The 288358-nt window shown below is 46.9% G+C and overlaps 6 protein-coding genes across 15 annotated transcripts; 2 read left to right on the top strand and 4 right to left on the bottom strand.

The window, feature by feature from the left end:
* Positions 1 to 4243: 4243 nt before the first annotated feature.
* Positions 4244 to 5645, top strand: LOC142817669 (uncharacterized). Its single transcript, XM_075894869.1, has 2 exons — positions 4244 to 4471; positions 5304 to 5645. The coding sequence occupies exons 1-2, from the start codon at positions 4259 to 4261 to the stop codon at positions 5577 to 5579; spliced, it is 489 nt and encodes a 162-aa protein (XP_075750984.1). The 5' UTR covers positions 4244 to 4258; the 3' UTR covers positions 5580 to 5645.
* Positions 5646 to 15176: 9531 nt separating this feature from the next.
* Positions 15177 to 43454, bottom strand: siz (Brefeldin-resistant Arf-GEF family protein schizo). 3 transcript variants are annotated; one of them, XM_037426140.2, is made up of 12 exons: positions 43091 to 43454; positions 37048 to 37224; positions 35572 to 35998; positions 34683 to 34904; positions 26883 to 27137; positions 24559 to 24951; positions 23337 to 23462; positions 18167 to 18266; positions 17880 to 18001; positions 17072 to 17276; positions 15715 to 15770; positions 15177 to 15667 (listed from the first exon to the last, which is right to left on the bottom strand). In XM_037426140.2, the coding sequence occupies exons 1-12, from the start codon at positions 43318 to 43320 to the stop codon at positions 15425 to 15427; spliced, it is 2556 nt and encodes an 851-aa protein (XP_037282037.2). In that variant the 5' UTR covers positions 43321 to 43454; the 3' UTR covers positions 15177 to 15424. The 3 variants fall into 3 exon arrangements, with proteins under 3 accessions (XP_037282037.2, XP_037282039.2, XP_075750986.1); XM_037426142.2 differs by lacking the exon at positions 43091 to 43454 and adding an exon at positions 41576 to 42258; XM_075894871.1 differs by lacking the exon at positions 43091 to 43454 and adding an exon at positions 41284 to 41444.
* A 282-nt stretch (positions 43455 to 43736) lies between these two features.
* Positions 43737 to 57557, top strand: wash (WASH complex subunit washout). Its single transcript, XM_037426138.2, has 6 exons — positions 43737 to 44139; positions 44802 to 45094; positions 46165 to 46382; positions 47848 to 48121; positions 50472 to 50619; positions 57212 to 57557. The coding sequence occupies exons 1-6, from the start codon at positions 43906 to 43908 to the stop codon at positions 57425 to 57427; spliced, it is 1383 nt and encodes a 460-aa protein (XP_037282035.2). The 5' UTR covers positions 43737 to 43905; the 3' UTR covers positions 57428 to 57557.
* A 4143-nt stretch (positions 57558 to 61700) lies between these two features.
* LOC119174981 (uncharacterized) lies at positions 61701 to 65447 on the bottom strand. Of its 4 annotated transcripts, none has more exons than XM_037426137.2 (6): positions 64966 to 65447; positions 64819 to 64906; positions 64198 to 64299; positions 63726 to 63813; positions 63480 to 63659; positions 61701 to 63076 (listed from the first exon to the last, which is right to left on the bottom strand). In XM_037426137.2, the coding sequence occupies exons 1-6, from the start codon at positions 65010 to 65012 to the stop codon at positions 62361 to 62363; spliced, it is 1221 nt and encodes a 406-aa protein (XP_037282034.2). In that variant the 5' UTR covers positions 65013 to 65447; the 3' UTR covers positions 61701 to 62360. The 4 variants fall into 4 exon arrangements, with proteins under 4 accessions (XP_037282034.2, XP_037282033.2, XP_075750988.1 ...); XM_037426136.2 differs by having other exon boundaries at positions 64681 to 64906; XM_075894873.1 differs by lacking the exon at positions 64198 to 64299.
* Positions 65448 to 75566: 10119 nt separating this feature from the next.
* Mettl3 (methyltransferase like 3) lies at positions 75567 to 101513 on the bottom strand. Its single transcript, XM_037426135.2, has 8 exons — positions 100972 to 101513; positions 100018 to 100269; positions 98031 to 98228; positions 91295 to 91477; positions 89695 to 89954; positions 83211 to 83424; positions 77867 to 78126; positions 75567 to 75779 (listed from the first exon to the last, which is right to left on the bottom strand). Exons 1-8 carry the CDS (start codon positions 101230 to 101232, stop codon positions 75587 to 75589), a joined length of 1821 nt encoding a protein of 606 aa, XP_037282032.2. The 5' UTR covers positions 101233 to 101513; the 3' UTR covers positions 75567 to 75586.
* A 9922-nt stretch (positions 101514 to 111435) lies between these two features.
* On the bottom strand, positions 111436 to 128460 carry how (protein held out wings). Of its 5 annotated transcripts, XM_037426133.2 has the most exons (9): positions 128204 to 128460; positions 125871 to 126004; positions 124630 to 124746; positions 118151 to 118294; positions 117973 to 118063; positions 116391 to 116441; positions 115994 to 116308; positions 113943 to 114031; positions 111909 to 112046 (listed from the first exon to the last, which is right to left on the bottom strand). In XM_037426133.2, exons 1-8 carry the CDS (start codon positions 128328 to 128330, stop codon positions 113961 to 113963), a joined length of 1050 nt encoding a protein of 349 aa, XP_037282030.1. In that variant the 5' UTR covers positions 128331 to 128460; the 3' UTR covers positions 111909 to 112046; positions 113943 to 113960. The 5 variants fall into 5 exon arrangements, with proteins under 5 accessions (XP_075750990.1, XP_075750991.1, XP_037282030.1 ...); XM_075894875.1 differs by lacking the exon at positions 113943 to 114031 and having other exon boundaries at positions 111436 to 112046; XM_037426132.2 differs by lacking the exon at positions 111909 to 112046 and having other exon boundaries at positions 113660 to 114031; positions 128204 to 128459.
* Between the last annotated feature and the right edge of the window lie 159898 nt (positions 128461 to 288358).

Consider the following 288358-nt stretch of genomic DNA (forward strand, 5'->3'; position numbering starts at 1 on the left):
CGCAGTCATGGCCGGCCAGTGACGCGACGAGCGACGTCGCTGTGTGGGAGGCCGCCGGACGCCTGCTTCGCGAACTGAACGTGGCGGCGCTGGTGTCCGTGGTGCCTGTCGTCAAGAGCCCGACAGCGGTTGCCCTGGGTCCCGCGCAGCTGCTGCTCATGCCAGGAGACGACGCCTCGCAAGCGCAGCTGCTCTCCGACGCCGTGCGCGCCACGGTCACGTTCGTGTCAACCGCGGCTGACGCGCGCACGGTCGCTGAAGACGTCGTCAAAATCCTCTCCGACCTCTCCAAGGTGCGAGCAGTCGTGTGCAAGCAGCCGAACTACCAGAAGCAGTGCTAGCAAGGGAGATGAGGGGTGGGCTGTAGGAATTCCTCACACGAGACGTATGCATGAAATTAGCGCGAAAATGGGCGAACGACAAGGCGATGAAACTTACAGGACGCGTTTGGCGCTGCGTCTTGCCAGTTTGTTGGCCTCAAACTTTTTTTGCGCTTGTTTATCTGTCTAAAGACTGGTGTTTGTAACAATATTTAAGATCAGTGCCAGCAACCATGCCGATATAAGCGCCCGCCACACCTGGCTTCTCCGCAATAACAGTTATTTTGCGGCGAAGCCAGCTTTGTATTGTCTCACGAGCGCTGTAACGATATAACTTGCTACTGTTTTTATATCACCAGTGTCGCACGAAATAGGGTGCTTGCGTAAGCTTTGTACACTTTGCGTTTAGACAATTTAGCGTTTATATCACATTACTTGATCTAAGCGTATAGCTGCAAGGGGAGGGGGCCATTTAATCTCGATCGCAAAGGTGAGTTCAGCATTCACCGATCTGGTTAGTGCGTGACGTCAGCGTCTTCTGCCTTTCTATACAACCACCGACCACCTTCGGTCCTCTGTTGCATAATGCAGAAGCCTCAACGGTCTCGTTGCGTGGCCCCCTGAATGGAGCACGACAGGCGAATGAAGTGTTACAAAATCCGGCGTGCCATACGCCACTAGTGACTTTATCTCGTACGTCGGATATATTCAAAAGTTGTGACGTGACCAGTTCATCGCGCTGCCAAATTTGGAGGGCCGAACCCTGAAAAGATACCCCATGAGGTGCAAAAGGCTTCTGGACGGAAAAGGGGGTGAGTGACAGTGCAATCGACGGACTGATAAAGTTAAGGTGATTCAATACGTACAAGTCTACCTATACGTACAATTGTTGGGCGAGGTGGTTTATGCCGTTATGATTACATATCTCACACTGGTCGTTATGCCATGCAAGATGACTGGTATATTATAAAAAAGTGTGAAGCAGGTTTTTGCCTTCAAGTGTTACAAAGAGTCTAAAGTACTGTCGGGGTATTCACGCGAGCAGCTCTTCGGCGAACGATTGCCTTTCTTGGTTTTCGTTCACGTAGATCCAGGACGCAGCCATGTCGGCGCCCGGGCTCCTTTACGATACCCTGCCGCTGTCCAATCTGAGCGCAGGCGTAGCCGCACTGGTGCGCAGTGCGACCTCATCCTCGGCCGTCGCACCTTCTTCTGTGCTGGTGTTACCGGGAGTCGACTTGAAGTCGCTGTCGAAGCTGGTGTCCTCTGACGCGCTGCGGGTGCTGCACTACGTAGGCTTCCGAGCAGCCCTGTGGGCGGCACCGTTCGTGGCGACGCCTCCTGACAAACTCATCACGGCGCACATGCTCACTCGTCGGCCTCCGATTGCCGACAGGTGCGTACACCTCCGCTGTTTGAATTATTGCAAGTTGAAAGCACCTATCTTTCAGAAAAACGATACATAACCCTAAATATTCATTGACGTCTGTTTTTGCTCGTACCACTGCCTAAAGAAATAGCTTTTTCTACAGGAATATCGCTGGTTGGAAATCCTTGCCAACAAGTGCACGTCTTTTAGTCCGAGCTCGGCTATTAAGAAATTTAAAACTGTTCTTGTACTATAGTTTGTGAGGGTGCTATCCCAAGGTCGTTTGCGCCTCATGGTCCGCGCGTCTCGAAGATAAGCCACATTTAGACTTAACTATCGTAAACTAGAATAGGGTTAACATCCGCCGAGCGTAAGGTGGGTGTTGGCCTAGGTTAGGGTTAGCGGTGGCTCGAGCAACGCCGCCACGCGGCGGTGGCGGAGAGGCTATGCCGGCGCACGGTTAGGCAGCGCGCGAGGATGGACGTTTTCTTGCAGAGGATCCGCGGGTCGTTTCCCGCGGATGCGTCCCTCGTGGTGAGTCGACCGTCGGGGACGCCGTATTCACCGTAAACCTTGTGTTTGTTTTGTTGTTTTCTAGAGTGTAACTTGTATTGAAATACTGCATAAGGTTGTTGAGTGACGCGTCCCATTCTGCCGACTATATGGTCGTTGTATAAGCAAGTTAATAAGGGTGCACATGTTTGCCCGACCACGTCTGCTGTCTCCTTGTGTTCCGAGATAGCACGGCGCGCCCCATTTCGAGACCCCACAAGCCTCTCTATATGATGGCGATCGTGTTGGCAGAGTCCGAGTGAATTATTGTTATCATGTGAGGCCACACGATTACGCTACATATTTAGGAGATATAGGATGATGACGCCGTTCTTTCTCCACACGCGCCCACACACCAGCCTTTCTCTTTATTACATCTTGTAACATTTCGTTGTGGCTGTTCTTTTGCTTATTGTAGCTCCTCTTGCGATTGCAATATGCCATTTATCTTACAAGCGCACGTAACTCGCCAAAAAGAGTTTCTTGAAGAAAGCTTTTCCACAACACAATTTCTGTGAAGAAGCATACTTTTGATCTTAATTTTCTCAAGGAAAAGCATACTGTACTCTAGCAAGCACTGACTGAATGGGCTTGCATGTAATCAGCAGCCTTTCACTCCTTGAAAGCATGTCCACCACGACGCCACGCTTTTGCCGCGAGTCACTTGGCGAATGCACGTGCAGGCAACGCGCGTGCAGCCGCGCCGTGGGCCACGCTGTTCCGCTGGTGTACCTGCAGGCGATGCGCGGAGCCCTGGGTACGCTACATGTGGCCCGCATGTGGACCGACCAGCTGGAGGACCGCTTCCTGCGAAGCCTGCCGCGGCTGCTGCCGCAGCCAGGACCCGACGCGCACCTGGTAGCCAACAGCGTGCGACACACTCCGCTTGCGCGGTTTTATCCCGCGCGACTGGCGGACGCCAATAGCTGGAACGCTTACTTGCTCGCGCTGGCCGCCTCTATGGCCAACACCACGGGCCAACGGAACAGCACGCTGCTCAAGGTCCGCATGGCGGCCGCAGCCGCCGATCGGTGTGTGTGCTGGAAGACGCATCAGTTCGCTTCACAGCGTTGCGACCGCAGTCTGACGCTACGAAACTCACCCCTTCGTCTTATCTTTATAGAGGGCTTTGGCCGTATCGAAATGCGCAAGCGCGAAATGCTCTCTGATTTAGTGTTATTGCGTGGTTATTGTGTACACAGTGTATGTACGGATAAAACATGGTTTCGGACGTCCGTTTCAAAGTGAATATGGCATTGCTGTGAGGAGGATTTACTTCGTTCGCAGCAAATAGCTTCGCATACCTAAATTCGACGAGCGTATATTGTGAAAACCAAGCGGAGTCTCCGAGATCGCCTTCCATTCCTAACGAGGCCTAACAAAACAATGGCTGTTCATAATTGCGCAACATATAAATTTGCACCTTTAGTGCTAATGCTAAACGCAGGCAGTCTGATATCATTCGAAGGTATACGTGTAACCATAGGACGTGCGCAGGATTCCCATTCGGGAATTGGGGGTATGAAGTCGAAAGGTCGAAAGTATGCATTTTGCACCCCTCTTAGGTGCACTAAAGGTGGCCGCCACCCACTCTGCCCCCATTCTTGCGTACGCCTATGAACGCAACAATGCACGTGCATGTGACGGCAAAGCACCTTTGAGCGCTGTCGGTTGCGACGCTCGTGTCGCCGGTAGCATGCTGCCGCTTTCTGACTCGGCGCGTCTATGTGCACGCTGGATGGCGTTCGTACATGCAGTTCAGGCGGATGGGCTTTCGACATGCGGCCGACGTGGCTACCCGGGGGAGCCCTGCGGCTGCCGCCCGGGCTGTTCGGTTCCGTCGTTCCACTCAACAACTCGCTGCGCACTCATCAAGTGGCAAGAGTGACAGTGCGCTTGTACAGCGCCCTGGCTGCGCTACTCAGGTACACACAACTGCGTGCATCAACGCTCGGTAGGCAAAATGAAGACGCTGTATGTCCTGTAAGTGTGCACATGCATGTGTACCTCGGATTTCATGGCGCGCGCACACAGGGACATTCCGGGCGTGTTCGATTCACCGGTGCGCGAGTCTGAGCAGACGAATCTCCGCAGCGTGGCCGAATGCCTTCGAAACGACTTGGACACCATGCCGCCGGCGCTCAAGAGCGGCTTTCCGCCAGCCAAGGATCAGCCCTGGGCCCTCTTTGACCAGGCGGTCGGCTTAGCCTTGGCGCACGATAACCTCGTGGTACGTACAAGATCGAGGTGCCAGCGTGCATTAAAAATGGTGTTGCAGGGTGTCATTGCTTACTGCCTCACGAACAGATCGCCGCAAAGAACTTGAAAGTGATACGTTCGGAATCCTCTTTTTCCACGATGCTCCAGCGCATGCGCCACTTCCCCTATAGGACAAGTCACGAAACGTTTGTTCATCTCGGAGGCATCTACCAAAACGGCAGGGAAATGAATGAGGCGCATTAAAATGATGTGTCCGTGCTTTGAACACCCTCTCTTCGTACCAACGATCGAGGGCGCTGAAAGCTAACTCAAAGTTAAGTAAATACATATGCTACCTTTACGTAGGGAGCATATACAGTTACTGTAACTCAAAGGGGCGATGAAAACGGGACAAGAAGCGCGGCTTACGTGGTTCGACCGGGAGCGAATGCGCTGATATACGTACATACGCAGCTCACGATGCTCAAATCAAGACAGTGGCCGCGGTCATTTGGGTTATTGACACCATTTGTAGAGAAAAGAGAGGGCAATTTGTAGCTTTCTTTCAGAATTGTAAATTCCAGGCCGCGTGTTTGGCTTACATATTCTCGGTACCCTCGACTATCGGTTAGAGCACTCGCTTTCGCCGCCGAGCACCGACCAATTCTTCTTTCTTTTTTTTTTTTGATGTCGAGAGAGGCAGACACGTTTGCTTCTAGATATGTATTTGTGAGGGGGTAAGCAGTACGGCGCCTGTGGCTAGAGACATCGCTGTTTCGCCAGCAGCGACCTAACTGAACATACATCCTTTTAAAAGGATGCGTGCAATTTTATTTGGCAGTAAGCGACGGGTTTTGCTGCAGGATTTGCTGGACACTCGGCGCATCTGGGGCAAGGACCTGCGGCTGAAGGGCCTCGAGAATCTCTCCTCGGACCAGCTGTTCTTTGTGTACTACGCGATGGACAACTGCCAGCGGTCGGATGCGCAGGCGCAGCGCCGACTGCCGTGGCCGCTCGGCGGGCAGGAGCGCGTCAACGGGCCGCTACGCCATTGGGCCCCGTTCGCCGAACACTTCGGCTGCCGCGTCGGGCAGCCCATGGTGCCGCCCAAGCGGTGCTCGCTGCTAGAAGCCTCCTAGAGCTCCGTTGCACGCCGTCTCACATACGACGATTGCGATAGTCTGTGTTGATCAATAGTATCACTGCTCCCGTCATTCCTTGAAGCGGCCATTGCTGGCTGCACTATTTAGTGCGGTCTACAGATATCATCTAAAGAAATTATTCAACAACGAATATCATGGAACAGAGATGTCATCATCATTATAGACTTGACTGTGTCCCTTCGTATACGTCGTGTTTCATCCAGACAACTCTGCACGAACGGAAATAATTTAAATATGCATTGAATAACTGTACGATTCGATTCAGAAGTATGGGTACCTGCATTACCCATACTTCACGATTATTCTTTAACATTCGATGTAAACACGTATTCTAAAGTATATAAAACGCGATTTGAATGATTTGTTCAGCAAACGTGCTCTTTAATCTATCGTGCAACCAATTCACGTCTTGGTGGACAGTTTGGTGACAAAGTTGGATAAAAAATGTAAGGAACTGGCTTAAACTAAACACTTATGATTGCGTGCGATGCTAGATTATTTGATGGGAATAAATATCTCAAGGAACACTACTGCACTGGCAAAAAAACTAAAAATAAAAATTGAGAAGGCATTCCACTCTGAAGGAGGATCACCAGCTGCCGCCACAATAACCTTTAAAAGGGTCGAAGCTGGACTATTCTGAAGCCTAATTTGGTCACGTCTAGGTGGTTGCTACGCTTTATCTAGGTGATGCTAGGCTGTTTCTAAGTTGCTTCTCAGTGCAGTGCGGTTTGAGTTGAGTCGCAGTCACCAAACTAATGTACTCTGCAGACCAACTCATGCTGGAACCAAGCGTTCACACCCCTCGTAGATCTAGGGGCACATTTGCGTATGTAATAATTGCGGAGTTTAATGTCCCAAAACAACCGTGCAACTGAGGTTCTTCATTGTTTGCATATGGATTCCATCGCTTCAGGGTCTTCTAGCAGTTTTCATTACCTTTCGCATTCCCCAGTATTCCATCGCACGTACTGCTGAAGCGCTTCGTAAAGATGCCTCAGCGAAGCAGAGGTGTACGCTCACAGTGATCACTGGGTTAGAGAGACAATAGGAAAGAATGACTTGTTCTAAATTGATAAACTGCACTCTGAGAACTTAGTGAAGAAAATCAAGGGTAAAGTTTCACATTCAAATTTCGCGCCATAATCTCTGCACGAGACGTGAGAAATTCTACGAGGTATTTTTCGCATTTTCAAGACATAATCTCGAAACTTTCCACCACTTCGTATGCTTAGTTTATGGCACCCACAGATTACAATATACTTCACTTTCACCCATGAGAGGCCACTTAGAATCCAGTACTATAGTGTTTTAGAACCAGTACTTCAAGAATTGATTACGTCACAGTGCTTGGTGGAGTCGTCTCAAGGTGGCGTCTCCACCAGCAGTTTCTTTGAGCAAGTTTTTTCGCTTACCAAGTGTCGTCGTGGTGTCGTGCCACGGTAGAGTAGTGTTTTCGGGATACTGAAATTGTGCTTTACTGATACGCGAAAAAGCGTTTAGTTTTTTAGTGTTCCTTTAACGACGACAGTTTACTAAAGCTTTTGCTCGGCTCAATTGAAATTTGCCAAAGGTCCTGTCAGTAACTCCTCAAGATCTATTAAAGTTTAGCATGTCTTGTCACCTCCCTCATTGTTAGTGAACCAGCAGTGAATAACGGGATCGGTAAAATTTCTGTGTCACATATCCCTTCATGATGATGGTAGTTTTTGTACACATGGAAAGTTTTCACGGCTTTAGCCCCGCCACATCCAAAACTCACAAGAGACGAAGGGACCGACTATAGGCGTCTTCAAAGCAACACGTTCACACACGGCGTACTATTGCACCATATGAGGCCAACGTTGCACAGCTACATCTGCCCTCACTGCAATGTGGCAGACACTCTGGCGCCCCTCCTACTGCAGTGCAAAGTAAGCGTCCCAAGACTACGAGCAGCAGCACCAGATGCGGACCAAGACCTCCTCAGCGAAGCGTGGGAGGCTGCGATCTCCCAGCCGGACCGGGTCGAGCAGCGTCAACTAGTCGCTCGAGCCCGGCGGGCTGTCCAAGCCAGAGGGTTCCTGGAATAAGGGACCCTCCCACCTTCACTCACAAGCTTAATTCAATAAATGCTTTCTCTCTCTCTCTCTTTAGCCTCTACTTAGAGAATACGTTGGTGGTTTGCTCAAGCATTTGTTTTGTTCCAACCCACTACGAGTAATTGACCGTGAAACCAATTGATTGATATGCGGGGTTCGACGTCCCAAAAGCACCATATGATTACTAGAGACGCCGTAGTTCAGGGCTCCGGCATTTTCGACCACTTGGGGTTCTTTAACGCGCACCGAAATCTGAACAACGACTACCTTAGCCACTAGACCTCCACGACGGGGCGACCGTGAAACTGGCTACTAATACAGGGAAGTCTTACCGAATCCCGCGCTTTTTGTGCGAATACATCAAAGCAGATGACATGTACACTGCCGTCTACTGCTCCTGAAATGTGGCAATCAGTCATCTATGTTGAAGCAGGCAAAGAAAGTTTTTACTCAAACCGCCTGTCCAGCGGGCCCGCGAGGTTGCTGGCAGGATCGGCTTGCCGGTTCCTACGTGGGACTGAGCCGGCTGCGTGACCCAGTCACGTTCCGCAGGACCAAAATAGTCATTTTCCTCCCTTCCTTCAATGCTGCTGAAGGTTGGATGCGATTTTAGGGCCCAAGCAGTTTGTACAGACGGTAAAAAAAAAAACGGCAATGCATTACAAGCAATTGATTACTTGTAATCGGCTATATTTTTTGTTAATTTTGCAAATAATTACTGTTTCAAAACTAATGTTACCAGTAATTCAGTAACTAAGATATTTTTTGATTGATTACAGGCAAATACTTTCTTTTTTGTTACAAAATCAAGTTGCAGCCAGTTTTCTATGGCAGTTCTCAACCTACAAAATATGGGAACGCTCCTTATGTACCCATCGTCCTGCAAGACAAGATCCCCACAGTTTCGTTGTCACATTTTTTTTGCTTTACCTGCAATGCCTTAGTCGAGCACCAGCAACAAATAGCGTGACTTTTCATATAGGACATGAACACTAGCACCAAAGCACTTCACAAGGACGAGCTGGTGCGCAACGGGCAAGGTGTTTCTACTTTATATGTTACCACCCTTCCTTCCAGCACATGCATCGAGAGAGTGTTAAGTGTAGCAGCTCCCCTCTTAAAGAAAAAAATATAAAAGACTATGCATTGACAGCTTTAAAAAAATAACTGCCACTGAAAGTTAACATGCAACAATAGAACACAGAAGCCTCCAAGCTTTTTCTCTACCATGTAAGACCAATAGTTCGTTGCAGTTTAAGTAAACTTGTGTTCCGTTAGGTCTACAAACTTTCAAAGGCAAGTAACTTAAAAGTACTCGATTACATTTCTACAATTCCTCAGTTACTTTTGTGGCACTGAAATAGACAACTGCAATCAATCCCTTTTTAAAGAAAGTAATTGTAAATAGTAACTTGTTTTCTGTAACGCATACAAGTCTGGCTGCAACGGGCAACACCTAATAATTATGTGTAGCTGAGTAGTATAGCAAGGGGTGGGAAAGAAAGGTGAAAAGGAAAAGACTAGCCAGGCCATGACCAGCTAGCTGCCCACCAGCTCTGTTGTGACCCAACCTGGCGCAACCTAATGCAAGCTGTGCTGGTTTTTTTCAGACAGAAGATGATGAAAAATCGGTAACGTGAAAATTTGGGCAAGTTGGTGATGCATGGTGAACTACAGCGCAACACCGAGTAGAGGAAGATCGGAAGGAGGACACAGCACCTGGTGTGTGCTTCTTCCAATCTTTGTCTCAGTGTTCAGCTGGGCTCATCACGATAATAAAAAACTTAAGCAATTATGCATTTTTCACGTGCTGATAACAAATATAAACTGTGTTAACAGCAAAGGTGCTCCAAGTGGAGTCTATGCCATCTGGACGTCTGTCCTATGTCATGTGACCAGAGAAAAAGTGAATAAAGAAATAAAATGAAATAACAATGATGGTGCTTGAAATGAGATTAAGCTGTCCTGGTGTTGTATGCACTAGCGCAAATAATGACGCTGAAAACATGTCTTGGTCTACCCTCACATACAGAGCTTTCCAACAGTTTTCTCAGCATGAAATCGACAGCGCTTTTTTTTAAGTAGGCAGCACAATTAGTTTTATAACAAATTATTAATGAAACTATCATTTAATCACACATTCATTAGGCTGGCTGTATGGATCCTACTGAAATAAATGTCGCTGAATGCCATATATACCAAGGAGTATAACAAGCATAATTTTATGGTTATAACTTTCCAAGAAGAGAAGTTAAGCTTGGAAGTTCACGCTGCCAAAAAGTTTTTTTCTCACCCGTTTTGGTAAAAATTTAAGTAAGAGTTGATTCCCTTTTGCACTCTATTTATAAACGTTCAGTCCTTCAGCAAAACAAAAGTAATCAGAACAGTGTGCCAAAGCTGGAATAAGCTTGTCAGAAAACTAAGCATATAATTGATAATAATAATATTAATAATAATAATAATATATAGAAAAATAAATAGAGAAAACTGAGAAAATAGAACTTGATTGGTAACTGATGTTACATAATATGCAGAATCTAAACTTAAAATTTTTGAAAAATCGATTTCTTCAATAGCTGGGTTAACCGAATGAAATTTGCTACATTTATTCAGTTTGTTAGTATTTAAAATCCCCAGGAAGATTTTCATTATCTGCATTAAAATAAAAGGTTTACAATTTATGAGAACATACTTATTATTATAGGGCTTATTCACAATTTTGCTTTGTCAAATATAAAAACATCTGGCAAGACTGCCAGAGAGTAGGTCTAGCTGATGATGCTAATTTGATTGTTTTCATTGAAATTTGGAAGCAAAATAAGCAGATACAAATATGAGCAAATTTTTTTAATGATTTACTTTACAATTATCGAGAATTAGTTTGGTAAACATTACAAGAAAACAAGTAGCATCACCGGCTACACCAGCTTTTGGCAATTTTGTTGCATAGCTTTTTGTGTTTGACAAAGAACAAGTGCCAAGAATTCCCATGAAAGTTATATACATGCTAGAATATGTTGTAGAAATTGCACATATTTTGTTCTAATGCACCTATTAAAAATGTAGTTCGAGATTTTCGTATTTGCAGAAAAAACTAATTAAGAATATTAAATTTTATCCTATTCACCGAACTATTATGCTTAGAGACCTACATCGTAAAACGTTTCAAAACCTACATCTCCCCTTATGTTATTTACTACTTGTAATGCAAGGAGCTAACTTGCAATGTTGGTCCATTACTGTAGCACCATGTGGTCTTTATCAGACTCTCTTGACATACAATTTGCCATACTTGCCGCTGAGAGCTTTGAGCACCGCAATTGAGTACGACTCCCACATGGACATTTCCGTCCATACTTAGTACCAGAAATGAAGTGGTGTGCAAGGTGTAGATTGCATTCATAAGTAGATCCCTGATGTCATCATGCTTTTCAGCAAAGTAATGTACCACTTATGTGCAGAAACCTTAACTGTGCACATTAGTACACTATCAGATTACAAAACCAGATGGGTGTTTTATTGCAATTATGGACACTGCACACTTGGTAAGAGAAAAATACACAGTGGCCCGAGCTGGCATAAAAAACACCCCAAATTATTCACTATCTGAATAGTTTTCATGGCAGCAAAATATCAACCAACTAGTGCCATTATTCCGGAGTAAAAATGAGTTAACAATTGTCAAGAACATGTCGTGGCATATTTGTGAAACAAATAAACCACGATTTTCAGTGATAGAATTTATCATGTTTCACAATTTAAGTAGGAATTGGAATTATAAAATGCCACAAAATCGTAAGAAAGCTGGCATGCTACACCATTTTATGAGAAGCCCGATACTGTGCCACAGAGGCATTCGCTGTATATAGTCCATTATTTAGTGTCACCATGGTGGAAATTGCGTGGGCTTTTCCCCTTATTTCTGCCATTATCATGTCCCAACATGCCTCCCCTCCTTCACGGCTTGTTCATGCTGGGGGAGGGGGAGTGACGTTAAACCCTCTCACTCGGATATAAACTGTGGTGCTGTCCTCAAGTATTTTGGGACGTCTCGCACGCGCGCTACAGGAGTCACTTGGAAACATCTCTGGTCAACGAAGGGTGCGCAAGCCTCGTTTGAACTCGCCAACGGTGCCTTGTGCCCGTGGCGAACGCTTGCCTTTCGTTGCCCCTTCCGAACGCTAGGCCGAAGCGCGGTATGATGTGTGCGCGCGTGGTCGACCATTACCTATCAAAGCCGACGCGAGCGGAGTCTGCCCTCACTCAAGCAATCGGGCCCTGCTGTCCCTAATCGTGAGAGAGCAGACAGCATAGTCGCGAGGACCTGTTTCCCTCGGCAGCGTGTCACCGTGAACCCTTCTGCACAAGGAGACGTGCTTGCGGCACTCTTGGTGTTGTACTTTTGGCCCGTGGTGTGGATAAGACTCGTTTGCTCTCCCGCGGCCTTTTTCACCAGGCGCTATACTGCGTTTGTTGGTGTTGCGACTTTTGTTCGAGAGCATTGCTGTGTACTAGCCGCGCTGTGCTTGGCACCTTGGCTGTTCGAATGCGCATGTGCAGCGGCGTTAGTCACGCAAGACGATGGTGAACGCGGGCCTGTTGCTCGCCAAGACCCACACAAGTGGCTGCACTCCTTTGACACACGTGTGCACTAAACCGTACTTCGCGCTTGAAATTGCAGTCGTTACGGTGTAATGGCATTTGAAGTTTAATCTGCGCATATTACGCATGTGGTAAAAAGTTCACACTGACCTGCGAGAAGTCGTGGCATCGCTCATTGTGTGGTGGCACGTTTGAGTGCTTTAGTATGCGAGCAGAGTTCTGTGACCTTCCAACACGGTACATGAGGCCGTTGACTGATTTTGCTATAATTCGGCAACCACAGTTAGTGAACAGTGCTACTTACATGTCCTATCACTCTCCGCCAATTTTAGAGTGCTCATCTATCACCGTTTCGGACTACACCTCCTTGCAAATTGACTAGTTAAAAAAAATGCTCCATGTCACTTTCTGTATTACATATCAGAACGAGACATTGACTGGGTAGCCAACAATTGACCCGGTTAACCCCTCTCCTCCTTGACTGGCAATGCAAGCTAGAAAAAAGGATCTCACCGGTTCTAGTGAATAAACTCCACATTGGCAGTCCTTTGTTAAAAAGAAATCTTGCAATTATGCATGCATGTTGCTGGTACAGTGCTTCTTTTACAATACAAATTATGAGTACATTCATATGGGCTTTCCCTTTAGGTTTAGTACCTTTCAATTTTCTAAACAAATGTGACCCTTCTGTCTAATATAATACAGGGCTGGTACACTACTTTCATTAGAATATGGCGTCTTGATCATTCTGAATTTATGCAATTTTCACGGGGTCCAGATGAACCATTGCGCTGCGTACCACAGTGCCATGGTTCAGCACTCTGCAAGAACGTGCTGTTGCGAATCGTCAAGTGAACCAAGTTTTAGAATATACGAGGGTCACACTATTAAATACAGAGAAATCTCATTATTTCGCACATGCTTAATTAAAACTTCCGGTTAATTCGAACTCACGACGAGGTCCCATCATAGCTATGTGTATTCCAATGGGGCGAAATTGCCCGGTAATTCGAACGTGCAAGCACTTGCAACGGTTAATTCAAACATACCGCGCTCCGTAAATACTCTTAGAACCCCGCCCAATCCCGCGCGGACACTTGCGACACCTCAACGCTACGCACAAAGGAAATGAAAAGGAAAGAAAAGGCTGTGGTAGAATGTTTGCTTTCTCTCAAATGCCTATCTGCGACGCGCTCGTGTCACGCTTTTCTCTTTTCCGTCCCTGCCACGTAAATATCCTTTTCTTTCCAATGCTGTGTGCGAAGAGAGAGAGGGCAAAAAGAAAGAAAAGAAAGCCGATGCTGGGTTGAATGAATGTGCGGTTGAAGGAAAAGAAAAAGGCACTATCTCCTGCAGCCCTTGCCCCTTGCGGGAGCACGGCTCTGCGCCTTGGTGGTGGTGGTGGTGGTGGGGGGGGGGGGGGGTCGGGTCTCTCACGCATCATTGCCACGCTTCCCCTTTCCCGTCCCTGCCACGTAACCCTTCTTTCAACGATGACCGCGAGAAGAGCAAAAAAAAAAAAAAAAGAGCTGCTGTGGATGGAGTGTTGTTTTTTTCTCAAATGCCGATCTGCTTCTCTCTGCCTGTAGACGCTCCTTTCCAGTCACGTGCTGGCCATGCTGCGGCTATGCAGTCGTTTTGTCATCGTTTTTAGAAAGTGTCAGCGCTGGGCATTTCCGCGCACAACTTCTTTTGCCAGAATGCTGAAGCCGAAGTAGAAATGCTTTGCAAGCTGCGTGCAAAATTGATTGACTCGCTGCAAGGAAAACGTATGCAGACGCGCATCACCGATTACTTCAATTAATAACGGATGTTCTGCGATTTGTGAATACCTAAATGTAAGTCTTCTGAAACTTCCCCCTAATGTGTTAGCTCAATGCACATGCGCCACTGCATGAAGAGCCCTCCGTTTATTTAGCTTTCATTAACTCAAACAAATTTTCGGGCCTCTGAGTTTGAATTATCAAGATTCAACTGTAATTCAATACGCTACACTCCCCATATTGAACATGTGCACCTTCAATGGCTGCACATCAGGCAAAAGTACAATCACTACATCAAAATATGCGTTGGTGAGCTTCTTTATGTGCACACATATTAAGATGCGAAACACTTACAAACATTTAGCCCGAAATGGACCGTTTGCATGCATTGACTGGAAGCAATATCCTGCACACTCCATATACTATACCGTTACACAATATACACACAGTCTCTGTAGCGTATGGTGGGATGAAATGTCAATACTCGCACATTTATGATATTCTGAACACTCACTAGACATTGACTTTCTGCATGTAGCTGCGCACATAAAAGTATTCTGTGATATGCCAAGAAGGCCAGTTTCCAGCATCACATGACTGAGATATCTAGAAGTGCAAGTGGGCAAAGTGCACAAAGTGCATTCACCCGCAATCTCTATACACGTTCACATGTTCAATTTTGCAGCTGCTGCATTCACACCGGTAAAAACTCAGTAAACAGTAGGAATAAAGGGTGCCAGATTTGTGCCACTAAAATTTGCAAGTGTGCCACTTTCTTGCAGCACGCAACATGATCTCGTCAGTCCACACAATTTGTTCGACTGCTTATGTGCTAAAAAAAGTGCAGCTTTGAATTACCACAAAAGAGAACTGCATTTCTCTGCATAGTGCACTTTTTTCCCCCTCCTTTTATGTACACATGCTGACATGCAGTAACAGCACCGGCATGCCCTCACATTCCTCCAAACAGGCACAACAGGGGGGCACCAATACATTAACCGTAGTGGTGGAAGAAAACTGCTTTGCGCAAGGCCACTGCTCTCTCTCTTTTCATGGAAAGGTCTCGACTGTGGCCACAACGTTTTACTAGCAACACCAAGAGCAGGCTCACTGCACCACACTTGAGCTGAGTGAGCAAAAGGAATGAGGCCTTTATTACAATTTGGGAGGGGGAATGCTTTAAGAGCAGGGAAGTTCTCTTACAAAAGGGGGCAAAGGAGAAGCGGGAGAGGTCTGTAATATGTACTATATATTAAAACGCGAATCTTCTGCTGTACATAAAGGAGAGGCAGATAGACAGTCACTTTGCAAAATAAAATGGCCTATCGCGTATGTACACTGGGAGACAAGGCGGGCAAGATGGGTAACCCGCCGCCTATCCTGGTGGTTCCGTCATTGCGGGCACTTCCGAGGTCGCCGCAGCTGCTGCTTGGGGTGTGGAGGTCACCGCTGCGGTGTGGCGACCCCGCTTGCCAAACAGGTTTCCCAGGAAGCCGTGCCGGGTCCCGTCGCCGACGCTGGTGGCTACTGCTGCTGCTGCGCCATCCGGATACTGGACCGTGTGGGGCGACGACTCCTGGCTCACCGAACTGGTCGCCGAGGACTGGAAGGAGACGGACTGGAGGCGGGGCCCGTTGCCAGCCGCTCTGTCTGCTGCCAGCTCACCATTCCACTGTCCAGAGAACCCGCGCTGCCTCGACGAACTGGCCGTGCCGCTGTTTCTGCAAGATTTAAACAACACTTGTACAGGCTTGCAGAGAGTGCGTTTAGTGCCTGAAACCAGGGAAAGCAGGACAGCACAGCAGATCTAAATTCCTTACGGCCCTGCAACTACAGGCCTTATGAAATACCCATTTTAAAGCCTTATTCTACAGTGCCCACGAGTTGTTGCAAAATTGCTAAATGTAAACAGAATGTAAATAGAATGCGTGGCCAAAAAAGAAAAACAGTGGCATAGCTCTTTCCAATATCTAACTAAATAACTGGATAACTTTTCATGGTCATGGCTGACAAAGTTACTGATGTTTAGAGATGCTCCTGCATTAACAGTCAAGTGGTCCATTAAAGTTTTTTTACACTAAAAATAACAACATGCACCAGATGCACAATGTGTGCTCGCTCCATGCACTATTTTGTTTTACCATGGCTGCAGACGTACTGTAGTTACTCGCATAATCCTCCCACTTTTTTTGCCAGAAAATCGATGCAAAGTTGGGGGTGCGAGAATTACGCGCGGAAAACTTTCCACGAAAACGCAGAGAGCGAAAAAGAAAACGAAGTGGCCGCAAATCAGGATTCTCACACCAGCAACTTACAGCAAGCTTTGAGAAGTACTAATTACAACTTAGCTCAACAATAAAAGCAGAGGTTCAACACAAGGCAAGATTTATTTGAGACACAAAAAGTGGAAGCAAATAGTCGAGAATTAGAATACCATACGCAAAGCTTGTGGGCGTTGCGGGCGTAGCGGTAGCGCTCGGCGCTCAACAGGGGCCCTCAAAAGGTAAGCGTAGGACGTCAGCTATTTAATAGAACCGTCCGCAGTTTCTTCTGAAGAAATAAAGTTTACCATCAATCCCAGCTTTATGCACACGGCAGGCCCAACGCGTCTTGGTGGCTTTCAGCTGCCGTCACCAATAGCGAATACAAAACTCGTAGGCTCCGAAGGGCCTATCGGCGGCCCTGTTGCCGTTGTTTAGCGCATGATTTATCACTTGCAACTTAAAGCAGCCGTGTGGCTTCAGTATCGCCCCATAACGTGCCAAGATTACCGACACAACATACAAAACACGCCGCAACGCGCACTGGCCACTTCGGCTTGGATTGGATTGAATCTCCGTGCAATAGTGCGCTTGATGCTTAAGAGATGGCGCCAGATGGTGTGCGCTATCATGGCTGAAACGAGCAGATGACATTATTGTGGCAGTTTTCGGGGGTGCGATAATTACGCGATTAAATATGGTATAGCTGTTGATGAGCGTGCTTTGTGTTAGAGAGAGCCCTCAGTAGTGAAAACACTCACGCTGGTCGTGCAGGTCGAGTAGCGAGTTGGAGAGGGCCGACCGCTTGAGGCAGGGGCTCTGGGCCAGTAAGCTGCTGTCTCCGCCGTTGCCCTCCCCCGTTGCTTCCATGTCGGCCAGACCCGAGTCTCGCTGGTCCCAAGGACTGCGCAATGCCTGCTGCTTCTCGAGTTCTCCCTCAATGCGCAGGCTCTCCATCTCATCCATCTGTGCAAAGCAATGGTTATCATATACACCACAATGCCTTTACTTGTCACTTGCACCTTATCAAAGCAATAAGTCAAGTTACACTTCCTTAGCATTAAAACAAAATATAGAGCACGAGGCCAGGCATATATGATGAAACTAGGCATTTCTTTCACGGATACGAGAAGGGGAAGGGGCACAGTCTGCCCTTAGCACATTTCCGTACTGTAAACAGTGCAGCTGTAGAACTTCTAGTTGCCGTCCCTTAAGGGAAAGTGACGTAGGAAATCACTGCTAAAGCTGTGGCTGTTGGCTGTGGTTCTGGCAGTGATGACTTAGGCTAAATAGTGAGAACCATGAAGCGGCGAATGTACGTTCCTGGCCCACCAGAGAGGGTGTCCTACCACGAACACCGGCAAAATAATGATATCTACACAACTCCAGGCAGAACCTTTGCCTTTCATCCAAAATTTAGCAGTGGTAAAAACACTCCCTCAAATGACAGCAACTGGAAGTTTTGCTGTGGCACCTTTGGGTAACGGAAACGTGCACGTAGGACGCTTAAGCCCAAAAACAGGCGGTCAACCCGCTCTGCGAAATCACTGTGAACAGAAGGCTGCTTGCCTCAAGAATGGACTCCCTCAGGTCGTCAACAAATTTGCACCGGTCGTGCTCATTGCGAGCATTCAGGGTCATCAGTGCCCTGTCGTCCACTCGCTGAGTCAGGCTGATCCCGTGTGGGTAATCTGCAGGCAAAGGGGTTAAAGCACAGCTAACCAAAACACTGAAGCCTTACTACTACTACGTGTCTTGGAGCAACGCCTTGCCACTTGCAGTCCACGACACATGCACGACAGGTGAAATGGGAGGAGGTGCCAACTGCGCAAGGCCACGCTGAAGGTTGTACTCACAGGGTGCCTCGAAAAGGGCCACGTTCATGCCACACAGAGGCAGTGACTGTCGGAAGGCATACTGGACACTGTTTTTCTTCTTGCTGAATATCTTAGTCACCTGGGCAGAGACCATCACATTCTGCACACACAGTTCACGCTACACACAGGCAGTCGGTAGGGACTAAACAGAGAACCTTGAACCAGACCACCAAAAATTATGAAGTTTATCATAGCCACTCTATTTTTGAGTAATCATTAGAGGTACTCTGCTTGCTTACACCAATGCCATAACAGCAGCGCTTGCTTACACCAATGCCATAACAGCAGCAACTTCCATTCACACACGTTCGCAAGTATGGAAAGTGCAGAGTTTTAGGACTTGCTATGACTGACAGGAAAAACACAAAGATGTCGTTTTAATGGAAACAGAAGTGCAGCATTAAGGGCTACAAAAGTGCGCAATCACACTCCACTAAGGCCTGAATGAGTCAATTTTCAGAGCAAGTTGTGCTAAAACCAATGTTTGCTTCACACTACGCGTTCATAGTGACAAGCACCGGGAAACGCCAGGCCCGTGGAATAAGTGCAGCACAGTCCATGAAAGCTGGAAGAGTGGCATATTTGGAACCTGTAGTAAAGACTCCTGGGGCTGCTAACTACCAAGGTACTAACAAATCATAATTCTTGTTCAGGTTGGTAAACACCCACTACACCATTATTTGTCATTTCGCAGAGAGGCAAGGTACCCATAACACGTTTGTTATGTGCATTAGGTTGATGCGGTAGCTGATGACAAATTATGACTGAGCTATTTGTAATGCATTGAAAGCATTTATCAATCCACTCATTATGCAATTTGCATAGTGTGACACCTTGCTACAAATTTCTCACAGTGTGAAGCTTGGTTGTTATTTTACTCTTTTACCATGCTACAGGCACTGTCCACTGACCAGAGGCCGCTGTGGTGCTCGCACTGGCCCATCCCAAGTTTGCCTACATTGGCCACTGGGAGCGCACAGAAAACAGACGCATGCACACTTCCCTACCTATCATTTTTGGCATAATATCAGAGTAGTTAGAGATACAAAATCTTCACATATAGCGAAAACTCCAAAGCAGCGAACTTGATAAGCTTCAAGCGACAGCAAAGCTTAAAGTTCTCAAAACCAGCACTTGCAATGCCTTCCAAAATCACCTGTAGCTGACACACTTTAGTATAAGCTCCAGGTTCGTGTCAAGTGCTTTTAATTATATGTTCACTAAATTGAACCACTGCTATTTATCAAGTCCAATGAACAAAACACTTTGACCTGTCAGGCACCACGAAAAGACCACACTAAAATTATGTGGAGGTAAGAAAACAATTCATATTGTATGGACTTTGATCAGTCACTAGACTGTTTTACAACATCACATATCAGAAGTTTCGGTCACCATTTTGCTTGGACTATACAAAATTCCTCATAGTTTAATCACAAGGCACCTCCATGGTTTGAATGCTCTGTGTGCCAGTCGGACACATAAATCCCACTTTTCCGCCTGCAGAAAAAATTTTTTCCCCCCATCAACTGTTGCAATTTGCACAACGTTAAGTCACTCACATCTTACATAAGTCTTCGTAATATCGAGAAAAATTCTCTTACAATGCTTCTAAAGGGGAGATGTGGTGCTACAATAGCATTAAATTTCGGTGAATTTTTCATGATAGCTTCTGAATTTTCCACTTTTTGGTGTAGATAGAACCTACCAATCAGAATGCCGGATAATTTTCTTTTTTTCTGGATTTCCTGAGAGATCATATTAGCTTCCACTCATCTCGCCTTGTTATAAATTTGCGAAATGACTTTGACTAATAAATGCACTGAAACAATCCCCTATGAATCGTCCTGCTCATCTCTCAGCACAATTGCAGATATTGATGCTCAGAAATATTTTTTAGATGTGAAACGTCTTATGGTCGAGCTAGATTCGGTCTGCGGCGTAACTACTCCTACTGCAAATGTGTGTTCCCTCCCCCTTTCTCTCCGTTAGGCATCCTTCCCCCTCCATTCCTACACTCTCCCTCTCTCGTCTCGCTACGCTAACAGCAAGTTTCTTGATTGAAAAAACCAAATGCTTGCTCTGAACAACTGTTCACCAGTCACCCCGACATATAGGCACTGGATTTTGACCACTAAGGAAGTGGAGGTGGGAGATTTATCCTGTATTTTGTTGAAAAATAAAAATTTGCAGCGAACCTGTTAACTAAAAGCAGATTATGGGTTTCTATGTAGAACCGGAGTCTTCTGTTTCTCATTGCCCATTAGTAGCGATTGACACGTTCCAGTAGGAAACACGGATCTATCACTGCATGCTCTCTGCCTCTCCAGGTTTCTCTCCTGCGCAACGTCGCGATTAGCGCCAGCGTCAACACCACTGCCAGTGTAAGCGTTAGCGCCTGCTGCTTCGCATCCACACATGGTTCTATTTAGTGCGAGATGGTGTAATTTTTTCTTCATGTCATATACCCATTGAAAAGTTAAATGCAGGCACATGTTCAGGGACAACATCTGTACTCTACAATTTTGACAGCAAAAGCAAGAATAGCCAAATGAACGAAAAAAAAAAATGTCTTGTACATGCAGTGAAGCGAGCTTTACACGAACAGACCACAGCACTATGAAGGTTCTCAAGAGGCGGAACTGCAGCTGGTGACGTTCTCCTGAAATGAGGTCGACACAACTTTTGAGAAGTGATGCTCAGTGCCACTTACTTTATCCGTTTCATTTCAAAATACCCATTTATCCAATAGTGGGATTGTGTCCTCATTAGACAGTCGAACAGTGATTTCCCAATTAAAAACAAAAAATAGTGAATCAGTGAGACATATGCAGTGATTGATAGAAATGCTTTGTTACTTTTTGGAAGATGCTTTAGAGCAGGAAAAGTACTGCTTTGGAGCAGCCATAAGTGTTTTAAGAGCAGAAAAAAAATGCTAGTTTAGAGCAGCTATTAAATTTGCCATACATTACTTGGAGTTCAGGGCATTGTCAAAGCATCTCGTAAATATTAATATTTCTTATGAAACATACTTGACAGACAACAATCAATATAAATTTAATGTAGCAAACAATGGCAGGTTGTCAAAAATGTTCTGTGAAATGAGCTACAATTTAAAATATTAGTATTTGTTGCAAAAATCCCATCAGCATTGAAAAGCCTAGTGCCAAATTTTAGAAGCAAACCAGTCCCATATAACTATTGCCGAATGAGTAGTAGATAATCGGTATCAGATAAAAGCAATCCTGCTCATTTTCACACTTCACCACATAAGCCTGCATGTCTAGCTGAGGAAAAAAAAAAAAGCCACATGAGCTATATGTTTAATATGCCAATTTTCACATACAAATGAGATTAGAGCCGATAATGCTGCACCCTAGTGGCACGCTGAGATGATACTACACAAATTCCTTCCAATTTCTTTAGGACTTATGAGTCTGTCAAACAGTAAAAGTTGGTCCTCATTCTCTTAGTGTCACTTCGGAGCAAGTTTAGAGCAATTACTAACAAAAATTACTGTTTAGAGCAGCATGGAATAGCAATTTTCTTTCGGAGCAATTCGGAACAACTAGAGAAACACTTCCGTCACTGCATAAGTGTCCCACTATTTTTTAGCAAACGAAACGACTGGCTAGCTTCTGGTTATATTTGTTGCATACTATTCTTATGTAGTTCATATCAGTACAGTCAAACCTCGTTAATACGTAGTTGGCTGGGAACGACGTTTCGGTACGCACTAAGCAACGTATGAATTAACCGTCAGTGCCACTTTAGCAGCAACTTACCAGTTGCTGCTAAAGCATAGGAAAAAGGAATAGGATCGTTCCACAATTGCATCCCTATACAGCAGCACTGCAGAGCTATACACTCAAACCTTGTTATAACGTAACGGGATATAACAAAATAATGGATATTATGAAGTAAATGAAATTCCCCTTGAAAGTTCCATTGAGAACCATGTATTTTAAACCTCGTTGTAACGAAGTAAAATTGACCAGTAAATGGATATAACGAACTAAATTAGTCTATCAAATAGTCTATTGAAAAAAAAAAAAGCGACCGTAGCGTGTTAAGTATAGTACGTATATCGTTTTCTGCGGAATTCGACGCTCGTTCGGCGTAGCTCTTTCAAAACTACCGCGCCGACCTTACAGCCACGCCACGAACCGCCGAAAGAGCCCTCCTCCTCACACAGCCAGCGGAGAGGATTGAGGAAGCGCTCAGTGGGTCACTTGACCCAAAAGCGGTTTCCCTCTCACTTATGAGAACACACGATGGGAAAGGTTCAAAAGACTTACATTTATTCACAAATCAGAAGACATCCATCATTAATTGAAGTAATCAGTGATGCGCGTCTGCACATGTTTGCCTTGCAGCGAGTCAATCAATTTCGCACGTAGTTTGCAAAGCATAGTAGGGCGTGTCTACGTTCAACGCCAACATTCTCTAAAGAAGACGGCAACGACTGCGTCTCCGCTGCTACCCTCTGCATTGAGAAAGGAGAACTCTCTGTGACAGCTTTCTTTCTTTTTTCCCCTCTCTCTCTCTATGCGCATCAAGGGTCCCTACATGCAGAGACAAAAAAGGGAGAAGCGTGGTACAGGCACGTCGCAGATCGGCATTTGAGAGAGAGGAAACAATCTACCACAGTCTTTTCTTTCCATTTCTTTTTTTTTTTCCTTCTTCACAGGCAGCGTTGAGAGGTGCCACCGCGGGATCGGGCATGGTGCTGAGAGCATTTTCAGAGTGCGGTATGTTCAAATTAACCGTCGCAAGTGCTTGTGCGTTCGAATTACAAGATTCGCCCATTGGAATACACATAGCTTTGACGGGACCACAGCGTGAGTTCGAATTAACCGGAAGTTCGAATTAAGCGTGTTTGAATTAATGAGATACGACTGTGTTTATTTTCCGTCGAACGCGTGGTCACATAGCGGTACATCGGGCCGCGAGCCGGTTTTCTTCTTTGCATGCTTATAGGTGTGCGCCCATTTGAGCATGCATTGCCACAAACTGTTATAATCGATATAACGAAATAATTGTGGCTCCCCTTCAACTTCGTTGTAATGAGGTTTGAGTGTAACTGCTTCTTAGCAGAAAGTGAGACACCAATGCACAGCTCTTAAAAATGTATGCAAGCAGCCTTTACCAACAGGAGGTCATTGAAGAGGAACACTTCACGTTGATGCACACCGGGGCGTTCTTTCTTGTGGACATCGTAGACCTCATAGAGACGGCAGTAGCACACCAGACGACGATGAGCAAGAGCCAAATTCTGCCAGAAAAGCCATACCAGAGCATGCATCAGTAGCAGCACACACAAATTCTTGTAGCTTGAATACAGAACCACAGCTTATATGGGTTGTTCTGTTGGCAAAACTGTCATGATGCTCCAAGGTGCCTAGAATCACACTATGGGTATGGAATAACTTTGAGGCAAGGTGCACAGGGGACTAATCATTAATTTTCACTACATGGGCAGTTCTAACTTTTACTGAAATTTGAGTACGCAGGTGTTTTTGCATTTGCCCACCATTGAAATCTATCAACCTGAATTGAACACACGTCCCCAAGTTAGGCTCTTTTCCGAGCTTGTCCCTTCAAAAGAAATGCTACCAGTAGAGCTTTTTTTAAGAAAGGAAACTGTTGAATTTTTTCCAGGCACACTTTAAAAGTTTATTAGCTGAAATATTTTTCTCTGATAGTATGTTACACAGACCACTATTTGCTATTTTATTTATTCTAGTTTAGTTCATATGTTTCTTTAAAAAATATCAAAATCAGAAATGTTTAGCATTTTTGCTTGTGCGAAAGATGCTATAAATGTTGATATAATTGAAGAATGTCTAATTTTTTCAGTTGCATTACTTCATTAGCTTTCCATAGACGCCACTTTATTGACTGCATGCTGCAGTCAATTAAGTGCATGACACTGAATAGTTGAATGCCCTACAGCTCAATTAGTGCTTATTCCATGAAATTTCACAAATATGCGGCAAAAGTATTGACAACAAAAACAAGCCACCAGAATGAGTTTCGAGCTTCTGCGAAAACGTAGAAATTTTTTCATCCATGTTTATGATGGTCGAAAAAACAGATGATTTGGCAAGGAATGACCCAAGCATTAGTGGTGAAGAGTTTCATCTTGTCACTGCCTGGTTTGGCACATCCGTTGCCAACTTAAACAGTTGAACAGGTTAAAGCTAATGCACAGAAACCAGGTACTCAAGTATAGTTTCTCTGTTTTAAGTGTATTGTGCCGTACGTGGTACAGAGGACTGCGGTACAGTATTTGGGGCACAATATACATTACGATGTACAGTACAGTGAAGGGTAGGATGGAGCAATTTTAGCAAGAAAACACAACCCACCGGTCGCTTTCCTACAATGGACTGCTGCACTTTGAGCACTTGGCTGACATGATCAGAGCCAGGCCGAAACGGGTGTGCTTTGATGCGTTCATAGATGCCAGCAAGCATGTCCCTGTCGAGATCTTGTCCTTCGTCCACCCCTCGCAGGTTACGGACGTAGTCTTCCAGCTTCATGCGCTTGTCAGCTTTCACCGAGGGCGTGTGCAGGTCTGTGTTTAGCAGCACCACCGAGAAGGCCAGCACGAAGAGAGTATCGGGACTGGCCAGTTTGGCCACAACATCTGGGTTGCAGCGTGCGTATCGATGGCTGAATACCTCGACTAGCCGCTCAATCTTCTGTGCCTCCCCTGGTAGCAGAAAATGGCTCTGAAATCGCCGAAGGGCCAGGTCCACCTGCGGCAATTAATTCACCCACTTTAACACACTGAAAGCTTAATACTTGTACGAACAGATTAATTCATGAAAGCAATAGTGTCCTTCCAAAGCAACAAACTCAAAGTGAAGACGGTGTATTCTACATACAGTTGAAATATTAATGAGAACTATTGCGTCTAACAAAGAAAAAAAAAAAAAAACAATTATATTTCCGCTTCTTTCCTTCATATACTGTTGCACCTACACACACATCAAGTCCATAGAGTATATCAAATTAGACAAATTTGAAAAGTTGTAACAAAGTATAACAAGGCAGAGTGCAAATTGAACTCCCAATTGAACAGAGCTATGACATAGCAGCGATGCAAGCCTCACTGGCATGTTTTTTTATGATCATGGCTGAATTTGACTTAAAGATATACGATTTAGTCCCCCATGTCTGAAAATGGCTGAATTTGACTTAAAGATATACGATTTAGTCCCCCATGTCTGAAAATAAAAGCAGAGCGCAAAAAAGAAAACACAGGAGACAAGTAGACAAGAATGGGCACTCCTTTATTTTCAGACAATCCACCAACTTGTCCAGCAACGCATTCTAATCACACATGGAACGGTTCTTGCAAAATATATCGGAATCTTGATTCACAACCGATATTGCATATGCCCTTGAAGATACACTGCAGGGACACTAAAAAGAAAAAATGTATACACTCGCACAAGCTGCAAAAAGATAGCTGGTAAGCAAGAAAATGTAGAAAGAAAATATACAGGGCAAGGCCACCATGAAGTTCCCGCATGAATTAGCAGCGAAATCAGGTTTTGACAGCAACTACTAGGGCCTAAATGATTCCCAATCGGGAAAAATAGGTTACATCTGATGGGGCAAAGGGCCAGTAAACAACCCCATGGCGCAAAAATTATAATGAGAAATGTGCGCACTTTTGCTATGTGAACATGGTGCTGCAATAGTTTTGTGAATATTGTGCTTTAATAAGGAAGTTAGGGGGGTAAAGACGTCTTTTTCAGCTTATTTCAAATTATCACATGGCCTTGCCATTCTTCTCTTTCATAGAAAGGGGGAAGGCGGAGCCTATCGTCGTGACTCCACCTACTTTGGCGACATGACATGTCAGCAGTACATAATTTGCGCACAGCCAACAATCGAGCAGGACTTGCCCCACAAGAGCATTTGTCATAGCGGTGTGGGGGGAAGCGTGGTGAGAAGAGCACCCTTCCTTTAGCGGTAAAGTAGTGGAATGCCTGTATCTCGGAGGCTTTCCTTCTGGCAATACCGCTTCTGCCATTGTGTCTTTGGCTCTACAAAACGGCAGAGAGCAGCACTAGAAAATGAAAATGTGGACTGTGTAGCCAAAACAGCATCACCACACGGCCAAGGCGCCATTTCATAGAGCAAAAGGCCAATCGACGAACTCAGCGGTACGAGTAGTTGCCCATAGGCAGGTGTGCGTGAGGGAGATTGTTCAGGTGTGGTATTTTCTTTCTTTCGAAATGGAGGGTCTGCGCAGCACACAGTGCTGTAATGTTCGAAAAATGTGATCGCCGCAGTCTACTGTACAAATTCGCGAGCTTGTTTGGGGGTGTAAAACAATTCGTAGCCTATTTACTGGCCCTTCATAATACCAACTTTCCGAACTTTGTTCAACCAATGAGGCGAATATACAATCATGACTTCATATCTGCGACATCACGCTCACATTCATCTGCAAATATTTTACAGCAAAATAAAAAAATGAGACTTTGACGATCATTTTGTTTTTTATAAACAAACATGTGATGATGAAATTAGTGGCAGTGCAGTTTTTGAAGAAAACATACCAATCTGAATTACTGATTTCACTTGAGCAAACATTAGACCCTTTGCGGTCCAAAACTAAAAAAGCAAAACTCAAGTAAAAGAAGGTTACTTAGAGATGGCTACATGCACTTGCCTGCATTCCAGCGAAGTCCAGCTCTTCGACGAAGCACTCCAGCACACGGGCATTGAATGGACCTTGCAGGTCACCCAGGTACTCGCCGATGCGCATCTTACTCAGGCCCTTGCGCGAGATGAGGAACCTGGCTACTGCTCGAGGGCACGGATCCAGGAAGCCGCGCTCTGTCAGATAGCGGATTCCTTTCTCGGGTCGCTTGTTAAACAGGTTCAGCCCCACCCGGTACTGGCGCTTACGCAGCGCCTCACTACCCTGCAAAAGAGTATATACAGCGCAACATGAGATTGGAACTGATTCTGTGAGAAGCAGCCCCTTACTGTACAAAACTTGGAACATCAGCTAAAAACCGCTTTTAATTTTCACCTAGCACTTTAACTTTTTCAATATATTCAATACCTGTAAACCTATGCGTATGTTGGAAAAAATGGTTCGAGTTAATGCTCACTGTTTGTTTAAAAATATGCATCTGATCGTTATAAGAGTAAAATATGCAGAGTAAACGCACATGTTTTCTTTTTTCTCTTGTCACGCGCTAACCCTAAATCGCACACCACCACTGCTACGTCTTACCACTCCTTCCAACCAGCCCGAACCCCCCTTTCCCACACACGCAACCCCCACCACTCCAGTCCCAATGATGATGATGACGCCGTCACGTAGTGCCCTCTCTCGGCCAAGTCCCGATGATGATGACGCCGTCACGTAACGCCCTCTGTCGGCCACCCTCACAGGTTCCCCCCCACCCCCCCCCCCTCAAAATGTGAAGCCACCACTACACATCGCCTGCAGCGTCATGGTACAGTGTCAGCTGATCTGCGTGTCTCACACCGTGGCGACGACCCGTTTTGGGGTACACTAGAACAAAGTCATTCTGTCCTACACGTCTCACTGCCCGAAAGGGACCAGAACGCCGGCGTGCAAGCTTCGAGGAGAAGCCCTTGGTGGCATCGCTGAGGGAGTGGCTTTCGAGCAGAACAAGATCACCCTCCTGTATTGTCAGTGGCCGCCTGTGCTGGTCGTAGCGAGTCTTCTGGGCGCGCCACATGTGGTTTTGGTGTGTCCTGGAGAAGTCAAGCACCTCCTGCAGACACTTGGAGACCTCAGTAGCAAATGCACGGTATGCTGTCGCAGGAGGCTCCGCGTCGTCTTTGGCCTCAGCCTGTGTCCATGGGGTTCTCAGCTCCCGGCCATAACAGAGAAAGGCAAGCGTGTAGCCCGTGACAACGCTTTTAGCTGTGCGCATGGCCAGGGCGATTTCAGGGATGTGCTGGTCCCAGCCTTTGTGGTTGGAACAATAAGCCCTAAGGCACTGCTTGATAATGCCATTGTGGCGCTCCACCATTTGCCCGGCAGGGCGGTACGGAACAGTGTGTCGGTCTTGTATGCCCCAATGCTCAAGGAGGCCCTTCCACAACCTGCTTACAAACGGCTTTCCATTATCACGTGAAATGGAGACAGGTGTGCCATGTCTGCAAAAAACCTGGATCATGCAGGCCACCACACTCTTGCTGTTTGCTGCCCGCAATGGAAAAAGTTCAATGAACTTGGTGAACTTGTCAATCACCACGAGAAGGTACTTGTGGCGTCGAGGCGTCATAGGCAAGGGCCCAATTATGTCCACGCTGAGCTGTTCCATAGGGGCAGTAGCCCATCGACTGCTCATCAGCCCTTCTGGCTTCTGCCGGTGGGCTTTGGTGCGCTGACAAACCTGGCAGCATCGCACATACTTGGATATGTCCGAGCGCATACCCAGCCACACGAAATTCTGAGAAACGCGTTTGAGGGTCTTAAAAAAGCCGGAGTGGCCGCTAATCGGGTGGTCATGGGACAGTCGCAGGACCAAGTTGCAGAGATGGTTTGGTAGCCAAGGTACTTTCCTGTTCCCTCGGTGCTGTACAAGCAACCCACTCTCTTCTATCTCGGTCGTCTCTGCCAGGTCTTTGATCAAAGGTTGATCACTGTCAGTGGGCGGAAGCTTCCCTCCCTTCATCACAGTTCGTAGTTTTGACAGTATGGGGTCCTGCTCTTGTTCCTGGGCGAGGAGCCCTGCATCATTCAAGACAGTAGTGTCGTCCACTTCAGATGCTACAGCAGCTGCCTCAAAGCTGATTGGTGGGCTGGGCTCTGGAACAGCCATAGGGAACAGCGTCTCGTGTAGACTCGGGCTTGGAACTTCCTGATGCTGAAGGGGAGCTCTGCTCAAGGCGTCGGCTGGCACATTTGCAAGACCCCGCCTGTACTTGATTCTGCAGTTGAAACCTTTCAGCCGCAAAACCCAACGCTTTACACGTGGTGAGGCCTGGTATGTGGTGAACATCCAGGACAGTGAGGAGTGATCACAGTGCACCTCAAACTCGGTGAACTCAAGGTATGGTCGGAACTTGTCCACTGCCCACAACACAGCCAGACACTCCCATTCTTGCACTGTATAGCGCTGCTCTGCCTCAGTGAGGACCCTGCTAATGAAGCTTATTGGACGCAGTTGAGCATCACTCTCGGCTGCCTGCAGAAGCACCGCTGCAATGCCGACTCCACTGGTGTCTGTTTCCACCACGAATGGTCTGTTGAGGTCCGGCAAGTTTACAACAACATCGTCGGCCAGGGACTGCTTAAGTGCTCTAAAGGCTTCCTCTTGCTGCAGCTCCCACCACCAATGTTGTTTTTTCTTAAGGAGTTCTGTGAGTGGACGTGCAGTGATAGAAAACTGAGGTATGAACCCTCTGTAATAGCCTGCTAGTCCCAGGAAGGCCTGCAGCTGTTTGAGTGTTGTTGGTTGAGGATAGTCCAGCACAGCTCGCACTTTTTCCTTGTCCGGCCTGCACTGCCCGGGCGATATTTCATGGTCAAGGAACTTAAGGTATTGACAGCACACGTGCACCTTCTTTGGGTTAATGGTCAGCTGTGCCGAACTTATCCGCTTCAACACCTCCCGAACATGCTCAAGATGATCCTCTAGGGTCTCCGAATACACCAGGACATCATCGAGAAACGCCATGGCAAACTGGTGATTAATTCCCTCCAGTAGTCGGTCCATCAGGGTCTGAAACGTGGCAGGACCTCCGGCAACTCCAAAAGGCATTCTCATGAACTCGAATGGCAAATGAACGCTGTCTTTGGAATATCCTGCTCTTGAACAGGGATTTGAAAAAGAACCCTGTGAAAGATCAAAACTTGAGAACCACCTAGCTCGTCCCAGCTGTGCCAGCAACCAATCAGTCCTCGGCATGGGGTAGACTGGCACCTTAGTGCGTGCATTCAGCTGGCGGTAATCCACAGTCATGCGGTAGCCACCAGACTTCTCAACCAGGACTGGAGCACTGGCATGCTGACTTTGGTTAGGGTGGATGAGGTTCTGTGCCAGCAGGTCTTGAATGCAGTTGTCCATGATGGCCTGCTTCTTGGCATTCACTGGTCGCAGTTTGCATCGAACAGGTGGGTTGTCTCCCGTGTCTATGCGATGCTCTGCCAGGGTTGTGCAGCCCGGAGTTGTGGTGAAGATTTCGCTAAACTCTTCTAAAATGTGTTTCATGCGTGGGTCTAGGTCCGACGAGTGGCCGGGAATGATCACATTGCAGGCTGCAGTCGCCTCCGGCACACTGGCACGTTTTTCGTATGAACAGATGGCATACTGTGGCGGTGACCCATGCATAGTTGGCAGTAAACATGAAAAAGAAGCTTTTCATTTTGAGCATTATCTTCTGCGACATGATGATTTGAATGCAGTCGTTTATATTGTGTCCGGAAGTGAAGACAGGAATGATGGTAAATAGAGCGGCTCCTTCAGTGAAGCCACTTTGTATTAAAGTTAAACCTGGATAAACTAAATTGACAAATCCTCGGAAAAATTCATTATAAAAAGAATTTTGTTATATGCAGGTGTGGGACGAAAATTTCAAAAATACATGCACAAATTAAACAAAAGGGGTACCGAAGGCAGAGCTAACCTAAAATACTTGTTTAGCAGTAAAAAACACTGCATTATTATTACGATAGCAATTATGTAGACACTGTCGGCTGGTGTTTGTCATCACCGCCACGTTTCTTAACAAGTGCAAATTGATAACATGCCCCCACACATGGTAATTTTCACGAGCGGGCAAACATGCGTGAGCGCTGCTGAAGCAGAGATCAAACGCCTCGAAGGCTCATAAGATAACATCCCCCACGTGTTAGAACTGCCGTCGAATGCTCAAACAGAACGGAAACCACAAGTCTTGAATGAGAAAACGCGGGGGGGGGAGGGGGCTCGAAGAGCAACAATGAAGAACTTTGATTTTAAGGGCGGTCGAGAGAGATACCTGGCACACGTGCTATTTCGGCAAGCATCAGTGCACCTTCAACTCGGAAAGACTGTGCGAAAAGAGCACTTCTCCCTGGAGCGACTGTATTTGCTTACACCAGCGTTTTGTAGGAGTTCCGTGATATCGGATCTAAAAGGGTTGGCTGCCAGCCTTACTTTGTATAACATTACAATTTTTTGCCATCACATTCATTACATTGCATTCAACACACCGTCATGTTGTTACGAAAGCTAATCGCGAAAGCTATGAGCCTGCGAACTCGCGACGCGGCGCTAGACGTAAGCGCATGACGAGCCGACCTCTGAAGATCCGTCGTTACTGTGGCCTCGAAGAGTTTCCAATTTCCGCCTAATCTGACATTTATATACCTAGTGATGACATGGTTGTTCGCATTAAAAAGGAATTAAATAAACTAAATAAAAATAAAAAGCAAAGCTGAACGTAGTCGAGGGCCACATCATGCATGCGCGCACGGCTTCAAAAACGAAGCGCAAACGACAGGGATGCCGCACAAAACTATCTGGTCAAGCACCCTCCACATGCAGCGCAGCGCTGCCAACGCAAAAGTACTTTTCTTGTTTTTGGTTTGGAAGGGAGGGGGGCACAACCGTGCTTGCGTCCTCGGCAACAAGAACGTCTGCAATGCCAGCTTGTGGAGTACAGGCCTGCCTGCCTGCCTCGCGCTCACCCGCAAGCAGTGATGAGCGCTCGCTCTCGCCTAGTTGTTGCCGGGGCCACAAGCGCGCCGTGCGCGTTGCCGCCGCTTTGCGTTTAAATGGCAGCAGGGAACCCGCAGAAGATGCATGCTCGTACCAAAATCACAAAATCCGGGGCAAAATCTATAGGTTGTCCGGGAAAAATTTCATGTATCAAGGTTGTCTCCCGCTGTTACTTTGATACATAGAGGAGAGGTAGCAAATAAATGTGCTTCTATGGAGCAACAGCGGGGAATACAAAAACTTCATTATATCGAGGAATTTGTCATTTGGAGGTTCATTATAAGCAGGTTTAACTGTATCTTGCGTTTTGAAATTTTTCAAGCAGTCCTGAAGCTTCCAGAGTCATGTAGCCCAAGGGTGCTTAGCTTACACAATTTAAGGGGGGACGTGCCTTTCGGAACGAACTTTCTTGTTTCTGGTTAGATCTTGATGAAAATTGGCACAGAGACTAAAAATGACCTCATAATGCTTCCATAAAAATTTCAAGATGATATCATGAAAACTTTCTGAGAAACAAATAATTCCATTACTGGACCTCGTGGAGCGGCTGGAGAGTTTAAAAAATGACATAGAAAGTTGGTAAACACTGTGTACAGAGGTGAATGTATGCTCTAGGGGGCTGCGTTGTCAAAATAATTTTTTTGCAACACTAAAATTTGTAGTTCATGTTTTCTCCACTGATACTTCAATGAGCACATTTGCACTACAAACAAGAAACCCTACCAAAAATTTTTAAAAGGCTAAATTTTAAAAATAAAAACGCAGCCCCCTGAAGCACAGTTCAAGGAGCATTACAAAAAAAAAAACAGAATCAAAATCTGTCAAGTAGTTGCGAAGATATCTGCTCCACGAGCTGAGCAACATGCCAAAAAAACAGTATTGAGAAAACGAGGTTCAAAGTCTTGAGTCACGGTTTACATGCCTAATAGCCACCAGGGTTGTATTCCTTAGTGTCCTTTGCAGTGCGGACCTTAGTGTCCGAATCGTGCTACTGGTGGTGCTGGTAGACGGCCTCGCATCCTTGCGCGAAGTACTTGGCTGAGCATCCGCGATGTCTAGATCCTCGCGCGAAGTGCTAGGCTTAGCATCCGCGGCGTCTACATCCTCGCGCGAAGTGCTTGGCTGGGCATCCGCGATGAATACATCCTCGCGCGAAGTGCTAGGCTTAGCATCCGCGATGTCTGCAGCCTGCGCGGAACGACGAATGGATGTTTCCTCAGACAGCACAAAGCACTGCTCCACAGGCATATGAACAGTTTCGTCGATGCTCGCGGACGATGCTCCATGCGTGCCGCACGCCGTCGTCGCTGCTCGCAGAAGTTGCCGGACTGAATTTCTTTTTCACAATCGGCGGCTTCGGCTTACGAGCACCAAATTGCTGCGCAGTCTTGCGTTTCTTCTTGAACGATCGCCGGTCCATGATCGCATGCGGGAACTGATCTCAAAACTGCAATGCGCCAGACTGGATAACAACGTTTTTCTCCTTTCACGAGCGCCGGTCTTATCGCAGCACGATGCGATCTCGAAACCACGCCGCGACGAGTTGAAACCAAATGCAGTAAGCGGCCCGTCAGCGCTGTCAGCGCGTAGAGCAAACGACCTTTGCGCCGATTGCTACAAGCGACCGCACGAAACCATGCCGCGACGAGTTGAAAACAAATGCAGTAAGCGGCTCGTCAGCGCGTAGGGCAGACGACATTTGCGCCGAATGCTACAAGCAACCGCACGAAACCACGCCGCGACGAGTTGAAAACAAATGCAGTAAGGGCCCGTCAGCGCTGTCAGCGCGTAGAGCAGACGACATTTGCGCCGATTGCTACAAGCGACCGCACGGGCCACCAATGCGGAGCCGCCGTACAGTCACGTGACGCGCGTCGCCATTCGGAAACTGTTGCGATACCTTTACACTTTGGCTTGCTGTGGGCTTGCTCTTGCCTGGTTCAGCCGGCCGAGGCGGCAAATTTGAAACGGAAGAATCGCGCTATCCATAGAGACAAAGAGGGCGGCGCTAGGTTGCGTGATTGCAGAGTTATCGCGGTTCGAAAAACGCAGTTTTTTCGCAATTTCCGTGAACTTCATCGCCACCCTAGCTTCGATAAAAATTTTTTACGTCATTTCTACGCTGTTTTCAGGGACGAAACTTCGAAATTAGATAGAAAAGGGGTCCCAAAATGTGAAAATGAGATTTTCAGAAAATCGATTTTTTAACCAAATTTCGCGATGCCAAAGCCGCGTCCCCCCTGAAGAAAGATATGGTGTCTGCAACTGTTTTCTTTATGAAGTGTATATTTTTATTAAAAGCAGGTGGCTGGTTTTCTATGTATAGTTTAGAAATAAATATTGTTGTGCTGATTTGACTAAGTATGTGGTACAAATATTTTTTCAATTTTTAGTGCAATTATATTCGAAATCAAATATAAAAAATAGGCATGCTTGGCTGTCAATTTAAAAAACAAAACAAAAATAAAGCACTTAAAGGGTAAATGATAATACCGAGAGAAAACATGAGCTTACTATTTGACTACATATTACAGCGGATCAAAACAGAGATAATGACCGCTATTGTGTCTTGACAGGCATAGTAGTAAAAAAGTACCACTAACATGCAGAGCATGATATGAGCACATGAGTTCAACCTAGGAGTAGCATGCAGTTAGCCAGCATGCACAGACTTGTGTGTGTGTGTGTGTGTATGTGCACATACCATACGTGTGCAGTGCAATACCAGCCTTGACAACAGAAATGTCAGAGATTAAGAGGAAAATCATGTTGCAAACCTTGGAGCCTAAGGAGTCCTTAGGACTACCCGGACCCTGATGTGGGTAGAGTAGAAGCACGTCAGAGGCTGGTGGCGAACACGAGTACGCGGGGCAGTCCACACTGTCCTCACTGTTTTCTGAAATGTTGCTGAGCCGCTTGTCCTCTGGCCGCGCTGAGGGCAGCGCAGGCTGACCACTACCATTGGCTGGGGCTGTAGACGCTGCTTGGGTTGCTGGAGACTGAAGAAGAGAAGCATATTTAGACCGTAGGATAGCGGGCAGACACAATGCAGCTGCTTAATAACATTTTATTAATTTGGAAGCTTTTTCAGCGCTTGTGTTCATCACACATCACATCTTTTCCCCTTCACTCCAAAAGAAAGCATGACCAACCCCAACGCTCAAGCCGGAAAGAATGGCAGAAAAAGGAGGACACAACCTAAAGCAGCCAGTCAGAAATGACAATACAGGAAGCAGCTAATAAAAATAAGTTAGTGACACCTTAAGAGGGAGAGAGAGTGGTCATGGTCAATTAAACCCATGTGAGAATCCAGTAACATCCATAAAAGCTCAGAAGGCTGGGCCTAATTGTTACTCTCTAGAACGCATGAACTTTTCTTACTGAAAGCAGCTTTGGAGACGTAATGGCTAACTAAGCTTCACATTCGTATTTAGCCAGCACTTAGGAGTGCGTCAGGTGTTATCAACTCTCACATGCACGATGAAAAGCTCAGAGGGGATGATTCTAAAAATGCTGATGTCCAGGCTAGTTGCTATATCAATAAAGCTAAGGGCGTTAATGATGGCATCAGAACTTGAAAGAAGAAAACCAACTTCTCACAGACTTAACAAAGACTTAATGCAGTGCTATAACGGAGGGAAACAGTAACTTTACTATGACACTCACCCCACTGTGCTTCCAGCTCCCAGAGCTTTCCTTTGAGCAAGTAGAAGTTGTGGTGGCGGTGCCAGGAATGGAGGAAGATCGTCGGGGCACTTGAGGGGGCACCCGCCTGCTGGCAGCCGCCGCAGCTGCCGCAGCTTCCGCCAGGGCTCCTTTTGTAGGGGTGCGATGGTGGGCGGGCCACGGCAGGGCACTCTCTGAGGAAGGAGGACTGGCACCGGAGGGGCCGAGCAGGTCCAGTGCATGGATGCGCCGCGAGAGCCGACGCTCCCCCTTGGATGCACTGGCCAAGTCCAGGAAGCGCTTCTGCATGCAGTGGCTGCGGAAGGCCCGCTGGATGGTCAGCGCTGCCGTGCGTGCCCGCACGCCCCCGTACTTGCGCTCCAACATTTCCACTTGCTTGTCCAGAAGGTCCTGCGACAGCTCATACCTGCACATAGAATGCAGGAAGGGGCAAAGTACCGTATTTACTTGCATAATTGGTGCCCTTGCCTAATTTGTGCACCCCAAATATTTTGCCAGCTTCACTAAAAAATTATTTTTTGCATATTTTGGGTACCCCAACCCACCCGAGCCAGCTCGCTGGCGTGCGCACGAAGAGACTTTCCAATGCTTCGGATGGGCGCACGTCTTGCCTAGCATACAAGCGCAGTCAAATGGGCTGCGAATACACAGTCAATTCTTCCGAAGACTTCTCCCAAGCTAGGGTCTCTAGAATACCGTGCACGAACACTTAAACCTAGTTGCTGATGGGTCAGCGGAACTGCTCAAGCGCTTTTCTCCCTCTATCTCCCCATCTTTACCGCCTCGAGAATGCATGCTCGTGTCGCTGCACAGACAACTTTTCGCATCGGAGGCGTGCAAGCTCTAAGGCCTGTCACTAACCGTTCCCCTCGTTCTCTGCATCCGCACTGCAACGCACACTTGGTTGATTTCAGAACTTTAGGTTTCGCCATCCGGCCGACGGCTTATTATGGTTCCCTTGCAATGTGCTACAGTAATTGTATATACGACGAAATTGAAGCTGACTGTTTGTGACTGTGATTTTGCAGAAGAAAACGAGAACCGTGCCCCTGCAAAGCACCTCCTCTTTACTCCCTGCAAAGCACCACGCACTTTACTCCATTTTGATCAAAAGCCCCTGACCGCACCAGATGTAACGATGTACCGCCTTTCCTCGCTCGTGAGGCGCAGGAGGAGGGGCATTCACTCACTCAGCGAGGCGGTGATGCGCCTGAGTCAGCTCTGTATGTCCAAAGCGTTTTTAAAGAAGTTTACTATTGCTACTACTTTTTAATTATTCCTGTTAATTATACTTAGATCTTGTTCATTCATTGACACCCAGTGATGAGCATTTCTACCTTTCAAATGGCCTGTGTCGAGCGCTTTACGGCGAGTCTGATCACACCACATCGGATGGATGATAAGCCAGACCCCCTTGAAGTGCTGCGCAGTTGAAAGAGCCAAAACTACACTCACTGTTGGGAGTGCAGGCGCGACCGCTTGAGAGCCTCATCGTCGAGGCGACGCAGCGGGGGTGCTTTGCGGGGGGGTGTGCTGCCACGGTTGGGGGGACTCTCCTGGTCAGCCCCGTCCACCCCATCCTCAGGCCGGGCCTGCTTCTGGGGGGGACCCAGCCGCAGCTCAGGCGGCTGGCTGCAGCACATATTCAAAGAGACTGTCACTCCAAAAAGCATCAAAATGTGAAACACCAAGAATTTCAAGGCAGCAAGAAAAACGCAGCCATGAACAACAGAGTGACTTGTTGGGCGAGTTGGTTCATCATTAACCTAGCTTTTGGCGTGAAATAAACACGAGAGACAGAGAAGCACAAACTATCAACTCAATTTATTCGAAAAAGCACACACATATATATAAACGTCAACAAAGTCACAAGTTATATTAGCAGAAAATCTTGTTAGTTGCAAGTACTCAAACAATCTATCTCAGTGGCATGTAACGTGATAGAAGGCCTCGCTACGCATATACCGCCCAATCTGTTAATAAAATAACCTTCTTCAATTTCTCGTGCAACTTTTCCTTCCATTCTTGCGAGCACCCTAGCTTCTGATAGCAAGGGTGCGCAGCCTGCAATGTAACGAAAGATTTGAACGAGGTGTCCCACTCAAAGAAGACTTATGGTCCAACAATCTATTGTTTACACACCGTCCTGTCTGCCCAACATAGCATTTCCCACAAGATAATGGTGTATCATAAACTACCTTTTTGCCACATTCAACCAATTTATCACGGTGCTTGATGTCGCACCCGTGGTCCCGCTTTCTCTGTCCTGATAACTTTTTACCTACAGCCGCACAAATGCGGCCAAGCTTGTCTGCAGCAGAAAAAACCACACTGCATCAGAAGCTCTCCCCAACTTTCTTCAGCTTATGGGAAACCCTGTAAACATACGGAATGCTTGCAAAAGGAGCCCCTTTCTTCCTTTTTACTCGGCTTATACCCCGCGCTTTCAACTTCATCCTTTGAAAGACCCTTTCGCTTAGGACCCCTATTTGGCGTTCTGGGAACCATGAACAACAAAGCTGAATTAACAACACTTTAGTATCTATTTGAGAAGTAAAAGGCTTAACAGCACAGTGGTAAAAACCAAGCAGTAGAAATGTGTACCATCAGCACAATACTACCAATTATGTAAAAACTTCTTTTAGTGTATAAGTGTCCAGCCGGGCAGCCGTGATCGTATAGTGGTTAGTACTTTAGTGTATAAGTGCTGTATTCATGTAAAAGACAGCGTTCAAGTACTGCAGCAGGGTAGCCAACCCCTTTTCTGGTGAAGGAGTTTATTACCAGCTCTTCGTCACTATCAGGCCGTACCCCAGTCCTACTGTTGCAATTCCATTAGCACATGGCATACTTAAAAATCTGGTGGGGAAGTGCACGACACTGTGATGCAACTGCAGCACTCTGTGTGCTTGACTGTGTACATCTACGTCATTCCTGGCAACCCAAATACATTGTACACAACAGGATAAAACACCCACTCCCCCCAACACACATTTCACCTACAAACTTTGATCTCAATATTAGAAAAGAAATAAAAGAGAGAGAGAAAGAAAAACAGATATTAATGAATGTCAAATAGCCAGATTTTGCATGGCTGTAAGAAATATGACTCACTAATGTGAAAACAAAGCTCGTTCGCTATAGGCAAGCTACATTACCATTATTTACATGTCAAAAGCTATCAAAAGAGTGCTCATCCAACCAGAATAATTAGCCAATACTTTGGCCTCTCTAAACAGAGTACATTATAGCCGAACAGGTCAAAGTTTATAATGAGTATAGAATACTGACTTGCCAAAGTTCTTGCAAATGTACTTCAGAGCAGTTTTTCACCATATGTGGGCATGAATTGATCAGCTAGCTGAATGAGGCATTGATATGTGGCATTTAACGTCCCAAAACCACCACATGATTATGAGAGACACCATAGTGGAGGACCCCGGAAATTTCGACCACCTGGGGTTCTTTAACATGCACCCATCCCTATCTTGAGCACTGGGAGGCCGTGTTGACCAGCTCAAACCCAGTTAAGGATCGTGGAGTGGGCCACACGGGTCGCCGCCAACCTTGGGTTGATGGCCATCAAACACGGAATCGTCCGCAGTTGCTTTCTGATGAAATAAGGTTTTACCATCTATTTAACGTGCGCCCAAATCTGAGCACACGGACCTACAGCATTTTCGCCTCTATTAGCTGAACGAAGCAATACTGATGCAAATAACAGGCCATTCACAGCAAGTTATACATTGGTACGCACATTGATTGATATGTGGGGTTTAACGTCCCAAAACCACTATATGATTATGAGAGACGCCGTAGTGGAGGGCTCCGGAAATTTTGGTACGCACATTAAGCTTCATAGCAGGAATGAATTTCATTAATCAAATGAAGTGCTCAGATTGAAAACTGATGTGACTACACAGTGAACATGAATACTGATGGCATGGGCACTTCTTCCCAGCTCATATTTCTAAAATCTCAGAAGAGGCCTACATTTTTGCAAGACCACTGCAGCTAGGCTAAAAGAAATAATTAGTGACACGAAACGGCCAGCTATACAACAAATAAGAAAGCAACTGCCCACAGGATCCATCAACAGAAAAAGAAAAAAAAAATCCTATCTAGATTGACTTGCCCCTGCTTATGGAATAGGTTTTAGCTCACACTAGTCTAGGTTAGTCTAGGCTTTGTAAAATTCACACTGCCAAATATTTAAATAATACACTGTTTACTACATTGTGCTAGAATACACACCAATGATAAATAAACCAAGGAGGACTTGAAAAACGTACAAATTCATTACGAACATTTTATAATGCTCAGTAATTCAGAGCTTACTTACAAAACAAGGTCACTATATCAAAGAATACGTCGATTATGGTTAGTACAATATGCATTTAAGGAAGGCCTGAAATGGTTTCAAAGAGCAGTGATTCTCTGAAACCATTAATGATCCTCTTGCAGTGTGGATTGAGCTTAAGTAAAATATGCAAACATGGTGTAAATTGCTCACAAAATAAAATCAATCAGTGTAGGGTCAAGTAATGCATGAACTTTTGTTTCCACCATCTTCAAAACGTGAGACTCTGCTGTAAACTTGGCTGGAATACTTGAACCTGAACTTAAATGACAGTTTTTCATCAAATTTGTAAGCACACGAAGTACTTAATAATGAGCAATTGTACATACCAGTTGTTATTACTTTTGATGTTACGAATCACTTCGAGAGCACTGTAAGTGTTTGGAATGTCTTTGTGGGCAAATTCCCCATCAATAACAGTACCCAAGTTTCCCTCTCAATGCTCATTTTTACGTATCACATTGCACACACCCATTTCCAAGAGAGAAACAATGCAGGTAACAAAACACACGGAGTGTTTTGTGGGAACCACACACCGATCTTCTGTAGACCCATCAATGCATTCTAAACGCGCAAACGGCTATAATTTTAAACTTGAGGTATGCAGGCACGGTGGGCATTAATAAGCAACATCACTTAGGTGTGACGTTGGGCGTCTTTGTTCATGGGGGCCAAGTTGTTTCGAACACAAATTCGTGGCGTTTATTTTTGTCTCGGCGGCACCCGCACTGCGATTTCACAACACATCCTCGCCCCGTGGCGCTGTGTTTTCCCGAGTAGCTTAAGTTTATAACGTTTATAAACTTCCCACTTGCTACAAAACTGTTAATGACAGCGCGCCTTGGTGGTTTCGGTTAGCAGATGTCTCAGTCCAGCGGGAAATCTGCAACACGATCCACTGACACGTTCAAAAACCGCGACATAAAACGAAACTGCCGGAGGTACATTTTCAATAGAGAATAGTCGAACGAGGGCACTCGAAATGCATCAATGGGCACAGACAAGAGCAACCATGCATGGAGTTATACGCTGCCTCGTGTGGCTCGACAGGTTTCGCAGTTGCCAACGCACGAGCTTTTTCATTCGGCAACGATCGATGCGAACGGCCAACTGCACTTGCACGAGTAGGTGTGCGACATATATCAACTCGAGCAAGACGCAGGCGTTGTGCGCGAACAAGGAAGGCGGCAATTTTTTTCTCCTCCACCGCTAGCACACGAAGCAGCAGCGGCAGAATGGGCAGTTTCGTTTCATCTCGGTTAATACGCGGCACGTTCCCTTTTTCAATGGTGCGCTCTGTCCACACGGGCCGAGCCCTGTGGGCGGCTCACCGGTCGACCGCGGGATATCGGCGGAAGGACGGCCGGTCGCGGCAGACCCGCAGTGCCGAGCCGGACCCCGCCAGGCCCGCCTGGAGGGCCAGGCAGCGCCACAGCAACAGCAGCTCGTCGCAGCGGCTCGCGGGGGGCATCCACATTGCGAGGGCGGCCACATGGCACGCACGAACCCGCGCGCCCGCCACGCGCCACTACTAAGCGCGATCGCCAAGCTGGTCGAGGGCCGTTTCCTCCCGACTGGGAGCGCGCAATGGCGACCGCGATCTGGGTCAGGCGGCCAGCCTACCTGTGCTGGGTGACGCGCAGGACGGCGCGGCCGTACGGGCTGAACGGGTGCAGGAATGCCCGTGGCCCGCGGTCCCGCGTGAACACTGCCTCCTGACACACGAGCGGGGGCTCGCCGACGCCGAACATGACGGCCGCCCACCGCTGCACCACCTCCGCCACCAGCCGTCGTCGCTCGAGGTCCGCGTCCTTGGCGTGCGCAGCGCCCTCTGCGCTCCGCGACGCCCGAGGCGGTGCGCCCGCGGCTACGCCTGGCAGCTCCCGGCTACGGACCGCCGCGGGGGGCGCCCGTCCACCCAGGCAACAACGACGCCCGGACAAAGCGTCGGACGGCAGCCGGCCGCATTCTCCATGCCCAGTTGCACCGGACGCCGCGGCCGAAAACTCCAGGGCCACCCACACGCGCACGAGACCCGTTATTCGACGAGCCGTTATCGCGCGGCGGCCCTCGGTTTGCCGTCTTGTCCGGAGCGGCGGCGACGCTTTGAGGAAAACGCGTGCGGCGCGGCCGGTCGGACAGACGTGGTCGGATAAATGAAAGCGCTCCCCTCTCCTCTGCCCTCTCCAGACGAGCCTTGAAGCGTGCCCGCCGGACAGCTGTCGCGTGCCGCCGCCGGTCACTCCTCCTCGCCGCCATCGCAACATGCACCTGCTCTCGGACAGCTGCATACCGTCAACTGCGGTCTCCTTGGTGGCAGCGGCGTCGCGCAAACACCTCCCGTAAAACGCCCAGCGGACGGTTTAAAACCCCTCCGGCAGGTGCACGCGAGCGGCCAGGTCTCAAGAAAGGTTTCGCGGGACCACGTCAATGCGCTCGCGTCGGCTCGGCGGTGCGACATGATACGCTTCTCCACCTACTCTGCACGTATCAGATGTCACCATTGCCGAGCAGCTGCTCCGCCGTCGCGCATCGCATTCCATTCTCATGGCGAATGGAACTGGTGGACAAAGCACACACACACACACACACACACACACACACACACACACACACACATATATATATATATATATATATACATATATATAAACCGTGCGGGGGACTTCGCCACAGATGTCCACTCACCACACGCTCGTATTTCCAAGCGTGGAATTTCCCACGTTCAGCTAATGCGATTAGGAGAGCCTGCTTCACAAGTCTTCCATGCAAGATTCAATTACGAGATGGCTCCTTTCACATGCGGTGACGTCAATTGAAACGTTAGAGTCAATTTTTGTCTTCGTAGGTTGTAAATAACTACCCTGGACGAAACTTCCACTAGAAGCCATTTCAGCGTTATACAACCTGTAATTTATGCAACCTATAATCGTAAACGAAACGGTTAGGCCTACGGTTCACGTAAGATAAACAGCACTTTTCTGCACAACACGCTACCTCGGCATGCATTCTTACGTCGCTCTGCTACACGATGATTTGCAAGCGCAGTACCAGTGATACATCAGAATGTTGACGCACTGCTACCGTAGTTGGCGTCGGCACGAATGTTGAGGTGCAACGATTACAATAAATTGTCACCTTTCATTTTCGAGCGCCTCCAGGTCTGGGAATCCAAGTTGTGCACAAATATCGTTTATGTCGCATAACAACGCTGCTTTTTCCTGCTGAAGTAAGCGCACTCTGCTTTGCAGCTCCTGTATCCTCAGACAGTCGGCATCGATGAGCGTGTCTTTCTCCGCCACGCTCTCCTGGAGATCGCGCAAACGTTTAAGGAGCTCTTGTTGTGGACAGCTCGAACCTTCGGTCATAGTGAAGCTCGAAGAATGGCCCCATCACTTTCTTGGCGAAGTCATAATTCGCACATCATAAAGCCGCGACGAAACGCGCCACCGAGTTCACGAGTCAAATGAACTCGCGCACGACGAATCAACTACTTTCGCGCAACCAGCATACCATGCAACATAAATACGTTGTTGCGACAGTTTCGTATTAAAGTGTTGATCACTGCTTCTACTGAACAAATATTTAAGCACAATTTAGTTTGCTGAAGTAGTTACTGTTATAAAACAGCAAAGGTGACCAGAGCTGCGATAAGTAGTCAACTTAGTACGAACACGTCACGTGGTCTTACATGAGAGGGCGGGGAGGTTTGTGAGGTGCGTACTTTCGAGAGGATGATCGGCATGTGATCAAGCTGTGATTTCTTCGCTTTGCGTGCGTCGAACCAGTTCAGCAGTGTAGTGCGGCTGGCAGCTTGTAGGCGTTTGTGGTTCTAATGCAGAGCATTAAGACGCCCGCAGCTTCGTAAGCACGGTGCTGGGGTTGTCCGTGCGGGAGCAGGGTTTCCGCTGTCTGATCGAAGTTTCGGCTGTCGTCCCGGCGTGTTCCACAGCATGAAGTTTCAGCCGTACGAGGCACGTTTGATACCATCGGACCTTCGTCACGATGAGTGCATTCTGCAAGTGGCGGATAGTCTCGATCACCTCGGCAAAGTCGCCAACACAATTCTGGATGGTCTGCAGGAACGGTTGAATGAGTACAAGGACCGCCTCCAGAGCATTCAAAATCGGGCAGAGTTGGCAAAAGCCAAAATTTCCGCCATACGTGGCAGCAGCAAAGCGACGAAGGTAAGTCATAAGTGGTTGTATGCCTAGTACGTTCTCCTCTCCTCCGAGATTGGCAAGAATGCGCGTAACCTCGCCGAGTTTGAGAATGGTTGAAGTTCCCTACTTAGCACGCCACTATAACAGCGACACACACACACACACACACACACACACACACACACACACACGCGTGCGTGTGTGCATACATTGTCGCCATATATGTCTTGGTGTAGTTATTCCACTCTGCAGTGCACATCTGTCATCATCACCTGCACCAGTTCTTCATCTTCACCATGCAGCTCCTTAACCTTGATTGTCATTTGCTGTCCATCTTGCTCACAACAATAGAAGCATGGGTGAGTTAAATGTGGTTTGCGACAGTATATAGCACAGCAGTCATGTGATGAAAAAAAAAAGAATAGAGTAGAAGAAAGAGCATTGTGCGCTTTTCTCTTCTATGTACTTTTTACCTATCATCCATGTGTTATGATATACACTATCATGGTCAATCTTGCTGTTTTAGGGTTGTGGTTGGGATGTGTCTAACATCTCTTTTAATTTTTATTGTTTTGTGTATGTTTGTAACACACACACTTGTGTGCAGTGGACACTTACCTCCCATGAATTAAATCCCGGCTATGTTGCTGTTGCACTGTGCTCAAACACTGCTCATGTTTCTGCAGGTTTTCTCCAGTTACAAATATCCTGCTAGCGACACAGAACTTGCTCAAGAACTACAGTCCTTTTTGCCAGCTGTGCCATTCCAGCCAAGTCACTTGCGCATCCGAAGTCAGCACGTGGCCCCTGATGAGCGACTCCTCAAGGAGAAATTGCAGTTCTTCAATGTTCGGCCACCTGCCAAGTCTAACTTGACTGCCTCAAAGCCTGCCTGGCAGAACGAGGAAGGACTCGGCAGGTTGCCAGAAAGCACAGAAAGCATCGGCAGCTTGCTTTTATTCAACACAGGAGATAACCCGTAAGGAACATTCAGTGTAGCATTCGCCATCTATGGTAAAAGACAGGGCGTGCAACACATGGACAGAAGAAAGACGTCAAGGTGCCAGAAACACAAACTAATAATTTTTTAGTCGGAATTTGTGGTGGCCTGACTTCTTTGTTGTATATGTTTTGCTCCCCCTTTCTTTTCAATAGAATACTTACCAAGTTGTTCTGCTCTTTGTTATTCTAAGCTCCACATGCTGTGCTATACACACTCACGGTTCATTTTGCTGTTTTAAGGTTGGGGTCGTAAGGGTTCCAACACCTCTTGTGATCTCTTATCGTGCGTGGCTTTATCTTGTTTCGTGTACCTTCTATGAGGTACACAAAACAATATAGTGCTCGGATAGTGCTCCAGTCACTAAATTTTTTTTGTCCTACTGCCACCAACTTTTCTTCTCTTTCATTCTTTTACGTCTCTTTTCTTTCTTCCTAAGTATAGGGTAGCAAACTGGAGTCTTGGTCTGGTTAACCTCCATGTCTTTCCTTTATCTTTCTCTCTCTCTCCTATGAGTGTATAACAAAATTGTAATTAACACTTAGCATTTAGTTGTCAGGCCCCACTCGATAAGACGGCATGGGTGAAGCTCTTCGTTGTCACACTATGCTGAACAAGCTCTCCTGTGATTGATCCATGTATACGTTTTCTGGCTGAATTATGCATCATCTTTTGAAAGAATAAGTAAGCTCCTTTTGCCTCAGCTCTGCTTTTTTTTCTTTTGGACCAGGATGTACCGAAGGTGTGTATAAGGTTATCAGACTGCGAAGGATAAATGAAATATTGGCAACACAGCAATGATTGTGTCAACTTATACACCATTGATGTGGCAAACTATCAATGTCAAGATGGAATATTAGGCAATCAGACAGGTGCTTTCGTGGTTACACTGCAGGCACTGCACAACGAAGAATGCAAGTAGAGGAAATGATAAATTATTACAATTTACTTTTAATATGGGCTTATTCATCGAAGTACTGTTGATTACAGTATACCCTCAGTTTTAAGACCATGTCGGAAAGTGTTGGACATCGTGCTTATGTTTCTAGGTACACGAGGTATGTACAGCATGACCCGCTGGGCGAAGCCAAAAGAACAACAGCTCGGGCGGAAGAGGCACCAGCAGGGCCAGGGCTCCTTGGGGCAGCTCCAGCTTCGATGAGTGGCACGGGACAACGCGGTGCACCACAGGAGGGCTTCCTGTACAGCCCAGGCATGGGTCAGGTGCCACAAATGGATGCCCCTGCTGCCCTTCCTCATCTGCCAGGTGAGGGTGTCGGGGACGTCTACGCTTTGCGGTGCCCCGTTGCAGTTCTAAATGGGCAGGCTTAAGCTACAAGCACTATGGGTGGTGTATGTGCATGACACCACCAACAGTTTTTTAGGCTTTTTCAGGGTTTGGTGTGCACATTGTTGCCATAGTGTTCAAATGTAACTTTTAATTTATTTATACAAGTACCTGCAGCACCACAAGGGCATCATTGCAGGGAGGAGGGCTACTCTAAAATAAAAAATGTGTATTATTGGTATCTATTGATTTCAATTGCAACTCTGATTTGGGAATTTTTCTGATGGCAATAACTCAATTTTTTTGACCATTCCAGCTAAAAAAACAAGAAATCCTGTGACAGCAAGGATTAAATGCATCATGAATGAACCATTGCCTCTGAAGGGAACTGCGCAAAAACGGGACGGAGAAAGATTGAACACATGACACAGGTGTGTTCAATCTTTCTCCGTCCCGTTTTTGCGCTGTTCCCCTCAGTATCATGTACCAACTAGCCCTTCAAGAAACCCTTCTGCACTGCCTCTAATATTAGCACTTTGCAGACGATTTTGGCCATTGCAGGTAACTATCCTGGAAATCATGCAAAACTGTCACTCTTGCAGTGCTTCAAAAAAGTGTTGGAGGTTGAAAAGTGTGAAACCAAAGCTAAGAGCCTGGCAAATTAAACTATGGCATGCTAAGCCATAATGCATTGCCACTCCTTCATACTGCTTGTCAGGGATTCACTTGAACGTGAAGGTAACTAGAGGCTCCTTGGTGCCGTTACTATGCCATCAGTAGATGTACAATTTTTCCTCAGCCAACATTGACTCATTCACCCAGTGACGTGTCATACAGGATCCAGTAAGAACATTTACAATAGCATACATGTTGCTAGCAACCAGCCTGTCAACCACAGGACAGGATGACCACGCAGGCTTTTAAGCATTGACATAGCCAGGGGAATCCCATATTTTTAACTGCAAAGCATTTCTTTGCAAATCAAAGTCACTTTGATCATTTTTATGTCTATCTAACCACTGAGGACTTGAATGTTTAGTGAACAAAATTACCGGTTATAACATGAGTAGTGCAAATTGCTTGCTGCTTACATCATGAAACTCTTTAAGTCATGCGTGGCGTATATCCACTTGCTACGGTCTGTCAAATGGGGATGTTTTCAAACTATTCACAGTCTATAAAGCCAAGAATGGTGAGTGCAGACCTTGTAAATCAGTACAGATTAAATATTTGACATTATGACATTATAGAAGATTTATTGTCGGGGAGTGAACATTCCCAGTGGACACAAAAAAATTTAAATCTCCCCATAATGTGAGACTCAGAGCAAAAAATAAATGCAGCATACACAGCTACTCACCGACTGCTTTGCATGAAATAAATTCCCACGATCCTCGAAATCTAATTCTCACGATGCTCAGCTCCTTTGGTTGCTCTTCCGCAGGCATAGCTGATGACCTTTCGTACTCCGAAGACTTGGGACCATCTATTGCACCGTCGTGGCTTCCAGAACTACCTGAAGTACCAGCTGATAGCTTTGAGGATGTTCCACCATCTCTCCCTGAAGTGGGTTCTGGTGGCCTGCCACCACTGGATGGCAGCGCTGAGCCTGTAGTGGACTGTCCACCTTTCTTGGAGCCAGATGAAGTTCCAGAACTGCAGCCTGAGGAGACTGTGCCTCATGAGGGCGATGCAAGTGCTCTAGAATCAAGTACCAGGCGAGTGTTGAACTAAACAATGGCATAATGGCATGCAGGGGCATAAATTAATAATTAAGCATTATTGCTTTTTTACACTTGTATGTGTGATGATAGCCAGGCACAATGTATCATTGATTTCAACAGTCTACAAGGTGCGAGTTTTTTAATAAACCAGGTCTTAGACTGTTTTAGAAAAAATGCAATAATAGTTGAAGTTTGATGTCCCAAAACCACAGTATGATTATGATGGGTACTTGAGCGGAGGGCTCCAAAATTTTGACATTTGTGCTTTTTAACATGGACCTAAATCTAAGTACAAGGGCCTCGAGCATTTCGCTTCCATTGAAAGGCTGTTGGTATTCGGTCCCACGACCGTCAGGTCAGCAGTTGAGCACCATGACTACAGCGGCGGGGTTGCCACTTCGACATTCAAAACACACTTTGAGCAGCATCTACTGCTGTTCTGGTGGTGATGTGCCTTGCAGACTTCAAAATTTTCCTAAGCGCGCATGGAAATTCAGCAATACTATGATATCGGTCTGTCATAAATTTCATTTTATTGCATACACCTTTACAAAGAGCACGTCAACTGCTGTTTGAGAAGGGACAAGTTGTGAAGTTTAGCTGATGAGTTCGACCTTGATGTAACTTAGTTCGTGATGCAGAAGACATTTTTGTTACTGTTTCTTGCTGCTATTAATAGGCATTAATTTTCGCCTTCATATAAAGTAATTTTATGTCACAGTCTCAGTACAGTAATGTTATGGCAAGCCCAGTAAGATGCAAATTTGGTGAAAACTGAGTGATAAATTTCGCCAGATTTGAAATTTAGTGCTTTGTTGGGAGCTATGACAAAATTGTTGAAAAGGGCCAGAATGGCACAGGAACCATACATGCTACAAGGATACTTTTTTAGATCATGTGGTGATAAGAGCCTTGTCTAATAAGGTATGGTGATAAGTGCATTGATAAAACATCCACATCACTTCAAGAAATGGAATTAGATATGCCAGTCATGTCCCGAGTTTATTGTTTGTGAAAAGCATTTGCGATAATAATACACCTTTCTTATCATAGATTAACAGAGCGGCAAACAATGCAGTGGACAATATTGGTCATGGTCCACTACTTTGCAGTGGTACTCTTTGTCACATTTCCAGTCCCATAAGTCGGCAAAAGCTCATGGTTTTCATGGTTGCTTGACGCAAATGATGGATAACATTGCCAGATGCTGGTTTCACATTCATCACAAGCATCGGCTTCATGGAAGCTGCTGCAGTTATGCAGATGGCAGATTGAGAAGAAAAGCAGTTATTTTCCCCGTTTTGAAATATAGTGGCAGATGAAGCTGCTATAACGGGATAAAGACATGGTGATTTATTATGGCAATAAGACACAGATTCATTTCTTTTTGTTGCATACTCCAAATTTTCTAAAAGCTTTACGTAAATTAGGCGCAAATACAGAGTACTACAACTCTGTTTGTGAAGAGAGTGCAATGCTACATTTATATACAGTTAAACCCCTTTATAAGAGGCATGCTGCAGGCAGTAATTCTAGTCTCTTATATAAGAAGTCTCTCATGAACAGAGTACTACGTATGCATTTTCTTATCAATCCGTATTTTACTGAAGGCACAATGGTGTCCCTTATACCCATTTGTCTCTTATGTCAGTGTCTGTCACAAAGAGGTTTGACTATATAGTACGTAATACTTACGGCAAGGTGTTGTTTCTACATAACATTTTATCGAAGTTGATTATGTTTAACTGCTACTAAAGTTTTATGAGCAACTCAGTATGCCCTAGTGCATTATGCCCATTGTGAATGAGAAACATCTGTGACTTTCATGTGTGGTATTTCTCAGTTGGCAAAGTATTCAGAAAGGCACTGCGATTACAAATGACTATTTGATGAGAGTCAAATAAAACTGCATTCAATCTGTTCTTCAAAAGTTGAAAATTCTTAAGCACTTAGAAATAAATAGAACTTTTGGTTACTTATCTATTGTGAAAATCAAACCTTTTGCTGTGAAATTAACAAGAACAACTATTGAATAAATGCTTTATTCGCCCAAACTGTGTCTGTTTAGAAAAAACTGTGGTTACGTGGACAATTTTTTACCTTGAAGTATGAAGACTGGACTAAAGAAATACAAACAGGACTGATGCAGTGTTCATGTGACAATGTCTTTCTTGTCCATTTGTTGACAAAGTTTGTCACATGTAGTGAAAAGTAACTACCGTATCTTTTAAAGTTTTGCTGCCTCATACTTACTCATACCCGAATGATAGAATCACACAACGCCTTCGAGAAACTGAACACAGTAGTGAGCAGGTTGTGGCACTAATCTGTTGACACCTTGCAGGTCGAGTAATGCAGAAACACGTGCAGAGTTGTCGCTACCCGTCACGGAAGATGGCAGTGCCCGCGCCAGCCTGCTGGAGTCCATTCGGCAGGCCGGTGGCAAGGCAGGCCTCAAGAGTGCGCGTCGGCCACAGCAACAACGCAAGCAGGTGGAGCTATTCCTCGTGTGCTTTTTGCTTATTTTGTGGTGGTCTGCATTAATAATCGTTTCGTTTGATTCAGAAACACGTACCATGCAGTTTTGAGAGTTGTAGTGAATATATAATCTACTACTACTGTGTAATAGGTACTCTTATGTTAGTGTCACGGTTATGTTTTGTCGCATTCAACTTTTTTGACAGACGTCTTCCTAGTGATCTTTATAGGGTCTCGCAAAAGAGCTGCTCTTAGAACAATCAGACACAGTACGCACCGTTGTACAACAACTACAAGGCATTTATTAACAGCTTTTACTTAAGGCAGACCCTGCTTCAGGTACATATTGTCTCCTTATTTTGTAGTGGATTTCGACAAAACATGACAAATCAAATTTGCAATACTGACACTGAGAAATCCACTGTACTCTGTGAAAGCCCGATGTTGAGCGGCTGCTCCAAGCGGTTTAAATGCTGAGCCGAAGTGTGCCGCACGCCCTCTGGCGTAGGCAGTATACGCACGTAAAACTTTGCTTTTCTCAAATAGCTTTTTCTGTACATTTTTTATCTTCAATGTACCTTTTCTCAAAAAGTACTGAACCGATTTCAATCAAACTTTGTATGCATGCACTACAACAAGTTAGAAACAATCTGAACTAAAAAAAAATTGCTGATTTCATAAAAAACGAAGCTGTAAAAAAATTACACAACAATATGCACCCTCTGTGATGTAGTGCAAGCAGCATTTTTTTTTTTACAAAACCTTCATGAAAAATGTAGCATATTTTTTAGTTCAGATGTAACCTATAAGTCTAACCTATAAGTCTCTACAACAACACGGCTGAATATGGTTGTATTCCCTGTGGTAGTTGCAGAGAAAATGTACATTACATTGAATAAGTGAACCCCCTTTAAAATTTGGGAGTGGACCATAGGAAGGATAAGCAACCTAGGCACAAAAAAAGGGTGTCACTTGATACCCAGTGGCACTTTTTGTGAGCACGTAATATTTTATGAGAATGCTTGCAACCATTTATAAGATATTGTGCTAAAACTGACCTATACCATTTACCCTATCGTACCCACTTTTAAATGAATGACAACAGGTAGCATGCTTCATTGAACTGCAGCCTACTCTAATATCAGCATTCTTCACCGCATAACACTGCAGTGTATTAGTATTCTTCACTGCATTATACAACTGTACAGCAGTGAAGTATAATGAAGAAATTTATTATGATGGAATGCAAATATCTTCAGACATGCACCGTGCACAAAAATTTTTACTTGCTCTGTAGCTCCTGCTGCCGATCAGTGCCCTGTCTGGCAGCAACTGCTGAGACTATCTGTTATGAGAAGCACACTTGCAGAGGTGCAATGCGACATAGCATGCAATATATCAAATTTGGTGGTAAACTGAAGTTTTATATATGCATACTACAAGACACGGCATTTACAAGGGGTTGTTAAAAATAATCTGCTTTGACTGTATTTTGAAAAAAATTTGTTGAGCAGACACAACTTGCACCAAAGGGTATTACCCTCTTTCCGGTAAGTCTCACCTTTGTATAAGATGCACCCCCTACTTTTTACACCTTTCACAGGAAAAGAAATTACATATAAGACACACCTTTGTACAAGACGCATTTATTTGTAACTCTATCAACATGATTAAACATAAGGAGGCACGCGAGTACATTCATTGCAAAGTATGTAGTCATGCATGGCACCAATTATTTGAAGTTGTAAACAACGTTGTCCCAAGGTGCAAAAAAAACAATAATTATTCCATTGAATTCTAAGCCATATCCTCCGGTGCACTGTTTTAAATATCTGCCTCGATTGGTAGCATCGCTGGGTTGCCTGTGTCAGCCTCTGCGTAACTCTTTGGTGCGGTGTTGTAACCACCTTAAAGGCCATCATTGGTGTTGCCTCTACAGCATTATGAGGCTTGGTGGGAACACATAAACAATAATCACGACGTACTGTAAACACCTACACACATGCATACCAAATGTAAATGATGACCAGAAGCTGAAACTACTGCTGGATTGCAGCGACATATCACACAAAATCTTATGATGATGACAAAGTAGTACTTTTGTTTTTGCAACTGGTATTGTAGCTGCTACAACATTATGATGTAACAGTACTTTAATTTTTGTAACTTGTACTGTGAGTGCTACAACCTTACAAGTGCTCTCCCACTCAATAATAGTTCTTGCAGAATCGCCTGACTGTCCGTGTATATATAAGACACACTGTTGTATAATATGCAGCAGTGAAAATACTATAGGAAATACCAGAAACACAGGACAGGTAAAGAGCAAAAGAGAAAGAAAAGACGGTGCTTCTCTTTTGCTCTTTCCCTGTCCCGTGTTTCTGGTGTTGCGCTGTAAACAAGTTCACGACGAATCCAAACCAACTGGCCCAGCTTACCGTCTTACTGTACTATAATAAAAAAAGGTGTGTCTTATACACTGGAAAATAAAGTACAGTTAAACCTCATTAACCAACACTCTCCTTACACCGAAGTGTCCTGACTGTAATCAAACGTTTTATTTGGTGTTATTGGCAGGAACTGTTGCAAGGATGAGGTGTTGCCATTAGTCTGTTTTAAACCCACCTTATTGTTAATAACGATTCGTTGTATATGCATTTACTTTAATGAGGTTGAGCTGTTATTGTCCCATTATTGGCACGGCACCTGTACGTGTACGCTGTGTACGCCCCAGTATGCCACTGTTGCCCTTCCTCATCTTTCACGTCACCGTCCAAGTCTGTGATTCTGTATTTTTCATGCATCCCCCCCCCCTTTTTTTTGAAAGCATAATGTGAAAGGTAAAAAATGGTGCAAATTGGCAACGCTTCTCAACCATGTAATGTACCACCCATCTTGAGAAGCTGGGATGACTCAGATAGTTTACAGTTTATCGCAAAGGTTTATGGGCTGTAGTACGTAAAGAAAAACTGAGAATCTTCAACCTTGGGACACAGCCTATTACAGTGGTCTCAAACTCGCCTCAACTAGTAGGCCATAGCCGCAAAACTTAGTTCCGCAATGGCGAGGATAGTGAAGATGGTGGGAGCAGGGCAAGAGCAGTGAGGTTGATCAAAATGTCACCCAACATTGCCATTTGAAAAAATGCCTTTCCCGTATCTCATATATGTGTCATTTCTGAAGGGGATTTAATGTCAGGGTTTATGAAACGTGTCACTATTGATATTGGTTGATTGTAGTCAGCGGCGTTGAACGTTTTGTCCCGAGGGTCGTTCTGTGCGTGTGGGGAACCCTTCGCCACCCTTCATATGTTGCGGGCATGTGGCACGCCTTTGCTTGGCTTAGCACAAAAATGTTTTACTTTATCCTGCAAACACCCGAGATCATTTCTGACAAAAAAAAAAAAGCAACGACTTACCTGCTCCCTGTCCAGCATCATAATATAATTGATACATTGTGAAATTATGTCACTATTGAGATATAAGTACATTCTTCAAATGTATGTTGATTTAAATATACAGGTAATCAAAAGTATTTCAGAGATGCTATCATGATATTATTGTATTGAGATAGTCTTGGGCACTATCGCGATACTCTTGTACCAAGATACTTCTCAGTTCTGCTGTTTAGCAAAGTCATAAAAGTTTATTCTGTGTGAAGCCGCAGGCTGCTAGCGAAAGCAAGAGCCATGTGTTTAAGACTTGTGGCCTAATATATTAAGATGTTTAGCCTATACTAGTTTATGCAAACAACATAGTGTATAGTTCATTGACTACATTCCAGAACTGCTTGGAAATCAAACCACTGACTTGCATTAATCAATTATAGGTGGTTGGCTATATATTGCATTTGGTTTATCAGTATATTTATAGGACAGCTAACCATAATGGCTGTGTGATAATAAGTGAAACAAAATTTTGCACAGAAGCACGCAGATATCTGGAAGTCTGGGAAAAATATAGTATTGAAACTTGCCGCATGATAAAAGAATAGTTGTTTGTTATCATTAAGAATTTTGGCACAACTGCTGGAAATGCTCACTTCCTAAGTCTTTTTAGTAGGATGAATCTGAAGCAGATCTGTTTCTAAAGTGTGATTTTCAAAACGTGCACTTGAGCAGTTCTAAATTTTTGTTGCCAGAAGTTTTCTCTGTTACCTAGAGAAAAATACCTAATTTGCATTTGAAAAGACCTTTTTGTGAGGCTAGTGCACCTGAAGTTAGCTTCTCATCGTTTGGCACTAAAAAGTGATACCAGAGCGCTCTTTATGAAAAACAGAGGTAAGCGTCTAGTGCATATTTGTATGCTGTATGCTCTTTGAATTCGAGAGTGAAAAAATTTCTTATCTTATTACACCACATGTTTCTATCAGAGAGACACTGTCCGTAATTTGTGCTCGTTCTTGGATCCAGTTGTGGAAGTTGTTCCTTTTCAATTTCGATTAGCAACTCATTTCAGAAGATCTTGTTTTTCATGCGAGAGATGGTGCCAATATATCTTTTTAATGACCAAGCACCATCAGTCTCAATATGATCTAAAACCATGGGTTCTCTGTATGTGAAAACAGGGCCTCCTAACGTGTAAGAAAAAGCCCTCCGGCGCAGTCTCCCAAAACTGTAATCATTATGCCACAGCCATCAACAGCTAGTGTGGTTGTTGCGTACTCCACACTAGCCATCAAGCTAGTGTGGCCAACCACAGCTAGTGTGGTTGGCCACACTAGCTTGATGCTGCGTATTCATCTTGTGCTCCAATGATTTCCGAAATTTTTTGCCAGCTGGTTTGCGTTCATATGGGAGGTAGTGGCCAAGTACTGCACCAGGGTGGGCAATCCTGCTTTAGTGAGGGAGTGCTTTACTGGCAGGTGGCCGCCAGTAAGGTTGCACCGCAGCCATTTTTTTTCTTTTTCTTTAACGATTCCCTTACCATGCGTTTTAAGTAATTATGCGATTGGCAACGGTCTGGCATCAGAATCCGAACCATATTTTGTCATCGCATGCTAGGATGATGTGCTATCTCTAACTGGGGGTTCCGTGGCACTTTCTTAGCACTGAAGAATACCACATGGCCTTCTCTTAACTGGCCTTGCTAGCTTAGCACTCTGAATGACCCTTCTCACTGTTAATTTCTCCTAATTTCCTTCTGTCTCGCTCAATTTGACATTGTTGGCTTTAAAGTGTCCGCACTGTCAAAGTTCTGCTGATTTTGAGGGGCTCCTACTTTGATGTTTACTGTCAACTGATGAGTTGCATGCTCCTGTTTTGCAAACTAATCGACTACTCCTATGTAATTGTTACATTGAGTGTATACGTCGTGGGCGGTTTGCATGCATGAAAAGTAAACGCGAAAAGTTTCTGACCGCTGAAGAATTGACTGGCTACAGGCAGTGGCTGTATGTGTAACATGAACTTATCGTTGTGTATGTGCATTGTTCTGAGAGTCGTCGAAGTCTATCAATTCAAGCCGATGTTATGCAGTGAGTGATGCAAACACATAATTACTTTCTATATAGTTTTTTTTTGCCTTTTGCCACTCTCTAGAACTAGAAATAATTTTGTCCTTATCTTTTCATTCACTATTCTACGTCCATAGGCAAGCCGTAGATGTAATTACGTAGTATGTAGTATATCTGACTGCCGACTGAGGACCCCTGTCTACTACCATATCTGTTTACCAGAGTTTTATTACTACTCCAAAATGCTAACGAAATATTATACAGCCCTAAAGGCAGTGCCAGTCTGCCAGCTGATTGTGTTATACATAGGCATTCGAAGTTACTTCAATAATTTTTTATAGAGGGCAGCTACCATTGTCTACACTTTAGGGGGTTCACAAACAACTTTTCAAGTAATCATTGCATGATCTTAGTATCAGAGTTTATTGCCTCATAAATCAATTGCCACAAACATTTCTTGATTGGTCAAGGACATGCAGTTACAGAGTCCCTGAAGCACGCTGGAAGCTAAGTAAGCAAGGACGGCATGAAAAGGAGTTACGTCAGCATGCATGGTGCCCTTGAGTGCATGTTAGAAATGTTGTTGCTCATTCCCTTCGCTATTTCTTTGCACGAGTGTGGCTCGCTGCATAATGTTATGCATTGGCACCCCGTGGCAAGAAGCGCATTTGGTCCAAACGCTGCACTGGATTCATTTGGTCGACAGCATGCTACCTGCAGTTCAGTGTTGGGTGATGGCAGCTCCAAAGCGAGTCAGAACAAGCCTCTGTATCAAAATAGCGCACCTGAGGAAGTGGAAACTTTGTGCTACACCTGTAAACCCCACACAACTGCAGCGTTTGGCTGACGTGTTCATAGCAGTGTCCAGAGGGGTGGTTAACCTCTAAACCTCTAACCCTGTAGAGGTTTTTAGTGACTTAGAAGCGGAGAACATCGCGAAATCACAGCAACCAGCTAAGCTAACAAGGTGTGGGTTCGAGCTAGTTGGTACTCCATGATAACCTACATCTGCTAACCTACACCTACCGACGAAACACAGATGGGCGCATTTTGCGCCCGTCCAAGTTTTGTTTGTTGTCAAAAAAAAAAAAAAAATCTGCGCAAGAAGTAGGTTATCATCCAAGCTAGTATAACTGAAATTTTCTGTTGCAGGTGGTACCACCTGGTGGGGACCTCATGTCTGATCTGAAGAGCAAGCTGCAGCTTCGACGCAGAGGTATCTCGGGTGAAACAGACCATACAAGCAAACCATCGGCCCCTGCTGAAGTCACGTCACCTTTGGACAGAGTGCTCGAGATGATCCCGCCACCTAAGGTGGAGTCTGAGGAGGCCAGCACCACAGACACAGAATGGAATGACTCAGACTAAATAGGGCTGTCACCGGGTTTGCTGATGAAATGTCACTTGCCTGGAGGCTTTTTGAAGAAGCAGGCCGACTTGTCTTTCTCTTCTTTGTTGCTAATCTTTTGGCATGGGACTTGAATTTGAATTTATTTAACCACGTGACAAGTACACGAAAATACACTGTATACGTGGTTGGTGCGAAGGGACTTGGCAAAATATTCTGCATTGATTGGTGTTGTTTTACTGCAGTATGCTGCAGCAGCCATCCAAAAGGATCCAAGACTAGTGCACTTTTGAAACGAGGCCTGAATGTGCTGATACGGCTTCCATGGAAAAACATTGCAATAAATGGAACAAGGAAAAGAGCGCAGGACTAAGTACCGACAACCAACAGGTGTATTACTTTAAAGACACAATATGTGCTTTTAAAAAAATTGAAGCGCTTAGGAAACTCGACATGAAAATCAGCTCATGCATTCTTAAGCAATCCGAAAACAAGAGCTTTAAATTGCTAAGAGACAGAGATGGTTCATTTCCTTGTTGTTTAGAGTTACTGATGATCAACCGATATGTGAGAGGCCCTTGCAATGCATGATAAATGCACCGATTTTGAGAGTGCCAACAGAGGCTAGTGCAAAATATATGTTTCATGAAAGATAGATTTACATTCTTTTTCAGCACAATATGTGGTCGAACTACTGCCATTCTTCATTGTTATCATGCTCTTTACAGCTTTCCGATTCTGTTTGTTGTTGTGCTGTTTTTTCATGATGTGCATTCTTAAAGCAGGTAAAGCTGCTGGAAGATGGCATTCTGTATATGAATGACTACGCAGAAGGTTAAGATACAAAGCTTTGGGTCGTTGATTTCTCTGGTGATGTAAATTGTTAATAGTGCTAAAATATATTCTCTATTTTACGTCGTATTTTGTCTTTAGCACTGTGAACTTGCTTACAGCTATGCTGGATGAGCTGCTTGTATTTACAGCGTTAGTGCAGTTAACAAGCACAACTGTTCACACTGGACTTGTGAAAACCGCTTGTCAAATGCAAACTGATGATTCTGTTTGCATTTTATACAAGCGAATTGCTGGTGCATGCCATACTGAAGTGGACCAACTGAGGTGCCAGTTGTCTTGCTGTTATTACAGCAATGAGAAATGTATAGCTTCAGTTGAAGTACAAAGAATCCTGTCTTTTTTTTTTTTTTTTCTGGAGACATACACGACTTGCGACTTTAAAAGTATTCTTGCTGTTCCAAGAAGTTAAGCATATAGTGTGCAAGAAAATGTAAGCTAGAGCCACATACATTTGTACAGCTTTTAGTGGAAATTTAAAGTGCCTGCAGCATCACAACCAAAGCTGTCCTCGAGATACAGCTCGTATTGTCACTTTTTCTTTTAAATGTTGGCTGTTCGTTGCGTTACATATTGTCATACGACTGAATTAAACTGCATTCCTTACATTCATGTGTTGTTTGTCTTTTCATTACCCTGGTATTATACTAAAACTTTTTCTGCACAGTTTGGTAAGCATCAGCAAGGTGTACAAATGGCTTCTTGAAAACTGAACTGAATATTCAGTTGCATGTACTGAATTAGCTCCTATGGCAATCAATATTTTTTATTGCTTGAGGCTGGTTTTTTTTATTTTCTGTGTGTGTTATCATGGTTATATGTCTTACACTAAACTTTTAGAAAAGTCCAGTGTTATCGCTGAAAGGTCAAAAGGGTTCTGAAACAAGTGTTGTTGACTGTAGGTGGATGTTGCTTTGCGGAAACCTACTGATGATAAAAAATTTGTGTTGATTTAGAAAGTGTGACAATAGATTTATTGTGAAAAGCCAATGAGTGGTTCCCTACAAGAGGTGCCGATTGATATGTGGGGTTTAACATCCTAAAACCATCATATGATTATGAGAGACTCCGTAGTGGAGGTCTTAGGAAATTTTGCCCACATGGGGTTTCTTTTAACGTGCACTCAAATCTGAGCACACGGGCCCACAGCATTTTCGCTTTTATCGAAAATGCAGCCGCCGCATCCGGGATACGATACCGCGACCAGCGGGTCAGCAGCTGAGTACCTTAGCCACTAGACCACTGTGGCGGGGCGTTAAGAAGTGCTGTCTTTTAACTGCAAGCAATGCCTTTGCTTGAGCACCTTCTTCTATGTATGTCATGCGTGACTAACTGAAATCATCCGACTGCATTCTTCCGAAACATCAACTGTGATACATGACAGCTGGAACACTTCAATTAGTTGTAAAGCAAAATTTTCACAAATAGAGCATAAATACCTTGTGTTGCCACCAAAACAGTACAGCTGTCAAACTGCAGAATATGGTGAACATTACACAATCTTTCATTGCCCATTTCTTCATTGCTTTTGTTTGCAGAGGTGCTCTGTTTAGAGCCTAAGTATACTTGATAGAAATCTGAACAAAAACAGATTAATAGGTTGCCTTTTTCCATATATCCACTTTGTCTGTGGCTGCCCAGTCCTGCTTTCTGTAATGATTTGGCAGTTTCCAAACAAATGAAACCTGTTCATATGGTAGCTCTTAAACAAAACAACTAAGAGTTGCTCGTATTATCACAAATACTGTGAAAGAATTTAATCAACTGCTAGATCATTGGGACATCCTGGCATAAATTTTTTATGGAAAAAAATTGATTTCTTGGTCCGAATGTTTTTAGAACTTCACATATGCAATAAGAAAGCTAGCCTATAGCTTCTGTAATTTATTGCAAGTAGTAGTTTTGTGCAATTAAGCTCTTCGCTATGTATTAACCACACAGCAGGCACGATTGCAACCCCAAAAATGGCTATATTTGTAGTACTCAAGGTGAGATACAAGGTATGAAACTCTATGCAAAGCAGAGAATCCCCGATTCCTGAAAGGTAAGCCATGCACACCAATCACATCAAGAGGAACGAGCAAATGCATTATCTCCTTTGGAGTCTGACTGAAGGTGCAGTGAGCGATTTGTGTAGCTCTACATGTGATATATTGAATTCTGGCCATATTTTTCGTGATCACCCCATTACTCTGAAAACAAAGAGAAATATACTTTTCAGTATATAAAGTACAATTGCAATCCGGCAGTAAGGCTTTGCTACGTTTTACATTTGCTCGAATAAAAATTTTATGTGCTTTCGAGAGAGACCGAGTCGTTCACCGTCTGCCCTAAAAATTAAAAAAAACTGAAAATGATTTTTTCAAATGAATATGTAGGCATCTCATTTCTAATAGTAAAAAAGGAAACCTTCTTTTCGGTGAATATTAAGCGCCCCACTCTATACACCAGGGTGTGTCAACCCTTGCATGTCTTGCAAAAAGCCTGCAAAATAACCACCTGAATGCTGTACTTCAATGTGCTTCAATGTGTCAGTACATGTGAACCGATTGGTGTCTGTCGTCAGGTGCTCTCACACAGCTTTATCAATTCGTTGTTGGGCACTACTAAACAAGCTCTTCAGTGGTCGATTCCATGTAAGAGTTTTCTCACTGCATTATTGCACCGCCTCTAAGAGAGTGAGTAAACTACATTTACTTGATTACTTTCTTTAGTTACAGACTGGAACAGATGGCAGTTGGGCAACGGTTTCAGATTGCAAAAGGTCACTGTGTTCACAATCTTAACAAGAGTCTCGTGAACACACTACTTTTGCCACTGCATCCAATATTTCTGTACCATAACTGCTTTATACAACAGTTAGAGTTACATTTCTTTGGATGTCGGCAGCAGGGCATTGAGGACCAATTTTCAAACAAAATAAATACCAGATTTATGCTGATGGTCAAACTGCTGATTATGCACCTTGATCTTTCTTCCCAGCATTGTCACCATCACACACACTAAACGAACACCTGTGGTAGCTAGCAGGCAAGGCATGGCGCTGCTAAGCCTGAGAACGCGCTTTCGATTCCTGGCCATCGCAGCCATGTTTTTATGAGGCAAAGGCAAGAACACCCGTGCGCTTAGAGTAGGTAGAAATTAATCTACAGCAAGCTAAGAGTCTACAGCATGCCAAGGCCCAGAAATTATATCTTGTTCCCCTTCTCCAGAGTAGAGCACCTAGCTAAAGGAAATGTGCTCAATTGAGAACACCTGTCATTAAAGCTTTCCTCTCTCAGTACAATACAGAGCTAATTAACAAGTCCACCAAGCATACGCGAGAAATCCTTACTATCACCAGTAGCTGGTGACAATGCTCGAGGTTATAACTAAACTGTAATTACCAAAAAAAAAGGGCCACACACTGTGGCAGCCCGCAGGTGAAATAAAAGGACAAGATCCAACAGGGCTGCCTTTATTGGTGAACATGCTGCACTCTCAAACAATAAACTCGGCAAACTCAACAACAGCATAAATAGGGAGCAATAAGTTAAACTGGTTTCCTCTCCAGGGACCAAAAATAAAATGTGGGAACAGAAAGGCACGGGGCTAATGAACTGGACTAGCTTCTGCATTTTGTACAGAGTGCGGCGACTGCTTGCCTCACAGTGTTCATCGAGGCAACAAGGAATGCAGATAAGAGGTGCATGCCTTGCCACTAACTTCAAGGGCAAAACGCCTATGAAGAACGAACATGAGAAGATTGTGAACAAGAAATGACTGGATGTTTCCTGCCCTGTCGAGATTTCAGAGACAGTGGCTGCAGCGAGTAGTGATGATCTTGTGCCCCCAAACTGAAAAAACACTGATAAAACTCAACAACCAACATTGTTGACTGTGCATCTGTATACAAATACAACAGGCCTATGAAGCCTGTGGCTAGGTACAAACAATGATGGAGCTTGTTTCATTTCAATGTGATTGCACATGTTCAGCTGGTGAAGAAACGCCCTTTCTTTTGATGGACATCTTTCTGGCCACTTGGGCTTCTTCTCAAAAGTCAAAACCTAGCACGTGCACTCTGTACGCAACGCATCACCTAGATGTGAGAGGTGTCCATCAGGCATAACCGTTGGGCTCACTAGTGCGGAGGCGCCAGGGACACTGTGACCATAGAGGTGGTCCTAGAACTCTCTGCCGGCCAAAGTGCACTGAGATACTGACTGGGTGCAGAGGGCTGGGGTCATCGCTTATGCACGCAAAGGCGGGTTCAACGAGTGCGGGGTCGAGGGTCACGGGAATGTAGTATGCGCCCCGTGGGTGCAATGCAAATGCAGCAACACCAGGTGGCGCAGGGCTAACGGCTGGCTCGGGAGGAACCTCGGGAGGAGGTGCGGATACTGTTAGTCTCGTAGGGCTCGGAGCAGGTGCCAATGGTCCCTGGGTGTGGGAGTGACGCCGCTGCTCTTCAACAGGGCTTGAATTCCGTTCTACGGTACCCCACTGGGCATCTTTGTGGAAGCGGTCCTTGATGTCATTTTTGAACTTGTAGGTCTCCTCACTTGGGGCTGGGGTCACAGACATTGGCTTTGGGAGTAGGTAGTCCGAGCGCCGCATTACCTCTTGTACACTGAGACCGGGATTCTGCAACATTTCTCTCAACTGACTAACAGAAGAACAGGAGGATGAGGATGAACATGAGTTATCTGGGTGGGGGGCTGTCGGTTCCTGCTTTGGTTGGCAATCTGGGTTGTTTCTTAGCCGCTCAAGAAGAGGCTCAGGTTCCGTTGGAGTGTCCTCATCAGAGAGCATCAGGCCCGATGGGAAACATGGCCCTGCAGATTGATGGGCAAGTCACTCAAACCACTCCTTTCAACTACATTTTGTACTTTCTTGCATCAGCACTATAAAAGTAGCTTCAATCAACCATACAATTAACTGATACTTGCTATGCCTGACTATCTTATGTCAACAGTTACATATGGAAACAGATATACAGTAACAACTGTTGACCATGTTAAGTTTATCTTAAGTTTATGTGGTTGCAATTTTTGATGATCCTAAACATCAGAAGTACAAGTGTGGCTGGTCGTCTTTATTTGCATGAAGGCTTTCATTGTCTGAATCTAATGAGGGAAATGGAATCTAATGAGGAAATCTAATGAGGGAATCTAATGAGGGAATCTAATGGCCACTGCCACAAATTTGCATGCCCCATCTTTCCCTTGAGATGCTCACCAGCTCCAGAGATCTTGTCAAAGTGCTTTTGCAGGTGGGTAACTAGCCGCAGGCACATGTCGTCCCCTGCACCATCCAGATCCACAAGAAAGCGTGCCGTTTCCGAGAGACACTCCTGGAATCCCAGCCGGTACTGCAGCCGGTGATCGCTGTCCACCCTCTGGACTACCTCACAGGTGGCTGTGTTGGGGGAAAGCCGGCACTGCAGAAGGGAAGGGCAACAGCAGCATACGCACATTTACTTACTGGGGTCCTTGCAGGAGTGTGCCTGCAGGTGCCGCAGGTGTTTGATGGCCATCTCGATGATCTCAGTCTTCTCGATACGGCCTCTGCCCTGCAAATGAGGACACCAGGGAGGGTGAAGGCCCGAGGATGGCACGTTGCTAGGGATGGCCCACATGTGGCGCTCTCTCGGTGCTTTGGCTGGCAGCTGGGCAGATGCTTTACTTGGGACAAGAAACGTGTGACGGCACATACATTTACGTTTGGTGCCGGCCTATGGGGGGCAGTGCATTCACTCGCTGCAAGAAAGGTCGCCCTCTCGCCGCACCTGTGCTGAGGCGCGCGCACTGACAGAGAGCACACAGCTGCCGGACTTCACCGAGCGATACGACACATAAGCGAGACAAGCATCTGAGTGGCCAATGCGCGAGGGGGCGCTCCATGTGGGCCGGCGGTAGGGTGGGCCCGTGGGTGCGCGCGCGAGAGCGGCAGCTACCTTCTTCAGGTAGACAGCTGGAATGAGGCGACTCAGGTCTGCCAGGCAGTTGTTCATGCGGTCTCGGCGCCGCTTTTCGATGATCCGGTGCGACATGGGGTCCTGCGTGCAGCCAGAGAGTTAGAAGAGGGGCCGCCCGGGCGGTGCCGGCATGCACGTGCGACCCGGAGGGGCGGCCTCCTATTTTCGGGGCGCACCCATTCCGAGCTGCGGGTGTCGAGTTTCGGCCACGTGAGCACGCGACCTTGGCGCGGCCGGCGCAGGATCGATTCGTCTGACCGTCCCGGAAGAAGCGCCAAGGAGAGCCGGTCGCCGATGGCTCTCTCGCGCGAGCAGCCGCCACGTGACGGCTGCCGAGTCACGTGCGACGGCCTTCGGCGCGTCCTTGGCGCGACCGGGCGGCGGTAAACAAGTGAAGGAAGTGATAAAAGAGAATATGCCCAGCAGCAGGGCGCGGCTGTTGGTCGCAGCAGCAGCACTCACTCTGCCGAAGCGGTGGTGCCCTCGATCCCAGTCCAAGCGGCGGGCTCCTGGGCGGGGGCGTCCGCAGCTTGGACTGCAATCCCGGGCACCACGTCTCCCCCAGAGGCTCGTCCAGGCCCTCCTGCTGGGCACACTCACCCGGGCGGCCTTCTTGCGGCCAAGATCCTCGGCGTCCTCCAGCGTATCCTGGGGCCGCCGCCGCTCCAGGGCACAGAAGTTGAGGCTCCTGCGCGATCACCGAGCTCAGAGAACGCGGCCGCCGGCAAACGCGCGCGCGCTCCTCACCGCTGTTCCATTTTGAGCCGCAGCGCTTGCTCCCAGCCGGCGTCCATTGCGTTGCTGCTCGCGGCCGTGTGCCACGATAGCCAACCTGCGCTCTGCCGCCGACGAGGTCTGCTGCGGCGCCGGTCACGCGGCGCGTCACGCCGCCGCTCACGTGCCAGCGCTGACGTCAACGCCTCACGCGACCCGCTGCGTGCTGCGCCGGCGAGCGGAAACAGCCAGCCGGTGGCGCTCTCTCCCTCCGCCGCGCCGGCAAAAGTGCGGTCGCGTGCACCTGCGTGCGTGCGCGCGCTCGCGTCCGTCCGCCCTTCACTTGCGCCGCGGCGACAGGTGGAGCCACCGACGGCGTCCCGCAATGGACACCCACTCGCCTAGCACGACGGTGGCATATGTTGCGGCAAAACAACGCACATATGTCGCCTTAGTTCTGCCGAGGCCGCGACGCGCGTATTTAACAGCTGTAGCCCGAATAATGGATTGCGTTCGCCCAGCACGTTCCCAGCCATTCATGAGCTCCTCACGGCACAGCCCTATTCGGACGGGGGTGCGCGTGCCTGATTAGACGCGCTCTTTATCTTCGCCCGTAGGCGAGCCACTTGGCGATATCGGCGCGTCGGACTGAATCCAGACGTTTTCTATGTACCCATTGTCGACAGGGCAATCCCCCAACACGTGCTCCGAATTTTATTGTTATTTATCGCCCTCCCTGGCAGCGGAAGCTCACTGATAAGACGTTATTGCGCACCTCAAGATATACTGCCAGCTGCTATAAAAGTAACGCGCAGACAAACCAGAACACCTGACGGACCGAAATCAAGAGCGACGCACTTGGGCACACACATCCTGCAGCGACAAGAGCGCCTTCGCGGGAGACTTCTGCGCTCATTCGTACGCGTGCTCCGCTTGCGGCGCACACCTTTCCAAATTAGATATATAAAAAGATACAGTGGTGCACTGAACTGCTTTCACAACAGGTGTCAGTAAAGCAAAGCAAGAGCCAGCCCCCCCCCCCCCAAAAAAAAAAATAAACGGCTGGGCTATGCTCGGCTACACAGTCGGTTTCAGCTACAAACCGCTACAAATATACGAACAAAACACTACATCCAATCAGCACCACCATTTGAAACCTGTTTCACCCCTTTCTGGCTACTTATTCAGGTATCGTTCATGCCATAGAAATTTCGAAACTATTTCTTGTACAGATTTTGACTACAATTCTCATACCCCGTCCCCCACTGCATTGTATGCATTGTCGACCTCTGGCTTTCTTCTGATTTTCTCTCGCTTTCGTGCACTGCGGTTTACGCAGCGCCTTACATTGCAGGCATTGCTACACAAGCAGCTGCAGCATTTGTATACGCCACTGCCTACAGCTGGGTCTGGTCGGTATGACATACGAAAAAAAAAAACACTTCGTTTACATAACGAAAGTTAATCACTTCTCCAATGTACATATTACACAGTAGCACAGCCAGAAGTTTTTTTATTTGGAGGAGGGAGGGGGGTTCAGACATGCCTAATGCATGTTCGTGCACTCGTTTGTATGTTCGCGAGTATATATACACTGCCAAATCGAAAAAGATCGAAGTGGGTTGAACCCTCCATACCCTCTTCTATGCCATGTATGCGCACATACATGCACACAAATTCACATTATTTGGATCGTGTGGTTAATAAGTAATAGTATTCGTGCACTCGTTTGTATGTTCGCGAGTATATATACACTGCCAAATCGAAAAAGATCGAAGTGGGTTGAACCCTCCATACCCTCTTCTATGCCATGTATGCGCACATACATGCACACAAATTCACATTATTTGGATCGTGTGGTTAATAAGTAATAGTATTAAAACCATTTCATTTCGTCGTTGCGACAGGGCACCAACATATCGGCGCACGCGCGTTTCATGACACTTTCTAGACAGATTCCGACCCGCAGTAGTTGGTGATGTACTATACAAAATCTTTGCGAATGTAAACATGACAGAGGAGAGTGCCACGGTTGGCGCAATATTCCGCTGCATCCAGACAGAAGTTCAAAAAAAAAAAAAAAAGAAATCGGGGGGGGAACGACGACGAGGTCTTCGAAACCCAGAATTGAAGCGATTCGCTTCGGCCTCAGAGGCTTCCATGCAGCAGACAAATGTCAATAGCTGCCATTTTTATTTTAAACGTAAACAAGAGTAGATCTTGGGACTAGTGGTTGCTCACAACGGAGCATTGCAAGGCGGCTAGACTTTAAAGCATACACCAGCGTATATGTCTCTACAAAAACCATGCCGTTTTTATTTATTTATTCATTTATCGTTCATTGCAGCGGTGCTGTGGCAACTTAGAAAAAAAAAAAAGCAAAATTGTGAAGGAATACTGTCTTTAGTACGAATAGAGTAAGACCCAAAGGAACTATATATACAGCGAATACATTGGAGCCCTATCTAATAATCCACTGTACAAGCCAATCATCTTTTTTTTTTTTGCCTCCTGGTGGGGGAACAAAAGCTCGGGGAGGTTTAAAATGAAGTTTGGTGCTTCGCGCACCAAAAATGAGACATTTGCCCACTACATTCTTATAATTACCGCAATAACTATAGAAATCGAGAGATCAACATTTTAGATAGAGGGGCCAAGCTGTCCGATCAAACGGTGGAAACCCGAAGTCCTTCGTGGTGGGATTGCGGATTCCCGGAGGGATTGGCAAAACCGAAGCGTCAAATATTGCCAACTGCTGTGACCCAGCTTGCCAGCACGCGCGCCCACAAAGCGAAGATCGATGGTCGACAACGACGCTCTCGCTCATTCTGGCCACCAGATTTCGCACTGATCGAGCAGTTCCCTTAATTAGCAAGCTAGTATTTTTATGTTCCGTAATTAAATCTTAACAAGGTTTTTTATCCTACGCATGCGAATACAACCCTCGCGTACTCAGCAGCGGGACGCGAGCACTTATTTTCGGTTTTAAGAATATTCACAAGTATTCTGAAAAAAAAAAAAAAGAGAAATCGATGGTTCTGCGCGTATTACTACAGTGTATTATGCTCGATGTCCTGTTGAGCCACGGCGCCGCTGTATACCCACGAAGCATAACTGATGAAGCTCGGACCCCGAGCGAACGTCAATAAAAAACTACATCTCTTCTTCCCCCTCCCTCCCTCCCCCCCTCTCTCTCTCTCTATATATATATATATATATATATATATGTGTGTGTGTGTGTGTGTGTGTGTGTGTGTGTGTGTGTGTGTGTGTGTGTGTGCGCGCGCGCGCGATGCACCATAAGGTCTCGGGATCGTCGGTGTGTCGTCGTGCCCTTGCAGCATAAACGGGGCATGCGTCACTATGCATATTATGACTTAAAGGCTCGTCGTTCTGCCTAGACCACTATGTTTGGCTAAGCAGCAGTGTCAGAATATATCGAAGAAATTTGACAAGGCCTTTAATTAATACCTAAAAACAGACACACAAACGCACATCTGTAACACCACTTCTGAAACATGTCTGCAAAGTGAGGTGGCGAGTGAAGAGTACGGATTTTGGTGTCACCTGCGCGCACTTCGCTCCTCGCCAGGAACACGCTTCCCAACATGCCTCATCGCCACGATTCCCTTTTATTTCGAGATCGATACCAATGCCTTTTCAGTCACGGAAACTTCCGAGTAGGAGGAGCGGCATTTTCGTTCGGCGTTCTCCGGCTGCGCTGAGACGACGGGCAACAACAGGCTCGGTCATCGCCTACCTTATCGCAGACAATGGACAGCGCAGATAGCGTCTGCCGAGCAGCGGTGTCCCACGAAGCGGGTCAGACAAGGCAACACGCACGGCGCGCTGACATAACGACAATATTTCGTGTTTGGCGGTATGCACCCATGGGCACGTTGCGCGGGGGTGCCGTCAAGTGCGCTTGATCTCTTAGATAAGCAACGCTCGGCTTTGCGACGAGTCCCGGAGGCAGAGCTTTAGGGCCAGGGACCCGTTGCCGTTGGGTCAGCGCATTCTTGCATTCTATTATACATCTATATACACGTTCTTTTCTGGATCGACAGCCGCACCCTAAAAGAGCCTAACGCGAGGGGGCCTGGGCACGCACTCTCCATTAGAAAATTTCAGTGCCAGGGACCCGTAAGCGCGCTCGTGTCTTTCGTGTCCTTCTTGTCTCTGTGTCGTCGTTTTGTTCTCGCGCTATAACTATCGCCATTTGAAGGCGCTCGTTGGGTGCAGCTGCAGTAGCGTGCGTGCAAACGGATTGGGGTCCCCGGCACTAAAGCTTTCTAATCATAGAGGGTTTTATTGACGAGAACTTTCGTCCTGCCGAGATCCCAATGCAATTTCCAAAATGTGACCACTGGCCGCTTTTGGCGCTGTACTCTGCCGCCGCTTGTTAAGTGATGCAATCAGACTAATTTCACTGGCGAAAGCAACACAACGGCGCCATTGATCTGCTCCGCTTTGAGGGTGCGCATGGGGTATTAATTATAAGGCTTCCGGTATTCAACTGCAAGCCCGTTTTCGAACTCTGGCTGGCTACAAGCATTTAATGCGCAGCAGCGCGTTTCTGTTATGCGCTGAGATGGGCGTGTGCAACGGAGGTTCCTTCGATCGATCGCATCTCAATTTCGCCGTCTAATTGGCGAGTGTGGAGAGGCCTGCGGACCTCCTAGACTCCGCAGAACCCGCTTTGACACACGGTGGGCTAATTAATGTAGACATTGCGATTGCTGTCAACAGCAGCAATGCCCCGCCTGCAAAATATTGACAGTTGCACGCACTTCATTTTCGCCAGCGAATTCGGCCTAATTTCACATCACTCGAACGTAAGGATTACCGCCACCCACTTTTTGAAAACTTCAATGCGGCAATGGGCTTTTCGAAGGAAGAACTTATTCTCTAATCCGAACTCCTGTCTCCGACAATTAAACTGTTGACACGACATATATGTGGGGTTTAACGTCTCAAAACCATATGATTATAAAAGACGCCACAGTGGAGGGCTCCGGAAATTTCGACCACCTGGGGTTCTCTAACGTACACCCAAATCTGAGCACACGGGCATATACAGCATTTTCGCCTCCATCGAAAATGCAGCCGTCGCTGCCGGGATTCGATCCTCCGACCAATGCGTCAGTAGCCTAGTGCCTAAGCCACTCGACCACCACGGCGGGTTGACAACAATAAAAAAAAGTTGACAATTTAAATTCCTAAATTTAATGCCGCAAGTAATTATATAGTGTCTCCAGACATTGTACGGTGCCTGCCGGCACAGATAAAGTAATTATGAAGGTAGCGAGGTAATATCGCATTTTCCTGATGTACGAGTATTTTTTTTTATAACACTTCTTCAAACAAACAGCCTGCACAGTTCCCGTACATCCACCACATCTCACGCGACCAATAAATTGCCAATACTGCTCGTCAGTAGCTCCATACAGTGCTCACGCCTCTAGCTTCTGCTCATGGGTCAAGAAATTACCTCTCAGGGGCAAAATTTTAGAGGCGCTTAGGAACTACAGAAAAAGGACCCGTCGATTATCGTAAACAGAAGGGGGTGGGATATGTTACTTACTACTTTCTCCGCCCTCTTTCAACAATAATCTGCAACTTCTATTCTCATCACACGGGTCATACCCCCCCACACGAGGGGGGGGGGGGGAAGAGGAGAGTTCACCCTATACCACAAAAAAAAAAAAGTAATCATGACTTCTTGTGGAGGTGCATACCACCGACTAAAGACAATGGAATTTTCCCTGCTCTAGTCCAGGCTTGTCATGTGCATGACCCTCCTTAAGAAGCACACTCACTTCAAAGAGAGTAGAAGTGTGTGTTAAAAGAGAGTCATATACGCAACCCAGAATTCTAAGAAAAAATGTGTCAAATGAGTTGTTTTTCTCTCTAAGCGTTGAATGTGAAATATTCGCACGCACGCACCCCCCCCCCCCCCCCCACACACACACACTATCACCTCCTCAATCGCTAGCTTGCCTTCGCTTCTCGGTGGAGACCTAAACTGCCGCAAAGAAAGCGTTTGTGCAAACGCCCCTACGGCTCCTATCTTTATTTGCATATAACTCGAATTTTCACTCGCGATGTACGCGGCTTTTCACTCACAACCAAAGACAATGGCGCCGACACCGGAATTTCTGCGAAACGGGCTCTTTAACGCTATCATGTTAATATCAATGCCGGTTTCGCAATCGTCGTGGAAATGAAGTCAACCGCTTCCGAATACATTAAGAATGCGCACATACAACCAAAACATTGCCTTGGGATGTAAAAACAACGCAAAAAAAAAAGATGAGACCTAAACATTGCCTTCCTACTCGATGTATCAACTACGTCAGCAGTACATCCATGTTCTATTACAATATAAAAAATAATTAGCAAAAAGCAAGCTCGTCTTTGAATACTGATAAAAACTCCCCCCCCCCCCCCCCAAACATCCAAACAACAATCTGCAGCAGTGTTCAGCAGCAGAGCCAAAGCGTGGAACACCGAGCTGTGCAATCCCCAGTTCCACCACTCCAACTTCCTCTATGGCAAGACACCCGAGAACAGTGCAACACAACACATGCTTGACGAAAGACTAACAAACTACCGGCTGGAGCACAAGGCTCTTTGCAGAAGTCTAGAGAAAGCATATACAGCAACTTTGTAACAGCAGCTGGAGTCGCTAGAAAAAAAGGACTTGAGCCAAACAATGCACTAACCAAAATTACACTTTATTGACAAGAACTAGCCCAACAATTTATTTTTTAAATAAGGTCTTTACTAGCTAGTAGAGGCAAGGACAATGTGGCCCTGCCACATGCCTGCTTAGTGACTTTCAAGATGTCAACTGTCGGCAGTAAAATTGATATTTTGAAGTCTAATCTGCATGATGCCTTACTACTTTTAGCTCTCTGCATAACTTGAAGGTACGTGAACTATTTCAATATGGCTGATTCGTCCTCTGCCACAAATCACTTCAGCAGCAACTGTGGTTGCATGAATTAGTTGGACTGGTCTTGACTGCTGCCTTTACACAGGAGAAATTCTTAGGCCAATGTTAGAGCTACTGAGTACTAGTGTTCACCACCGCAACATCTAAAACATTCCTTTGCGATGACATGAATTTTGTACCAAACACAAAAGGAAACAGGCAAATAGAAAGGGAGGTATACTCTCTGTGTCATGAAAAGTGCTGCCAAGCATAAAAACCTTCGCATGCACGCACACACAGAACCTGAAACTGTCCTAGTTCTCCATAGCCTCAAACACAAAGGATGTTCACTGCTGCCAACTGTGCACTCCTAAATCCAGTGCGTAGCCACAGCACAACTCTGCTTCCCACGATAAACAACAAGAATGGAGTGGCAGATAGCAACAGGTGTTAATTGAAAGCGGGCATGCTCTGTTCGACAGGAAAGCCTAGAGTCACTCCACCAGCTGCCTGCACAATCCCTGGTTAAGTGCTCACATCGGAGCTCTCAAAAACTTTGGTGGCAGGGGTTACAATGTTGAACGATGCACTGAGTGATGAAGACTAGCGCTAACTTCTAACAGAGTTTATTATGCCACTAAAAGTAATGCTATATCAGCTGTTCCATGTGCCACTGTTAAAAGAAGACTAATTTACATATCAGAGAGGAATGTTGCTAGTGCTCGTCTTGGTTACCGAGTCTGTCATCCTCAGCCTTGCCCTAATAGCTCTCGCCACCTGTATAACCTGCAACTAGTCTAACTCACTACCCTCTCAAAAAATACCTCACAAATACTGGCAGTCGGTGCGCCTTCAGCACTGTTACCAAACACAGATGTTTTGGCCTCAGAGACCCAAAGGCCGGCATGCCCTATGAAACACATCAATCTACTAGGCTCCCCACTGCCCTAACACCCCTTAGATAAAGAGCTCAATGGCCTAAAATTAAAGGAGTGCTAAAATACTACAGAATGATTTTCAACAAAGGCAGAGGTTAAGAAACAAAGCACATTACAAAGCCCAAACACCATTCCAAATTAGAAGTTGTTTGTGGAAAGAGGTATTACAGTAAACTTCCGGGGCCCAGATCATTTCCACATAAATTAAAAAATTAAGGCAGCTTTCTATTCTTCTTCCTATTTTCCCGTTCCTTTTTTTTTATTTCGTGCTTCCTTCGTCGTTTTGCTATGTGGTTTTGCCTGCGTTACATCAACTTTTTTTTCTTGAAACTGATGATCATCAAAGAACAAGAACCATAAAAATAGAGAGAAGCAAGTAAGAGACTTTTTAATACAGCCCTAAAATCTTTCTAAAAGAGGCCTTCAAAGGAGGTACTAGGCTGACATTGATAAGCATCTTGTATTTTGCTTTATTAGTGACTTGCTCCTCCTTCAAATTCAAGTGCTCTTTGTTCGATTCACTCCCCTGCTCGTGACATCCAGCAATCACTGGAGTATATTGTTTCGCACTCTCGCATACATGGCTCACATGTCATGTGGGCAAACAAACTCAAGACCTCTCTCGAAACTTTGTCAATGTCTGCTGCTACAATGTCGCCCATATTGCTTTCCTCAAACCTTGTTGTTTCGAGGGAAAGAAATAAATAATAAAAAAATTCACTGGTTGCAGACTACTCTTTCTCCCAGCATTGTCTAGTTAACCTTTTTACTTTTTTTCCTTCCTTCCTGATTGTCTCAAGAACAGCAAATATGCCGCAAAATGAAACATAGTAGTCGTTCAAGGGCTGTTGCTTTACTATATGATACACACTCAAAAAACAAAAACAAACGGTGCCTTTAGACAGATTGTTAATCCTAGCCCAGTGTGTGCCTTGTGCCATGTATTGGCATGTTTGATTGCCATTCACCAACTACAGACTTGTTGAACCGAACATTTGAGAAATGTATTTATTGGATTTCTGGAAAAGTGAGGATGGAAGGCCACAACATATCTCAGACAGAAACATGGAAACCTCCCACAGAGTCGTTACCACTCGAGCAAGTGTAAGAATATTCTGTGGTACAGTGCTAGGGCTTTAGTGCTATGGTAGAAATGCAAACCTATTACTAGTTATGCAAACCAAAGCTCATGCGTCTAACATGGCAACTTGGGCATGTCGGTATGCCATTGTAAGAGAAAAATTCAGAGAGCACAACAAAAAACAAAGACATGCCAGAGAAAGTGCTACATTCCAACAATTGTTGCTAATGAAAAATAGCAATTACCTAGCTTCTAATGTCAGCACGCAACATGTAAATACATCACCTTTTTAAAAAAGCATATTTATTTTGCTTGGAGACGCCTGCTACCTGTCAAGCACATCCAGCAGCACAAAAATGAAGGTTTTCTATTCTATTCCAGTTCTTGTAAAATCTCATTCATGAGCTTTTGAGGGAAAGGGAGAAAGAAAAACCAGGAGAAGCATCACCTGGTGCAAAACGTACTATCTGAAATATTGCACAGTTTTGCATGATGATGATGTCATGAATGTTGGCACTGGGAAACTGCACAAAATGGTAACATATAAATAAGATTCCACAGTAACTTTCTGAGAATGATTGAGTACAAGTAAGGAAAATAAAAAAAATATGTCTAGCTGTGCAATGTACAAAACAAGATTATACGTATCTGGCACAAAAAGTGAGCATGGGCAGGAAGGACACTGCACAAATTATTATTCAGTCTCCGATACGTCTCCCCACACAGAGGTGGAGGCAGCAGGGGGTATGGAGGGTGGCTGCCCCTCTAAGATGTCTTCCTGCTGCCGTTGTGCCCCAAGAGCAAACATGTGCAAAATGCAGGGCATAAGTTTCCAGCCTCCCTGCCGTCCTAAATGAACTAATTTGCGATCGGTAACCCCCCAGTAAAAAAAGTCCTGATGCTACCCTATAAAAAATCTAGGTGTATTTATCCACCGCCAAGCCCAAAACTCGACAAATCCGAAGCGGTAGATTGGAGGCAATTACAAATCCAGACCTTCCCCAACTCTGTTATTCTCAGGAGAATATACCCTGACATACATGCAGATGATACCCGCTACTTGTGCAACTGAACTTGCGCAACGCTTAGGCACATTGTCTGGGAATGTGCCGCAATAGGAGAAGTAAATGCAGTCTCTCTAGATGAAGCTGCAACGCGTTGGATGAATGCACTGCACAGCTGCGACGTCCAGGATCAACTGTGGGTCATCCAGCAAGCCTGTGAGGCAGTGCGGTGAGAGGGAAAAGCGGCTTGAGAGAGGATACCATGGAGAGTAGCGCAGGAGAGAGCGAAAGGAGTGATTGTCGCGGTTTCTATAATCAAATGTGTCAAACTCCGGTATTACTGCACCGTCTTGAAAAATTCTCACGGCTTTGTGTTCGTCGTACAGTCAGGCACAATTTCCCCACCCCAACTGACTTTCGACCTCTGGGTGGTCTAAGCCCCTTTATCAACCTATGAGTGTGGCATTTAACAGGACAAACATATGATTTATGAAGCAGAAAAACTACTATACATATGCTTTCAGATAAAAAAGCCACAGTGTACTAGGTAGTTGCAGAACAAACTGCACCAAATTGCAGATAACCAAACAACACAAATAAAATTTCTAGGTTCATGCACTCATCCAAAACGAAACCAAAGTCAGAACTCACTTTGAATGAAAGGACTACTCCAGTATGGCTACTGAGAGAGCTTTTATTGGCGTGGTATAGGTGTCACAATTGGTGGTGGAGGATAGTGATGATATGGTACAGGGGGAATTCCTTCATACATAAGGCCGGGTTCCGGCATACCCATTGGGTCGCTATACCCAACCATGGCATTCATCATCGGCCGGCTCATGTGGGGATCCGGGGGCCACATATCCACGCCCATGCTGACGGGTTCTCTGGAATACACAAGAAGCCAGCAGCTATGTCACTGCAAGGAACAGATGGCAGCTTTCAACAATGTCCGAATCAGGGCTGAGCGACTGAGTGATTAGCTTCTATGTTAATCAATTAATGATTGCTCCAAATGTCTGTGCAATATCAGGCAAGTGTTGACACTGCAATGAAGAGGTACCCCTACTCTGCTTGCATGCTTTCCAACATACCACTCTGCTCGCTTAACAGTAAGTGTGGCTATTGGTCAAGTCAACACTTTGTTGCGACTCCGGGTCCCGCGGGTCTCAGTTTCATAGCGGGCTTCCGTCCCAGGACCCATCGTCGAACAAATTAGATGAGGCGCTCGTAATAACGACAACAATTTATTTACATGGTTAGTAACTGAGAATTAAAAAGGAGGTGATCAAGTGATCAGAACTGTAAAGGAGAGCTGTTGAACTGTAGAACTCGTAGAATACACAAGAGTCTTTCGTTTATATAGCACCGCGTTGCCAACGCTGGGCGCACTGTCCGCGGCTTCAGCCAATACGGCGCTCCATGGTCTAGGTGCTCCACCCACGAAGGAGAGGAAAGACACCATACAATTCATGTGGAGAGGACACAGTCCACACGATGCCCAAATATGGTCATCAAAGCACTGCACTGACGTTTTCGTACACGTCACCAAGTTTCGTGCACGTCCGATGATTTTGGTTTCCAAGATTCTTCTGGCAGCTGGGTGAGGTTCGAAAAACTGGCCGCCAGTACACGTGTCAAACTTGCCTGACTGTTTGGGTAGGACAATGTAGTGGTGGGCCAGCATACCGTCAAAATATGCCACCCCATTCAGCCGGTCATATGGAGAAAGGGGGGAAGAAGGAGTGGTCGACTAATCCCTCGTCGTCTAGGCGGGTTTCCGCAAGTGCTGCAGCAGATACTGCCCTTTTCTTTCCTTCAACCCCACATTCCATTCCTGGTTGTTTGCTAGAAACTGTCAAGTAGCAGCGCATATCCGGGGCTACGCTTCTCCTCACAAGATGCAGCCACAACCAGTTTGGCTTTAGCTTTCAGCCTGAACTGCAAATACCATGCTGGTTCCGAGATTTCCAAATCCTCGGTGACCTCGAAAATGGCCCAGCTGTCTCCTTGTCGGCCTCGAAAGCCTTGCTCGCAGCAAACACAATGGCCTTTCTTAAGTCGAGCTCCCAATGGCCTCTCTTGGCTCGTGTGTTTTCTCTGCGCAAACCAGTCCCGAACCCCTCGTTAAGGTTTTGCCGAGAGGAAATTAATCTGTCTTGACGGCACACCCTTGCTTGAAATGCGTCGAAATATTTTCGTCCCGTTCACAAAGGCCGAAAAACTTCAATAATGATGACGGTCCTAACAACTTTCACTACTTCTAGACATGCAATTTTATCAGAGCGAGTATGATATGCCTATCAAAGCTCACTAAATTAATGTGTCCCTATCATATAAACTATCCATTAAAAAAACAAGGTTTCTTTTTTAAGTGTATATACACCAAAGTAATACGTGTGATCTCTCTAGTTCTAATGCATGAATCCATAAAATCAGACATTTATGTAGTTTTTGAATGAAGTGGGAGCTAGTGCCTCGGCGGGGCTGGCTGATACTCCCACATTTAATGCACGTGTATACTCCCTAAGTGGACACGGTGATAGCTGCCGTGGTAGCTCAGTTGGTAGAGCATCAGACGCATTATTCGAAGGTTGCAACTTGGGTCCCTGCCCATGGCAAGTTGTCTTTTCGCACACTTTTTTTTCTTCACATTTACATTACAATTACATTTAATAACATCGATACTTTCCTTGGCATGATTGTCTGTCAGATCTCAGCAATATTATGACCAATCAGCTTACATATCAATGGATGCTCAGCTGTCCCCTGAGTGCTGCTGAATTTAATGGTCTCATGTCAAAGCGTATAGAGTGTAAACAGCAATGTGTTCTTTTACTTTGTCTGTACCTTGTTTCAAGAGCAGAATCTTTGACATTCTATAGGTGCGTCATAGTATATTACATGAAGAAAGTGTGTACATTGCTTCCTATCTTTAAAAAATGTATATATATATAAAAGGACAATGACTTACGGTGGCTTTTTCATGCAGTCACCATCTGGATAAAGCTTCCGGAACTCGTTAATGAGCACAGGATCTGTTAGCCGGACTCCCTCCACTTGATTGCCGAGAGTGATCCAGTTGGGCTGGACGTTGTGTGGTCGTCCAAAGAGCTCAATCTTGCGCGTGCCTGGAGACAGGCGCTCAATAATACCGTATATTTCATCAGGCTTGTGACTCGTCGCACGAACCTCGGCAACTATCACGTCACAGTCGAGGCCCCGGTTAATGTCCTGCAGTGACACATTGAGATGGCCATCATTTGTGCAACTTTAGCTGCACAACACATTCCAGCAGTGAGAGAGGGAGGCTCTAGCTTCACAAACATAACATGTGTTCTCTGCAATTTATAGTTTCAAATATCAGACACACTTCAAAAACAATAGAATAAATGGTTCCTACAGGCTTCGCCTGTAAATGTGGGGAGACACAATGGTCCTATTTAAAAACATGCTGCAATAAAAGTGGGTACATGCTAGTTTTACCAAATATGAATAATGATTTATGAGGTTTAAGGCGATAGAACCCCAGCCTTGTGAGGCACCCCATGGCGGGGGAAATTGAATTACTTCTGACCGCTTGGTTTTTTTTTCTAATAAGCACCTAAATTTAAGCACACGGTTGTAGCATTTTGACCTCATTGAAATGTACCACATTACAATGAAAGTTGTAATTACAATGATGGCTATGAAAGGCATGGGCTCAAGGTCTTAACTTTAATTATTCTCAAGTACAAATATGTCAGAGCATATAACCCCGGAGAAATTAGTACCACTTCTCAGTTTCAAGAAATATTGCATTGGATCTTGAATTTAGTAAAGGTGTTCCACACCATATCCAAGTTTTGCCAGACTTTGTGAGAAATCCATGCAGCAGCAATGTGTAAGACTCTTCCCCAAAATTTCGGCAATCACACTTAGCATTCTGCATTCATTTCATTTGAGTGGTTTGAAACATGTGAGCAGGAGTCAATTTGGAAGGTCGTATAAGCCAAGGATCAAATTCATTGCTCACAGATGACAACATGGCTGTTAGAATGTGGGACCATGTTACATGAATGTTGGTGTAGATTATAGTATTTCGCTGTGAATGCCGATTATGGAATTGCAGGGGACAAAAATGATGTCTTTCCAGTAATGCGGACATCAAGTGTTCAATTTTTCGTGGCATATTGAGGAAGCTTGCAAAAAATTAAAGAAAAAAAGCCACGCAACTTCGCACCAGTGCTCAATCTTAGTGGGAAAGGAAGGCGTCGATATAAGGCTTGCCGTTCAGTGCAACATATTTATTTATTCCTTACATGCGATAAGGAACTTCAGCCTATGTTGAAATGCAAGCTGCTACTCCATTACAGGGGTGAGTGCACGATTGTAACCGCATGTGTGCTACTTGCAGGCAATGCTGACTGCTCCCAGTGATTACTGCTTATCAATATCATGCAAAGCTGCCAGCGTGATTAACAAGTCTGAAATCAACATGAACAGCATGTTCTTTGATGAAGACCTTTAGACGGCACTTCTGTTCACACAAGTACGCAGCCACAAGGTAACTTGCCCATTTTTTTGGGTTTCCTCGATTAGTCAGAAAAACTGAACCCTGATTGGAACCTCGCTGGAATCACTTCATTTTTGTAGCTCATATTCTCTACAACTTCAAAACTGACATGTTGACAATTAGTACAACAAAAGTATTTTTTACATTTAGTTAAATAATGGCAACTTGAGCAATAATGGCAATTTATCAACAATGTCCTAAACAAGATTCACTTGGCCTTATGTAGAAAGATTCTTGTTTCCTTTTTTTTTATATTCAAAAGGGTACTGGCACAAAATTTCGCGGCCGAGATAGCCTGTGGGATCGATTCCCGTGAACATGTGTATATAATCTGCAAAATATCAGCATAAATATAGCTTAGAAGGTATTTTAACTTAATTTTGAAGTTGTGAAGGGGACGCTTGGAGACAACCTACTTTCCTGACGTCACTACGCTGCAGCAAGTTGTAACGACGTGATAGCCGCCATTTTTCTTTCGTCGCATTTGCTCCAGCAGGCTATTACTCAGCAGCTGCTTGTGAGTACATGCTCGCAGCGCCTAAGTTGAAAGTTTTGTGTTTGATGACATTGCGGTCCCGTTTCCTGTTCGAAAGAAAAATGTTCTTGATGCAAACCACGTGGAAGTGAGTCACAGTTCTCTGTGCTGACTTGGGCGAGCGTTGCACCCACTAGGTGATAATAGTTGCACCCGGTGGCTTGTCATTTTTGAAATTGAGATCGACACTGGCCGGTAATAGCGAGCCTGTAATTAATTATCTCTTGCACATTGCAGAAAATGATGTGTCATGTTATGACTAACACGCTCCCAGAAAAACGTTGCCGCAAAAAAACACGAAGCCATAATTTTTGTGTCAGTACCCCTTTAACTCTGTATGTAAGCTAAAACATTTAAATACCTAAAAACATGTTGATGACCATTATGCATATTGATAATTTCTTGACATCAGCCATCATTTTAGCACTTGTCTCAAGGTGACATTCAGGTTCTTGCAGTCAGGTTTAAAATTAATGCAGTGCTGATTTCTGAAGTATTTTCTGGTTTTCTGATCACAACCATGCGTACATTGATCCAGCCATGTTTTAAAATAGGATAAATTAAAAAAGGTACACATTAATTTCATCACGTTTTGAACAACCACTGCACGATGGGCACGAATATGCTATTGAAGGAAACCTTAAATAAAACCACTAAATATCTTAAAACTGGCAAGGATACTTTCATAAGTACGCTGCATTGATTTAGAAGATGACAGTTTGTTGTCACCAGCAATAAATTGTTTGCTAAACTTCTCCACATTATAATACATTACTAATGTCCAATCAACAGTTTCAGTGCACCACTGTAACATCACTTACTTCACTGACTTTTCTTGGTCAGTGATGTCACAATACCAAAGTTCCAAAACCACAAAAGAGCTTTAACTTATCCCATAATTCTTATAAACATACACTCTTTGCATGTTTATATCGAGAAAAAGTATTGGTTTATTTCATTATAGACAAAAATTTGTTGTAATGAGGCTTATTGTGTCAAGGTCCAACTTGATGACATTACATTTTAATGTTTTTTTAGTGTACACGGCTAACACAAGGTAAACGAAAACGAAGGTGAAGGAAAACTTATAGACAACACAAGCACTACATTTTCTTTCATCACTGTTTTCAGTACTCCTTTTTTTTATTACCTGTCAGCAGATACGAGGAAGCCCAGATCTTCTTCAGCTCTTTAGTTTCCTGGGCTTTAAAGGGGCACTCATATGAAACAATAACTTCATTTAAAATGATAAGTTGCATTTTATAGGTCTTAATTTAACCATCACAAACTCATTGTTAGAAGAGAAAATCAAGATGCCGTAATGTCAGCATGTGAAGTCTCCGATTTCAAAATGTTTTATTCATATTGTCACAAGGTCGTGACATCGACAAAGAGAGGAAAATGAAGCTGTTTATTCGGCCGAACCTGTAGCCGGTCAACGAAGTCAGGATACAGCGATACACACAGCATTCAACAGAGCGTCGGCGGTAGATCAACTGACAAGCGGTGAGGTGAGTGCATTTATACACATGCCGTCGAATATCCTAGCATTATCGCTAATAGCCACGTATCGTAAAAACCAGAATTTAGGTCAGACCTGAATATAGATCGACTCCCCAAACTTTGAATCTCCGAAACAGAAATTTTGAAAAAACCACAAAGTATCGCGGTGCATCTTTACTTTGGTGACATTTCTTTTTATTTGGACACTAATCTCATGTAGTTAAAAGCCAGAAGGTCACAAAGTGCTGTCACTCAGACTCATTCGAACTTGACTATGACGACGTCTGTTTTTCCCCAGTAACTTCGCATAGTGCATCGTCCTTCATTCTATCCAATGCGTTAGTGATGCAGCATTTGCGGGAAGACGAAAGCACGCCGCCTCAGCGCAAAGCCCTTTCGCTTCACAAATCGCTGCCCCCACGATGGCGATCCATTTAAAGTGCACGCTTGTGGGCCGAGAGTCACACGCTATCTCGAGCTTTCACGGGGATGCACTGCGCTGTTACGGGTAGCGACCTTGCACATAGCTCCCAGACGAATTCGGCGAGTAGAGTTTCCAGTTTAGGGTGCACTGCAATCCATATACGAGACTGTTTTTTTTTATTGTTTGTTTTGGTTGCTGCAGGATGTGATGCACTGCTTTTGGCTCCTCCTGTACCGGACGCTTTTCTCCGATGCACCGAATTACCTTAGAAGTGCGACGGTTTGGGCTAGTTGGTATGACATGACGATAGTTATAGTGCAAGAACAGAATGACGACAAAAATCTCCTTCTTGTTTCTTTGTCGCCGTTCTGTTCTCGCGCTATGTCGCTGTTCTGTTCTCGCGCTATAACTATTGTCACCGAATCACCATTGTGCTGCCAGGTTGCCGTGTGCTTCAGCATACTTGATAACTTTTTCTTAAAGCCTATCGCAAACTGCTGTTGACTACCACTTATTTCTTAAGGAAATAGAAAAAAGATAACAGCAGAGTGACAGCAGATAACCGAGGCAAAATGGCATTGCCAGAACACTGTACGCTTTGTCTAGCCTTGCCCAACGGCACCGCTTCTGATGCTCACGATGGCAATGGAGGTTTTCGACTTCAGCTGCTTACTGTTGCGGGACTTACACATTTTGTTCTACCGATGAGCGGTATATAAGGCGAGAGCCGACTTTTCATTAAGTTTTTTTTATTCAACCTACATTCCGATTTTCACGGTAGGTTCCACAATAATCTGTTATGTTCGCAAAGTGGGTGTAATCTTAACAAAATGATCTATACTACAGTCCTGAAGCTTCTCGAACACTGCAGGTGTGGTTTGCGCTGAGAATTACTGACAGTGTAGCAGGGCGAAAACAAAACTTGAAGAAGGAATGCAGCAATATTGCTATTTTATCAATGAAGCTTTTCAAAACTTGGTATTCTCAATCCCTGGCCTTTTCAGAAAACAAAGCCATTCATAATTACCATTTAGAAACTACATAGGCACTAGTAGATGGGCACTAGAACTACATAGGCACTAGAAGTCGCAACGACTGGTTTGAGAATTTCAAGGTGGCGTTGCCACCTTCATTTCTCGCACTTTTTCTCGCTTACGAAGCGTCTTCTTTCGGCAAGGATGGCGATTTTGGTATCATGAAAGGGTAATTTACTTATACAAGAAAAATTGTTTTTTTCTTAGGTGTCCCAGATTTACACAACCTATTCTAGGTCCCCAGTGAGGAGCAAGAGAAAAGCATGCCTTTGGGTTGCCCTTGACTCCCACAAGGCAGTGCTCCTTGCCGTGATTGAGCCAGTGGCCTGTGCGGCCGGTGCGGATGATGCGCTGTAGCTGGTTGGTCTTGACCCAGATGAGCTCGTCACAGCGTTCATAGCCCCAGAGTTTTAAGCATTCTCGGCCCAGCTCCATGGCTCTCCCAGTCACCCACAGGAAGATCAGGCCATCATCGGTCAGACTGCACACACCACAGAACATACGCCCAGAACAAAAACATGTGACAGGGGTACAAAATCCAGACACATACTGCAAGTCAAGCTGTTTGATGCAAAAAAGCACCACATCAACTGTATATTCTAGACTTTTGCTAATAGTGCGTTTTAAGGTCAAAGTGCATTCGAATAGTAGAATATCCGTATTATCAGGAAAAATAAGCATATTTCTAATGACGAAACCAGCCTGCACTACGTATATGTATATTTTACAAATTGAAGCATGGCATGTGCAAATGTCGTTCCTTTTGGTTAAAAAAAAAAGTGGAAGCAACTCTGAATAGTAACAGAACTTGACTTTCGGTAGAATGCAAGTGATAACCTGTAAATTTTATGTTTTAAAATGTACTATAATTAGGGCATGCAAGCCACCATAAGAAGCTTTTAAACTTTGAAAATGATTAATCGATGTGACGGTAATACGTTGGTATAACCTTGAAGTGGGGCTTTGCTACAGTTTGGATTTCCCCTCGATAGGTGTTTTCAAGGCTTAGCACTCCTTCACTGCAGTGAGACCACTTTTACAAAGAATTACATTTAGAATACACACTTAGTATATTTACCTGGCCACTACATAGAGATACACAGAACTCTAGAGGGGTGGTTTGCATTTAGTCACTGAAAATCAAGTTATAGGAACACATTCCCCAAGTGTTACTCGAATAACTGCACTCAACACCAGAGTTCAAGAATGAGTGCTAGCCTTTGAAATCAAGATACAACAGAATTTTAATCACGTGGTTCTTTCACGTGCTCTGGGAGTAGCTCAACAAGCTGAGTAACAGAGAAGCACTCACAAAACAGCCAAATGTTCCCTATTCTCGTATCTCATAGGAGTGATGTCACGAAGCTTAGACATGCCAGTACGGGCCACCCTATCTGTGCAGTTTCAAAACCTATATGAGTCACATTAATATTTATTTATTCATTAGATACTGCAGCCCCACTGGGACTATTGCAGCAAAGGAGGTCAAGAACCATACAAAAAGTAATGATATGTGGGGTTTCAACGTCCCAAAACCACCATATGATTATGAGAGACGCATGCAATAAGTGAAGACAAAACATAACGCTATGGCTATGTGCGAACAACTCCAACCAAAGAATTCCAGCGTTCAATTGTCAAGAGCCAAGAAATCGTGCCTGAACACGTCAGTTCTAAATTAAAATGTAAAAAGTGAGTGTTTGTGAATATTTCAAATTTAGAATATTTTTCCAGTGCTTACTATTCGGTTCACACCAGAATGTTCTGTTCACACCAGAATGTTACTAATCGAACTTCCCAAAAAGCAGTTAATCTCAGATTGACAACAGTCCCCTCAAAGTCTTAATATGCTTGACCTCATACACATTTGTATTGCGGCAAAGCTGCTTCTTAAGCTTTCCTACGGTCGCATATGTTTTGACTCGAGAAAACACTGGTCCCAACATGGAGCCGATAGATGTGGCAGGGGTGAGGGTTCAATTAATGCTGTTTTAGACCCTGTAGTAACACAGACGCGCGCAGCGAAGCAGCAAGGACTATGGTCGGGCAGTCAACGACAGCGTTTATTGTCCGCAGCGTGGTTATATACATTGGTATTAGGAGAGGGTGAAAGGAGGGGGGAAAGAGGGAAAATGAAGGCGCACAGGGCCCAAACGAAATGGTGCCCACGCAGCTGGTTTTGCTGGCATTACAAACAAAACAAATACAACAGACCCGAAGCTTGGGCAGGACGCCCTAAAATACAGATGCTGCAAATTTTTAACATAGAAAATTTCAAAACGTTTTTATATACTGGTGTCTACGAGGCAGAAGTGAAACTCTGCACTTGGAGGGAGCACACCCTTGTCTGCTTGCCACATTAGTTGGTGGACAAGAGTGTCCTGCCTTCCACACAAGTTGGTAGAGGCTGAGGAAGTAGCATCGTTGCCTTTCACGTGTAAAGTGTTATAGGCTACACTTTTGTTGCACCAAATCATACACATAAATACAATTCAGTCTATGTGTTGTCTCATTCTTGATAAGACAACCAGGAAACACCAGCCCAACAGCTATTCACCAGCCTAACTAAAAGGAACACTTTCATGTAGCTGTCTCATGAGATTGCACTTAGGAATCCTCTCCAACATTTTTTCTCCCTCTAGAAATAGTACAGAAATAAAAAAAATATTCTATTTGATCTGCATTGGCACTTCAATATTCAAATTCGTCTCACATTCAAAATTGTGCCAATCGCACAGCTCTAGTTAAAAGGTACTGTTTGTGCTAGCTAAGAGTACGGAAAGGATCAGCAACCTTTCCAAATTTATACAAGCAAGTGAGATATGACAAGTTAACTAGACAATGCAGAAACTTTAAATTTTCGATTTGGTGATTTGCTCACAAAAAGGTAAGGTGAAGATGAGAAACGTAAGAGAATGGCAAAAAATCTCTGCCATGATTAAAATTTGTTGAGGGCTTATAGGTGCATGGCCCGACAAAATTCTGAGGCAAAAAAAAAAAAAAAAAAAAAAACGAGGACAAAAATAACAGCACTGGCGGCAACTAAGAACCGTTGTTAGTTGGCACCAGTCCTGTTTATCTCGTCGTATCTATGGTATGTGTAACATGTGGCTTTAGTTTGTACAGTAAACAATCTTGTGGATACTATTTTTCTAAAAAGAATTTCCCACTACAGGCACATGTTCTAGAATTGGCTGGATTAGTTATTTTTTGCACACAAGTTAACAGTATCTTGAGGAGCTACATGGAGAGTCCATTGAAGATAACTATGCCGGATATTTGTAAGGATGAACATGACAATTTTGACATGCAAGAAATTTTCAATGTGACAGCATAGAGTCTACGTGTGCCAGGCCCATAGACAGGACTTTTTTGGGGGAAGGGGCACTTGCTGCAGACCTCGACTACATTAGAAGAACACCTATGTTCATTACTTATTTTCGGTAAAACACTCTTATATATCAAAATTTCGTGTGTGGAGGGGGTGGCATATGCTACCACATGGGTCAAAAATTTGCAATGAAACACACCTTAGAAAAATGGTGACAGTGCCTCTATAAAGGCCACATCATCATTATCATCGTCAGCAGCAGCTTGACTACACCCACTGCAGGGCAAAAACCTCTCCCAAATTTCGCCAACATCCCGGTATTGTGCTTTCTGTGGCCACATTATAGTAGCAAACTTTCTTAATCTGATCGACCCACTTGACTTTCTGTCTCCCCTTTGCGCGTTCTACGTGCTACGTGGTCAGCCCACATGCATTTTTTTTTTTCTTGACATCAACTACAATATTCTCAACGCCATATATGCCCCGATCCACTCCGCTCTCTATTTTCTCCCTTAAAGGGACTCTGAAAGTTTTTCAAGTCCATGAAATTGATAAAGTAAAACAGCTTATTGCCTCACGATTTCAACACCACAAAAATTTTAAGAATTCCACACTGTCTTTACTCTAGTTATTTCACTCTCATGATTTGGCTCTGCAGTTGCTACCTGTCCTAAGAGACATACGGTATTTCTTTACAACTTCCAGTGTCTCGCTATCTATCACAAAGTGCTGTTGGTTCCCAAGACTGTAGCACATTACTTTAGTTTTATGCATATTAATTTTCAGACCTACTCTTCCGCTTTCAATGTCCAGTTCAGTAATCATGAGTTGCAATTCATCCCCCGAGTCACTCACCAATGCAATGTCATCAGCGAATCACAGGTTACTAAGGTAGTACAGTCAAATCTCAGTGTAATGAACTTCAGGGGGCTGTGGCAATTTGTTCATTATTTTGAAAGGTCGTTATAGTGAAAGCCCAAAAATTAATCATAAATACTTATTTTCCACCAACCGAAATGATTTACCTTGAGAACGGTGGGTCCTTGAACTTGTTATTCACAAGAAAAAACAAATGCACAAGTGAACACCAAAAAATGCACGTTAAGTTAAAGAAGTCTGTGTGTTTTTTTTTCTTTTCGATGCGTGCACTTCAAGTTCTTTGGCCACAACAGACTGCTTTTCGCCTTCCAGTTGCCAAAGAATATCCACTTTCTCCCTTAGCAAAAACTGCTTCCGCTTCTTCGTTGCAAGCAGAGATGAACTCATTGTAGTAGCACTACAGCGCGAATGCCCACTTGCTATGCGGACGCGATAAGTAATCACTGAAACGAGATGAACACAACTGACAAGGCCTCCTAGAGCACATGTAGAAGTGACAGAGAAAAGAAAAACCTAAAGTGTCGCGGCTGTCATCACCTCTTCCGAAGAAAAGAGCTAAAAAACAAAATCCTCCAGTTTCGTTTTCTGCTCCCTTGCTGTCTCAGGTTTTCCACGCCCATGCTTCCTGCTTCACAACTCCCACTCTGCCTTGCTGACCATGCCCTCCCATGTTGCCCTCGCCCCTTGCCTCTGTGCTTGTAAACCGGCAGCGCCAGGGTTTTTCAACAACGAAAAAAAGAAAAGTCGTCCTTTCGTTTTTTTTTTTTCCTCCGCACCGTCGCGCATTTTCCGAGAAGCAAGGTGTCCGTTCGCTGTATCATCTGCTTGCGTACCGCTCCGGTGGTCACGACGGATTTCAGAACATGAGTTTGTAGTAATGAGGCGTTAATATAATGTGGAACTAAATCAGCGCTTGTTATTATGAAGTACGTCATAGTGAAATAATGATAAACAGTGAAATAATACTTTTTAACAGTTCGTTAATGTGGTGTTTATTCTACTGTGATTTTACTGTATACTCTTTATTCCTAACTATTCCCAAGATATTTATTTTTATTTATTTTCAGATTTACTGCCAGCCTTTGAAAAAGGCCTTTGGCAGGAGCGGGCAGAACAAATAAAAGAATGCGAGAACATACGCAAATACGTCCACAAAACAACCGCAACAATGAGCGTGAACAAAATAAAAATAAAAATATACAATCACGCAATCAACAAAGTGACAGCAGGTACTATTAACAACTTGTTTGGTACCAAGCCAGACCTACACTGATAGAAACAATAATATACAAGACATGACTGGAAAGAGCATGCAGGAGAAATATGGATTGTACAAGAGGACACTGTAATTAGTAACGCCACCGAGGTGCACCGCTAAACAAAGCAGAGTTACAATGTGACACACTCAACATCAACAACAACAAAAAAGAAAAAAACATCAGAACGACATTATTGTTTCACAATCACATATCAGTTGCAGATGTCGCGATACTAGGAAAGCGGAGTGACGACCAAGATACCGAAAAAATTACAGATAATCTGACAATGCTTTAGCAAAAGAATTTAGTGTATTACAATCAATTACATTGGATGGAAGTCGATTCCATTCACGCGTTGTTCTTAAAAAAAAAAGAGTTTTTGAATGTGTCTGTTTTACAGCTAAAATCCTTTATCTTTTTCGTGTGGTGTGATCGCGTCGAGCGCTTACCAACCCGGTCGATAAAATTACTCTTGTCTATTGCCAGCTTATCATGGTAAAGGGAGTACAAAAACTTGAGCCGTTCACGCTGACGTCTCTTTTGCAATGTATCCAGCTCTGATTCTGCCAAGATTGAAGTTACAGAAACTTGCCAGCGAAAGCAATTATGAACAAACCTGATGCCCTTCCTTTGAACGAGTTCTAGTTTATCAACGTTGTTTTTTGTGTACGGATCCCATATAACTGATGCATATTCGAGGGAGGGCCTAATGAAAGTTTTGTAAGCCAGTAACTTTATTTCTTTGGTTGATTTTCGCAGTGACCTTCGAAGGTATCCAAGTTTACGCATGGCTTTATTTGTAATATACGAAATATGTTCATTCCATCTAAGGTCCGAGGTAATAGTTACGCCTAAATATTTGTACCTTTCTACAACGGAAAGAGTGTGATTATCTATGGAATATGGAAAGCTTAGGGGATGCTGTTTACGCGTTATTGACATGGCTACCGTTTTAGTCTTGTTAACACTCATTTGCCACGTTGAACACCAAGTTTGTATTTTCGCTAAAGAAGAATTCAAAAGAACTTGGTCGCAGCGGCTTTGAACTTCATGATAGAGGATGCAGTCATCTGCGAATAGTCTAATTTTAACTGGTATATCTTGTACTATGTAATTAATGAACACAAGAAAGAAAAGTGGCCCAAGCACCGAACCTTGAGGTATACCGGATCTTTCGAAACCTATCTTTCGAAATCCAAACTAGCGATGAATTCGCGAAGAGTACAGATAATACTGCTAGTCCTAATGTGTTAGTAAACAGGCTAGAATGCATTCAGCTTACCTGGGAACATTGAGCTGCCGCATCTCATCATCGGACATGGTGCCGTAGGGGAGTTCCATGTGGATGTCCCAGGGTGGGTCTGCCATCACCACCGAGAACTTTCCCAAAATGCTCATGTCGAAGTAGCGTAAGTCGCACTGAATCCACTGAGGAGGGTGCAGCACAGTTGGCCCCGTGCCCCGCAGCAGCGCCGGTGGGGAAGAGTCGCCCGACGGTGCTGGCGCTGGAGGTCTGCTCACTGGCACCGAACTGCTATCCACCTGAATCATCACCGACACTCACTGGTTGCTATGCTTGAAACACAGACTGCATACATTCATCGACACAGATGCAAATAAAGCCTGCTGGAGAAGTACTCAGCCAACGACCATGAACTTTCGGTTAATAGCATCGTTTGTCGAGAAGAGAGAATAATTTCTACCTAACTTGGAGAATTAATTCCAGGCTTTGTGCTGTACTTTATGTATGGCTCACGTGTTCTCAGGAGCCTTGACAACCTATTGGCAGCATTTTCTGACCATGCTGAAAAAGTGTTGCAGGGCCCCTTTCATAAACCTCTGATAATGAAACAACTTGTTGGTCTGAACCAATTCACTGTTAGTTTTTAAGTGTCCCTTTAAATCATAATTTCTCAAAGTGGGTTCTGCAGGTCAACGCAAGGTTTTGCAAGCCACTGATGAATTTTCGCTCGTTGCGTACTCTCCAAGTCACTTAGATATAGAAGCTGAGGTGCGATTGCTCTGAGGAACCCCTATTACACACAGACCAGTGTCAATAAGCACATTCAGTGCATAACGGAAATGTGCGAGCTGCAAAAGAAATCCTGCCAGCGGCTTGTAGTCAGCTGTACTCTGTAAGCAGGCCACACAGTTCCTTTGTTCCCACACCTGTTTTATAAGACAGTGAATAAAACAGTGAACACGCTGCTGCCATTTGCAAGAACACATGCTTGGGAGCAGGTATTTTCGAAAATAGCTATCTGAAAAATAACCACTGGTGAATCTAAGAGCTGACATGCGGCTGGTCTTGAGTGCGAGTGAGCCTCACATCAATTTATTGGTGGAAGAAGAGCGAGTTGAGTTGCATACCCTTGCTTTAGGATTTATTGTATGTGAATGTAGCGTGAATCAAGTTGCATGAAAGCAAGTGGGGGGGAAGAGGTTTCTTGGCATTTAGTGGAGCTTAGCAGGGTTCCCTGGAACCAATATGCTTGAGAGTCCCTTCATGTAATAGACAAAAAATGCAGAAACTTTTTTGCATAAAGGAAATTAAAATGCATTGATTGCAGGCAGCACCCTTTACTGTTTAGCTTGTAAACATTTATTGATGTTAAATACTGTAAATCATTATTGACAATTCAAAGAGTGCCAGTAACTTCCTTGCTATTAAGCAAACATTGATGGTGGAGATCTGCTTTGTAAACAAAACGAATGATGCATGATTAATAATCCCACCTAATAGAGCGACGAATTGGTCTAGCTGGCAAGCATTCATTTCTAATGAGATGTTGTTGATGGGTGTTGTTGATGAATGAAAACACAATTTGACAAAGGGAAACATAGAAGCACTTCACTGTGTCAAACAAAGGCATGATGTTTACCTCGTAGTGCACGTATTTACAGCTGTCCATGTGAAAGCATGTGTTCAGGAAAGAGCAATCGCCCAGGGACTCATCTGTGTGCTTCTGGATGATCTTGTTGAAGTGCAGCTTGCTACAAGCCGTCCCAGTGCTGGAGCTGCGGCTGCACTCCTGTTTGGTGCCATGTGGGCAGAACTCTTGCACCTGGTGGAAAAAGGCAAGTTATGGTTTCGGTGAGACCATCTTTACGAAGGGTCACGTGGGGACTAATACACACCTATTGACGAATTCCACCGGACATACCTCACGAAATTGCGGTGACGCTGTCGTCGGGCGTTTAGTTTCGCGTGCAAGGCAAAAGTCGCCATGCCTACCACAGTTGCTACTGTGTTTTCGCTGGTGTGCTAGCTGTCTGTCATCGTGCAAAGAAGAAAATACGGTGTACCGATGAGCTGTCACGGTTATTTGCAAGAGAAGGCACATGAAAGATGGGCTGCTAGGTCTCTTTTTTTCATTTTCAGTTTTCTGCTTACGAAGACAGTCGCAAGAAGATTAGCCGCCAAGAACTTGCTTTCGATTCTGGTTTATCGGTTAAGTGTTGGAACGGCTTACCCAGCAAAAACGATTAGCTCTGTGAGGCGTTAGTTATTGTAATTTGCTGCACCGAATTTTTCAAAATCAAGCCTTATGTGGAGGCATAGTGAGCATGCTTACCTCAAAGCACGTTAACGTTGTGGATAGCATTGCCATTTGCAAAGATATTCTTACAAGAAAACGTATATTTACAGATATTTACAACGATTACACGCGATGACAATGCCTGGCGCACTGGCGGGCTGGAACCAGTCTCTATTCACTTCGTAGTCTTCTCTTTTAGCCAGCGACCCTCTACCGCTTTATGCCCCAATCCCACTACTGCCTTGTGGCACTACCCCGCGGCGTTAAAGCGCCGACCCGGCGCTTGTCACGAAAGGGGAGTGTTGGGTGACACATAAGGCTTCAGTCTTACGACGTGCACAACAGTGGATGGTGGTGGCATTGAGTGCGCTTCGTCGACGACTCGCTGTATCTCGTAGGTGAGGTTGCTGATCTTGCGAAGGACTTTGTATGGTCCGTCATAGCGAAATAAAAGTTTTTCGGAGAGGCCGATGTGACGACACGGGGTCCACAAGAGTACGAGAGAACCTGGTGCATACGAAACTTCACGGTGGTGACGATCGTATCGATCTTTCTGAGAGGCTTGAGAAAGCATGAGTCGTTCTCGGGCAATCTGTCGTGCTGCGTCGGCTCGCTCTATGGCATCGCGGACGTATGTGACAGGGGAGCTTGAACCAGCGGGAAGGAGTGTATCAAGAGGCAGAGAGGGTTCCCGTCCATAAAGAAGGTAGAACGGGGAATAGCCTGCGGTGTCATGTCTGGAGGAGTTGTAAGCGAAGGTGACGTAGGGTAACGTTGCGTCCCAGTCACGGTGGTCTGGAGAAACATACATTGACAACATGTCCGTGATAGTGCGATTCAGGCGCTCTGTAAGTCCATTAGTTTGTGGATGGTATGCCGTTGTGAACTTGTGGTTCGTGGAACAGGAACGTACGATATCCTGGACGACGCGAGATAAAAAGTATCGGCCTTGGTCAGTAACGAGCTGTCGAGGAGCGCCGTGATGCAATATGATGTCATGTAGCAGAAAATCGGCGACATCGGTAGCGCAGCTGGTTGGAAGAGCGCGGGTGATCGCATAACGTGTCGCGTAGTCGGTCGCCACGGCAACCCATTTGTTCCCGGATGCAGAAGTGGGAAATGGCCCGAGAAGGTCGAGCCCTACGTGGTAGAATGGTTCAGCAGGGATCTCAATAGGGTTCAGAAGGCCAGCTGGAAGCGATGTTGGTCGTTTTCGACGTTGACAAAGGTCGCAGCTGGCAACATACTTTTGCACAGAGCGATATAGGCGTGGCCAGAAAAAACGGCGCCGGACGCGATCATAAGTGCGAGTGACTCCCAGGTGACCAGCGGCAGGTTCATCGTGAAGCTGTCGGAGAACATCTACACGCAAATGGGAAGGCACGACGAGAAGGCGGTCAGGGCCGTTAGGGCGCATGTTGTGGCGGTAGAGAACTCCTTCATGAAGGAAATACAAGTTCAGAGAAGTGGGTGGAGTAGCGGAACTCAGGCTTTCTATGATGGGAAGTAAATCCGGGTCGCGGCGTTGCTCAGAAGCGATATCAAGAAAGTCTGATATTGATAAGACGCAAGCCTCCGTAGCTCTCTCTGTGGCGTCTGGTGGATCCACTGGATACCGTGACAGGCAGTCGGCGTCTTGATGGAGGTGACCAGATTTATACACGACCGAGAAGGTGTATTCTTGGAGGCGTAGAGACCAACGACCGAGACGTCCCGTGGGATCCTTTAGCGAGGAAAGCCAGCAGAGTGCATGGTGATCAGTTACAACAGTAAAACTGCGGCCGAAGAGGTACGGGCGAAATTTAGCGACAGCCCAAACAAGAGCAAGACACTCTCTTTCGGTGATTGAATAGTTCCTCTCGGCAGGGGACAAAAGGCGGCTGGCGTAGGCGATGACACAGTCACGTCCATGCTGACGCTGAGCTAAAACAGCACCAATTCCGTGGCCACTCGCGTCCGTACGAACTTCTGTCGGGGCAGTCTGATCGAAGTGGGCTAATATTGGCGTAGTCGTGAGGGCTGCAATGAGCGCCGAAAATGCAGCACTCTGAGGCGAATTCCAAGTAAATGGGACGTCTTTTTTAAGAAGCTCGGTGAGAGGCCGCGCAATATCGGCGAAATTTCGGATGAAGCGGCGAAAATATGAGCACAAACCAAGGAAGCTCCGGACATCCTTATGAGAAGAGGGCACGGGAAATTGAGTCAATGCGCGAATTTTGTCCGGATCGGGCTGTACCCCAGATGCGTTAACGAGGTGACCAAGTACAGTTATTTCGCGACGGCCGAAACGGCATTTGGAAGAGTTCAGCTGGAGACCAGCGTTGCGAAATACTTGGAGAATACTGGACAGTCGCTCTAGATGGCTTGCGAACGTCGGTGAAAAAACAATTATATCATCCAAGTAGCATAAGCAAGTGGACCATTTGAAGCCGCGCAGAAGGGAGTCCATCATGCGCTCAAAGGTGGCCGGCGCATTACAAAGCCCAAACGGCATTACTTTAAATTGATATAACCCATCGGGGGTTACAAATGCTGTTTTTTCTCGGTCCCGTGGGTCAACAGCGATCTGCCAATAACCAGATCGAAGGTCAATGGACGAGAAAAACTTTGCGCCATGAAGGCAGTCAAGGGCGTCATCTATTCTTGGTAAAGGGTAAACGTCCTTCTTAGTGACCTTGTTGAGATGTCTATAGTCGACGCAAAACCGCCATGTGTTGTCCTTCTTCTTGACAAGCACTACCGGGGATGCCCACGGACTAGATGAGTGTTCGACGACGCCTTTGGCGAGCATTTTCTCGACCTCTTTCTGGATGACAGAGCGTTCGGCGGCGGAGACGCGGTAAGGGCGGCGATGAATTGGGTTGGCATCGCCGGTGTTGATGTGATGGGTCACAACTGATGTCTGGCCTAAAGGGCGGTTGTCAAGATCGAATATGTCCGCATAGGATGTCAACAGACGGTGGAGGTCTTGTGCTTCGGAGGGCGAAAGATCTGGCGCTATCATTTTGGCAATGTCAATGCTTGACAGGTTGGGCGCAGTGAGCAAGTTGACATGCGGAGTAGGTTGCTGAGCCGACAGTTCAGAAATATCACACTCTTGCAGCGACGACATGACGCCTAGTTTAATACCAGCAGGCAGCACATGCGTGGAGAAACCAAAGTTCAAAAGAGACAGATGGGTCTGATTGTGGCATACTCTCACCACGGTGTGCGGGACAGCAATGGAGTGCTTTAGCACAACGTCGGTAATAGGTGAAACGACATATTCACCATCGCGCACAGGCGGATCACACACGAGCTGCACGTAAGTCGCGGCTTGCGGCGGAAGATGCAGGAACTCGGTGGCACAAAGGCGACTTTGAGCGTCATGGGCAACAGCGGCGTCAAAAGGCAGTTCCAACTGAAGAAGACCTGTCGAGCAGTCGATAAGGGCGGAGTGCGCAGAGAGAAAGTCGAGGCCAAGAATCACGTCATGTGGGCACTGCTCAAGCACGGTGAACAATACGACGGTCTGGCGCCCAGCAATACATACGCGAGAGGTACACATGCCGAGAACGGCAGATGTGCTCCCATCGGCAAGCATTACTGCACACTTAATAGGAGGCGTGATCACTTTTCGCAGTTTAGCACAGAGAGCAGCGCTCATGACTGAAATTTGTGCACCAGTGTCTATCAGGGCTGTAACGGTAACGTCATCCACCAAAAGGTCCAAAATATTGCGGCGTGTAGGAATCGTCAACAGAGGATTTGCAGAATGGGTCGTTAATGCAGCGTCACCTCCGGGAGCTGCATGGTCTAGTTTCCCGAGGTTGAGGGCCCAGGTCGTGCAGGGGACCTGGATCGAGAAATCATCGGCGAGAGAGATCGGCGGCCTTGGGGTGATGGCGACCGGCTGAACCTTCGGCCCTGAACGTTAGTAGGAGCAGGCTGTGGATCGTACGGAGTAGAAAAGCGGCGAGAACTGCCTTCAAAGCGACGCCATGTCCCAGTGTTCCAAGATGAATTGGATGACCAACGATTGCGACAGTAGCGTGCAATGTGGCCGGCGCGAGAGCAGTGAAAGCAGATTGGTCTATCATCCGACGTTCTCCATTCAGCAGGGTTCCGGTAGCGGGAAGGGTAGCGTGAAGGGTACACCGGAATCTGGTTAACAGAAGCCGAGCTCTCGGTGGTGCGAACAGCGCAAACAGGTGTGATGCCGAGATTTGCTATTTCTTGGCGAACGACGGCTTGGATGAGGGAGACGGTGGATGCGTTGTCTTGAGGACAGTCAGAGGCGATGGCTGCAGGAGCCATTGCTTCGAGTTCGCGACGAACGATTCGGGTGACATTTTCGGACGATGTAGCTTGCGTGAACTTAGGGCTGTCTTCACAGGTCGAAGTGGCTGCAGTATTAGGCAGACGCGCAAACTGGCGGGTTATGCGACGGTTCTTGGCGTGCTCGAAGCGCTGACACTCCTTCACAACCGCGTCGACGGTGGCGCAATCTTTAACGATCAACAGATTGAACGCGTCATCGGCAATTCCCTTCAATATGTGAGCGATTTTGTCAGTTTCGCTCATGTTCTCGTCCACCTTTCGACAGAGGCCCAATACGTCCTGTATGTAAGATACATACGATTCTGTCGATGTCTGCACGCGACATTCCAGGTCTTTCCTCGCGGCCTGCTGTCGCCCAAATGGCCTGCTGAATAACTCGAGAAGCTTCAGTTTGCAAACGTCCCAGCTGGTCAACTCCGACTCATGCGTCTCATACCAGGTGAGCGCCGTATCCCGCAAGTAAAATACAACGTTGGCCAGCATCAACGTAGGGTCCCACCTATAGTATTCGCTCACGCGCTCGTACAAAGCGACCCAATCTTCAACATTCACCTTGTCGTTGCCTGTGCCCGAGAAGGTTCCGGGGTCTCGTGGAGGCAGGAGAATCAGAGGAGGCAGCTGCTGCTGCTGGTGCTGCTGGTGCTGCTGGTGCTGGTGCTGGTGCTGCTGCTGCTGCTGCTGCTGCTGCTCTTGTGGGTGGGCCTGTTGAGCCATTGCAGAAAAATGAAGGTGGCGACCACTCCGAAGTTCCGTGTTGGTTTGCCGGAAAAGCCAGGAACGCGTACCCAGCACCTCCACCAATAATCTTACAAGAAAACGTATATTTACAGATATTTACAACGATTACACGCGATGACAATGCCTGGCGCACTGGCGGGCTGGAACCAGTCTCTATTCACTTCGTAGTCTTCTCTTTTAGCCAGCGACCCTCTACCGCTTTATGCCCCAATCCCACTACTGCCTTGTGGCAATATCCTTAAAATTTTTCTCAGTTGCCATTGTTGATATACGTAACTGCAGAATTCATAGTCGCGTCAAAGCGTTTTCGTAATGCTCGCATGAACTAAAGCTGTCACTCGGTCATGAAGCATGGGTTTCTGCGCAAACACGGTTCATTTAGGCAGCAGTGAGCGAAATTATTACTTAGACTATGTTTGTCCTGTCTATATGAAGCTGCGATGACACACCGTCGTGCATCAGGCAGGGCTCTTCTGGCGACAGTGGGCTTCACTAGCTTTTCACGTCTGTGAGAATTAACAGAAAAACAGCAATTAGGAAACTTAACCAGTCTGTTTATAGTCTGTACACAATTCACAGCCTCGACTTGAGCATACAAATTGAGCCGCGAACCTGACAGGTACATAACCGCGTTGTCCCCAGCATGTAGTTGAAGCACTGTCACAAATGTATTGAGGGTGAGTGTCGCTGAGATGACCCTGGCCATTTGCATTATTAAATGGGTACTGGCACAAAAACATTGGTCTCGCCTTTTTCGGCTGCATAGTGTTTCTGGGGGCCTGTTAGTTATAACGCGGCACATCGTATGCTAGAGAGCGCGAAAGATAATTAATTGCAGACCCTTCAATATCAACCATTATCAACTAGACTTTAGTGTTCCTTTAAATGTTAGTGCAGTGCAGGAATACTGCCAGAAAATATTGCAAACTCATTCGGTTATTGCTCTGTATTTCGCTCCTTGAGCCTCTCTGCTTGCTTAAAAGTTGCACAAGAAATGATGCAATCACGTAGATGGGCGTACCTGTGCACCGCCTTGAGAGCGAAAACGTTCAACAAGAGAACGCTCCTTGGCAGTTGGTTTGCTCAGAAGCTCTAGGATCTCCTCGCCCACTTGCTTGGTCTCTTTCTCTCGGGCAGATGGAAGGGAGAGCAGCGACTCGATTGGGTCGGGTGCAGATCGCTTCTGTCCCCGCTTCTCGCGCGTCTCGTCGCCGTCCCCCTGTTGTCATCAAGAAGGAATGGGCAAGAGAGTGGAAAAAAAAACGAGTTGGTTTCTACAAATGTGCACGTGCAGTATTTCCACCTGTGTCATTCAGCGGGTCGTGAGCCATAACACGTTCTAGTCGTAATGAGTTAAACTGTTACCCAGGACGTCTGCTTGTCTACCTATAGTCCAAGCTTTCTGTCAGGGGTGCGCTCTGTTAATGTTGCCACAAGTGCACACATTAAAATTTTTTGCATATTCAAAATGGGCAACTGATACATCAGACGATGAAGCTGTTAAGCGAGTTCTGACATCCTTAGCAAAGGACTCAGATTCCATTATTTGTTGAATGTTCTTATTACAATGGTGAATCATCGACAACATTCTTGTCCTACGTTTGCTCTGGGGTGCCCATGCAAGCTGCATTGCGATGTATGGTGGCACACAAAGGTGTAGACTAACATGAAACCAAAAAAACAACACGAGCTCTGTGTTTCTTCCCTTTTGTTTTCATATTCATGTTTACGCAATGTGTGTTGCCATACACCATAATGACCAACCAACTAGCCAACAAGCACTAAGCAGGCTGCATTGTTCACTGCTATTTACCATTGCAGCCATACAAACTACTAGCTGACCATCAACATGAAACCGGTATAGAATGCATTGCTCACATGAGTTAATTACACAATGTAACATTATATTTTACAGTTATCTATACTTACACTGGAAAGAAAAAGAACTTTATATTCTGGGATCCAAAATTAATTTTTTTCTTTTCAGTTATGTTCCTTATTGGTATACAGAATGTTGTTGCATGATCCCCTCCTTAACTGTATGAAGGTGGCTGAAAAACTCCCCTTAGCAGAGTCACCGTACAAGCTGTAATATAAACCCCTTATGTGAAGAAGGCAAGTAGGTAAGCACGAGAAATGGTTAGTCAGGATAGGCCATCGGCAGCACTTGGTATCCTCATAGATTATGCGTGAAAATCTTAAAACACCTAACGCACCTTCGCCTTTAGATTACAGACGGTATTAGCATTACTGTCCTACCCCCCCCCCCCCCCCCAAGGTGATGTGCGCTGCTGTGCTCGAAGTAGCAATATTGTACTGTGTTTACATGTGCCTGCCACATCGGTGCAAGGCATGTCCTGCCAATCAGACATACTGACATACTATGACAGGAAAATGTGGACTGGGAGAGAAAGGGGACGGGCGAAGAAGGGAGGACTCGCAACATCAACATTTACGATTGCTGGGGACGTGCACACCTGCCTAAACTCCTGAAAAGCAGCCCCCGCACCACCGCGACAAGAAAATAGCTACAAAGGACAGCACTTCTTATTGCATGTAAAGCGCTCCTTATGTCACTTTTACTGGAGTACTCTGATGCCATGCAAAAAAAAGATGTACTAAAATTAGGAAGGGGCTACTAGCTGTCACGGTGTGTAATGCAGTTGGTTCCGTGCACGCGGTGTATATTTACGAGTAGAAGTATGATCATTGACATCTAGAAACATTACTGGCGATCATTCAGGGCTGTTCAAGACGTTGCTGCGGCTCTGAAAAATAGTAAATGAAAACATATGCCAGGTTTCTGTTGTCGGATACCGATTTTTCCATGTTTTTTGGTGATACAAATTAATTTAGTTATCCAGTGAGATTCATATCACCAGGGTTTTACTATATGTTGCAACCTTTGTACATCTCTTCCTTCTTCCCCATGCCTGTTTAGAGAAGCAAACTAAATGTGCTGCCAAGTCCTTGGTACTTGTTGAGAAACCTCTGCCTTCGTCAATCACCTGGGCATCAACGAAGGCTTGTAGGCGAGTGTGCTCGGTCGAGGTCACTTGGAGGAAGGGGGTCCCTTCAGCAGTAACATCTTCCCCAAGTGCGATCAGTTCTTGAGCAGCCAGCTTGTGCAACAAGTCCTCAAGGGCACTGTGATCAATATCCCGGCCTAGTGATCTGCTCACGATATTCTGCAGCCTGCGCGTGTCCGCCGGCAAGTCCAGTGCGACATCAAGGAGACAGCGCAGCAAGCGGCGTTCCACCTGCATTGATGCGCCAGAAGAAAGAAACCAACTGACGATCATGAATGTTTACAAAACATTTTAATAGGAATGCCAAGGCGAATTTGATGAGCTACTGCTAGTTTGAATAATAGTCGCTTGATCCCCATCGGCATATTCCCTTTTTCCTTGAAAGGCACCCGCAAATGTTGTGCGGGGCAACGTTAAAATGCAGTTTCACATGAACGTGTGAGTGGGCGAAATGCGTGTTGCACTGCCCCCCCCCCCCTCTTCCTTTTTTTTCTCCACCCGATTGTTTGGAGTACTTGCTGCGCGAATTAAGCATCAAACAAAAAGTAAACTAGACACACGCACAGAGACAGCGAGTTGGGAATACAGTGCTGTGTGCGTAATCGATGCCTCCGCGCTACCCATCTCAAGAACAGGCATTCTTCAGAAGTATGAACGTGAATTGGATGTAAAAACAGCGCAAAAATCGGGAAAAGGACTGAAGAAGAGACGACAGAGCGCTGCCTTCAGTCCTTGGCTCGATTTTTGCGCTTCTTTTCCGTCTCAAGTATGAACCACTAACTAGCCCAACTTTCGCTTCTAGTATGAACGTGATTTCGAGGCAACAAGATTTGTTCCAGCTAATATGGCTCGACCGCTTTCTGCTGCAGCGCCACTGAAAACGGAACCCGGTAGCTGAAACGTCAAGACACGTCTATGAAATCGGAAACTCACTTCGTCCTCATCTGGAGGAGCCGGAGAGTCGGTGCTGGGGCCTTGGGCAGCGGTTGTCTGGTGGCCTGGTTGCGGAGATCCTACGGGTTGGTTTATTGCGGTGCTCAGCGCTCCGCTACTGTCCTCGCCGGCACTCACGACAGGCTCCGTTGAGATGGCCTGGACTATCTCTTGGCGCTCTTTCTTGCGACGCTGAAGACGCTCACGCAGGCTAGTCTGCCGCGATTTGAACTCTTGCATATCCTTCCATGCATCCGACATGATTAGGCCGTACGCTGCGCGCTTTGGAGTGCAAAGAAAGCTAAGCCACAGCTAAGCGCCGGCCGAGGCTGAGAAGACTTCACCGAGGACCACTCGGCAGAGAACTTCGTGGTCCTCTCTTAGCCGCAGCACCGCGAGAGATCCCGGTTATGTGTTCATCGGCGTTTGGAGAAAAACGCTTTCGTTAGCAAAGGCTGGCTGAGGAGTGATTGTGATACCAGCAATACCAGCGCCAAGTTTGGTTTGACAAAGGAGACATTGGACAAACTATGAACGCTGCCATTTACGACCAATTCGTGTGTTTACAGCTATGATGATGATGATACCTAAATGGTATATATACATATAGAAACTTTCTCGATAACAAAGTAAAAGTATAAATTACTGTTTTTTTTTCTTGAGACGCTCAATATAGAATAAATCTAGCTCTACCACACACAAAAGCAATACATATTTGGGCAGACGAGTGGCCTTTGAGCTGAGTGACGAGCACACAAAGTTTCGCCGGTTTCGCTCTAATGGGCGCGCAGTTGGAAGAGATGGAAATGAGATGGAACACGGTGGGACGGAGTCGCATAGCCCGTCCGAAGAATGCCACGAAGTTTCGCTGCACAACGGCTGCTAGTTCTGGCCTAGTGGTAACTACCGGTAGTGCCGGTTTTGATTTGTTCTTGGCATGCAGGGCCCGAAGTGGTTCTTGAAAGAGAAAAGAAGAGAAAAGTGAGCCCCGTTATTGTCTGCTTCATGAGCGACACCGCCACAGTAGCTCACAGGGGATGGGGGTGAGGAGGGATAAAAAGGATAGGAGTAAAGATGTGGGAAAGCCGAAGAAGGAGAAGAGAAGAAGAGAGGTGTGGTGGTAAGCCACAGCGAGCGAGGACAAACCGAGGGGATAGAAGAGATAGGAAAGATGGAGCACGGTCACTGGAGTCCGAGGACGGGGCGCACCTGCGAGAGCTCCTTTCGGCGTCGGTGGATGGCGTAGAACAAGTCCAGTAAGTCAGAGCTGCACTGTCGTCGGAGGTGGAAGGTCGTCGGCGGCAGGAGATGACGTATGGCGAGTCCAGTCGGCCAGAGCCACGATGACGCGGGAGATCGCAAGCGCGCGGAGCGCGCGAGCGCACAACCGATCGGCCCGAAATCCAGCAAGCGAGTCTCCTGGCATGCAGGGCCCCTACAATGGCAAGTGTCAGTTAATGGAATCTATGGTACAGGAACAGATTCCCCCTTTCTTACTAGTCGCTTCGATGTTGAATATGTTAGAACCCGTTTCCATGCTCTCAGAAGGTGAGGTTCATTGCCAAAACAACCGGCAAATACTCTGATAACTGCGCGAATGTACGACCTCAAACACGAGACAAGGTCAGGCGCGCACTCGACTAACCTTTATCAGATAACTGTGCATCCCAGAAATATAGACTTAGGCAGCAAACCACTATCCACAAAATCCACCTTTTTATTTTTTAGCCGGTTTATGACGTTCCCGTCTCCCTGCTTATGGGAACCTTTGCAGCTCTTACTGACACAAGTTCTCACTGACACAACTGCAGCTATTGCCTTTTTATGCAAAAAGAAAGTTTCACTGACGTCAAGACAAACTCTCCTTCTTTATCCCGCTGTAGTCTGAGGTTGTCGAGTTAAAAAAAAGAAGAAAAAAAAACGGATACCAGACATATGGGGTCATTCCTATTCAGCATTCCATCAGACTTTTTCATTGTCTTGTTAGTTCATCCCATGTCATTAAAAGTGACCAGAACTGAAGAAGGGTGTAAAAATATGAGAGGTGGCACTTGAAGAAAACTTCATTTATTATGTCAACGTTTCAGTCAGAGCCTGAACTTTCCATATTAGTTCCATTTTTTCGGTACTGGTCAGTTTCACGCCACCGAGTGACCAGCATGCAGGTTCTTTATAACCTCCTTGGGTACCGCCAAGGACTGCTTAGTATCTCAGCAAAAATGACCAAATAAATGTATATTTACATTTACAATGCAAGGTATGAAAATGGAAAGTGTGGCTCCATATTTATTTCAGATTGATTGGCATCTTCAAATAACTTATTTCAGGTCTTGAAAAATGCAGCATGAAGGCCACCCTGGTATACATGTTGGTCTATGCTTGGCTCAAGTTACACGGCCAAACTTTAGCCGACCACCTTGAAAAGCATCTGATGATTGATGGCCACCCTGGAATATGCTAGCCAATGTCAGTTCCTATGCTTGGCTAAAGTTGCACAGCTAAACCCAACATTTATAGATACCTAGAAACGTTGGCCTAACCTGCCCTAACCAATCCTTAGTCAACCACAGCACACTTGGAGGTGTGGCTAGGAGGGTGTCGTTTAGTCTTGGAACTGCTAAAGTTCACTGGTGGTGCGATGAGTCATCTAGCTGGGAGGTTTGGGGTGGTTGCACACGGTTATGGTAGTTCACTTCAAAGAATATTCCACAAAAGCATAATTATTCTTTATTGTGGGCAGCAGAAACAGTAGTAAATCAGCCATGTAAGGCAACATGCCATTATTGGTACCTCACATCCCTGCCTGCCTGTTGCCACACTGATACTTTTGACACAGCTTCTTTGTTAGAAAAAAGGTGTAACAAATTGGGTAAAATAAGAACGCTTGGTTACTGTAGGTGGAACCCTTTTTCCAGAGCCCCATTGGCCGTCGCGGCTCACTGAGCATTGTCAAGGTTTGCCAATGGGCTGCTTAAGTCCCATTAGGAGAATCACACCTCCCATGACCAAATCGAAAGTCTGTCCCTAATTAGAGGTGAAACAGTGTCTGTGGAACACTGCACGCACTGGTAGGTTTTGTGTTCTAAGTGTTGAGGTGGAGTTGCACCATACACGTTTGTTGCTGTTTCTTTAGGAAATATTTTGTGAATTCTATGTAAGTGTTTGGCACCCGTCTATCACCCGTCACCTGCTGAATTCACGGAAGGCTGAAGCTTTTGTTCAGCTCCACAGGCTGCGCCTTGAGCATGTGTCTCGTTGCCATAGCTGTGTCTGTTTCAGTGGAATAGGTTGCGCCTAGGCTGGTCATTTCTCTTGCCAGGTAGTCCACTTGATCATTGTTTACACTTTGGTGTGTGCCAGACTATGGAATGGTCCATTTATTAGCCGAATAAACTGTTAAACATGATCTACATATGAGTGATAGTGAAAATCAGCAGCCAGACATTTGCATAATGTTTCGCCGTCTGTTAGCCATCAGTATTGCTGTGGTGGTGAGAACTCTCCACATGATTTAAAGTGTTTCTTACTGTGCTCGTAATACACAGGTTAACTTGCATAAACAAACACTAAAACATTGGCGCTCCACCACGACTACTGCCTTCACGACGCATTACTGACACAACTATCACAACAACCCAACAAGGAATAGCTTATTATTTTACCATGCGATATTGGTTGCCTTAATGTGGGAAATTTTGCGTGCATGCTTCACATACACTTTAGAAACTTAAGGGTCTTCAATCGGTAAAGAAAATGAACTTGCATGCCCAGCCCAGCGTAAGTGTATGTCCAGTGAAGCTGTTTTAAAGTACTGCTACATCTGCTAAGGTGGATGTGCAATGCCTACACATGGTAATGTTGCGACAACAAAATTCATTCTTAAGCCAGTTCTTCTGTACAGGGTGTTTCAAGAAATGTGTCCAATATTCGTAAAAAATTACAGAGGAGGTACCTGCATGCTACCTGTGGCATTACGTTTACTGTGGCCGACGGCATCTTAAGATGCGTACAAACTTTACATATGGCGGTAATTACAGAAATTAAAACAACTGACATTGACATTTTACCCATTGGAACTAGGCGGTCGAGTCAAATGGGCTAATTCAAGTCCATCCTGCGAACAGTCCGTAGTAGTTTAGAAATTTTTGAAAGACAGCCACTGCTAATCCTTGCGGGACAATGAAATCTGGTTAATTGGCAAAACTAAAACCAACACGCCAAAAAGCCCATCTGTCGTTAATTTCAAAAATGCCTTCAATGACAACACCATTTCCTTCGCACAGGGGAAGGAGAATAAGCGAGCATCGTTGTTGACCGTCAATCTAGATACCTATTTCGTTTCATAATAACACTTGCCTGCCACCTACTGCATCAATGCTCGCTATCCAAGGGTTGATTGATTGATATGTGGGGTTTAACGTCCCAAAACCACTATATGATTATGAGAGACGCCGTAGTGGAGGGCTCCGGAAATTTAGACCACCTGGGGTTCTTTAACGTGCACCCAAATCTGAGCACACGGGCCTACAACATTTCCGCCTCCATCGGAAATGCAGCCGCCGCAGCCGGGATTCGAACCCGCGCCCTGCGGGTCAGCGGCCGAGTACCTTAGCCACTAGACCACCGCCGCGGGGCACTCTATCCAAGGGTTGATAATGACTTTTGCATATCCTCCTTCCATAATGCGAGAGAAACAGTGCCGTCATTGAGGGGGTTGTTGAGGCGAATGGCAGATGCTGTCTTTGGCGAGCTGGTTTCGGGTTCGCCAGCTAAATTAGCCAGACTTTATCGTCCCTCAGTGATTACCAGTGGCCATCTTTCAGAAATTTCTAAACAGCTGTGGACTGTTCGCAGGAAGGACTTGAATTTGCCCATTCTACTCGACTGCCTATTTCCACTGATCGAAAAGCTAATTGGTTTTACTTACTGTTGTAACAAATGTTTGCACGCATGTTAGGATATTGTGTGCCACAGAAAAAATTGCGCAGCGGGCAGCACGAAGATAACTCCTTTCTGTAATTTTTAAATATTAGACACGTTTTTTTTAAACAACCTGCGTAGAAAATTTTAGCAAAATCACCTCTACATTGCAAGTTTTGCATTGTTAAAAGTAGTGTGTTATTATCAATTACATGGTTTCAGTGCTTGTTTCATGTATTAATTAAAATAATTACTTTGCTGCTTTGCACTTGTCCCCATCCCCTCATTTTTGTAATATTAATTGTTTGGGCAAAATTAATAGGACACCGCAGCAGGGGCCAAGTTACAAATGCGAAGCATTTTTTGCGTACTCTAGAAACTTTTGAGCATCTGTCTGTCAGTCTAGCTGCTTCAGTCTCTGTGCTCTCATGATCACCCACTTAACTAAAGGGGCAAACCAAAATTAGTACGAAAGGGTAAAATGGTTTGACGAATATGACCCACTAGTCATGACATTAATAATGTCACAATCCCATGGTGTACGTCGTCAAAACCTTTCTAAAAAACAGTGGCACGTACCCGGGGGCAGGTTATGAGCTACTGGTAAGTGGGTATGTGCCTCAGGTGTTCGACAGCTTATATCTACCCAATAACAGCGAGAACACTCATGGGTAATTGTAACACTTGACTGTTAACAAAAAGTGGACATTGGCACAGCATTGACCTGACGAACGCAAAGAATAAATGTCATTGTCCCAGCAGGAATCGAACCCTAGAATTTTGCGTGGCAGTCACGTATTCTACCACGGAGCCTCGGAACTACTTTTCAAATAGACCATAATGTTCGTGAAACGTCAATTGTGGTTGCAGTGCTGGCTTTCCAATTTTATAAACATTCCATATGTTTTCTTACGATACAGCCGTAACGTTGTGTTAACATCAATTGTAGTCAGGTGTCATCTGTTTACATTTATGTAGCAGCGTCCAGGGGTACAGTCTTTGCGAGCAACAGCGCTTTAAATCAGTTTACCGCTTCTGACAGTTCTAATATCCATGTTGCTGTAGGCATCATTACGCAGCTGTAAACAACTGGGATATAAAACATATGCGGCTGTTCAACTCAAGTCTGTGCGTGCATTTTTACATACCTTTAGCACAACTTCATAACGTTTCGCTAAAAAAAAATTAAAACGCAGTCAGCTTGCATGCGCTTGCTTTGCATAACATTGATTCCCAAGATACGTGGGATGTGCCGAATTTTTCACCTGGAAATTATGACTATTTGGGGTTCTTAAAGGGGTCCTGAAACACTTTTTGAGCATGGTCAGAAAACGTTGCCGATCAGTGGTCAAATCTCCCGAGAAGACGTGAGTCAAATAATATAGTGCAGCATGCAGCCTGGAATTCATAATAAATTCTCAGTCAGCTGGAATTTGCTTTCTCCTGTCTTGACAATTAACAATACAAGCTGAAAGGTTACTCCTCACAGCCACTGTATCAGCCATCAGTAGATTTGAACATAGCACGCTTGGCCGTTACCCTAGCCGAGACTTGTCCATGCACTTGTGCACGATCACACAAAAAAGCTGCCTATTCAAAGAAAAAAAAAAGCACACAAGGCCAAGAGGCGCGTGTGACACATACCCTTTGCCCATGCCATCCCTCCCTGCTTAGCCTCCAGTGCTTTCGTCGATAAGAGAGAATGAAATTCTAGCATGTGACAAATCTACGCGATTCTGCTCGCTCGTACTAGACCGATTCTAAAAATTTTTGCGTCGGTGAATTCATGAGGCAATACGCACCTTTAGTTATTCAATCGCTACTGGAAAAAGTGTTGCAGCACCCCTTGACCGTAGACCCCCTTCCTATCTCTTGAGGATAATAGCCGACACACTAGAGGCTAACAGCCTCTCTATAGGATACAAAATTAAGTAGAAAATGTACTTGGACAGGCTCTGCAAGAACCATTTATACAATTCAGGAATGCTTGAAAACAGTTTTGGAAACTAGGAAACATTGCAAGAATTCCGCAAGATGATGTTTTGTAAGGATTTGTATTTGCAACATTTGTGGTCAGAGCTGAACTATTCAAATGGCAGCTATCCACAGGGACTAGCATAAATAATTTAGGATGGTGGTCAAGACAATCATTGCATTAAATTCAAAACAGCTGGAAGATTTTTGCATGTCCTTAATCTGCTATATAAATTTATATAATCACATTGTTTCTTTGGCACATAAACCGCCAGACATTATATTACCGAATTGTTAGAGATACAACTTTAACTTCAAAGGTGTTTTTTCAAAATGAAACTAAAATAGCCCTAGTCTGAAATCTGTGCCAGTGAACTGACATGATCATAAAATTTTTTTTTTCAATACATGTTTGTACACTTTTACTGCTCTATTGCGAAGAAAAGTTCTCCATACTAGTACAGCTAAGTATACAGCAGCCAGCTCTATCTTCAAACTACTTCGCTGGTGCGGTTAATATCTGAAGACGTACCCGTAGGATCAATGTTTGCAACATTCGATGTCTCCTGGGCAGTCTTTATCACAGAAAGAGTGTCCATTTCCCTATGGCAGAAGGGTTGTTTCGTAACGTACACTCGTGAGCAAAAGTATACAGACCACAGGAGCCTCACATGCCAAAAGTGCCACATGCAGTCTCGTGAAGAGTTGTCTGCCGTTGAAAGAGTTGCTCTTGATGACAACTCTCCAGTAGGCACTTCCATGTTTCTTAATAGTACTTGGTTCTTAGGGGTACCTCTTAAAATTCTTGCGATTTGCTTCTCAAGCATTTTCACCTGGATATACGGCTATTATATTTCATGTAGCAATTGTGCCTTGCAATGCCAGAAGGATTGATTGATTGATTTGTGGGGTTTAACGTCCCAAAACCACCATATGATTACGAGAGACGCCGTAGTGGAGGGCTCCGGAAATTTTGACCACCTGGGGTTCTTTAACGTGCACCCAAATCCGAGTACACGGGCCTACAGCAATGCCAAGCAATGCCAGAAGGCAATTTTCCCCAATACGTGCCAGTCGTACTGCGTCTAATAAATTTCAAGAGCCACAAAAGAGGGGAGAAAAAATGAGAATTCTTGTTTTATTGCTATGAGACAATGAAATTAAGTACACAGTTATGAAAACATACAAAACCTTCAGAGAGGTATGGATGCTTGTCCTTGAAGCGGTTGTGCTCAGTGCCGCAAGAAAGCGGAGAAAAATAAAAATAACGAGTGCAGAATGAAAATCCAAGTGTGAGGACAATGCGACTCGACTGAGCCGGGACAGGCACTGTCACAGCCTTGTGTTGTTCGTCTTAAGTACATAGTATCCGCAAAATAATGTCAAATGAATAAATGCTCAATATTTAGCCGAAAGGCATCACCAGTGCCTATGTAAAGAATATGAAAGAATGCAAAAAAAAAAAAAAACAATGGGGGAAGAGGCCTATAGTGGTACCACCAAACTTAGGCATGTGATAGAATGGTGAGACTATTTTGGCACTTGCAGAGATTTTGCATGTGCAAACTGAATGCACGGTTCGGTGGTCCACTTATTAAACTTGGCACATTTTAATATCTTTGTCACAGGTCAAGAATAGAAAATAAGTTGTCCAGATCTGCGTTTAAAATGAGATTCTTATCTCAGGGCAGCACTTTAAATAAAAAAAAAAATCATTGCACAGCACAAGTTGAAGAGATTGTTTGAACGGACAAGTGTAAAGAAAAAAAAAAGGGAAAAACTTAAAATCTCAAACATACTTGGACAATGCCCTTGCCACAAAGAAGAAACGAAACAAAGATATACAATTAAGTAGTTCTGCTAGGTAATAACGAGGACATAATGTACATTTGCATAAATGGCCTTAATGAAAAGAGCAGTGCCACTCAGTGAAGATTGTTTTAAACTCACACTGCAAAATGCAGAGATCTGTGCCACTTACAAATGCTGTGCGACAGGCAGTTTGCCCTTCCTGCAGTTGCGGATGACATACATGACGCCCCCTATCATAATGTACAGCTCTGGCAAGAATGCCAGCATGTTCAACGCAATTCCAAGGCTACTCCACAGCTTTTACAGTGCAAGGAGCAGAAGGGAACATGTAAAGGTATTCCCAAAGCCGACTTAAAGAGGTAGATTTTTTTTTCTAGTCAGCAGCACACATGAAATATGCACAACTTCGCTCCGTCAACTGCTGCCGAAAAGAAACTCTGCAGAAAGCCGTAGCTGCAAGGGACACGAGTGGAACAAAAGCTCAGCTGCCGTGCCATCAAGATGTGCTTTAAAGAAGCTAACAGCGGCACTTCACGTCCTGGTCACAACCTCAGAGTCACAGCTGTTCACATAAACTCGCCTCTTGGCACTCTGTCTCTACTTCAGACACGAGAACAGCTGCCAGAGAAGTGCACCGAAGGAGAGGTGTTGAACAACAACAAAAACAACAAAAGTTGAAAAAAATTAAAATTGGCAAATTATGTACAGAAATAACTTAAATAGAACAGTGAAAAATGCATAGGTACCAGCTTGGACCAGTGCATACCGAGGGGAGCATATTTAGGAGCGGAGCCTTTCTGGCTCTCAATGAAAAAACGTGAGTACACTATGCCCCTAACATAACACTAAGGGAAATGATACGTAACAAAGTTCACACACATTGAGGAAAAAAAAAACTCCATTGCAAACTTATCCCTATTTTTCAGCGGACAACTGCGAAATGGATCAATTATACGATAACTTGTGACCAACCTTAAGGCAGGTGTGCTAAACAGTAGAGCGCCGGACGTGATAAAAATCTGTGAAAGTCAACCATTAAGGCACTGAGATTCTTCAGGAATTGTGAATGTTACTGAGCTATTGCACAAGAGTTTGAATGCTCCTCGCATGTCAGGTCAACAATGGCACACCTACCTTTCTGCCTTGCTCAAGTTTTAAGCAATAAGCAATCAGAAGAAACAGAACGTAACTACAAAAATGCCTAGGCTGAACACACATTTCAAACAAACTTTTCTTTAGTTTCCGTCGACTGATGATGCGAGATAGCTCACACGCACACACAAAAAGCGCTTTTCCCTGCAGTACGCCCCTGAAGATGAGTAGATGTACTCTCCAAACTTCATGAGGAATACTGATGAGCAGACGTCAACTGTCAGAAAAAAACTTAAGGCACAGTATGTGTTTGTGTGGAAGATTTCAACTTGCATGAAAATTTTCTTGAGACAGCCAATGTGACACCCAGAAGTAACATGGCCCATCACTCATAATGCAAAAAAGAGCAGAGTATTGTGGTGTGTAGACCAGCTACCCAGACCAAAAGATGTGACAGTATGGTAACTGTTCGTTCAGGGCATGCTCAAGAAATGAAAGCTGCTCACGTGGATGGATTAAAGCCAGGACTTCACTATTCAAAAGTTTGACCACTACCCAATCCCCACCCTAACAACTATTTACGGAACTCGATGCACCTTAATTTGGAGCCCAAGTCCTCAAATAAATGACATTGTGCAGGCGGCCTTTATAGCATCAAACAACACCTCATCATTAACCCTTTATAGCATCAAACAACACCTCATCATTAACACATGTGCCTGTAGCCTCACCTTACCTGGTATAAAGCAAAGGTCGCCATACACAATGTGCATTGGACTTGATACATGCAAAGGTTCGGCTTCTTTAGCCAATTAACAGAAACTGGTGCTACTGCAACAGCAATGCTTGAGCCATGCTCATGGCAATCCTTTAGAACACCCATTGGGTGTGCACACTATTAGTGACCATAGCAATATCAAAAATGTCGCATTACACACATGAAGCTGCCAGTGCACTTTGTGCGTGTTCATAATTATGTTCCGAGGAGTAATCAAGTATTGTTGGCCCACGTGTGTTGGCCACAGGCAGAACAATCGCACCTACAATGCCGGTTACAATACTTGTCAGATTATGGTAAGAATAAAGCCAAAAAACTGGCAGAAGGGGCAAAATACAGACAACGTGCCACGAAGCGTCATCAACAGTAGGTAGTCGGACGTCGGTTTACCACCGCAGCCGCCGTTAGTCCGAGCACAGCCGAGCTTTTCCAAGGGGTGTCAGTGGGTGGGGGGTTAGTGGTCTTCGTTTGGCAGACGGAAGATTGTGGTGGATGGAGTCTGGGTTAACAGAAAAAAAAAAAAGGCAGAGAGAGAGAGAGAGAAGAAAAAAAAAAGGAAAGAAAAGACTGTTAGTAGTAGTTCTTGTACAGCATATATTAAATAATTTCGAAGAAACAAAACCACACGCACACAGGTTCATCAGTTCTCAGGTCAGCAGATGCGATGGGGGCTTATTGCTACTACGAAGCTCTTGTTATAAACTTGTCTTAACGGTTAATAATGCCACGCGACCTCTCGTTAACTAATGCCGACCTAACATTAAGACTAAGAATGCGGGCACATGACCAACTAGTATGCCAAGAATTTATCCAACTGCAACCCAAATGAGTGAATCAAGTGCTATATGGCTTAATCAAAGGTCAAAATGTTAAGTTAATTTGCTGTTGTCAAACTACTTTTGCAATTTATATGAGAGCAATGATGGAAAGGTAGACTCCTTAGGAGTGCAGTACTCAAAGTGAACTAGAAGTCCGTTTTCCTTCGTGCCCGACGAAATTGAAAATAACTACATATATGTTACACCTACATGTGATACCATGTGTGGTATTTTTCTTCCAAACATTTAAAATATAAGAGACCCAAATTCTGTGTAAATGAACAATTACCGAGACTCCTACCCTCAGAAAAAAAAAAAAAAAGGAACCATCTGTGACCGTGACACACAATGTCAATGTAAGCAAGCACACACGATTGAGGGGCACGTCACAGTTGTAGCTACAGGCCCTCAAATATTTAGCACACATAAGCGAGAAAGGGTGAAAGGTATTAAAAAAAACAAAGCACCGCAAGTGAGACAGAGGGGCAAAGGTGGCTTCCTCTGAGAGGAAAAAAGATTATCACATAAGAGAGCAGTTGATGTAGTGCTAGTGCATTAGTACTTATTGCAACAAGCCAGACTGAGGTGCGAAACATATGCAACAGCACAAGTTAGTGCCCAGTTTTTCCTGTGCAGTAGAAGGCACGCCTGCGCAAAGCTATGCCTCTAGGAATCAGAGTAAAATGCTTTTGTAAAACCTTGCAACTGCAGAGTCAGTAAAAAGCAGTGCATGTAAACTAGATAAGCAAAAGGAGATGTCTGAAAAAAGAATGTTTTCTTTATGAGTGGCTGCAGAAAAAAAAAAGTCAACAAGCTTTATATGCAGGCTTTGAAGTCTATTTTATTTCATTCTTCAAATATATATAATATGTATAATATAATATAAATAATATCTTAACGAACCATATGTACAAATCATCTATCAAAACAAAAAGTACACACTGCTCAACCCCAGTTTGGAAAAAGGAAAGTTCACAGGTTGCCTTGAGCAAGTATACGCCAAGAGCAGCAGAGAGTTGAGCAATGTGTGTGCTTTTAGCATGTCCATTTTGAAATGAAAAGGAAGGGAGCCAAGGACAAGGCTTAGCATGTGTGTATACAGCATATATGTATATAGATATATGTATATATATATATATATCTATAAAAAACAGGCATACAAAAGTCAAGTTCGCTGTCGCCACCAAATTCCTAAAATGGCACTTCACCTTCAAGGCTCGCTCCTAGAGACAACCATGATCATTCCAAACAAAAAAATATGCGAAAGCACAAAGAACAAGATGTTGGCAACAAACTATACTTGGCCTTGATGAAGCAGCCAGCAATGTTTCAACAAGATATGTTGAAACGTACTGCAAATGACTGCATGTGTAGTTTGATGACGGCATGCCTGACGGCAATTAACTGTACAGCTGCAGCTGAATGCAAGGTAAAAGGCTGTCGATTTCTTTCAAATGTGGACCTACGAAGTGTGCGCAGAAGAGGCTATGCGGCTATAATGAAACGGTAGTTTGGCCTTCAGAGAGAAAAAAAGTGGGTGAGAGGGGAAAAGACAAAACGATAGCAATTTCACCAACCTTGGTGTTAGGCCCTCATTATAGGGACCCAATCCGCTGGTAGGGATGTTCGCGAATCGCCAAATGACGGCGTTGTTTTGCTGCAGCACCTAAGAAGTGGTAGTCAGGATATCAGGCAGAGTTAAAACACACACTATATGTGGCCCTCAGGTAATTTCTCATGCACATCCCACAAAGCATGCCACCCCAGGAACCATCGCTCAGAGAACAAGGACCGGCTGGATGGTTCTAGACAACGCTGGCTTGTTGAGCTAAGTAAGTCTGAGGGTGATGTAGTAGATGGAAAATAGTGGCAAGAGATGTTCCTCTTATACAATATTAATAATATAATATGAGCATAAGCTAAGACCGCCATGCACAGAACAGTGGACTTGCATGTGTGCTACGCACAAAGACGATGAGCATGCTTGTTGTGCCTTCTGCATAGAATTGCAAGAGCTGTTCCAGCCGCATATATGGGAGTCTCACCACCACCCGGGTATGCTCAAGGGTTTTTTTTTTTTTAACTTGACTAGAACAACTGCACGCACCAGTATGACGCACACATTTGGGGCCAACGAGCCCCTCCCATGCAGCTGAGACCCTCTCCCCACCAACCAATTTTCAAATCTCCTGAGGGACACCACACGCGGCACACAGGGAATGCAACAAGTGAGAGAGTGAGCCGACACTAAGCAAGCCTCTGCCAAGAGCAGTGCTGACACGTTACGGGAAGCTTTCCGTCAAGCTTGAGGTATATCTAAACAACTTATAAGAAAACCTATACAACCAGCACATGTGGATACATGTATAGCAATCGGGCGCACAAAACTCAATGGCAATGTCTTTTCTCAAAGGCATACGTGGACAGACACTGCAATGCAGTTGCAACAATAAGAAGCAAAGCAAAAACAAAAAAAGATGCAGAACTGAATAAATTAGAAAACAACAAAATATAAGTCTGAAACCCCCTGAGCACATGCACATGTATGTACATAAATTCTTGTCTATGCAACAAAATTGCAAATCTCATTGTATGTACATTGACAAAAACACGCACATATGTATAGTATCTACAAACCCATGCATGCACAGAAAAACGAAATTCCTCAGTAGGCAGGACGAAAAAAAAAGGAACAAAAAAACCTTGCACAATAACTTCAAATATGAAAGAAGTTCAAAAACAGAAGGCAAAGCGATGCATTCATAAAGAACAAAAAAGAAAATCCAGGGCAACAAAAGGAAACTGAAACAGGTGTTCCTGGTCCCTGCACTGTAAAAACTAAATATTTACATGCTGCCCACACATATACCAAAAGTTCCACAACTGAAGCTGGACGCAGGGGGAGAATCAATACCGTCTTATAAATGCCCCTGTATGTGTGTTTAAATTAGCTAAAGGAAGAGGCATGCTGGAATGTCCATCTCTGAAATCTACAACACATGCAAAGCAGCACTTCTTTAAACCTCGGAACATCTGAACAAGGCTTGGCCCGACGAAATATGGAATGACTTTTTGGAAGTGTCACACCTTAGTGTATTTCAACATTGTATTTAGAGTGGCTTTAACCACTTATCTGGCATGAGGCTCAAGGGGAGAAAGTGCCTAGGGGAAAAAATGCTACCATCTAAGCAACTATCTCAGTTAAAAACCACCTGCATTGAATGCAGCACGAGGCTAAATTGTTGAACAGCCATATGCATGAAAAAAGCCGGTTGGAAGGTAGTCTGTCATGCAAGCAAAGTGAACTCTGGCATTGACAACTGGCATCTAAAAAGTCTTCCAACAAGCCACTTTTATGTGCACTAGGGCATATGCGAACCAAATGTTACGGCATAATCTGTCATTCAGTGAAGCAGTGCCTAGTACACACAATAAATGGTGGAATCCTCAATGTTGACACTCAAGCATGTCGAAAAGACAAACGCACCAGCAGGCAAAAGGCACTGCCAGCGTGCGCCTGAACAAAGGAGAGCAAAGCTTGTCATCAATATGAGAGCTAGTGAAAGTGTGGGACCAGAAACGAGAAAACCGAAGGCACAGGGAAACACTCATCGTCCAAACAACCCACCGGCTGGGGAGTGGTCGGGAGCATACTCGGTGAGCAGAGGGGACGTGAGTGCAGCATATTGGTGATAGTCTGGATACGCCGCGTATAGCAGGCCCGCTTCTGTTGGTGCAATGAGAGGTGGCGGTGGGCCAGAGCCATTCAGCAGGGCGCTAGGGGGGCCCACGGGAAGACCACGCGGGGACAATATCAGGGGTGCTCCAAGCGGTGTAGACTGGGCGCGCAGAGGAGAAGCCAGTGCCACAGGTGGCGGAGGGGCGGCGGCCATCAACCGTTGTGCGTCGGCAGCTGACAAGGCCAGTCCCATGGCTGTGGGCGCTGTGAGCAAGGAAGAGAAGACAAGAGAAAAACAACATCAAATGCAGGGCACAGAACACACCCAAGGCTGCTGAGCATTTACCTGCAAGAGTGAATGAGGCTTTAGCAAACGGGCTGTTCTCAAAAGTGAAACCTGGGTGAGAAAGGCACCTTCCATGTTACACAGGGCACATTACCAAATGGCAGCCGCATGTGACAGGTGGAGGAAATGCAAGCAGTCAGACACACCAAGACAGGTTGAAGCTAAAGCATGCTATCCCTTTTCTAACAGGACGCTTTTATAAACACTACAAACACCAATTCTAAACTTCATTCTAGCTTTACAAAGTTGGACAACACAATCAAATGCTACAAAATGAGAACAAGCTAAACAAATGTGTCTACCTCAAGCATAATCGAGATTGAGTGAGCCTAAATGTACGAGTTTACAAGGTCAGTTTTCCACATCTAGTCTTCCTGAACTTGATAGCATTTATTCAGAGAAAGCTTTTTATCTATGCAAATAAATATTCAAGACCCAGCAATAAGGTGTCTCCACCTGATGCAGTTAGTGCCTTACCGAAAAAGCAGCTACATGGTTTAAAGATCATAGGCCACAACTAAAGGTTCAGACGATAAAGAGTCATCTTAGATTAACACCACAACAAAAGATGGCTGCACTAGCATTACAAATGTTGCAACATGGATGTCCTCTGCTCAGGAAGAAATGAGAACAGCATACATGTCGAGATTTGAGCAAGGTTCATGCAAACTGATAAGGACTAAACCACACAGAGCTGTGCTGTATTTGGATGTATGCATGACAAGCATTAGACAGAGGCACATACAAAATGAACGATGGCCTTGCTCAGCAAGCCTACTTGTCAGGCCTGGGTGCTACATGATGTACGTTCCATTACTGGCTTCAGATTTTCTATGGTTGCATCTTTGTCAAACTAAGCACTCTGTTGTGCATAGTTTCCTCCATTCAGCATCGTGCTTACCAAAATCTATATTTTATTAATATGAAGTACCAATGGAAAAACAGGCACAGTCAGGTTTTATATTTTAAATGAATAAAAGCTAAACTAAGTAAGCAATGTGTGGCAATAAATGGCAATAAGATGCAACGAAGAATGTCGGCATCAGGTGACAGCCTACACTCGGGAGGTTGATGCACCAAATTTTGTGGTAGTTGTGTGGATGATGTCATGGAAGTGTAAAACTCGTGTTTATATACGATTTGTAGTGAAATCTGCAATTACAATGATGAGATCATAAATACTGGAAGCGGGGACCATTAAAGTGATAATACCAATATTAAGCAAGGGGCCACTGTTAGTACTAGTGGCATAGCGAGTGTTCTGTTCCCAAAAATCTACAGTGCATTTGCATCAACATTCCTTGTGTTTTAAAACTTCAATGCCTAACTGAACCACTAAGTGCTAGACCTTACCCATATCAAGCACAACCTCTTTGTTTCCATCATGTTTTTGACAATTTTAAGTTCAATTAAGCATTAATTATAGAAGAAAACAAAAAGCTGGACAAAACAAAAAAAGACTATTTGGCACCAGTATTTGTTGAACTACTAGTGTTAACAAGCACATTATGTAATAAGATGCGAACTACACGAGTCAACACCGTTATCTACAGTGCTTAAGCCTCTGCAAGTCATCACTCACCCGCTCCTTTGGTGCTGCTATCCCTGTAGGTGCCGTTTATGATGGCAAGTTCCATGAGCTGCCTCTTCTTCAATTCGTCTTCACCTTCGGTCTGCGAAAAGGGTAAGGCCAGCAATTCAGCAATATGCACTTGCCACACAACATAATGCATGCTGCCACAAAGAGAGACTAAACTCACAACAGGCACAAGCAGCTTGCGAACTTCATCCACTGCCTTTTGCAGTTTGACATCTGCCCTGTTGCTGGAGTCCTCGCAAGTGATGAGCACATGAAGGTCGTCATTGAGGTGCTCCCAGTTTGGCTTGCCTCTGTTCATGTCCTCCTATAGGAGCATAAACAGTGTCAAAAATAACAAAACATTAATAGCTGCCTGTTCGCTAAGCAATCTCGCACGCTAACCCTTGCTCACCTTTGTCCAATCTGACCATGCCGATGCAGCAATCACACTAACAAAAATATACACTAAAACCTAATTGACAAGCTCCAGTGTCATACAATCTCCTAGTACCAAATGTTACGAGATATTGCAATCAGGCAAAACTAAACAATATTTTATTGAGTTCAGATTGTAGGTTTATTCCTAGATAAAACACTTTCCTCCACGTCCTTTAACTAAGAAACACATGAATGAGGTTCTACTGTATTACTATAACTAGCCTGCCCTTTCCTGTTGGATAAGTTTTACAATGCCGCTTCAACAACCACAATGCATTATTACTGGTATTTACTCGTGAATATACTGCATCCTGACCCACGTCTACAACCAATTCCAGTCTTTCACAGAGCCATCATTATATTTAGAACTAAAATGACAAGATTTTCTCACGTTTAATCACCTCCAAAGTTGGCATGGCCCGAAACCCTCCCCATGAACTCTCCCAGATCAAATGTAGAGCACTGGACAATCTCACGAAGTCCTACCCAGCTGTTACTGTTTCATTGGGACGCCTACCCATCTACAAATTTATTAGTACCGATTGAAGCTACCCATGCAGTCACTCATTTAAACACCACCACCATTTATGCAGTTTGTAAATGAAGTGCAAGAAGAGACGTTGCTTGCAGAAACAGCATTACTTACCCCAACAGATATCTGGTACACACTATTACAGTTGAAACTCGATTTAACAAAGGCACAATGGCACATGAATGCTTTCTATAAATTGTGAAATTCATAAAACTCAAAAAGGAATTTTCTGGTTCTTCAATATTGCACTGTAGGCAGGCTTAAAAGCTTCAGTGTCATTGTATATGCTGCTAATCTACACCTGCAAGGGTAGAAAGCCCGCAAAGCCTGTACAGACATGGAGCTTTTCGTTTCCGAATGATAGAAGGCAGTTAAAGGGTGACATCAAGTATCGTGGCCTGCCGAGTTGCAATATGAAGGGGAACGAATGCAGAGATTGTGCCAGCAGATCAACCAGGAAAATTGTGAGGAGGCTGTTAGTGCCATCTGTGGCATAAATCATGACTTAACGATAGCTAACAACTGCAGCACTTCTGTGAAAGTATTCATAGGAACAATAAACTTTGCCGCTGCTCATGTCGTGACACGCAAGAGCGGCACCGAATTACAAATGTGTTGTTCCGTGTGGTGGTGTAGCGTGCAACCCCATCAAAATAAAATTAAGGTTGTGACTAGAGTGAAGAGATATTTTACCACAATAACGACAGAGCACACGTTCAAAGGAAAACCCGTGCGACAAAATTAGAAAGAAATCACCTTTTTTCCATTAACGCAAAAACTTTGTCAAATGGAGTTTGGTGCTAAGTTAGTTTTGTTAATTTGGGTTTTGTGTAGCAGCAGCAAAAGCTAAATGCCCATGCAGAGGCTTCAGGCATGCCTCTGATCCCTACACAGGGCATGGAAATTTTATTTGATTGAGGTTCAACTGTATTAGGCGACACTAGTACAACACAATTCAATTAGAATATGCACCATCATTTTGATGCTATGGAAGCATTCAAATCACAGTTTGGCATCATCAGCACATTTATACTCAACTCTAAAAACCCTCCTCATACAGGCATAATCTATGTATTATCTCATGCAAGAGAGGTGTTAGAAGCATTGCAAAGCAAGCAACTAATTAATATCATGTACTGCAATAAATATTTGACTATAGGAGACTTTTGATGCACTTCCATTCTTACTCTTTTTGTACAGGCCTCAGTAGTTAAAAACTTCAAACTTTCGCCGCTTAAATCTGCAATAGCTTCAGTACAAGCTGTCATCTCAGTAGTGGCACACACTGCCAGATTATATTGTCGAATGTTTTTCTCCACCGCTATTCGTAACTGTACTGACGTTAGACCAAGCAGATTCCAAGCTAGTGAAATGAGCTTGGCGTGATGTTACGTTTGTGCAGACAAAAAAAAATTTTTTTATGACTCAGCGCCTAGTTGCGTAAAAATGTTCTCGAATCCGGAGTGATAACACAACCAGCAGTGCTAATACTCCAGCACTTACATCATCCTGTTCTTGGTAAGTCAGTTGCACCAAACAATTAAAAAAGGCAGCATGCCAGCATCAGTCCTGTTAAAGCCCATGCAGCAAAAGCAGAAGGCATGCAGTCTACAGGTGCTTCTTACTAGCGTAATTAAAGTCGAATGCGAGAAACCTAGAGCTTTGTTATGCGGAAAGTCGCGGAATGTCACTTGCAGCATACCCACAGTTCAAACCATGCAAAATCTGCAACCGCAAGCATTGTTACTCAGTTAGCAGTATGTTCCAAGAAAAACCTAGGAGTGAGATGAATGCAGAGTACTCACTTCAGCCCTGTACATGAAAGCATGAAAGAACACCAGACAAGAGGTTAGCTGCTGGAAGAAGGCAAAGTTATAGGTTGGCAGTTTGACATCAGGGCTGTACATTCCAGTATTAATGACAAGGTTCAAGACAAATGTCACAATTAGAGATGTAAAGATAATTTGTGAAGCTAGAATACTAGTGTGCATATAATATGTATAAAAACGTTGCTCATACAGCCCTTGTAAGAGGATGAGAACACTTGAAACGCAACCATGATGCATTACAATTCTTACCGCCGTATTCATGAACCGACCTTACAGGGACACTAAAGAGCAAGATCCTTTTTAGCAAGATGCTTTTTTTGCACATTAGTAAAGCACATTTCTGCAATCCCGAAAACACCACTCTTACCGCAACGTAAAACTTAGCAAGCGAGAAAACGCAGAAAAAGAAACTGTTGGTGGAGACGCTGCCTCGAGATTCCAGCACCGAACACTGTGACGTAATTTTGAAGGCATCTACTGGGTCTTATGTAGCTTATAATCGATGATAAAGTTGAAGTACATTGTAATCTGTGAGTGCCATAGACCCAGCATACGAAGTTTCAAGAAATTTAATCAAGGCAATATCGCAAAAATACGAATACATCGGGAAATTTTTACGTCACGTGCAGAGATTACGGGGCAAAATTTAAAAAGGAAACTTCAACCTTGATTTCCTCTGCTAACAATGAACTTATGACAATGAAACTTGTATCATCAAAGTTTTCAGAGTACAGTTTATCAATCTATAACAACTTGGTTCTCTTTAGTGCCGCTTTAACATATCACGACAAGGCTAGTTAATAAAGGACGAGAAAAGTATACAATCAGAGTTTCAAAAATATCTTGTCGTAAGTGCACCTTATGAAAGGCGTCCTTAACTCGTCAAATATAGGCCCTGGGTGTGAGGGTAGGTAAATTTTCGCTACACAATCTTTATTTCAAGCAGCAATGAATTAGCTTTACTGCAGCAAACCAAGAACAATATACACAGAAACAGACAAACACAAACAGCAGAAATGCTTGTTTAGGCATTGCCAGTTCTCAGTGAAATACAAGTTTTTCGTCTGGCCACTTTTCTGCAACTCGTTGACTCAATGGTGTCGTCAGATCAGTTTTGTTATTTCGATGTGTTGTACGTTTTTGTTGTGTTTGATGGTGCTATCGTGCTCCCTTCAAAGTGCGCCGTTTTTTTTTATCAGTTCCTGAAATTTCACAAGATTTATTTAACATTTTCACGAAGTTGCATTTATTATAGAATCGTGCACTCAAGTGAATTTCACCACCGACGAAGTAGATATGTCAAGACGAATTTTGTCTACAAGTACCAAGACGGATGCCTAGTGTCTCCAGAGAAAACGAACAAAATCGCAGCACATCCACAGGGTGAATTATGATGAGTGGACGAAGCTCTGGAGAGAATCATCGGTAAAAATGTGAATCTTCCATGTGTAATTCGCCCAGTCGATCATCGTGTAAAGACATCATGAGAAACACTGTATGTGTATATATAGAAAGCAACTTTTATTTGTTCTTAGAGACGATGGATGGCTTTGCGATGTCCCTTCATTATGACGGCTTTATGGCCCGTGAAATGAAGGGTGAGCGGTTCCTGTATAGGTTGCAGTAAAAAACTTGCAAATACTAGGTCAATGCATGCTCCTCGGATCGTGGTTGGTTTTATATGGTCATATGATATACATCCGTGCGTCCGCCCATCCAACCACGCATCTGTCCATCCGTCTATCAGTCTGACCGTCCGTGCGTCCATCTAGTGAACACTCAAAGTATCGCCATCTCCCATGCCCTATGACACATACCCGCTTTAGAGTGGGTATGTGCCCCCAGTAGCTACATACATCACTAACAACAAGCTTCATGTGATGTACAGACCCACACCCTAAGGAGCTCCGCCCCTAAAATGTGGTGCATCCGTGTTCAGTCGATCGAACACAACTAGAAAAGTCTCTGTGCCCATTTCGGGAAGTTTTAACGATACAGAAAAAAGTGTTTTGCAATCATAGCAGATATCTGCTGGACTATACTTGTGGCACTGTCACTTGCGAGTCATTGACAAGGCAACCCGCTATGCTTTTCTTTCAGCACTTTCGTGGCTTGCGCTGCAACCCCTATTAACATGTCGCTCTGAAGTCTAAAGTGCCAGTTCCATAAAAGCGCGATGCGATGAGCAGCTGCACGAGATGTGGCTCAGCAAACCCACGATCGTGGATATTTTCCTGCACTAACAACATAGCGAGCAGATTCTTCACGGCACTTTTGGTGAAGTGTGAGCAGCACTAAAATTCCTGCTTGTTGTAGGTCTCCACCAGGTTCCATCGTTGAGGATTTTCTGCGGCTTTGACATGTATGCGTATGCTGTGCTATTCAATATTTGTTCTTTGTGCTACACATAAAAAATGTGCAAAGTTGTCATCCCCTGCCATGTTGTTTTAGGAAGCCTTAAGGTAGGTCGTAGAGCACTTTAACAGAGCCTTACTTAAGTACGAAGAAGGTTCTGCGATAAGTACATGAAAGGTTCTTGAAATACGTTAAGGAAGGACTTATGGCTAAGGTTGACATAAGTACTAAGGATAAGTTTAAGTTAGGTGTATGAATACGGGGGTTAATCCACTTGCAGAGTGAAAATTGAGTTCAGTTCTCCAAAGAAACATGACCAACATATGCTGCAAGCTCCGCCTTAATCTTGATTACCAGAGGATCTGTGCCAGACAATTTTTACACTCTGGCCTCACAGGAATGTGGCCTTTGAAGTCGAATCAAAACCATGTCCATATGCTCAGCAGGGATGTCTAACTACTAAGCAGCACTGTGGCAAGTGTCTAGATTAAGGTACCTAGCAGCGGGCCTCCCAAAAATGATGTTCGTACTCAGTTTTCCCCATCTTCAACTCCATATTTGTGGTTTTGACAAGCACTGCACGTCAAAGAAGTGGCATCTGCTAAGAAGCCTCTTTACAGAAGCAGGGAGTGACAGGTTTTTATGAACCCTAACTACACTTTTCAGCATGAATACAGATGTTTAAGGATAAATTTAATGCACACTCAGCCAAGAAATGCCAGTTGATATTGCTATTGGCAATGACTATTTATAAAAGCTAATGTATACATGCAATGCACATTTCCAATTCTGCTTTTGAAACAGACAGATGTTTTCAGTTGCATGCAAGATTATTTTCTGCAGTTCTTTTGGGTCTTATAACACACCATTAGTTGTGTACATTTCATCCGCATGCCTTTCCAGACACTTCTCGTGTTCAATACAAAGCTGGAAATGCGAGCAAATTTGTATCAAAAACTATCTCCATTAGCACAAAAAAGAATGCATTGTAATTGATGGCTAACCTTCTCAACAAATTCAACAATGTCAAAAATGTACACGACGGGCATATTTGCACTCAAACTAGCCAGATTCATCCGAAAAAGCCCCGTTTTGAGCAATCTTCCACTTTTGCCCACTTCCTCACAGGTTGCATAATTAAATTGCTTGTTTTAAGCCTCATGTCTGTCTAAGTGACCTGAAATTTGTGTTCAAAAACCAGAAAGATGGACAAGAATTTGTATACAGTGTGAAATGTACAAAGCAAATTTTACCTTCTACATTTTAATTATGTATTCACCAACAAGTGGCAAATCTCAGATGTGCACAACATACAATATTCTCAGATTGTGTTCTTAAAAAGCAGATATAAAACATGTACAAAGTTGCATATACCAAGTGTGCTGAAAGCACACGGTGCAGTGGGTCGGCACTACACTGATTGACTGGTGCCGAAAAACCTTGCTTTTTTTTTTAGAAGCTACGGCCCCCACTTATTTAGGTATGCACATATGAGAGCCAAATTACCTTTTTCTTGTCCCGCATAGAGCCCTTGCCACGAACCATAATCTTGCAGCCGGTCTCTTGTTCAAGCTGCTTTGCTGTCATACCACGGGGACCCAAGATCCGCCCAACAAAATTGTACTGCAAGGCAATAGAGGCAATTCAAAAGATTTCAGGCTTAACGACCTGTCCATACAACACCATTTACACAGTACCGAAGCATAGTCAGCTGTTCAACTGTAATAATTGATACGATGTGTCTTAATGCTGCACAGATGGCTACAAATAAATATTGAACACATTATATTGCTTAATCAGATGACAAAAAACTGTTTTGTAAATTACATACTAATTCCATTCAAAATGGAAGAACGAATGCTAGAGCTCACTTTAAGCATATTAATACATAGATATGTCAAAACACAACTAGGGCTTCATTAAATATACATTCATGCTGATATTGATAAGTTGCAGAAGCTTGTCAAATTCAATATTAGGCTCCTTTAGAATACCACTAACTGTAGTTGTTGCTACCCGTTTTCAAAGTAATGTTTCTTTTTTTTTGACATTTTTAGAAGAGTTAAGACAGCTCAAATTTCCTATCGGTATTTGTGCCATTGACTGCCAAGCACAGGCTCCTACAGCAGGCATCACAACATTGAGAAGTATCTTGACAGAAGCAACAATCTATTTAGTACATTCAAAGTTAGCCTGTCATCCAGAATAATTCCAGTTGACTTGCACGCTTTGAAAATATGAATGCAGGAAATTGGATACCTAGCTGAATAGAAAAGCAAAGAAAAGCTTTGTAACCATTTTATTGACATGACCTTGCCAACAGAAGTTGCAGCCACTTGTGCACAAGAATACACCCACTTCACAGGGCACTCCATGTTATCTAATCAGACCTGATGCTTCTTTCAACAACAGACTGTGTGTGCCTACACACGTACAAGAGGTCATAATACTTTAAATTACTGTGTGTTCATTTTCTTGAAATATCCAATGACTGCTATATGGAGCCACACTATAAGCATCAAATAAACCACAAAACTCTATGAAAAATTGGCTGCAAATTACTTCAACTCTCACAGATAACCTGTGAAGCATGTATGTTACTGTAATGCAAATTACTGACCGACATACAAAGTTTAAACAAGATATCTGAAGCACCAGTTTAACTTCAAACATGCAGTCAATATAATGAAATACCATCAAAATTGACACATATCAAAACAAAATTTAGAATGAAAGTGGTGACTCACATCAGGATGCTCCTTGACAGGTACATAGACTTTCTCAGACCGACTAACAGGCGGTCCTATCCCATCAGGGAGTACCAGGGGCTCTTTTTTCATGCCATTGATTTGAAATAGCGATGACCGGACCTTGCCGATTTCTGCATTGAACACAAGTGCCTTGATCAAACTGCTGTGTATGCTCCGATGATAAAGTTTGAGAAAACAAATTCACTCACTGAGATGAAACAAAACTATAAAGCTTTTCTTGAAACTCGATCAATTTTCGCCGCCTACAGTTCTTGACGTTCAGTGCTTATTCAGAACTACATAAGCGTTTCGGCAGCTTAGACACCGCCGAACGGTGGCCAGGATTTGAACCCATGACCTCCATTAGCAGCTCAACGCCGTAGCCGCTAGGTTACGTCGGCGAGGCGCCAATCAGCATTCTCTGCTTTTCCGTCGACAATTATCGCAATGCAACAAGCAGCTCTCAACATTAAATAATTGCAAGCACAAAGGATCCGACTACGGTAATCCGACGGTACACTTGCAGCACCTGCGATTCCGTATGTGCGGAATCGAGTACAAAATCACTTCATGCACGGCTCCAGTGTTCTAAACGTGCGGTAAGGCATACATACCGGCGCTGGCAATTTGGGGAACGCCTTCCCGGAGAAGCACGAATGCTTGCATATTGAAGCCATCGTCCGCAGCTGTGACATCACGTTAGCTGCAAGCTTCCGTTAATTCTTGAATTAAAGCACGAGGACCTAGCATGCAGTATGGCTGTGTTTAGCTATCATCACGCTGTCGGACTTGGCATATTTCTGCAGAAAACCGCTGCTGAAGCGACCGGTTGGGCGCTCTGGACCCGCCGATTCCGTCTGTGGGATGCATTCGCGTGACTTGAGGCTTCCGACGCCAAACTGACGTGCGGCAAGTGATAAATCAAGCAGTCAAGCGACCGATAATTCAGCAGTTTAGGATTGTGACCAGATTACCGTATCTACTCTTGACACATAACCAACTACGTCATCGCCCCGATTCCATTTCACCAATCAAACAGGAAACCACGATATCGAATGCCACAGTCTTATTTTACCAGCCAATCCGAAGCAATGGGAGCGCAGCAAAGGATTGTGTGTGTGTGCATAGCTAAGGCGTACGCAACGGCAACGCGGACTAACTAGTTTGGAAACAATGCCTACGTGATGATTTGCTGATTAACGAGAGAAAACAAACACCGCCGACGAGTGAATGAACAAGTAGTCCGTAAAGGCAGAGAGGGGCGCAGGCATCCGAAGCTGCACTTCGAGATGCAAGCCGACAAACAAGTGCCACTCGGTCATGCTTGAGAAAGCAGGCGCGCGCATGTCAGCTGCACATTTCACTGCGTCGACCTTGGCGGTAAACAATAAATGGCTTCCGTTTCTGAATGTTAGAAACTTTTAATCGGGATGCCCGGCGCCAGCACAGAGCGGCGGGCGATATGATACAAGAGATTGGTGAAGGTCGGCAGAGATATTAGCACCGCAAGACAGACAACGCGATTTCCAAGTAGTTCAGCTGCAGAACGGTAGCCTCCTTTGACACAAAAAATGCTGGCAGGATGGAAACTCGATATGGAACCTAGCAAACTTTGGACCAAAGCTATGGTCTAAATTTCGACAATGTGGAAACTCGCCCCCCATTTTTCGGAAGCGAGGTACCGCCGAGCCACTTAATTTTGAGTGGCTTGAAAGAACAATGTCAAGACCAGTCTGAACAGGTGTACCGCGGATGACTTTCGTCACAACCATTCACCTGCTGGGAATGTCGGCGTTACTAATGCTATCGGAGGTGTTTTCGGGCCCAACAGTGGCTTTACAAGCAGCGCACAAGTTCCCTCTTACCTAATTATTCCGAGAAACGGTGGAAATCCACAAAGGCATCCGAAAAATTCCAAGATGCGCCCGGTGGGCACACTGCGATGCAGGAGAGAAATCCAACATGGCGGCACTTGTCAGTAGGCTTACAAGCGTCGGAATGCGTTTCATTTCGACGCTGTCGCCGGTTTAGCCGGGCAATATGAAAGCACACACCGTCACGACTACGCGTCGCCGGCACAGAGACCACGAAGCAGCACCGATACGCACGGTCGACCGAAAACATTGCCTCCAAAACGATAAGGGGCGGAACGGATTCCACCACACACATAGCAGCGGAGACAGTCCCCACACGAAACCGAAGGACTCGTTGACGGCACCTCTTGGGCGAAGGAGCAGGTGGAAGCACTTCGATGTTTTCGTCGTGCTCGATGGTTACGCCTAAGGAGGACCGACAGCGGCTGTCGCAGCCCAGCGACGGCGCAAACTCACCTTCGTCCAGCAGTCTCTCCAAGTGGATGAAAACATTCGGAAAAGCTGCCAGTTGCTTCTTGTCCTTCAGCAGCTGCGCGAGGTAGTCGGCAATGCTCTGCGTGTTGTTGTTCGAGTTTTCACCCATTGCGCTTTGTGGCCGCTGCTGCTGCTCGAAGAGTGCTGCAACGATGGAAGGCCGATCCAGCGCCGACGACGAACCAACCTCCAGGCTTTCTGCCTCGTGCTTAATCTACTAGCCAAACTCGTCGATTGACCTTCCAAGGAACTCAGCGCGCAGGCGCGTTTGGGGGGAAGGTCCATTTTCGCGCAGAAGGGGAGGTCCCTGGACGGGAGAGGGTGAACCTCAGCTCCTCCTCGCCCTTTTCGGCCCTGGCGGCGGCACGCATGACTCGTCGTCTCTCGCGGGTCGGGCAGCAGAGCCTTTCCTCGGCGCGGCACATGCGTCGAAAATAACCGACGGCTGCGTCATGCTACACGAGGACCCGACGCGGTCAGGTCTTCGATTAGTCCGTAATCAACAGGGTCCCGCCGACAAAAGAGCCGCAGCACCCAAGTGACATGCTGTTCTCGCTCTTAGGAGGCGGCATTGCATGCCCTGGTTGCGATGCCACGAGGCAATGATTCCCCCTGCCGCTTTTGATCGCCTTGTTTCATTCAGCAGTGAGCGCGACAGCACTTTGCCCGCATCAGTTCCACACTCAAGCGAAATCATCGCTTGAAGCTATGAAGGATTTAATTAATTTTCACGAGGGAGCAAACGTCTTCCGTATCTGTGGCGATTTTTCGACGCTCGTCACCAGTCATGCGTCGTCTATACGGATCTATCGAGGAAGCTGGCGCTGCATGATGGCCCGTGTTGGAGGGCGTTGGATGTATGCGAACAGCCCTTCCGCTTTGAATGTCAAATACCACCCAGACCAGGCGGAGAAGGGCGATCTTGCAGTGGTCGCGATCAAATGGGTCACGCCCACAACCGAGACCTGTCCCACGGCCCCTACATACCACAACATTCTGGGTGGGCTCGGCGTACGCATGATAAACCTGTGAACTAAAATATAGCGTGTATTTTGATTGAGGTAACCTTTCAGTAAGTTTCCTTCACCCGTGGTCGTCTGTCGAAACCTCGCCGTACCGCGCCCATCGTAACAAAATCGACAATTTTATTTTTTGTGCGGCCGTGCAAATGAAAAAAATGAAAGAATAAATTATGGTGTTCTACGTGTCACAACCATATTATCACCATGAAGTACGCCGTAGTCAAAGTTATGCAGAGTCCCTTCCATTGCTTATAGTTCTTCATAACTGCATGGTTTGACCGCGCAACACCGTCGCATTTATTTAATTTGTGTAGCAGCCTAACGAGCCGCAAAACATTCGCATTGCTGCAGCAGCCTAGCGCTTTATCAAGTTGGCGGCGTTCATCGTACACCCAGCCAGCTGAACTGCCACGGCGTACCATAACATTGTAGCTTATCTCAACTGGCGGCATTTTGCTTGTCTGTTGCAGCGCGTTGACGTCACTGGCCACTCGTCGCTTGCTGCTCAGGCACAACTCCGCTCATCAGGAACAGCCCGAGGCGGCCATCAGATGGGAACCACCTACAAGCAGGCGGACGACTACGACGTTTTCGCCGCCATCTATGACGCGTTCAAAATGACGGTGTTTACGACATGCGCGGTCGCCGCAGGAGAGCATTGCAGCAGTGATAGGCGACGGTTGCCCTTTATTTGGTCTCGCCAATTGCGTGAGCACGCAACTCTTGGCTGCCTTGATGAAGTCATTAAGAGCCCTGCTCCTTCCTGGTTCCTTCCTAACCGAGACAGATTGCGGCACATTGGCGAGATGAGACTCCCGATGCGCTGTGTGTCCCCGAGATGCAGGTCAGTGGCGGCGGAATCCGTCGCTGGCGTTTGTCGAAGGCGATTGCAATACCGTTGTGCTTGCTGCGTGTGCCCATGGCTCTAATGGTGCACTCACACTGCAGATAGAATTAGTAGCAGGGTGAAGCAGGGGCATATCTAGACGCCCATTTTGTTTTGTTTTTTTTTTGGGGGGGGGGGAGGTATAGCGGTGGTAGCTTGAAGGAAAACCAGAGAGGCCTACTTACGTTCTCTCTCTTTTTTTTTTAGTGGTTACTGTCATCACAAGAACCCCGTCGCGGCATAAATACTGTTAATTTGTGCTCATACTCGTCCCTCTCACTCATCCTAATATGTGACAGGAGGTGGAAAAAGCACTGAAGAGAAGGGGTGTGGTGGCTGACGCAACCTATGGGGTGGAAGGGGGATCGCCGCCTACCACCTCCCCTCCCCCTCTAGATCCGCCACCGGGACAAAGGGGTGAGATAGGGAGTGAAAAGGAAGATAAAGAAAACGCAAGTGGCACTCACAAGTCTACCGGGATGGTCTGTATACCGAATGTTATTTGCGCGAATAAAGTTTCCTGCGTGGTGTTCCGTTGGAGCACTATAAAAGCGCATGGTAACCAGTACATTTTCGAACACTGCAGTTTAAAATGGCTAATCATGATTAATTCGTGCTTTGAGATTTAAAAAAATCACAGCATATCCACGGAGTGAATGATGATAAGTGTGGCGAAGCGTCCGTGCTTCTGTCCGTCAGTCGGTGCTTCCGTCCGAGCGTCCTTCTGTGTGTCCGCACCTGCTGAGTGAGTCATCGAACTAGGCGGTCAAGAACCACGACGACATAGGAGGGACAAGCCCACGGCTGAAGAAGCTTTGACCCCCCCCCCCCCCCCAAAAAAAACACATAACATTTATGGTCACTGGCAAGCTATCTCAGGAGACATTCGGCAAGCATTCTCAAATCATGAATGGTAATCTGCCAGTAACCCTCAAGAAGAAGGTATATAACAGCAGCATCTTGCCGGTACTTACCTACGGAGCATAAACCCAGAGGCTTACAAAGAGCGTCGAGCTTAAATTGAGGACGACGCTGCGAGTGATGTAAAGGACAATGATAGGCGTAACCTTAAGAGACAAGAAGAGAGCAGAATGTGTCAGGGAACAAACCGGGGTTAAGGATATCATAGTTGAAATCAAGGAGAGAAATGGGCCGGGCACGTATACGTATATATATATAGTCAGGATAACTGACTGGATTCGCAGAAAAGGCAAACGCACGAAGGGGAGGCAGAAAGTTAAGCGAGCCGATGAGATTAAAACGTTCGCAGGTATAACTTGCTAGCAGGTTGATTGACGGATCGTGAGAGAGGCCTTTGCCCTACAGTGGGCGTGGTCAGGCTGATGAAGATGAACATAGATAGCCCCTGGGTACCATAAACTATGGCGACTTTTCTACGAGTGATTTTCGGTTTCGGCCCCCATTAAGAGGACAGAACGCAGGAGGCGAACACGTAGAAGCAGAATAATCGCGAAGTTTGGCACTCGTTCCAGTTCCGTAGGTGGGCCTGCACTTGTACATCTGGTCGGGTTGAGCAGTGGGTGGCAGCATAAGTGTTCAGGTGAAGTATACCGACTCGGCCAGTGGGTGGGCGAGAGTGATGTGGTTGTGTAGAAAGCCAACTAAATGTGCATTGATGGCGGCGCACAGATCACTCAGTGGCGATAAGCATTGTGAGGACGCACGATTCTATCCTGCAAGGTCCATGCCAGCTTTACACGGCATAGTCAGAACAGAGATGGACTTCACTTTTCTTAGGCGAAGTCTCTGGTTGGGCGGGGAGGGGCGAATGTGTTACACACTGCCCCTCCTCTCTCTATGTGAGAGGCAGCTTGGATGGATGGATTGATGTGGCTGTACCCTTTTGATCGGGTTGCGGCTAACGCCACCTAGCCGTACAAATTAGTGAACAAAAACTAGATTTATCTTTTTTTTCTTTAAACAGTGAAGTTAAGGACTGGCGCTTTGCAGTGAAGGATTTAATTTTCACTCGTGCCTCGATTGTAGCCACCTGTCAGATAACCTCTTACTAGTTATTTCTACCCGCTTAAAGTCTATTTTGCCTTCCCTGTCCCTAAACCCCAGTGCATCCGAGCGCCCACTGGCTTTGGGAGAGAGGTACTCCGGCCTGGCACTCGGTGTTGTGCGAACTCATTTCTCGGGAAGGTGTGCTCTCCTTCCCTGTCTTTCCTTCCCCCATGGACTGGGTGCCGCGCTTTCATATATATGTGTGTGGGTTCAACCCAACGATACTGCTATAGTACTGTTTCGTTGCCAAACGACGGGATTCGCAGCATAACCGGTCCCGAATTCGCGTCGTTGCACAAACACCATGGAGAGGCACTGTCATATAACACGGTGACGGCAACGTCCATATTGTCAAGACTGGTGGAGGTGCTGGGTATCGGGTGGATCGTGAGACGTTGTACCCAGCAACTCCACCAGTCTTGTCACGTTTCTTAAGACAAACTTGGTTTAATGGGTTCGTTGAGTCGACTAGCCAAGCAGCAGCTCAGACAGATCGTCGTTGTCTTCTTTCACTCCTGGATCTCAACCAAGCATATCATGTGGCAATATTAACTCTCGGTAGCCGAACATATCTGAATAGTAGTTTTATGCCAGGGCATGCTAGTCCCCGAACTGCCGCGTAAACGGGACTATGAATCGCGGTCCTGGCAGCGTGTCTTTGCGGAAGGAGTGCGTTTCCCGCGGCGCAGGGGGAGCCGTGAAGCCGGAAGAATGTTAACGCCATCAAACGTGACCCTTGGGGAACCGGTCGTCGCGTTCGTCTGCGGCACGCTCTCGTGGCAAGGATCACGGCCAAGGGCTGCCGCCGATGCCGGTGCGTGCCGCGGGATTTATGGTGTGTACCCCAGAAGCCCAGCTCGGCGGCCAAGCGGAGGTTCTTCCCTGCATCGCCAGAAGCCTGCTCAGACGCCTTCCTAATGTACTGTCTTCCGATTTCACTGATAAGACACGCTCCCGACGCTTACAGGAGACCAGCGTGGTATACGTCAAAAAGCGACACATTGTATATCCGTGCCACTCTTTTGTAATGTGTCGGTGCTCGGCAGCAACATGGGGCATCATTTAACCATATGGTGTAGTAGCGCAAATTTGACGGGGACGAATAGGACAAGAAAACACGACACTCGCTACCGCTTTCTTGTCCTCTTCGTCCCCGTCAAATTTGCGCTACTACACCATATGGTTAAATGATGTCTCACCAACTAGCCCAGCTATCAACCCTACTGAGCAATATGGGGCTTTTCGGCTTCTGTTATGTCGCACGTTACTATCACCTTCTCACGGATTTCACATGATGACGGTGTCGTTAAGCTTTGCTTCCATTTGCATGACTTACGGTATGCTCAAATATACGGACTTCGTTATTTTTTTCTTTATTGACTTTTCATAAGAGTGTGATAAACGAACAAAGACGCTATGTCTTCCGGTGTGGCACATGCCCGAGATGACGAAAATAGCAAGCCTGTTAGATATATCGAGCCTAGAACGACAGAAAGTTGAGGCGGCTAAAAATAGTTGTTTTGGTTTAGCGTCACAAAACCGCAATATAATTACGGGAGATGCCGTAGTGGAGGGCTTCGGAAATTCAGACCGTCTGCGGTTCCTAGATGTGCACACGGACCTCTGGCTATTTGGCTCCGCCGTAGGTGTCGTTTGTATTCCGTTGGCACGTGCAAAAGTACATTGGCCAGACGGGTTGCTGTGCTAACAGATGGTTGCAGGGACATAACGTATACCCATAAGACTAGGGAAGCAATCTGGTGGTTCATTGACGCAGTTGCGAGAAATGCGGATAAAATGCAAATTAAAAAAAAAGTCGGTTGCTTGACAAGGTGCCGTCTGATTACACTCGAAGAAAATAAGGTAAACTGAGTGGCAAAAAACAGTGGCCACGACTTTTAATGTCAGAACAACGCCTCTTCTCTAGTCCACAAAGAGCATGCGCAAAAGTGCCCTAATAAAAACACTGTGCTATTCTTGTCGATGGAATTCGCAACTCTTCAAAAAAAAAAAATTGCACTATCTCTCTTTGATTAAAAAAAAAAAAACCAACACAGGAGGGCTTGCACATTTTTTCAGGGCTATGTTTCTAAATGTGTTACGCCTCTATTGATTCTTTTTCACTCTGCGCCTTATTTAATGCTGATATATTTCAAAACAAGAGCCTGCAAGTGAAAAAAAAAATTCATGTTTCCGCAACCGAACACCGACCAGATTGTCCACTGAATACACGGTGCTTACCACAACTAAACTGAATGTGTCACTTGCAATGAATTGTTTGACTTGCTTGCAATCACATGCTTCCCTTTGGGTACTGTGCTGCGAAGACTTGCAAAATGCAGAACGCACAAATCTGATTTTTGGCAACAACCTTTTTTGAACCTGCATGTAGAAAGAATATCATATACGAACGTAATAACCACGATATTCTTTTTGTTTTGTTATCACCATCATCAGCATTGAAACGCTTTCGTTGGCTGTGAAACCCAAATAAATTTTTTAGACGTAACGTATTCCAAGCAAAATTGTGTAGTTGATACGAGTTGATTTCCTTTCCGTCAATCGTGGGCGAGGGTGTCATCGGACCTGTTCGGTGCCAAGATAACGCACGAGACAGTGAATGTCATTGTGACCTCGACTTAATATTAGGTAAATTTCTGAGCAAGTAAGAATGTAACGTGGCCATTTTCGAAACCACTGTGAGAAACCTGAGCCAGTGTGGTATTTGCTGTTTTGGGGTGGCAGCTAAATCAACACCGGTTGCAGCTGAACCTTTCGATCAGAGCGAAGTCCCGGAAATTTGTAGTTGTTAAAGAGCAACTTCTAGCAAACGACGAGGGATTAGTCGACTGCTCTTCGGTTCTCCTCTCTCTCTTCCAGCGGTTACATGGGGTGCCATGTTTGGTAATAAACCTGTCAGGCCGCCACATTGTTCTTCCCGAATGCAGACAAGCAAGTTTCGCACTTGTACCGGTAGCGGGGAACATCAACCTCTTGCCGGCAGCTTCTTGGAAGCACAGATTATCTAGGTTCATCGGAAGTGCGCAAAATCTTGGTGACGTGTGCAAAACGTTGGTATGTGTTCGTGACCATAGTTGGGCATCGTTTTAGGCTGTGCCCTCTCCACGTGCATTGTGTGGTGTCTTTCTCCGCCTTCGTGGGTGGACCACCCATACCATCGAGCGCCGTATTGGCTGAAGCTGCGGACAATGCGCTCAGGGTTTGCAACGTGGTGCGATATAAGCGGGAGACCTTTTGTATATTTTCAGTTCTTCAAGAGTTCTGCAGTTGATTGATATGTGGGGTTTAACGTCCCAAAACCACCATATGATTACGAGAGACGTCGTAGTGGAGGGCTCCGGGGATTTCTATCACCTGGGGTTCTTTAACGTGTACCCGAATCTGAGCACACGGGCCTACAACATTTCCGCCTCCATCGGAAATGCAGCCGCCGCAGCCGGGATTCGATTTCGCGACATACGGGTCAGCAACTGAGTACCTTAGCCACTAGACCACCGCGGCGGGGCTTTCACACGGGAAGGTTTAATGTCATTCGCACCCAATGACATATACATTTATTGACATTAGTTGGCTGTCACATGAGGATGTCTAATGTCATTAAAAGAAAATAAATTGAGAAAACGAATGAGCTAGCCGAACTCATTCGAATAAGTTTTCGTCGCGATTATACACTCTCGCTGTAGTTGCTTGGCTGTAGTTGCTTGGCTGCTGGCCCGCAGGTTCAGACACAGCAGTGATCAAAAATTGTTTTCGTTTATATATAGAAAAATATCGGAAGGTATACGTTTCGCTAAAGAGGCGGCTATCATGGTATTAATGTATAAGATACACGTGATACAAAAAACTAAGAATAAAAGAAGAAAATAATCAGAGGCTTAGTAAGCAAAGGCCTGCCGTTATACCCATGCTCTGTGCTTTTCACCGAAAAAGAGTAAATTATCTGAACAGTGGTGACTTGGATCGATAAGGATAGCAGTGGTTCGTTGGGTTGCTTTTGCGCATGCTTCGTACGGACATGGAAGAGACGTATTTTCCGATAATAAATGTCAGTTGCCGAGGTCTGCTTTCTGCCTTTCAGTTTTCCCTATTTTCAGTGGCTTTCTATTGCCTTTCATACTGCTAATCGGGAGGACCTGTGTGTCTGACACCCAAGGAACGTGCGTATGTCTACAGCGAGTGGGTACAAGGTGATTAGATTGACGTACGTGTCACTGAAGATAACGAGGATGCGCAGGGGTTTTCGTGCGTAATCGCGAATTCCGATAAAGTCCAGTCGATAGTCCAGCGTTCGCACGTGTCTGACGCATTCTTCCTGTGGTACTCCCAGTACAACGATTGATTGGTTGATATGTGTGGTTTAACGTCCCAAAACCATCGTATGATTATAGAGACGCCGTAGTGGAGGGCTCCAGAAATTTCGACCACCTGGGGTTCTTTAACGTGCACCCAAATCTGAGCACACGGGCCTACAACATTTCCGCCTTGATCGGAAATGCAGCCGCCGCAGCCGGGATTCGATCCCGCGACCTGCGGGTCAGCAGCCGAGTACCTTAGCCACTAGACCACCGCGGCGGGGCCCAGTACAACGAACTGCAGTCTTCAAGTGCAGCTGGGAGCGTGCGACACACGGGCATGCCAGCTACGAGAAGCGCCAACCGCAGCGCATTCGGCCAGGCCATGACGTCTGTCAGGGAGGGCACCGGGGAAGCTCGTCCACGCTGGGGGGCACCGCAAGGTATTTTTAAATGAAACGTCTCGGCTCTCGAATGCTGCTCGCGCCTGCCCCTGTACGGGTGTACATTCGGCTGCTGTGCACAGGTTGCTGGCGGCGGCAGCGTTGCATATTCATGACGGCCCGTCCCACTGCGGCCATTTCGCGGGGGAGAGGCCGCCGGCTTCTTTGTCACTGACGTCAGGACCCGGAATTCCGCGCCGCGTGTGGGCCACGCTGCCGTGCGCCCCCTTTTGGCGGCGCTTCTCTTGTGCCGCCGCGCAGACAATTCTCACCGTGTAGTGCCTGCCCGGCAAGGCAGGATATCGGATGAGGCCTCGTCGCCAGCGGAAAATTAACGGCGTCCTATAGCTATGCGCGCACGGACCCCTCCCCCACACATGTACCAACAAAATGTGTGCACTTGCACAGAAGCCGGTACACTAACGCAGATATCGCGCACGGAAGTGGGTACACAAACGCAGATGTCACGCACATAAGCCAAGAAGTTGAGCGTCAGAATAGACATCTCAAGTGGTCTGCTTTATATATTTTTTCTTGTGGTGTGGACGGCCTTCATTACGTTTAGACTACCAGAAAGCTAGACTGTACTTAGTAAGGATTCATGGTGAAAGATGGGGCGTTCAAACACTGAAGATATGTGCTGCGTGTCGAGCTTATACCTAGGCCACACTATCAATCAAGTCGTGTTGACCACGCGCGCAAAGTTGGAATTGATATGTGCAGAACAATGCATTGCTTTCATTCCTTCTTGCCCTGGACAAGTCGCGACTGGAATCGCCTTCCTTTTGACACTGCATCCATTAATGACGTCCAACAGTTTCGGAATGTTCTAGCTAACATTGTATAATCAGGAGTTCTTCTAATGTTTTTAATGACACTGTTTTAATGATGTTATTTTATGTTGTATTTTAACGTCTTCGTGCTTGTTTTTTTTGTTGTTCCTTGCTCTGCTCACACCACTCCCCTCTGTAACGCCTTTGGCCCTGATGGTATCATAAATAATAATAAAAAAATCGGGACAACGTAAACGCCGGCATTTTCTGTCCGTGTTTGCACGCCTTGTTTTTCGACGTGAACCATGTGTGACCGTCGTGGTAGCTTAGAGACACGGACGCGACACAGAGAAGGGGAATAAAGAACCCAAGACAATATAGCAGAATTAGTCGAGGCCCTTTAGTACGCGCGATAACAAAAAAAAAAAAAGTCGCAGCTTTGCCGCAAAAGCGAAGCAATGAACGTGATAGCAACAAATGGAAAAGTCACGCGAAGAATGGCAATCAGATCGTAATGTAATGACAGGTACAGATGAACGCGAATAACTCATGACAAACGGTACGGAACCCGCAAAACGTGCATAGCCGGATACTTAGCTGTGTCTCAAGAAGTTTTCTCGGTAGAGACTCGTGCGCATGTTGCCTAGTGCAGTTCGCGACTGTGGCAGAAATGATCCCGTTGATCGAGTCCGAAAAAAAAAAAGCTCCGTAGTGGATATAAAAGGGAACATAAAGCGATGGCATCCTCTTCACAGAGGCCCGTGTTGTTCCCCGACTTCACACATCTTTCAACGCAACATCAGGGTGCTTGGTCGACATTATCGTTAAAAAAAACGAAAACCACATGCGTATATACGTAACTGTGCGCATGAAATAATTACGCGAAAGCTCCAACTGAGTAAAGGTATGATAAGAAATCGCCCCCCCCCCCCATCCCGAACGAACGCATATACCACGCAATATGTCCTGCTGCCATGCTGTGCGAATAGTGATTCCATTCATTCACTCGCACCTGGCAAATGTCTCCCGCTCACATGTCCCCCATCGTTGGACTAAAGTAGAGCGGTCTATAGCGCAGTCGTCTATCTAAAAATCTGAACGTGCCTAGCGCATCGTCCTCTCACGCAGGTCGTTGCCGGCACCTGCTCTCTGCATCGCCGCCTGTTTGTTTACTGCTCGGAAAAAGACGAGCGGACGCGTTCATCTCTAAAGGAGCGCGTATTGTATACGGCTTGTTGGGCATTATGGAAGTGTGTGTGCGCGTGTTTGTACATTGCGGAGAACGGGCGTCTGTGTGACGGCCCACGACCAAGGGTGGACGCCAGGGGATCCAGGAAAAAAAAAAAGTGCTGCAGGATCGGAAACATCGTTACCGCGCTGCGCCGTCGTTGAGCGAGCCCGAACTGCTAGCGCGGCTCCATTCGCAGCTTGCCATTTTGCTTGGACCTTCGAGCGAGTGCCTCGACGCCTGCTCTCGCGGATAAGTGAAGAAAAGAACGAGAGAAGATGCCTTTTCCAAGAGTCCCGTATTCAGCCGCGTCCTTTTGGGGTAACGGACGTTGCCTGTATGCCAGCGACGCTCCGTGTATACACAGCCGAGCGTGCTCCCATCGTCGATGCGCTCCTCACGTTCCGTTACGCGGACCAGCATCGCTTTGGACTCGGTCGATACCGATCCGTGTGCCGTACCATGCCCGCCCCCCTCAGACCACCGAACGCGGGAAGAAAAACCGAACGAGGCGGTGAAGGCAAAAGAAACGGCGTGTTTGCCCTAAGCGCCGCATTCTTAAGAGACCAGCGCGAAAGGCGTGACTGAGATCGAGATATTGACGGTACCTCCTTCTGAATTTTATTCTATTTTCTTCATTCAGCCGGGAGCCGCCACCATTTAGGTCTCCCGTGCCCTTTCAGACTCCCGAGTGTTTGCTTAGCTGCCATAGCGGGTGTGTATGTGCCGTGGCGCGCACACCCGCTACGCACACTCTTTTTTTTTTCTTTTGGCATAGCGCGCGTGCCGCGAGGAACTCATCCAGCGAACGAGGATCCCTGGTAGTCCGGGAATCAGCAGCGCCCTCTTCCTTCTCAGTCTGCAACTCTTCTTCTTTTTCACCTCCGTTCTGCCAGGCGCGTTCGCAAACAGACCGTGCAATTCTGTGCGCCACTCGTATAGCGATCCTTCCCTCGTACACTACGTAATATATAAAAAAAGAAAAGCAATAGGAGTCGGTGGCTGGGCGGCTCGTGTGAGCCAAACCGTGAGCGTGTATAAAGCGAGAAATGTGGCCTGATGGAAGGTTAAGGATCCACCGGCAGACCCTGTTAAAAAAAAAAAGAAAAAGGGTAGCCAGCGGGATCCATATACAGTTTCTGTCGCGCCCCTTCACGCGAAGAATCTTTTTGCCGCTATATGGAATCGAGCGCCCATGCATGCCGACCTGATGCCGCGACCTCAAATAATTCTTCTCTCTATCGTTCCAATTTTTCTGTTGCTTTTATCGTTTTTTTTTTGTTCTGCGTTGAACACGAAGGGTTTCGTAGCACAAAGCGAAACAGCGCGTATACATGACGGCATTTCGAAATGCGTGAACGCGAAGTCTTTTTTCGCGCCGTCTCTTTCTCGATTCGTTTACTTGATCTTACAAGCACTTCTAGAACGGGGCATCGCTCGAAAAGGTTCGTCATGCTCCATATGGGCCAACGTATCATAACGCATTTCCGAGGTGAGCCGTGAAGGTGCCGCGTAAAGCCATTTGTCATATTCTATAGAACGTTTGATCACGACAGAAACAACGCGCAGTGCGTGCGCTGTTACTGGGCTTGGTACACTTACGTAGGCGGTTATCCTGGCATCACTCCGCATTTGTTAAGATACGTATAGTCCCACCAAGCTCGAAAGGGGCCGATGTTGTGATGCAGTTGCCTCATACCAGCATCAGCACGCTACCATAGAGTCGCCAAAAATTGTGAGCTTGTTGTATTTGCCTACGGTAATAATTATTGAAGACCTTACAGTGGCACCGTCCTTGGCCACATGCACGCAGCCCGTAAAAGGCTGTTATCTGCGGAAAGCGGGCTTCTCCTCACAAAGACTGTTGCTGTGGGCAAGCCAGCTTTAAGTTCGTTCGTTGCGTACGTACAGACGCGTTCGAAGCTTCGTCGAGATTCGCACTTACACATTCTCGCCTGTAAGCTGTGAATAATCCACTTCATTGTCAAAGTAGAGAGGAATGGAGGGGAATTGGATGCCGGCAGACTCGGCATTACTTTTGCGATTCTCTACCATTGAGTCGCACATTTCCGTTTGTTCGTTTGCGCATGCGTGAGATTAGAGGGAGTGTGTGCCAACGCCGTGAGCACAGTCATGGCTGAGCATGAAGAACCTCTTTTAAACCGCATGGCGCCACCTCGTGAACTTTAGGAACAGGTTCTTGCGTGAATAGCGGGCATATGTACAATTACCACGTTGGAGGTGCCCCAGCAAGCCGCCAGGAAAAATTACTTGCATGCGCGCTGTCGATGTGTTGGTTTCGCGGTGCATGCAAATGCGGTTGGGCTACACGTGTTCCTTAACTGAGCGTGATTGCTGAAGCACGAACCTTGATCGGGGCGTCTTGCAACAGCCGTCAACGCCGATTGGTCGGGCACCCTATAGTAGGAAGATCGAGATGACGCAGCATAACGCAGTTGCGTGCATCATGAGGAAAACTCATGTGGGAGTCACATTTGAGGATTACATGCGCGTTTATCAATGAATAAAACAAACCCAGAAATCCAGAAATTTATATACCTCAAACATAAAACTAATTTAAAAAAATAACAAGGGGGGGGGGGGTCTGGTTGGCACAGCACTGTCGGTAACGCGTCGACATTTCATAAATTGAGAAATGTACCAGGGTGTAGATGACTCAATCGTTGGGTTGTGTAGGATACATTCTGAGATCCTGTGGTTATCTAACGTGGTATATATTATCTAACATTGCTGTGATAGCAATTATATGGACTCTATGGGCTGATTTTCGTCGTCACAGTTCCAAGCACGCACGCCCCCGTGGATCCGAACCACTGGCCCCTCGATCCTCAGCGCGCTGCGTTAACCAACTATATATGTCGCGCTACTCATGTCGTCCATACCACAAACGGCGAGCTACGTATGTACACCATATACCGCTGGCTTTCTGTAAATGGACTTGAAAGAAACGTTCTTGAACAAAGCTTGCATGCCTCGCTTGTAGTTATGCAACACGAAAAAATGAGACAGCCTAGTTCCACTAACGAATCACCCGTGGTATAGGTGAGAGTCGAATATCAAGGAGCAAGCAAGCTTCTCCCACTGTTTCCGGCGTTGACGCCCACCCTGCAATGTCTGAGGTTGGTGAAGTGCCTTAAACCTGCACTCTTCGCTACCAGTATCGTCGACTGACTTGACCAAGGAAGGAGACGCCGGCGAAAACGCTCTATGTAGTTCGTTCTTTGTGATGCCACACCGTGTCGTACAAACACCTGTGGAACAGCTACAACGGAATGCTGGTCGCGCTGAAGCAAGGCGGGCTCGCATACGTGAGGAAGAACGCGCTGGTGCGAGAAGCGGCAGCTCAAGGCACATTTGGCGCTGTTCGCTACATTTTGTATGGTTCCTAAATCTCTTAGCGCGTTAGAAGTGTGGCAGCTTGGGCTAGTTGGTATGGCATGACGATAGTTATAGCGCAAGAACAGAACGACGGCGCAGAGACAAGAAGGACACAGAGACAGGAAGTGTCCTTCTTGTCTCTGTGTCGTCGTTTTGTTCTCGCGCTATAACTATCCTCTTAGCGCGAATGGGCAAAAAAAATACCGTTGTTGAGCCAACTGTATAGGCACAACCCCGGAAGATGTCGAGTGTACCAGAACGCAACGCTTCGTCCGCGTCATCGAAGTGCCCGTCGTGGCCGCGAAAATCGAAGATTCCACGCAGCACGTTTGCGAACACAAGAAGAAACTAACGCACATTGCAAGGCTTCGGAATCGAAGCAGCAGCGTCGTTCTCGGCGAGGAAACATCGTGATCACTGAACGCGCCAAGAAAGCAGCGTGTCGGTGTTCCGGTCGGAATCGCGGATAATCTCGACGTTGTTTGTTGCGCGCAGTATAACCACGGCGTCGGCGCGCCTCGCACGCAGACGGTTGCGGGAACAGTGCCGCTTCTCACATGCGTACTGGCGTGCCGCGATAAGCCCTCGATAAGGCGCCTGCCCTGTCATTACCGTGTGCCGCCTCCGTGCACTGGGCCCACCGAGTCTCTGCGCAAGCACGGAGGGCCATGCGAGGCGCGTCGGAAGGGCTTCGCGAGGCACCCAATTACGATTGATCGCCTTTTTCTCTATTTACTTTCCGCATTTTTGGCGTCTCAACATCACGAACCAGAAAAAAAGCATCAGAACGAAAAATAAATAAAAATAAATGTAGCCGTATTTGGAAGTATGTGTTGGCACAAAATATTCTTTATTGCTACACTAAGGCAGCATGGTGAGAAAAGAGCGCAGAAGAAACCTGGGCAAGACCAAGAAATCTGTATGCAGGACAAGCGTATACCAATAACTTATATAACATCTTGATATAGAAAGCAGAACCACATGTTCACCGTGAACAACCAGAAACCTGAGATGTGTGAATTTATAAGGATACTTATCTCTGCCTTGATGCGCGAATCTATATGCGCACATTCGAGATTTTGAGTCGTGGTGAACATGTGGTTTTGCTTCCTATTTACAAATTCGTTTTTCTTTTCCAATAAAGGTTCAGTTCTATGTAGCTTTATTTGCTTCTCCCACTCTTTTATTTTTTTCGCGCTATTTTGCCATCATGATTTACCAACCTGTCTAACATCCTTCAGAGGCCGGCTAGTGGTGAGCTGAAGCAAGCTGTTGGTCTTCGAGGCCTGCATTGACCGATACCTTTCTAGTTCGAAGAAGCCGAACCTTTTCGGAAAAATATACGGAAGGTATAAAGTAGCGCACTCGTTAAACAGGCAAAAACGATAATTTAAAACACAAAAAATTAGTATCGCTGGCCGTACGAGATATGCTTCAGTTTAATTTTTTTATTTACTTCGGGCTCGTGGCCGGCGCTTAGGCTTGGATATTGGCTTAAATCTCTGAATAACTTGGCGGACTTTTCATTGAGTAAAGTTGCTTTTCTGTTTTGTTTGAACATCTTGTCGAAGTTTTCAATGTTTTACTCGAATCCCGCCGCCAAAACATGAAATTTAATTGTATCTGTGCTCTTGATCAAGGACGGAAGTGGTATGGGACGTGATCACCAGTATCGTGGCAGGCCGTGAGTGCATATGAGAGGAAAGGGACAAAACTTTGTGAGAATTCTTCCGTATTGACACTCGCTTCCCCGTATGTAAGTACATTGGATGCTAAACAACGAACTCTTCTACGGAGAACTACCTTCAGCCTCCCCATAGATCCACGTGCAGCCACCCCGTGGTTGAAACCGCATCGAACGCGATTATTCCTACCGGCAAACGAATTCAGCCGGCAACAAGCAACGGATGTGGCGCAGACAGAGGTTGCCGAAGCGGCCTACGCGGGGGTTGCCCGGCATCCTCTAATGAGTTGTTTCTCGCGAATTCGTCATCGGAAACGACAGATAGCTGAACAGCTGCGGTGTGGGCAAGTCCGACCCCCGCGCGAGGAGAGGCTCGCGCCGCAACGTGGCGCATCCTTCGAACCCTCCACGCACTCACCTACGCGGAGCGCGGGCCGCGGGCCGACGCGCGTGGCACCCACTCGCGTCGCGTACGTCTATAGAGAAGCGGCGGAAGACGAACGCAACGGGAGTCGCCTCCACTTGACGGGCTCGCACACAATGGCACGCTACGCCGAGAAAGCTGCAACCGAATGAACGTCCCACGTGAAAGAAACCCGCGTGCTACGCGTGCTCGGCGCGCCCTCGTCGCGCTCCGCCCCCGCTCTCTGTGGGCACCGGGTGTGGGCGCGCGGTCGCAGCAGGTGTGCCGCCTCTGCGCGGGTGACTCTCTTCGCGGGACGCTTGGCACCCGTTCGGAGTATTTCGGTGCCCCGCTTTCTATAGGCAGCCCGCAAGTTGCCGGCGACTTCCGTTGACTTCGACTGCTGCGCCTCGGCCGAACCAGATAAAACCGGCGGCTTCGTAAATACCTACACCGCAAAGTTGCGCAGGAGCGCCCCCAAATGGGCACCCAACTTTCGCGTAACTCCTTCTTTCACGCTTTCGTCGGACCACGTTTGTTTCGTGCACGCTGTACTACGTAACTGCCGAATTCCCGAGCGTCGCGGATGCTGTCATTCAAGAATATACTTCATCTGATATGAAATGATAGAGCGAGATCAGACTTTCAATGCTAAGAATGTCATGTTCATTCGGTTCCAGGTATAGCTGCAGAAGAAGAAAAAAAAAAGATCGAGCAGATACCCCGCACTGCAGTTAGCGACTGCACGAGTAACTGTCAGCGCTCAGCCGCCTGTACCAGATTTTGTTTTCTTTTAGTCAAGCGTTATACCAGGTGAATCGACGTCTTTGTGTAAATTGTGGAGCTCCGGAAATCTCGATCACCTGGGTTTCTTTAACGTGCACCCGAATCTGAGCACACGGGATTACAACGTTTCCGCCTCCATCGGAAATGAAGCCGGAATTCGATCCCGCGACCTACGGGTCAGCTGCCTAGTACCTTAGTGACTACACCACCGTGGCGGGGCAATGTACCAATGTTATTATCTGAGCAGAAAATAGTAGTGTCGTGAGTGTAAAGCATATAGTCAGATGATTTTCAGATGATATAATATGAAATAAAAAATGATTTGGTTTGACTACAGTGGCATGCAAAGCTCGTTGCGTCGGCTCATGGTCCGACGTAACGTTAGTACTCACGGCACGTTTGGGTGACTTCAACCTACTTGGAATAAACTGCCACGACTATTGTCCCGGGGCAAGTGAAATTTTGAGTTGTGAACAGCTTTTTGAACTTGCTTTTTGTTTCGGTTTGAGCCGGGTGGTGAGTGACTATACGAGGGTGTTCTTTATCTGGCGGCCCTTGGCCTTGCTTTTGTGTCTAATCAGTTGTTGCCTTTTTTACTGGCCTGGCAGACTAGCGACGGTATCTCTGATCACAAACTTGTTTTGCTCTTTTCGAGTCTTTCACCAACTGTTGTCACTCATGCACCAAAATATGTTTTAAACTTTGCTAGAGCTGATGATGTTGGAGTTTTGACATTATCAGAGGGCTTCTATGAGCGTTTCTGCGAGTATTGCAAGCATAATCACAGCCCCGACTGTCTATGGGGCTATTATTTTAGCTTGGCCAAGTCTTATAACCCCTTATACCAAAGCGTATTATAGAAAACTGGTAATAGAAGCCCGTGGATAACAAGAGAACTGAAAGATACAATTAAGATGAAAACGTAAGAAGTGTAAAAACAATCGTAATACTCAGTTTCAATCAGCCAGTCAGCGTCTTGGTAAAGAGCCTAAAGTACGTCTGAAGGAATCTAAACCAAGGTTCTTTCGAATCACAGCCCCAACATTTACAAGAGAGGCCCCGGATAAGTTTCGGAGATATGCTAATCTATCAATAAAAGCTAGCCAATTGACTGGCTTGGTCTCCGGAGGGTTATACCGCTGAGGATTTTGATGAATACTTTGCATCAGTATTTACAGATGCATGCAAATGGCATTCCGCCGAACACTGAATCGCCATTAGACAGAACACCCATGACAGATTTCGAAATTTTCGAACATGCAGGGTGTGTTTAACCTGTTGCTAAAATTGAACATACTAGAAAAGCACCGGGCCGATGGCATTTCAAATGAGTTTCTGCACCGATACGCTGAATCGGGTGTGAAATACCTCGCATTAATTTTTAGGTCATTACTTCTCGGTGGTTCGTTACCCAGGGATTGGAAAAAAGCTGAAGTTATTCCCATTTCTAAAAGCGGCAGTACTGACAATGTAAAAAAAAACTATCAGTCTGTTTCAATTACTAGCACTTGTGTAAGCTGCTTGAATGTATAGTTTCGAAACATGTACCAAGATATATATAAATTTATTTATTATTATTTATTGAATATTATATAATATATTTATTGTATAATATTATTATAATTATAATATTATGTTGCATAATATTATTTGTTAACTAACTGCCAACATGGATTTCCACAAGGTTTATGAGGTTAAAAATGGTAAAAACTGTAGCTACGACAGTTTCTAGAAAGAAACAGTACTTTAACTATACGTATTTTATTAATAACAACGAACTCAAACGAGTTGAACAACATAAGTAGCTTGGATTGATATATACGAGAGATCTTTGCTGGAATCAGCACATAGATTAATCGTGCGTGCAAAGGCGAACTAGTTTCTGGTGTCTTAGGCGCCATTTGCCGTTTGCAACACAAGAAACGAAACGCTTAGCCGACAAAACACTTACTAGGCCTATCATATAATATGCTGAAATCGTATGGGATCCCTTTTCTGCTAACACCTTGAATCTGCGCCTATAGCAGTCTGGTTTATATTCAATAAATATTGGTGGACAGATTCACCATCTGAACTGTGTGCACCAGAATGGTTACTACCCATGATTTAGGCTCGAATAAATAGGAGAGACTTTAACATATTTACCCGATTATTAATCACCATGACCATGTAATGTATGCTGAACATTTTGATATCATTCGTGGGGGAACTGCTAGACATCATTGGTTATATAGGCTTCAGTTAGATTTATAATAAAACCGTAGGAGACGCACAGAACGCAGACGAGCGCTGTGTGTCTGTATTGTCTCCTTCTAAAACGCGCTGAAGCCTACCCAATTGTGTACCGACTCGCCCAGTTCAAAGTGCTTCCAGACATCGTCACTCATTGTTCATTGGTGCTTCTGCTGTTTTCACTCGTTGTTTTAAGGGCATGTCTTCCTCCCAAGGATTGTCAACGAATGGAATTCCTTGACCGAAGACGCCGTTTCGTGCTCATTCGTAGATTTATTATTAAAACACATTGCTCATATTCTCATTTGTAGCTAATTAAGCCTTATTTTCTCCTTATGTGATCTTGTCCATTTAATTTATTATCTGGTTGCCTATCATCTCATACGGAAATTTATTATCGAAACACGTAGCGCATATTCTCATTTGGGGCTAACCAAGCTTTATTTTGCCTGTATACGATCTTGTGCATTTATTCTATTATCCGGTTGCGTTTTGTGGTGTTAAACTTCAATTGTTCCTTTATCAGTAAGTTACAATTACTCATAATAATTTTGTTATGATTCTGGAATTATTATGTTTGTTTTTGTTTTCCGCTCTTGCAATATCCCTGCGTAAGGGCTACAGTATCCGTAAATAAAATTTAAAAAAAAATGGCAGTTTATCTGCCTGAAAGTTTCTTTTTTCTTGCGATTACATTCCTAGCGAGAAAGGACGAGCGGCTTAACACAAGCACACTCACTCACTGCAGAGGCGCGAGTGAAACTTCCCGCGGGAATATTTAATTATGGTGGCGAATTCGGTGAAGCCATGATATACGCTCTATAAGCAATTCAGCAAACGGTGCCTATTCGTCGTATATTTTGCAAGGTGTTCTCGAGAAGGAGCGCTGCAGGTGCTGTTCGGAGCAGCGCCGAGATCTGAAACCCCACTGCCGTGGCTGGCTCTGTGTAGTGTGCTATAAATTCAGCAGCTTGGTCAACCTGGTTAAACACAAGGGAGCCAGTTAAGCGGTTCCTCCGTGCACGCGACGGGCTAAGAACAGGACGGCGCGTGGGAAGATCATCCATTTTTCCCTTATGGCCGTCAACAAGGCCCCGTGCATGGTGGCATTTTTGCGACAGCTGCCGCGAGTGGATTATAGTTATCACGTTCTCTCTCAGCCACGGTGTTAAATGAGCCCGCCTTTGAATGCCACTGCTTTATGTGTTCTTCTCCAATTAAATGCTGCTTTTGTGTGCAGGACGGCTGTTCGCGTCTGTGGCAGGGAGGACACGTTTGTTGCTCGTTTCTGTCGAGTACACTGGCCCCGCGACAGCGGCACTGCACTCCTCGTGCCAGGAATACAATGCCCGAAGGTGAGAAATTGAACGGCGCAGTAAACGAAGAACTAGCGATCGACAGGACGGTCGATTTTATTTTGAGACCACGGCATACTTATAGTGGTACGGCAAAAATTACACAGCAAGGAATACCGAGAAAACGCAGCAAGAATTACAAAATAAAGAGCAAAGAATAGAATAATACACAGCAAAGAATCGTAAGTGTGACCAATTAACTAGCCCACAAGTACATTTTAAGGAAGATTACCGAACGCACGAAAGAGTAAATTCCTCATCGGTAGCTTCCCTTCCGCCCAGTTTCTGCCCCGTGTTTACGGATGTACCTCGCGCATGTCCTGCCCACTTATATTAGCGGTTTACGCCATAATAATTTGGTACCCCGTATAGGTGCAGTTTACACAGTTTTGTGTGACACTTTATTCTTGAGATGGAATGTTTTGATTTTGATAGCTCCGTTTATGAAAAGATTGTGTATTGCAAAACATATTAATTAGAAAACGATGGCCTAAATGAACGAGTCTTCTACATGCAGTCACTGAATGTTATCATCGGGATTCTCTCTGTGGTTTCCCAGACAAGTTGTTTGTTCCATTCCCGTATATGTATTTATGTAGGATCGATGTGCATGAAACCTACCGAGTGGCGATGAGACGGATCTGACTGCTCGTGGCCACCGACCTCTCTGTTTGTATTCAGTGCGCTTGCATAATAATAATAATAATAATAATAATAATAATAATAATAATAATAATAATAATAATAATAATAATAATAATAATAATAATAATAATAATAATAATAATAATAATAATAATAATAATAATAATAGGGCGATATTGTGACGAAATAAAACGGCGAATGATACTTGGAAGCCAATCACCACAGCACGAAACTGCGCTACACAGAACATAGCTCAGAAAAAAGGAAAGACAGTAGGAAGGCATACAGTCCAAGCCAAAGGGTTTTGAAAACGATTGCTGGAGCAAAAGTTATGTCCACAGGGTACTGACCCATATAGATGGCGGTCGTGACATCTTAAGAGGGGCAAGATGAAACGTTAACTGTTTGATATGGAAGTGTTTCCCTACCACAAATTGATGTCATTTTTTTTCAGGACTAATATACGGCTCGGGGTCTGATTTTGTGTTACTGGAAACGTAAACGTCGTTATATAGTTTATTGGATATCGAGTCATAAATACTGATTCCCGTTTGTTACGTTAGTCGGTAACTATGGTCCTGTGATTTATAATTAACCAAGCGTTTATATAAACTGAGCAAATCCACTAGATATCTAAGCGGGCACCACCCTTTGGAGCATGTTTCCCAGATAAAAAGATAAGCAAGCGCTAGCTTCACTTTTGCCAGCTAGGCTTAGCGTGAACTTACAAACCAGCATTAAAAAAAATATCTCATTGGGCCCGGCTGAGAGCATTCGTACGTGGGAACCAGTCAGAGGTGAATCCAGCCACTCGTTTTAGGAGGAGGAAGGGTGGGGGGGGGGGGGTGGCTTGAAGTTGCACTGAAGAAGGGGGGCGGGGTCATTACTTCTTGCTTTTACTATAGCACAAAACCCCGTATGATAGCATGAATACTGTTAATTTGTGCTCACAGTGGTCCCACTCATTAGTCCTAATCGGTGATAGGAGGTAGACACCAAGGACTGGAGAGGGAGGAGGGTGATGACACAGGCTTAGGGAGAGGGGGGGGGGAGTGGCGATCGCCCCTATCACCTCCCCTTTGTATCCGCCACTGGTTGGATCTCAGCTTGAAGAGATGTGGGTTTCTCGCGTGTGAGTCCGTGTGTCGGACACAAGGGACAGCCTTTGAAGGAGACAGATGTTGACACACGATGGGAGAGAGAGAGAGAGCAACACTCGCTCTGAGTCCAATTAAGATTGGCAACCAGCGCCACCACAGAGAGACATACTTCTATAACATCCCTGCGTCCCTGGAAAGGTGCCTCCGAGCGGGAGGAGAGAAGCGGCATTCCATCGCTGGCAGCAGCATTGCCTTCCCCGAGCGCACATTGGTCGCTTCCCCCCCTCCCCCACCCTAGTGGTCGGAGAGGGCACCGTGCCACCACCACTGGCCCTCGAAGAAGAAGAAGACACGGGCTTTGTGTCTTTCGAGCGTCGTCGTTATGTCCACAGCGCTGCTCCCCTTCCGCTGGCACCACCGTCGAGTTTCAGAAATAAGCGTAACAGTATCGCGCTGGCGTGCTTCCCCCTCTCCTCCTTGCGTGCGCCTGCTGAACTACTTCTTTCTCTCGCACCCTCTCTTGGCGCTGAACGCCGACCAAGAAAACGCCCCGCCGAACCCCGGGCTCGACTATTCTCGATAGGAAGCTACCACTAAAAAAGCGTGCAGCGTTGAGATAAGTAGCACTGGCGTCAGCCCGTCGAGGGCAGAGTGATTAAAACTGCCGTAATCCACACGCAAACCGGACCTTCACAACGTACATTACTTGAGTCATGAGCTTAATGTTGCCGGTCACATTTAGTGCTGTTCTTATACGTGTTATGCGTTTGCCTGTTCTAAGTTTGCCTCTCGCCGCTCCCGTTTCGCTGCACGGTTTTATCCAGCGTCTGCGCCGTTCCGGTGGTTCACCGCGAATTTCCCCGGACCTCTGTCTTCTTGCACGGACGGTGTTCGCCGCCGCAGCTGTCGCGCGATGCCAGACTGAGCTGTCAGGTCTGGCAGGCTGCTTGGAGCGCTTCGCGCGACCTCGTTGGCCCCCACGTCTTTGGGCCCGCCCCGAGGGTGTACAGCGCGAGGGTCCTGTGCCTGTCGAGTGCAAACGTTGCCCCTCAGGGCCACCTTTCGTCAGTCCACGCGGGACACTTGGCTATGTTGCAGCTGAGGCCGTGCAAAGCTTGCCGTGTTGGCACTGCGCGGCCGTAATAATAGTCGCTGCTCTCAGGGCACAACTTCAGTCTGTACAAGTGCCGGTTGTCCTCGGGATCGTTTCACGAGGGACAAGCTGTGCAGCCTGTCTGGAGTGATGCGCCACGCGTTTAGCGAACTAAAAAAAAAAGATCGATGAAAAGCGCGAAGACCGCACCAATATGTAAACGAGAAAGAGTAAAACGCCGAAGGCATAGAAAGATAGGGAGAGAGAGAGAGAGAGATAAATAAGATGCGGAACGCGGGGAGGCTAACTGTGCAAGGTGCTTTGCTACACTGCATCGGAGAGGATGTAAAGTGAGACAGAAAATACGAAAGAAAAGCTCCGTAGAAAGAGCGATACGCATCGAGATAAAACGCGGTCACAAACACAGGAATAACGTGGTACTGGCAGTCGTTCCAATGCGTCACTTGATCGGAGAAGCTTCAGCAGAGCTTTCACCACTTTGGACTACTTTGTGAAGGCTTTAGTGGAACACTGCAACGCCATTCTCAGAAAACGGCAGTCAGTGTGGTGAGAAAGACTGTCTCTCTAAGCCGTTGCGAGGACGACAGAGCACATGGTCGACGGTTTTCTAGTTGAAACTGTTGAATCCTATTGTTTACTAGTGGGAGGAACATTACTGACTACTATGTGATTAGGAACTACTGGAATTTGATTCGACATCTGTGCCGAGAGATGACTAACGGTGCCCGCGAGCTCATCAAGGCTGAATTGACGTAGCTCGTACGGGCTCACTGCCATGAGTTAACGTGCTGCGCTAATGACAGGCACAATACCAGAATTGATTGAAATGTTTATCTCATAAAGCATAAGAAACCCAAACAAGGCAGTACCGTCAAGGAAGTGTTGAGGTCTGAAGTAATGTAAAGTGCAATGGCTGCCATTGGAACCGCCATAGTTTCAACAAGAGGATTGGCTTACAATGGCTGCCACTGGAACCGCCATAGTTTCAACAAGAGGATTGGCTTCGCCAGGGCCAAAGTCCCCTCGTCGAAGTTTGACTCCAGCGACGTTCGCGGTTCGGTGATTTATCGACGATAAGAAGTAGGATGACCTGAGGATTTTGGCGTCGGGTTATTTTTATCAAGTAGAGAGACGACGATGATAAGTGCATATCCAACATGCAATCTTTCCTGCCTTTCGTAATGAGAGAATTGGGAGCGCAAACTAACCGGACACAAGAGAGGAATGTTCCTGCCTTTCCTGTTATTACATTGTTACATGGCGCCACAACAAAACTTCGACAAAGGTGGTCACTGCACTTGAAGTCGCAAATATGTCCGTAAAAGCATGCTCTGTCGCAGTGGCTCTGCCAGAAATATTTTTCAAGGATGCTTGAAAAATATTTCTGGCTGAGCCGCCGGTATACGAAGATAGAAAGGAAGAGAGCCTACGATTGGATATCTTAGTCGTCCTGAACCTTGTACTGATGTGGTTATACCAATAGCGTGAGTGAAACAAAGCCCTAAAAAAGGAGGAGGGGGATATGAAGCGATCAGAAGACTTAGAGGGACTGTTTCGACACCGAATCTCCCATCCACTTCCCCGTCTATGCCTCTGCACTACCCCGTCTATGCCTCTGCACTACCGCGCCTCGGTGGTCTATAGTGGCCAAGGAACTCTGCTGCTGACCCACGGTTCGTGGAATCAAATCCCGGTGGCGGCGGCTGCATTTTCTATCGAGGCGAAAATGCTGTAAGCCCGTGTGCTCAGATTTGGGTGCACGTTAAAGAACCCCAGGTGGTCGACATTTCCGGAACCCTCCACTATGGCGTCTCTCGTAAACATGTACGGTCGTTTGGGTCGTTAAACCCTACATATCGATCATCAATGCATCTGCACTTTTGAAAATCGGCGTGAATGTCGAAAAAAAAAAAACGCTGCAGAGAAGTCGTCCCTTGCTCACTCGAACACAGTGTACGTATACCAGTTCCAGTGTCGATTATGCCGAGTTCCGTCGGCCGCACTAAACATGGTTTGAAAGCCGCAGGAATGAGTGGTTCTCGCCTAGGCGACCCCGTTACACAACGACACACGTGCGCGCCGGTGTCGTCTCTCGACACCTCGTTATTTCTGAACGGGCGACCCAACAGTCCCCGCGTTCACCGTCTCTACAACGCCGGTGTGCGCGTGTGTGTGTGTGTGAGCGCGCGCCTGTCTGCGGCGACAGCTGTGCATGTCCCACTGGAGTCGAACCTGGAGCCAAGCTGGGCCACTGACGGGGATCGTTCTTCGTCACTTCTTGTGGAGCTTCTTTCGCCTAAGACGCATGCAGTGCGGAGGACTGCGCTAGATTGGGCACACCTTGCGACGGTGCTGCCAAGAAAAGGGCAACGTACGCTGGCAGCGTTGTTTTTGTTCCTTACTTGCCATTAACAGTGCTACTTCATTCGAAAGATAGTGTATGCCGACCACGGTGCTCGGCTGTTTGCACAAAGGTCGCGGGTTCGATGCCGGCCGTGGCGCTCGCATTTCGACGGAGGCGAAACGATTGACGCCCGCGTATTGTGCGATGTCAGTGCACGATAAAGAACACCGGGCGATCAAGATTCACTGAGCTCTGCATGCTACGGCGTGCCTCACAATCACGTCCTGGTTTTTGCCCGAAGTATTACGTTCAGTCGAAAAAGCGTTGTTTCCGCGAGCTCCGCCGTTGCCCGAAGTATAAGAGGGTTGCCTTGGGGCTCCGCGGCTGGATACGCAAGGGGGACATGCTTTGCCTATATCATACAAACTGTAAGCAGAATGAATATGCATTCGGGTACTACGTCAAGACAAGGGTCCTGCATAACAGCCGCCAGTGGTGTTTGAACTTCGCTGTTTCTCGCGCCATAAAGCAACACATGTACCGACCGTCATCTAACAACACTGAACTCGGTTTTTTCGCCTGCTATATATAAGCATTGCTCTACAACCACGCATTACCTCTACTGTATACGCTATTTTACATTAAAAAATTAGATAGCCGAAGTATTAGGACTAATTTTGTATACGATGCACGGTATAGCGAATAACGGTGTATACATGTAGCACCCCTATGGTATATGATGGAGCCTTTGTTTGGTCGTATGTCTTACTTGCATGGGGCAGTACGCTCTGGAACTGAGTCGCTGTCAACGTACCATCAGTGCAATAAATAGTAATAGTTGGCTTATGGCCAGAAGGTTGAATGAGCGTGGCGTCGCGTATAGACGATGACATAGATATGCCACACGAGACCGATCTCACGGACACACATCTTGGAGTGTGTCAATTATAGCAGCAGGGGCACAATCGGCTGATATTTTGAGATAAGTTATCTGGTGGATGTGTCTTTCTTCTCATGTTTCTACACTCATGAGGATGGCGTCATCTAATTAATACGAATTTTCAGAACTTGCCAGAGTCGCACTCGTAATGAGCATCCTATAAATATTCCGGGGTATTTCTCATAGAAGGATCCGTTCAGAATTGCCTTCAAAATGGCATGTATGGTAGCTTCTGCACGGAGGCCACTTGCCACCAAATATTCCTGCATCATATACTGAACTTCAATGAAACAGCTATAAAAACTAGGCGGTAACGAAGGGAGACGAGCAAATCCCGGCTGCGGCGGCTGCATTTTCGATGGAGGCGGAAATGTTGTAGGCCCGCGTGCTCAGATTTGGGCGCACGTTAAGGAACCCCAGGTGGTCGAAATTTCCGGAGCCCTCCACTATGGCGTCTCTCATAATCATATGGTAGTTTGGGACGTTAAACCCCACATATCAATCAATCAATCAATCAATCAATCAATCAATCAATCAATCAATCAATCAATCAATCAATCAATCAATCAATCAATCAATCAATCAATCAAAGGGAGACGAGCATGGTGCTGCTATTTTCTCTTCTCACGATTGTTCTGTCTTCAGCGCTGTCTTCAAGCTCGGAAATGAACCAGCCGAGTCAATACGCTGTACCACTGCTATTTTAGCAAGAAGCAGGGTTTTTCTTTATACTCTTATGTTGGCATGCCATTTCGCAACTCTGCGAGGTTAGGAAAAAAACAAAGGGAAGAATATCGGCGTCAACTGCACACAAAGCAAGCTGGGGTTTGCTTCATTTAATCTTCCAATACTCTGAGATATGACTTCAGAGAGTGCAATCAACGTTACGACGCCAGGTACACGAATAATCAGAGAAAGGAAGACGAGAAGCGATTCATCAAGCTTTGTCAAAGGGAGATGATGTCATATATTCCAATCGCTGCCAAGACATTGGGGCATCGTTGGTAACGACCTCGCTGGTGATGCCGCCAACGAGGACTGCCAGACAGTTCCGATACAAAGAAAAGATGCTGCTAGTAGGGTCCTTCATTCACTTGCTGACACAACATCACAAACTTGGCTGAGCAACTCCAGCGCCTGGAAATGTCGCATACGTAAGCTCGACCTATATTGATGAATTATTCTGCAAATTCTGTCGCACGTATGCCTCCACGCACGCAACATTATTGTACTCTCTGTGGTTAGGAGTGGCTTTCACGAAATCATATTTACTCTTTTCGCATGGGAACAGTAAACACCTCGAGATGTCGCTCGTGCGGCAGTGACGCGATGATAGTATCTATACCGATCTTTTGTATACTTTACACCGCATGGAACCAGCTTTACAGTAGACCGTTTACCACGACCGTATGCGTTACGTTGAAGGCAACGTGGGCATTACTGCGGTTTTTAATATTGACCGGGTGTTATGGATGGGCACACTTGTTTCAACAGCAGCTATATACCTCTCCCTTTTGTTATTCTCTTTCTATCCTTCATTTCCTTTTTTCCGGTGTAGTGAACTGGACGTGCGCCTATAGCTGACCTCTGTGACTTTCCGTTCCTTCTTCCTCATTAACGTGCCCTAATTCGCAGTTACCCTAAAATAAAGAGAGAAGGAAAATGAGTAGAGAGCTGGTGAAGAAACCCTGGCTGCAACGACTCTGCTCGGTCGTCTCCCTGCTGACGTCACTGTTTCTTCAGCCTGTGTGCATTAAACATGCCGCTCCGCTCATCGCACTCTCCGTGCCAACTGTGGCCGCTCTGGCATTGACGTGCGTGGAACGGAGCTGTATAAGCTTTGTGCATAGCGTTCACATCTTCGCCGTCCCCATGAGAGCACGCAGCGTTGTGCTGCCTGTTTGCGGTGCTGTGCAGAACGTCCACGCGTTTACTTTTAACGCGCCACAAACCAGAATTTTCGCCGCTTGAAAGGGGCAGCCCCTTGTACAAGGTTGAACAACGGAATGTTGAATCGAGTGCTGCATGGGTGGTTACACTGCGTGGTATAACGGGAGCGCACCCACACGCTGAGAAGGTGAAACGGGGCCACGAAAACTCGGCGCTGATACAACGCTCAGGTGGAACAACGGACCGACCATGCCCGGCGTGCGCAGGGTTCCCCTTGGAAGTGGAGGCGAATGTTTGAGGCCGACTCCATTTATTATGTGTTTAACGTGCGATTGCCACCAGCGTTCGCTCACGAGCTGTGACCTAACCAAAACACGCTGTCGCTGTGCTAGCCGTACTGACAGGTGATAACTGTCACGGGGTCAATATTTATGGATTATGTATGTTTGCTCTGAATGTAGGTGCGAGAATTAGTCTGCAGAACAGGCGCCTTCAAAATGAAAGGTGATGTGCTGCCACTGTTCTGTCGTGTTCACCAACAGTTATCACGTTTAAATTAAAATATCTCCCAAGACCTTCCGCTTCATCCGGGCCTGCATATCAAGTTTAGGCGTGCGCCGACCCTAAAAGTTCGACTGGTCTTAATCTAATGAGTCTGGCTTAGGTGCAGATCTTCAGGAAGCTTCAAAATTGATGTGAAGTGCTACAATTCGCGAGCAGATGTGCATACAGAAAAACAGAACAAACTGAAATAAAACTGTCATGGGGAGAAAAAAAAAGAAAATCAAGGAGCGGAAGTACTATACGGTATGTCCAATAGGCTACTGCTCCAGTGTACTACAGTACGGTGTATACTACTGCTGTGCAAAAATAATTTTCCAAGCATACATCTTGCTTGTGCATTTTACGTCGCCTCTGTGCGGCCGCCTCGCTTTGTCTCGGAACTCTGTCCCTGCTTTCTTTCCCCACCGCTGCTGGTCGGTCACCAGCTGAACGCTCCGCAGCACTGCACCGTTCTGTGGTGTATGCCTAACTTATCGAAAATGCCGGTGGGACGAAAGGAGGGGGGGGGGGGGGCACGCAAAATGGTGAGGCGGGCGTAAATTTTCCCAAGACAAGCACGAGTGGTCTCGCCGACAGTCGGCCCTGCAACCGGTCGGTCTGTGCATTTGCATATTTACGCGATTCTCGAGTTGGGTTCGCGCACCCCTTTCCGGTGCTCGGGAAGCAGTTGTGTTTCCTCTTTACCTCCTTCGCGTGCGTGTCCTTCTTCTTCTTTTCGCCAACCCAGCACAGAAGGGTTGGCGCCGTAACCAGGCTGATTTCACGCGTCTTGGCACCCTTCGACGAGAGAGTGAATCAGTTAGCTTCGGTTAAAAATACTCGCTCAGACCGCCTCGCCCGAGAAGATCTGCTGCTGAACTCTGCCTCTACCCTATCGTCTTTCCTCCCCCCTTCCCGCAGGCGCTGAGCCGTGTGCCCAACCTGGGAGACATGAATGTGTGTCTCTTTCTTCCTTTACAATCACTATACGTATATTGCGCACGCGGTTCACTGTCGCAGCTTTGGGTGCGGCTCTGTCTCGCACGCGGCCAAGAGGCGGAACCGAGAATTTGCAGTCGATAGTGTTGAATTATGTCATTAAATTTAGTGAGCCGATCGTCCCATTCCCACACCGGCGCAGAAAGGTCCGTTTGGGTGGCCGCTTCGTCTGACGTGACTCGGAAAGTAAGACCTCGAGCCACGTTGTGCGCCACTTCATTCGGACCGTGTTACCGTGTTACCGCGTTACCGTGTGGACAGGGAACCACAAGATGTGTACGTATTTGTCCGCCTCGTGAATTTTGCCTGTACTAAGAATCCGCAATGCCTCGGGAGAGATTCTGCCGCTGGCGTAGTTTCGAACGGCTGTCTGCGAGTCACTGATTACGCATGAGGCGTTAGTGTGGGCTATGGCCATCGCGATAGCCACTTGCCGTTTATACGTTCCGTGTGATGATTGCTCCGTGGATATGCTGTGATTTTTTTCTCGACCAAGAAACTCGCAAGCAGACGGTACCCGAGTCGGCATAGCGAAGCGAGAGAGGCAGAGCGTAGGAAAGAAGAGAAGGGAGACGCTCATGCGCAATGGGCGTATAAACGCCGTGGGGAGGGATGCCTAGAGGAGAGAGAGGGGGAGCGAGCGCTGACTGGCAGACGCTGCCTGCATCGGCGTTGCGAGGCGAGAGAGAGGGTAGCGTGAAAGAGGAGGTGGAGGGGTAGGAGACGAGCATAGGCTGTAAGGGTGGTCACGCCGCACACCGGGTTGAGCTCGACCCTAAGCTGTTTCTTATCTAATATCTGGGGTTTAAAGACCTAAACCACGATATGATTACGAAACAACCTTAGTGGGGAGCTCCGAAAATTTTGATCACCTGGGGTTCTTTAACGTGCACCTAAATCTAAGTTCACTGGCCTCAAACATTTTCACCTCCATCGAAAATGCAGCCGCCGCAGCCAGGATTCAATCCCGAGACCTCCAGGTTAGCAGCCGCGTGCCATAACACAAACTAGGTTTCTCGAATTATTTGCGGAAAAACTATGGTTTCGAGCAGCGGCATACTGAGTTGCGAAATAGAAATAAGTCATCCGACTCGCCATGCAACTAAAGTGGCAGGATCAAATCCCGCGGCGGCTGCATTTCGAGAGGTGAAATGCTTGAGGCCCGTGTACGTTGATTTGGGTGCACGTTTAAAAACACCAGATTACCAAAACCACTGAAGGCTTCCACTATACGTTGTCTCCCGTAATCATGATTTTGGGACGTAAAACCTCAAGTATTATTTTCTTTCTCCCTTTTAAGCGACATGGATAATTGAGATCATCTCGCGGTACTACAGCCGCGGCCTCGTTCGTCGTACATGTCTGCAATGCGGGGAAATAACGCGCGCCTCCGTACCCTTTTACGCTACGAGCCGTACGGTGTCAGGAATGTGTAATCTCGACACGTACAAGGATGGCCGCGGTAGGCGTACGCGGTCCTCTCGGTTTCTCGAAGGCGAAAGCGAGCGTAGGCGGCCGAGCGGATGAGGCGCTTGCTCAAGGAGCGCCCTCGTCACCTGGCGGCCAAGTGCGCACCGCCCGTGACTCACTTCGACCCTGCTGCTGCTGCTGGTGATGATGCTGCTCGCGAACACACACGCGCGTCACCCAACACGTGGCAACAGTCGGCTTGGTAGCGAGCCAACTATGCGTCGCCGACCATGTTAGTAGAAGACAACTTCTTACACTATGCGTGAAGTACCATTAGTGAAAAAGAAATCAGTTTAGACTGACAATTACACTCTGGAAGCACAAGATTACCTAATTTCACCATTACATGTTTATTATACATGGGCTAATCAAATCTTCTCCATCTTACGCAGTAGCACGTATCCCATGTTGCCGACGTTTCGAAAGTGTTACTGCAAGTTGCCGAGTGCTCACCTTCTCCCGAGCATTCGACAGTCGACTTCGTAATCTTTATCCCTCTTGTAAGGACTGTTGGGCCCTGCTTGGATTGTGGGAACCATGCGTTGAGAGTATACAGAGCGAAACACGCCCATCAGTGGGGAGCAAGACGATGCGTTCGTGAACGGTTTGGAAGCGAGCAATCCGGAGACTAAAATCGCAAATGGTACTAATATTAATACGTAGTTCCCAAAACCACGATATTATTATGAGGGATGGTGTAGTGGAGGGCTCTGGAAATTTACACGATCTGGTGTTCTTTTACTTGCCCTGACATCGCACGGACCTCTACCATTCCTCCTCCGTCGAAATGCGATCGCTGCGTCCGGGATTGTCTAGTGGCTAAGATATACTCGGCTGCTGACCCGCAGGTCGCGGGTTCAAATTCCAGCTGCGGTGGCTGCATTTCCGATGGAGGCGGAAATGTTGTAGGCCCGTGTGCTCCGATTTGGGTGCACGTTGAAGAACCTCAGATGGTCGAAATTTGCGGAGCCTTCCACTACGGCGGCTCTCATAATCAGGTGGTTTTGGGGCGTTAAACCCCACATATCAATCAAAATGAAAACGTCCGGGCCTGCCAGTCAGCAGCCGAGCACCGTAACCATCGCTCCACTACGGCGGACCGCAAACGGTACGATTAGACTCAGATTCGCGTCACGTGATACATGATGGCGACGACTTGCGTGACGTCATCGAAACCAACGAGAGCGTGGCCCAGATGGCTGACGAAGGCGGCGTGCGTGAGCGCTTTCGCTTTCGCGCTGCGGAGGCGTCCGTCGTGCGGAGGGCAGCAACGAGGGCGTGGGCCAGCCGTTCTTACCGAGAGAGCGAGATGAGAAAAAAAAAAAAAATCTGGCCGCCGGTACCACTGCATGGGTGTGCTGCCGCTTTCCGTTGATAGGGACTCAGCCAAGCAAAGGCAGAGGCGTATAGCGTGGACTTCGCTTCGACGAAGGGGGGCTCTGATCCGACCAAGATCCCTTTGAGACGTTTTGTGCGCAATTTTCTACGCCACTTGTTTTTGCTGGTTGTGTCGACTAGTGCCTGACATCGTGATGCATTGTGCTTCGTATGCACTGAACTTCCTTGCCTTATAAATACGTCTTCATTTGACTTCATTTCGCAATGTACCTTTCCACATGACCCCATTGTGTGTGTGTGTGTGGGGGGGGGGGTGCGTACGCACCTGCTATGTTCGATAGGTCGTTCGACGTGCCGCTGTCCGTGAGCCACGCCATAAGCACGGCCGTGTCAAAAGTATCGTTTCGCTTTGGTAGAAATGAACATAACAGAAAACGAACTGGCATTATAAACTTCTATAGCCATGGATCAGATTCTATTTGTGCAAAAACTGAGCATAAATGACTTAAGATACTTATTAACAATTTATGTAGACTAATTATTAGTAAACACAAGTAAACATAGTATGGCATTTTCGTTGCAATCGAACATGGAGTGCCTTGAGATAATGTTGCGTATACATTTGGCGCACTTGCAGTAAGTTCTTCGGAGGTTCGCCATGTGAAAGAAATACAAGCTTTGTGAATTTATTTACGCGTACACAAGTGTGAGTACACGAGAGCATGCCGTGGCAGCCAGCAGATGAGCGTATCAATCGCTTGCCTCCTCGCAGTGTAACACGACGCGAACCTCGGAGCGAGACAAGAGCGGCAAGATTGGAAACACGTAGTACATATAAGCCTCCGACACGGTGCGACATAAGTACGACAGACGTGCGTAGACTCATCATGGCACTATATGGGATACGGCGTTCCCGTATAGCGTACACACTGCGTGCCTTGCGTGCGACATGTTCGATTAAAGCAACGAGCTTCGAAGGGAACGGGCTCACCGGTGTGCCTCGCTTCGCTCAGTCGAACTGCCGATGAAAAGACAGTGCACGAGCGCCGAATGCTTGCGCATTATTATTAGGCGGGATGCGTGCGTTTATCTTACGTTTCCCGTTCCGGCTAAATATATTGTAACACAGCACGGCTAGTCACTACTAAATACGGGTTCGTATTATACAGTTTGCGCCTCTGAAATCGCTTCTCTGTCCGTTGATGCACGTCCTTTCTTAATAAGTTTGTGTCCTTTTATTAGGTCATTTTACATGGACTACAAAAAGCCACACATTCGAGGACTCAGTTTCGAACCTTTCGACATTGTGCATACGTCAAGACGATTACAGGTTTCACACGACATCGAACTGCTCTATAGTTGCCTTGTAGGTTTGCGCATTCACATCACTCATGTCGCAATATTTCTACAATGGCTACTCAGTGGTCATCGCTGAGATGCCAATGCCAGTGGTGCTCACAGTCAGCGCCACCAGAACTCCCAAACAACCTTCGAATTACGCGCCATTCCAAGGCTGTCTATTCGAATCTTTGCAGCGAAGGCATGGCAAATTTTTTGTTCACTTTAATTAATTTTCAAATTATGTCACAATTACCACACTGCAATTTCAAAGATAGCAAATCAACGTCCCCTGGCCTCATTGCCTGTTGAATGAATTCGTTTCAACCCGTACACCTATACGCGTAGGTGAACGGGCTCCCCACGCACTCGCAGTTACGCTCCAAGGGCAGCGTTCAGATTCTCGCCGGCTGTGGAACGCGCTTGGCCGCGCAGACTACAAAGCAACAATCCGCGCGCGTAAGTAGTGCCACAACTTTTTCACGAACTTTCGGAACAAGTTAAAGAAGTTCTCAGGTGTTCAACAGGTGCTTGGACGGAGTCGCTTCCGCATAATCACAGTCGGGCCGATTCGGGAACGGCTGGCAGATTGTTTGTGCAAGTTGCCGGCTCGCAGCTGTTCTCTCCCCCCACACGCGACGGAGCCTTTTGAGCGGAGGTTGTGCGTGGAAGCGGCCTTCAAGGTGAAGCGCCACCCACAAATCCGCTGGCACGCTGCCTTCGCCGACGTGGCCATCGTTATTGCGTACACACGGGGCGTAAAAGGAGGCATAACTGCAGCGCCCTCCTCCGGTGGCGGCGTTGGGGTAATTGTAGCTGCCCACCTTTTAATGAGCAGCTGTTCGCCACGGTATGCGGATGACACGCGAACGGGGCTCGTGTTATTCGCTTCCGCGTGGATCCGCCAGCGTCGCCTTCTGGCCCACCTCGAAGTAGGAATAAACCCCACCGCAACGCTTGCGCGATAACTCTAAAGCCTTCGAGAAATCTTTTCATCTCCATGGCTATTGAACGCGCTAACCCAGCATATTGTAAATGACCGGGATAACAATAAATTCACGCACCTATTCATTTTTAACACCTTACTTCACATTACATCAGATGCTACTCAATTTGCCAACAAATTAATGAAAATTTTTGAGGGCTCGTTTTTCTTGTTTGACGCAATGACCACCGTCGTAGCTAAGATAATCGGAATTATCAGGTTGCGGGTTCGGTCCCTGCTCCGTCGCGGTGGCCTATTGCGTGGCCTTCGACTGCTAACCCAAAGATGACGGGATCCTGCTGCGGTAACTGCATTTTAGATGGATGCGAAAATGCTTGGGGCCCGTGAGCCTAGATTTAGGTGCCCCAGGCGGTCGAAATTCCCAAAGCCCTCCACTAAGGCGTCCTTCATATTCATGTCAGGGTTTGGGGAAGGTAAGCCCTAGATATTATTATTAAATCCGGTTTGCAGCGATCACTGTAACTGCAGTGCACTTAAATACAATTAATGTACCCTATACCAGCGTTGGCTTCTTTATCTGTTGGTTTTCATTAAGCTTTATCATCTGCCACTGTTACTTTGCGTCTACCGGTCAATTGCGTTTGTACTATAAGTTGTGTTTATTTATTTATTTTATTTTATTTTATTTATGTTTCATATTGCGACTCCTAACTTGCGTACTGTATTTCTCTTTTCTCGCTTTCGTATACTAATGACCACAGTGCTAATAATGTTCTTATGTTCCCCCAAACATGTCTGATACATAAATTGGTTGCTTGGTTGGCCCTTAGATTTCTCTAGCAACCCACTACGGGGAATCGGTCATGAAACCGACGGCATACCTTATCTTAGGAATAAAATTGTTTCAACCAGCCGAATACGTTTAGGTATGAATGTTTTAAAAAAGAGCACATTAGTAAAACATGGATTAAAATAGAATAAATAAAAAAAAGAAAAACCCAACAAGCTAATAGGATTGAATATAAAGGGAATTTTGCCAAACCTAACATTCTTCCCTTAGGAAATCGCATACGGCTTCATTTCTGTGGCTAAAGCCCTTTACAGCCTCCGAAGGAAATGACCACCGGAAGAGATATATTTAAAGCCAACCTACGAAGAGATTCTTCTAACAGTTCTTCTTTCCTTTGATTCGCAAATAAGCTGCATTGTAAGAGGAAATCATGCAAATATTCACTCTCATAGCAGTGGAGGCATAAAGGTGACTGCACCAGACCAGACCTGTGTATAGGTGAAACTTCAGTGTGGAGGCTCGACATCGTAGTTTCATAATTGATATTTCCGCCCTTTTAGAGGAGCATCATCGATTTTTTCAAGGGTACTTAAGAAGAGAAAACTCATATATTGCTAAGAGAGACATTTCAAAGTTATCCGATGAGGCAAATGTTTCATATCATGCCACGGCGATAAATGCTAGCGTTGGCAGTATAGAAATCATGGGACCATTATGTGAAACCACTGCAAATGTATCTGCATATTCACTGAGAGTTAAAACTTTATGATCTGGTACCCAAACCAAGCAAATAAGACGTAAATGTATTCGGGCAAGGGCATGTAACATATTTCTAGCACATTGGACATATTAGATGCAATTAATGAATTGTGACAAACAGGCAGGCAGTTTGTAAGAATGACAACACCTGTTTTGGATAGGACCAATTTCCGTAATGTTAAGACAATGGCAAGCAATTCCGCTTGATAAATAGGTGTAAAATTAGGTAAACGGTTTTTAAAAGAACCAATCGAACACTGAAGATTTATTTCCCACTCTGGCCTTTTCTTCACAAACAGAAGCATCAGTTGCTATTACAGTGCCATTCTAAACTTGCTAGGTAGTCTATCAAAATGGCATTTGGGTACCTACTGTGAATATCTTTGCAATTCTAAGGAAATATATGTTCAAATCCCATTTCAATTGTTTGACTAAATACCAATACCAGTAGTTCGCGGAGGTTTACCTGTAATGTTTCCAGAAGTTTCTGTACGACGATGACTTGTGGGCACCTTAATCTACACCACTGTTGGTTAAAAAAAAAAAGACTGTCAGCTCATTAATAAAAACACACTGCGACCTCCTCTGAGGGGATGCATATGTTATTAGAACGGTACGAACTGTTTGTATTTGGAACCTTGTGAGAAGATAAGGAAGGCACACCTTTTTGCATAAAATATTATTTGCGACAGATTTAAGGAGCCCGAGACACATTCGTAATGCTTCGCGTTCTAGACGCATCAGTGGTCGAAGTTTGTAGGCGGGTGCTCCAGAAAACAAGGCGCAGCCAGACTCCAACATCGGGCAAATATGCATACAATATATCACCACGAGCACATCACGACGTAAACCTGATCGTTTACTGCAGAGTCTACGAAGCATCCCTACGGCCCGTGCTCCTTAAGCTGCCATATTTTCTTCGTGTGAACTTCAATTTAGTTGTTTTTTTGTATCTTAAATACTTCACAGATTCCACGCGCGGGATAACTTCTTGTACTTTACTTTAAGTACCGAAATATGGACACAAACACCTAGCGGGAAAACTATACGATTGCGCTTTTCCTGACGTTCAATGACAGATTAATGTCGTCCAACCACGTGTCGTCTGCGTTCATATAAAACTGTAGATTCTGATACAGTGTATGTACATATGCAGCTGTAGCAAAAAAAAAAGAAATGTGATGTCGTCAGCGTTTGCATTCTCCTGTACGTTGTGTTGTACAGGAATGGCGCCCTCGCCTGTTGCGTGGGCATGCGCCGACGAGCTTTTGTGGTTTTTTTTTCCTTTTCGTCGCTGTGCGCATCTTCAGTTGTTATTCGGCGTTCGTGGTGTCCTGACTTCTTTTTTTGACGCCCGCGTGTGCACACCCCGCCTTTTTTTTTTTTTAGGATGAATACTTACCAGCGAGCTCAGCTCCCTGTTCTTCTGAAAAGGATACACGGCGTCGAGCGCAAACTACAAACTCAGATATTCTAGTTAGGTCTTGACGCCGGTGTATTCTTTGTTTTTGTTGTATGCTGTGTATCTGTTTAAGGTGAATTACCACAGGGGGATAGCGAACGAACGAGTGTTAAGGACATCCGAGTAGAAACCAAGAAGGAGAAATGGGCATGGGCAGCGTAGGCGAGAAACCACCGGTCATTAAGAGTGACAGACTAGATCCCGAATGAAGGCAAACGCGTGAAGGCGAGACAGGTGTGCAGATGAGATTAAGGAGTTCGCAGGTGTAACATGGCAGCAGAAAACACAAGACCGCGTTGACTGGCGGAACATGGGAGAGGCCTTTGCCCTGCAGTCAGGCTCATGACGATGAGCATGATCACGACGAACACCAAATAGCTTACCGCATATCTGTATTCAAAATGGAGACATTACAACGTCATCCAAGCATCCGCATTTCCTTCGAAGAGCATCGCGATAACACTGCCAGCAATACGTGCTGACACGAAGAAACTTCCAAGAGGACTCGATTGGCCAAACTCGTTCTCGCTTCCTGGTTGGCTCGCATTGTTGTCACAAGAGGTCCACCCCCAAGCGCCGCGCGTATTGCCCCTTCCATATTTGGTAATGCTATCACTCAAGAAGCGCCCACAGTTCATGCATATTCAAATTTCGGAGTCCTATCAACTCGCCAATTATTGAAACGAGGAAGGCGCGGTAACATTCGCAAGGTGCAGGTAATAACGCCGTGGTGTGCTTAGAGGCACTGCACGACCAATTACATACACCTCGAACGGAATAGAACGTTAAAAAAAAAAAGAAACGCCCCTGCAATTCCGCAGTCAATTTGTAACTAAGATACGACTTCACGCTTTGAGTGCGGGCCGATTCGAAAAGCTTATACAGGCTAGCACCTCAAGCGCAGTACGAAATAGCTCCAATATCAGCGGCGTGGCCAGAAAATGACACACCAAGCCCATCCCCCCCCCCCCCCCCCACCAGAATTTTTTTTTTTTTTTGCCACAGCATGCAGAGCCCAAAATGACAATCGACCACATCTGCTTGTCGGGCCCCCCACTTAGGATGAACGGGGTGCAATCTCTCTCCCTTCCACCCTCCCCCCCCAAAAAAGAGATTGCTACCTACTACGCCCTTAGCTATAATTGCTTCCAGCAGACATGTGCACTGGTTAATTAACTGAAGGAAAGAAGGGTAAATTCAAGGACTTTTGTTAGACACAATATTAATGAGGACTAATTGTCTCTCGGTTCACATTATTATTGTGGTTAAGTATATAGTTATTCAGCAAATTAATAAGAACCCATTAAATAACTGCAAGTTAACCACAAGTAAATCAGTTAGTATTACTCCCTGCCTCATTTCGGGACAGCAACTCGTGGACATATCATGATATGCAATACACTTGTTTCATGCAAGAAAAAAAAGAGAAATCTAAATGTGTATGATTCTTTTTCAATGTGCTCATGTAACAAACAGGTTAATGTTTCATATATGTATCAGTAATTGAATCGACATATTTTTGTTAAATAGACTCAGCCGGTCTCACGCACTCAGAAACGTCGGACGCCAAGATGGGTAGGCTCAGCGTAGCTTAATGTAATCTTTTATCGTCATCATTGCCATCTTCAACACTATCATAACCTCGGACATAATAATTTCGAAAATCGTCACCTCGTTTTATTTAGTCCTTTTTTCACACCCTTAACTCATCACGTGACCTGCGAGACAAACATGCGGACGACGCAAACACGCCCTCTATAACAGCTCCGCTGCTCTATAAAAATAACCACAATGAGTGCACCCCACGGTACATTGCATTACAGACGTTGACAATGTTGCCGAGTAAAGATGAAAAATAAAACAGCTATAGTTAAAAAAAAGAGAAGCTAAAGGAATTATAGGTCAGTAACAGTGGCGCAAATCCGCAAAATTACCAGGGGGAACACACATCTTGTCATGGCGGCCGTTTTCTTACTATAAAAAAAGGTTATATTTATGTACATAAAAATTACAATCATATTTTGCATGCAATTAAGTTACCTGAAGACCATGGATTTCCTGCTCGCGTAACTCTGCAAGTCAGTCACCGTCACCGAACAAAATAGTAGTTGTGATTTCTAAACTAACACAGCTGAGGTTTACTGAACACAAGTACACTCTATACCTAATAAATGCACCGTACGATCTCCGTCGACAGTGCAGCTCTGGCCGACCGGCTCACCCTCCGCCATCTCCTGACGCTGTGAAGCTTTCGCTGCGTGGTGCCCAGTCCTCGGACTCTTGCGACCATGTCCATCTTTCTCTATCCTCTCTTTACTTCTGTACGTAGGTCTCTGTCCCTATCCCTATCCCATTCAATCCTCCCTATTCTTTTAATCCCTCTTTACCCCATCCCTCGTGAGCCACTGTTGAGGTGTCACACTATGATGCAGACAGTTACGGGGCTCACTTTGAGCTTCATTTCTTTCTTAAGAATCATTTACACGTACTTTACTCTTGAGTAACTCAAATACACTATGTTTAAAAGATATACCTATGTGGGGGGGGGGGGGGAACTAGCAAGGAGCTTCATCCCCAGACTTTTAGAAAACAAAGGTGGTCAGGAGCCCCTCCCTGAAGCACCTTGGTTATTTCTCGCGCAGGCTTGACTGCACTGCAGGGGACTCCACGTGAGGAATGTGCAGCGCTGCTAAACTTGCAACCGGCGTGACAGGCCGGACGGCGCTGAGTAACGACCCTTAGCTATTCACGCCGAGCGTGCAGTGCGCGCACAGTTCGCGACGTCCTTCGACGAAAAGAATCCAGAGGAAACGCGCCGGCGTGAATGACTCAGCAAGAACTAACAGCAGACGTCGGATGCACACTCCATCTAGCGCGTGACGCCCAGCGCGCGATTTTCGTCAGCCATTTTTGCGTCAATATTGAGTAACGTCGCAGCGACAGCGTAAAGCTTAGGTGTCACTTAGGTGTTGGTCACAAGCTTATGAGGGAAAAATATACATTAAAGCATACGTGGTCCGCATGAACAGCGAAAATTTTAGGTCCGTGGCAAAAAAAAAATTCAAATTTCGGAGCGCACTAAACCCAATTTTCGGAGAAATCGAAATTATCACAAAGGTACTAGATCTAAACAAATATGTTAGAATTATTATCGACTGATAAATATATAGTAAAAAAACAAAAAAAATGCTGCATTAGGGACGGGACTTGGAAGTGACTTACGAGTGGCTGTGACAACATCATAGACAATTTTTACACTATGTGTGTGCATTTCATTTGTGCAAATTGTTGTGGTGAGTTTTTGTGTTGTGTGAACATTTTTTTTTTTATTGAAACACTGCGATCTCCGGATACGCTGTCCTGATGAATTTCGACAATTTGAGGACGTTCTAGAGAGAACTCGGTGAGTAGACACTGCGCCGTGCTCCCGACCGGGCTGCAGAAATCAGGTGCCTTTCTCCTCTTCTAACCACCACTACCACCACCACTCGGTGAGAAGAGAAAAGACCAGGAGGTTAAACCAGCGGAGCATTCGCTTGGGTATACCCTGCACTAGGTTGTAAAAAAATGGCGAATGAAACGGGAAGGAGGGAAAACGGACGCTGCATGCATGCATGAGTACAATCACTGACTGGGGTCTTAACTTTCTCTGGCCAACACGACTTGGGTTGTCCGGAATACGACTTGAATACCACGGCAATACTCGATTCGATGCGACAGAGGGCCGTATATAGGCGAGCCGTGGTGATAAACAAAAAACCTCAGATGAAGGCTATCCAGCAGTAGCAGAGCAAGTCGGGCTGGCGGAGTATTCATCTTGTTCAACGGCATGCTTACAGTTTCCATAGAAGACAGAAACATCGCAGAAAGTGGTCGACTTTCCATCCCACACCCGAGAGCCCAAGAACACTTTTTTCACAACCATGCACCCCATTTTTTTTTCATTTCCAAATAAGTCGGACGGTCATCACAACGGCAACATCCGTGTGCTGCGGCAAAGTCGCACAGTCAACAACAACCACGACAACAACAACAACAACAACAACAACAACAACAACAACAACAACAACAACAACAACAACAACAACAACAACAACAACAACAATAACAATAACAACAACAACAATAACAACAACAATAACAATAACAACAACAATAACAACAACAACAACAATAACAATAACAACAACAACAACAACAACAACAACAATAATAATAATAATAATAATAATAATAATAATAATAATAATAATAATAATAATAATAATAATAATAATAATAATACGAAACCGCGATATTACGAAAGACGCTGTTGAGGAGGGCTCCGGAAATGCATTGACATCGCACAGCGAAAGGGCCTCAAGCAGTTCACCAGCATCGAAATGCTACCGACGGGATCGAACCCGCGACCTTTGCGTCAGCCGTCCAGCAGCGTAACCACCGCGGCGGACAGCGGCACAGTCATTGAATTCTCGCATGGCAGTATGTGGAGGTGCGATGCCTTAACACACACGGCAAGTGCTGTTGCACTCTGCTGCCCCATCACAAAGGCGCGCCACGAAGTTCGCGGGACGAGTGCAAGCGCCCTTGACTTGTCACGTGGCGAAATGCGACGCCGTCGCGAGGATGACAGCTCTGGGCCTCGTCACACTTTCGCTCGCGCTCGAGCGTCGGAAAGCGAAGGCCGTTCTGTACACTGCCCCGGCATTGTAGGACCGGGCAGTCTGCACTCGGCTGAAATTCCGAGTGAAAAATTACGCGCAGCTTCAAGTATACGTAGCAACGCGTATTAAGCAGCTGAGCCGATGGCAACGTGTGTCATCGCCGAACATTACCGAAGGAATGCGAGACCCCCGACTTGGTGGTTATGGCGGTAGTAGTTAGAAGAGAAAAAAAGGCGCCTAATTTCTGCATCCCGGTATGGAGCACGGCGCAGCGCGACCCTACTCTTTGCCAGGATGGTTAACAGCCGGTCCTCCTCTCCCACCATCTGCTCCACCTTTGCTCTCCTCCACTCCACCCAGCTTCCCTCTCATTAACTTAACTTTACCCATGCTCTCCGTCTCGTCAAGCTTCGCTCTCTCAGCTGGGATTCAGGCAGCTGTAATAATTAACGGTGAGAGCAGAACCACAGAAGAGCGTCACTGATTGGACGTCCATCTTCGGCTAAGGTCAGCTATACTCACGACATGTTACTGCCCGACGAGAGGGAAACGAAACATGCATCGTGTCTTCCCTTTGGCCCACCGCAATTACTTGCGGGGTCAGCTTAAGCTTACACTGTGAGCCAGGCGAAGCCGGCTGGCATTCTAGAGTAGTTTTGGCGGGCAAAGCTCCTTAAGGCGAGAGTTGGTCGTCACCTGTATGCATGCATGTATGTAGTAACCACCTCACAGCATATCTACGGGGTGAATGACGATGAGTGGGGCGAATGCTCGGAGGGTTTTATCGGCAAACCGTGAATCATCCGCTGGCCGCGTCCGTCCGTCGCCTATCTGTCTGTCTGTTTGACGCACGGACGGACGGACGCACAGACGGATGGACGGAAGCACGGGCGGATGCGTGGACGGATGGACGCGTGGACGGACGGACGCAAGAACGAACGGGCGGCCGGAAGGACTGACGGACGCTTCGCCCCGTTCATTATCATTCACTCCATGAATATGCTGTAATTTTTGGTATGGATGCATGCTATGAGCAACACGCCGAATGAGATGGACGCTTATAAATGACGCATCGAAGGAATTAATCACGAACGCTACGGTAATTATGCATAACTGCATTTTACCAAAAACACTGTGAGGGGATACAGTGGCAAACATAAAAGGCGTATTTTTTAAGGTTTGCTTAGCATGTGGCTGTGGAGCAGCGGATAGCATACATGGCTTCTGTTGTTCCAGACCCAGAGATCATAGGTCCGACCCCATTGACGGAACGTTCTTTGTCTTCTGATCGCGCGCATTTTTTATGTCATTTCCGTGACGGAAATACGTCACGAAAGTCTTGATGGATCCCTGCATAAAACACTTTCGTGTTGAAACAACGGAGTTTTTTTTTTTTGCTAAATTACTCAGTACACGTGTTCAGCAATTTCTTTCACGTAACCTGATATTCCTGCGCACGCATATGGTGCTGGTTTTTCGTGCGTTCAATTTTAGTCAAATAAAGTTCAGTTGTTAAACAGCGCTCCTCGTGTCTTTCTCATCTGGTGTCTTCGTCGGGTTCACGATGGTTCTACAAGTATGCATCGTTTTCAACTCGCCCACCTCTCGACCTTACTGGATTATGTGTCAAGCACTTGAGCAACAAGGACGATAGGAAGAGTACAGCCCGTTGTCCTTGTTCTTCAACCTTAATATAGGATGGTGCCCTTCAAGCGTTTTGTAGTTGCGTTAGATCAACAAGGCCGCGCATCACCACTTAATTATTTATGTCGTAACATAAATGGACATATATAAATCTATGCGTCGTCGGCACGTAGTATGCGCTGCACTCTTCTATAAAGTTCACGGAAATTCCAGTATATACTCAGGTGTTCCTACAATCGACCCCATCGTGGCAGAAAAAAAAAAAACATTGTCTCGTTATAAAGAAAGTCACATTGTACTGAGTAACCACGTGACAAGTGTTTTCCATCGCAGAGTTTCCTACAATAATTACTAGATGAAACTGCGGCACTGAGATCGTTTACTGTGGAATTAATGAATAGTACATGGATTTGCTTATAGTGTTCGTGCTTGCGGCTTCGGAATCACTTGTGACTTCACTTGTGATTTGTTTCGGATTAGACAATCGCTCATTGAAAATCTCTTGAGCTTACTCGAAATGTTGAGCCTAAAAATGTCAGGATCGTGAAGTCAGACTTCCGAGCATTCGCTGAACTTCATCTTCCGAAACAGCGACTACAAGCCACACCGAGCGTAAAGAAATGAGCATATAGGCAAATGCATGCAATATACCCATCATTCTTGTGCGGACTGCAGCCATGCGTTGCAGTTCCCATAGACCGTAGCACCAGATTCCCTTCAAGTGTATCAATATATATAGCCCATTCCGCGGCGGTGGCTACGTTTGTGTAGGGAACTCGTTTGTGCAAGTTGTGTCAACCAGTGGCCAAAAGAGGACAAAATACATCTATAATTAGACAAATTTAAGCTTCTGAATGCTTCGTCATGGTCATGGTCAACAGCTTCTGAAAGCTTCGTCATGGTCAACATGTCTTCACGGAACCTTAATGTGCTGTGTATGATCATAATCGCTCACTCTGGCGATGGCGCTATGCGGTGTTCAGCCAGGTCATTCGACGTGTCTTGTTCCAGAAGTCAAAAGTATCGAAGTATTACTTTTTCTTTTCTTGAAGTGAATGCAACCAAAAACTGACCGCGCACACATTTGTAGCCTATTATTTCATTCTTTTTTATGTAAAGATAAAACATGATATAGAATGCAGAATAGTTAAAAAAATTATTTACCCTTACTTACAATCAATTAGTGAAACTCCAAAACAAAACAAATTTCAATTTTTCTTCTCTTTGGAACGTAATATTCACTGCCTTAGAATCGTGATATGTATATTGGGCATATTCGTAGACAGTGCATCATAGCTCGCGCTTGAAGGGGATAGAACTATCTACATGTTCTCTACAATACCTTTCTTGGAGCGATTACACATCGCCCAGTGCGCATGCGTTGTCTATAGACTGCACAGCTCACGTCGTCCCGTCTGTATATGTACACGTAGCGATGCGCGACGTGCGTATACATGTAGCTATAGGGACACCACGGAGCGTGTACCTGCGGGGCAGAGAGATTAATGGCGGGATTCCGCGCCTTCGGAGGAGACTGGAGGAGAAGAAGAAAGAAAAATGCACAGGCGAGAACGCAGATGAGGCGGCGAACAACGCAATTACGAGTGTCGCTAGGCTAAGACGCTGATCGAGTGCTCTCTACGCCTTCTTGAGCCTCGGAGGAGCATCGGCGGAGAAAAAAAAACAAAAAAAAGGGAGTGCCGCGGAGAGAGCGGTCCGTTCTGTTTCCGCCTGCATCCGGTCGAGCCCGTCGAGGGATGACCCCAATACCCGAGGCACGACTCGGCTGCCACGGCGCAGAGGCTGACAAACGCAGCCGCCCACTATACTTGCCAGAAATGCCCAGAGTGCAAGCGCACATGTGACCACGCACGTATAGTACTACTTGCAGATGAGCACTGCTGGCGCTTGTGGTGGTTCTAACTGGCACCGGTCGTACTATATGGTGAATCAGTTGATAAAGTCGAAGGGCATTGCCAAAATTGTGCTCAGTACGAGCGCCAAACAAGCAGTTGCAAAGATTGACTGACGTTTCAAGCTGACTGAGCTCGGGATCACTTGAACTTCAAGGGCCACTCACTATATATAGCCTCAGAAAAGGAAAAGAACAAGCGCATTATTTTCTCCTGCAGGGTTTCTGTACTTTCTGGTGCAATTAGTGAAGCATGAAAGGCGATTCCCGTGACATCTGCGGCGTACAAACACTCGATTGGTCCATATGCGCGAAATGTTAACTGCCTACTGCATTGATTTGCCATGCAGCCGCCTATTCGTTCTTCCTCGTATCCCATGACTACCGTGCGAGATCGGCTGATTTCACTTCATTTTGTGTGTTTGCGACTGCGGCAATAACAGCGCGTAGCGGATGAGCGCGACATAGGCTTAGTGATGACACGCGCTTTTTAGAAAGCAAGTTTCCAGGAAGAGATATCACTTGAAGGCAAGGTTAGTGAAGGCGAAGAGGAAAGTAACCCTTGTCGTTTAATGCATGGCGGTGAAAGGTCCTTACTTTAACTTATGCTCCTTCACCATTATGTAAAACGAGTACACACTATAGCAGTGACGTAATCAGGAGGAAAAAGAAAGAGGGGCCAGTTGGGTGGGGGTGGGGGGACGTGAAAACTCTCCATAATTCTTAAATTTCGCATTTGTGTATATACACGCTCACATGCTGTACAAATGCGCGCACGAACATGTGTAAAGAATGGTTGAACATGCCCGAGAAAGATCCACCCCGAAAACAGGACAGCGCAGAAAACTGGAATTTATGTGAATTCATATTTTCAAACGTTGCCCTATAATCCATTATCTGCGCTCTCTAGTCTGGTACAGTGGTTACTTCAGTGCTCGGCTGCCGACTCGAGAGACGAGCCTTCGATCAGGGCAGCGGCGGTCGCATTTCGATGAAGTAGAATTGCCAGAGGTCCGTTTAGTTAGACTCATGTGCACGTTAAACAAGGCCAGGTGGTCGAAATTTCCGGAGCCCTCCACTGCAGCGTGCCTCAAAGTGATATCGTGGCTATGACACGTAATAATCCATTACCTATAACACTCTTACTTAACTAATACATAACTTAATACATAACTAATACATAACGCTGGTATCCCTTACTTGCAGAAACGCTATCACTGGATGGATATGTGGGGTTTAACGTCCCAAAACCACCATATGATTATGAGAGACGCCGTAGTGGAGGGCTCCGGAAATTTCGACCACCTGGGGTTCTTTAACGTGCACCCAAATCTGAGCACAGGGGCCTACAACATTTTCGCCTCCATCGGAAATGCAGCCGCCGCAGCCGGGATTCGAACCCGCGACCTGCGGGTCAGCAGCCGAGTACCTTAGCCACTAGGCCACAGCGGCGGGGCGAAACATTATCACTAACTTCACAGTAAACTTATACACAGACTAGTTTAGGAGGGCATAGACTCAGTCAAGTTGATCGGTACTCCATAATAGAACGGCGGTATTCACCTTGAAAACAGAGCGACAACACGAGGCCGAATAAGGAAACAACGGGATGACAAACAGAATAGGAACGGTGTATTCACGGTGCATGCTGATCCATGGTTGAAGGACAGCACGCAAATCAACACTGGTAAAAACAGAAGCAGAACGAGAAGCTCAAAAGTATAATTGAAGACGACTTCAGACAGGCGTCTTCTTCGCCGTGCTGTCGTAAGTTGTGCTCAGTCCTGCAAACGTGCACCATCCGTGTTTATCGCTATGCCCTATTCAACACTCTCTTCACACCGACCACCGAAATCCGACTGACAAATGAAACCGAGCTTTTAATGAGCGGTCTCGTCGAATAACTCCCGCTTGGTGGAGACTTCCGCCTGCGTTCCTCGCCGCTGGAATCCTGCAGGCGCACTCATGCACGTTCATAGAGTGGCACCTCGCGGCGCGACGGTCGCATTTGATCACGCGTCGGCGCAGCTCCGAGTCGCAATTAGATGCATTCATCTTATCATCGTAGTCGCCATTAGAGTCGGTCGCACGCTGAGCACCCGGGATCGCAGTTGGATCGAATAAGGTCCGAGGAAATCGATGAAGCGAGATCTGCGGCTTTTATAGATGAACGCGTGAGGGGTGGAATTCACGCCCGGAGCGACAACGGCCGGTCGCCCCCCTCCCCTTCCCCATGTATTACGCGACAAATGGAAACTGATCGCAGAGAGCCCGGCCAATTGCGACACTGTCTTGCAAGGCGGGCACGAACTATACAATCGCGACGTTGGCGCGAGCAAGCCCGACACTTGCGTCGTAATTATCGTATACCCCTTCTGCGTTGGACTTGCGCGTTCGAAGTGAACGATTGGAAAATAGAAGGGTTTAAAGCAAAGAAAAAAAAAAAGCTGCAGGCCGTATGCGGGTCGGCTCACACGCGACCATCTTCGTCCTAATCTCTCTCTGTCATTATCATTAGCAGCAGCAGCAGCAGCAGCCCGACTACGACCACTGCAGGACAGAGACCTCTCCCATGTTCAGTCAGTCAATTCGGTCCTGTGCTTGCCGCTGCCACTTCATACCCGCAAACTTCCTAGGCCCGCATTCACAAACCAACATCGGCCTTACCTCACGTTTTCCTCAACTTCCTGTTCTCTACATGCGTTATAAAGGCACAAAAATGGTAAAAGGGCGAAAGATAGGGACAAGACTGGTTTATGAATACTGGTCCAATTTGTTTATCATGCGCAATAAAAGTTTAAAACCGATAAGGAAAACTCGAGGAAAGGTTGAGGTTGGTTTGTGTATACGGGCCCTATAATTTCATCTGCCCACCTAACTTTCTGTCTTCCCATCACGCTCTTGCCTTCTCTGGGAATCCAGGCAGTTACCCTCAATGACCAAGGGGGAATGACCCCTGTCAAGCCGTATTAGCTTTTAGTCCTGTCTCCTCTCTTCCGAGTGCGAAGAGAAAACAAAATTGATTGATTGATTGATTGATTGATTGATTGAGCCTACGCGCTACATGCCCTGCCCATGACCATTTCTTGGTTTCGATTATGATGTCCCGGACACCAGTTTGTTCCCTGATCTCTTCTTGTCCCTTAGGGTTACACTTATTTTTTTTTTCCATCACTCGCTGCGTATTCCTCAAGTTGAACACTCTTTGTAATCCTCCAACTTTCTTCTTTGTATAGCCGAGTAGCGGTAAGATGCAGCAGCTATAAACGTTCCTTTTGAGGGATAATGGCAACCTAGCGGTCATTATTTGAGAATGCTTGCCGAATGTGCTCCACCCCATTCTTGTACTTCTAATCACTTCAATCTCGTGGTTCGGCTCCGTGGCGACTTTTTGTAGACGTACTCCTTTACAACATCAAGTGCACTGCTACCTATCTCGAAGCACTGTTCTATTCTGAGGTTTTTGTTTGTACACTACTTTTGTTTTCTGCAGATTAATTTTAAGACCTACCTTTCCGCTCTCCTTGTTTATTGCAATTCGTCTCCCGAGTCCCTCAGCAATGCAATGTCATAGGCGAAGCGCAGGTTACTAGTGTACTCCCCATTAACTCGTATCCCTCACTCTTCCCATTCTAGGCATCTGAAAACCTCCTGTAAAGACGATAGTTATAGCGCGAGAACAAAACGACGACACAGAGACAAGAAGGACACGAAAGTCTCTGTGTCATCGTTTTGTTCTCGCGCTATAACTATCCTCATGCCATACCAACTTGCCCAAGCTGCCACACTCCTGTAAAGAGGTATATATAATATGGGCTATACAGACATTGGTGAAGTACCCCATGCTGTCACTTAAGCACAGAATAGCAACTCCATATTTCAGAATTGGCGTCCAGACTTGAGTCATTCTCGAGATCAGAATCGTTATGCTCCTCGATACAATACGTCAAAACCCGTTTTAAAAATGACCCGTTCGACCAAAAAGGCTTTATTTCAAATGGCAACTTAAGTTGAAACTCGGTTCACTTTACCCCTCCTTCAGACCAATGTCCCAACCTGATATATATTATGCTTCGTGACAGCAGCTCACTAGCTGAGTTAGAGACACCTGACAAAGGCACGGCATTGCAATACTCAAGCAATGTTTGCAATTAACTCAAGCGTGCAGAAGTATATACTCCCACAAGTCCCTCTCTTCTTCCGTTTGCACCGTACGTCATACCCCTATCAAAGGAAAGGTGAACATTTGTCAATCCCAATCAAAGCTACCGATCAACCCAAAAGGAAGTTGCAAAAAGTAAGTAGTTCATCAACAAACTATAGCCCGACACTATGTTAGCTGCTCGTTTGTGCATTTTCCCAAAACCACAACGTGGTGCCACATCGTATAGTCGGTTACAAAGGGCACGGTAAAAGTGTGGAGGGGCTGCAGACACCGTTTTCCCACTGCTGTTATTGTGTGCTTTCCAGGGTAAAATGAACTATACAGTGCCGTGTTCGATCAACAAGCATCCCTTGTCTGCGTGGCATTATGAACCCCCCTTTATCCCTCCCCTTGTTCTTTCGTTCGATGTTGTTCTCCCGGCGACCGATGAGGATGAGCCTGCAGGGCGGAAGTACCCTCCGCCTCACCCCAAGCTAAATCGGGCCCAGTCCGTTCAGTGGCGGCAGCTACAAACACGCACATACACGAACCCTGTCATCATGCACCACATATATCCCGACGTCTATAGTTCTAATCTATGCCAGTACTGTACCACCAGAGCCACTCTCGACCATATCCTATGGGAATGTCCAGCATTAGTCAGGCATTCTGGGGTCGCGGCCTCCAAAGAAGACCTTCGCGCGCGTTGGCGGACTGCGCTACTCAGTTCGGGCCTGGACAAACAACTTTGGGCGATCCAGCAGGCCAAGGAAGCTGCCGGGAGACACGGTCTCTCCGTTGGCCCCTAGGTGGGAGCCCATCCCAGCAATCTGCCGGAAATTAATAAAGTCTCTCTCTCTCTCTCTCTCTCTCTCTATCCACTGAGTGAACGATGATGAGTAGGGCGAAGTGTTCGTCCGTTTGTCTGTCTGGATGTCCTGTGCTGGCCACGCCGGAAGGAGGCGGGACTGCCCTGGACCCTTTCCTTTCTCTATGGCTAGAGCATAAGGAACCTCGCCCCTAAACGTTGCGCTGCACAACCGTTAACTGACCCCCCGTACATAGACGCAATTGATCTTGACCTCCAAGGTAGTGGTGGTGGGAGATTTCTCCTGTGCGTTTTTGAACAATAAAAATTCGCAGCGTACGCGTTAACTAAAAGCGCACTGTGGGTTTCTGTGTCCAATCGAAGTATCCAGTCTTTTATTGCTAATTAGCAGCAATCGGCATGCTCCAGTAGGAAACACTGGTCCATCACAGCGTGCTTTGCGCCTCCCCAGGTTTCTCTCTTGCGCAACGCCGCGATTAGCGCCAGCGTCAACCTCACCGGCAGTGTAAGCGTTAGCGCCTACTGCTTCGCATCTACGCATAGTTCCCTTTAGCCGGAGGTGGTGTAATTATGTTACTAGAAACCGAATGTGCACACAGGGAAGTTCTAGTAACAGACACGTGGAGCGAACGTTGCCGTGTTTCCCTCTGCGCTGGTAAACCCAGCTAATACTCAGCTGCACAAACCCCCGCAGTGAAGCAAGTTGGCTCGAAAGGGGCTCGTCGAAGAGTTGTATATAACTTTGGCCCGTTGGCGCGATATATAACACACATCATTACCGCGAACAGCCGGACGATGCTAGTTTGCCTGCGTTGCACTGGCAAAGGGGAAAGATGACAAGCAAAGAAAAAAAGGGGTGGGGGCATAGAATTAAGAGGGCACATAACAGCGATCCATGAAAAATCGAAATCGTCCGCAAAGCTAAGTTGTGTTAAAAAAACAAAAAAACTTTGGAGCAGCGTTGAACGACGGCAACTGAAAAACACACGGGCCTCCAACGACCGTAGGTAGTTCAAGACGGGAAAAAGAAACCACAGCAAATCCACAGAGTGCATGATTATGAGTGGTGCGGAGCGTCCGTCAGTCCGTCCGTGCCTTCTTGCGTCCGTCGGTCTGAGTGTCTGTCCATCTGTCCGTGCGTCCGTCAGTCTGAGTGTCTGTCCATCTGTCCGTGCGTCCGTCTGTACGTCCGTTCATCCATCTGTGCATCTGTCTGTCTGTCCGTCCGTCCATCTCGTGAACACTCCAAGTATTGCCATCTCGCATGTTTTCAACATATATTCATCACGTAGAAGTACCGCCATCCAGTGCACATTCCAAAGACTAAAAAATGAAAGGTGGCACGATCGGACTAGAGGAGTGGCACGCGCGCACTTTCTTACGGCCTGCGCTTCGTGGCTAGTTCCCGCCTTTCACCGCCTCTAGTTCAGGGCGATATACTAGTTCATTATATTCATGGCACTGCGGTCCAACCTAGCTAAACCTTGTTTAAAGCCAAGGAGGTTACGCCCGGCAATTTTAACGTGGCAACCCTTTCTGCAGGTCAGATAGTGCTCAAGATGCGTCCTTCTTTTACTAGTTTTCTTTTTTTTTTTGTAAGCATCAAATTCAGGGCGAATTTCATAGGAAATGAAGTCACCGATACTCGTATCTGTTTCATCAGAAAGTACTATCTTTTTAGGCCCGTCTGCTCAGATTTGGGTGCACGTTAAAGGAACCCCAATGGTCGAAATTTCCGGAGCCCTCCACTACGGCGTCTCTCATAATCATATGGTGGTTTTGGGACGTTAAACCCCACATATAAATCAATTTATGATTAGCGTGCGCGGGTTTCCTCCTCAATTCAAATGAGTGCGCGCGTGCGGCTCCTCTAGTCTGGTCACGGAGGTGGTTACCTACTACTACTACTACTACTACTACTACTACATACATACATACATACATACATACATACATACATACATACATACATGCATGCATGCATGCATGCATGCATGCATGCATACATACATACATACATACATACATACATACATACATACATACATACATACATACATACATACATACATACATACATACATACATACATACATACATACATACATACATACATACATCGCGGACGCACGACCCACAGCCTAAGGAGCTTCGCCCCAAAAATAGCGAGAAAATTGGCGCCCGAATCTCCCCACGGGGGAACTGGAGTAATTGCGTCGCAGAGTGGGGGGGGGTATCGTGTGAATGTTTCGTAATTGGGGATGATTTGTGAATGCTTAATTGTTATTTCGTCTTTATTATTCTAATTTATTGAGTAAACGAGAAGTGAATGCAAGGAGTGTAAAGGTAAAGTGCGTCATTATTGCTTGGAGCCGTCGTTGTATTGGAAAAAGAGAAGACTCCTTCGACTGAATTCCGAACGCGCGCTCCCTCGCTTATTTACACACCGCGCGCGTTTGAGGGACACGAGACGAGGCCGACGAGGCACGAGACGGGCATGCGCAGGGGGAGTGTGGACGGCGTTGAGTCAACGCCGAAGTGCGACGTCGTACGATTAAGAAATGCTATGCTTTTAAAACCGTACACACCAGCGCGACCATAACCTACCAAAGTGTAGTAGCGTATAGATAAACACTATGCAATGGTAAAGCGAGGCTGTTTCCACCCCTCTATCGTTAAATCCGGCAGGGTGGAATCATAGTGAGCTTCGGTGTTTCCTAAAGCAAATATTAACTATTCACTGCTCTACTATCTACCGGTACACTAACGCACCATCACTTTGAGGATAAGTTTCAAGAAGTGGCGTTTAAAATGGATGACTTAATTGAAGGGATAAATGTTTTGTGTCTAATATGGTCTTAGGTAATATACTTAAGCGCCTTGGTATTTTTTTAGCGATTCTGGCACCGCTTTTTAGCCCAGCACAGTGTTTTAGGCAGTAACGACGAACCTGTAAGTCATAATATGGACATTATTTATTGTGATGAAGGAAGAATAAATCCTCAGACCGCACGATTAAAATACAGCAGGCAAGCATAATACGCACAGTGTGGGCTGGTACCGAGTAGTGGGATGTGCCGAACTTTCGTGGTGCGAGCCCGTTTATGACGGACCGAGACGACCACATGACACGCCGAGACCCTAAGGTGCTTAGGGTCTCGGCTAGAAGTTGCTAGAAGTTGATAAGCAGAAGGAAACAGCAGTATATTAACTATGGAAAACAGGGACGACGTAGCAGCCTGCGGTCTTCGTCTCTTTCTTTTTTTTGTAGCGCACTAAGATCATAGGCAGCTTTAGATGAGGATGCGCCAAGATAGCGCTCGTTGCGTACGTACGCTATTTCCGCCATTTAACGTGGGTACCCAAGGGAATAGCGTATGACGCATTCACAGTGGCGAATGACGCTAACGCGTATATATACCTTTGCGTGCCCTATTCTAAAGCTGCCTCATGAATCGCCAACTTGCCTAATCGTCCACTTCAAGGAAGTAGTTACAAAACAATGCTAAGTGTGTATACGTAGGCAAAGACATCTTTTCTTTGAATATGAGAATACCTTTTCTGAAAGCTTTGGGCTCTTTGCGATCGATGTTGTCTCCACATTCCCCCCACCGCTGATCGCCTGAACTTACGAGCGAGATGTGGAACTATACCGATGGAGCGACAGTATAGACAGTGACTTGTGAAGGTCTTTCTCGGTCATGGATATGCGGAAATCTTCAGCGCGGCGCAGTGCAGCGAAGCAAACACGCAGATACCACCTTCTCTGGAAACTCCGCGGGAACCTGGCGGAGAGGTGAAAGAAGCAAGAATTCGTTGCTGCTTTCCGCAGTTCGTTACGAGGTACCAAGGAGCGCGATCCTCCCCTTCTAGGATATGGCTAAAAAAAAAAAAAAAATGAGCCCGATGGGCGACTCGGGTTCAGGCGCGGCTAAGCACTGGCAGAGAAGGGCGTGCGCGGGCACGCGCGCGCATGCAAACACGCACGAAGCGTGTTGCCATGTTCGGAGAATGAATGAGTAACAAAACTGGGAAAGAAGTCGGGGGTTGACTCCCATTAGAAAGATGACGTATGGATTCGGCGCGCTGCGTCTCGGTAGTGTGTGTTCGTGCTTTGCGACTTCACGGCGCTGTGTGTTGGCGAAGCCGCGCGGTTCGGCGCCAAGGGCAGCGCACCAAAAGCGCGCGCACACCCCGCAGGCGGCGCGCACGACGTTGTGTGGTTTGTTTGTGTGCTCCGCGACTGCTGGGCTCCGGCGGCGTGCTCCGGCCGGGGCTTCGCTGCGTTCAATTTGCGCACTCGTGAGCGGCGGCTGAGCTGCACCGTTCATTTAGCCATCGTGAGCGCTCGGAGCCGGACAGCGCACGCCTACTCACGCGCGGACGAGAGTAAGGCACTCCCGCGTTTCGCGCGGGAAATCCGATTCATTTCGCAAGGAAGCTCGGCGAAGTCTTGATTCGACGCTCACGCGCGCCACTTCGTTTTGCTGCTCCCGCAGCCTGCGTGCCCGGTGCATTCTCCGGAATCGCCTCGCGAAGCCAGGGTGCGTCCCATTCACGCTGCCTTATGTGTTGCTCTTCCGTCGCACCTTATCCTGCCGCCATGGCCAGTGCTGTCCGAATGATTTTCAGCGGAGCGTATGTTCCAAGGAAGCGAATAATCACTGTGTTTCGCGTTCCTTGTACGTCGACGCTCGCCTTTTCGTCCTCCTGTTACTTTTTCTCTCTTGATCTCCTTGTACCTGTACCTTCCATGTTTCGCTCTAACTATCAGGCCAATGCAGCTATAGTATTCCCTAAATCACGTCCAGGGAGAATCTTTGAAGAGACACCCAGGAGAGACACTGTAAAGGCACATGTGGAGATACACAAAAGGCAGGAATGTATCAGATAGGATGCGCAGCCGGCAATACCCAAAGAATCTCCAGAAGTGACGTACGTCTAATATTTTGTTATTTTCGTGTTGCCAACTGACAGCGCCGTCGTAACTCGACAATCTAAATAACCATTTACTAGCGGCAATCAAGAAGATAGTTATGCGAGTACTTCTCTTTTTCAAGACGTCAGGGCGATCAACGGCTGACATGGTGCTAACGTGGGAGATGCTTAGACGACAAAGCGTCCGACGTGGTTCGGGGCCAAGGGCCGCATGACGGACCATAACGACTGCACAAAAGCCTATACCGTCCTGCCAACAGGACTTTCCCACTCTTGCACCCGCGGCTGAGTCGAGCGGAGGCGGTACTACTGAGATAGCTCCAGACCGGGTCGCACTGCATCGCATGTGCTCCGAGACGTACCCGACCGACAAGTGGAAGACCTGGCTAAGGGAGACGGAAGATGACACGCACATCTAGTGGGACTGCAACAAACACCCAGAGGAAGCAAGATGGAGAACGGTCCCGTCGTGGCTCGATGTGGCCGCCAAGAGCTACCACCAGGACAAACAGCTTTTGGCCGTCCAGCAGGTCCTCGGATCAGGCCTTCAAATAAAATTTAAACACGAAGAACAGTTCCCATTGTGATGTTATATTGAGCGTTATCTGAAATCGGTCAAGCTGAAGTTGTGGTTTCAATAGTCTCACACAGCTGAGGGGTACTGAACAAAGGTAAACACCACTTTTTAACAAGCATTTAAAAAGATAAACGTGCTATTCTTAACTGCCGAGTTATTCAAATGTACGATGTCTGAAAGATAAATCTCAGGCTGGAAACAATGGCGAGTGCTGTCCTCCGCCAGTCTGAGAGCACAAGGGAAGTCATAACCCCTGACCAGCAGCTCCCACCCCCTCGCTGTTTACGCCTGCAGTGACTTCAACGTTTTGACAAATCTTCGATTAAGGTAGGTTATAAGTTCGCTAAATTGGCCTTCTTGATTTTCATAATTATACGCTCTAAATAAAGCTTTCTTCCGTGTGCAGTCGTTTTGTCCCACAACAAGCGCCACCTGGCTCGCTTGTTTTATTGCTTCAAACCTCGGCGCTCGTCATTTCTCTATCAGGAATAAGAAGAAACTGCCGGACGCGTGACGATAAACGCATGAAAAGGAATTGAGGCTTGTCCTTGTGGGGTAAAAAGAAAGAAGAGAGGGGGTGTACGTCACAAAAGTGTGCAACTGCTTTTAGAGTGCAGACTGAAATGTTCGTCGCAGGAAGTTCTTGTATTTCCTCCCTTGGTAAACCACTAGCTCCGCGAACGCCTCCACTTGTGAGTGACGTCATCGCGGCTTCGAGACATTCAGAGATCGCGTTCCCATGTTTCGTACGTCACGGCTGGCGGCGTACTCCACTCCGTTTCAGGGCCGCACCGTTACGAACTTGGCGCACTGGTGGAGCGAGCCTGTCCGAGGCTGTGGTGCTAGGCGAGTTTTCGGAATGTATAGCGCGCGCTCGATCCATTAGAGCCGGCATCCGGACGCGGAAGGTGCTCGCGGGGCAGCTCTCGCTCGCTCCGACTCCTCCTCCTGGTCTACGGCGGCCTCGCCAGAGCAGTGCACCCTTGGCGGAGGCTACTAAGCCCCCTGGCTGTCGTAGCGCCGACTTCACATTGAAGACTTTTGCAACCGCTGGGGCCAGGATCGAACTCGTGACCTTCGGGTCAACAGCCGAGCCATTGCAGACCGTGGCGGAGGGTTATTCGAAAGGATAGTGATGTAGCTAGTGATGGACAGTTATGGCGGCTCAGATGCTGATAAACAATCTCTACACTCCACGCAAGCATTCCTCATTCCGTGCCCAACCCGCAAATCGTCGCTGTACGGCACTCATCGTTTCCGAAGAGGCTCAGCATGAATGAACGCAGCGCTGTTATACTCCATGCTTGTAAACAGCGGTAGGCGTCGTCGACACACTGAGGCGCTTGTAGCGACGTCACAGCGCGCGGGCTACGCCCAGGCCAAAGCTCGCCGCTGCCCTCTATGATCACTTGACAACTGGCACGGCAGCTGCAGAGCTGCCTCCGAGCGCAGCGCATCGGGGAGCTTCCTGGAGCCCGCGCTCTATAGACGTCGCCGCAAGCGCCTCAGTATGTCGACGGCGCCTATCGCTGTTTACAAATATGGAATAGGTTTATACACGCTCGGTGTTCCGATTTGACCGGGACTAACGCAGTGCATAGCTGCCGTCTTTGATGCACGGTTTTTTCGCGAAGCCGATATCGCAGAATGTCGGGACGCCCGGAGGAGGAATGCTGGGAATCTGTTCGCCCTTGGGCGACTACGGATGGCCGCGCCACCCTGGAAGTCGACCCGAGCGAGTAGGAAGGAGAAACGACCGGCCCCTGCAGCGAGGGGTGGTTGTAAACAAACTGCGCGACACGTTTTATTTATGCGCGTTTACAACGCTGCCTCGTATTAGTCGTCGAGTTGCTTCGTTAACGTTGCCCTGCTTTCAGGGAGTGCATCTTTCGGTGCAACTGTTCGTGGTTCGTCTAGGGGGAAAGAGCGAGGCGATTGGACCTGCCTCGCGAGTCGTTTCTGATGTGCGCTGTGGCGCAATAGGAGGTATGGAGGCGAGCTCGATTCAGTGACCGCCGCGAAGCTCCGTGGCTATCGAACAGCTCAATCAGAACCTTACGTGTGTACGAAGGTAGAAAAAAAAGCAATTTGTGATGTATTTACAATAACAAGATCGCCAGAGATACAAATAGAAATGAGTTCGCGTCAAGAGCCTTGACGTGCCTTTCTGTCTTGGTGCGTCTGCTTCGCCTCCTAATTGTCTCCTTTGTCGCAATAGCATCCCTGAAAGCAATAAGTGATGTCTTAATCAGCTCTTTTAAGTGGACCTTGGGCGGGATCGCGGCGTCTCACTCCCAGATTCCGAATACATCGAGAGTGGAGGAGCTCGAACTGTTATTTCACTAAGAACAAAATTACAGATATGCAATAACACCATTCACGTAGTTATAGAAAGCAATTAATCGGAGATGTAGAAAGTGTCAAAGTATTTTCATGTCTTCTTCTTTCGGATCGACAGAACTGCAGCCTCCACCACTTCTTCGATTATCACGTTCAGTGATTATTAAAGCGATAGAACATTCTTCAACACGGAATGTCGATTGGGGCGACGTTTCGGCAAGCATTACTTGTTTTGACTTACCTTTGTCAAGGGAAAAACTGCCTTGACAAGTCTGCTTGTGCAAATGTTATGTGCGTCACACATTTGCTATGAATAAGGCAAGCTATCGGCAAACGAATCAACGAACCTTGGCTCGAGTTTTCTCCCGTTGTAATTAACCGTAGCAAAGGAAGGCCGCGGGATCGAATTCCGCCAGCGTCTGCTGCATTTTGTCGGCAGAGGCTAAAAAATACTTGAGGCCTAGGTGTACTTAGATTTCGATGCACGTTGAAGAGCCCCAGGGGTTAGAAATTTCTGGAGCCCTCCACTGCAGTGTTTCTCATAATCATATCGTGGTTTTGGGACGTTAAACACCAACAATTAATATGGTAAAAGTGACTGATCTAAGAAGTAAATTTTGTTCGTACATTTTTTCTTTCTTTAATTTCGACAGGAACGCGAAAATAAATTTGATTTGTGCAGAAAGCGTAGAAGAAAATGAAGAAACGTCCCACGCGTGAAGCTACCTAGAAAGGCAGGGGCGTCATGCTGCTGCTCGGAGGTGGCGAGGACAAGTTCACAGCAAGTGTGTCACTGTCGCAAACTGAGTTTTGGCCTCGTATACCGTATGGCAGCCAGAAAGCGGTGACCGTAACCCCGACGCGAGGCAGTCCGTAACGTATCTAGAAGTGGGGGGGGGGGGGGGTAACTCACGCTTATGGTTTTGACCCACACGTCCTTTTGCATGCATTTAGGTTATAGCGGAGCGGGGCATTCTGTTTTAGTTCTCGCCCTTGAGTTTCTTCATCCCCGCTTGCGCTGGTAAACACGATGCACGATAAGCGCGGACAGACGAGCATGCTTAGCCTGATTGCGAGCCCCGAATATTTGCCAAGGGCCCCAACAATGACAACACTGATGCCAGTCGCTAATGTTTTCCGAGTGGACGGCGCACGCCTCTCACTGCACGCAGCGCGATAATAACGGGTGCAGCGGCCTCGGAACTTCGCAGCGTAGGGAGCCAGGAATATCTTGAGGCGCCCTCGGTTTTCAACAACGGACGCGCACAACAAAACGCACAACGGTGGTCCACTGTCCCAACAGAGCTCGCGCAATAGCGTCAGTGTTGTGCGCCCCTCTGTCTTCTGCGACGTCCTCCGCATCTAATTAGCGAAGCTCCGATGTTTTTTTTTTATTTAGCCGGGAAGATTGGTCTGCGCGCAGCTCTTCCCGCCACCCCAGAAAGAAAGTAAAATTAAATGAAGATGCTGCGACGTTCGCGACATCCGCCTCCATCGCAGCGACGGCAGCTGGAAGCAGTAGCACAGCCGAGAGCGCGCCCTGGTTGGACACGCCCCAATTTAAGACTGCCGCGACCGACAAGACTAACGTGGAGCCCTGTTCTTTTCATTTTTAATCTAACGAAGGGACGTCTGTTCCCAATCAAGCGGCGGCGGAAGGTTCACCAGGAACGCTATCGGGGTTTTGTCTTAGCTTCGTCATTTTCGCGCGCACAGGTCCTATGACGAATGTATTTATCATCCAGAAACACACGCACGCACGCATACACATCCACATATGCATACACACACACCCATATATATATAATGTCTTGTTAACCTCCCTATACCTTCTCTATATTTCTTCGCTCTCTTCAGGCTTGGCGCCACTAGTGCGAAGCAACCTTAATTTTTCTGGAGGCACGAGAACCGAGTGACATTCTTGGTAATTTTTCCAGTACACTGTGTCGATCGCCGGCTCGAGTTGTCCGAAAACTTTGGCGATAAAAGAAAGTATATGAAGGGTAGAAGGGGTCAAACTAGAATTTCAAAACTATACACTGTTTAACATCTTTACATTCTCAACAAAATCGTTTGTATAGCAAGGCACCACTCATTTCATCCTCATCGTCGGTTGCGCCAGGATAAAAGGGGCAATCAATCGATTTGTATACGGAGTATATGTCCTCTCAAGTCCCTACCATCGTTCTCTGTCTGGATGTGGCGATGTCTGATTTCTGACAGATGATACGGGCAACTCTCCAATCACACGACTTACTATATAGCCAGATTACGCCAGCTACTGCATTTGCCCACTATCACTCGCTAGCACATGCTAATGCTGACTGGTGCTAGCTTATGTCTGTATTGATGGTTAATCTTGGCCAAGGATGGCTAAGTGATGAACATAACGAACATTAGTTCGTTTCTGCAATTGAAGTGCCAATATTGTTGTCCTTTAGTGTCGATTGCAGTGACCGAGATATGTGTAAATATTTTCCTCCTGCAGTGGTTTAGGCAATATAATTTTCTGGGTGGGTGGGGGAGGAGAAGGATTGATTTATCTTTGTGTTCGTACGTGAGTCAGTATGTGTGTGCGTATATGTACGTGTACAAAATGTAAGTTTTGTTGAACCCCGTAACAACGCTTAGTAGCCCCGCTGGTACAGTGCTATCACGTCAACGATATTGTGACGCAGCAGTTGATTCGGCCTTTTTTTATAGGCCCCAATACGTCCTAGTAGAGTGTGGCTGTAGGCCAGTTGGCAGAGTGTGGGTGTGGGCCAGGAACACCAGTTTGTGTGTCTTTGTTGCGGGTGCGTTTGCAGTTAGCTTTGTGAGTATTAATAATGAGCGCAAGAACTTCCTGACAGAGGACGGCAACGAATATGGATGAGCGCCAGCCCGACCACATTTGTAGCCGGACTCGCAAACACGGACAACTATAGCTCCAACCCTAGCGTTGTTACGGCACCTCGCACACTTCGTTGTATATACCCGCGGGCGAATTCCCCGCACCCTCGGCTCGCCCAGGGCGCCGCCGCCGCGGGGTATCCTCGAGTGACCGTCGGAGAGCTTCCGGCCACCGGTCAGTGGCCTTCCGCGTCACCGCGGGACGCGGCTCGCGCCGCGAGGGCCATCCCTCCCGCGGGGCTTCCATACCTTTCCTCGCCGGGCGTTTCGGGTGGCCTGCGCTTTGCAGCCAGCGGACCGTGCAGCGGCGGCAGTATCTTTGCGCTTTTTGCCTCGGCTCGCTTTCGCGCTTCCACGAGCTCAAAAAAGGCTCCTCCGGCGGCGGCGTTTGTAGCGCCGACCATTAACCCTCCGGAGAGAACGGGGCGACTCGCGCGGACCTGTGCGTCGAGCCTCATCGTCGTCGTCGTCGTCTCGCTCCCTGGGAGTCTCGTATATGGCACCCGAGATTTCAGCTTCGTTGCGTGGATGGCAAGACCGCACTGCGCAGGACCTCTTCATCAGGGCACGATGCTAATAAGAACTAACACGCAGTGATGCCAAGGAAACTATAGGGCTTGTTATTTGTCATAATTGTAATCTAAAATCGGAAGAAAGAAAACTGCACAAGATAGCTTGCCGCTGGCAGGGACTACACCTGAGACCCTAGAATGACGCGTCCGATGCTCTACCAACCGAGCTACTAGCGGTGCTGACTGTCACTGCCACGTTGAGATACATATGTGTACCGCACAAGGCAAGTGGGTTTAGGGCAGACAAAGTTACGTGGACAGACGAGGCTAGGAAGTTTTCGGGTATAAAGTGGCAGTGGCAAGCACATGACCGAGTTGACTGCAGGAACATAAAAGATGCCTTTACCCTGCAGTGGGCGTGGTCAGACGGATGATTATGATGCTGCTGCTGCTGATGATGATGATGGTGATGATGATGATGACATACCTTTTAAAGGTGGTCGGGAAGACCACCGCTGCTTTAGCTTAGTTGGTATCGGCCATAGGGCGCGTTATTGGAAGGTCGCAGGTTCTGTGCTGGCCTGTGGCAAGTTATCTTGTCCACTTTTTTCACATTCACATTAAAGTTAATAATAACAACCGCTATACTTTCCTTGGAATCATTGTCTGTTAGTTTTCATTAATATTAGGTGGTAGCAGTGGCGTAGCCAGAAATTTGTTTCGGGAGAGGGGTGGATTCAACCACTCTTTATAACGCATGTTCTTGCGTGTGGTTGTATGTGTCCGTGCATGTAATGCTATGACGTTCATCACGTGACCCCACGTTATGCGACGACGTGATGGCGTCACAAAGTTCACCGACCTGTGACGTAATGCTGACGTCACATTCTGGTCTAACTGCGCGGTGTTACGGGGCACGAAGAAAGATGCAAGACGAACAAGCCGTTCTTTCTTCGTGTCCCGTCCAACCGCGCAGTTCGACCAAAATGAACTGTTTACCCACTTGCCCAACTTTGGGGCTGCCGACGTCATCATGCCCTGCATCACTCCTGTTCACGTCGCTTACGGCCGATTTTCGCGTTCTATAAGCCATTTCGATAACGAAGAAAATGAACTGAAACACGGATGTGGGACATTGAACAGTCGACACGTGTCAGCTCGAAAGGGCAAACGGCTGTGAGATCGCCGTTCGGTCGCAATCCAGTGGTTCTGCTCTCGGACAGTCGCGTCGTGCCGGTGAGAAAGCGGACCTGCAGACGACTCCGTTTAGTGGCGACTGGCTGTTAAACCTTTCCCTCAACGTCACGCTATAGCCGGCACCACGCAAACGCCTTCTCGCTCCAATGAACAGGCGAGCAAGACACGCGCGGTCCGAAGGACGAGAGGCTGCGTCAGATCGACCCCCGTCCGTCTGCGGTGATACTGTATTCTGCTGGACTCGCACGCATGCGCGCGCGTCTTTCAACAGAGGAAAAAGTGTTTAAAAAAGCAAAATAAGATGCAATATAAACAACCCAAAGGGTTGTTCCCAGGTTAGCACTAGATTTGTTTTAGTTCTGTGGTTATAAATTGCTAAGGCGAAAGCCTTATGCATCATCGAGTCAAGGAATTTTGACATTTGACGAGACGTGGTAGTATATACACCGTGTGACGGCACCGCCGAAACGAACGGTGAAAAAGAAAATATCGTGCTATAAAAGCCGGTCGAAAGTCGCCTGACACTAAAATGTATGTTTGTTGGCCTACGGTGCACCGAAAGTCTAATGACACCAATACAACATGACGCCACCATGACGTCACTGTTCTATAGATTTTTTGACGTCTTGTTGGCGTCAAGAAGTCACGAGTATTTCAACTAGTACTGGGGAACTCAGCCAATGCCTGGATTATGTACGCACACATATATTTTTGCAAAAGGAGTTGCATTTTAACGTGGCTTGACCGTTAACATGACAGGAGGGACCGGACTGAAAAGAAAAGCAGCATAGCCGAGTGTGACAGAATAATCTACATCACGAGTGATTTTCTCACGCGTGCTCACATCTTACTGTGGGGTTTTCTTCGTATTCCATCCGCGTTTAAAGGCTATGCCTCACCGCACATCATGCTCGGGTGGCCTGAGACCGGGCCGCTGAACTTGTAGGTATACTTGCATGAATAAAGGTTTTTTTTTTCGTCCGGCTGTATAAAACGTGGTTGCCATTGCGGGGGGTCGAACCTGCGACTTCGTGCCTCTCCCTGAACGCGGCATTTTCGCTCGCGATAATCCGACTCGATCGAGCCGTTCGTTGCACCTTACTTCACGACAGGTCCGAGCTTCACGCACGCTTTTCGCCACGTCTTGCGACGTTTTCATCGTAGAGTTGGGTCCTGGGCCGTCGACGAGATGTTAGGTCTGCACCTTGTACGTTTTTAAGCAACAAAACCAATGGAATGCTGGTCGAAGGCAGCGTCCAACGAGGAACCGGCTTTGTATAGAACGATGGACGGGCACAGCTTTGTGTACCAGCGGGCACTCGTCGCGTTTCTATTCGCGTCTTGTTCTTTAACTAACGCAACTGCTTGTGCTCCGAATGTTATAATGTAGTCATGGAAGCTGTGACGCGTGAAGGCCCGATGCCGAGAGAGACGATCTGTCGTTTTTCTTTTTTTTTTATTCGGCCAAAGGCAGTAAACGCCGAGACGCAGCCAGTCGAGCGTCAGAAGCCGGAATTGGAACAATGTTGCACAACGCGCACGGTTCGTAGTCTCGGCCTTTGCCGGTTAATACGTACGGTGCTGTAAAAGTCTGTCTGTGTTTGATTCAACCGAGGTTTAATCGAGCAGTCATGTCCGCCCAGAAAGAAGCGAAGGCACTTTTATGCTCTTTTGATGAAGACTATAGTTCCATCGTGAAGCGCATTTGACTGCGTGGAGTTCTCGTCGCACACCAACCATACACTCCGCTCTCTCTTCGCTTTACTCGGCGTGGAGGGTTGGGCAAGCAGTTATTTTTGTACGCAAGTGTTGTGCGGCGGGTTGTCCGAGTGTTAATTTATTTGAGAGCCTGAATCGCCACAGCTCTAAGCGCACGTCGGGTTGCGTTTTGCCACACACGCATTGAAAGATTCATTGATGACATCGAAAGATACAGATCGGTTCAGCCCTGTCGACTGGACGTTTACACGCATTGTGCTAAGCGCATTGAGTGTGCGAATCTACCATTTGTCGGCGAGTTGACAGAACCGTATTGATTCTCGATCAGGCCAATCCGGCAGAGCGTACACACGAATACGCATTTAAGGCCGCAGCATGCTAAATTCATTCTATCGGGATCGTGCAGAAATCGATAGGGACCGTATCCCGCTGCTGGATCGCTCGCAGGCGAAGGCGGGGGCATTGATGCAAGAGACAAGTCTAGGGTTCGAATCCTTGTATAGCGTAACCTTAGTGCTTGGGCTGCCGGAAGGGTAGGAAACGTGTACGCATTGAAGTGGACGCTCCGCGAGGCAGCTGTAACTCAAGTTCACAGCGAAAAACTCAAGCTTACAGCTTGTCGAGATACCGACGGCTCCAGGCGAAGTCTTTGCTCCGAGATTAGCTCCGCCACATCAGTGTATAACAGCGCTCGGTTCTTTCTTCTCACGTCGTTCTGGTTGTGGGCATCCACCGCTTCTTTTGCGGCACACTGGTGGGAGAGACAGCGCTTAGGCGATCGAACGGCCGCAGCGTAAATTGCACTTACGAAACCGGGTTAAGTTCTAGCGCGAACGCTGCGTAACTGAAAAGTAAATAACGCACAAAGAAAATTGACAATTGCGTGAAGGAACACGGAGCCAATCACTTTTTCTTCGCTGCTCTCGCCGTTGTTCGGCGCCGCGGTGAAGAAGCAGGTGGCGGCGGCGGCGGCAGAAGCCATTATTAATTCCGCGCTGTCACGCCTTCGCTCCTCGTCACCGCTGGCGTCCTCTCACGTCGTCGTCGTCTCGGAATCTGGGACGACGCGTGGGTGTCCTGCAGGGCGGCGTTCTTGCGGCTGCAGAACCTCGCGCTATCAATTTTCGTGCGCTCTCTTTTGTTGCGCGCCTCGGACATTTTCTTGTATTTTTGTCTTCGCCGCCTTGACATCCCCTCCCTGCTAGACAGGTGGCGGAAAGAGGCAAATCCGGTCGCGACTTGTTGATGTGCGCTGCCCGTTGCGGGCGCGGTGGCGTAAACGGGCGACGCCTGCTCGCTTTCACTTTCGCTCGTCGTCCACTCGTTCTTCTCTCGCATTCTTCCCTACTTTCGGGCGAGGAGAGCGTTGCGGGAAAGCTTGCTCCTGTCCTAGGCTGTTACGAATGAAGTGTCCAGCTTTTATTCGGCGTCGACAAAGTCCTTGGGTGAGGCTGCGATTTCTTCATGTGATGCAGGGGCTGCTAGTCAATAAACACGTCATTAACAGCCAGGGGTCGCCTTGCGTATGGGCTGGGAGAAACTATTCACTGCAGTTTGTGCGCTGCTACGAAAGCACGGAGGTAACACGGAGACGCCTGCACGCACACGCACGCACACTTACTTTAGGCTGGTTTCAAATGAATTGCTTTGTAAATATTAGCCGTACGTACGGAAACTCTAGCTGTTAAATAAGTGAGGAAACGAGGAAACATGCACAAAAAAAGACGTGTGCCGCGTTCTTAACGAGGCTACCGCGAACTACTACTCACAGGCGAAGTGATTCAATTGTGACAGCTGAAGTCCTACTCTCTTCTCACTAGTAACATGTATACATTATTCTGCGTTAATCACTGGCAGGCACGCGCGTCACGAAGAAAGATTTTCAATATTAGAATGGAGACGTACTCTCGTATATGTTCTGCATATGCCATGCATAGAACTGCGTTTCCATTCTACGTTATGCATTCGATCTTGTCCTGTCCCATAAGAGCACCGCACAATATCCGTGTGCCAAGCCGCTTTCTTGCTCGTTCACCCTGTTTCTTTTCATAGAAAATGGTACGACGTACTGTCCATAAAGGACCAAATGAACGAAGTGTCGGCGGGAGCTATACGCAGGCGTAATTTGATAATGCTTACATCGTGCTCAATATTTAATTATGGGAACAAACTTGGCGTTCTCTAAAGGGCGTTGTCCCGGGGCTGCGGTTTGATTTACATCACACGACACTGTTTCGCTCGGTGCACACGCATTGCCTGTGTTCTACTGTGGATGAATTATGGCCGTTACTCGAGCCCTTTTGATCGTACTCGGTAAATCGGCCGTGGAAGCACCGCCGAGGATGGAATGTGGAATCGTTCTCCCAGATATTCAGGCCGCAATCATTCTGTCGCTGCGGGGCACCCAGTGCAGCTTGTGCTTTGCGCGCGCGTTCATGAAGTGTGCCTGCCCCCTTCAGTAATCCCACCAGCTCATCCATTCCGGCGCTGTTAACTGCGTGACTGCTTCGTTGTATGCATTCTCTGCGAATACAAAGTTTCAGCGTGCCGACGTTATAGGTATGCGCCTGTGGCGCGATTGAGTGCAACGCCTTTGTGTGTTACATTGGCAGGTGATATATTAGCGCGCACCTGCTCTTGTGCTTTACCCACGTCAGAAAGGTGCGAAGCGCAGTTGGGTGCCGAAAGACAGTTTGCGGTGCATTTGGCAGGCTCCCTGTCAGGAGTGAGAGGGGTTTATTCTTACGGAGTTGCCTCGCTTACTTTCAGTACAGGACAAAAGAATACAGTAAAGTGAAATATGGCATCCCGTGAAATTTACAGTTTGAGACAGTCCTTTTGCTTGTAATCAAAACTGTCTTGCGAGGACATGCAGCCTTTCAAGGCGATGCCATTGCTCTTGTTCGCGTTCATTTTAGGCATTTCGAGCTCAGCAGCTACAGTTTAAACAACGCCTGGTATGCGCGCACGACAATTCATCTGGTCGTGCACCTTATATTTTCTTGTTGAATTTGTAAAGATCTGAATACGCCAATATGTCTGGTACTTAGTTATTTACTATTCATTACGATTCACTGCCGCCAAGACAGGGATATCATAAGTTGAGAAGCTCACTCACTTACTCCTGTCACTCACTCACTCGCTCACTCCTGTCAGTCACTCCTGTCACTCCTGTCGGTCACCCCTGTCTCTCACTCCCGTCACTCACTCACTCACACTCGCCTGTGTACTTTTTCAGCTGTACCGTTCCGGCAGACGCCGTCATCAACGACATTTCGCGCTATTCGTGGCAGAGAGGCCGTGGACTTAACACGAATTCTTATGAATTCCACTTCCTACGACAGAACGTTCGGAATGTAAGACATACACGTACATGCACGAATAAACTTTGCGCGTACGAGTGTGCGAGTGCTGGCCAAAGCTCGTCTGCAAGCATCATTTGTCTGCTCGACGTTTATCCCCGCGAGTAGAGCGTGTAACGAGCCGTCCTTAACCGGAGAACGGCTGCCTCCCTTGTGTTTCGGGAGCGGCGAGGACTTGTATACGTGAAGCCTCCGCGTGTAACGTCCACCGCATGTTCAACGAGCCCGGATATTTGCCGAGAACGCCATGTCTCATTAACCGGTGCATCGGGCTCCTTGGAAATTGCTATCCGCTGCAAAGCGTGTGGCCGTGGTCTCTCCTTCTCGCTGCTTCTTCATCCCTCCCTTCGATCTGTCATGCTCGTTGCTGGCCCTACACTTGTTCTCTCGATACGTTGTAACTGCAGGCGCACTGTGAACATATAAAAACGCGAAGATGCCGAGTACGAAAATCGTACGCGTATCGGCTAATTTGCACTATGGGTGTTCGTGCCGGCTTTCGGAACATTTCAATTTTGCTTCGTTTCCCAAACTGGGACGCTGCAGAGGAAACGGTGGCCTCGCACAACACAGGTGGCCCTTCGTGCGTTTTGTCTGCATCTTCACTTTGTTTTCTGCTCTTTTTAGTCGAGAAGCAAATGTTTTTGCCAACCGGTTCTCAGCCCCGTTCCCTCAAGTTGAGTGCGCTATCAGCGTTATTATCTTTCCCCCCGTCGTACGGATGCAACGCTGATTGCGTTCATCACACTGTTGCTATAAGCGCCCCTTGCGTTACTCCGCGCCAGGTACCTGACACTTGGGTTGAATTGCCGAGGCACGCATTTTAATAGGCAGAGCTCTGCGGGATTGCGTGGAGGATGGTGGAACAGAGAAGCAAGGGAGAGAGGCAGAGACGTGGAATGAGATTCTTTAAAAGCTTCACAGTTTACGGTTGTAAAAGATAATTTAGTGCATACGGAAGAGCTTCGCATGCATTGCGTCTCAGTGCCCCGCTGTGCGCAGTTATTTTGTAGGTGCCAGTCTACGACACTGAGGTGTGTAGGCAAAGGTGCATCTCAGTATCCCCTCCCAATTATATCGATGTATGGGGCCCCCTATTAGGTGAGTATTGTGATATTATCATTAGGGGCTTGTGTACACTTGCAATGTCACCTTGGCCGGAGCTACCGCTGTACACGTGTGCCTGTCAATACCTTTCGGTGCTTAATATGGAGGAGAATTGGATTGATATGTGGGGTACACGTCCCAAAACCACCATATGAATATGAGAGGCGCCGTAGTGAAGAGCTCCGGAAATATTCGACCACCTGGGGTTCTTTACCATGCACCCAAATATGAGCACACGGGCCTACAGCATTTTGGCGCCCATCGAAAATCGATCGAAAGCCGGAATTCGATTCCGCGACCTGCGGATCAGTAACCGAGTACCTCAGGCCATTGAGGTGGGGGAAGGGGAATTCGATGACGTATAGCTATTTCCTCGTGTTTTTCACTACTTCGTTACATTATACAGCCATATCGCAGGCCAGCCGGCGTCCTCACTGCCTGAGCACGCAGTCGCGCCACGAATCAGCATAACGCGACCTTGTCAGGGCGTGGCGTGATGTAGTCTCCGGGCATCAAAGCAGACAGTTTCCATATTAATCACCGGTGCCGAGGCACGTAGACAGCGTGGGCTTTCGTGGAATCGAGGCAGCGGACCGGGATGGTAAGGCATTTGAGATCGGCTCGGTTCGCGTCTGTCCAAAATCCCGGCCAAGGTTGAGTATGCTTTGGCTCGATCCCTTAACTTATTAACCGGTGACGCCGAAAGACTGCGCCCCATGACTTGTTTTCGCGAAAGTGTATGGACTGCTGGTTCCTTTCAAAGACTCCCTCCCACAGTGTTTGGAGAATAATTGTGTTACGGAATAGGAAGGAATAAAAGCAATAAGTACGAAGATCGGATAACGTGAAAGAACAGAACGCATGGGGTAAGAAAAAGTGAAAATGATGAGAATATAAAATTAAAATTTGATCGCATTGGAGTATACAGAGTGGTTGAAATAAACGCGGAGTCGTCCACCACAGCGTGTTTAAAAATCGAATAGCACATGCCTTATTTGGCGCGGAAAAGTGCAGAATTTAGGTACTTGAATTTACAAGGTGCCATTGCGTTTCCGGGCACTGATTCCCGGTGGATCCTCCAGGGAAAATGGAAGCTTAAATATATTCAAAATTTGTGAACATGCGGTGTCGTTGGGACCGACGTTTGGACAAGCGGACTTCTCTTGAGTCAAAAGGAGACAAGTACAGCAGCTCCAGCGACACTCGCTCTTCTCGAATCGTTAACCGAAAAGCTGTTTAGTAAATCTTTCCCTGTCCTACGAACCAAAAGCTATCATAAATTGTTCTGCGCCACAGAAACTGGGTGGGTTGCACTACTCAACCCTGATCGAGTTAAAATAAAGAAGGCGACAGTTAGTGCAATGACGGATGGCTGCGAAGTGACGGTGTTGAGCCGAGTATACTCCTATAATGCGTATAACGAGAGAATACTATAAGGAACGGGAAAGGCAAAAAACGGCTGCGAGAACACCTCGAAGCAAGGCCTACGCTGACGACTCTGAGAGGTGCGAACGCTTGTTGTCAGCTCGAGATTATGTCTCTGTAGTTCCGACATCCGTGTCGTGTCTGTGACTGGCTTAACTCGAGCCTCTCTGCAACGAGTCAGCGTGCAAATAACCTAGCATCACACAGCTAAAACATGTTCAACGACCTATAGAAGCAACCTTCGTCACCTTAGGCCTAAAAAGAACGAATAGAAGCAACCAGTTTAGTCTTCAAGCCTTGCGCGGCTTAGTGCAGCCATACGGCACAACGATCAGTCACCAACTGGCCCAGCTCTGCACTTTAGGGAGCTTATAGTGCAACCTTCGCCAATTTTTCGTCTCTTCAATTTTGCCTGCCTTCTTCGTCTGTTACACATTCTCGGGAGCTCGAGTTTCCACTGTGCATATGAGGCAGCTTGACAGCGGTTCTCGTAATATATGCACCGGTGCACGTGACACGAAGCAGCCAAGGAGGCTACACAAATACGAAACGTTCGTCGAATTCGTGCACGAGGCGGACCGCAGTGGCGCGGTGGTCGTTTCTGGGGCGCCCGCTGCGCGACAGAACAATTCAATTTTGCATGATTACGAGCGCCAACAGCGGCGTCGGCTTGACGACGTGACGGGACGTGAAACAGCTGGAGGCAGTCGGTGATGGACTGAGGACATCCTCGTATACAGCGCGAATAAAAGCGTGCAGTGTTACGAAAGCTCTACACTTAACAGGAACATAATACACAGATGTCTGCGATGGATGTTTTCGGTATCCGTTGGCTGGTCGGCTTTTATAATCATAAATCCAGCATTGCTATTTGCTATGATTTGGTCTTTTACACAATATAAAGTAGCGTTTTTGTGTCTATACGTATTTAAGTATGTACCCTGGGCCTGCATTTCAATTGATAGTAAAAGCTAATGCTAGGCTTGTTATTTGAGTTCGGCTGGCCGATAGCAAAATACACGTAAATCATCGTAAATGCAGTTCCTGACGTCATATGATGGTCTTGTTGCGCGTACACGTGCGCGTGCCGTAGTGTACAAAAATTACAAATTCGTAACAAAAACGGGAGTTCGATATATTTGGGGCTGAGTAGGCTAAGACAACAAGTAAAGCTCGTACACAATTTCTTTTGAATGCAGCGTATTCTATTGGGAACAGGGATATGAATGCAGTCATTGAATTCACGTAAGTTTTCAACATTATCAGTGTTGAAAGTAGAAAAAGATCCTAATAGTAAACAAGTATTGCATAAAAACTGTCGTATAATATTATAACCGGGTTGAAGACAAATTGCAAGATTAAATATTTCTGAAAACAAAGCTAATTAAAAGCCTTAACTAACTTTATAAATTGGGACATATGCTCCTGCGTGTGATACCAGAACTGAATTATAATACATGTGTGCTACTGTGCCCGTGTCTCTTCCCATTCAATAAATGCATCGCACGCTACATTTGCCTTCGGGAAATGATGCCGCCAGTATTCTAAGGCAAAAGGCTCACGTGCCTCGTCAGACGGTGGCCTTGAAAAGTGCGGTACAATGACTCCCGTGACCTCTCAGGCGTGGATTGAGTTGTGCGATGACTACGATGATGATGTGGGTAAAAAAAGCAAGTTAAGTCAGTGAATCGACAAGTGAAGTTGAATTAATGACAGGTAATTAGTGAACTTAGTTACGTAGAGTGCGTGTGAAAATATCAGCACCGGACGGTTTCGAGACCTCTTGGGTGAACACAGAAGGGTCAGTTTTACAGTGAAATATGTTATGAGATCAGAACTCGGGTCACGAGGGCCCCGTTTGTCTGCCGCCGCCGGTGTCCAGTATTCTACCACTGAGACACGCCGGTGCTTGGGAATTGTTGGCAAACTTGCCTTAGGCAGGCTTGATGTTGGGAAAGCAATCGCGTTAATGCGACTTATAAAGCGTTTTAGAACAGCGAAAGAGCAACTACCTGTTGCACAATGCGAATAGCGTAACGAGTGGGTCGTTCAATGCCCCAATCCATTACAAAAGCTTGTTTTTTATCGCCTATTAACTGCCCCGCCGTGGTGGTCTAGTGGCTATGGTACTCGGCTGCTCACCCGCAGGTCGCGGGATCGAATCCCGGCTGCGGCGGCTGCATTTGCGATGGAGGCGGAAATGTTGTAGGCCCGTGTGCTCAGATTTGGGTGCTCGTTGAAGAACCCCAGGCGGTCTAAATTTCCGGATCCCTCCGCTACGGCGTTTGTCATAGTCATACGGTGATTTTGGGACGTTACCCCACATATCAATTATTCATATCACCTATTAACTGTGGCGCATACCCACTTCAGACACAATTTCTCACCGTTGTCAGCCACTGCGTGAACAATGGGCACAAAATTCCTTGCAAGTGTTTAGCGGATACAACGCTTCACAGAAGAATGACAAAACACTCTGGAAAGTACAAAAAAAAAAACGAGAGAGGATGCAAGGGAAAGAGAAAGTTAAAGAGAAACAAAGGAGGCTGCCCAGCTCCGAACTTATTACAGGCTTGTTGCCACCATATATAGGGCGAAGCTGCCTTAACTTTCTCAAGAAAAGATCGTGGGAGCACATATGGTCTCAAAGAACATCAGCGCAGAAAACCACACGGGCCCTCCTGCTGTACTTGAAGGCACCATCACTGAGCGACCGACTGTGAAACCGCGCACTCTGTGCTCTTCTTGCGAGATATGACTGAACATGGGAAATGGGAATAAAGGAGGAGTGTGAACAAGGGGCATAGAAGCAAACTAGGGTCACAAACAGGGTTAACTTGCGAGGATGTCGATCGTCACGCCCTCTTCGCAGTTGGCGCCAGCGAGCCAGCAGGTCGTGATGACCCGCTCTCGCTCTTCGATGCGAGCAGCTCTTCCGCGGCGCACCTGCCGCTGTCACGCTATACGCGTCAGAGGAGACGGTGCACGCCGCACAAAGTGGGCTTGATCGTGCTTCGATTCGGCTCCTGTCGTGGTGATGAAGTCGAAAGGGAGGGGTGCCTTTTTGTTTTTGTTTTTTTCGCAATGACAGTAATTTCGCTAGATCAGCACACATTTGCCTGCGCGTGTGTGCACTTTTCGTGGCAGATCGTCGTCACGCTTTCGTGGCGTGCCTCGTTTCTTTGCACACGCACACACACACATAACACGCGCGCACACAAGCGCACGAACATACGCACACACAAGTGCCGGCCGGGTGCATCTGCTATTGTTGGACGTCAGAATCGAGTTCTGAGTTTTATGAGCTCAAACGACTATGCGATCTGGAGGCATGCTGAAGTATGTATGCCTGAGGGTAATTTTGGACGCCTGGCCAGGTTCTTAAATGAGTATCTGAATCTACGTATACGTTGGCCTTCCTTTTAAAGGTGAAAGCCTTGGAGCACTCGCGAAAATTGGCGTTGGCGTCAACACGAGTGTTGCGAAAGATTAGCATTAGCGCCACTTGATGATGTAAGGCTATGACATAATCATAACATATGTCAAATCTTGCGAAGCCATCTTGACGTCACTGTGGCGTCGCATGATGTCATGGTCATATGTCTTCGTCGCTTGGCCGAAAATGGGCCGATCAGAGGTAGTGCAATAAACAGGTGAGGTGCAGAGAACTTGCAGTGCCTATGATCTCGGAAGCTATGTTAAACCACGTTTGGTACACAGAGCTCACGCAGGGGGGATGACGGCGAGATAAATACACATAAACTGAGAAGATCGCCTTCGAGTCACGTTCGAGTCTTATTAGGCGACTGCATAAGGGAATGCCTATCATTCTCTATTCCATCGCTCGCTGCATCGTCCTCAACTCAAGTCGAACTCTCTTTGTAAACCTCCAAGTTTCTGCTCCGAAGGTGTCGGAAGAGACCTGAAGAGACAAGAAGAGAGCAGAGTGGGTCAGTGAATGAACTGGGGTTAAGGATATCATAATTGAAATCTAGAAGACATGGGTCAGGCACGTAGCCAGGATAACCACTGGTTACTAAGGGTAACTGACTTCATTCCCAGAGAAGGCAAACGCACGAAGGGGAGACAGAAAGTTAGGTGGGCCGATGTGATTAAAAGGTGCACAGGTATAACGTGGCAGCAGAAAACACAGGACCGAGTTGACTGGCGGAACGTGGGAAAGGCCTTTGTGCTGCAGCGGAAGTAGTCAGGCTGATGATGATTATGAGGGAAACCGTGAGTTCCTGACTTTTTCATCTCACCTCGATCAAAGTGCACTCGCCCTGACCGGGGATCGAACCTGCGCCCTCGTGCTTAGCAGCGTGAAACCTTAGCCGACAAGCTACCACGGCGCTTCTCGTTGGGCATCTTTGCATCATTGCTTTAGATCGCTTCATTTTAGCTGGACTAGCTCGCACGGTGTCTCGCACAAGTTACATGGTCGCTGAGCGCTCTCACACGCCGGCGTAGCTCCCTAACGTCGTTGTGCGTCCGTTAGCACTTTGTGTGTAATCACGCTAACGTAGTCACAATCTGAAGAGAGATATGTCTCTATTTGCTCGTCTTGTCCGTCTCAGACCACGTAGACCACTCAAGCTGCCAACAGAGCCGAATATCACACAAGAACACACGGTTCAAGTCTTAGCTGTGCGTGGGTTTGTTTAAGTTGTCTGTTTATCATTTCGAGCCGTTCTGCATTCTCGGCCTTTGCGTTGTCCTACTCATTGCGATCTGCCATCTTATTTTATTTGTCGTTACTTGTCATGTTTATACTTTCAGCGTCAGTTTTTCAGAGCACGTGTTTAGTACATCTATCTCTTTTACGACTGTTGTGAGATGTTGTATATTATCAATGATCTATCTTATATAAAGATCTCATGCTTCCTTCATCGGAGTATCGCAAACGTACACAATGTCTGACAGCTGTGACTTAAAGCGCGCTGACACGGCTGTTATATACGAGCCCAGCTTTAAAGCCGTCGCAAACGAGCTGTCATCTGAACGAGCACACTGTAGCACGCCTCAGCACGAACGCTTAAACAAGGTTTTTGGTCGGGCTAGTTGGTGAAGATCCGTGTCCATTCTTCGTCCATGTCTCTTGAGTGCGCTGTAAGCTATTATGAACGCTCAGACTTGCTGAAGGAAGCGAAGTAGCGCTCGGGGTGGATTGTGACTGTGGCTGCCGAAAAGTTATGTATACGCAATAGCGTGTCCATTCAACACCAAGGCGTTTCTCGGCCAGGCAGGTGAAAGCGTGCTCTGCGCACCTAGCTGACGTCCTGGAAACCCGTGTCCGGAGGGCACGTGACCTTTCTCACTGGAAATGACACCGGTGCGATGAACTGCCACAGCAACCTGTTGCAGTCGAAACCGTGTTTATTGGCTTGGTAGGGTCAACCTTAATGGTTCAGCTGTTGTTCCCTTGAATCACTTGAGTAAAGAAATACTTAGAAACCATGGTTTACACTATCTGACTGATTCTGTTATGTAATAGAATTATAAAGAAAATCTAGAACTTGTTAATAGATACGGTAAGAGCGAAACAAGTGCTAGCAAGTAAGTCATTTTACGGGAGGTGTGACTTCGGCTGCCTTGTGCGCTATCTTTGAAAGAAAAAAAAAAGAGGTACTCGGGGCACAGTAAGCGAAGCGCACACATGTCGCTGTGCAGCGTCCCCTCACCGTGTCGGCGACATCGTCTCCAGTTTGCCACCACATGCATGGTGTAAATAGTCGTTGGAGTTTAACGTCCCAAGAGAGGCACGTTGAGACGCCGTAGTGGAGCTCGCGGCAAAAATTTTGACCACCGGGGTACATAAATGCAATTTACGGAATAACAATTAGAGCGAAAGCGCCTCCACACGCGCATATATCCACACATCCAAGCACCCAAACACGTGCTTGAATGTGTGGATATGTGCACAATTAGAGCACAAACACACCGTAGCGTGTTCGTGCTCTAACTGTTCTTTCAGAAATGATCTGCCAACTAGCCCAACAGGTTCTTTTGTACGAGAAAATAAGTATACACGTGCCTCAAGTACTGTCGCCTCCATCTAAAGGGTCCGCGGCTGGGATTCGATCCCGCAACCAGCGTGTCAATAGTCGAGAAGCGTAAACCCTAGACCACCGCGGTGGGTTAACAGTGTACTGCAATGGTTCCTCCTGCTCCTGTACATCATCGTCATCATCATCATCATCATCATCATCATCATCATCATCGTCGTCGTCGTCGTCGTCGTCGTCGTTATATTATTATTATCATCATCATCATTATCATTATCGTCATCATCATCAGTGCGTTTTGTCAACTTGACGACGAGACCAGGTATGCACTTCTAGAAGTGTTGCCCTCGGTGTGCGCATACGGAGCCGGGGCGTAATTCGCTGTTGTGTCTCCCGATGGCTTCTTCGACGCGTGACTCGGCGGCAGGCGTCCGTGACGGCCGGCTCTGCGCGGCGATCGCGGGCCGAGTCCTCGTCGGAAGTTCCGGGTACCGCTCTCGCTTTGCGCCTTATTGCGCCCGTAGTCCGCTGCATGCGTAGATCCGTGCAGCGAAGAATGCGTGCGGCTCGTCCTCCCGAAGCATTAAGACGCTGCCGGCAAGCGAAAAAGCACGAAAGAAGACGAGAACGAACTCGTACGGATGCAACTGTTTCTCTTACGTGTGTGTCAGATCCCAGGACTTTTACATTGAATCAGGTTTGCAATTTGTGTGCGTGTCCTTTCTGTTGAAGGCTTTATAGATATCGTCGTGCGCCTGCGATATGTAAAGCAGTACTGCATTTATACAGACGAACCAGCTCGTGAGTGTTGTACGCTTCATTCGTAAGTGGGAGGGTGTGCAGACGTGTTTGTTTGCACAATTCAAACTTCTACTCTTCTTTCTTACTACGCCGTCTGGTACATGTCGATCAGCTTTATCTCTATGCACCACCTTTTTTTTTTTTCCATCAGCTCTATCAGAACAAAGACTACGCCATTGTCCTGACCTAACGAAGCCTTACAAGCGCTATAGGGCTTCCCGAGATCTACTGGCATAGCAGAACGACTCTGATCGAACGCTCTCGTGTGTGTGTTTTCCTTATTTTCTCTCTCTCTTGACCTCCTATTTTTCCACTCGGGGTACCAGATAATACCTTCTGGTTAACCTTCCTGTCTTCCTTTTCTCTTTACTCAGTGCCCACGTGGGAGCGGCCCGCGACACAGTGATTGTGTTTTGGAGAACCCAATAGAAGTTTATCCAATCCAATCTCTCTCTTCGTTTAATACGATGCTTCCCTCGCGAAGACCTACTTCTAGGCAGCCCTTATCATGCGCTTTCCGCAGAGATACGGTCGTGCAGTGTACTCGGTATATGCAGTTGTCGGCTCGTGCCCGGCAAGTTACATCTGTTGTTTATGAAGCACGCGTTCTTACAAAGTAGCAAAGATGCTCCGCTCCCTATTTTACAATCAAGCAGTTTAGACACTTATAATTATTTCGTTTCGCTTTTTTTTTCGTGCAAGTCGACTGAACTGTTTTTAACTTTAGGACAAGTGTATTCATTTCCCCTTGCCTCTGTGTTCTCGACGCTTGAGATGCTTCTCACATTCTAATTGCGAAACGCAGAAGCGGTCACTTGTATGCGAGAAAATGCCACATTGTCGCACTTGTGCATGTTTCTGCATCCTTTCTATAGGAGTGACGCGCAACCTTTAGACACGATGCGTATAGGCGACGATGGTATTACTGATATTTCCATTAATTCCGGCGATGGTTTCTGTCTTCTCGCTGTGGGACGATGCTCTCCGTGATGGACCTCCCGTGGCCTTCCGAGCTATGATACAGTGGGCCTGACTCGTCGCTGCAGTCGTCCAGGGAACCCCGGACTGTAGGGGTTCCTCCCACGCCCTCTTTCTTCATGCCTTTATGAATAAAGACGTTTCTCTCTCTCTCGTCCACTCTCTCCTCTTCGCGGATAGGGACGTAGCAGCCAGCATAAACTCAGCTAATATAAAGGTTGCAGATTTGTTTCTCTCATGACAGACCTAGCATGTAACCGTTGATTTTGCGCCACGGGAGATGATTTACCACTTCACTGCCCGTCTCTTGTGCCTTTAACTTCAGCGTAGTACCACCGCTGCATACGCGTCAGCCCATTGGCTGACATTTTTTAGGGGCGAAGCTCATTTAGGCGTGGGTCTGCACATCCTCCGATGTATGTAGTAAGAGTAGTTGGTAGCCACCTAGAGCGGGTATGTGCCACAGGGGATGCGAAATGGGAGATGGTGGTACTTGGAGTGTTGACTAGATAGGCGCACGGACGGACGCATGGACGGATGGACAGACAGGCCAACAGACGTACGTACGGATAGATGGACGCGCGGACGTACGTACGGACGGATGGACACACGAACGGACGGACGGATGGATGGATAAACGCGCGGACGGTCACGCGGACGGACGGAAGCAAGAACGAACGGATGGATGGAAGCACGGACGGGCTGACGTACGATTCGCCCCACTCATCATCATTCGCTCCGTGGATATGCTGTGATTTTTTTGTTGTCTCTTTCTCTTCTCTTCCCTCTTTCTTTCATCTTTATACTCCCCCTTCCCATTCCCCCAGCGCAGGGTAGCAAACTGGGCATGTGCCTGGTTAAACTGCATGTCTTCTCTCTTGTTGTTCTTGTCTTATACTGTCTCTTGTGCAGCCCCAAGGAGGTCGAATTATTTTTTTTCTCTCTAAACCTCCCCGTGTAGTTCATCCGTTGATTGGAGTACGCAAAACCGCGTTTTTTTTTTACATTATCCGCAATTGAAGTGCTCCGCTTTCGTTCACTTCAGCTGCCGTGAAGTCTCTTGTTCGTCGCTATACATGCGGGCGGCTGCTACAACTTGTCGCTATGCTTCCTGGCGTGCTGTATAACACCGGGCGCCGCACGGTTCCCGCAATACTGCGCGCTATTTTGAAGCGCCGAATAACGCTCCTCAGCGAATCTCTATTCCGTGTAAGGCGTCCTTCGTGCGAATCTAGCGCCGCTATACGCTTGTTCTTTTTTTAGTGCTGCGGACGCAACAAAGACCCCTCCAGCTGGCTTCTTTCGGCGTTAAGTCGCTGCCTGAAGCCGGCGTCGTAAAGATGCCTCTTCTGGAAATGACTCCGGAAGAAAGAGATAGGGCCGTGCGGAAACATTAAAAAGGATGGGCGACGCTTCCTTGTGCGGCGTCATCTGCGGTTAACGGAAATGCATGGCTTTCCCGTTAACCCGTCTGCTGCGCTGCCGTCGTTTTGAGGAAATGCGGGGATTTTCGCGCCACATGATGTCTAAACAGAAACAAACACGCCGTTTAGCTCTTCGCAGCCATGCTGATTCCAATTAATCAAAACGAAAGCAATGCGCCTGGTTCTAGGCACGTCGTAGAGCTTAATGGTCGCAGATGCGAGCTGAAATATAGGATGATAATATTGACACATGCCATTCATCGTTTCTTGCCCGTGACAAATAAAAACACCGTCTCAAAAAAGGGCGATGAAAAGCAGCAATGCACGCAAATACGCTGCTATATAAAAGGGTGAGCTATAGAAGATCTACAAGTTCAACAGAGAGAAGATATAGAGAGAAGCAAGGAAAGATAATGAGCAAGTAGCCATGGGGTGCCGTAGCCTCTCCTTCCTTTTCTCCCTCCCCAACACTGAAATTCCGATGGAAGGATATGTTTTAAGAAGAGTGACACTTGGGCTAGTTGATTGTACGCCATAACAAAACGGCAGCGCAAGGACGGATCGAGACGCAGACAGAGAAAAGAAAAGGTGATGTTGGGAAAGGTAGAAAGGAAAAAAGTGGGAGGGGGAATTTCGCCGAAAATAAGTAACGAAAATATGTTTTTTTTTTTCAAATGGTCACAATATTCAGCAAATGACTCCCCCCCCCCCCCCCCAGAAAAAAATTGCTAGCTACGGGCCTGGTAGTAAGGTTAGCCAGACGCATGTCTGGTTAGCTACACTGCAGTGAGCGAAGAGATAGATGAAAAGAGGGAAAACAAAAGATATCGATCAAAAGGTTTACGTGCACGCTGGGGGGGGAGGGGGGGACATCTACAGGCCAGGCGGTCAACAAGTGGTCTTCATCTATCTACAGTCACTCTATAGAGACGGTCTATAGACGGTATATACAGGTGGTTTACAAGTGGTCTGCTGGTGGTTTACCGTCTACAGGTGGTCGCACAGGTCCCTCTACTTGGGGTGTTTTTGCAGCGCTTTCATTGCGTCTCCCCACATCGGAAATCTGTTCATGGTCCAAGAATCATGGCTACAGAAAATGGTTTCGAGACCTCTTAGTTCAGAAACATCCAGATGGTGAGGTCGCTGGGTGTCACAGAGAGCGCAGCTGTACAGTACGTCTTTTCGGTCTCGCAGCGGTAGAGGTGTCCGCCATTCTTATACGAAACGAGTACGCTTTTGTAAATACCGCACTAATCTAAATGAGGCATAATGACGTCGCAAACCGCAGCGGTTCATCCGCGATTGTAAGAAGTGAAGAATCAAGTTCATGCGGGTGACGCTTTTGCAAGCTGGGAGACTACCATGAAAATAGAAAGACGGATGTTTGAAGTGGTGAGTAATCCTTGGACAAGTGAATCTCGCTGGATGCGACGTGGAAAGGAACGTGGGGCGAATGTCATGATTGCTCCAGAATTGGTTCGCCTAAGATGCATTACTGTGACGAAGGCAAAGCTCAACGAAATGATTTGTAGCGCGAAATTTAGGGGACCATCCTCAGTGGTTAAAGAATTATACTGTCGTTGGTTTAGACACGTCGTTCGTTTCCGTTATCTGCGCATAGTAGGTCCGTTCTTACGTTGCGATTGTCTTCTGTAGTGTTCTGCCTTGTGAGAGGTGCAGCTGTTAATGTCTACGCACCTGAGGGCCCTGGCACTGAACCGAAATGTACTACGTGTAAGCTAACCGTTTCATCGCGTGCTAAGGACCGTTACATATTACCTTGTTATACACTGCGCGTCGCCAATAATTCCGCTCCTCCAAGGTTGACCCGCCGTTCGTGTCATACGCGTATAGGCTCTCAAATGGACGCGATGCACATTGAAGTGCACTTGTACTTGCTTTTACTCCCGATTCTCAACCTATTGGTATATCTCGGTCCCTACATCTGCACCTGAAGGAGAAGCCGCTCCTGGATATCACACACTCCCCCTTTTTTTCAGCTCAAGAAAAAAAAAAAGTACGTAGCAACCAGATCAGTAATATCGCCGCACTCCAACCAGCCCGAAGCAAGAATGCTAACGCACCACTCTGCCGCTGTGACCCGAAACGGTAGCGCGAGCGAAAATGCAAAATAAACAAAATAAGGAAGTAGACGAAGGTCGGCATCTCGGTGCTGCCTTCGGTATCTCGTTCTCGCTCCCCCAAGTGGCACGCCGCACGTGCCGGGGTTCGGTCGGAAGGCACTGTAGCTAAACTCGATTTGCGAATTCTTTTCAGGTGTGCAAGCCTCAGACGGCGTCCGGGTGTTGCCACTGCACGACGTTACGAGGGAGTCATATCGCTCGCTACCGCAAGTAGCGTGTACTTCAAGGCCAAGTACAATGTCAATTCGTGACTACTAAATATTAAAGCAGTACAAAACACAGCGGGCTCTAAAAAAAGGGACACAGTTATTAGCAAGGGCTCACGCAACGCCGCCTTTTATTTCTTTTAATAGAGAGTTTTAGTACTGCGTACGCTGCGTACGTAAGGACGCCACGTTCTGCGTAGTGCGCATGCGCAGACCGCAACGCGCACGTATCGCGTTACGTACGCAGCCGCTACGTACGCACGCATAAGATGCGTGCGTGCGTACGTATGAGCTGATCGCGCCGCTCTCGAACAAGTTCGCGACACCGCGAGACTTCGTTTTGCAAAATGGTGGCATCGAAGGCAAGCACCGACAGACTCTGTGGCTTAAAATATGGCCATAATCTGGCTATAACACTTGTATTGGCTCACATTGGCTGTCAACAACACATGATTCTATTTTGATCTACCAGATGGCGCAACACGCTTCTCGCTCGTTACGTACGCGGGTACTGCGGCGTACTAAAAGCCGATTAGTGGCAAACGACGCCACGTAACGCAAGGCGCTTGCGTGATGCGTACGTAGCACCATTCCGCAGTACTAAAACTCTCTAATGTCAATGTAAACGCGCTCAGCTGTAGCCGTTGGTGCGCCGTAGTCACGGCGTAAGAATAAGTTATTCCTACACCGTGGCCTTAGTTCAGGCAGTGGTCGTGAAGCGACGCCACATGAGGGGTAGCGCTGATTGCGTCACACTTGCTTGCGAGTGCTTTTTCCTCGAGACACGATAGACGTGTTTCCCACTCCAATGGCGCACGCCTGTCAAACTCGTTCCAATTCGCGCTCGTTCTTTGTAGCTCTTCCCCATTGACTACCAGCTTAGTGCCACGAACTGTGACGCGCTGTCTCAAAACACCGTATATCTTTTACAGAGCCAGCGTGACCGCCGATATCGTGAGTAATGCAAGACGCCGCCCCACGGATATGCACATAACTGAGCAAAAACTTGCTTAATTTGATTTCTGCTGTGAACGCACTGACTGAGCTTCTCTCCCCATGACCGCAAATCACACTCAGTGCTCAGCCATAGTTATTCAAGAGATTAACGCGATTATTCGCCCGGCATGACGCCTGCATGCGGGGACATTTTACAGCGAAAACTGTTATGAGATTACAAGGGTTGCGTGAGCCGTGCACAGTTGTCCGCCGCCGCCAGTGTCTACAACTACCATCGCACGAAACAAGAAAAGAACCAAGTAAAAATAAACGCACCAATGACACAGTGGTATGCGAACCAGGTCCCCTGCGCGCCAGCCCAGCATTCTACCACTGAGCCATGCCGCTGCTTGAACCTTCGTTGCAAATTGACCCTATAGGCAGGCTTCTTGTCAGGAAAGGAATCTCAGTAACATGAGTAATAAAGCGTTTCAGCGCAGCAAAGAAAACAACGAAGCGTCATACAATGTGAAGTGGGAAACGAGTGGGTTGTCGACTGCTCCAACCCATTACAAAAGCATGAGCCATAATTATTCATTGTCGTCAGCCACAGCATCGAAAAATTGAAGAAAACTCAATCTCATTGCGCACGTGTATAATAGCGGGCACCATGCCTATCAGAAGAATGACGGAGAGTGGCATGGTGAATGAGCCATGCATTTAGGCCATCATCATCATCATCGTCATCATCATCGTCGTCGTCGTCGTCGTGGTCGTCGTCGTCGTCATCATCATTTCATCGTCATCATCATCTCATCATCATCATCGTCATCATCATCGTGAATGCCTCCATGCAAGTGTTCTTGCAGCAGTTACTCAAAGAATGTTTTTTAAAAAAAGGCTCTATAGAAAGGCCGCTCTTCCAGCTTTCGCTGTGACTGTGCTGCGCGATCCACGCAGGCCTGGCGATTTCGCAGATTTTCAAGCAGCAGCGCGGCTCTGTGGAATACTCGACTGCCACGCTGAGAGCCCGCGTTCAAATACCGTTCCACTTTTATTTATTTTATTTTATTTATTTATGAATACTGCAACCCAACCATAGGGTTTTGGCAGGGTGGATATACATTTGATAAGTTTACAAATCGGCAAACAAATAAATATAAAACAGGTAAGGAATTTACACACTTTCAGAACGAAAAAAAAAAGAACAGTGGTTTGTAGTAAACCGGCATAAGAACATATAGAGAAATGAGCACTACATTCAAGATGATCACAAGTGGAGAATGGTTACAGTGATTGAAATAAACAACAGGAGCACATGTCATAGAAATTAGACACTCGCTGCTAGAGCTGCGCAGCAAAAAGGTTCAATGGTGACTGGGAAACAACTTCGTTACTAAGGTTATTCCATTCGGTAATTGTCCTAGGGAAGAACGAATACTTGAATGTGTTATTACGGGTTGAAAATGGGGTTATTGTAAAGGCATGCCTCTACCTTGTGGTATATCCTGTGGACAAATGAAGTATATGTGATAAGTGTAACTTAAAATAACCTTTAACTAACTGAAAGAAAAATTTCAATCTGAATACTTTATTTTATTGTGTACGTGTTGGGAGGTTAGCTTTTGCTAGTAAACATGTTATTGAAGTACGACCAAAACTGTTATAATTAAACCTAACAGCTCTCTTTTGAATTTTTTCCATTTCGCTGATATTTTTTCTGGTGTAAGGGTGCCAAATTATGGATGCATAATCTAAAGTAGGTTGAACAATTGCATTAAATGCAACAAGGGTCCTCACAGCCAAGTAAATATTAACACACTCGAAATGATTCAAAGAAAAGCAATTCGACTTGTTTGTAATCGTCACAGCTATCTTACGTCACGCCAGGGAACTGTTGAAAAGAGCTGACCTAGATACATTGCAGGCAAGACGGCAACACGATCGGCTGTTGCGCTGTCGCGGTAACGATCAGCGCGCGGCACTTTCCCCACAGCAGGCGGGAGCTTGTACGGGCTGCGCTGTCAACACGAAAAAACGGCGCCAAAAGTGTATCTGGAGCGGCCGGTCACATGTAGATGCGCTCTGCACATAAAAAACTGCCGCCAGCGGTTACACACGACGTATAGCCCCAAGTACCAGCATGTGCCCATGGGAGGCGCTTCTCATCAAAGCCGTCTCTACGCACGGGCCTTGTTGTGGTCATATACTGTGGTTGAACCGCAGGAAAATTGGTTACTTCGCGAGCGCATGCTTACAACAATTAATATTGCTCCTAAAAATGCGAGCCTTACTTCGTAAAACATTCGAAGATGTTGCTATCGCATTCATTGCTTCGCCCTTTTGGCGAAACTGTGACTTTTTCACAAGACTCCCGTATACGGGAGCCAAAATGTCTTGCTTTTATTTGTTCTTATTGTGGTCAGCGTGTTGTTTAAATTGTGTTCATGCATCATTCAGCTGAAATCGGTTTCCTCCTTTAATAATGACATGGCGCTGCCCTTGCGAACGCGCCCAAGCTAAATGTGCACGACAGCGCTTCGCGTACACGAAAAGCTATGGTGTCTAGGAGACGACTGGCCGCGATCTGATAAGCAGTGATTTTTGTCATTCTTCTCATAACAAAAAAAAGTAGCAAGTCAGCGAATTTTACATGCTGGCTCAATTCTCTGCACTTCAATAAAGAGTTCTCTCTCTCTCTCTCTCTTTTATGCAAACCTTGCCCTGTCAGCAAATGAATAAAGAAATGGCGATAAGCAACACACAAAGGATCAGCAAGAAAAAAAAAACACTAGAACGAGAAACCGGGGCGCGTATGTAAGACCTATAGGTCCGAGCGTAATTCGTTGTGCGCCTTCTGTTTACGATTCGGGCGCACGCGAGATGAAAGACAAGGGTGCTTGGGGAGGCCAACCGCCATGTGGAGAACTATTTCGTATGCGTCGTCGCACGCCCTGCAGCGGCCGAGGCCTGGGAAAAGCGCAGTGGTCGAAGGGAATACGTCGCACTGACTGGGCGTTAATCTTTGTTGCCAAAGTCACGCATCATTGTGGCTGCCAAGGGAGTCGCCTGAGCCGTAAAAGATGGTCGCACGCGTCAGAAACAGTGTCACAAATCTGAACAGTATCGATAAATACGAAGAGACTACCACATTGTATATATACTCGCGGATTCAAACGGAGCATCAAGTATAACGACTGGTGTGCGCCGTTGCTTGAGATAACCACGTCATATTGCAGCGAATGTGACCTCTAAAAATAATGTTAGCCCTGATGTACGTGTTCGAGCCGAAATTGCACCGATAAGAACCGAACGGAAGGCGACGTAGAACGGAAGCATTAGCCCTAAATTCTCCGGCTTACGCTTGCTTCCACGTGGCTTGGTTATGCGTCTCCTTGTACTTGAATGCTTTGAAGAATTAACCGACCCCTCGTCCAGTGCGTAACCTTACGCACGTAGTCTCGAGGATAACAGGTTCACGTGCTGAAAGTCTCGCCGAATGTCATTAAATGGCTTCGAATACGTATTGAGGAAGCTTTAGTAAGCGTCCGTTGCAAGCTGTTTTGAAAATGCCTGGTACTGTACATCTTACCACGATCGCCGCCACTGTAACGTTCCCTAGGGCGTCTCAAGCCTTCCAGAGCACTGCACGGTTTTATCGGCTAGCGGCGTACACTCGTGTACGGAGTGCTCGACGTGTGCGTGCCCTCGGCACAGTTGCGTGCCGTAATGGCACGGCGACCTGCAGGCGACGACCTTGTCCGTAGTGCGGTGCACCCGCGAGACAACACCCGCAGGTCGAGAGAAAGAAAGAAGAGGTGCGCCTTCACTTGGCTCCCCACTCTAGCGGAATGTACGACAGAAGCCTTACAGCTACGGAGAAGGAAGTACCAAGACAGAGCCCTTCGACAGAACGCGGTCTCGGTCACTGCCGCTGAGCACGGACTCTCGGTCATCATCCACGCCGAGGTTGGGAAACCTTACGACGCTGAGAGGCAGCGCGTATGTACACGTTGTTCGCGGGAATTTCTCCGGTCGACCACGCTAGTGATGTGGTGTATGCCTCGGGGGATTCCGCCAACTGACTAGGGCTCTTTCATTTGCCCAACCGCCTGCGTTGTTACATTTGCTTTTTTTTCTTATCGTTTCCGCACAGGGAAGAATGAAGCACGACGTTGCTGCGCGCCTTGACAGTCGTCGCTTCTCATTCGGGTCTGTAGTTTTTCTTCATAAAGAACAGATGATGATGAAAAACATTTATTATAAAAGAGAGAGGTACGGGGCCAAAGCATGACCCCGCTACATGGTCGGCGTCCTTAGTCCGGGACACCGCATGACGAGGCCCCTACTCGCACCCGTCTCACCAAAGCCCGTTGAGACTCTAGTGATGAGCAGTTGAGGAGGGCAGTCTCCCATGCCTCTCGGGAAGGGGTAGGGGAAGGGGGTAGGTGGGGATTTTTCGGACATGCCCACACCATGTGGAGGATATCACACGTCTCCCCACAGTGTGGGCACCGCCCATCTGTGTTCGCATCGAAATGTTTTAGGATTGCAGGACAGAGTAGAGTACCTGTCTGCAAACGCCTTAGAGTTCGCTCTTCCGCCTTACTCAGCCCCTTTGCAGGAGCCGGGTAAACAAAGAACAGACGGTCGAGAGCGAATAGTTTTTCTTACATGTACTTACATGTCTAGTGCTTGGACACAAATGCACAACTTGAGGCCGCTAAGAGAGCATCGATGGCTTCGTTTCTCTACGTGCGTCGTCTCGGAAGCTAAGTGCGGTTCTGGTGCAAGGAGGCTTAAAAAAATGCTGGAGTGGGAATTATTGCACAGGGGTGAAGCCGTACCCACCACGAGATGGCGGCTGCGGCAGACATCTTACCAGGGGCACCTGGTAGCATTCGGCGATTGATAAGGAGCGTTTTTCTAGCATGCCGAATGAGTTTATCGCGACAGCCTTTTCGGATGACATAGCTCTTCATAAACCTCGAATTCAATGCTAACTTTATTGGAGATCAAGCCACTGATAATCGTCTCTATGGGTTATTTCATCGGAAACAACTATCTTTTAATGTGTAGCTGACGTAGTCTTCGACTAACAGATCAAATCTACTTGGTCTCTCAGTGAGCAGAACAAGAAAATAGCTCGTTTGTGATATCTTTGAAGGCAAAAGCTGGCTTCGCTATTCATGGCAAAGCATTGCGGGAGCTTCCACTCCAGCATTTTTTAAACTCCTTCTTCTGGTGCAATTTAACATACACGAGTTGAATGGTTTAAGTAAGGGAACCTGTTGAAGTGTTATCCAAGTGATAGACAGTTACGGGCGGCACTTTTCTCTTCCTTTCATTTTCATAATCACTTAGACAGTTCAGAACGGTGGACTACCCTTTGCAGTAGACTCACACGTGCATTTCACGTTAACTCAACGTCGCAGCTTCGACGTACGAATTGGACGCGCAAGAACCTTTGTCCTGCCCATCAGCATTGGCCGCATGTCGCCAGGAGTGTACTACGTATGCAATCCGTTCCCCCGGTTCTGGCAAGTAGTTTTGTGGAGAGTAGTCACGTGTTCCAACGTATACATTGAACGGAGGTTTAGCGATTGACGAAAGAAAAATGAAGTCGTCGGAGCTGCAGATGTGCTTGTTCGAGAGATTAGAAGAAAAAAGTGTGTCCGGAGGGGGGCTTTCGATTGCATTTTTTTAAATTCTTCGAACCCTCATTATGGGATCGAGACACATCCTAAAATAGCGCCAGTAGCTCGTGGGATGAATGTAAGCGGGTTGAACTTGCGTTAATCAGACGCCGAACAAACGCTTGCGTCCAGCCGTTCTAGTTAATAATGCATACGTCGTTGAACTTGGTGGTCTACTTGTCCTGCGTTAGCTTTCGCATAGCCTTGGTAGCTGTGGAGGCTACTGCTTGACCAGCTAATTATTGATTAATAGGGCCAGAACTTTTCCGGTCTATGTGAAGCCTAAACGATTGGACACGGTGTGGTCAGGCTTCGAATGTCAGCAACGAAGCCTAATTCTTCCAAGGTCCTTGACGCTTCATCAAACTAGAAAATTGACCTTCACGTACGTCAACACAAGTTATGAAAAAAAAATAATCACGTGACGATGCATGTGATGTCATCATGACGACACAGACTACTTGGGACATCACGACACATCTAGTGACGCCACATAACGTGACGTCATCATGTGGAACGGAGTTGCAAGTAAAGCGCCAAACCTGTTGTATGTATTTTGTCTTCGTCATTTTCCTCCAATCAATGCGGTGCTTGTGTCCAGCTCTATCTTTCCCGTGGGAGACATGAGTGTAATCCTTCACGAGGTCGCTGCAAGTGAAAGTCGATGCGTCGCTGAAGAGCAGCCGACCAAGTCAAGCTGCGTCTTTGGAGGGAACCGGCAGCCCAGTGGAACTTGGGCGTCCTCTCTTCTCTGTATTGTTTTGAGCTATCATCCACTTTATCTTGGGCGTAGTCAGATATCCGAAGTCGAAGGTTGGCGGGAGAACCGTTGGTTTAACTGAGGTACAAATTTGCCGATGCAGACATGGCTGTTACACTATCTATGGGTCCTCGTATATATTTGGCAGTGCCGATGAAATAGTCCGTGCTCCTCATTCGTGAGCCATTGCAGATCGGGGAGAGCCCTTGCACCAACCATTAAGGGGCCGACAGATAAGCACCACTGGCCTACTGCGATTAGCTCACTGCGCAATGGTCTCACTGTTCCATAATTCGTCTTGCGGGCCGCTTCGCAAGATTATCGGAGCGTTGTTGCCGTCTATATATGTATAAGTTATTGTCGATTGCTAAATAGACCGCGTCTGGGAATCGGTGCTCATTTTGCATAAGGTATCATCTGTCTTCTTTTTTTTTTTTTTCGCGGCTCATTTTCGCGTTACATCTCTCGCAGCCACTGACAAGAACTTTGCTGGTGGTCTCATGGTTCGGGCATCGTTTGCAAGCACAAATTGCCCACTTGTTCTTGCGTGGTTCCAAGTTGCAACAGAGGCGATAAGGGCAAATCCACAATCAAGACGATTAGAATTGCGACAACGCTCCGAACGTACTTAAGCTATACGGCTTCTGCCGTAAATGGCGCATCCATTTTTTGAATAATGAACCCGTACATGGACTTACTAGTAATAATTTCTGGAGCTCTCCACCGCGGCCTCTGTCACAATAGTATCGTCGTTTTGAGACATTAAACTTCAACAATTATTATTATACTTTTAAGTAACCGTTGTCATGGTATAGCTTGATGCCATATGTACTACTTTATTTTGATGGTGTCGCTGACGATAAGGCATTCACCTTAGGAGCTGTTCCACACACTGGCATGCGCGCGTAGAATTTATGTAGAAGAAAAAAATCATATTTGTAGGGGTTTAACGTTCCAAATAAATATATGATGATTGATGGAGTTTAACGCCCCAAAGCCACGGTTTGGTTGTGAGGGACGTCGTAATGGAGGTCTCCGCCATCTGATGTTCTCTAACGTGCATCTAACTCTCAGTTCGCGGGCCTCAGGCATTTACGTCTCCATTGAAAATGCAGCTTACGCGGCAGGCATTCGATCTAGTGACATGATAAGCAGTTGAGCACCATGGCGACTAGACCACCGTGGCAGGTCGGGATGCATAGAAACCGCCAAGTGCTTTATTAGCCTGATGTTCCAATAGCCGCGCTCTAATCGACACCAGGCAAGGATTGCTGCTGCCTCCTATTTTCTTTTTTTTTCGTTTTCTTTTTCATCTTGTATGTGCTGTACTTATTGTATACATATGTATTCATTACTTTCTTGGCTTGAACAGTGAAATATATTGTGTTTATTGTTTTGAATATAATATGTATTTATTTTTACTTTAATCGCACAACATATGAAGTAGGAATTTGTGGTGTTTTTTTCCTCTTTTGTCCAGTACATGCGTTATTATGAAGTAATTTGCTATGTCGCTCCCAGTGTTCACCATGAGTTATTAAAACACTCACCCCAAACAATCTTTATGCTACTTATTGTTTCAACTATGTCCTCTTGTAACTTCCCACCTGCTTGGACCTAAGGGTCTGCAGTATGTGGTAAATAAATGTAATAAATAAATAAATCCGAGCCTGTTCCACGTGATATTGCACGTGACTGCTGCCCCCGTAATTATCGTGCTTTGTGAAGCGCAATATTGGCGGCCCTATGTGCGCGGCAATTGTTACTCCACACGCGGGGGCCCAACTGTCTGGCACGCGTCGCGCCTTATCGCGTCCTCCATTGGCAGGCACGTTCAGTGCGCGGCCTCTCTGTGGAGACCTCGGCGCGACCGTGACCCTCATGCCAAGCGGCGGCTCCCGGGCTAAATGCGCCCCCGTACGTGCAGCACCGACCAACAGGCGCGCGCCCCGCACCATGCGCTCAGGTCACACAGATCCTTCACCGCAGTTCGATGGCCCTGCTGCTGTATCTGCGGCGCATCGACAGAGCTTTGCTCAGTTTCCAGCCAGCGGCGTGTTGCGAACTGTAGCAGCGGTATGGCGCTTGTCCTGCCGTATCTGCAGTATGTGGCTGGCGTGCGCTGCCGTATATACTATACGCTCTGTGCGCGAAATATTGTTTTCTTTAGAACAACTTGCATTTATGCATAAATGTATTTTTAATGATAGCTTGGAGACTTAGATAATGATAGCTTGGAGTCCATAATTCACCGACTGTCGGTTCGTTATTTCTGCAGGCACCGGATACTGCGTGCAAGTTCTTATGGGCCTCACGCATTTTCGCGCAGAGTTGCAACAGTTGGCGAACGTCCTCTAAAGATCTTTGAGTTCGTCAGGGTCTTCGGGTTTCGGTCCCGTGGTTCAAGACAAGGAAACCATCATCCGCCGCCGACCGTAACCTCGGAAGACGAACGAGAGTGACAGGAGTGAGCGACAGGAGTGAGCGAGCTAGCTAACGCATTAAGGATGGCCATTCGGTCTTACTAGGTGACCTTATTGGAGAAAAGCGCACCAAATATTTTTTTCTTAAACTACCAGTGAAAACAAACAGTACGCGCAGTAAAAAGAAGCACTCTTCTATTGCCCCGTTATTATGCGTGCCTCCGTCGTTTGCGCGGTGGTAATTTGAGGATTCTTATTTTCCGATTCGCTCATCTTTCTGCACTTTTGTATGTTTCATCTCTATTTTATGTTGCGAAGTCTTGTCCAGTGAAGGCTATTTAGTTTGGCGACCAACTCATGTATTCGTTGGATATAACGTGTCCGACTGACAAGATCCCTCACCATTTTACAGCGAAAGCTGTTATGAGATCACAACTCCGGTTACGCGCAATTGTCCGCCTCCGCCGCCGGTGTCCGTAATCACATCGCGCGAAGTTAGAAAAAAAAAGGCCTAGCACCAATGACACAGTGGGGCTCAAACCCAAGCCCGCTGAGTGCCAGCCCAGTATTTTACCACTGAGTTACGCCGGTGCTTGTAACTTGTACAACTTGCCTTAGGCAGGCTTGACCTAGCACCAATGATACAGTGGGGCTCGAACCTGGGTCCGCTGGGTGCAGCCCAGTATTCTATCACTGAGCTACACTTTTTCTTTTCTTACATTGGTCCTTGTGAGTTGTCGAATTTGCCTTGGGCAGGCTTGATGTGGGGAAAGCAATCGCGTTACTACGACTTATGAAGCGTTTTGAAACAGCGAAAGAACAACCAGTCGTTGCACAATGCGAATTGTGTAACGAGTGGGCCGTCAAATGCTCCAACCCATCACAAAAGCTTGTTCTTGTTCCCCTATTACCTGTGGCGCATACCCACTTCAGCCATAATTCCTCATCGTCTTCAGCCACTGCATGAACAATTGGCACGAAATTCCTCGCAAGTGTTTAGCGGATACCACGCTTCTCTGAAGAATGACGAAAAATAGCATAGCGAATACCGGCCTACTACCCAAATAAATTTATTAATAATGACCTAGTTGGTATCAAGCATGTGTTCTTGCAGTATTTACCCAATGAGTGTTCAGAAAAGGCTCTGAAAGGCCACTCTTCTAGCTTTCGCTGTGACTGTGCGGCGCCTTTCGCGCAGGCCTGGCGTTTTTTTTTCTTCCTTTGTCTTGCTTGTACATATGAATGGCTTATACTTCGACCTTCGATAAGGCTTGAAATGTACAGTCGCTTACGAGGAAAACGTCGTTTAACAAGTCTGGATGATGTGGCCAGTGCGCATTACGTTGTGTTAGTTGGGAAACGTCTTTGTGCTCGCAACATTAGTGTTTGTCTTTGAATCCCCGTAGGCAATTGACATCAAAGTCGGCAGCGAAAACACAGCATTGGTTTATTTGTGAGATGTGTGTACCCATAGGTCGTCCTACGTATTGTATATTGTACGTTCACACAACGCTGCCAATGTTTCTCCAATTTAACGAGATACTTTAAATAACTTTCAGTATGCATGTTTATGTACGTTTTACGCTAATGTTTCATGTTTCGTACTTCATTTTTATCTTCCTGAAGTACGATACTGAGCTTATCGCAACTCAATAACTTTAATAAGATGTTATCACTATGGAGTCCTATAGTCGCGTCTGATGCTTTATATTATCGGAAAGTGGCAAGCCGCCTTGGGGCATGTGAATCGACGCCACCGAGACTGTTTTTTTTTCTTTTTTTGTACAGCATGCAAGAGAAAAAGCTTCGCTTTGATCTATTCATTTATGTCTAGCAGCGTAGCAGCAGCGGCGACTGGTGCAACGATTATGGGAGAAGACGGCCGCGGTGGCCAAGTAACCATAATCCTGCACTTTTTCGACGCGTAAAGATTGCATCGGAACCCTCTGTAACGGCGACAGGGAAACGCCCTGATCGCGCTCATAACCAGAGGTCGTGTAATCCGTCTCCTCCAGCACAGCTCCTGAGATCCGCGTACACGCACTGCAGCGTGGCGGTGTGCGTGGTGCACGACCTTTCCGACTCTGCCGCGCACACGCACCAAGAGCTGTGCGAGCAGAACGATCTGCTTGATTGACGACCCCCACTCGAGGTTACTCTGTAAGGTCGAGGGACGCGACCCTGGTTTAATCTATGTAGGATGCAGGCTACATAGAGCCATCGTAAAGGCGGCCAGATAAGCACATTGAAGGCGGCTCAGTGCCGTTCGCCCCTTCCTCTGGTTACAGTGTACGCAGTTCGGGATTCACCCTGGTTTGCGGCGAGTTTGTCTTTAGTTACACTCTGTGGCTGTTATCGGCAGCTTCGAGCGCTCTTTCGTACATGAGAAGCATTCCGAGCTTTTGAAGAGGCTCGACTCGGTGACCGAGGTGACTGGAGCGCGGCTTTTATGCAGCGCCAACATTTGATCGATGCTGCGAAGATTGCGGTATAGGCCAGGGAGAGGCTGGCAAATCGAAGTGACCTCCTGGTCGACAAAGAGAGAGAGAGAGATAACTTTGGTTGTTTTTCCACGCGCGAATACACGACTCTGTTCTTTGAAGCAACTTGTGCGATGTCATTTACTTGCCAAGCCCGCTTTAGGCCAAATCGTCGAAGTCGACTCTTTCTGTTGGATGTGTTTTCTAAAACAATACTTTTGGCGATGGCAGCACAATCATCTAGTCAGTCGGTTAGTTTACTCTTTAGTTATTTAACTAGTTTGTTGTTTTAGTTCGTTAGTTAAAGACGTGCCTGCTTGGATGAAGAACAACGTGGTATTGCCTTCTGTTGTCAAATAAGGCATGACAGAAACAGTCCTCTTGTGTCAGAGCAATATAAACTCACGAGGTACCTGTGCGTTCGCTTAAGACGACTGGAAGGCGAAAACCACCATTTTCTTTCTTCTCAGTCGATGCATGTATTGATCCTCGGACCCGCCTCCGGAAGCTTTATGCAGCTGACGTGGCTTTGTAATGCTTCGTTGATTGGCCCAGTTTTCACCAAACCCAAGCAATGATGTCATGTTCTGTCGTCACAAACTTTGGCGACATGTGGCGCCTTATGGTAACGTCATCACGCGATTATTTTTTTTTGCATCCCTCGCGCTGGCGGTTCCTACGCGGTTCTCCGATGCTCATTGGTATTCATTTTGGTAGCGCGAAAAAAGTAAAAACGCTGAAACACCATATCACACATAAGCGGGATGGGTGCTAGACATCAACTTGTTTTACGCCCGCTGCCTGTTTGTGTCTTGTATCTGGGTTTTTGATTTTTTTGCGATAACAAAATGAATGCCAGCAACCACAAGCAGCTATATCCCGAATTATCGCCTTGACAGCCGATGGCCAATTTACACGCTTGATTATGCTTCGAAGGCTTTCGCCTCAAAACTTCCGACCCGCAATCTAAACGTATACAGTTTACAAAATGAACTTCACGGCTTGCAATAGGCCGATCTGTACAGAAACCGTAAATCAATTGTGAGAGAAACGGTAGGTTCCGCCCGAGACGAATTATTCATTTGCCGTTGAACCTCCCGTGAACACAAACGAAAAAAAAGATTTTTTTTGCAGTGCATTCGCAGATGTATATAAAGCATATCGCTCGCGAGAAATTGATTATTATTGCTTGTTTATTTTTTTACTCTCGCGTTTGGTTGTTCGACCATTATCACGAAGTGTTTTTTGTCTGTCGTATGCGAGCCTCTCTCTTATGCTTCCTTCTCACCGCACGTGATCGTATCTTTCATTCTGACTTCTCTGCTAATCTGACTACTTTTAGATATTTGCTTTTGACGTACGCGCCAGATTACGCGTCAAGAAGCCCGGCCCCAGAGCTGATCAGCGCAAAGAGCCATACGAGCCTGCCGTATTTACCGGAATGTAACGCGAGTCTCTTTTTTCATGTTTTTGTAACTTGAATTTCACCCTCGCGTTGTAATCGAGTAAATATATTTCGTGAATCATCTAGAGTTATTTCCTTTCTCCCTCTCTGACTGTTCCTGTTCATTCCCTTCCCCACGCGTAGCGTAGCAGAACTGGTAATTTATTCTATCTGTAACAATTCAGACATACTGAAGCTAAGCACACTCGCTAGACAGGGGGTAACGAAGACTCTTTGTTCCTTGTTCCCTTGTGTGCGCTCAGGATGCAATGACATGGTTAACTTCGCTACCTTTAATTGCCCCCCCCCCCCCCCCCTTTATACTCCTCGCGCTTCGTCGCTTGTGGTGCTGCCCATTTTCGGTCCCAAGGGGACGCTGTGACGTTTATTATCTCTTTCTGCTTCTCGTTAGACAACTTGTACACGACTCTTTTTGTGCGCATTACATTCGTTCCCGATAACCTCGGACTCGATCCTCTGCAAACTCGCTCCTTAAACTTTGCTTTCGCATAATTTTTTTCTTCAGCTATGCTTGGTTTCCAGCATCACTCTAACACTACATTGCCGCCTCATCTATCTCATGCCTTTATTACGTGCCACCATTAGAAGTTCTGCAGTAAACTTGGCCTGTGTTCTATGCTTAAGGCCAAGGCGTCAGTTATGCTTGTTCGCGTATTTGGCGCTGACCCTCTTGGTTTTCCACACAGAACATTGAAAGAGATTGTGAGTAAAAAAGAAGAAAAGAAAATAGAAGTGGTACGTAGCACTCTTCTAAGCCAGCTTTGATCGCGGCATGTATCAGTAAGAAGAAGAATGTTAGTGAGCTCCACCAAGAAGATGTTAATGTTAGGATTCAGTGCCGACGCAAAGGCACAAGATTTTCCTCCTCGTTTTTTTTATTTTGCTTTCTTCGCGTGAAACGCGCATGATATAAGATAGAGAACCGGGCACGCATTCCTCGTCCGCTTCTTCGCTTCTCAGGTGCTCGCTCCGTGACCCGTGACAGGGGCCCCGACGCTACTTCTTGTTAACTTTTTTTAAAAAAAAGCACTGCTTACTCTTTTTGGGTGCACCCTGGCGCAGACGCTTCGTCCGCATTTTCCTGCTAATATCCAAAGAGACTCCCGTAAGTGCGGGAGCTGTAAACGTGGCACTGTGGGCTTGCCGCACATGTACTTTTGCCTTATTTTTACCTTATTCATTTAAAACCGTAACGCAGGTAGCAAACGCAGACCTTGTTCTGCTTTGAGTGAAAAAAAGAAAACTTTAACAAGGAAAGCGGTGCAGTGGGCGTCATATTGCAAATGTTTAACAAGCGCGCAAGGCGAGTTTCACCTACTTCCTTTCTAAATTCCATGCATGACGGTTTTTCCTTGCCCAACGCTCAGACGCTGGTACATCGGCAATGTGCATGCTTGAGCACGGAGTTAGCTTGTGAGCTGTACAGTGACTCGGTACCAGTACGCTTACCGCTTCACTGAAGAAGTGTATCCTGGAGGGTATTTTGTTCTGGTGTATCTCTGCATACCCGACAATCTACGTCGTTCAAATATGTACTCACAATTTGATCTTCTCTGTTACTTGGCTGAAATTTGGGCGTGCCCAACCCAACGCAGAGCAAGGTTTCTTTCAAGCAACGCATTCTGTCTGAATGAAACTAATACACCCTTTCACACGAGAAGGTTTAACGTCATTCGCACCCAATGACATTTACATTTATTGACATTAGTTGGCTGACACATGGGGACGTCTAATGCCATTAAAAGAAAATAAATCGAGAAAACGAATGAGCTAGCCGAACTCATTCGAATGAGTTTTCGTCGCGATTATACACTCTCGCCGGAAGAAGGCCGTGAACAGATTACATATGAAAGGGTTAATAAATAATCACAAGTAATAATATGGTTTCAGTTTTAAGTATTGGTTAATTTATACAATTCAACTGAGCCGTTCGAAAAAAAAAATTGAATATTCTCGTTCACAGCGACATTCTCAAAAGCGTCGCCGGCCATGTTGGCCATGTCAGCCATGCGATAGTGGCTCCGGTCTCGCCTCGACTTCGCGTGAGCTACGGGCTTTTCCTTGGATAGTTAAAAAACTGCATATTAACCCCTCGTCTTCAATTTCATACATGTGGAAACATTTTTGTAACCCTTAGTATACATAATGAATTTCTTACACATGCAGTGACTGTTTTTTGTTCAGTCCCGTCTTAGCGACATAACGATTGCCGTCATTTACAAATTACATTATATCTGTTCGTGTGGCAGCACACTTCTCCTAATGTCATTCAATATGTCGAATGTCATTAGACTAAAATGCAATTAAGCTTTCTCGTGTGAAACGGGTATAACTGTATCTTCTTAACAAGCTCTATACTGAGGGGCGTTTAGTGTCTTTGCCTTAACATTAGTGTCATTAGTCCCAATGACGTTTAGAGAAGTGTCCACAGTTATCGAGTTGTCTGCTAGTGTCGACATGGTGCCTGTAAACCACGATTGGAACCGTTATCGTTGGTCTTTGTGGCTTTGCTATGCATTGTGAATCTTATTCGTGCTTTCAGCGTATGCTCGCAATATAACCTTAAAAGTCGTCGCTGCAGGCCTGAGTGGTCTTCATTAAACGGATATTGAATATAATATAAATGTGAAGGTATGATATAAATAATGTTCTCAGCTTATGCTGATATCGAATATAAATAAATGTGAAGTTTTGATGTTGTTATCGTTCTCAGCTCATGCTGATATTATATTGTTCTGCACGCTTTCATACAGGCCGATTGATTAATTCAATCTTATGAACTTCTCTCAACGTTTTAACATTCTTGCTTAGAATAACAGAGATCTAGTGAGTAACAGGGTGAGAATAACAGAGATCTAGTGAGTAAGTACTCATTCAAAAATAGAAAGGGCGCTGAAACACGTATACAAGAAGTCAAGACGCCACAAAAGCCGGTGTATTGAATTCTTTCTTGTGCCTGTGTTCGCACGTCCTTTCTTCTAGAATAAACATGTTCGCTATCAGGCCTATTCCGTGTTGGCAAACAGAGGCAGGCGCCGTCGACATAATTAAGCACTTGTAGCGACGTCGCTGCTCACAGGCTCCGCCCAGTCCCAAAGCTCTTCACCACCCGCTATGATCACGTGACAAGTGGCTGCAAAGCTGCCCCCGAGCACAGCGCGCCTGCATGAGCTTCTAGCGCAGCTGATGTGCCACTTGTCACGTGGTCATAGAGGGTAGCGACGAGATTTGGACTGGGCGGAGCCTGCGAGCAGTGACGTCGCTACAAGCGCTTAATTATGTCGACGGCGCCTGCATGCCCTTCTTTTCAAACTCGGAATAGGCCTATATCTTGCGAACAAGTTGAACCGCCTCTGATCGAGGACATTGCAGCTGTCTTCCGCCGCCAATTACACTCTACGTAGACAACGGTTTGGAGAAGTATAAGCGAGCGGGGTAATAGAGGTCACCTCCAATTACGCTTGACACGTAAACGGGCTCGATAGCCGGTCAGGGATGACCACCCCATATCAGACCGGTTGACAACTCTCTCCTCCGCCTGCACGCGATCGCTGTGGGCATTCTGAGGGCCTCGCCTTTTGTTCCTGGCGCTGCGGGACGATGCTTATCTGCTAATTTTTTAATTGCGGGCATTGCTTGCTGCTCGATCGGTGCAGCTAGGTCTCAATTTTAAACGGCTGACAGCGAAAAATTCGCCGCGGAATTCCAGCCGAGTCAGCGACGTTCGGGCAGCTTCGCCACTTCCTTTTTTGCGGGCAGGTTTTTTTGTGGGGATCTCTGCTTTGAAGTGGACGAGGAAGAAACCGAAAATGAAGTGGAAAAAATAAATGTTTATGTTAGTTTTATTTTCGCCAGTATTTAAATATATACATTCGCTTTTTTTTGTTAAGCTACCCGATTCTTTGCCGATCCCCCAGGGGGGGGGGGGGTGAGCCACAAGTTTAAAATACATCTGCGAGGAAGGCATGCCTCTGCAATGACCGCGCACAAAAAGTATACGCATTCCGAGCAATTGAGAAGCTGCCTCTCTTACGGCATTTGGGTGCATCTATCAGCTCTGTCTTGTGGTTCGCAGCGTTTCGCTTTGTTTTATTCCACATACGTAATTTCCTTCGTCTCATCGCAAGGCCTGCACATAGTGTCTCATAGCGAACGAGTAGAATGGGACAAAAAAAAAAAGCAGCTTGAAGACTGTCGCTGCGTTGAGCAGAAGCAAGTTTATAACGTTGCTTGAAGAAGTGTGGGTATATTTTTTTCGAAGCTGAAATTTGACGTAAACACCGTCGAAATTGGCGAGTGATTCCGCTGTATACTGCCGTGTTTATGTATCGTGTGGTATTTTGCGTTGTTCAGTTCAACTGCCACGCTGCGCGCAGATTTCGTCGCAGGTTATGAAGGTGACAAAGAACCGCATATACTCACCTGGTTATCTATAAGGACAACAAAGAACGCGGGCTATAGCACTTGACGCTGATCCTCGGGCGTTGCGATATCCCTTACGGGCGCCGAGCCACACAAAAGGATCCGGGGGGGTGAGGCCTATCCCTTCGTTTTCCCGCCCCCGAAAACGTAGAGAAATACGAGTAGCCCCCCTGATTCGCCATTTTCGTTGTGGTCTCACTGTCAATGTATGTGCATTAAAACACATACAGATAGAGAAGAGGGATCACCTCACTCCCCCGAAGTGAAATCCTGAAACGCCCCAGGTGCTAGTCTTATCAGACGCTATTTGATGCACCACAATATCACCAGATGCCTTTGGTCGAGTGGGAAACACGGGTAAAACCAAGAGAGAGAGAGAAAAAAATGGGGGAGGGGCGTTGAGAAAGTTTAAAATAATTGAAATGACACACCGTAACAATGATTCAAGTACAAGCACTTCAACATATCGAGTAAACGCGGTTTTTAAAACGATTCCCTTTCATAAAATGATGTGCGCGTCATTTACGACATGATTCTCACACACAAAACCGCCAGGACTGCGTGAAACGCAGTTCTGGCGGTTTTCCCGGTCGGGAGCACGGCGCAGTGCTCCCGACCGGGAGCACTGCGCCGTGCTCCCGACCGGGTTGCAGAAATTAGGTGCCTTTTCTCATCTTCTAACCACTACCACCAGTCACAGCGAAAGCTGGAAGAGCGGCCTTTCAGAGCTTTTAAACACCCTTTGGGTGACTACTACAATACAAGCACAATTGCATGGTACCCACTAAATCATCACAATTTTTGTGTAGTAGGAAGGCATTCACTATGCCATCCTTCGTCAATATTCGAAGAAGCGCGGTATACACACTACGCACTTGCAAGGAATTATGTGAATTTTTTTTTCAATCTGTGGCTGTCGACAATGATGAATTCTTCTTTAAACTTATGTAAAGGGGAGTTGGAGCATTCTACGACCCACTTTACGCAATTCGCATTGTGTGACGCCTGGTTGTTTATTTCCTGTTATAAAACGCTTTATTACTCATATTAACGCGATTTCTTTCCCGACATTAACCCGCCTAAGGCCAGTTTTCAACGGAATTTCAAGCATCTAGAGGAGCGATGTTTTTATATGCCATGGGGATTCGACTGTCTAATCTGTAACGAGCCAGAAACAATTGACCACATTTTTCTACCTTGTTGGAAAGGGTTATACTTTTGGGATGTTTTCAGAGGACAAATAAAAAAGAATTTCGGTTGTACCCTCATGAAATCAGGTATTTAGCGATAGAGAATGACGACGGATTACCATTTGATTTAATCCTGATGACTGCCTTGCACAGTATATCGCGCTCTAGAAAGGCTGTATTTCTCTGTGACTGTGACAGGAGACCAGCAAGAGAGTATTTTACAGAAATTATATGAAGGTTTGTCGAGGTAGTAAAACTATGTGAATGCGTTCCTTCATGGTGAGAAAGGGTTGAAGCCATGCTTACAATGACGAAATTTTAAGGTGTGATGTCCTCTAGCAGTGCTTGACAGTAGCGTTTTTTTTTGTCATGTTTGTTGAGTATTGTAATGTATTTTACTTATCCTTTTATATGTGACGGCCAACCGGAAATAAAGGAAACAAAAAAGGGCAGCGTGGCTCAGTGGTAGGATGCTGGACTGGCGCGCAGGGGACCCGGGTTAAAATCTCATTGTGTCGTGGGTGTTTTTAATGCGCTTAGTTTTTTCTTCTCATTTTGTGCGATACTGGTTACGGGCGCCGGTGGCGGCGGATAACTATGGCGTACCCGGCCCTTGTGATCTCATAACAGCTTTCGCTATATGAAAGAGAGAGAGAAAGTTCACTTTCTAAGCTAATTATGTTCGGTTTTAGTAGCGCAAGAGCTGCTAGGGCTACACTTTTCAGGTGCTGCACAGATTATCCCGATATATATCCGCCTCATTTCCATGTTCGGCATGCAACATCTGCGCTTGCGAGGAAACGCTTGAGCACATTCTATGCCATTGCCCAGCATACCAGTCTGAACGACGTATTATGGAAGCCAAGCTCTGTCAGCTGAATTCACGGCCGCTTACAGAAGAGAAGATCCTGAGACTTTGGCCGACGGTTTCCCATACGCGCAAAGACACGAAAGCCCTCTTGTATACTTCTTAAGGACCACCAGACTTCAAGACCGATTGTGAAAGAACACTGTGAGACCGTGTGGTGTAGTCGCGAGCTGACTATTTATCTTTCTCTTTCTTACTCCTCTTCTTTTCTATCTCTTTCCTTTCTATTATTCCCCCTTTCCCCAGTGTAGGGTAGCCAACCGAGCCAAGCTTGGTTAACCTCCCTGCTTTTCCTCTCTCTCTTTCCATGACGCCTGCAGCCAGTTGGCTTGCGGGAAACAGTGCTATTTGTATGACGCACATACGAACGCTCTCACGTGTAGTGTCGAAACAGTGTAGATATGCCGAAGTCGCGCACTACGCCCCCTGGAGTCGTTCGTGCGCAGTGGCCGATTATCGCTGCAACAGCAAGAAGCACAGGCACAACGGCCAGAACAGATTACTGCAACTTTCCTGGCGGCGGGCCTCCCCCCGTAATGGGCAGCCCCTCTCGGAGTGCGCACCGTAATTAGCTCTCATTCCGCACGTATTAATACGAGCCGTGCCCGTCTGCTGGGTGTGTGGTGGTGCGTGCGCGCTCCGAGCGAGGTTCCGTTGTCGCTGAGCCCCGCGAGGTGGCGCGTCATGAGCCAAACAAACGCGCGCCTTCAAAGAGTGATGCATGGTTGTGAGGATTGGACGGAAACGTTGATACATTAGCTCGCCGATACCGCGGGAGCCGGTTATAATCACTCCATTTTCTGTACAGCTCCCGGGAAGGCTTTGTTGGTTTTTTTTAGGCTAGGTTGGTTGGTTGTAAAATGTTTATTTTTTATATACATTGCTGAACGAGTGGAGTCCCTAGACAAGGACTCCACTGGATTGGGCCCCGGTTCTTGCATGAACCACCAGGACCTCTTGGACCCCACGATCGGGGTTGTGTGGTGCCGCCTTCCACCCATCTATACTGAAATCGTTAGACATCTGTTTTGATGTATTGCTTTTGACACTTTCATGCAACATGGAGTGGTATACTGTAGCTCTAGGTTATAATGTTACATAGTCTGCATGCATATTGGTGGGAGTACTTGTCGGTGTCGATTTTGGAGAGCACGTGTTGGTTGGGGTATGATGACGTTCGTAAACAACGCCAGGCTACCTGTGCCACCTTAATAAGTCGAGTATGTCGAGGAGGATATTTCCGCCGCTCAAGCCTTTGGCATTGTATATCGTCTTCGGTGTATGTGGTGGGTGGGTCGACCGATCACGAAGGGCTGGATTCCCTGCGCCAAAGTTCTGAGGTAAGAGTGCTCGGGTGAAGGTATGAGACATTTCATTGCCACTGACTCCGTAGTGGACGGGCATTTAAGTAACTTGCTTCCGGCAAATATTACTGCAGATCAATTTTTCGAAATTCCGCAAGTGACGCTGAAGTTTTTAGAGATGGAAACTGACAACTACTCCCCTGTATGCTTCGAATTGTCGATCATCGCTCCCGCGCTGTCAATTGCTAGCTTCCTGGCTGAGGTCAACTGACAGAACGACCGCCCCGGAATGGCGTTGGTAACGGGTTTGACGGGAGAACCAGGACGAATGCTTCGGCGACGAAGAAGCTCACTTGTTGAGAGAATCCGTAAGGATTTACTTGTGGCCTTGTGCTACGAACGGGCGGTTGCCAGTTTCTCTCTCTTAGACAGGGGAAGGTGAATGGAGAGACAGTGAGAAATATACTACAGGATGATCCATGGTTAAAGGGAGCGCTGGAACGATCGCCTTCCATACTTCTGGCTCCCTAACTGCCAGTGGAATTGGAAACATTCTTCGTGCCCGGCAACAATCTGTCAAAAGTAGTCAATACTGTCAACCACCTTGAAGTCTTATGCTAATGTAAGCCACTAAGCTTTCAAGAAGGCGAAATTAGGACAGGCCCTAGACGCAGGTGTTCCCTTTAACACGGTAGATTTGTCGATGCATGATTTTATAAATGTTTATAATTGTTGCTAATGCGCCCCTTCTTGGAAAAAAGATCGCTTACACTCGGGCAAAAAAAAAATTGACGAAGAATACGGAAAGCGGCGACATCAGTTACGTCGCCCCTGTTTGCTATACCGTGTATGGGAAAAGGGGAAGTCGGGAGAAATAAGATAAAGGAAAGGTACTTGTAAAAAAGAACAAGTGATGTTCGAACGCACAACGCAGCATACCTCGCGCAATCACAGATGGTCGCAGGGCTCAGTAAAAAAAAGATAGAAGTTACAAGTTACAGGGGCCATGTCCACTCCCTTTCATACTGTAAAAAAAAAAACCTTTTGGGTGTATTGAATGAGGGGTTGGTTACACAGAAATATTACACAATAAAACTTATTGTGGCGTTATACTGTATGTTGAAGTAGCAAACTTCTGACGAGGACAAAGGGAACTAGAAAGACGCGACACTCCCTGATGGTGGTCCTATTGACAGTGGCTGGCCCTGTTGATATAGTGGAACCCCAGCTATAGGCTCATCATCAATTCATTGCACTGCCTAGCCAGGGTGTGGACGGGTAGTTATTGTGGAGGACTATCTTGGCAAGCTAGTTCAAAATTATATTGCGGTTTAGATACGTAAAACCCTGCCATTGAGTTTTCGAAACATTTTTTGTTTTCTTCAACATTTGGCAGTATGTATCCGCACATCAAACCTTGGGGTTAGCGCTGCTCTACGTCATGCTGTACGTCATGCACTAATTCATGGACTACCGATTAAGAATTCTGGGTTGTCGAACCCAGAATTCTGGGTTCTGCGCAAGGTAGTGCGCAGGAATTCTACTTGCATGCATCTACCACGACACCGCCGCGCGCGCCGATCCAGGCGGCCGTGCATCTACGATGGCATTCCGACACAAGTGCAGTGCTAATGTGTCGTAATTCCATTGGTGCAAAGGGAAATACAGCCCGCAGTTTCTGCAAGCGAACGCCACAGCCCCTCAGCACTGTGGCACAGTCGTGTTCGCATACCACGAGTTGTGTTCGCGTACAAGGCTTACCCGTACTCATTCTGCGCGCCGTTCAATCGCTCGCATTTGCACCATCCCGCACGGGCCTCAGTGAACGCCTGCACGGCGCTGGCAAGCTCGCGTGATGACGCTGAAAATGCGGGTGCACTGCGATCTCTAATGGCTGCTGATTACGGGCGGACACGCCGACACTCTGCGGGAGAACGAGCAGTCCGCAGAGCACGGCCATGTCGTATTGGCGAGCTTGTTTTCGACGGCACGCGGCAGCTTTCGTCGCCTGACTTTGACCATAAACGCATGGTGCCAGGAATTCCAGGAGTGCGACCTCTCGTACCACGTTCGTTTACCGTCCGTCTCAAAACGTGCCGAGTGGCGTGGCGCGACAGCAATGCGAGGAATCCGCATTAACGGGCACTCGCATTATCGGCGGTGACGCGAGCCCCCGGTGGTGAGGAATAGGCCTCGGCGGTGCCCTCTGAAAGCTGCCCCGAAGAATCCCCGGCGGCGGCGGCAACAGGAACGCGCTGGGGTGAGCCAGCGTCTTCCAGGACTGCTCGTAGGGGGTCGAGCGCATTGCTGCGTGCCGCGATTGGAGCGCAAATTACGGAAGCGCTGGCCTCGGGCTCCGAGATGATGCTGCCGAGGTGAGTCTGCCGCAGGAGAGAGCGGAGCCCCGCCATCGACGCGCCATATTCTTGCTGCCGGCTCTTGACGTTCTTTCGCTTTCGTGCTTCGGACATTCCTTCTTGCGTTTGTAGGATATATATTAGTGTCTTCGATCGTTGAAGATGTTGAGACGATAGCCATCGGGACCATCTTTTAAAGCTTCACATTCTGTAATTGAATGTTTGCGATGCGTAGAACCGGAAGTTAATGATCAAAGGATGAAACGCCTGTATGAAGGTTGCGAGCGTCCGCCTAGGGCAAGGAAGACTGTAGGATGTTACACGAAGCACTGAGACGGTACAAATACGACCACACCTTGAAATACAAATCGTTGCTGTTTCATCGGTACGGGTTCGAACAAAGTGAACTAACGAAATTTCGCTAATTTCTAACGCATATACCACGCCACGACATAGTAAGAGAGTCGCACTTCATTGGCATTTAGTCTCTTACAGATAATTTACCATTCCAAGAATTCTTCATACTCGTGGAATTGACCAGCTTGTTGCCAGAATTAATAACTTCCTGGAATCCTGGCGACGATCAGAGAGAATACCATATAGTGACACCCCCATTTTTTTATAGTTGCTTTCCCGCTCGATAGTGTAATGTTCAGTGTACACGTGTCTCAGATTTTATTGAGATTCAAACTTCGAACTAAGCGAAAATCGGAAGCAAAAAAGAAAGAGAGAGATAGAGATAGATAGATAGATAGATAGATAGATAGATAGATAGATAGATAGATAGATAGATAGATAGATAGATAGATAGATAGATAGATAGATAGAGAGAGAGAGAGAGAGAGAGAGAGAGAAGACTTTATTCGCACGATCCTGAATGCGTGCAGGTAGTTTCCTGCCGCGCAGGGCTCGGACTACCCTTCTAGTGCTTTAGTCTAATACAGTCCCAAGAACACTGGGCCTAGATCTCGAGGGTTACGTCTGGCCTAGTATCAGATACTTGGGTCCCTTGGGCCAGCGTCTTTCCGGTATGGTTGGTATAGTTGTGGTTAGAGGAAAGAAAAGACGCCTAATTTCTGCAGCCCTAAACGGAGCACGGCGCAGCGTCTTGTAGGGGGACTCGCTCGCTTGATTCCGTGCCAACCGGTTGTGCCCTCGCGATCTCCGACGTCAGCGTAGCTCCGGCCGACTGGGCTCGCCCTACGTCATCTACTGACGCCGACCTCGGACGACAGTGTGGCTCTGACCGACTGGACTTGCTCTACGCCATCTCCTGATGCCGACAAGAGCTCTCGCAAGTGGTGCCCCGTCCTCGGACTCCTGTGACCGTGTTTCCATCTTTCCTATCCCCTCGATATGTCGTCGCTCTCTGGCATACTTGTTCTCTCTCTCTCTACACCTTTATTCCTATCCTTTTAATCCCTCCTCACCCCCATCCTTTGTGAGCTACTGTTGAGGTGTCGCACCCTGATGCAGACAGTTACGGGGCTCACTTTTCTTTTCCTTTCCCTCTTACAAACATAAACACTCCCCCCTTGTAAGGAGGAAGGGGAATAAAGAGTGGAAAAGTTGAAGATCGGTACAGGAGCACTTAGTCAGAAGAAGGGGGCATCTGCCGTGGCAGCAACAGCAGCCAGTAGTTGGCGCAACCACTGCTTGCTTGCTTCTACCTGAAAAAGCTCGCTAACTCACTCACTCACTCACTCACTCACTCACAACGGTGGGCCGTGGGGAAAATGAAAACATGTTCTCCGGCGACTGGTTGCCCCGGGGCAACACGCAGCGTTTGTGTGGCGATTATTTGCACTCTGTATCCTTATTATCGCTTTGTTGTGAGATACAGCGTCTTCCCGCTGCTCGTCTCGGATAGAACAGGTCTGGCCACGGCTCCCCGCGTATTCCACCGGCGCCGTGTGCATTTGTCAGCCCTACAGCGCTCGGAGGCACGGGCGATTTTATCGAACGAGTAGCACGTGAAACAGAGCAGAGCCTTCCAGAGCCAGGCGCACAGCATTCCTGGAAGCAGCTGCTGCGGGCAACATTTACAGTGCCAGCCCGACTCGTCCTCGCTGTAATGGCACGCTATGGGGAGGGGGGGGGGGGTATTTTTCGACTCAGCAGTGCGGTGCCTCGTACAAGCTACAACTGCAGAGCTTCCGACACGGTAGACCTGCAGTAAATCGCCCATAGCCTACTTGTGTACCATATCGCGTGTCATTAGCGATCCCTGTCTTGGTATACCGTGTCGTCGGGTTATCACGACGGCGGTGATTGAGCATGGATATACGAAGTGCCTGAGTGATATATGGACGTACGACCTGCATGTCTGCCTGCAGAACAACGCATAAAATGCATGTCTAGCTTAACTAAATTGCAAACCGATGAATCAGTTGTTTACAATATTTTTTTCGTGCGTTTCATTGTCAGAGGATCGTAAGAGCCAGTTTTCCGATGGAGGCGGAAATGTTGTAGGCCCGTGTGCTCAGATTTGGGTGCACGTTAAAGAACCCCAGGTGGTCAAAATTTCCGGAGCCCTCCCCTACGGCGTCTCTCATAATCATATGGTGGTTTTGGGACGTTAAACCCCACAAATCAATCAATCGTAAGAGCCAGTTTCTTTGTTTGCATATAGCTTCACAGTTTATGAAGAACATTGCTTTACGTCAAATTATATTTTAGTCCCATTACATTGGTACGGCTCGCAGTATTATGGAAGAAGTCATTGAGATAGCGCGCTGCCGACAAAAACTCAGTGCACACAGACGAGTTTTCTCATTTGGCGAATCGTTCTCCACGGGCTCCGAGTTTTCCTTAGTTCGCATACGTTTCCTGTTTGCATGACTGCCCAGCCTCCGGTATCAGCTGTAGGCTCTACAACATCAGGTGCGATTCCTCCGTGTCTTCCGCATTGTGCGTTCAGCGCCCAGCCGCTGGGGATTACGCACAATGCGCGCGCATGAAACTACGCCGCCTAGCGGCACACACGGAAAGTGGAGGGTGGGCGCCTCTGCCACGATGTAAGAATTACACCGTGTTTTCTGCACATACATTCCCGTCACCGCTTCTGTGCGAGTTGCACTTTGTTGGGAGACAGCGCTAGCCCTTTCATCATCAACAACACTACCGTCATCACCATCATCATCATCGTCGTTATCATGATGATCATGCGTTGTGGAAACTTGAGCGTGTTCGTAGAGCATAACGAATGTAAGAACAGTGCAAGAGACGAGGACTGGTGAGGATAACACGCACGGCGTTGTGTGTGCTACCTTCGCCAGCGCTCGCCTGTCACGCTGATGCGTTCACTATTCCCGTCAGCCGATATCAACCGTGCCTGTGTTTTCTGCGCCCACTTTATGTTCCACACCTCCCACATGAATACATTAATTTTCAACCCTCAGTCCACAGCAGCTGTGAAGCATGTTGATCAAGGCGATGGTCAGAACAGTGACGTAGCGGATATTGCCAGCCCTTCAGCCCTGTCGAGAAATCGCTGCAGATCCCAGAACTAAATGCTCACAATGGAGCGAAGGCTAGGTACTGAGGGCCATAATTTATACGTTGAAGGCGCCAACTATAGCATAAAGGACGGGTGCGTGGACGTACGGATGCACGCGTGGATGCAGTGGATGGACGAATGGACGCGCGGATGCATGGACGGTTGGTGGACGCACGCACGCACGGATGCATGGACGCAAAAACTGACGGACACATACATGGACAGTCGGATGGACAGATTACGGTCTATTTTAAAACCATATGCGCACTATGAACGCTTTATGTACTGTTGTAACATCTTTGTTTCTGTCCAACGGGGACCTATAGATACAACGACGGCGACAACCGACATCGTGCGAGCCTATCCTTCGCTCCTAAATAGTCGGCAAAGTATCGTCTCTGGCGCTGTCCGCTGCAGGGCGCATGTGTGTGTCGAGAACGCGCCCGTCACTGTTCGAGTGGCGCGCTGCACAATCGAGAGGCCGACCCACGCTCGGTGAGCCGCCGCGCGTAATCGTGAAGGCGAGGCCCCGCTGTCGGCTCGCGTTGCCAAGTGGTGGGCGTGCGGCGGATTGGCATCGAGGCTAAGAGGTGCTTATACTGCGACCATCGACGTTTCTGTGTGTCGTTGACGAAGCGTAACAAGAACGCATCGGCGCTCGCTTGCCCTAACACTGGCTGACTTGAGTGAGTTGAAAAACGATGACGCAACTGCGCGAAAAAACAACAAAAAAAAAACGATAAGGAGTTAGACAAATAGCGTCATCTCTCGAAGAAGCAGGAAGCGCGAGGGCCCGGAAGCACTTCAGTCGTTCTGCGAGTGATGTCCTCGCTAGCTACAGCTGTGCTCTTTATTTTTCAGAGAAGTCGGGTAGAAGAATAGCGAAGATCTGACAGGAAGCAAAAGACAAGCACGAAATTGAAAAGGGAGCCGCACAGTTGGCTCAGTGTTCAAGTACGTAGACGAAGTCCGCGCGAAGATTTATTCAGTTAAAGAGCCATGGCAGCTAATGCAAGCAGCTACGGGGAAGGAGGGGCTTCATGGTAAGCACCATAAGTAACTTCACATGTTGAACTAGCAGATTTGGCACTGGGTGAGTGGATTATATGTCAGGTGGCAGAGCTTAAAAGACGGGCGAGTGGATCCATAATGAGCGTCCATTTAATGTTACATGCTGATTTTATTTCTCTCAGCATCGCCAAACGTTTGACTGTCCGTTCAGCAAGTATATTGTTTGTGTATACTGTTAACACGTAACTGTTACACTGCGGGATTCGCCAAATCTTCCCTGACGTCATATCCGTCTCGCAAACGACGTCGGTAAAATTTTTACGAACAGAGGACAATAAAAAATTACGAGAAAAAAAAAGAATGACCCCGCCTCTTTGAAGAGAATCGTGAGGAAATGCGAATTCATCGCGTTTTGCACGTGACAACACAGTGTTAGAAGAATGTTTTTTTTTCTTACACCGTGCAACCAATGGCACCGTTCGCCGCACGTGCCGTCTTTCTGTTGCGAGAAACGCGGTATGTGTTTCCAGCTCTAGTACCTATCATCATCATCATCATCATCATCATCATCATCAGCCTGACTACGTCCACTGCAGGACAAAGGCCTCTCCCATGTTCCGCCAGTTAACCCGGTCCTGTGCTTGCTGCTGCCAATTTATACCCGCAAACTTCTTAATCTCATCTACCCACCTAACCTTCTGTTTCCCCCTAACCCGCTTGCCTTCTCTGGGAATCCACTTAGTTACCCTTAATGACTAGCGGTTACCCTGTCTACGTGCTACATGCCCGGCCCATGTCCATTTATTTCCTCTTCTTGATTTCAATTACGATATCCTAACCCCCGTTTGTTCCCTAATCCACTCTGCTCTCTTCTTGTCTCTTAAGGTTACACCTACCATTTTTCTTTCCATTTCTCGCTGCGTCGTCCTCAATTTAAGCTGAACCCTCTTTGTAAGTCTCCGGGTTTCTGCTCCGTAGCTAAGTACCGGCAAAATACAGCTGTTATATACCTTCCTCTTGAGGGATAGTGGCAATCTACCTGTCACAATTTGAGTGCTTGCCAACATTGAGAGGCCTGGGGTGCGGCCTCCCCTGTAACCACCGCCGGTAACACACTCCCTCACCAGAGAAGGATTGGCCACCCTTGTGCAGTATCTGGCCACTACCTCCCACATGCATACGTCAATTCACTAGTACCTAGCGTGCACGGTTAAAAATTCTATGCAGTGAACAAAACAAACAGCGTTCTCGGCGTTGGCGTTTCACGACGGCGTCTCGAGCTGTTGCTGACAACTGCCGACGCCGAAGCGTGACATGGTGGGGACTCCGGTTGCTATGGGCTGTGTTCCAATACTCACCGTAGACGGCTAAATAGACAGCTAAATGGACGGCGGCCGTCTTAAGTCCAATTCCGATTCTCACGTAGCCGCAAAGTAGACAGCTTCGAGAAGACCGCATCGTAGACGAATACGATGCATGCAGGCTACTTTGCTGTCTAAACAAGATGGCGGCTCAGCGAATCGCACAGATAGATCGGATATCGCCAGAATGGTCGTCTGCAATCAAGCTAACGCTTTCCCAGAGGCTCAGAGTGAGTAACGTTTATTTGTTTTTTATTTCAACACGAAATAAGCCAGAAAATACAACTGTTACGTTTGTTTATTTTAGCTTTTTCTTGTCGACGCGAGGTGGCGCATTGTCGCGTGAAAGCTCTCTAAATGTGTTCCATTTCTCGGACAGCATGTGCTCGATGCTGTCTTCTAGGCGGTCTTCGTAGACTGTCTACGTGCTGTCTAAGAATTGGAACACAGCCATGCACGCGCGCACCCGCAGCTGATGGTATGGGAGGGAGCGGTGGATGGATCCCGATGGACGCCTGACCTAGCCCGACCAAGAAATTCATTCACATTTATGAGTTTCGTTAATGATGATCACCTGGGAGTCGAACCCATGACCGCTCTTCGCGCAACGATAGGTGGCGAGTGGTCTACCCAGCATGCGCTGCCTACACCCATGCACTCTATAGCCTTCAAAACGCATCTTTTATCTCCCACATCTGTCACATGTCAGAAACCATAGGCGTTGGTCGTCGTGATTGACATGGATCACTGTATAGGCGCCAACGAGGGCGCATTCACGTGAAATGGTGCTGCATAGCCTACCAAACACGCCGAATTTCAAATAAACATTCAACTACCTCTGTGAACGCACGGTTCACTTTCGTGTTCTAGTTCTACCTATTCCTATGACGGAGGAAAACCATTTATTTTTCACTTTTGGGCAGTGACAGGGCGGATTCACACAGCCGTCAAATGCGCCGCCGTCACGCCGTTCATCGGGACAGTTGTCGGTCATTCAAAAATAGCCCGCTGTCGAAGCATCGGCCAACATCACCGGGTTGCTATTTTCGAGAAGAAACCGTCGAGAAAAAATCGGCAGATCCTACGCACCTGGAAATCGACGTTATGAGAAGCATGTGGAGGGAAGGTGACCGTGTTGCAATTTTTTTTGTATGTGACACGTCGTGAAATGGCACTAAATATATGTGCGAACGTTGCACGCACAGACATACGTTGAAGAGTTGCAGATGTTTATACAACCAGTTATTTGCACTTGCGCAACAATGCCAACTGGAACATACGTATTAGCAACACCAGAAGCTGATATGAAGCGCTGATGCTCACGAGGATGCTGGCATAAATCAACTTCCGTTGACATAAATCAACTTCAGCGCATGGCAACTAACCACAATTGACGTTAACCCGATGTGACGGATGCATGAACGGAGCACATGTGTAATGTTTTAAAAATTGGGTAGGCAGCACTGTAACCACTATTGACGTTTCACGAAGATTAACGTCTATGAAAAGTAGTTCCGAGACCTGCCGTAGCTCTGAGGTAAAATGCTTCATTGCCATGCAGAATGATTGGGTTCGATTCCGGCTGAAACCCTGACATTTATTCTTTGCATTCGTCGGGTTTACGCTACCCGTTTTGAATATTTTTTAACGCTCGCAACACGTTAAAATTGTCCATGCGTGTTCTCGTCGTTCCTGGGTAGATACTAAGTGTCCAGCACCTGAATCACATACCCGTATATCAGCGGCACACACCCGCCCATGGGTATGTGCCAATGTCTGGCGGGAAGTGTTTGACGACCTGTCACGAAATCGTGACATTATTGAAGTCTTGAGCAGCGCGTCATATTCACCAAGCCATATTGCCCTCTCATGCTAATTTTGGTTCACGCCAGGTTAAGGGGGTGACCACGAGAGCATCCAAACGTAAGCGGCTAGATACATAGCTAGATAGATACGCTCAAAGTCGCCGAAGCTTGCTAAAAAATGCTTCGCATTTAAAAGTCTATCGACACGGGCGTCGATGCCATAACGGTGCACTGAGAGAGACAGTTACGGCGCTCAACGTTTTTCTTCATCTTGAGTCTCTCTTTAAAGCCACTCCGCCCAACGGTGAAGTGTTCGTATGAATGACTCAGCTTTAATGTGAGTGTGCGTCTAGTATCGGTCATTAAATCAGTCCAACCGAGTGTGCGGAAGTTTTGCTTCAAGACATAATTATTAGTCAACGTAGGAAGATAAGTTATCTCGCACACACTTCACGTGCATCGACGCAAAGCGACGCAGGCTTTGACGCTTGGCTTAAGATCTACCTGGTTGAGCGATCGCTATCCCGAGTGTAAACAGGACGCCCGTCTAATTCGACACCCTGCATTTCCTTCGTATCGGACGCCTGGTCCTATTCGGTTATCTTTGAAGTTTACTAGCAGTGCAGAGGTTGAGGCTCATAATACCTCGGCAACTATATTTCTGTGCATTCTGCAGGGTCCTCATAGTCATTTTTCTTGCGTGTTGAACTACTTTTTTTGTAACTTTTTTCCTCCGTTGCAGTTTACCGGCTTTATGTTGTGTATCACCTATTGAATTTTGCGTGACTGCCATGGTATGCATAGGGAAGAGCCGTCGACGCAATCGGTGCGAAAGCACCGATCTAGTCGTCGTATATCATTATTCCTGGGCTCTCAAACACGGGGCCCGCGGCTTCACTCGAAGTATTGTTTTGTGACTCTGTTAAATATGCCATTCGCATGATTCTCTCGCCTATTGCAAATAATGACGCTTTTCTGCCTGGGTGAGCTACAGAGATCGGACTGGTATGAAGTATTTCTTCACGTCCCTTCCCCCCCCCCCCCCTTATAGGGATCACTGTGAGTTGAAACATCGCCGTAAACGTGAAACCGATATTTAAAATCGGTATCAAGATTTAATTCATTGTGGAAATACGTATCCGTACGTTTTCTAAAACCTGACGTCTAATCCCATTCAGATATGACCCAAGAAAGATCGCCTTTCAAACAGCAACGCTAAACGACATTTTGTTGCTGAACTCAGATTGTGAACGCAATGATCAGCACTAAAAATGTGGGTGCTAGAACGCAAGTCCATTGAAATCTGCGCATTCCCTTCGCAGCATCCAATCTAATGATTAGCATATGACTAAGCCAGTCTACCGCGCTCCGTACGTCAGTTTCCTTATTTTACTTTATTTAGAACGCAGAGGTATCGAAGGCGCACCTCAGACACTTTCCTAATTCTCTGCCACGTCGTAATGTATAGCTGTTTACCCAACACCCTTTTCAAGCTCTACGTGGTGTAGACGCGTTGAGACTACGACTTCCTTTTCCAGCGAAGAGAGTACGCCTGCGCGTTCCTGTAACGTCGTCGTTGCGTGCTGCGTAACCGCTCGTCTCATTCCATCCGATCGGCCGACCGGTTCCTCTCTGGCGCGGCCATCTTCAACTACGCGCGAACCGTGCACACATGGGAGCGGCGCTACCACGGCGTTCCTCGCACGTCGGCGCGGTGTCAAGTGTATGCGCCTTCGTGGAGGGGCAAGACGGCAGAGTCGAAGCGCTGGCCGCAACAATCGATTGACCTTGATGCGCTACCATCTTCTTCGCTATACTATAGCGTGGGTCTCCATTGACAAACAGGCCGCAGCGCTGCTCGAGACGAGGACTGCGGCGTTGAGGTTGATGGCGGAGGAGTGTTATACCCGGTGTGGACCATCATCACGCCCCGTTGGCTGGGGCCGGCGTCTTCGCTGCTTGAGTTGTCGGCGTCCCAGAGTACACATGGCACGCTGACGGAACGGTTTCTTTCTCTCTTTCTTAAATGACCGCAATTGACGCGATTTTTTACGGCGTTTCTTGTCACTCACACCATTACGCTTCGTGTATCTAAATAACTGCCACATGTTCTTAAATATGATACCAGCACCTATGAACACTTCAGGACGCGAACAACAGTTATGGGCAGTTTAACGGGTCCGTGACGTAGCATATAGAGACTTGGTCTTGCTGTTCCGACATGGGAGCAGACCGCAACGGGCTAAAGTGCGTTCTGAAGGACCACAATGAAGTTTATCCGCACATCTCGAGTATTTTAACACACCCATGGCAACTTTCGATCGTACATTTCTTGTGCACGTATATCTGAATTGAGGTAAATGGTATGTTGTATATGTTTGTTCCAATCCGGGTCCCGTTCTCTTTTTTTGTATGAATGTAACTTATCTAAGTAAAAAATTCGTTATTGTGATGTTGATCGTGGTTTTCGTATTCGTGATATGAAACGAACAAAAAGAACATCTATAAGGCTACTACAGTAAATTATTTATTTATCTTTTCAAAAGATATAATAGGCGCACACTTATGTCATGACGTCTGCGTCATATAAACGAGATCTTAACCATTATTCTGAGATTTATTTCGGGCAAGATGAGATATTGCGGACTTCGTAGGCTATTAGTGGGACGACGTTATTATCACTAATAGTCATAGAACCAGAGATTGCAGTCTTCAGAGAAGGGCTCATCTTGGTGTACAATTCACTGCGCACAGTTCATGCGCAGTGCTGTACTTTGCCAGCGGTATGCGCTAACATAAAGTGATACAATGTCTTAACGTATAGAATTGAAAACATTATTTTTCGAAACATCATCTTTCGTGGAGAAAAAAACGAATAAACTGCAAATTCTGCATGCCTTCAAAGACGATTCAATTAATATAACGACTTGTGTTACCGCGAGCCTCCAGTCTAGAAAGCAATCTGAACGGCTCTCGAATCACCGTGTGCACAGTGCCATGCTGCAGCAGTTGGTTGATCGCCGCGGGCGTATCACGACTCTGCATTGCTGTGCACGGCATCAAAGCAGCCGCTCGATTCCCTCGCTCACGTGTCCAACTAGTTACTCACGATTTGTCAATCAATCGTGTCCAGTCAGGGAGCGTTCAAAACGAGTAGCGTATTATGGGGTGTACCGGTTACAACGAACAGTCTTATGCGCCATATGAATAGATACGAGAAACTTCGTTATACCAAAGCTCAGCTCACCAGCACGCTAGTAGTGTTTGTAGTGCTGGATTTTATGGCACGGAGATCAGTTCCTACCTGTAAGGCGCCAGGAATAACTCTCTTAAGCCTTATTTTATTTAAAGCTCTGCCATTGTTGTTTGATTTAGGGTATACGACAGCAGCTAAAAATAATGAAAGGAATTTTTTAGTGTCACAAAAAAGGACATTCGTAATTTATTCCTGCGAAATGGTTTTCATGCGAACAGACCTGTTATTAGGGCAGAACAGTTGTGCGGCACGTAGGCACACCAGACTGGCAACGAAATCTATGGTATGCTTAAAAATTAACACTGCACTACACTGTGACCTCAAGCAAAACACACTCTTATAGCGTGAACAAACTAAGGAATACACAGCTAGCTAACTATGCGAGACCACCTTGATACATAGAATAATTTGATGGAACTTTACATTATACCAGAGGCGCACTTAAGAAACAGGTGAAAGAAGTATATGGAGAATTGATATTTTCTGACTAATAAGTCGCAATGCACTTACGCTATCATCTGCTCCCCGATGCCAGAGTAAAGGCTCATTTTTCTTCGTCACACACAATATCAGTCACAACTACAGGAGACATTGATGCCAAGGAAAGTATACTGGGTGTTATTGGGGACTCATTGTAATGTAAATGTAGGAAGAAAAGTGGATCATAGGGTAATTTGCAGCCATCAGAAACTGTATTTGTGACCTCCGAGGTCGAAGATCGCAGGTTCGGGCCATGCCGGCCGTAAGCTATATTTTCCTGTTTTGTATTCAGTTTCTCGTAAAGACGCTGCTCGCGCTTTGTGTCATGACCTACGGCACGATGCAGCTTGTATACGGTCCCTGGGTTCTGTTAAGGGGCTGGTTGCTGATGTCAGACCAGACGCGCCGCTGCTCGCGGGAGTCGAGCCAAAACCCTGTGCTGCCAAGAGCCTCGCTGTTTGAAAAATGGCTGCAGCCAGCTCGCTGACTGCACGGAAGCGCTCCTGGGACCTCATGGCAGTTATATATACTGAACAAACTCTCGCCGCGCTTGCTGATGCTTGATTAACGGCGTCACGCCCAAATGCTATAGTACTGCTCACGTGAGTTGGGCACAATGTGAAAACGATGAGCCCATAGGAAGACGAATTATAAGCGTCGTTGACAATAAGTGATCTGCCAGAGAGAAGAGGAAGAGGATTTTTCTGGCGGTACGCCTATAGCATGCTACTCGAGATGAAGAATGAGGATACTGCGTGACAAAGACAGGCCATACGCAAAACACAGCTCAACATGCACCGAAAAAACTGAGGTACTTATATACGACCAGAATCTACGGATCCAGAATGGATTTGCTACGTTGGATGCACAGACAGTGTTTTTTTGTGGGCAGAGCTTTTCTTAGTTTGAGAAATAACTCTCGATGATGATGATGATGATATCTGGGGTTTAACGTCTCAAAACAACCATATATGATTATGAGAGACGTTGTAGTGGAGGGCTCCGGAAATTTCGACCACCTGGAGTTCTTTAACGTGCACCCAAATCTGAGCACACGGGCCTACAACATTTCCGCCTCCATCTAAAATGCAGCCGCCGAAGCCGGGATTAGATCCCGCGACCTGCGAGAGATGACTTTCGATGGTAATTTGTTCAGTCTGGACATCAAGGTTCTTAAGGGAAAAAAAAAGAACTGATGGTCTCTCATGCATTTGCCTTAGAAGACTCCAAGAAGAAAGCCGTATATACTCGTATTTCTCCTTCTTTTGATTGACTCGCCCCCTGAACATCTCCATTCAACGTATAGCTTTGCGTTGCCTCCGGGATCAGAAGCATTGGAAGCAGTCTGTGCCTCACATGGATTCTGCCGTGACTACGGGATCGGCCTGCCGTTCGCCAAGCGACGATCTCGTGTGATGACGTCATCACGGGATTTGACACAAGATGGATCACGCTAGGATTTGTTGCATCACTCCTGCTTACGCTGACGGTCGCTTTTCACGCTTGGTGAGGCACCTAAGGTCTTAATGAATATAAACTGGAAGTAAGTGGCTTACGTGTTACCATGAATAGTGTTTAACGAACGTGAGTGCTTGCGTATACGATAATGCAACCGGCGCGCTTTCAGACTGCAATGTGTGATTTTAGTTGAGATACAATAGAAATGTTGAACGTCAAACGCAAACGTATGCGACGGCGAAGATGGCTCTCGTTGGGTGTTGGTCACATTTAGCTGGCTGCCCATCACGGTCGAGAGGATTTTGACAGCCGCAAATACTGAGATCTCGTGGACACGTCCACCGCTGGTGCTAGTAAGAATCCCGCACCGGCGCAGTTTAAGTGGGCTGACATTGTACACCATTTATGAGCATGCATATACTGTTGCAACTTTTACAATGTACAGCCTCTTACCCATGCACCTTCCTATGAATGCGCAAACGGGAAGAGGACCCGTCTTCTTTTTTTTTCATAAAAACGAGGAAAACTTAATGTTCGTTTAGTCAATAATGGCGCTGTGTAAATTTATTACAAGATAGAGGCATCGAAAAGAGGACCAATAAACAACTTGCTGATGGTGGGTAGCGAACCGACAACCTCCGCATGAGTGGGTGATGTACCACCAGTTGTGTTACGGATCGCCGTATCTGCTGACTTCATATAGTTGCTACAAGCACGCCGTTGTTGAAACTATTCTCTCAATGTTTTACGGAAGGTTTACTCACGCCGGCAACTAGCATCGGTCACATGGACTGGCGGCCAAAAAGCGAGAACTGCTCGCACTGCCATACCCTTGCAAGACACGCTGGCGTCCTGTACCTGCGCATCTTAAAGGCCTGACCACACAAGCGCGTTGCAACGCGTCAGCGTGGAGCTTTCTGACGCGGCGTCGTGCTCTCTCACCATAGAGGGAGAGGGCGCGCTCTTCCTCCGAAAAGGAGTATGTCTACGCTCCTTTTGGCGGAAGAGCGTGTCAGAGAACTCCGCGTTGCGGCGTGTCGGCGCGTAGCTTTCTGACGCCGCGTGGCGCTGTCTCCCTCCAACGGGAGAGGGCACGGCGCCGCGCCTTAAGAGCCACGCGCTGCAACGAGTTCATGTGGTCAGGCCTTTATTGCTTCAAAGGTTTGCGGCTGAAATCTCACGACCGAGAAATAGAGCAGCGAGGGAAACAGTCGGCGGTCATTTGGGAATAACACGGTCACGTCGCCGGTGTTTAGAGGCTGGCGGGAATGAGCATTAACTCAATTTAACAGCGAAGCTGTTTAGGTCACACGCAGTACCTTGAGGCGCATGCAAGTGTGGGTGATAAACAATAATCATGATGAGTGGGTGTGGGCCACAGAAATTGGTCAAATCCTATACTACCCGCCGCTGGTCCGCTAAAAATGGTAAAGACGGGCGGCAAACACGCAAACACCAATTATTATTTCTAAGCAGACGTAATAGTTAGGAAAAGCTTTAATTATCCGTCGGGAACAATACAGTGATAGACACCGTGGCCACATGTTCTAGTTTGGCTTCTGTGTGGAATGTTTTAGTGGTGCATAACACGAGAGAATACTTAGGAAAGGAAACGGTGACTGCGAGAGGATACCGAAACGATCGAAACCCGACGCGAACAACGAGGGGCCCATCGGGAGGTGCGTATACGCTGGATTTCTGCGCGAGTTTGTCTCTCCGAAGTTTGGGCATTTCTGTCGTGTCTTTGACTATTGTTTAAATCGGATTTCTATGCGCTGAGAATCAGCGTAGAAGGAACCTGGCATTACCTATAGCTACAGCCTGGAAACAGCCTATAGAGGCAACTAGACGTTGAATTTATCATCGTCCAGCATCGTCAATTCAAGCGTTGCGCCACTTAGTGCAAGCTTCGCCACTTATTTTATAAGTGCTGGTCTGAATTAGTAATAATTAGTGATGTTTTACATGTCAAAACCACCATATCATAATGAGGCGCACCGTAATGAAGTACTCCGGAAATTCTGACCGCCTAGGAGTGAATTCACAAAGCTTCTCTTCTGTATCTGCGTTTTCCCCAGCCGGCTCCGCTAATGATATGTAAATAATATCTGGAGTTTAACGTCCCAAAACCACGATATGATTATGAGAGACGCCGTAGTGTAGGGGCTCCGAAACTTTTTACCGTATGGTGTTCTTTAACGTGCACCTAAATCTAATTTCAAGGGCCTCAAACATTTTCACCGCCGCCGAAAATGCAGCCGCCGCAGTCGGGATTCGATCCCGCGACCTCGGGTTAGCAACCGAGTGCCATAACGACTGGACCACCGCGTACGGGCCGCTAATGATGTGTCATACAGAGTGATCGACTAAGGCATTGTTACGAAAATTTTCAGCTAGAGACAGTTATGTGAATACGGGCCCTGGTGTTCTTCAAGGCGCAGTGACATATAGCACGGCACACGTGCCTCTGGCTCCATTGAATTGCGACTGCCAGGATCGAACACGCTACCTACGGTTCAGCAGCCTCGTAGCGCCAGCTATAGTCTGAAAGCTTCTTGCACCTGTTCGCTCTTGTATAGTTCCCCGGAAATGTGAAGAGGTGCTAGCTATACGTGCCCGCCTCCCAAAGGAGCGTCGTCGTCGCACTTTGGTTGTTTTTTCCGGGGCACACACACACATCTCGTCACGGTCCTTGTTCTCCTATTTTAGAGCTCGTACCGCCATCGCCGCCAACAGCGGCGACTGCGCTGCGGGGGCATTCACCTCGAGCAAGGCGCGGCTGTTCGAATGCTGCAGCCTCAGACGGAAATAGCGGCGCTGAGGCACTGGGCGAATTTTTTTTTTTTTGCTTCTCGCTTTTCACTGCGCGCTTCCTTTCGTCTGCAACGCTTCGAATCCCAACCCCCTTCCCCCTCTTTTTTTTTATTTGTGGCGCCGAATACGTCATCTCCCGACCCTCTTACAGCTCACACCTGGCGGTGACGAGAGTCTTAATTAGAGCCGCTTTCTCGTTCGTGTCAGAGAGACGTTGTAAGCGAGAATTCGTTTGTCGAAGAAATCTGCGTTTCCGTGATGATCTGAAGTGACGGAAACTGAAGATACAACATGAGAGGGCAAAATTGTTATCTGTTCAATCAAAGTTTTTGAAAGTATTGCAATACCATTTCACCGCATCATCATCATCAGCATCATCATCATCAGCATCATCATCATCATCATCATCATCATCAGCCTGACTACGTCCACTGCAGAACAAAGGCCTCTCCCATGTTCCGCCAGTTAACCCGGTCCTGTGCTTGCTGCTGCCAATTTATACCAGCAAACTTCTTAATCTCACCTGCCCACCTAACCTTCTGTCTCCCCCTAACTCGCTTGCCTTCTCTGGCAATTCCAGTTGCAGCATGAATACATTTGCCCAAATGCCAACGCGCTGATTCACCATAAATCATCGTTTATTTATCGATACCATCTTTCACACAACTTTGGCTTTTGAAAGCCCCTTTGAAAACGTTTTTGAAAGCGGCCTTTGAAAACGCGCTGGATCCCCATGCTCGCATAGGCATTTAATGTAAAATAAAATGTTTCGAATGCTGACAAGATCCTGGTATGCAATAAAAAGACCACAAAGTAGCGAATTCCGCTCAAGTTCGTCGCTCGAATACTTTGTTCCGTTTTGAGAAAAACCGATACTATCGAATCCCTGCGTGTTAAGCAGCATGCATTGGTTGGTCGAATCCCTCCGTGTTAAGCACCATACATTGGTTGTTGCAGTGCCGCAACTCATGTTTTCTCGCATGCCTGATTATGTTAATAAGGGTTGCAGCGCAAGCGCGAGGGGGCTGTAAGAAAATCGTACGGAAGGCGAGGAACGTAAGGCAAAGAAGGACAACACGAGCCTCGCGTTCCTCGCATTCCGGTATACAATTTTCTTCCAGCATTTTCGAGGTTGTGCTGAAACCCTTATTAACATGAAATTCAACCGACTATAGCCCGAATAGTCCGATTCTGTTCTCATGTTTCTTCGACTGTACGCTTTCTGCGTGATGCGAACGCGTCGTCCAAGCATGTGGCTTTTCGTGACTACGAGAAGCCGTGAACGCGACTACTAATATTTTTAATAATACGGATTATTCAGCTTAGAAAAAAAAAAAAACTCTTGGATAGGATAGAGAAAGAGAGAGATAGAGAGAGAGAAAGAGAGAGAGAGAGAGAGAGAGAGAGAGAGAGAGAGAGAGAGAGAGAGAGAGAAACAACTTTATTTATCCCATGTTATGGAAAGTGGGTTGCGAGAAGGCGAGGGATCCCACTCTGGGTAGGCCTCTTCTACCACCTCAGCCCACCTTAAGATACAGTCACGAGGAAAAACAGACTCGTACACGAGAGACGACTCGAACCTTCGCTGAGTGATGATCCATCGCTTTCTGTATCTCATGAACGTACGTGTAACATCATCTAATAAAATATCAAAATGTTGAATGTGACACGTTGCCTTGTCAGTAAGAATCAACGTCGTATTTAAAGCTCCCCGCGTTTCACGACCGTTGCCATCAGCTCAAAACCCACCTCCTCGCCGTGTGCACTCCTTCTGAGTTGCGATTTCACGCGCCACCGCTTCGAGTGAAGTCGACCGCTGCCGCGAAGAATTGATGGCGGCGGACCACGCACCGCGTCGCGTTAGGCTTCGCGTCGAGCGTGCATCGGGCTGAAGCCGGTGCGCACGCTTGTGGCGGGCATGCAGCGTGCGCTCTCACCGCATACACTCCGTGGAACCGTTAGTGCGAACCGCTGTGGCACAACATGCTGTGACAGGGTCACGACGGCGTTTCCCATGCGGTGCGGCGGCGGCGCGATATCGTCCACTCGTCCGACTCGTCGATTCACGCCACGTTCGTCACGGACGTCGGCCCGTTTTAAGTCATCGTTTTCGCCCATGCGCTGCTCTCTTTTGTCTTTTCTGTGCAAAGAACAGGATCGGCGTGGGTTTCGTTTTCCTTTTTTTTCCCCGCCAAGTAAGGTTAAGGTCAGTATAACTGCGCTGGCTCTAAGTTCGTCCGATAGCATCGCGCGAGACGCCATTATAGGCTGTCTTTAGCCGGGCTCCAGCTGCGGTGGGAACGGGGACACGAGAACTCCCTCGGCCGTATTTTCCGCGCGGCCGCAATGAAGCGCCACATTTGGTTGAATTTCCCAACGAATGGTGCACCGGTACCTTAAACATGTGGCCGCTGGATGGAGGAAAAGGTCAGGGAACACCTGGTAACCGGGCATACATACCAGGGCGCTCTACCACCCCCGATTCATAGTGGGGGGGGGGGGGGGGGCACAAATTCTGCCCCTCTTTTACTCTGTCGGGCTTGTACCGTCATTGTAAAAAAAAAACGCGAGGTTATGACCATGAAGGTCATGGACGACACTGGTGGCTAAAGACCCCTGATTTACCATTCGGAAAGAAAAAGAAAAAGCCGGGGACCAATGCCATGGCGTCCTGAGGAGGACGTCAACGCTTTATTTTCATTTTCGCATCCGAAGCTTTCGTTCGCACCCGACCCGTAACGGGGGTCCGTCTTGGGCGAAGCTATTTTGAAAGATTTGCTGAAATCACGCTGGCCTCACCAGGAAGGTTTGTACCACACATAGGTAAACATTAAAGGGGCCCTGCGACACTATTTGAGCATGTATTTTTCATCGTTTCTTCTGGTGCTGTAGAACGTGCCGATATCGTTGCCCGAATCGCAATGCCGAAATCTATGCCGCTATAATTTTTATTCACGGGACAAACTACCTTGAATTCAAGCTATACGGCGACACACATCGGCTCTTTTTTGTTATGGGAAGTGATGTCGTGTCGACAAAGGTTGTTCGCTTTTGATTGGCTTGACGCGACAAATAGCGTGTAATATTCATATGGTGATAGCTAGGCCATACGTGTGAATGCTAGAAACAGCAAAAACCATTTTTGTTTGAACTTTCTCAGAAAAAAAATCGTTCCTGTTTCTCAGTGATGTATTTTCACAACAACGGCCACAACACTTAGCCTGCGAACGAGGATATGGTACGCCAGCGACTAAAGATGGAAATGCACGCCGCGTTTTTAGCGAGCCAAAAATGCGACAGGCTGTGGACGCCGGCGTTGCCGTAGAACGCGTCTGGCAAGCAAGCCCAGACGTTAGGGAGCCTATACATGATCACTTCTTTCCAGACGTGACCCCGCCCAAAGCGTATGTGTGTATCTTACACAGTGTGGCCGTGGGTGCGTATCCGACGCATGTGGTTCGTATAGTATATCATACTAACGACGCCGTGATTGATCGATATGTGGCGTTCAACGTCCTAAAACGAACATATGAGAGACGCCGTAGTGGAGGGCTCCGGACTACCTGGGGTTATTTAACGTGCACCCAAATCTGAGCACTTGAGCCTACAGCATTTCCGCCACCATCGAATATGCAGCCGCCGCAGCCGAGATTAGATCCCGCGACCTGCGGGTCAGAAGCCGAGTACCTTAGCCACTATAGACCACCGCGGCGGGGCCTAACGACGCCGTCAAAAAGAGCGATAGCGAGGTATTATGTGAATGCCATCATGAAGTGACATTTTCGGTATGGCTTTACGAGACGTGCGCTGTGATTGGAAACGGTTTTTGACGTCAGCAGGCGAGTGAAATGCGAAAGAGAACGTTTCTCGTCGTTGTATGGTCGAATTTTGAACTTTGAGAACTCATAACTTCTCTTTCCGTGCATCAATTTTCATAAATCTTGTTGCATTCGTCTCAGTAGTCATCTCTACATGCGTTCCGGTGCTGAATAAAGCCGTTCGAGAAGTGTCGCAGGGCCACCTTAAGTGATGAATTCAACACGATAAGACTATTTTTAACACACTCCAATGTAACATCTAACTTACACGCTATGAAGAAGAAACGTCTATATTTTCGCGCTAAGGAAAAGGAACGCATGAGAGAAGACAAGACGGGCGCTTTCTTAGCACAAGAATCAAGACGATTCCTATATTCTCTAATTCACCCAACTACAAGTTCTTATTACGAATAAACAAGTTTACCAAGGGTCTACTGATCAAAAACGACGGTGGTAAACGGCAGTGTGCAGATAGCAGCCAATGAAATGCTGCATATTCTGGACACTACTATAGTAATAGTGACGGTATACCGATGATGACGCAATATCTGTACTACGGTCATGGCTGCGTATTGGTCGATTGTGTATGCATATGTTCTGCGACCCGTTATAGCTCAGCAGTCTTCGCCGCGGAGGCGCCAAGTTGAGATTCCTTCTCTCCTGGTGGGGAATCAGGATCTCGCTGAGCTCTGCCCCGCCTCCGTCGACTTTCGCAATCAGTCGCCATTCTCCGCTCATTTGGCGCGACGCGTGAGCAATCGTCGGAGTCGTTAGCGGCACCGCGACTTGCAAGTGTCTCCGCGTTTCCCCGCCGGTTTGTTCCGCCCTTCTCTGCTCATTCTCCCCGCACAGCGCTTGGCTGTGCGGCGGAGACAGACACTTAAGCTTCCGTTTGGTTTCGAAAAGGAGAATAACAACACTGACAGGTCGCTAGAGGAATGCCTATCTATTGCGGCGGCTTGAAGCCGCGCTGTTGTGCCAGCGCGCGGCAGTCTCTCTGCGCGACAGCTGATGCGAATTGCCATTGGCGCGCCTCTTCCTTCCTTCCTGCTGGCTCGTTTAATCTCGCGTGGAGAGCTCGTTTGTCAGCGGCGGTGACTCCCCCCAATCGGAGAACGCCAGTTGAAGAAGAAGCGGTGGCAATTACAACACGCTGCGATCATCACATTCGGCAGGACTACCCCCTCCTTCTTCGAGAGGCGATGGCCCGCCGCCTCTGCAAGCGAAGCTTGGACTCCTACCGCGCTGCTTGTCACACACTTGAACTGCGCGGAGAAGGTTTGCGAAAGAAACACAACATACTAATAATGCTATCAACCTCGCGTGGATACCGGCAACGCGTCACGACTTCCTTCGTCAGGCTGCGCGCATGCGGAAGAGTTGTACGGACGTGCAGACGCAGGCCTGCTCCGATTCTCTGCGGCGTGGTAATCGTATAGAACGGCTGCAGATCGCGAAGGTATTGCAGTGAACAATACCTACAGGACAAGCGAATACGTAAAAGCCGAAACCTTTCGTTGCGCGCGCGCACACACACACACACACACACACACACACACACACACACACACACACACACACACACACACACACACACACACGCACGCACACACACACACACACACACACACACACACACACACACACGCACGCACGCACGCACGCACGCACACACACACACACACACACACACACACACACACACACACACACACACAGAGAGAGAGAGAGAGAGAGAGAGAGAGAGAGAAGCACACACACACACACACACAGAGAGAAGAGAAAGAGAAGCACACACACACACACAGAGAGAGAGAGAGAAAGAGAAGCACACACACACACACACACACACACAGAGAGAGAGAGAGGCACACAGAGAGAGAGAGAGAGAGAGAGAGAGAGAGAGAGAGAGGGGAGAGAGAACAGGACAGAACAGAACTGACCATTTCACGAGTTCCAAATTGAGACAAAAGAAAACAAGGCCGGTAAGATACATACCATATCTCGCTTTCGTTCATTCCTTGTGGTCCACCGTTAACAGCCGACTGATCATGGCGATAACGGTGATTTAAAAATAGGTAGCATTGAAATTGAATCTTGAACTTTCGGAAAACTTTCGGAAATCTTGACGTCGTCTTAATCATTGAGCAATGCCCACAGTTCCACGTATATAGCATTCATTCAACTCTTTCCCCCATGAGTCCTGCGCTTATTTCATGCAGTGATGGCCAAGTAGATTGAGACGAGGATCGTATTCGCTAAAAAAAAAAAAAATGGGGCAAAGGGCATGTAGGAAAGGTTGTGTCAGCTCCACTACCGTTAAACCTGGGGAGGCGCAAAGAATGTATGCGGTGTGCGCTTCACAGAGCAAAATCTTCACTTTTTATTGCTTTACTCGCCATCGGTTCTCTAACGCACCATCATATTGTAGATATGTTTCGTGAAGTGGTGCTTCAACTAGATGTGTACCGTAGAAATGCACTTTTGTTTCTTTGGTGTTAAAGTAAAGTGTAAGTCGAGGGACTCGTTTCCTTTGTTAGACACAATATTCGCAGGCTATCTTTTAGTCCACTTTTCTTTCTTCGCATTTACACTACAGTTACTTCTAATAACATCCCCTATACTTTCCCACGCGTTATTGTCTGTTAATTGCCATTAATGTCGTGGCTTTAGATAAGAAAAAAAAATGTTTTGGTAAGTTTAGTCGAGCATTTTGACACAGCTACTAAGCCAAACTTGCAGCTTAATGCAGTAAAGATGAACCTGTAACTTATAATATGCAAAGTGCGGACCCGTAGCGAGTGGCCAATTTTAGTGGCACACACCCGTTTATGACGGGGCGTGACGACGACGTGATATACCGACAAGCCGTAACTCTTAGGTGCATTGCCCCTAAAAAAAACACCCGGAACAAGTGACATCAATTTTGATTACTAGATCGCTCCGTTGAAATCGCGCGGATTAGTGAAGACTAAAGGCCTGACCACATGCATCCATTGCTGCGCGTCAAGGTCAAGCACCTGATTTTTCTTTCTCATCTACCGTGTCCTCTCAAAATACGAGTATGCCTACGGTACCATAAAATGACGCGAGACAGATTAGCCGATCGAGTCGCGCATTACGCCATCCCATAGACGAAACAGCGTCAACACGTAAGGGTGTGCGTATTTCTGCTCCTGCACCATTTAGTTGACGGGCCCCTCGGCCGTAACCACGTGAAGCGCACGAGTTGTAGCTGGCAGGGAAGGCGCGCCGGGCGAGGACAGCGAGGTCTCGAGAGCTGCTTTGCAAGCGCAGCAGCAGCAGCCATGCGGAACAGTTTATCCGGCTTCGAGGAACACGACTGTCTTCGCGACACTTCCTAATGGTCATGCCCCTGACGCCTCTACAAGTCAGACTTCATTTTGCTTCTTTTTCTTTCTTTCTTTTTTTTCTTTCCGCCTTTAATTCCGTGCTGAGGGCGTGCCATCTAGTGCGGCTTGCGAATTCGCTGGGTGCGGATAGAGACGTGCCGATTCGATCAACTCATGCGCGACGCAGCAACGCCTCGTGCATCCAGTGCTTCGCGACTCGACGCTGTATCTTTTTACTCGCCTCGAAGATACGGAATAACAATATTGTTAAGTATGGAAACGAAGCGACAAGCAGCGGCCAGTGTGGGAAACCCGAAAGCTTTGCATAATGGAGAAGTTCCTTATCGCGTACGGGGCGTTGCCTCTTGCTCTCATCCTGGGCGCGTTTTCCCAGTGGTGCTCTCTTTCCTCACTTTGACTTGCGCGCATAGCGACAACTTTTTTTTTTTTTACTCCTTTAACGCGCACGGATCGAAAATAGAATTAATAAATTTTCGACACGAGTTCGTATTACGAACTTCATTCTGGTCCTGAAAATCAACCCTTGGGTCGACGCAGGCGGCTCACACACTGGGACAGTAAGGAGTAACCTGGATGGATGGATGCTATGAGCGTCCCCTTTATAACGGGGTGGTGACAAGTATGCCACCAGGCTCAACAAAAAAAAAAAAAAACTTTTTTCCTTTTTTTCTATGTTGGCCTAATGCCTCTACTTCGATAAATTCTATCTTAATGGAAAAAGGTAAATTTTCAGCTTAAGTTCTCTGCCATTTACGGCACACTGTCCATATTTTATTTTTCCAATATTTATTTTTGTCCTTTCTCTCTAATTTTCTGCCACCAATACTCTAACCGTCTCTTACTTATTTCAATCGCGGGTGTGTTCAGCTTTCCATTGTTGTCCCTAAAACCCAAGGCTTCCTGTAGGCTCGTGCCCAAACGTACACCTGGGTGGATATCTCCACATTCAATCAGAACATGCTCCGCCGTTTCCTTATCTTTCCCGCAGCATGTGCATTGTTCTTCTTCTTTACTGAATCTTGCTTTATAACTACGCGTTCTAAGGCAACCCGATCTCGCTTCAAACAGTAAAGCGCTTCCCCTTGAATTATCGTAAAATGCCTCCCTCCTTATTTCATTTTTGCCCTTTCGGTAGTTACTCAAAGCCGGTTTTTTCTCCATAGCTGCCATCCAGTAAATCCTCTCCGCCTCCCTGACTTTTCCCTTAACGCTCTTTGTTGACATATGGCTCACAATACCAGCCGTATATTTACTAGTGAGTCTTCTAGTTCTTTTTCTCCACTGTGTGTCCACGCTCTTCCTATACAAATAACGGAACACCTTCTCTGCCCATCTACTCTCCTTCATATTTCTTAGCCTTTCTTCGAACCTTATTTTGCTCTGCGCTTCCCTCGCCTCAAAACCTGCCCACCCCATATCGCCCTTTACAGCCTCGTTTGTCGTCTTCCCGTGAGCACCCAACGCGAGGCGTCCCACAGTCCTTTGATTTACATCCATTCCCGATTGCACCTCTGCCCTCATGATGAGCGCTGTTAAACCTCAACGCCGTATCGGGCGCCTTCTGGCGGCCAGTGCTTGATCTGCTCCACTGCGAAGAACTCTTTACCACCAGTCTCCTTTCTTGTCACAGCCTATGAAAGCCGCAGGGCACTGTCAAAGCATATGATCCGGAGTAATGATGCCATCACATTTTTCTGCCTCATACTCTTATACCCACCGTGGTGCTGTCGTGGTTTTAGTGCTTCACTGCTGACCTGAAGGTCGCGGGATCGAATCCCAACTGCAACGGCCGCATTTCGATGAAGGCAAAATGCTTGATGCCCGCAGGCCCAAATTTAGGCGCACGTTCAAGAACCCCTGGTGGTCGAAATTTACGGAAACCTCCACTACTGCGTCTCTAACAACCTTATCGCTGTATTTAGACTGAAGACTTTTACGATTGTATGCTATTGTCATCATCATCATCATCATCATCATCAGCAGCAGCAGCAGCAGCAGCATCATCATCAGCAGCAGCAGCAGCAGCAGCAGTTTGACTACGTCCACTGCAGGACAAAGGCCTCTCCCATGTTCCGCCAGTTAACCCGGTCCTGTGCTTGCTGCTGCCAATTTATACCCGCAAACTTCTTAATCTCGTCTGCCCACCTAACCTTCTGTCTCTCCCTAACCCGCTTGCCTTCTCTGGGAATCCAGTCAGTTACCTTTAATGATTAGCGGTTATCCTGTCTACGCGCTACATGCCCGGCCCATGTCCCTTTCTTGATTTCCACTATGATATCCTTAACCCCGGTTTGTTCCCTAATCCACTCTGCTCTCTTCTTGTCTCTTAAGGTTACACCTACCATTTTCCTTTCCATTGCTCGCTGCGTCGTCTTCGATTTAAGCTGAACCCTCTTTGTAAGTCTCCAGGTTTCTGCTCCGTAGCTAAGTACCGGCAAGATACAGCTGTTATATACCTTACTCTTGAGGGATAGTAGCAATCCACCTGTCATAATTTGAGAGTGTTTGCCAACTATGCTATTGTAGACCCTTAGTATTGTATATAGGATTGAAGTTGTCAAACACAATTTCATGTATCTCACAGAAAAGATGCAAACGCAGCATAGTGCTTATCCGTACGTGTTATCGAGTTGCCGTGCTATCCAACTTCAATCATGCTTTAATAACGCACCCAGTCTCCAACCTTAACAACAACATATTTATAATAATTTCACGGTGGTTTAAGCGCGTCGTGGCGTCGCGGATGCACGCCGCGTGCTCGGGCGAATCCCCCTTCGTCCTCCAAGAGAAGCAACAGCGAGAGAAAGCGCCTTCCTTTTTGCGAGGATTTAAAGGGCATCCGCGCGTCGTCGCTGCATTCGCAACGCTGTTTGGGCGAGGATTAAGCGCGCCCGAAGATGGAGAGGAGAGGGAGAGGAGACGCAGCCATTCACCCGTACCGCTGCTGCTTCGGCACGTTGCGCGAACTCGTCGGCGAGACTCCCTGGTACCGTGTTTTATCGCCAATAACCACTCTCTGTGTCGTCTGCATGCAATCACGCCGCTGCGAAACTTGCTGTTCTTACCTCTTTCCATATTAATTTAGAAGTGATTTAAATAGTGTGCGCTCGCTTATAATTTCGGTACGTATCCTACGATTTATGTTGCTTGCTCTGTTTGCAAGTCGTGCTGCCCCAAACGATAGTCATTTGTATTCGGGTCTACGCTTTCTTTCTTTCTTTCTTTCTTTCTTTCTTTCTTTCTTTCTTTCTTTCTTTCTTTCTTTCTTTCTTTCTTTCTTTCTTTCTTTCTTTCTTTCTTTCTTTCTTTCTTATCACAAATTCGGTATTGCCTTGATCAGTCCATGCCGTTTTTAACAAACATAGTGGATGAGCGCTGTTATTCGAAGACAGTCCCAAAAGATCGAATTATGTTAGGGTAGACATCTATACTTTTTTTTTCTTGGCCTATATTACGTGAATGTTGCTGTACTTTGCACAGCCAATTACCAGGAGAAGGAAATAATATTTACTTCCTTCTCCTGGTAATTTTAGGTTCACGACCTATATTCTGGGCTGGCTTTTTACGATATCCTTCGGTCATGAGCATGAATTCAGTAAGTTAACGTTTGCGTGCGGGAGTGGGGGGGGGCAAGGGGGAGAAGTGGGTGAGTGGGTGGGTCGGCTTTAATCTTACAATACTACCTTCAGGATTGACGGGCAATTACGCTTAAAAACAATTCTAACGCGAGAGCATTTTTCGCTGTCGCGAGCTACACGCAACTCTACAACTTATGGCTCAATATCGCCAAGATACGCGCGACGCACTAAATTGCAGACACTCTGCTTAGTACTTTTAAGGCGAATTCCAGTGGGAGAGCAGGAGCACTGAAAAACACGCTGAAAGCGGTCTCTTCCGAGCCGGCGTGTTTCTGTGGTCGAGCAGGTGCAAGAGCACTGTCATCCATCGGTGTAGAGTGAGAGCGCCTGTGCTGCACCGAGAGAAGCCAGGAGCGGTTTGTAGTGCTCTCTTCAGAGAGGCGGAGTAGGCGCACTCAGCGAGACCTTTGAACGCCACGGTCCACGAATTCTTCTTCGGCCGGCGATTGCGACGGCATGGGTAGCAACCACGCGTAGTTTGACACATGTTTGACACCGCTGTTTTGTGCGGGTGGCGACGATGACAGCTAGACGTCTGCCGAATGCGTCGCTGCTGCACAAGCATACTATAGGTATTAGGACAATGATGAACAAATGACAGCGATTTCACGCGTATTTTGCTGCTGCCCCATAGAGAATGCTGGGGCTTGGAATGTTTCGATTGCCCCGCCGTGGTGGTCTAGTGGCTAAGGTACTCGGCTGCTGTCCCGCAGGTCGCGGGATCGAATCCCGGCGGCGGTGGCTGCATTGTCGATGGAGGCGGAAACGTTGTGGGCCCGTGTGCTCAAATTTGGGTGCACGTTAAAGAACTTCAGGTGGGCGAAATTCCCCGAGCCCTCCTCTACGGCGTCTCTCGCAATCGTATGGTGGTTTTGAGACGTTAAACCCCGCATATCAATGTTTCGATTACATGGTCACCCCACTCGACACCCTCTCACCTGCTCTCAGTGCTCTGCCCCCCTCCCCTCCCTCTGCACTACCCATCTGCTCCTGTTCTCTCAATGGACGTGTGCGCAGTACACCAGCACTGCATTCGAGTCAGCGGACGTAGTTTGTGTAGCGAACAGTCAGCCTGATCTGCGCAGCTCCCAATACGCGAGTAAACGCGGCAAAACGTGGTGCACGCCGAAGTCGCCGGTTCGCCGCTGCCAACAGCAACAACAACACTGCTGCGGTTCCGTGCCTGGTCTCGAAGGTGCGCCCCCACAGCAGCAGCGCCGCGCACGCTGTGTGATTAAATTACCATACACAGCTTCCCTCCCCCCCGGAGGATTTCCCCCGGTATGCGCGCGGCGGCGGCTTCATTACAGGGCACCGGGGCCTCGATGAGAAACGATGCTCTTCCACACATCGGCACCGGTTCTTCTCTCTCTCTCTCTCTTTTTTTTTTTTTTTTGCCGCACGCGGCGGAACTGCCGCCTATCGAGGGAGGGGCGCCAACCTGAATGAATCTTCGTCGCGACCGTCACCCAGTTGAGCAATATTCTCTCTTGACATGCACACGGGGCCGAGTCGCTCCGTCCAGCCTTCGGATTTTCAGGGCCACTTTGCGAGTACGTGCCATCGTTTGTAATAAACGTGATCGCCTTTCGCGCGACGAGCCCTTATCGAACGTACACCTATATCGAAAGGTGTGCCCTTTGCGCGCATGACTTTCTGAACGAGGAAATTGTGGCGATACCGTTGACAGCGTAATCAAAGATGGCATTTGTGTGCCGCTATTATAAGCAGTCGATACGTGTCAAAGCAAATGCGAAGCCTTATAGCGTAAGCCAATGGCGCTAACGAAAAAGTGTTCCAAAATCATTTCTCAGCTATAGTTGTCACATGCTTTGATTTTGACAATCCACCTGTACATCGCATTTTCTGTATCGTTTTCTTCCCTACTTTTACGACGAGTATTCATCTACGCACTTACCTCAACAGTAAGTGCGTCAATATGAAGTTTCAGTGCGTTCTGTTCCACGTTCTTTCCTAACTAGAGGAGTGCGTAGTTTGGCGCGTACATGATTACGCGTTCATAACAGCTCGAAATGCACGAGGAGCCAGAAGAGAAAAGCGTTAACTCACGCTTCACCTTGCACAAAGTTGCACACTCGTACAACGGTCGAGCGGAAGTAACGGGATAAGAGGAATGAGGAAAGCCTGAACTTATTGCGGGCAGCACCTTATAAAGTGAAGCCTCGAAGTGAACTTACAATGTTTAATGTCCATACTCATGTTGTGTAGCTTTGTATGCTGTCACACGTACCGTTCGGGTCGCAAGTGACTTTTTTTTTATTTTTTCGAAAGGAAGCATTGCTTATAAACCGAATAAGGACGTTATGTGCTTTATGCACAATTATTGGTTGCACAGCACCTCAAGAAATGTGTAACCTTTTATGTCGTGGTGCCATAAATACCGTGACGAAAAGTACGCCATCATTGAGGAGTTACAAAAGAAAAAAATTACACCATGTCTCGCTAAAGGAACCACGTGTAGATGTGAATTAGCGGGTGCTGATACTTACACTGGCGGTTACGTTGACGCTGGCGCTAATCGCGGTGTTGCGCTGTGGAGGCGCACAGCACGCAGCGATAGACCGGTGTTTCCTACAGGAACATGCCAATCGCTGCTAATTGCAATTGAGAGAAATACTACTCTGATTGGATAAAAAAACCCGCAGTCCGATTTTAGTTTACGCGTACACTGCGAATTTCAATCGTTCACCAACGCACAGGAGAAATCCCCCACTGGCACTATCTTGGAGGCCAAGATCCAGTGCTTATAGACGAATTCCACCGGACGTTCGTCATGAAATTGCGGTGGACCTATCGTCAGGCGTTTGGTTTAGCGTAGTAGGCAAAAGTTGCTGCGCCTGCCGCAGTTGCCGTTGTGTTTTCGCTGGTGCGTAAGCTGTTTGTTAGCTTTCTCTGGAGTTGGAACTAGCCGTGGAATTACGCATAAAGAAAAAGCCGTAAAAGCGTATCGAGCACATTTACCTCAAAACACGTTAACGTTCTGGATATCATTGTCATATGCTAAACATTTTTCACGGTTGCCATTGTTGATACAACTGCAAACGTCTTCGACACGTCAAAACGATATCGTTATACTGGCGTGAACTAAAGGTGTCACTCGGTCATCGAGCCAACAATCGAGCACGTGTTTCTTTCTGCGTGGGTGCAGTTCATTAAAGTAGCAGCAAACCAAAGGATGACTTAGAGTATGCTTTTTTTCTGATTATGTGCGGCTCCGATGACACACCTGACAGAACTGTATCGGGCAGGGCTGTTTTGGCTGTGGTGCACTTCACGATATTTTTACGTCTGTGTGAATTCACAGAAACACATCACTTGGGAAACTTGCCGAGTCTGTCTACGGTCCGTACGAATTTCGTGGCGTCGGCTTAAGCGAACGAATTGAGCTGCTGACCTTACAGATAGCAACCGTATTGTTCAAAGCATGATGTTGAAACGTTATCGCAAGTGTATCGCGGATGAAAGTATAGCCGAGATCGCCCTTGTCGTTTGCATGAATAAATTCTCCGGCATGATTTTTTTATATGCGAGGATTTACCGCAACGATTCGTGGCTATGTATTTTTAAACCTCGGATTCGCATGTTGTACCCTAGAACCTTTTGCTGAACTGGGTCTGTCCTCGCATTGGTACAAATGAAAATGTGCACGTGTGACGCAGACTGCAGCAACGGCGATGACATTTCGCAACTGAGCTGCATTTCTGCCGTTAAAATACTTCATATATTTTGATGAGGTTCTGAAAGCTAGAGCTATACCCCAACATAGCTGATATGTTCATTTCTGTTCTGTTTTAACTGCTTTGCTGTGAAGAGGTTGAGGTGCATATTGCCTCGGCTACTCCATATCACGAAGTTCTGCAGCGAAAAAAAAAAAGAATAATACGGAATGGTACCCAAAAATTAAGAATACGAAAAAAAAAACATAATAGCACACGGATACCAGTTCAAATATCATGCCAATACACAGTTTTCTTAGAGCAGCCCCTCCACAGCCACTTCAACTTCCTCTGTTGGGGCCACCGCTTTTAAACATGCCAGAGGCATCCCGACGCGCTGTTCTCGAAGGCAGCTTGTGCACCTGGTGCGCTAGTTGTCACGTGATCATAGAGGCTGGTGGCGCTCTTTCAGATGGGACGACTGGGCGGAGGCAACTCGCCGTGACGTCACACGGCGCCTACCGTGTTTACAAACATGGAGAGTAGGTCTCCACTCCGTGTTTGCAAACGCGGTAGGCGCCGAATGACGTCACGGAGCAGCAGGTGCACAAGCTGCCTTTGAGAACAGCACGTCGGGACGCCTCTCGCATGTTTACAAGCAGCGGCCGGCGTCAGCGCCGTCCACACCACCATTGCGCATAATCAGCTCGTCGCGTGCCTCGTCTCCATCGAACGCGGGTGGTGTGTATACAGGGTGTTTTTTTTTTAAAGAAATGTGTCCAATATTGTTTAAAAATCAACAAAAGACGCTATTTGCTCGCTGCTTTCTCAGTTGATTCTTCTGTAGCGGAAGACATTTTAGGAAGGCTGAAGGCATCATTTTGAATTGTAATTAGGAAAGTTAAATACTTCCCTTTTTAACTAGTGGAGTTCGGTAATTAGGCCAAATTAAAGAATATAAGTTCTTGATGTGAAAAGCCCATTGCCGCTTTGAGATTGCAGAAAACCAACCTCTAATAGTAACTACGAATTAACGAAGTTCTCCTGAATTCTGCAGCGAAACCGAAACCAACGGACCGAGGAGCGCAACAAGCAGACGACTACAATGACGTCACTGTTCAAAACAGCGGTCACGTGGGTGCAGTTCTTCTCCGTTCGATAAGGTATGTGCGTCACGCATGATGCAATTTAGAGGCACAGCCCACATAGCGAAGTGTGTTCATGGTTGATATAACAACGCTCCATCATATCAGTTGCGCTCTTTCGCGTTTCGGTTTCTCCGCACACTTGGGGAGAATATCATTAATTTGCAGTTTTTACTAGAGACCGCTTTTCCGAAATCTCGAAGCGACAATTCGGTTTTCGCATGAATGATTTTCATTCTCTCGTATGACTTAACTGCCTAACTCCACTAATTAAAAAGTTAATTAGTTTAACTTTCCTAATTACCGTTCCAAATAACATCTTCAACCCTCTTAAGATGTCTGCCAGTATATTAAAATCAACTATGAAAACAGCTATCAAATAGCGCCTTTTCCTGATTTTTTAAGAATATTGGACACATTTCTTGAAACACCCCGTATGAGCGGTATCGCGTGCTCGGAATTAAGTCAAGGGTGTCTCATCGCCGTCCAATACAACGATGGCACCAAGTAATAAAAACACACTTTAACTTTACGCTCCTTGCATATGCTTCTCATTTATTCAATAAATAATAATAGCAAAGATATTATAATGTTCCTTTAATTCATGTCCAGAACACTGAATGCAGCAGCCTGATCATGAGTTCAGAGTCCTCGGCCACGCCACTTCGTTCTCCTCGTCTTCGCTCGCTTGTGCTTAAGCTGATATATAATAAAATACAAAATAACAATTAAATATTTCTAATCCGTACACAATTACGCAACATTCATTTGATACCCCCACCACTCTGCGACGCATTTAATCGAGTTCTTCCTGTGGGGACTTCGATGGAGGGGAAAATGCTGTAGGCCCGTGTGCTCAGATTTGGGTGCACGTTGAAGAACCCCAGGGTGGTCGAAATTTCCGGAGCCTTCCACTATGGCGTCTCTCATAATCATATGGCGGTTTTGGGACGTTAAACACCACATATCAATCAATAAGTCTTCCTGTGGGGATATGCGGGTGCCAATTTTTTCAATCAAGATATTCGCAAGCAGACGTTCCCTGCGTTGGCGTTGTCAGGAGAGAGAGGGACGCGCATTCGTAGTAAGTGTGGTCACGCCGCACGCCGGATTGAGCTCGACCCTAAGGTACTTCGCATCTACAAAAATCTACCCGTCCGTATGACGCAAGGGAACTTCACGTGCGTCTCTTTTGATTGCAGGGAGATGGTGATTAGGTAGCCGCATGTAGTGTACTTGCTATTCCTGAAATATTGGAAGTTCATGGTCATTTGACTAGTCGTGCTGGGGAAAATAAATTGTTGGTCTTGATCGTCTGGTTAAAGCCGTCTGTTGCCGCAAACCACCACCACACAGAGTACATTGATTCGGACAGCTAAATCAAGTCAAAGCTATACATGCGGTCAAGCTATAACTTAAACAGCGGACGACTTTTTCTCGTTATTCCCAATGTACATAGTCCCGTTAAATTGGGCCCCGAGGGAATCGCACACGTATTACTTCCTTAGATGTGCACTTCAAAACAACACAGTGCCAATTAGTGTAACGGAATGATGTTGGTCAAGTCCGATGCAAGCGCTCTCTTCTATTCCACCCTCACCGGAATGCGGTCGCCTCGGCGGCCAAGTGAACCAATAGAGCAAAGTCATAAAAGTCGGCCGTTAGGCGAATCTGAAGAATGTGAATGATCCTCGATGTTACCTTGTGGCCTCTCTTTAGTATTTGCTCTCTCTTGCAACGAGCGCACTGGTTTGTGCAACTGTTGGCGGTGCACGAGGCGATATCTCCGGGTGCGTGACGCGGAGTGGCCCTCTCTCCCGGAGCTCCCGAGAGGCGGCGCTCTGTCTGGTGGACGCGCCGATTAATCGAGGGTGTTCTGCAGCCAGCTTGCCGCGCAGGATGAAAGGAGAGGGCGGCGCACTCCCCGTGCCGTTGTAAATAGCGTACAGCGCTGCCCAGCGTGCGGTCGGCGTTCGCAATGCATACGGCCGCGGATAGGATTAGCAATGCTGTTAGCGCACACAGTTCGGTTACGTGACCAACCAGCACCCTCGCGGCTGTGTCGTTGACTCCCGGTAGGTGCGCCCCTATCGAACCGCTCTACCTGAACGTTTGAGTGAACCGATGCCATGTGCCTTGCTGCATGCTTCTAATTGGGCGGCGGTGGCTACCGTGCCAAGAACGCAAGAAGGTAGCCATCGACGCTTTCGGTCGCCGAGTTGAGAGAGGGCGAGACGTGTTGGTGTCAGGAATTTTCTTCCTGGACCACCGGTGCCCCTGCAGGAGAGCGCAATTCCTGCGGCGTCCTTTCCGTGGTGCTAATCGGCCAAGCGGTCGCTTGCGTAAGCTGTGCTGCAGGGCGGCCGTGTTTACGCTGCACCCGAGAGGAGCTGCTTTCGCGGCCGCTTGCATTTCCGGGCCATAGCTGGGCGCGTTTGTGGCCACTTCATCCGAGCCGACCATTCGGCGGCCGACGAAGCCAAGCTGCCTTCACGGTCAAGGGTCAACGCCCCCCGAAGAAACGCTGGTGTAAACACCGCGGCTAACACTCATTCCGAGAAGATCTGGGAAGCGCACGTGCTGACCCCGCAGCTGATCATGTGATCCATGTGATAGATCACTCTTTTTCGTGTCTCGGGTGGCGATGTAATGCAACGATTGCTTTCGCTCGGTTTTATTCACTCTCCTGTCCGCCACTCACGGCTTCCCAATCCCGGTTAATCGTGGGCAGAGTGTAGCTTCTGACGATGAGGGAAACTGAATAAAATCGGAAGATAATCGCTACTTTATCTGGGCTTGCTTTCAGGTTGCTTGTTTAACGAAGTCTTACCACGACAAAGAAAGGTTTATCTTTTATTATTTGTCATTTTCGAGGATGGAAACAGTGCGAAAAAGTTTTAAAAATATTGCACCATATGCAGACATGCTGCAGTGATGATTTGTTCAACTGGGAAAATTCGAGCATCAGAGTACGGGTTGCACGAAGGTGAGATAGAATTCCGCCTTTTTTCACCAGCTATCCCTGCTATCGAAGTTCTAACTTCTCAGTCAATAAGCACGCAAAAAATGCGCGCGTAAGGCTTTAACGAGGACTAATCACACCGTAGTTTAAGCTTGTCGTTGATTAAGTGATTCTCAGCGAAGTTAACATATTCGGCAGAGATCTATCTGGTTGGGCGAAAATTCAACGGCGAAATGACGACAGTCCGTCAGTGCTATGAAAAACGCGCCAGGCTTTTCGACGCATTGGCATGCAAAAAAGAAGCACTGCTGAAAAACCGACAGTAATGTCCAAAACGCACCAAGCGTATGGACACTTGCACGAGATACTCGCCCAAAGAAAGACCAATTAGACGGATCGTCCAAACCGCTGATGACAGCCGAAGAAATCTCCAGAAACGCAAGCGGAACAATACATGCCCCCATTTGCGAGTGTTCACTGTTTAACAACCCAATGTCACCGCCAGAAAGCAACGAAAAATTCTGCATACGCGGTTACACAAGCACCCTGCAAAGCCAAAACGCACACGTTTGAGTGAGCTCAGGACTCCAAGCTACTCCATATCAGTTCCGTAAATTCATAAACGTTATCTCGCTATCAGTAATAGTCAGTGAGCAAGAAGACCCCTATTCACAAACCAACCTTATCCTTATCTCATGTTTTCCTTAAGCTGTTTTACACTCTATACAGCCGTTATGAGGGCACAAGAATGCCAACGGTAAAAATATAGCTACAAGATTGATTTGTAAATACTAAAGTCCACTTGGTTCGTCAAGCGCGCTAGGCCCAAAACCCGTGGGAACACGCGAGACAAAGGGAAGTTTGTTTTGTGAATACGGGTTAAGGTGCTCGAATATTTGTTTGCCACATGCATCCATACGGAGTGAGAATGATCTGCAACAACTGGTGTATAGTCGTCTAATGAATTCGGCAGGCGGGCATGCGCAATGGGCGCGCCCTTAAGTAAAACCATCGACAGGTGCACGAATCCAATTTGGCAGAACTGCACATGTGGGCGCCTGTCCGGGGTGATATAAAGTGAGGGTGCACTGTACTTATTGCGCGTGGTAGCAGCTGTTCGGGTTTCATGCGGCGCCGATCCAGGTTAGTCAAGACGGAATCGCTTTGGCGAGTCATGCTTCTCCGGTAACGTAATCTTCAGTATACTCACTTCGAGTATCGCTGAGGTATTGCATATGGGGTTCTGTTCTGACGAGTATAATACTCTGCATGTGGCTTTGACTTGAAGCGCGGCGAAAAATCTTCCAGAAAGCTTCGACGTCTTCAGCAAAAAAATGGAAGCATATCCACGGAGTGAATGATGGGGAGTGGGGCGAAGCATTCGTCCGTCCATTCGTTCTTGCTTCCGTCCGTCCATGCGTACGTCTGTGTAACCGTCCATGCGTCCATCCACCCGTCCGTGCGTGCGTTTGTTCGTGCGCCCGTCCCTGCGTTCGTCCATGCATCCGCGCCTGCGTCCGTTCATGCGTCCATCCATGCATCTGTCTGTGTGTCCGTTCGTCCATCTATTCAGCACTCAAGTACCACCATCTCGCATCTTTTCATCATGTATTCCCCATATAGAAGCACCGCCATCCAGCGGACATTTCAAGGACTAAACGGGAGGTGGCACATGCACACTTTCTTACGGCTTGAGCTTCGGGTTTATGTTCCCACCTTTAACCACCTCGAGTTCATGGTATATACTAGTTCACTGTATTCATGGCTATGCAGCCCAACGCTCGCTAAACCTTTCGAAAACCAAGGAGGTTACGCCCAGCGAGTATGACGTAGCAAACTTTTTCAGTCAGATAGTGCTCAATGTACCGTAATGATGCCAATGGCTGCTAATGGGAAATGAGAGGCGGAGAATTCGGCTTTTACTTTCTTACGGCTTGCGCTTCGTATCTACTTCCCATTTTTAACCACCTCGAGTTCATTCATGGTATATACAAGTTCATTGTATTCATGGCACTGCGGCTCAACGCTCGCTAAACCTTTCTAAAGCTAAGGAGGTTACACCCAGCGAGTATAACGTAGCAACCCTTTCCTGTCAGATAGTGCTCAATGTACATTCCAATAGCGGCTAATGGGGATCGCAGCGTGCGCGTTACCTAAAGGCCGAATGCTCCCGTCTCGCATTTCCCCTTAGTAGCCACTAACATGTGCATTGAGCACTATCTTTTATTGTTCAACAACGCACAGAAGAAATCTCTCTCCGGAACCATCTTGGAGGTCAAAATCGTAAGGACCGCTATTTCGGGTATGTGCCACTGGTGGTTACGTACTACGAGGGATGCACAAGCCACGCCATAAGGAGCTTCGCCCCTAAAATCTTCCAGAAAGATTCGCCGTCCTCGGCGGCGCGGGTTCTGCAATGCAGCCCTCTTTCAGGAAGATGCATCCTCCTCGGTGGCCCGTCCGGCATTAGGCAGCGCGCGCTAATGATGATCTATCAGCGGACCGATCGGCGCAAAGGGCCGCCGTCAAAAGCGATGAGTGGCGGCGAAGCATTTTTCATTTCTCCTGCTCGTCCTTCTTATTTTGCACTGCTGCGATGCCCGCCTGCGCGAATTCCCGCTGCGACCTTCCGAGACGGTTGCGCGTTATGCGATACCCCTCCACAACAGCAGCACCCCCGGTAGAGCAGGAGCAAGTGCGTGGGCAGTGCGCGAGTACGGTCACAGACGCTGCGCCGTGCTCCCCATAGAGTTTCCCAAATATACACTATAGAGGGAACTCTGGCGCTAGTGTCTGTGGGAACTGAAACGCATAGCGCTTCAGCGACCACGGGAATCGTGGATGTCTCACGGATTTGCCCAGTTTTCGCACTTTACGTTCGTTCAGGCTTCGCGTGGCTTGAAGCTGCTTTGTCACGAAACAACAATTGGCAAATGTTCGGCAGTTACGCTTCACCACCTTAACCTTTTGGGCTTGCCACTTCAAATCGGGTCAAGAAGTGAAAAACGGTTTGCTCTTTCCTTCGAAACAAAACCAAAACGCAGCAATAAACGAAGCCACGAGTGTGTTAGCCGCCCGCAAGCACGAAGACGATGGGCAAATCCATGTCATACCCCATAATTTCCATGGTCGCTGAACGATCGCAGCGCCAGTGTCCCCTCTGGTTAATTTTAGGAAACCCTATGGTGCTCCCTATACCGGGCTGCAGAAATTAGGCTTCTCCTTCTTCCTGTAACCAACATTACCAGCTGTGGAGTGGCGGTAGTTGGCAACCAACATTTTGTTTCGGATATTTCATACCCACCGCGGTCGCTAGGCGGCTGCTGAGCCTCCGGTCTTGGCTTCAGTACCGTTGATGTCAAAATTCTGACCTGGTATACCCAATTTTTGGAGAAGGGTGAACGGGTGCAGAGACTTTACCTAAGTAGCAACGCTATATAGGCGCTCTAAATTTCCGCGAAGACCTGCACGTCGGAGGCCCTCAAGACACGACGCGCGGGGCCTTCAAACCACGTAATTTAAATATTTACTACAAAGGCATATCGATAAAGTGCAAATTTTTATTTTTTCTTATCAACTGTTGCTTCATTGGTTATATGCCCTTCTAGAGCTCATCAAGGGAGAGATTGTCAAGGCGTATGGTGTCGGTATTGACGTTGAAAAAAAAAAAGCAAGGCAGAAAACAATTTATCAGACAAGTTTGTGAGAGGAGGCGCTTGCTTGAATTGCAAATGTGGCCGATATCAGTTATCATATGTTGCACTCAGTGCTGCCAACAGATTTGTACGTTACGCTTATCTCCGAGAGCGGACATTTGTGATGTGTCCTGATATCTGTATCACTTTTTTCGCGTTACGTATACTGAGCATGCTGGATAAAAGGAGGGAAACAAACCTCGCAATGCCTCTACAGCAGTAATGTACCAGAGTTCTTTTATAGTGTTTTGGGATAATTTGTTGGGGGTCTATCAGCTGAAGCCATCAATGGTTTCCTTACCGCACGTTGGCTCTATGTTGAGTTAAGCCAAATTAAAATGGCGGTAATGCGATGGTGAGGACGCAAAGAACAAATTTAATTTCGGTTTAGCTCTGCACTCCGGCTTATAGGAGCCACCATTACCCGTCCAAATGGTCTCACTGTCGCGCCGAACTGGAAGCGTTTAAATCATCTTAATGATTAGGCAATATTATGGCTCAGATTCTGACGGAGGTCTGAACATAATATGACGGGTTCCGGACGAGTATATTTTTCCGTACGAATATACACTCGACGTCTGAAATTCGCAAGCATCGCGATCTCGTAAAACGTTGAACTTCGGAGCAGTTCGTCACCTTTACCAGCACGCAGCACTGTCATTCAACTATACATGGCGGCGTGCTCTGAAACAGGAGAGTCTATTTGTACCTTTGCAACTCGGGGTCACGCGACATGAGAAGAAACGTCGCGTGTGATGCCATTTGCGGCACGTCGCTGTCAACCCGGCCCCGCCGCGGTGTTCTAGTGGCTAAGGTACTCGGCTGCTGACCCGCAGGTTGCGGGATCGAATCCCGCGGCTGCGGTGGCTGCATTTCCGATGGAGGCGGAAATATTGTAGGCCCGTGTGCTCAGATTTGGGTGCACGTTATAGAACCCCAGGTGGTCGAAATTTCCGGAGCCCTCCACTACGGCGTCTCTCATAATCATATGGTGGTTTTGGGACGTTAAACCCCACATATCAATCAATCAATCAATCAATCAATCAATCAATCAATCAATCAATCAATCAATCAATCAATCAATCAATCAGCTATAAACCCGGTCTCTCGCAGTAGCGATATTGGCAAAATAATGAAAAACTGGTACGGCGTATACGTTACTGCACCTCCCTGTCATACGCGCCAGCCATAGACTCTGGACGAATAGCGACACACGTGCAATGCCAGGTGCAACGTTGCTTTTCATTCAAATTGTACAGGGCAACCGACGTCCTTTTTGACGTAATGCTCATGTAGCGCGATCCCGAGCTGTTCAGGAGCAATTAGACTCTCACCTGTGGTACACGCGATGGGCATACGAATACAAGGCTGCTACACTACTCAACTTCTTCTCAGAACGCGTGACCCGTATACATTTCACTCTGATTGCCCACACGCGTACATATGTTTAAGGGCCAAACACAGCGCGAAACAAAAACTACATTTTTAGGAGCGAAGCTCCTTAAGGCGTGGGCTGTGCGTCCCCTGTATGTAGCCACCTCTCGTGGCTACATACAGGGGACTACATACAGTGGCTACATATAGTGGCTAGCGTAGTATTACGCTAGCCACCGCCCGATCTAAAGGGTACAGCCATATCCATCCGTCCATCCGTCCATCCGTCCGTCCATCCATCCATCCATCCATCCATCCATCCATCCATCCATCCATCCATCCATCCATCCGTCCGTCCGTCCGTCCGTCCGTCCGTCCGTCCGTCCGTCCATCCGTCCATCCATCCATCCGTCCGTCCGTCCGTCCATCCGTCCGTCCGTCCAAAAGATGCAAGATGTTATAAACTAGACGGCGGTACGTGTAGTTGATTATGAAAGATGCGAGGTGTTATAAAATAGGAATGATGCCACATATGGCGCGTGTCATCGTTCGATATAGTGCGGCGACGTACGCTAGGGGGAGCGTTGCAATAAAATCGAGTGGGCAAAATGTACGGAGGATTCATGGTTTACCAGGTTTACCTCCGGAGCTTCGCTCACTCATCATCATTCACTTCGTGGATATGGCGGCATTTTTTTTTTAAATCCTATGGGCTGCGTAATATGGAGTTGACGTCTGTTGTCTGAACCTCACATTGGGAACTGCGTCCGCAACAATCGCTTTACGAGTTGTGTATACATACCGCTGGTACATGTATTACGTAGATACTTTCAGCTGCTAACACCGTAGTGGGACGCTTACACTGCGCCCACGACATGAATTAGCACCAGCCGTTGCACAAGTGGGCCACCTGATTTTGTGGGATGCGTGCTGTGCACCGGAAGATTACGGGCCCAGTATACAGTCCACAATTGATCTTGGTCTGAATGGCTGATTGAGTGAGCAGCTCGCGTACCCGTCTTCTGGTGCCCGTGTATAGTTTCGCAACTTGCATTTCAAGTTAATTTTCGTGTTTGGCCAATTGCTTTTCAGTAGTCATTAAGCCAATATTTTTGTTTCTCTCTTTCTGCTGTTTTAATTGTTAGTGCCTTTTGGTCTGCACCAGTGATGTGTGAACAGTGACTATTGGAACAACTACTGTAACAGTGCAGCAAGGCGGCCGCATCAAGTCGCTGTTGAAACTGTTAGTGGAGCAGTCCGTGGTAAGGCGGCCGCATTGGTTCATGCTGCCGGCCTTCGGTTGTTGGGTGATGTTCCTCGGATGCGGTTTAAGATAGTGCAGAGCGGGGAGGCTCTGCCGAGTACCTGCTCCGGGGATCGGGGGCGACCCGGCCCCAACTGTGCTCGTCGCCGCGGGGGCAGCGAGGGGGATGCGCGCAGCCCCACTTCTGCCGGCGCGGCATTCCAGCCAGTTCAGTGACATTGCGGCAGCATGAAACCACCGTCTTCTATTTTTTTTTTCTTTCTTCGCCGAGTCCAGGAGTCGGAGAGCGACCCCCCCGCCGCTCCGATGAGCGCCCTCCATCGTAGCCCGGAGCCATCCCTGATCTGAGGGGCAAGGGGGGTGATTGCCCCTCCTCGTGGCACGTAGACAGATTTACCTCCCTGAGCCACGCCGCAGGCACGACGCGCGCTCAGATCGCTCCTCGGCTGTATTGGGAAAGCTTCAACGGAGAAAAACTGGTGCATCGGAGAGTGTCACCTTGTCGATCACGTGTTACCCGCAACCACAGTGCCGTCTTCGTGTTAAATTAGACGCAGTATGGCGCCGTTCTGTGATATGCGATTGAAACTTCGCCACACTGTTCTTACAGTTTGCAATGTGCAGCAATGCCGAGTTTATTTATTTATTTATTTATTTATTTATTTACTTGTCACCACCGGTGAGGGAAAGGGGTTTAGGCATGCTACATACAGTAACTGGGCCAGACGTAGAAAGCTGGAAAGAGCTGGGAGGGAAAAGATGTTTTGTGACGTCAGCGTGGGTAAACGGACGTCACGGGGCTAGCACGTAGATTCCACACGCACCTTCGCTCTTGAGGATTGTACACGAACGCGTACTTCTAGTGCTACTTAAAATGTCTCGTAGAATTGATCTGTGGTGTGGCAAGGGAATACTTAAAGGCCTCCTTCAAAGAACAAGCCTCTCTAAGACGAGCAGAATATCAGCGTTTGCTCTTTCATAATCGATTACCCTATATTACAGATGACAGGCTGTGTTGCAATACTCTGTCCCACATCTTCACAAATTCTCGGAAGGCTTGACGAAAGAAAAGAAAAACCGAAATTAAGAACGTTCGTTACGGGATTATATAAGTATGCAAGTCATCTCGTATATAGGTGTCAACGTGCCGTTATTTCTAATTGAAGACAGGTGTCACTCAGAGCCCGGATACCCCTTGCGAAGTGCCGATAATTGCACATCTACCTATATCAAGGGTAATTAACTAATCACACTAGTTTCTTGCGCCCACTAATGGATTAGCGTCTCCCCCCCCCACCCCAAAAATTGTTAATAAGACAGGACAATCTGTTGCTTTCGACACCTGTCAATATTTAACTTAATTTTTCGGGTCATTCAACACAAGAATGGGTCATTCAACACAAGAAGGGGGAAGGGGGAGGGGCGTTTTAGTTTTTCTTCTTTTCATTTGATTTCTGCTTCTTTTTTATTTTCCTCTTTTTTTTCTCCTTCTTTTTCTTCTTCTCTTCTTTTCCCTCTTGTGTTGTTTCTTCTTATTATTATCAGTGACGACCATACGTAGAGCTTATTAGAGCAACGTAGAGTTGGGCTCATGTTCGACCATGCGTGCGAACATGAGCCCAACGCTACGCTATGCTACCCCTTTCTTTTCATCCTCAATATGTAACATGAGTGAGTCTCGTCAATCCACACCGTCATCTAACCACGTCTCTCAGTGTTGCGTCAGTGATCTTTTCGTTCGTCATAATAGTTAAATTCTGGCGCTTTTACGAGGAACACCGTACTGAGCGACGTCAGGTGGAAGCTTGTTAAAGGGCACATAAAACATAAATGCGTGAACATGGAATTGAATGAAAAATACAACTCTATGATGGGGTTCTGCGAAACAAGATTGGGTCGCGCACTCGGAACATTCCCATATATATATATATATATATATATATATATATATATATATATATATATATATATATATATATATTATTACGACGTGTATGTGCCGGATTGATAAGAGGGAATAGAAGTGTGGACTTGGGAAGAAGAAGATCTCTCGGCAGTTTTATCCGGGGCGGCCTCGCCATCCCAGCTTCCGTTCAATAAACCCCCGTACCCCTACTTCAGGCGTAACAGAGTGGTGGAAGGTGCTGGGTACAGTATACGTCGACGAACCACGGAGCCACAGCTGTTCGAACTTCGCCGGAGCCGTCGTATTGCCGGTCTGCCACCGACACCAACTGCCATGGCCGAGAGCGAAGGTCACGCCTTCTCAACCACACAAAGGTCAGTGCCAGCTGCACCTCGATATCACTATATGGAACCCCGCCCGTTCGCGGGAAGAGCAGGAGAAGATGTGGATGCGTGGCTGACACAGTACAAAAGGGTGAGCCGGTACAACTGCTGGGATGCCACCGACCAACTGGGAAATGTCGCGCTGTTTCTCACGGAAACAGCTCTGATGTGGTACGAAAACCACGAAGATTCCTTAACAACGTGGGATCGTTTCACTGAAGAGCTCAAGAAATGCTTCGGCGACTCTGATTCAAAAAAGAAGAGCGCGGAGCGCACGTTGGCTCAAAGAGCTCAGACTCCTGGAGAAACGTGTACCACCTACATAGAGGAGGTCCTGATGCTCTGCAAGATCATAGACCCGTACATGACTGAAGAGGACATGGTCGGCCACCTTCTGAAGGGTATAGCAGAGGACGTCTACAACTTTTTGATAGGCAGGGAAGACCTCACTTCCGTCTCCGCCGTCCAACGTCACTGCCGTACTTTTGAGAAGCTAAAGACCCGTCGTATTGCCCCGAAATTTGGTAGGCTGGCAAATGTAACAACGGTCGCCAGCGTCGACGTGAGCCCGCCCGCCGACCTTGCCGCTACTATCCGGACAATAGTGCGGGAAGAACTACAGCGACAAGACACACTGTTCCACGACACCATCCGCCATACGCCTACCTGTTCATCCTACTACCCGGCCCCGTTCGCTCCTCTGCCACCATCAGTATGTGTGACAGACGTTCGCGAAGCTAGGGCTTCGTGGCCACGCCGAGACTCATTCGCGTCTGACCAGCGGTATGACCAACGTCTTCGTCCCGGCCCCGCCCCACAGAGGCGCGCAGCTCCCGTTCAGCAATCTGCTCCACCCCGTTCGGTTAGGCGACCCTACACAGCCCAGCGCTCTCAGCAGTGGTTCGGCGAGCGACCCCTACCCATCTGCTACAACTGTGGCGTCGAAGGCCACATTGCCAGGTACTGTAACTACCGGCAGCCGCCGAGGTACGACTGGCCACCGAGATCCCACCTGTCCGACTTTGCACAAGCACCAACGTTCCCTGGAAGCGCATCTTACGAGACACCAAGGCCGCTGCGAAACCGTTCTCCAGCCTCTGACCGCAGTCTGACACCCCCGCCAGCCCCTCGCTCCAATCGGTCGCCATCTCCTAGGCGCCGCTACCCTTCGCCGCCTCCGGAAAACTAGGCAGCGCGGCCGCTGGGGGTGAGGTCGCTGGTGATTCGCTGCAAGAAGAGATACCTCCACCGGTGCTTATGTTTAAAAACAAAGTGCAAGTTTTTGTTGATGGTGTACATACGATGGCTTTGGTGGACACTGGAGCCGCCGTGTCGATCATGAGTGCTGCGTTCAAAGCTCGTTTGGGAAGAAAGGTGACCTTTTTGTTGGAGAAAGCGATAACGTTCTGTGGCGTGGGCGGCAACTCGTTGTGTCCGATTGGTGTTTGTACCGCGGCAGTGTTACTGAGTGATCAAGTGTTTGTGACAGAATTCACGGTTCTTCCGCGGAGCACTCATGACATCATTCTAGGCATAGATTTCTTGCGAATGTGCGGAGCCACTGTAGACTGTCGAAATGGCGAAGTTATCATAAGTGACGCTGTTCCTCATGGACTTATCGAGAATTCGGGTACGGAAAGCGGTGCGCTCCGAGTCTATGAAGATACCGTTATCCCGGCCTTCTGTGCTGTGCGCGTTCCAGTAGCTTCTTCGCATATTAACGACAATAAGACCAGTTTCGATGCGCTAGTGGAGCCTTTCCATCTAAGTTGTATAAAGAAGAACACGTTGGTACCCCACAGCATAGTTTCAGTGAGTGAAGGTCGTTCAGACCTTTGGACAACGAATTATTCAAACGAACCGGTGCTGCTACCAGGAGGACTTAAGCTAGCGTCGTTTAAAGAATACTCGCCAACAACAGTAGCTGTCCTCAGTGACGTTCGACGGGATGAACAAGTGACCGCCTGCTCAGACAGTTCGAAAGTTTTACCTATGGTTGATAAGGCGCTGACTGCCGACAAGCGCAGAATGCTTGTGGACGTTTTGTTAAAGTACTTGCAAGTTTTTGATTTCTCCCAGAGTGACCCTACGCCTTCCATTCCTCCATTTCGTATACGCCATAGGATAAATACACAAACAGCACAGCCAATCCGACAAAAACCGTACCGAGTATCGCCGTCCGAGCGCAAGATAATAGACAATCAAGTGCGTGAAATGCTCCAAAAGGGCATCATTCAAGAATCATCGAGCCCTTGGGCAGCTCCTGTGATCCTTGTGAAAAAGAAAGACGGTACCTGGAGATTTTGTGTCGACTATCGCCGTTTGAACTCCATCACGAAGAAAGATGTTTATCCTCTTCCACGAATTGATGACGCCTTGGACTGTCTCCATTCGGCGTCATACTTCTCGTCTATCGATTTACGTTCAGGCTACTGGCAGATTCCCATGCATCCAGCGGACAAGGAAAAGACTGCTTTCATAACTCCAGACGGACTTTATGAATTTAACGTGATGCCGTTTGGATTATGTAATGCTCCTGCCACATTCGAAAGGTTCATGGATACCATTCTGCGTGGCCTAAAATGGAACGTCTGTATGTGCTACCTAGATGACATCGTGATCTTTGGGCGCACATTTCGTGAGCACAACGAACGCGTGGACATTGTTCTGGAATGCATTAGAAACGCTGGCCTTGTTCTTAATTCGAAGAAGTGTCATTTCGGCGAGCGACAAACCTTAGTACTTGGGCACCTTGTGAACAAAGATGGGATCAGGCCTGACCCGAGCAAGACAGCAGCTGTGAAAGCGTGCAAACCACCTCGCTCAACGAAAGAGCTTCGCAGCTTCCTAGGCCTGTGCTCGTACTTTCGCCGATTTATTCCCGCATTCGCCGACGTTGCCTTCCCCTTGACCAGTCTGCTACGTCAAGGTACTAGCTTTGAATGGACACATGACTGTGAGACGTCTTTCAACCAACTCAAGTTCTTACTCACATCGCAGCCCATTCTCCGACACTTCGACCCTTCGGCGCCGACCGAAGTTCATACTGACGCCAGTGGCATTGGCATAGGTGCAGTTCTAGTACAACGACACAGTGGAAAGGAACATGTCATTGCGTATGCCAGCAGAACTTTAAGTAAACCAGAACGGAATTACACAGTGACTGAGCAAGAATGTTTGGCACTCGTCTTCGCTGTACAGCGATTCCGTTCATACCTGTACGGTCGTCCCTTCCAAGTGGTCACAGACCATCATTCCTTGTGCTGGCTTGTAAGCCTCCGAGACCCATCTGGCCGCCTGGCACGCTGGGCCCTCCGCTTGCAAGAGTATGACTTCACGGTGTCATACAAGAGTGGCAGGAAGCACGCTGACGCTGACTGCCTTTCGCGGATGCCGCTTACTACAACACTTTGCGATGCCGACAATTTCGATCACCTAATTGCGTCAGTGACTCCAGTATTCCCGGACAAGACCACCTTTGAAAATGAACAGCGGAAGGATGTCAGCTTGGAGCCATTATTTGCTGAAGCACGAGCGTCCACTTTGGCCGGACGCTTTTGCGTTCGTGAAGGATTACTTTACAAGAGGACCTTCTCGGCCACGGGTTCCCGCTTCTTGCTGGTGGTGCCGCACACACTCCGTTCCTCCATTCTGCGCGCCATGCACGACGACGCAACTTCGGGTCACCTGGGAATGACGCGAACACTCCTTCGTACACAGGAGCGATTTTACTGGCCACGCATGCGCCAGTCAGTTGAGCAGTACGTGGCCAGTTGCACTCAATGCCAGACGCACAAATCAGTCACGACTGCTCCGGCTGGACTTCTACAGCCTGTGACGCCTCCCAGCACTCCCTTTGAGCAAGTTGGCATTGACCTCGTGGGCCCTTTTCCACGCTCGGCAAAAGGCAACCGTTGGATTGTAGTGTGCGCCGATTACCTGACCCGCTACTGCGAAACGGCCGCCCTGCCATCTGCGACTGCTGGCGAAGTATCCTCCTTTCTCCTGCACTCTATCATACTGCGCCACGGACCTCCTCGCGTCATAATAAGCGACCGCGGCCGTCAGTTTACGGCAGACGTTGTTGAGGAACTGCTCCGTATGTGTGGCTCGGAACTTCGTCATTCGACACCTTACCATCCACAGACGAATGGCCTTACTGAACGAACGAACCGGACACTGGTGAATATGCTTTCAATGTACGTGGCGTCCAATCACAAGAACTGGGACGACGTCTTACCGTTCATCACGTATGCCTTCAACACTGCCCAACACGAAACCACCGGCCACAGCCCTTTCTTCCTTCTTTACGTTCGACCCCCTCGTTATACCCTGGACACTATCTTTTCGTTTTATGACAATGACGATCCTTCATTAGCTGAAACACTATGCCTTGCAGAAGAAACTCGGCGTCTTGCCCGCCTGCGTACTATAGCATCGCAAGACCGCTCAAAGCTCCGCTACGACAGCAAGCACCGCCACGTCACATATGAACCGGGAGACCTTGTAATGGTGTGGAAGCCTATCCGCAAGCGTGGCTTGTCCACAAAACTTCTCGCCCACTACACTGGCCCATTCGTTGTCCTTGAGCGCCTCAGTGCAGTAGATTATAAAATAGCACGACTGACAGCTAGTGGGAGACGATCAACCAAGACCGAGGTTACCCATGTGGCTCGCCTCAAAGCTTTTAGACTGCGGGACGATGCATGAAACGCGCGGTGCGCTTCGTCTGCGAAGGGGGAAATATTACGACGTGTATGTGCCGGATTGATAAGAGGGAATAGAAGTGTGGACTTGGGAAGAAGAAGATCTCTCGGCAGTTTTATCCGGGGCGGCCTCGCCATCCCAGCTTCCGTTCAATAAACCCCCGTACCCCTACTTCAGGCGTAACAATATATATATATATATATATATATATATATATATATATATATATATATATATATATATATATATATATATATATATATATATATATATATATATATATATATATATATATATATGGGAATGTTAGGTGGTCTATTAGGTGGTCGTTTCTGCTATTAGGTGGTCGTTTCTGGTCTGAGCGGCGTTGCGGTTGCTATCGCGGTTGCGGTCGCGGTCGACGCCGCTGGCGCAACCGATCCACATTAAAAAGTAACCGACAGGCATGAAAAACTAAAATGAGCAACAAATGGCCAGGATCGAATGGCATTTGAAGCTGGGCCCACTGCGTGAAAATCGAGTATTCCGACCACAATGGCTCGCTGGCCGTGTACGGTAGAATACCTTCAAACACAGTTGGCCGTTCCCCAGTGCGATATCACGTTCAGGATCCGCATTAGGCAGTGTTGCACGTTGGAAAAAGATCGAAGAAGACGACGACGATCTGTTCTGACCTTCGACTCACGCGCTACTAGCCAATCCAACATTTATTATTTAGCTATTACACTGTAATGATCTAACCTTCAGAAGAGTTTCATATCACGATTACACCTCAGATATTCAACAAATTCTATTATTTCTCTTCTTTCCATTTTTTTTCACATTGTGCCAAATTAATCGCACCAAGTCAGAACAAAGTAATCCTATTTCCCTAGCCTGAATAACCTAAAGGTATTCACTTGCATTAACCACCGGCTTCTTGGCCAATCCTCCTTAGTGGGTGAGAGCCACAAAAGAAAGGATCAAGCAAGCAAGCAACCCATGGTGTCGGTCTGTGATTTATTGTAAACCCCTTTTTCGACGCATCTGGAGGCTCAATTTTCTTCATCGTAATCATCGGTGATTTTTTTAGTAATAATCTTGAACGTAAACCTGCGTCGCTTTCATGCAGTTTATGTACTAATTTGTTCCCACAACAGTACTTTTTATCTGAATGAAGTTCACATTCCAAAAATATTCAGCATTAAAACATCTCTGCAGAGTACGCCAGGTCTCAATTTGGCGTACGCATAAGATCGCCAGGATCCGCCTACTCTGCCGCAGCGTACAACCATTTGACGGTGTCGCGACCCTTGTTCTCTCTGAGCCGCAAAGACGAGTCCCCTCCCCCATCTTCTTCCTCTCTAGGGCTTCCCCGCCCGCGGCGGCGAACCGGCCCGACTGGTTCCCGCTGTTTTGAAGCTTCTCCGTCGTTTTTCTCTTTCTTTTCTCTCGGCCGCCCCGGAGCTGTTTTCGGATCCCTCAATGATTGCGTGCGTGCGGACCAGCAAGGAGGCTCGATTTATGGACTTGAGGCGAAGCTTTTCTCTTGTTTCCCAAACATTCGTGGCGCATCGCAGCGGGGGGACAGGCCGTGCACTTCGACCGTCTGCGAGGGGAAAAAAAAAAGTCGAGTGAAATAAAGTTCGTGCCTTGGGGAAAATTAAGGACAGTGAACCGATATGCCATGAACGGGTTTTCTTCTGTTACGCGGAAAACTGTAAATTGTATTTCTGCCGTACCTGTACATACGTGTTGTTGTGTACTGAAATTTGTGATACTCGAGGTTCAATAACTTCTGAAGACGTCATAGCAAGATGGTATGGAAACATCATATGAAAAAACGTATGCGCAACATGATATTGAAAAACGGATGTCCACTGGGCATCTATAATATATTTAAATTTTAATCGCGCAGAGATAGACTTGCTTGTGTCTACGAGAAGAAGTACAGGTCCTAACTTAGAATTATGGTAGCAGAAAGAGAAACTACAGTAACGCACGCCGAATGAAAAAGGGAACTTGCTCGGCGCATTAGGTTCACGTGTGACGCATCATTAAGGGTAAATCACCTGCTGCTGCATCGATTTGCTTTTACCTTTCTGGAAACTCAGCTCGCGAAGTCTGCTAACTAGAGAAATGTCTATGCTCAGGCAAATCGGAAGCTTATCTCTCTTGGTGCCTAGTAGTAATAATGTCGTCGCTAAGAAAAATATGATGAAAAAACAAAACACCGCCGCTTACAGTAGGTTTGTGAAAAAGATAAAGACGGAAAAATATTGGCGACCTTAGTGTTCACCTAAGTGCCTTGAATAGAGAAACTCATAGCGTTTGGTGCGTTCGTAATGGCTAGAGTTGTTGTGTGTGCTATCTTTAAGTAGCATATACAGTAACCTTTACCAAGAGGACACTGGGACACCTACAAACGAGCGCCGCACGAAACGTACGGGAACGCGGCGGAGAGGACGGGGTAGGTGAGGTGATGCGCACGCCAACCCTGTACTGTACACCTTGATGTTGCCTATACCCACCAATTTCTTATAGAGTCACTTAGGGCGAACCAATATATTCGTTCGTGTAGTTTAAAAGCGCTATCTATATATCTACCTCCTGCCTGCCTGCCTGTGACATTTAGCTCTCCTGGCCGTAGATAATGGTATCGATACCAAAATTTATATGGCATAACATGACTGTATGGCGAGCGTAAGTCCCTGGCCATAACATAAAAATTGTGACATGTATGTTATAATTGCCATGATTTACATTTCATGGTCTTGCTGCTCTTGCGGTAGTTTCGTTCACATGACATATTGCAAAACTGGTGTGGTATGACATGACTGCATGGTGAACACAAGGGACAGAACCTAACGTGGAAATGATGACATGTATGTCATGTAAGTCGTGACTACACGCCACTCTCATGGTGTGCTCGCGGTCGTTTCGCCAGCTTCACATGTAACAAATTTGGTATTACGGGACGTCAATTGGTGACGAATGTGTGTGACTGGTGCAAACATGATAATCATGAGATGCGTGACATGCAAAAACATGACTACATGCCAGGCTCATGATGCCCTTGCGGCCGTTCGCTAGCGTCACATATACCAAACTTGGTATTACATGACGCGAGCAGACGACGGAGGTAAATACACGTCCAACATCACACGCACATCATGACACGTTTTACATGACACGCACGTCCATGACGTGCGTGTCATGTAAAACATGACTACATGATACGCTCATAGTGTGTTCGCAGTGGTTTCGTTAGCTCCACGTATACCAAATTTGGTATCACGTGACGTGACGGTAAATGACACGTCCAAAACATGGTAATCATGAGCCTGTTAGTCATATGCGGCATAATTTGCGTCCGCCTCGTTACATTGTGTTCATTTCAAAGTGACATATCAACATTCCACATTCGTGCTTCGCATATAATCGATTCCCACTGTACGTGGGATTTAACATTTTTCCTTCTACCAAATATATGCTCTTGTGTCATACCTATCATATAAATTATTTCACACCTACCTCTTATGTCGTTTCATTTCTGTTTTAGAGAATTTGTGGACAATGCCAGCCTGTAGTGAATCTTCGGCAGAGCATTTAGTGTCGCCAGGTGCAAGCGCCTTAAAAGGCCACTTTGACCTCCTCGCAATTCTTTGAACGCCATGCAACGGACAACGCTTTCGTGCGTGAAGCTTTCCCTCCCACAAGACGCCCTCTTTTGCGGACTGCAGAAACGCCGGGTTCGCATTCCTGCTCAGCGCGTCTTCAGCGAGGCCTTATACGTAATCCTGCTTGCACAGTCGGTCGACCCGGCAGGATGGAGACCTCGACCTTAGCGCGCGTTCTTGGTTAACAGAGCCAACGCGTGCAGCACCTGAGGTCACCGTTAAATGGAGGAGGGGCGCGTTCTCTCACCAATGTCGCAGCCATCTATAGCCGTGGCTGCGGCTTGAGACGAAACGGTGGCGGGGCACGGAAACGGGCGTCCGTCTGACATTGTACTCCGCTACTTCAAGCGCTAAGGCTCTCCACACTCACGCGTAACTTTAAACAGTTATCAAGGAGCTTTCCTTAAACAATAATTATTCCTCTATGAGAGGAGGAGGAGAGGATGAAGTAGAAGCCGAAAGCAGCGCTACAGCTCACGCGTGAAAAATGCCCATTCTCTCTTCATGCTTCTGTATGACGTCGTGGCGTACATCGTGACACGCTATCAATCACCAGGGGCAGCGCCAGAATTTTTTTACTGCAATCTGCCTCCAGTAAAGAGGGCGCTGGTGAGAAGGGCGGGGAATCCGCGGTCCTCCCCATTTGCTTCAACCTCGCGCCATCCCTGCTAATCGTGGTGGTTCTTGACCAGTCTTTGTATTATCTAACGGTTTTGTATATATTATTTCCATTATCAGTTAGGATGAAGCCACCTGCTGAGATAGTTGCCGATATTTGCGTACCCAGTAAGCTGGATAACCACAAATGAATAGAATATGGCAGAGAGAACCCTTTAGTAATACAGTAGGCGGATAACACCTTGACAAGCGTCATTTTTCACCCAGTGCGGGGATTTATGAGACATCTCGTCTTGTGTGTAAAAGTGCCTGTACATTGACGAGGCGCTGCGACTGTGAGCTTCAGTGCAGCGCCGCCAGTGCTTAACCCTGCGCCAGACGCCGTCGCGCGTAAAACGGCAAAGCACGTTAGCTTTGCGAAAATTATTAAACACCCGTCGCGCACGCGCCTAGCTCCTAACTACTTCCGCCTTCAGCGTGTTTGAACAAGTTACACGGTGATAGTGGTTGCAGCGCAAGCACGACAGTGCTGGAAGAAAAGCGTACGGAAGGCAAAGATACATGGACGATGAACAAGTTACAAGGAAGCACCGGCGTCCGCAGTTTCGTCTAAGCCGTGCACCACTGTGGAAGCTGCACAACAGTTCTCTATTCTAGTCCACGGTAGTTCTCTATACTGGTCCACATGCATTCACTTTGTTACGTGGTAACTCTGAGCTGAAAACCCGACGCTATTTTGCTTTTCGCTTCATTATCATTCCCCTCTCCTCCGTGTAGGGTAGCAAACTGGACTTAGTCTAGTTAACCTCCCTACCTTTCGGATGTTTTTTTCGTCTCTCTCTCTTATCACTGCAATCAAAGCAAATCACTTTTCGCGCGTCTTACGGATATGACATGTACTGGACGCGTTCGCGTGACATATCTGTGATTAACGGTGAGGGCTGGTCACTCGGTGTTTTCATGTTTCAGCCACGCCTCGCTTCAAATGTCAACTGGTGGAGCTCCGTCATATGCATGTATAAAAGTGGCTCGAATCACTACCTTTTATCCAGGTTTCCAGAGCCGCCACTGTCGCAGAGAACATTACTGGCACAGCAGGTAAACCTCGCTTGCCACAGCCTCTCTTTCTCTAGACCAAGAAATATATACATGGTACATACATTAAGGTGAGCTCCTTAGATGCCTCATCAAACTTGAAAAGTGACCGTCGGCGTAAGTGCGAGTGACGCGAGAAATGATCGCGAAATGACGGCACCCTCTGCCATCATTGCGACGTCACAGA

The sequence above is a fragment of the Rhipicephalus microplus genome, chromosome 5 (genome assembly GCF_043290135.1).
Source record: "Rhipicephalus microplus isolate Deutch F79 chromosome 5, USDA_Rmic, whole genome shotgun sequence".
In the NCBI taxonomy this organism is placed as follows: Eukaryota; Metazoa; Arthropoda; class Arachnida; order Ixodida; family Ixodidae; genus Rhipicephalus; species Rhipicephalus microplus.

Excerpts from the sequence above, each read along its gene's own strand:
- LOC119174981 (XM_037426136.2), bottom strand. The coding sequence starts at position 65,012 with ATGGACGCCGGCTGGGAGCAAGCGCTGCGGCTCAAAATGGAACAGCG. Across the intron at positions 64,907-64,965 it reads CGGCTCAAAATGGAACAGCG|GAGCCTCAACTTCTGTGCCC; the intron begins GTGAGGAGCGCG and ends GTGATCGCGCAG. Across the intron at positions 64,300-64,680 it reads GGCACCACCGCTTCGGCAGA|GACCCCATGTCGCACCGGAT; the intron begins GTGAGTGCTGCT and ends GGCTGCACGCAG.
- LOC142817669 (XM_075894869.1), top strand. The coding sequence starts at position 4,259 with ATGGCGCGCGCACACAGGGACATTCCGGGCGTGTTCGATTCACCGGTG. Across the intron at positions 4,472-5,303 it reads TGGCGCACGATAACCTCGTG|GATTTGCTGGACACTCGGCG; the intron begins GTACGTACAAGA and ends GTTTTGCTGCAG.
- wash (XM_037426138.2), top strand. The coding sequence starts at position 43,906 with ATGAAGTTTCAGCCGTACGAGGCACGTTTGATACCATCGGACCTTCGT. Across the intron at positions 44,140-44,801 it reads GCAGCAGCAAAGCGACGAAG|GTTTTCTCCAGTTACAAATA; the intron begins GTAAGTCATAAG and ends ATGTTTCTGCAG. Across the intron at positions 46,383-47,847 it reads TGCCCTTCCTCATCTGCCAG|GCATAGCTGATGACCTTTCG; the intron begins GTGAGGGTGTCG and ends GCTCTTCCGCAG.
- how (XM_075894875.1), bottom strand. The coding sequence starts at position 128,330 with ATGGGTGAAAACTCGAACAACAACACGCAGAGCATTGCCGACTACCTC. Across the intron at positions 118,064-118,150 it reads GCAAGCTGCTTGTGCCTGTT|ACCGAAGGTGAAGACGAATT; the intron begins GTGAGTTTAGTC and ends CCCTTTTCGCAG. Across the intron at positions 112,047-115,993 it reads TCCCGACCACTCCCCAGCCG|ACTCCATCCACCACAATCTT; the intron begins GTGGGTTGTTTG and ends CTGTTAACCCAG.
- siz (XM_037426142.2), bottom strand. The coding sequence starts at position 42,243 with ATGCAGCTGTCCGAGAGCAGGTGCATGTTGCGATGGCGGCGAGGAGGA. Across the intron at positions 37,225-41,575 it reads CTGCGCGTCACCCAGCACAG|CCAGCCGCCTGAGCTGCGGC; the intron begins GTAGGCTGGCCG and ends TATGTGCTGCAG. Across the intron at positions 27,138-34,682 it reads AGGACTCCTTAGGCTCCAAG|GGTAGTGAGGCGCTGCGTAA; the intron begins GTTTGCAACATG and ends ACTCTTTTGCAG.
- Mettl3 (XM_037426135.2), bottom strand. The coding sequence starts at position 101,232 with ATGTCGGATGCATGGAAGGATATGCAAGAGTTCAAATCGCGGCAGACT. Across the intron at positions 98,229-100,017 it reads AAGCCTTCGTTGATGCCCAG|GGGGACGGCGACGAGACGCG; the intron begins GTGATTGACGAA and ends TGATGACAACAG. Across the intron at positions 89,955-91,294 it reads GTAAATACGTGCACTACGAG|GTGGATAGCAGTTCGGTGCC; the intron begins GTAAACATCATG and ends GTGATGATTCAG.